General features: G+C 37.5%; 2 protein-coding genes and 1 long non-coding RNA gene across 13 annotated transcripts; 2 read left to right on the top strand and 1 right to left on the bottom strand.

Annotated features, from left to right (window-relative positions):
* Positions 1-74308: 74308 nt before the first annotated feature.
* On the top strand, positions 74309-79356 carry LOC130453720 (uncharacterized). Its single transcript, XR_008911238.1, has 2 exons — positions 74309-74490; positions 77535-79356. It is a non-coding gene; the product is annotated as an uncharacterized LOC130453720 (long non-coding RNA).
* A 6705-nt stretch (positions 79357-86061) lies between these two features.
* Positions 86062-168440, bottom strand: FBXO16 (F-box protein 16). Of its 6 annotated transcripts, none has more exons than XM_056813736.1 (8): positions 168326-168440; positions 142302-142437; positions 125222-125257; positions 119711-119917; positions 110211-110375; positions 105199-105431; positions 99313-99415; positions 86062-90541 (listed from the first exon to the last, which is right to left on the bottom strand). In XM_056813736.1, exons 2-8 carry the CDS (start codon positions 142395-142397, stop codon positions 90455-90457), a joined length of 927 nt encoding a protein of 308 aa, XP_056669714.1. In that variant the 5' UTR covers positions 142398-142437; positions 168326-168440; the 3' UTR covers positions 86062-90454. The 6 variants fall into 6 exon arrangements, with proteins under 6 accessions (XP_056669714.1, XP_056669711.1, XP_007476580.1 ...); XM_056813733.1 differs by having other exon boundaries at positions 86062-87858; XM_007476518.3 differs by lacking the exon at positions 168326-168440 and adding an exon at positions 164563-164704.
* FZD3 (frizzled class receptor 3) lies at positions 168296-258131 on the top strand. 6 transcript variants are annotated; one of them, XM_056813731.1, is made up of 10 exons: positions 168297-168434; positions 170836-172223; positions 172710-172763; positions 181067-181312; positions 184978-185507; positions 231690-231886; positions 233428-234445; positions 244528-244676; positions 246000-246233; positions 249841-258131. In XM_056813731.1, exons 5-10 carry the CDS (start codon positions 185319-185321, stop codon positions 250052-250054), a joined length of 2001 nt encoding a protein of 666 aa, XP_056669709.1. In that variant the 5' UTR covers positions 168297-168434; positions 170836-172223; positions 172710-172763; positions 181067-181312; positions 184978-185318; the 3' UTR covers positions 250055-258131. The 6 variants fall into 6 exon arrangements, with proteins under 6 accessions (XP_007476574.1, XP_007476572.1, XP_056669709.1 ...); XM_007476512.3 differs by lacking the exons at positions 170836-172223; positions 172710-172763 and adding an exon at positions 183711-183908 and having other exon boundaries at positions 168296-168434; XM_056813730.1 differs by lacking the exon at positions 170836-172223 and having other exon boundaries at positions 168305-168434.
* Positions 258132-287041: the final 28910 nt, after the last annotated feature.

Here is a 287041-nt window from a genome sequence, read left to right as displayed (position 1 = left end):
ACAGTGTGCTGGGAGCTGGGAGGATACAGAAGGATTATGACACATTCTCAGTATTCATGGATCTTCCTTGTTGAACTGAAGAGAGGAGTCTAACACATATGTAACAATTAAAGAACAGCCCAAAAGACTACACAGTTAAGTGCTAAATTTTGTGGTGTACGGTTCTTAGTTCTAAAGCAATTCAAAGGCAAGGAAACTCAATGGCTGCTAGGTTGGTCAGAGGAGGTAGGACCACAGCTAGGCCATGAAGAAAATATTTAATCTCCCCACTAGATAGGAGGTCCAAGTATATGTTCAGTTTCCGTAATTGCAAACAGTCAGTGGCCATGAAAAATGACTCCAAAGCATTGATAATGAGAGAAAAGCCCATTGAGACTTCACCTGGCATGTAAGTCAAAGATGGCCAATATTATTGGGAGCGCACCAATGAATGTGACATTGTGGTGAAGCTGTGACTTGGTACAGCCACTCTAAAATGATTTGGAAATATACTAAATGAGTACCTAATTTGCCAATAATCAATCCACAAACTTTATCATGAGGACTGAATCTGTCATGTGCCAGGGAGGAACTGGGGAGACAAAAACAAATTTAAATAGCTCCTGCTAGCAAGAAGTTCACTTTCTGGGGGTAGCTGGGTGGCTCAGTGGATGGAGAGCCAGGCTTAGAGACAGGAGGTCCTAGGTTCAAATCTGGCCTCAGACACTTCCCAGCTGTGTCACCTTGGGCAAGTCACTTAACTCCCATTGCCTAGCCCTTACTGCTCTTGTGCCTTGGAACCGATACACAGTATTGATTCCAAGATGGAAGGTAAAGGTTTAAAAAAAAAAGAAAAAAATTCACTTTCTATCCAAAGAAACAATAAAGAGATACAAAATACTCATAAAGTCATTGGAGCTACTAACAATTTGGGGAAGGAGGATATCAGGAAAGATCCCATTTCCATCATTTTCCATAATAGCACTTGACCTGAGCTTTATAGAAAGTTAGGGATGCCCCAAGATGGAAGTGGGGAGTGCCTTCCAATTCTGAGGCAACAGCTTGCACAAATGGATGGAGACAAGAGGTAGAATGTCATGTTCTCCAAACAACAGGCAGGTCTGACCCAAATATAGAATGAGTGAAGGGGAGCAATATATAATGGATTACATTGAGAAAGGGAGTCTGTAGCCTGGTGGTAAAGGGTTTCAAATGTCAAAGAGATGAATCTATATTTGATCTTAGCAACAATAGGGAGCCACTGTAGCTTCCTGAGCAAAGGGAAGGATACAGTCAAACCATACATGGGGATGTATGGAGATGATCTGGAGAGGGGAAAGACTGAAGGCAAGAAGTTGGTTTTTTTTAGTTGTTTTCAGTCATGTCTGACTCTTCCTTACCCTATTTGGGATTTTCTTGGCAAAGATACTGTAGTGGTTTGTCTTTTCCTTCCACAGTTCATTTTACAAATGAAGAAACTGAGACAAACAAGATGAAGTGACTTATCTAAGGTCAAGTAGCTAGTCAGTGTCTAGGTTGGGTTGGAATTCAGATCTTCCTGACTCTAAGCCCAGAGCTCTATTCACTGTGCTATCTAGCTGCCCCTAAAGGCAAGAAGACCAGTTAGGAAATAGATACTCTTTCCCTTTCCCCCACGCCCAAGAGGTGGGAACTATGGGTATGGAATATTCCATATGTTATCAAACAATCATTGTGCCAGCTGGTTTCATTCAACTTTTTCTTTGTTACAGAAGAAGGCACATTAGGGTCAGGGGAGAGGAAGAGTATATCCAAAAATGATTATAACATGAAAACAAAAGGAAATAATAAAACTTTCTTTAAAAAGAAAGCAGTTAATCTTGTAAATGAACTTTCATGCCTGTCAATGATTTTTTTCTCACACAAAATTTAGAGAGAGGAAAATTCTAGTGAGCCAGTTTTAACCGGTCACAAAATATATAAATACATATATATTTCAAAACTTCCATTTTCTTTAATGTAGTCCATATGGATATCTAGCCAAGCTATAACTAGCTATTTTTATGCCAGGACAAAATTCAGGGGAAAGTAGAGGAAATTGGAGTTGGGAGTGGGCCACAGGAGAGGGATGCAAATGGTGATAGATAGGGCTACCAATGCTAGTAGCCCCAAGCCACTTGAGGAGGCACTGGCAGTCCCCTTTAGGTTGCCTGGGGAACCATGGGACAGGGCTAGCAAAGGGCAATGATGTATGAAAATGGAAATTTGGAGAACCACCTGGATATTGGGGCCCAGAAGAAAGGCCCCAGTTGTTTCACTTGAGATGTGACTCTGATTATGGATGAAAAATTCCTTACCCTTTAGCCACTGTGGTGGTGAGCCTCTCAAATTTATCTAAGTTGATGCCTAAGAAACAGATGCACAATAAGGTCTATCACTGGACCCATCAAAGCCTTTTTAGCTTGGTAAGAATAAACACAGCATTCATTCTACTGACATGGGAGGGAGGGAGAAAGAAGGGAAATAAACATTTATGTAGCACCTACAATGTGCCAGGTACTAAATGCTTTATGCATATCACCTCTTTTGATCCTCAACAACCACAGGAGTTATTGCTACTTGCCTTTAGGTAGATGGCACAATAGATAGAGCTCTGGACCTGGCTTCAGGAAGTTCCAAATTCAACATTCATTTTATAGCTGAGGATACCAAGAGGAACAGATTCAGTGACTTGCCTGGGGTCACACAGCTATAAGTAGCCGAAGTTGGATTTTAATTCAGAGCTTTTAGACTCCAAGCCCAGGGCTCTAATCAAGTACCACCTAGCTGTCTCCAAGGCAGAGTTAACTCTAACTCATTATGAGAATTACCTATACATTTTCTAAACAATACTTAAATGTAGCAAAATGAGAACATCAAAATGACCTCAAAGTCTCCAAGTCTAATATCAAAGAAAGCCATATTTTATTGGGTTTGAGGTCCTATAACGAGAGTACACACTCAGAAGGCATAGCTACTTCTTCTAGCACACATAGAAATACATACTCTTTCATTGTAGGCATTGTTAAATAAAAATGGCAGTGCACTGTTAGGTATGGAGACAAGGAGGTGACAGCTGTGGTTAATAGTTCTGAAGAGTAAACTCAGTCTCAAGGGGCACTTGAGATTTTAACACAAGAAAGTGAATTTGACCTTAAAAGTGTCATTACTAAGACTTGGTGAGATGTAACTCACAGCTGGAATATGGCAACAGGAGGGTAGAACATTCAGAATGAAGAGATTAGATAAAAAAGAGTCATCTAAGGAGTGATGGGATATCTCAAAGATATATTCCATTAGGAAAATCCAGGAATGGGAATAGGAAAGCATAATGGAGAACATTTGGATGAGGATCAATGAAAAAAAATACAGAAATGATATTGGGCTGGGGAAATGTTACAGGACTTTTAGCTGGGGGGGGGGAAAGGATGATGAACTTTGGAAACAGATCCCAAAATTGGTAGGCAGGATAATGAATAACTTCAACTATCCAGATATGTTCTAGAAATTTCTCGATTCACTTCAGTTGAAATGAAACCCTTATTAAACACTATGTGGTATACAATCAATCAAGAAATATTTTATTGTGTCTACTACATGCCAGTCACTGTAGTGTGCTTCAAGGATACAAAGACAAAAGTGAAATTGTCCCAGACACCGAGTAGTTTATATTCTATCTGGATATGAATATGTACAATAACAGGTAGGTACAAAATATATAGAAAAACTTAAACTAATTCTATGTGAAGTTAAACAGGAAATATGCAAATGATGTTCTACATCATAATGATATAAAGATAGAACAACAACCACAAAACAATTAAAACCGAATATTTCAAAATTGAAAAGTTGGTCCTAAAGATATGAGAAGACACCTCCCCCAAAGCTTCACTGAAGAAATTAGGGCCCATGGGTGTGAAGCATTATGTATAAAGTCAGATATTTTTCTATGTGGTTTTGCTAAACTTTTTTCTCTTATTCTTCCTTTAATAAAATATTTATTATAAAGGAAGAGCTCTTTAAGGAAGGAAAAGAGCTATTCAGAGGGAAATATAGCTGATGTAAAAATAAAAGATAACCAACTCTTTTTAAAAAAGCAAAATACCTATAAAATAAAAATAGAGTTAATGGGGCAATTGTGGGGATCAGGAAAGGCTTTATATAGGAGTAAATCTTGAATGTAATTAGGGATTCCACAATCTAGAGGGTGTGCATTCCAGGCACCACAGGGCATAGTTGGTGCAAAGGTATGAGATGGTGTCATGTGTGGGAAACAAGAGGGCAGGTCTCACTGGACTGTAGAGTCTGTGAAGGGAAGTAATGAGTAATTGGACTGGAAAGGTAGGTCAGGGCCAAGTTGTGAAGGAATTTAAATGGCAAATAAGGGAGTTTATATCTGTTCCTACAGGCAATAAGAAGCTACTGGAATTTATTGGGTAAGGGAGCACTTTAGAAAATCACTTTCGTCACTGTGTGCAATTTGACTGGACTGGGGAGATACTTGAAGCAGGGAGACCAATTAGGAGGTTGTTATAGTAATCCCGGAGAGAGGTGATGAGCATCTGAACTAAGGGTAGTGGCTGAGCGTGAGAGATGGTCTAGACTAGAGGCAGTAATGACAGCTAGAGTGAGGAGTCATGAATGAAACAAAGAACTTGGACAAAAGGCCCCTCAACAGAGAGGGTGATGTTTGGAAAAGGAGAGAGGCGTGGAGGATTGGGGGTGAAGATAATTGCTTCTGTTTGGAGCATGTTGAGGTTGAGATGCCTTAAGGACATCTATTTTGAAATTTCCAATAGGCAGTTGGTAATGAGTGACTGGAGCTCAGGAAAGGAAATAGGGTTTGATTTGTAGATCTTACAGTCATCTGCACAAAGATGGTAATTAAAAGCATAATACACCTATTCAAAAATAAATAAAGGAAAGGGAAATAACCATTTTTAAGTACCTACCAGGAACCAGGCACTATACTAAGTGCATTACAAATATTATCCCGTTTGATCCTCACAAAGACCCTGTGTGATAGGTGCTATTATGATCTTCCCTTTACAGATGAGTAAACTGAGGCAGACAGAGGTTAACTGACTTGCCTAGTAAATATCAGAGAGTGCATTTGAACTCACATCTTCCTGATTCCAGACTCATCATTCTGTCCACTGGGACACCCAAGTACAATATAATGAAGGGGGGGGGAGAGTGTTGGAGACTCATTACTGGGGGCATCAGGAAAGGCTTTGTAGAAAAAGTGGCACTTGAGTTGAACCTTGAGAACCAAAGCGAATGAGATGGGGGATCATTCCTGGCCTGGAAGGAGAGCCTATGTGAAGACCCAGAGAGACAGGAGATGCCATATTATGATGGATAGAGAGCATCAAGCTCCATTTGTTAGGACACCGAATGAATGAAGAAGAGTAAAGCGCATAAATCCTGGAAAGATAGTTTGGGGCTATCTTGTAAAGAGTTTTAAATGCCAAACAGATGAGTCTGCATCTTATCCCAGAGGCAATAAGGAACCATGTGATAGTCATGATGTGGTCAGACATGTGCTTTACGAATATCAAATTGACAGCTGTGTGGAAGATGGATTAGGAAGAAAAGAATTCTTTTGGCGGCACTAAGAATTCACCAACCAAAAAGATTTTTTGAAAAATATTGGGAATGGAATATCAGTTAGGCATCTAAGAATGAATACAAAAGAGGGGCAAGATCCTTTTAAAAATATTTTATTTTCTTAATTACATGTAATAATGATTTTTCGACATACACTTTCTGAACTTGTCTCCCTCCTTCCCTTTCCTCCCCCCCTTCCCCAAGATGGTAAGCTAAGATGATCTGGATTACATATGTATGATTACACAAAATATATTAGCATATTGGTCATTGTTGTAAGAGAATACTCATATAAGAGTCCCTTAGAAACAATGTCAGAAATGCTAAGGTCAAAAATGAAGGGAATCTTGTAATGAATTCTGAGAACAAGAAAAAAATAGATGTTTCAGCAATAGAGAGGAAAATAGAAAGGCCAAAGAAGAGATGAAGCTACTTTGGGAGATGAATATATCATCACATAAATGAACAAGGGGAAAAAAATTAAAACTGTGGCAACTTTGATGTTGCTTCTATTTTCTCTAACAGGAAGAATGATCTTCATACTAGAAAGTATAGGAAAAAAAGAGGAGAGAGGAATAGAACCTACTAAAGAGACTGAAACCCAAGATAAGTTAGCAATTAACAGAAGAGCAACCGGCTACCCTCAATGAGTCAAGCTAGCAGGTCCAGGCTATATCCCAAGACCCCCAAAACTTACAGGAGGGATTGCTAAAATAAGGGTTAGGGGCCTATTCAGAGAATAAGGGAAAGGACCAAAGCACATCAAAAGGCAAATAGGCTGATTTTCAAAAAAAGAGTGGAGTCTTCCAATTTAAGAATGTTTGTACGTTTTTAATTATCATCTTTGTGCAGATTACCGTAATATCTACAAATCAGTCTTCAATCTATAAGCTATCGAATTCAGTTTTGATTCCTGACAAGATTCTAGGATGTATCATTAAAGAGAATATGAGACCTGGATTAAGAAGAGGTGGTCACTCTGAGCTCAGGCAGTCACCAGGAACCTTTAGCGACAAATGAACCTTATTTCTGTTTTTTGACAGTGTTATTTAACTGGTAGATAAGAATTTTGTAGCTAAAGTAAGCCTGGATTTCAGCAAGGAATTTGACAAAGAGGCAGGTTTGGCATAAAGGAGAGAGTCCACAAAGAGAAAGTGATTAGGAATCAGAGGATTGGGACACATTTACTTAAACTCTCTGGGGCTCAGTTTCCTCATCTGTAAAATGGGAATGCTGAATCAAACCAGAGGACCACTAAGGGCTCCTTCAACAGTAGAAGGAATACTAGATTGGTGGTCAAAGACCCTCAGTTCAAACCCAGCTCTGCTGTTTATATTATCTTTGGATAGTATATTGGACTTCCCTTCACTTCCCAGGCCTCCAGTTCGTTAGCTGCTCCATGAGGGAGTTGGTTGAATGACCTCTAAGCTTCCCTCAGACTCTAAATCTAATGATCCTAAATCCTAGAAGTCTCTAATGACATCCTCCTGCCCAAAGAGGAGAGATGGGCTGAAGGCCAGTATAGCTAGGCGAAATCAGATCTGGTTGAATGACCAGATCCAAACAGTAGTGATTAATGGTGTAGTGTGAACTTGAAAAGAAGTCTCCAAGACAAGAGTTAGTTATCTGGGTCTGTGAATAGATTTAAGGGCTTCTATGATCTCAGACTTGGGGGGTTATATTTTTCTTTTTACTAACTTCAAACTGAAACTTAACATTTCTTTCTGTTATGAATATAGTCAACAAACTTTACTCTGAGAAGGGGCTCATATGTTTCACCAGACTGCATACAGAAAAAGGAGAATACCTGCTATTGTAAGACATCCACAGGGCTTTCTCAGTCTTAAGTCCAATTCTATTTCCTTGGATAAAGGCATAGATAGAATTTATTATTACATTTGTGGCTATTTAAATTGATAAAAGATAAAAATCTCCCTCTCCTTCCAAAAATGAAAGGCAAGAACAATGGGTTGAACCTAAAAATATTGATTTAATATGGATGTACAGAGCAAGTAGGTCACCCAGTGGATAGAGTGCTGAGCCTAGAGTCAAGAGTTCAAATTGGACCTTTGATACTTATTAGCTATGTGACACTTTGCCTCAGTTTCCCCATTGTAAAAATTAGTTAGAGAAGGAAATGGCAAACCATGCTAATATCTTTGCCAAGAAAACCCCAAATGAGGATAGGAAGAGTTGGACACAACTGAAAAATGATAGAACAACCCCAGAGATGCATATGTCATAGGCTATGCCCTCTGTGAGAGCAGGGACTGTCCTTTGCCTTTCTTGGTATCCCCAGTATTTAATAAATACTAGTTGACTACCATGGAATTTGAGCTTGAAAGGAGCTCAGAAATGATCTAGTCCCAGTGTCCTCATTTTATACATCCTTGGACACTGAGGGCTGGAGAAATCAAGTTACTTGCCCAAAGTCACATAGGTTAAAAGTAACAACAGACATTTCTGTGACACTTTCTTTCTTTTTTTTTTATTTTAAACATTATTTTATTTGGTCATTTCCAAACATTATTCACTGGAAACAAAGATCATTTTCTTTTCCTCCCCGCCCCCCCCCCCCCCCACCACCTTTCCCTCTCCCATAGCTGACGCACAATTCCACTGGTTATCACATGTGTTCTTGACTCGAACCCATTTCCCTGTTGTTGGTATTTGCATTAGAGTGTTCATTTAGAGTCTCTCCTCTCTGTGGCACTTTCAAAAGCTTGTAAAGCACTTTAACCTACATTTTCTCATTTGTACCTCTTAACTACCCAGTAACTCCTGAACTAGAGGTACTATTATATCTCCATTTTGAGCAAACTGAGGCTCAGAAGAGTTGAATGCTTTGCTCAAGTCTTCTGACTCCAAATTTAGTACTCTTTCCGCTCCACAATATTGTTACATTTGGGGATTTTGTTGTTGATTTTTTAAGTAGATTTAGGGAAGGAGAAATTTGGTTTGGGAGATAAACACCCAGTAATTTTTAGTGAATGACCAGCTCAAGGAATCATATCTCAGTTCCCCCAAAAGTTAGCGTGACATATTAGCCTGCATTAATAGAAAAAGTGTCCAGAATGACTGAGATGATGGCTCCATTCTATAGTTTTCCTGGTCAGATCATATCTAAAGTATTGGGTTCAGTTCTGACAGTATTCAGTATGGCATTGATCAAGGATGTTGATGAACTGAAGATCTTCCAGAGGAGGGCACCCATCATAGTGGAGGGCCATAACACTATGCAATACAAAGATACATTCCAGAAACTGAACTGCTTAGCCTGGAGAAGAGAAGACTTGGGATAGATAAGATTTTCATGTGTCTGACTCTTCCTTACCCCATTTGGGGTGTTCTTGATAAGGATACTGAAGTGGTTTGTAATTTCCTTCTCCAGCTTATTTTATAGATGAAGAAAATGAGTAAACATGGTTAAGTAATTTGCTCAGGGTCGAACAGCTAGCAAGTATCTGAAATCAGATTTGAATTCAGGTCTTCTTAACTTCAGGCCTGCCACTCTATCCACTACACTAACCTAAAAGATACGTTCAAATATTTAAAGGGCCATTATATGGAAGGGGGATTTGATCCGTTCTCCTTGGACCCAAAGGACCACTACAGAAACAAATGGAAGAGGCAAATTATCCCTCAATGTAAAGATACCATTTCCTGTCCAAAAATGGAATGGCCTGCCTCAAAAAATTCTCAGTGGATTCCCCCTTACTGGTGCTCTTCAATCTTGAAGCCAGCTAGAGGAGTGGGAGTTGGAAGGGATTTCAGACATCATCTCCCTTTTATAATTCTATGAATCTCTGCCATAAGGTCAGCTTGCCCCAACCCCCTAACTGTTCCTTCTGAATTGTTTCTTCTTTCTTTAGGCTTATCAAAGTCTTAAGGTGGGGGGCTCTCACCGACCCCAAAGCACAGTACCCATCTCACAGCCACGAAGACCCATGCATCTCTCAAAAGAGGGCCAGACACCACAGAGTACCCAGGTGAGCAGCCATAGAAACCGACAGAAATTCATGCTCCCATTATGCAGTAGGAGCATCTTTGTCTTCACAGCAAAATCAATCACTCTTGCTTAATACAAGGACCCTGCCCATCCGCCCATCACATGCAGAATTCCTGTCTATACTGCACACCCACATATATACACATACATAAAGTAGGTAGAGAAAATATGTATAAACTAGCATAAATGTATATCCATATATATCCAACATATGTAGGAAAATATGTATAAACTATCATATATGTATATTCATATATATCTATAAACATAGGTAGGAAAATATATCAACTATCATATATTCATATATATCTATACAACATAGGTAGGAAAATATGTATAAATTATAAATATGTAGATATATAGGTGGCTCAACAAATATAGTGCAAGGTCTAGAGTCAGAAAGACTGAAGTTCAAATCTAGCATTAGATCTTTCTGTGAACCTGTCAAGTCATTTTACTTATTTGTCTCAGTTTCCTCATAGGTAAATTGGAGATAATAATAGCATCAACCTTCAGTGGTTTTCGTGAGAATCAAATGAGTTGATAATTGTGAAGAATTTAGCAGTGTCTGGCACATAAGTAATAATAATAGTCATTTTCATATTTATATAATAGTCATTTTAAAAGTTAAAAAAGTAATAATAGTCATAAATGTTAGTTATTATCTGTATAATACAGGTGTATATTAAATATGTATACTCATACACATATATGTGCATGGTATAGGTGAGATCTATATTTGTGTATATAAAAGTATAAGCAAATTAAACTTAATCTCCCTGAAGGCTGGGACATTTTTTTGGTCTTAGTTCCCTTTCTACTCTGTCAGAGATTTTTTTTTGCATTTTAAATTTTTATTTTTTTAAAAATATTTCCCCATGTTTCCATGATTCATTTTCTTTCCCTCCCCCCTCTCAGAGCTGACAAGCAATTCCATGGAGTTATACAAATGTTATCACTTGACTATTAGAGATCTTTCATGGTGCCCAAAGCCTTCAGCATAGTTCCCTATTCAGAAGTGAGTTTCTACTGGCTACCCTGCCTGACTCTTACCCTTACTCCAACCTCAAACAAGCAAAAATCATTTATTAAACAGCTACTATGTACTGGGTGCTAGAGATATAAAGGTAAAAATAATCCAGTCATTCCCGCTCCCTCTTCAAAGAGTTCTTCCACTAGACTACTACAATAAAAATCTGGTCTCTGACCATGTTCTTCTACATTGAGAGGCTGTTCCCAGAAGAGCTGTGAGACATGGAATGGAAGTACCTTGGAGAGACTATGGAATACGTGTAGACATTCTGCATCTGCTAACCATGTGGATCAGAAGATTTTTACTACATACCCCAAACTAGAGGCATCTTCAAAAAAGGTTGGGTCCTTCTTGGCCTAGTGTCTTTGCTTCATTCTTTTTTTTTAATTAATTAAATTTTAAAACCTTACTTTCTGTTTTAGGAACAATTCTAATGGCCTGGAACCACACAGCTAGGAAGTGTCTGATATTTGAACCCAGGACCTTCCGATGCTAGGACTGGCTCTCCATTCACTGAACTACTTAGCTACCCCTCTTTGCTTTTTTTTTTTCCCTTGAATTCTTGATAGCCGATTTCTGGTGGTTTGACTCCTCCAATGAAAGCATCTAGTGGAAGACAATGAGATAAAGGAAGAAGCCTTCTTCCCTCTTGGGCCATATGACCCTCTGAATGTAGGCCTGGGGTCTTTGTCTGTCTTCTTATTTACTGGTTTATGTGAAGAGAGAATAGCATCCCAGAGTGTGGAGTTTTCAGTGAGTTCAATATCTGTGCCAGGAGAAGAAAATAAAGTGTTTCTGGTAGGAACTTTGGGAGCCGGGCCAGGAGAAGCTGAGATCAGGACATATACAGCAGTCATGCTACTTACCTACCTGGATTTGGTGGGAACAATGGTATGTAGAAGTTGTGCTAAGAGTGAGCCCATTCTCCCCAGAGACAGGTGGTATAGGAAAGAGAGTGCCCCTGAGATGTTGAGGGGAAATGGTTCTACTTCTGTTGTTGTCATATCTTTCAAGTAAATATCCTTTGTAAAAGCTAATTGATGCTGAGCAATTAAATGAAACTGAGGCACTAGTCATTGACACTTACCACTCAGGGAAAAAATAACCAGTGGGTATTTGAGCCAAAGGTAGGAGGGAAAGAGAAACTCCAAACTTCTCAAGATACCCCTATGACATTGGAGAGAACAGACCTGGATCCGATGGGGCGAATGGAGCTGGGGTGGTTTTACAAGAATAAGCCAGAATACATTCACCACACTACCTACCACTGTCATTTATGTTTACAGGTCTGGAACTAGACAGAACTTTTGTTTTGTGTCTCAATCAGTCAATCGATCAGCATTTGTTAAGCCAGAAACTGGACTAGGTACCAAGAACAGAAATACAAAAGCAAGACAGTCTCTATCCTTTCTGAGCAAAGGGATAATCTGACAAGTGAAACCAAATAGAAGATTAGATGAAAGTTGGGGCCTTTTTCCACTTCCCTCTCAGAATAATAATGATAACTTTTGCTTACAAAGCACTTACAAAAAAACCCAGATCTGTGATTTCTTTAGTTATAGGGAACTCCTCTGCCTACGCAAATCAACACTTGCAACTTACAGTCTTGGGAGCTGGGGATCACTAAGAAGCTGAATAAAATGCCCAAAGTCAAAGAGATGGTACAACTTGAACCTAAGGACTTCTGAGTCCAAGGCAGGCTCTCTACTTACTATATACCAGTAGCTTCTTATATAGACCTTTAAGTTTTGCAAAGTATTCTTCTCAAAACAGTCCTGTGGAGCATCCCCATTTTAGAGATAATAAAACTGAGCCTGGCTAGTGAGTGAATCACAGCGGTGATCTTCAAAATAGTGGAGCTGACTGATCCAGGATGGTTTGAGTTCAGAGCAAGGTAGACAAATAAACCTGTAGGCAAGGGGATACTAGTAAATGTTTAACTACTAGTTAATGAACATACTTTTAAGTTTAATTTGTCTAATGAATATTTTCCCCATGATTTTCTTAAGTCTTGACAATCAACAAAATAGTAAATCATTTGTAGTGTTTGCTGATATGAACAGGCAAATCCAGAAGTTTCCCTTTCCTCAGATAGGACAGCTATGTACCACTTGCTTTGTCCTTCAGCTTCCTGAATTTCACTCAGTGTTAGACAAGGCACATAGCCTAGTCTCTCTCTCTTAATCTTACATAATGACACACACTCCTAGAATCAAAACTGTCTCAGAAAAAGCAACAGTGAAAGATCTACTTCTCCCCCAAGTAACCTAACATACACTAGACTTCAGAAAAATATTAGAACATACTGTACATATCCCCCATATGTACCAACTGGAAATAATGATCATAGACTTATAGCTGGAATTCACATTCCTCCACCACCATTTAATAGATGAGTAAAGTGAGGTCATGAGGGGATTCTTTCTTCCTTTCTTCCTTTCTTCCTTTCTTCCTTCCTTTCTTTCTTTCTTTCTTTCTTTCTTTCTTTCTTTCTTTCTTTCTTTCTTTCTTTCTTTCTTTCTTTCTTTCTTTCTTTCTTTCTTTCTTTCTTTCTTTCTTTCTTTCTTTTTCTTCCTTCCTTCCTTCCTTTATTTCTTTTTCTTTTTGCCCAAAGACACACAAAGTGGCAGAGTGGAGATTTGAACCCACATCTTCTGGTTTCCAATTCTCTATTTTGATTTTTTTTTTCATTGCAATATACGGCCTTTTTTTATAACACTTCACACTTTTAAACTTTATACTTTTTTTCTACCTTTAAGGTCATTTTCACATCCAATATTTCATTTAAATGACAAAATCTCCATATATTTATACAGAATATTAAACACAATACTTGGCTTTTATTCTTTGGAAGCTTTCCCCTAGAATTCTGAAACCTAGTTTGGGAATTCTGGGGAGAAAGTGGTTATCAATTATGTTTGGAAAGATGGTAATTTCTCCCTGACCTATTTAATTAGCATAGCTTTCCTGGAAGAACTAGGCTTTGAATGTGAAAGGAGGAGACTGAAGCTAGATGGTTATTCAAGGCTTAAGAGTAGCACAAAATAAACTACTTGGAGACACACACAATGACCTTTTAGACGGCTATCCCCACATGTGTAAAGGTACACACAAATGCAGAAATATATATATATATATATCACATTCCTCCAGAGCCAAAAATACAGTTTTGCAATTGGGGATTTTTCTAGTCTCAAAGGTACCAAAATGAGGGCACACTGACAGTCTACAAGCACTGGAAAAGGACAATGCTTGAACCTCCCCAAGTCACTAGGGAGGTATCTAGAATTGGAGGCTATTAACTCTGCTAAATGCACTCCAGGTGATTTGCTGGGGACAGGAAATATTTAACTGGGAAGAGAGGACAAGGGGAAGGATCCACCTCCCCAATTAATGACGGGTGATCCAGACATCTCAATTGAATCAATCAAGCAAAAGTAAGCTGGGCATGGTTTAATCAAAATGAAAGGACCATAGGGGTTTGGGGTCATGCGGATCAAAGCACATGACACCCCATAGGGAATATCTTGTGATGGGTGGAAGAGAATCAGTGATGCCCTTGGGGCTATGGAGAAGAACAACAAGCTAGTTCAGAGCCACTGAGTTGTGTGACTGGCAAATACAGCAGCCAAAGATTCTGGACGAGAAACTGACTCCAAAGAAGGAAGGAGAAAAGAGAGTTTTGTCTCTCTGCCCACAATGGAATTGTGATGACCTTCTGAACTTTGAGAAGTTGGAAGATGCAAAGTTCCCATTTTAGTCAGCTGCAGGGCAGTAATGGTGTCTGTCCCTGGAGCACATAGTGGTGATGAGCACATCTGCATTTGGAGTTGAATGACTAAATACCAAGGATAAAATAGACACACCAAAGAAAGGCAGCTCTGAGGACTCTACACGCCATGGAAACCGGAAAAGACCTACGATGAGGGGAAACTTGAAAATTCTGTCAAGCTTAAAGAAAAAGACTTCAAAGACCAGGAGTTGTGAGTTTCCTTTTTGGCCACATATACTCCCTAAGTTTGAACCCACTGCTCCCAGAGACTCTGTGGGTGTAAGGCAAGAGTGCATCCCACTGCCAAAGTGACACACAAAGTGTGGTCCCTTGGCAGAATAGAAAAAAATAAAACTTAACACCTAGATAGCAAGAAAAATTAGTTAAAAATAGGAAGCTAGTAGCCAGGAAGCTGAGATGAGAGTTCTTCCTCATCCCTGCCTTCCCCATCCATCCTCTACCTTCTCTAGCAGTTTTGGGCCAATAATCTGGGATCTCTTTTTTCAGACTATTATATTATTATATTCTGTTATTTTTATATTACTATATAATATACATTTTGTTATACATTATATAATATATAATACATATAGTGATATAAGATATTGCTATATTATTAATTATATGTTATTACTCTTCTTCATGCAACCTGTAGTTTAGCCAAACTATCCTCCTTAGACTACCTTACACATGACATTTCATGTCCCATCTTATGCTTTTATTTTGGCCATTCCCACTCTCCCAGAAATTTATTCCTCCTTTACCTCCATCTCATAGGATCCCTACTAGAGGAAATAAACTTTTTTTTTAAACCCTTACCTTCCATCTTAGAATCAATAGTGTCTATTGGTTCTAAGGCAGAAGATTGGTAAGGGCTAGGCAAAGGGGGTTAAGTGACTTGCCCAGGGTCACACAGCTGGAAAGTGTCTGAAGCCAGACTAGGACTTTCCATCTCTAGGCCTGGCTCTCCATCCACTGAATTACCCAGCTGCACCCGACAAATTAAAATTAACTTAAAGGTGGACAAAGCAATTATTATTATTTTTTAAAAACCCTTACCTTCTGTCTTGGAATCAATACTGAGAATTGGTTCCAAAGCAGAAGAGTGGTAAGGGCTAGGCAATGGGGGTTAAGTGACTTGCCTAGGGTCACACAGCTAGGAAGTATCTGAGGCCACATTTGAATCTAGGACTTTCCATCTCTAGGCCTGGCTCTCCATCCACTGAGCTACCCAGCTAAACCCAAGAAACTTTCTTTCAAAGCTCAATACAATATTGCCTTCTAAATGAGACCTTTCCTTTTCCCCATCTGCTAGTGCCTTCCTCTTTGCCTTTGTACTTATTACATATTAACTTAACTAGCTACATATATATATACCTAGGTGTATCTATATAGATCATATGTACTTTTATGTGTATTATGTATACTTTTAAATGTATATACATACATATATTCATACACACACGTCTTCCTAGACAGAATGTAAGTTCCTGAGGCAAGGGAGTTATTTAGTCTGTTTCTCTAGCACTTAGCACAATGTCTTAGACACTATGGGTGCCTAATAAATGCTTGTTGATTGATTGCTGTCATAAGATAATATACACACCCACAGAGCTGCTTGCTTCTTCATGCTACTTGCCCTGGGCAGAAAAATTATTAGTTATGTCTATGCTCATATGACATTAAGTATGCAGTCTCATACGAGTAGAAAAACTAAAACACGTTGGAGAATTAAAATTTCATTTCCAAAAATATTGTTAGGTATGTGAATAAATGCATAGGTGTGAATGGCCGAAATAATAACTGAGAATAATTTGGCACCAAAAATTAACTTAGAAAATCATATATTAGCACTATCTATATTCCACTGTATTTTTAATTATTTTGTTCAATATTTCTCAATTATATTTTCAATAACCAGGTTCAGCAGTACTCCTGGGAGTTGTGGCTGCATTTGGCAGAGCCCAGGTGTTTGACACTTCTGGGCTAGATGATAGTACAGTCAGGCGAATTCAGAACTAGTTGAATGATTGGACCCACAAAGTCATCATTTTGGGGTGTGCCCAATCATAGGTTCATCTCTAGGAGGGTATTTTTTAAACAACCTGATTTATTTAATAGTTTTGTCAGTGCCTTAGATAAAGCAGAGATGGTATGAAGGAAAGTGGAGGTAGGCAGGAAGACAGGAAAGAATAAAAGAACAAAGGAATTAAGAAGGAAATGGGCTTTTATTAAGCACTTACTTGTGTTAGGCACTGTACTAGATGATGTAGATATATTTTCTTTTTTGATCCTCACAATTATCTTAGAAAGTAAGTGCGAAAGACAATGTAGTACCAAAATGGGGAGTCACTGAGCCTGAGTCTGAATCCCTTCCCTGCCACTTAATACCTGTGTGCCTTTGGGGAAAACACCTAATCTCAATGAGCTCCTTTTATTAAATGAGGGAATTGCACTAGACAACCAATTGAGTCAGTTCGAGAATTATGATCCTATTTGAAACCTATACATGTTTCTCAGATTTTAAAATGGCATAAAGTTAGGAGGGATTACTAAATCACTGAATGACATTATCCAGATCCAAAGAGATCTCCAAAAGCTAGAATATTACATTGACCATCATAAGATTAAATTTAATAGAAATGGTGCCCTTACTCCACAAAAGGCTTTGGCTCTAAGGCTCAAGCAAACTAGGTCCAGTCCTAGGAGAGCCTGACCACAAAGGGATGAGATTCAAGGTTTTTCACACCCTGGTTCATCATGCTTCTATCCGGGCAATACCCAGGAAAATCTCTTAAACAAAGCTTAGGTATGTCTCAAATCTGGGGTCTACTCAAAGGAGATTAGCAGGCTCGCTTTCAGAAAGATACATAACTATACAAAGCAATAAATATTGAGTATAGGACAGTTATTTATTTCTTCTACAATAATAGAAAATTTAAAATTCAAAATATTCATAAGTGTATATGAACAAATTCTTAAAACAAGAAACTCTTTGTAGGTCTGCTGAGCAGGGATTTCCCTTTCACCTATGACCCATGTTACCTGTACAACTCACAAGTTCAGATCTCTTGGTTTGGGCATTATCTCTTTGGCAGCTGAATCCTCCTAGTAGTGATGGGGGTTTTTCCCTCTGAGAAGTGCTATAGTTGAAGCTTCCAGTGACTGGGGCATCCAGGAACTTCTGACCTCTCAAACACCAGAGAGAAAAGGAAGCTAAGGGCTTAAGGCTCAGTCTACTACCATTGTACCTGCTGGGTAAATGGAAGGGAAATTCCCTCTCCTCAAAGGAATTTGAGAAGAAAGCTAAAAGAATCCCAAATAAAATCTTCAAAACAGAAAACAAAATAGGCAGATATTTTATCCTCTCCTTTTAAAGCCTACTAAGTAGATAGCTCTCTCTGATTCAGTCACCAAGTCTCTGACATGGAAATCCTATCAAAGAACCAAATGACCCAACCAGGAGCATCTGGTCAGGCATGATCTTTTACCAAGGGGCCAAGGCACATGTGTTGCTTCTCATGGAACCAAAGCACATATGCTTGGTCTCATTAGAAGTGTTTACTCCCACTGTCGAAATAAATGCAAAGTCTTATACCTGATTCAATATAAGAACTATGACTAGAGTGAAGTTCATCTAAAAAAATGGCAGACAAAAGAACTAATGCTCTCTTGGGTGACATTAAAAAAGACCTCTTCACCAGAATGGGGAAGGTGATAGTTACACTTTATTCTGCTCATTATTTTGTTCTGGGTACCATATTTTAGAACTAATTAGTTACAGAGCATCTAGGCAGTAACTGGGATGGTAAAGTATTTTGAAATCATGTCAGTTGAAGGAACAAAGGAAAATTGGAGAAGATTTGGAGGGGTGGAGGAAGGTGACGGGATGTGATAAATGTCTTTAAATATTTGAAGGACTATCATATGGGGAAAGGATACAGCTTATTCTACTTAACCCCCAGAAGAAATATCTAATAGTAATGGGTAAAAGTTTTGCAGAGAAGCAAATCTAGAATTGATAAAAAGAAAATCTTCCTATCAATCAATATCTAAAAATGGAATAGAGTGCTTCAGGAGCTAATGCGTTCCCTTTCAATAATGGTCCTCAAGAAAAGATTAACATGTTAACTGGGAATGTTAAAGAAGGAAATTCTTGGTCAGGTAGGAGTTAAACTCAGTGATCCCTATGCCCCTTTAGTCTCTGAGACTGTTTGATTTTGCAAGATTAACTAAACACAACCTTGGCCCCAAATCAAATTGGGCAAAGAAAAATGCTAATTGTGCTCACCTACCCAGATTCTGTCAGTATTCCAACTTTGTACTTTTCTGCCTAAGTAGAATTCAGAACACAACTAAGGTCAAGATTTTCTGCCTATAAGGGATCCTTAAAATGGAGACTGGTGAAAAGATCTACTCCTCAAAGCCCAGATCAACTCTACCAGAAATATTTTTACAGTCTGCATTTCATTGATACAGGAATTTGCCAGACTTGAGATGGGCTGCATAGGAGATGCCCCAACAGTTTCAGACACATTACTGAACAAAGCATAAAGGAAACCAAGGCCAGGTGGAAGTAAAGAGGAAATTCAGGCCATGTTTATGGCCTGCTAGGAATAGATTTTGCATAATCTGGCCTCCCCACAACAAATTCACATTTAGACTGTTCACCTACTCACCTCAAAACTCTGTTGTATTTCCTGCTTTCCTTATCTTGGGCCCCTTTAGAGATGGAAGAATCCTACCTAGCTCATTGGATCCTAATTCAATTAAACAAATATTTATTAAGCACCAACTATGAACAAAGCATGGAGCTATGTACTTTGTGGGACATAAGGAAACCTAAACAGTCCCTACAGATTATAACTATAGTTATAAACACGGTAAAACACTAAACAAAAGATTTAAATAAATTTAATAGATCCTCCATTGCCAAACTAGCTCCCTGAAACACCACTGGGAACATTTCCAATTACAAAATTAGAGAAGACATAATCCAGGAAGTTCTGTGTCTGGGGAGTCCATATAATTAAGTCCACAAAATATATTACTGAATAATTATTTAATAATAACATACTGAATCTTGTCCTAATCAAGAATTGGAGCCAACCTGGAATATCTTCCTTAAGGCTTCCTTAAGCCCCACCTCTCTAGAGGTGTAGAGCTCCTGGTCAGGATTAATCGCTGGCACAACTGGAAAAATATTCTAGTTTTATTTCTGGTTCTTTCATCTGTCCATATTTATAAAGGGTCTGTGCATTCCTTGTGCTCTTCCCAAAGGTGGCAATTAGGTTGAATTAGTTTGTTGGTTTCAAATATTCAAATGATCATCATCACCATTCAGTGAGTGAGTGAATGGAATTATAAACTTACTTTTTGGACCCTGTCTAAAAGGTCTGAACATGGGTAAAGTGAACAGCTAGTGGATAGAGCACCTGGTTTGGAATCAGGAAGACTCTCCTGAGTTTAAATCTAGCCTCAACCTATAACCCTGGGAAAGTAATTAAACCTTGCTTGCCTCAGTTCTTCATCTATAAAATGAGCTGGAGAAGGAAATGGTGAATCACTCCAGTATCTTTGCCAAGAAAACCCTAAAAGGGGTCATGAATAGTCAAATATGACCAAATGACAATGGTAATTGGGAAAGAAAGTGATGGGAAAATAGCAAACAACTCCTGTATCTGGTCAAAGAAAATCCCAAATGGGGTCATGAAGAGTCCGACACCACTGAAATAACACAAACAACAAAGTGAGGAAGTAAATGGAAAAGCTCAAAGAGGAAAAGATCATGATCACCAAGGAAACACAGAGAAAGAATCTTCAACAGTCTTACCAACAGCCTGGTTCTTATATCCCAGAGGCTAGTGGATATACATCTGGAAGGGAACTGTGAGACCATCTAGTCCAACCCCTTCATTTTAGAGATAAAGAAACTAAGACCAGAAGAGAAGTGCCTTGCCTAAAGTCACAAGGGTGGGAAAGAATAGTGGTGGGATTTGAACCTCACCCCTCTGACTCCAAATCCAGTAGTCTTTCCATTGTAACATATTAACTCAAGGTCCCCAGATTTGGTGACTGTCACTGAGTAGTTTTGAGGACTGATAGAAGTCAGTCAGTTAACAAACATTCATTAAGCACTAGGAATACAGAAAAAGGCAAAAAAAAATAGTCTCTACCCTCAAGGAACTCACATTTTAATGAAGAGAAAAATTGGACATACAAAAAATTGTTTATTCAAAATACAACAGTAGAAGTGGAAATGTAGTCTCAGAGGCACTAAGTGAGGAGAGGGAAAGCCAGTTTTATTTGCAGAAGGTAGGATTTGGATAGTCTTGAAGTCTGGGAAGTAAAGAGACTGAAGTGAATAGGGAGAACATTCTAAAAACGGAAGATTAGCCAGTGAAAAATCATGGAATCAGGAGATGTTAGTATTGTGTGGAAAAAATAATAAGTAGGTCAGTATAGCATGTAGAGGGGAATGAAATAGATTGGAAAGGTATGAAAGAGTCTGGTTATGAAAGACTTTAAAAGGTAAAGGGGATTTTATGATACTGCAGTTAATAGGGAACCACTAGAATTTGTTGAGTGGGGGGAGTGGTCATATAGTCAGATGTGTGTTGTAGGAAGATCACTTTATCAGCTGAACAGAGGATGGACTAGAGTAGGGAGAGACTTGAGGCAGGGTGACCAACCAGAGGCTATTGCCATAGTTCACATGTGAGGTAATGAGGATCTAAACCAAGGTGGGCATGTCTTTATATCCTGAGATTTTATTGCTGAAAAAAGACCCCCAAAACTCTCTAAAAGTTGATAGCATCTATCCCATCGGTACATGGTCTTCTATGGGCTATTGGAATGTAATTTACTAGTTTGTGATGAAACTGATGGAATAAAGACTTTTGGAGATTTGTTAGCTATTACTATGTATCTTAGGACACTATATATGATGCTACAAGGGAGGGGGAATAAGAAAGAAAGAGAGAGAGAGAGAAAAAGAGGGAGAGGGAAAAGGAGAGGGAGAGGGAAAGGGAGAGGAAGAGAGAGGAGGGTAAGGGAAAAGGAGAAGGAGAGGGAGAGGGAGAGGGAAATGGAGAGGGAGAGAGAGAGAGAGAGAGAGAGAGAGAGAGAGAGAGAGAGAGAGAGAGAGAGAGAGAGAGAGAGAGAGAGAGAGAGACTGACTGGCTGCTGACTATGGGACAGAGGTGATTTGGCTGACAAGTTCCATCACCACTTTTCATGACCTTTATAAAAATTAAGCTGGCCCTACTCTCCAGAGTCCTTAAGGACTCACTCTTTGGCTTTTTCCTTGCTTGTAGTTGTCATTTCAGTCATGTACAACTCTTCACAACCCCATTTGGGGTTTTCTTGGCAAAAAGTGGTTTGCCATTTCCTTATCCAGCTCATATTTACAGATAAGGAAACTGAGGCCAACAGGGTGAAGTGGTTTGCCTAAGGTCACATACCTAGGAAACTCAGGAAGATGAGTTTTTCTAACTCCAGGTCTGGCACTCTATCCACTCTACCACCTAGCTGTCCTTGTACCTTTTTCCAGAGTACAGCAAAGTTGGGGGGGGGGGTCGTGGATCAGAGAGGATGTATCTCTTCCATCACCAGAATGAGTAGTAGGAGTGACTTACGGTAGAAACACATGGCAGTAGGAAGATGTGCTAATAGATAAGGTCAAAAGCAATGTTTCTGAATCCCAACTCCCATGTAGAGAAGCAGGGACAAAGGGGTTGCCTAATCAGAGTGCTCCTAGAATCCATCCTAACAAAGTAGGGAAATTTCCTGAGCAGCATCAGCTTTGAAAGTTGGCCTTTGAGTAACTCCCAAGTATAAGGGTTCATAAGTCCTTGAATTTGAGATTTCTAACACCAGTTCTTTGGGGGGAAAAACTGTCCACTTGGTTCCTGCAGAGCATAATAGTTGGAGAGCAAAGTCAGTGAGTCCCTTAGACTGCACAAGCCTGATAAGAAGGTTTTTTTTTTTCATTTTCAGCATTTTAAAGGATGTTTACATTATAGAGGGAATCTAAACCATAGAGCAGCACTATGTGGGAGAGCTAGGTAGTACAGTGCATAGTGTCAGACCTTGAAATCAGGAAGACTTGAGTTCAAATTCAGCTTTAGATACCTACTAGACTGCAAGTTCCTTGAATACAGGGGCTGTCTTTTGTCTCTTTTTATATCTCTAGCACTTAGCAGATTGCCTAGCACAGAACAGGTACTTAATAAATATTTACTGATCTATTACTAGCTATGTGACCCTGCATAAGTCACTTAATCTGTTTGCTTAGTTTCCTTGTCTATAAAATGGGGATAATATTAGCATTTACCTTCCAAAATGGTTGTAAGAATCAAATGAGATAATAGTCATAGAGCATTGAGCCCAGAACCTAGCACATATTAAGAACTACATAAATGTTAGCTATTATTATGCATCTTAGGGACACTATATATGATGCTACAAAAAGAGGGGGAGAGAAAGAGAGAGAGAGAGAGTGAGAGAGAGAGAGAGAAAGTGAGAGAGAGAGAGAGAGAGAGAGAGAGAGAGAGAGAGAGAGAGAGAGAGAGAGAGAGAATCACTAGAATGACAGAAGGATCACTTATCAAGCTTGTTTTCTTTTCTGGAGAATAGCTCATGGACTACATACTTCTGCAATTGTTTATAGGCTGCTTTGATTCTGTAGCATCTTATGCATTTTCTGTGGGTCTGTGGGTTGATTCTTCAGCTGCCTCTCCTTCTTTGTGGCCTTCTCATCCTGATGCCTCTACTCCCTTCTCTCATTGGTGAGTTCTTCCCAGAATCTTCATTTTGAAGAAGTGCTCAGGCCACAACAGCCATCCTTTCTCAATTCCACTCCTAACTTAGCATATTTCCACTGGTACTTTTTCCAAACCCTTTTATGTGTTGTCTTTCCCCATTAAAATGTAATCTACTTTAGGGCGGAGCTTGTCTCTCCTTTTGCTTACATTTGTACTTACAAAGTTTAGCACTCTGCCTGGCACTTGACTTATAAAGATTGTCCTTTAGTACTTTTGTTGGAGAAGATTCTGTTATTTGCATTGGGGAAACCCTAGACATGAGCCATTCCCAAGATTTTTTTCCCTGAGGAATTCAGGTGAGGGAAGCACCAGAAAAAGGAATCCTGACTCTCTAGTATGGGCTCTACCCTCCAGTATGAATATGGGTATGTGTGAGCCCAATGCCTTTGAGGATAACTTGGGATCATAGTATTTATGTGTCCTGTGTGTTATTTGATATTTTTCTCACAACATGACTTACTATTTTGTTAATTGACTAGACTTAAGAAAGTGATGGAAAAAATGTTAATGCAGATTTATATGTAATTGAATTCTGAATTCAATTTAATAAAACATTGTACAGGACATTAGGGAAGATTTAAATTTGAGATAAAATAGAGTCTTTAACCACATGGAGTTTGTAATCTAACAGAGGGATGAGATACATCCACAGGTAACCATAAAATATACTATTATATGATAGATACATTAGAGAGAAGCAAAACAAAATATGAAAGTCTTGGATTGTAAATCCTTTAGTCACACCATTCTTTCCATATCCCCATGTTGCCTAAAACCTTTAATTCCTTTGCCTTCTCCATCCAACCTGATCATATCAGTACTCCTCATCCCTGTTCCCAGACTATGCTATCTATGCTATACTGGACACTTAATAAAAGAAAAAAAAAACCCTACTTTTGAGTTCCATCTTGGTAAACCAAATCTTGATTACTCAGAAAATTTAAAGCACTTTGTCTCAACAACTTATTGCTTCGTAGCTCATATATAATCAACTATTGATTAGGCTTGCTTTGCTTGACCTCAGAGGACTGAACCAGGGCCAATGAATGTAAGGTGTAAAGAGGTCAATTTAGCCTAGACACCAGAAAAAGCTTCCAAACAAGTAGAGCTGTCCAATTAGTAGCTGTTTTGAGAGGTGGTGGGCTCCCCTCCTTGGAGGATTTCATACTGTGGCATGTTATAGTAGGGATTCCTTTTTGTGTGTATTAGACTATGTATTCACCGAGGTCCCTTCTAATTCTTTAGATTTGTAGTTCTAGGATTATTTGGAGTTATTTAATTTAGGATTATTCTATCCATTTGGATACTTTCTGTTTTCTCCTTTATTCATTAATACCTCCAAATAGCCAAAGAAAAGAAAAAAAGAGGAGACACAAAGTTTTTAGTTTTGTTAAAAGTTAACACCAGGTAAAATTAGGAACTATTTAAATGAAGTGTAATATCAGTGGATTTCAGGATCTAGCTTCCTGCTCTCTACCCAATCATAAGAGTACTCTTTTTTTTGTGTGTATGGGATACATATAGTACAATAGAATTTATTAGGTATATTATTAATAGCTGTAATTATGTAACAAGCACTTTAAAGTTTACAAAACACTTGCATATATTATCTCAATGAAAGCTTATAACATCTCTAGATACAGGAAGTGGAAATATAATTATAACAATTTTAGAGAGGAATCTGAGGCTTTGAGGGGTTAAACACTTTGTCCAAAGACACACAAACCCTAACTACTTGCCATTTAGTGTTCTTTTCACTATACCCGACTGCCCTGAATATGATGGAACACTGAACAGACCTTAACTGTGGCCTCCATCCATCCACTTTCCTTCCCTCCAAAATCATCTACTTTTCTCTTCCTTCCTTCCTTCCATGGAGAGTAACTTCTGCCAGGTCCAAGAAGAAAAACAACCTTCATGAACTAACTCAGTCACTCTGTGGATGATTAAGACCTCCATAAACAGTATCAAAACAAAAGAACTCTTAATTACCTCTGGTGAAACTTATAACCCCCTTCTAAAAATATATATATGTGTGTGTACATTTTTTTTTCTAAAACCCTTACCTTCTGCCTTAAATCAATACTAGGTATTGGTTCCAAGACAGAAGAGTGGTAAGGGCTAGGCAATGGGAGTTAAGTTACTTGCCCAAGGTCACACAGCTAGGAAGTGCCTGAGGCCAGTTTTGAACCTCTCTCTGGTCTTTAGGTCTAGCTCTCAATTCATTGAGCTACCCAGCTGCCCCACAAAATATTTTTAAATGTATAAAATAAAATACTTAATTACAAAGAAAGACAATAATATTGAAACACAGTTATCAATTAAAAAAAAAGTTCACAAACCCCAGGTAGAATTTTGAATGAAACAATATAAGTAGACCAACTCTGATTGAAAGCTTAATTACAGGTTAGCTCCTTTTAGTTTGTTGTTCCTCCCCTTCACAAATTTTTATCTTCCTCTACTTGTGAACCTGAAGATTGTCTAAAAGTTCTCCCTTGCCCCCTCCACATCTCCAATGACAAGGAGCAAAGTTGCTTCAAACTGGCCACTTATAAATTGGGTGTTTTATCTTTATATCCAGAGACTTGTTGAAAAAAAGGGCCCTAAACTCTCTAAAAGCGAAAAGCACCTGTTCCATGGGTACTTACTCCTCTTTGGGCTAATGGAATGTATTTTACAAGACTGGGATTAATTTGGTGAAGACTTTTGTTGGTTTGGAATTCAAATGACCTAAACACAATTACTGGAGTGTTACAGACTGCCTTCTGCAGTCAGCCCTTTATTTTGAATGTCTGTGCTCTGCTGACTGCTATATGAGTTGTCCAAGTCCAAAAACCGAGGTCAAGAGTCTTCCAGGTATGAAAAATGAGGAATTCAAATTGTGCAAACTGTGGCCACAATGAGCTACTTAAAATGTCATCTTTGATGATGAAACTGCAGTTGAATAATTTCCTGGATTTGGAGAGCAGCAAAAACGTGCTCTGGGACACACTCACTAATATCCACCCACATAAGGCTGGAGGTTCGGCCAGCAATTTGGGGTGTCTCTGCATTATCCAACTTCCCCCAAAGCCCACCGTAAGGTGGAGGAATCTCATGATGGAAAAGATTTCTCCAATTTGCAGAGGCAAGAAGAGTTGTAGCTAGAGAAAGAAAAAAAAAAGACTGCCCAGATTACCATCCTTCCATCCATTTATCCATCCATAGGGCCTTTCTACTGCACGTTCCTTTCCCCGCCTTCCTGCCAATCCCGTTTAATCCGGAATCCACGTTTTGCTTTTCACCACCCTCCCCCGCCCCCAGGGTTAAAGCTCCCCCGCCGGGAGTAAACAAGCGGTCTAACCAAGCAGCCTGGTTGGACCTGCCCCTTTCTTCCCGTTTCCTGTGCCAAAACTAGCAACAGGCCACGCCCTTGGCAACAGGCCACTCCCCTGGGCCAAGCGGGCCTGGAGGGCGGGGCACCCGCCCCTTCAACGCGTACCGCCTCTTCCCCGGCTCTCCCGCGTCAGTCCCGGGCTGCTTGTCTCTCTTTTTCTCTCCCATTCCTGCGGAGGCAAAGAACCTCCCGCCTCCCGAGGTGGCCAGGCGGTTTGCCCTAGGCTGCGGGGCCTGTGGTGGGAGGTTCTGCGTTTGCCTCGCTCCCGCCTGTTTGGCTGGGAGGGGGGTGGGAAGAGGAGGGGGTGGTCGGGAGCGCTAGCTGCAGGAAGGGGCGGGAGCACGTCCTTGGCCTTGCCCCCCTTTACATTCCCCCGAGGCCGCTTGGGGCCTAGCGTTCCTCTCTCCCTTGCAGTCTGCCTGCCTGGGCCCCCGTGCTGGCCCGGGGCCCGCTGGCCCCACTATTGGGCGGCTGCTGTTGTTGCTTCCTTGCACACACACACACACACACACACACACACACACACAGACTTTGTGCACTCCAGTGGTCTCGATGGACACTCGGGCCACACTGTGCACACTACTATAACCCTACTGGTCTTGGCCACGCCCTGTAAACAGGCAAAGGCTCCTTCCACAGCCGCTGGATCCCCCGCTACATATGCAAACATGAGACACTGCACGAAACTTATACACGTTTATATATTCTCCTCCCTTCGAGCTAAACCAACTTGCAGCCCTTCCTGCTGTATTATTGTGTTGCCTCCCTGCCCTGATACACATAAAGGCTGGCTCCCGTTGCACGCAGATAAGTACGGCCTGCATGCACAGCTTTCCTGAACCCACCTCTACATATTGCCAGATCAGAATATTACCCTGAAGCAGGTGGCACAAATGTACATAATGTCAAGTTAGAGCAGTAGGACTTTGAGAGGTGGGTGTGGTTCAACTACCCGGGCTTCCTCCTGCTAGAACCCCACTCCTCCCTTCCCTCCGATATCACTTCCAATCTACCCTTTATAGATCTTGTTTATTACACTTAGTCATTTGCAAGTTGTCTCCCACACTGGAACGTGAGCTACTAGAGGGCAAGGATTGTTTTGGCATATTTTTGTATCCCTAGTGCTTATCAAGCCTGGCATATAACATAGTAAAAGCTTAATAAATGCTTACTGAGTGACATCCCACTCCACCCCTCCTCTATGAACACCTTCCAAACTGCTTCTCTTGGAAAGAAAAAAAATCAATATTTCTGCCTTTTCTCATTATTTTTGCAAACATCTATGCACTATAAGTGAAACGTAAAAGGGGTAAATAGGTCATGAGGAATCTCCAAGTGCCTCAGTTGAAGTAATATCAAGGTTGACTGCACCTGGCAGCCAACAACTAAGTCAGGATGTCTAGGCTTTGGGGATTGGAACCAAAAGAGCAAGACCATAAGAACTGAATTAAGCAGATATCACAGATGAGATATCATATAATACTGTTTTGCACTACTCCTCAAATATACCTGTTGTGTCTGGGGTAGTGTACAGAATCTAGAACCTAAAGTTAGAAAAGCTGGGTTGTCATCACACCTGGATATTATATTTATTGTGTGGCCACAGAAAAGTGACTTAACCTGTGTTTAAGCCTGTTTCATTATCTGTAAAATAGTCATCACTCTATCTAAATTATAAGAATGTAGTGATGAAAGTTCTTTGTAAACCCCAAAACACTATAAAATTGTAGTTATAGGGATCAATGTGTTTTATCCCTCTTCTGGACTGTAAAAACTCCTTGCAGGTAGGGATCCATTCTTAAACCACATCTTCCCTGGTGCATTAGTATGTGTTCTGCTCACTATCCATAATTGAGCCCCATTTGCTGAGTTGCATTGAATTATACTTTGGGTAGATAGAGGGTACTGGGATCCCCAATGTAGTCTTTGCTGGATCAGAGGGTGAAAAGATGTATAGAAGAAGTTGGTACTTGGAATCAGCCAGGAAGATAGTTAATGAGCACTTATGAAGCCCCTATACCAGTGATGGCGAACCTTTTAGAGGGGCAGGTGATGTCCTTAGGCTCTTGTGGAGATGGAAGGGGAGAAGGGAGAAGGAAGAAGGGAGCAGCCTGGGGCCCCTATTCTTCTGGCTTTCAGTTAGGAACTCCTTGGAACTCTGTGCTGGGGCAACAGTGGGAATGCCCCCAAAGAGGCCTCTGAGTATCCCCCTCTGGCACTTGTGCCTTAGGTTTGCCACTCTCGCCTAATACTGAACCAGGCACTGTGCTACATTTTGGACATACAAAGAAAGACAAAAACAGGGTCTCTGCCTTCAAGTAGCTCACACTCTTCTGAAAGAGACAACATGTTAAAATTTAAAAAAAGCTATCTCTACAAGGTCTACACAGTTAGTGAAAAGCAGTCTCAGAAGGGAAGATGACTAGTGGGGGCCACAGAAAGGCCTCTTGCAAAAAGAAGGATTTGAACCAAGTGTTAAAGCCAGAAGGCTAAGAGGAAAAAATGAGGACGGAGAGCAAGAGCATTCCATGGTGAGACAGGTAGTGAAAAGACTCAGTCAGGAGATGGAACACAAAGAAAGTCAATGCTACTGGATCATGAAATGAGAAAAGAAATAGTACAAATTTTGAAGAGCAAATAAGGCTGCTCCTGGGCTAAGTCTGGAGAAAAAGATAGGAGAAGGATTACAGGCAGGGCAGCAGTCTATTCAGGAAGCGGCTGGAAAGTCTTAAAGAACCTGGAATAGTTTCCCTTGAGTCATGAATTATTAACTCAGGAAGACTTGAATGATCTGATGTATCATAAAATAAACAGAATTGAAAAAATATAATTTATGTGATGACAATTACCATACCACCATGCAAAGGAAAGCACTACTGAATTAATTATGTCTTATTTATCCTGTATATAGCTTGCTTTGAATGTATTTATTTGCATGTTTTCATCTCTCATTAGATTCTAAGCTCCTTGAGGATAGGGACTGCCTTTTGCCTCTTTTTGTACCTCCAAAAATTAGCACAGTGCTACCCAAAGTAGGTATTTAATAAATGTTTATTGACCCAGCAATACAATATCAGGTTTATTTCCTAAGGTGAGCAGAGAAAAAGAAGAAGAGTCTCTATGTTCTAAAATATTTATAGCAAAAAAATAAAAATAAAATAAAATATTTCTAGCAGCTCTCTTTGTGGTAACAAAGAAGGAGACTGAGGGGATTCCCATCAACTGGGAAATGGCTAGATAAGTTTTGGCATTTGGTGATGGAGTACTATTGTGCTAAAAGAAATGATGAGTAGGCTAATTCTTTTTAAACATGGAAAGACCTACATGAAGTTACAAAGAGTGAAATGAGAAGAACCAAGAAACATACAGCAACATAAATATTGTTTGAAGAATGACTCATTTTTGTCTACCTCTGGAGAAAGATAAATAGAAATAAACAAGACATAATTTTATATATACATCTATCTTTTTGTCAAATGATATTTGAGATAGAGATTTTTCTCCAATGGGGGAGGGGAGAACAGAGGTATTTTAATGTAGCAATTAATTAAAAACAAAACAAACAAACAAAAATGTTTAGCAATCAATTACTTCTGAGCAGAAAACTGATGAAAGGTGTGGAAAGAAATCCATTTTCATATTTGGCCCACATATTGATTTGTTTTGCTTCATTGTACTTATTTGTTAGAAGAGAAGGTTGTAAAGAGTGAGTATAGAGGAAAAGGAGTCTCTGGGAAGTAGCAATAATTCAAAAAGAAAAGAGCACTCAGCAAACATTGAAAAAGAAAAAATCTCTAGTTATTCATTCAATTTTTTACATTAGTAATTTGATGATTGATCTCAAAAATGCTGTTTTCCTTCCAGTGATATAGATTGCATTCTCTCCATGCCTGTCTATCGCCTACATCTCTTGTTCATAACCTGTAAATCTGCCATAGGAGGTCCACCTAGTGTACTGGACTACTTCCTCTAGATCTCTTGACATTGCAGGGTGTTCATCAACTATCTCTTGCTCTCATTATACAACCAATACCACTCCTCCAGTGCAGTTCCCCTTTGGGAACGTATTGCCTCTAGTGCCTACTTCTTCTACATCCTTTGGGTGATCCTGTGATTCAGTTCTTTGGAGACCAAGCAAGGTATTCCTTGACTCAGTCATATGATATCACCAGAAAAATAGTATCCTAAAAAAGTGGACCTTTGTTTCAGGGAGAAGTTTTGAGGCATTAAAAAAACTATCATTTCCCCCAAAGTATACTAGATTAACTGCTTGCTCCCATTCAGTTTAAGGCCTGGCTCATTGTCCATTTGTAATATCTTTCAAATATACTACATATCCTTATGGATAAACTATAGGTGACCTATCCAACTTAATATTTTAGTATGTAAGGTAAGTACTCACTTCACTCCCTTATTTTTTCTTGTGTCAATAATATATGGTTAGGAGGATCTAGAATTTAATTCAATCAGCACTTTAACTTTATCCTTCATAAAAGAGATTGTAAGGACCTTACCAGCTTGTATGATTACATATATAAAATCTATATCAGATTGCTTTCCATCTCAGTGGTATCAGGGGATGGGAGTGTAGGAAGGAGAATTAGAGAAAAAAAACTTTTTAAAATATTAGAAAATGTTTTTTTTGTATAACTGGGGGAAATTTAATTAAATTTTTAAAAAGGCATAGCTATTTGTAGGAAATTAAAACTTCAAGTAAACATGATTTATAAAAAAGGCATGGATGTCAAATTTGTACTTCATACAATACTGAAAAAGATGATAGTATATGTCACAAATCTGAGATCCAAAAAAAAACCAAACCCTGTAAAGGATAGAATTATGGAGTAAACTGGATGAGATTATAAAGATATAGTTCCACTCAACTAGGAAGGATAATATAGTTTAAAAGGAATGCTATCCATTACAGATAGGTGATAGATTTGGGTACAAAATGAGACATACATACTTTTGTAGGTAACCATTGAGGGAATTTGCTTTGTTTGACTTGGCTTGTTTGTTACAAGAAATTAATTTTCTTTTCTTTTTCAATGGGATAGGGAATGAGAAGGAAAGGAAAGATTTTTGATGATTTTTTAAAATAGATGAGTGTGCTACAAATGTGAAATGTTGCATACTCTCACAGTGTTATTTGTTTTACTTAATTGTTTACTTTGTTACAAGTGACTTCTCAGAATCTGGATGTGCTCTGCACATTTATATAATGTAAAAACATAATATGTCAAGAAAACATTAAAAAAAGAATGATGGCTTTTGTAGATAGATGAGGTGTGTTTAAACTCCAGCTCTGCCACTCACCGTTTATGTAATCTTAGACAAGTCTCTTAACTTCTCTGAATTTCAGTTTTCTTATCATAAAAATGAGAAGATTGAACTTGACCTCTATGGTCACTTTTACCCTCAAGTCTATGTTCCTTTGACATTTATTAAGTTTCTACCATAGGCAAAGCATACACAAAGACAAAAACACCATAGTCCCCACCTTTAAAGATACATGAAAAATTCTACATGGGGGTTTAAAAAAATCAATTTCATATATAGAGGTTGAGGGACTTTAAATTGGACAATGCTTCCTATGAAAAAGATGTACAGTTTTAGTGGGCTTTACGCTCATTATGAGTCAATAGTATAACACAGCAGCCAAAATAAAGCTGTTCTGTATTAAGCTATATTAAGAGAGGTAGAGTTTCTGGAAATAGGGACATAATAATTCAGATAATAATTCTTCTGCATTCTGCCCTGCTCAAATCACATCTGTTCCACTCTCTTTATAGTTCCAGACAGAACATTTTGAGGGTGTAGATAAGCTGGAGAATAAGATGTTAAAGATGATGCCGTACTATGATGGGAGATCAATTAAAGGAACCAAGGATGTTTATCCTGGAGAAAAAAAGGAGGAGGAGCACAGGAGCAACCCTCAAGTATTATCAAGGGTTATCATGTGGAAAAGGAGTCAGGCTTGTTTTGTTTGAGGCCAGAAGGCAGAATAAGAGGTGATAGGTGAAAACTAGAGAAACAGATATAATCTTGATATAAGGAAAAAAGTTCCTCACAATTATAATTGTCCAAAAATGGAATTAAGTCTTGCCTGCCCATTGCCCAAACAGGCACTATTTGGTCATTTCTTAGGGACTATAAAGGGGATTTTTGTTCCTCTCTACAAGTTTCTTCCAACTAAAATCATATGATCTGTAAGGTATCAGGGCTACAAAAAGAATCTATTAGGGCAGTTACCTATCCAGGACAGAGCATTACATGAATGCCTTCCAAAAGATCCAAATTTACACCTTCCACATAAATGCTCCAAGCCTGTATATGCTTCATTTTCTTGCATACACAGTGGGAAGGAATCTAAACACATACAGCACCTCCCTGGTAGACACAGTTTCTTCATTGACATTCTATCCTATCCTCAGAGCCTCTGTGTTGGTATCCAGAAGTGCTCCTAGTATAACCGTGGGACCAGCCCCAGGAGACTTAGAGAGCACTCAGTTGGCAGAGAATGAGAACTAGGGTGAACAAAGGCAAAAAAGGGTAGGAAAAACAAGAAAATGCCCACTATCATATCATCATCTATCTATTCGGTGAGTTGCTTTTTGTTTCCATCCTGATATTCTTCACATGGCTTGTCTGTCAGTAAGACTGGATAAATTTGATAATGGGACAGGAAGAATGACCATCTCTGGGACACATTCCATTTTAGAAGGTACCCCTTACCCCTTGATAATCTTCGATGCACTGTCCTAGTTTGCCACTATTAAATGAGATGGTATGGTGCCCTTTGAAGGGCACCGACCTTGAAGTCAGAAAATCTGGATCCTGTCCTAAAGCTTTGCTACTTAATAGCCATGCATACATTCGGCAAGTCAATTAAATTTCACGAACCTTTGTTTCCACATCTGTAAAATGGGGCCAATAATGCTGTCACCATGGCTTCCTCTCAGCCTTATGAAGACATTTTGGAAGCTGTAAATTGCTGTAAAAAGAGAAGTACTATTCTAAGGGAGGAGAGTCCTACTCTTAGTAGATAACTTTCTGCCAAAAAGAACTCATTGGGTGAATTATTCCCAGACTTCTTCCCAACTCCTTTTAAACAAGGATCTCCATTTTTGTCATCTGCATCAACTTTATTGTCTATCTGGTTCTCTGCTTGGCTTCCATTCCAGGGAACAAAATGACTTACTCACCACTAACCTAGGACAAGTGGGTTACCTGAAATCTCATCACCATGAAGATTCAGTTTTTGATGCTACATGCTTTCTCAACGTTCCTTCAGTTCTCTCTACCTTGTGATTGGAATACTGAGCAATGAAGCACTAAACTTCTCCCAAAGACTTACTTTATAGAGGACTTGCAATCTCTGCTTCCCATCCTGCTCTTCTTAGTTTCTACTCAGCTCAGTACCCACTGCTGTCCCTTCTTTTCAAGTTTCTGAGGAAGCTGCCCTCTCTCCCCCAGCTTCCTTTTGTGTGCTGTCTTTTTTTTTTCTGTAAGAAAGCTCCTAGAGGGAAGAGACCATCTTTTTTTCTTGTTTGTATCCTCAGCACTTGGCACAGTGCCTTGGCATTTAGTAAGCATTTAAAAATGTTTATTGAATTGAATTAAATCTCAAAGTACTTTCTTAATAAATATTTATTAAAGCAAATCTCAAAGTATTTTACAGATACGGCTTCATCATGGCAAATTTCCTCTTCTATAAAGAGACATGCCATCTTGTCTCCCTATCTCATCCAAAAGAAAACAGGAGATAGTGTTCAATTAGAAAGAAAAGGCAAGACTATAATAGAATCTCAAGGTTGAATTGAATGAATGAAAATACATTAAACTCTTACTATGTGCAAAATACCATGCTAAAAAGCTGAGGAAACACCTAGAAAAATAAGTCAGTAGTTGGGAGTGTCAGTGAACACCTGTAATTTCTATTCCTACTCCTGGGGAGTTTGAAGCTGGTAGATGTCTCGAGTTTGGGAGCTCTGAGCTGAAGTGGGTTAATCCTATTGAGTGTTCTCACAAAATCTGTCACCAATATAGTGAACCCAAGGAACTGGGAGTCCACTGGGCTGACTAAAGAGAAGTGGCCTAGGTCTGAATCTGAGCAGGTCAGTAATGAGATCCAGGTGTGCACATCCTCTGTATTTCCATGGGGGCGGGGGGGGGGGGGGGGGGAGAGAGAGAGAGAGAGAGAGAGAGAGAGAGAGAGAGAGAGAGAGAGAGAGAGAGAGAGAGGCGGGAGGAAGGAAGGAAGGAAAGCAGGCAGCCAAAGAAGATAGGAAAAGGGGGGGGGGGAAGAAAAGTGTAAATCTTTGCTCTCGAGGAATTTACATTCTGATTATGGAGGAATACCGTTTAGGAGATTTGAGTTGAAAAACAGACAAAAAGGATCAATGAGTGGATCCTTTCAGTGCAAGGGAAAGACAAATGAATGAATATTCACCAGATGTATTAGTGTATTTCCACTGGTAAAAATAAAATTTTTCTATAGATAAAAACCATTTCTTTTCTGATGCTGAATCATTTGGCACTGTCAAGGACTCTGGTGAGAAGAACTTTCTTTTCCCCGGTCAACTGCAGTGGCGGTTGATGGGATACACTGCCAAGAGGATCCTTCCCCTGGGTAGTGGCTGCAGGTCCAGCAGAATGCAGAACTTCCTGGGGAGCAGCTGTTATTATCTGGCCTGTTGGGTGCAGGCTGTGGGATGTCGTGTTGTCTCTACCCAGGCATGAGGGAAGGTGCTTGGTGCAGGTGGTTTGCCTCGCCTAACACATGGTGCCTAGCTCTTTCAGCCACTTGGACTTGCCTCCTCCAGCGGTGGCAGCTGAAAAGAGAACCTTGAAAGGTCTAAATGTGACTTGCACCCATGCATGCTTTGCAAAGTAGTGTTAATTAAATGTTGGATCGGATTGACGCTGTGACTCGCTGGAAATCATACAGAGAGCAAGAAGTGTTCAGGGTTCAAATTTAGATCTTCTGACTGCCAATGCTGTGCTTTTTCTTAATCCTAGTTCACTACCTTGTTTCCCAGGCTTTTCTTCTCCAGCTCCTGCGTTCAGGCTGCGAATTTCCTCCAAACCCTCGCCTTTCTCTTAGTTTGTCTGAGGGAAACCAGGGAAGCTGGACTGAGAGTCGAGGTGGGGGGTGGTTGAGGGAAAGGCTTCTCCCAAGAGAAAATAGAATGGGGGAGGGAGAAGTAGAGGAGGAGAGAAAGAAGCGCGGAAAGTGGAAGGCTGGGGAGGAGGTGGAGGAGGGCTGCTACTCTAATCCAGTGGCTAGCCCCTCCTACCCCCCTCAGGGTAAACGGGGGGGGGGGTGAGATGGGCTGGGTCTGTTTTAAAGCCGTCCTGTTCTGTAAATTGTAAGCAAACTACCCCTTTTCTGCACTAAGTTTCCTTTCCGAAACGCTCGACGTATTCCTGCCTGTTGAGGTCTGGAACTGTCGGCCTTATTTATCGGGGCCATGTACACAGAGTGGGCGCTTTAGTATGCCCTTATCGAATCAAATGGGATTCCCCAGCGGCCCACTCTTCCACTCTCTCAAAGCTTCTCGGCTGTAACAGCACCCGGGCCGGGGCGTGGGGGAGGGGGATTGGGGATAGGGGGGTGGAGACGCTAAAGGGAGGGTTTGCGGCAAGATGGGTTTCTCCGTGTTAGACTGGGGTCGTGGGCATGATTTCATCCTGATCATCTCCCACTCCCTGAAGGATCGGGGTTCGGGGGTGGGATAGGGAGTCGTTGCGTTCCGGACCCGAGACGAAGGAGAAGGAGAATCACGGGTCTTAAAGATTAGAGAGGAGGCTGGAGGGGATCTAGTCCAAACACCAAACCCACAAAAAGGGACGGCGCCCCGCGCTACGTAGAGGAAGAGAGCAGAGCCGGAGAGAGAGTTACTGGGCAGACGTGCTGGGGGCCACGTGAAAGACACAGGAGGCCAGCCAGGACACCCCACAGCCCCCTCCTGTGTCCGCGCTACCCGCTCCGGGCTGCTCCTGGCAGGGCTGGGCAGAGAGAGGGGGAGGGACGAAGTGGAGGGGAGCTGCGAGCACGCACGCTCCGTCACGTTGTTGCTGCCGCTTCTGCCAGCCGGGCCAACCCCTACTTAGACTCCAGCCTGACTCTGGGGAGGGAGCTTCTGCTATTCCAACCTCCCCCCTCTCCTGGCTCATTCCACCCTTAGGGAGGGCGGCGGAAGGGGGTGGAAGCTGGCAGGGACGGCGCGCCAAGAAAGCAGTCTCTTGCAACTCGTGGGGAGTCTCTGTTGTATCTAGAACCCTTTCTGTGCCCGGATCCAGAGAAACGCCTTTTTGGAACCTTAGAACGATTCTCTTTTAGAAGAGTTCGGCTCTTCCCGTAGGTGTGCCTTTTGGGGTCTCTGCAACGAGGGCAAAGGGCCCTTGTCAGTCTCGGTGGAGCGAATAGGAACAGCTCGCACTTCTGTAGCCGCTGTGGTTTACAAAGCTGTGTGTAGGCGGCTGCAGGAATTTGCAGCCCCCTGGGGTGCTATCCCAGAGCCTGGCTACGGTCTGTTAGTCAGGCCTCAGCCACAGGCCCCAGAAATGTTTTCTTTCTACTGCAAAGAGTTTGGCCACCTGGGACCAGATCTTGAAACTGTCTTCTCTCTTGTCAGAGAAATATTCTTCTTCACTTCAGACTTGAAGCATCCCAAGGCTCCCAGCCCAGCCCTCTGCAGATCCCCACCCAAAGTTGCTAGTGCTTTCCCTTCCAATGATTTAATATTTATTTATCTGTATATCTGTATTTTTCTCTCCCCAAAGAACGCAAAAATCCCTTTTTGTTTGTAACTAACCTTAGAGGGTAGCCTAGCACCTGATACATTTATTTTTCAGTCAGAAGGGTCTGACTCTTCATAACCCCATGGACTGGTGGGTGGGTGGGTTGGTGTTTTTGTTGTTTTTAATTTGGAAACATCCACATTTTATTTTTTCTATTCAACTTTTTATTTTAAAATTTATTTTCCATGATCCATATTTTCTCCCACCCCCTCTAGGAGTTGACAAGTTGACAATTAGTAGTTTTCTTGGCAAACATAACTAGAGTGCTTTACCATTTCCTTCTCCACTGTGTCCCCATTTTACAGATGAGAAATAGAGGCAGATAGGGGCTGAATCACTTGTCCCAAATCACCCAGCTAGTAAGTATCTGAGGGTGGATTTGAATTTAGATCTTTTCCGGACTCCAGGCCCAGCACTCTATCCACCTGGCTGCCCCACATAGTTGCTTCTTAAATAGTTGTTGAATGAAAAAAAAAAGTGTCTGTCCTCTTTGTACTTAATTCCTTTGTGCCCTCGAGCCTCCTACTTTTCAAGAAATCTGATTATGTCAGTCCACCCTTCTTTCTATTAACTTTAATCCTATCTCAATCAATCAGCAAGCATTCATGAAGCTCTTACTGTGTGTATGACTCTTATTAGAGTGCCAAGCCTGGAGTTCGGAAGACTGGAGTTTAAATCCAACCTTAGACACTTATTAGCTATGTGGCCTTGAGCTATATGATCAATAGGTCCCTTAACCCTGTTTGCCTCAGTTTCCTCCTCTGTAAAATGAGCTGGAGAATGAAATGCAAATCATTCCAGTGTCTTTGCCAAGAAAACCCCAAATAGGGTCAACAAAGACTCAGACATGCTTGAAAAATGACTAACAACAACAGTGTGCCAGACTTGGAGTTTGGAGATGTAGATAAAAATGAAACAATCCCTCCCTCAAGGAACTTACATTCTCTACTGAAACACAACTGCAGGAGCACAATTATTATTTTTAACCCTTACCTTCTGTCTTAGAATCAATACTGTGTAGGCAATGGGGGTTAAGTGACTTGCCCAGGGTCACACAGCTAGGAAGTGTCTGAGGTCAGGCTTGAACCCACGACCTCCCATCTCTAGGCCTGGCTCTTCATCCACTGAGCCACCCAGCTGCCCCCTTAGGAGAACAATTATTAAGTAAATAAAAAATATTAGTGGGTAGGGAAAGGTGGAATGACAATTAGGAGACTCAAGTAAGACCTTTGAACTTGGTACTTTTGAGGAGGCACTGGGAGGATGTGCCAGACATTGGCAGCAGAGGCATACAAGTTTAGTCCTTTGAAGAAGGCCTAAGTGGACCCTGGAGAAGATGGATGAGCCTAAGGGCAGAGCAAGTGAATAATAAATGTGTTAGCCTCTGGCCCAGGGACTCTGTATGAGGGACTGTCACAACCCAGAACTCTCAAATTCCTCTATTTGCCCCACTGTGGGATACTTACCCCAAAACAGGTCAGGGAGACCTTAGAGACTTGGGTTTCAGTTTTTATCCCAGTCTCCCCCTTTCATCCTCACTGGTCTGAATTTGGGGATCCAAGCCAATAGGAAAGGGATGAGAAGAATCAGTCCTTTCCCTGATGGAGCTCAGATATCAAACAGTACTTATTCTAGTCCCTACTGACAGGAGGGGTCCTGGACTTCTATCGGGATAGCCTCAGGGAAGATGAGACTCTCAGGTATTCCCCAAGGGGAGCTGGGAACTGTGACCCCGGAATCTATAGAAGGAACTCAAACTTTAGGATTTGGACCAGTAGATCCTAGAAGTCATGGTTTAGGTTCTCAAGGAGGAAATAATGTCTGCATTATCTCAAAGGCCAGAAAAAAAGGGCTTTGAGCTGGGGCAGAATACTCTTGGATGGGACAATGACTATTATAAGGCTTTGGGTTGTATGGAATGATCCCACAGCTGGATGACTGGGGCCCTTGGGCTATGGCAGCCAGGTTTTATAACTGGTGAATCCTAGATGAGGTAGTCACTGAGAGGGATGGAGGGAAAGGATGAGTTGTTTTGGACATCCAGGAAGAAATGTCTGACAGGTAGGTGAGATCATGAGGGCTAGGCTTGGGAGTCTTCTCCATAGAGATAATTGAATATACGATTGCTAGTAAGACCCCCAAGACAGGAAATATAGAGAGATTTCCTTTATTCTAAAGAAACATTTCTTTGACTCTTTTACTCCCCCCAGGCCAACACCATCCCATATCTCCTTTTTATTTCTAAATTTCTCCAAGAAGTAGGTGACCTTTAAGGTCCCTTTCACCTGTAAGATTCAGTTTCTTTAAGCAATGTCCATTTACTGCTTTCCTTTCCCACCACATGCTCATTCTTTAATAAAGATTTAATAAAGAGTACTTTAAGGTTTGCAAAGTGGTTTGCAGATATCTCATTTAATCATTATAACCACCCTTGGGGGAAAAAGTAGCCATAGAAGGTTGTTCAGAGTTATACAAGTAAGCATCAGAGATAGGATTTGAACCTAGGTCCTAACAACTCCAAGTTGGAGTACTCTTTCCATTACTTGCCTTTTTCTTGTATTACCATTGCTGTCAGTGACTCTTCCTTCTCCTTGTCCAATTCCTTCTTTCTACAAATATGATAATCTTCATTTTAGTTGATTTTTTTCAGCATTACCTCATCTATAATTCCCTCCTTGAAATGTTTCCACTTTATGACTGTTCATTTTATGTCTTCACTGATGTTTTCTTTTTTCCTTTTTCAAAGTTCTATTCTTCTGACTATATTATAATTATATTATCTCCCTTAAGAGATACCGTCCACTTATATGACTTCAGCCATTTCCTCTCTGTACATAAATCGAAAATCTATCCTCTTCAGCCTTGAACTCTCTCCTGAATTCCAGTCCTACATTTACTACTGCCTGCTGAGCATTTATTTCCAATTGGATGTTTTGTTGACCCTCCAAAGAGCAGTGTAAAACTCAATTCATTTCCCATTCCAAAGCAGCTCTCCATCCTGACTTCCCAATTCTGTACACTGAATAAGCATCCTCTTAGTCAGCTAAGCTAGAAATGTCAGAGTAATTTGGGATTCCTCATTTTCTTTCGGTTCTCCCCTCTCTGCCCTATTCCCCACCAATGCAAGCAATTGCCAAGTACTGGCAGTTCTTTTAAGACGTATGTTGTTCTTTTCCTTTTCTCACTACCACCACCTCAGGTCAGGATCATGTCTAGACAACTGCAATAACCTCATAACTGATCTCCTTGTCACCACACTATTCCCCACTCTATCCTACCTACTTCATCCTGATTAATCATCCTGAAGTATCACTAGTATCACTTCCCTCCCCAGAAAAAAAATTTAATAAGTGACTTAAGGCTGAGTAAGAGGTTGTACCTAAACCCAGCTCCCAGTAATCACTTCAGAACAGTAAGAAATGCACCAAATAACGCTTAAAAACAACAATAAGAGAGAAGGGAAAAAATATTACTGCTAGGTAAATCTTTCAGGGGAGAAAAAAATGAGAAAAGGTTGCACTGTGGTTCGTTCCTACTCCTCTCTGAAAGCTCTCTAAGCAGGGCTCTGGTGGTGGTAGCCATGGTTACAAGTACTTCTAGAAGACTGCTGAAACTCTCCTTAAATGTGGCAGACCCCCCACCAATGGTCATCTTCACGAATAACGTCTACATTGGCTGAAAAGTTGAGACATCTGAATTTTCTAGGAGAGGCTGGAAGTCAATCACAGAATCTCTCCTCAGTAAATCAAGTTTGAAGCCAAGTTTGTGGCTCAATTGCCAAGTCTTGTTGATTCTATCTCCTCAGTGTCACTTGCTTCTAGCCTCTGTTCTCTTCTCACCCCAGATTCTTCTACTCCACCAAAAAAGGAAGTTCATGAGTTAAGTCAATGCAGAAAAAAAAAGCACAATTGAAGAAACAAGGAAGAATAAGAAAAATTCCTATTACAACAAAGAAATAGGATGATGTAAGACAATGGTTCTCAAAGCATTGTCTAGGGATCCCTGATGTAAAAAATACTAAGTTGTATTCATTTCTAAAATAATAAATATTAACATATATAATCCACATAAGCAAAAGCTCTTTATAGTTCTCAATTATTTTTTAGTGTAAAGAGTCCTGACGCCAAAAAATTTGAGAACTGCTGGTATAAGAATCCCAGTATAAAACTCGAGAAGAGAATTCTATAATAACTCTAAGAATCCTAGGAAAGAGAATGCAATGGCTAAAAGAATACAGAGTTGAACACCCTAAACAATTTTCAGGGATCCCTAATTCCTAGGGAATAAAGTACAGATTTCTTGTCCACAAGTGTGCCAGCCCTCTCCCCCCACATACATCACAGAAGGCATCACCCAGGAATCAGCCATATTCATAAAAATTATGTCTTTCATGTCTTCACCTTTCATTTCACCTATCTGAAGTTAATATTCATAATTCTTCAAGAATTAGATCTGGAGTTTATGATGTTCTCTTGGTTCTACTTATTTTGCTATTTGTTATCCCATATACTTCTTTCCAAGTTTAAAAAAAATCATCCTATTCACAGTTTCTCATAACAAAGTAATATTCTATCACAATCATATAACACAATTGGTTTAGCCATTCTTCAATTGATGGGCATCCAAGATTAGGAGATGGAGTGTTTTGTTCATTAAAGAGCCATGGGTCCAGTGCCACTGAATTGAAGCATACAAGTTCAGTAGTAGGGTATAAGAAGACTGGAAAAGTAGGAAAGGGCTAGATTATGAAGGGCTTCGAATGCTAAATAGAACATTTCCTATTTGATCCTAGAGGCTATAGGAAGCCACAGGAGTTTATTGAGTACGGAAATGACATGATTTAACCTATATTTTAGGGAAATCACTTTAGTTGGCTAAATGGAAGCTAGATTGAAGTGGGGAGAGACTCGAGGCAGGTAGATCCACCATCAAGCTGTTACAATAATTGAGGCATGAAGTGAAGAGGGCCTACACTAGGGTGGTGACAATTACATAGGAGAGAAGAGGGCCTATACAAGAGAAGGCTTTGGTAACCAATTGTATGGGGGGATGAGAGAGAAGGAATCTAGGATAACTCCTAAATTTGGAACCTGAAGGACTAGAAGGATGAGGTTTCATAGGGAATGTAGAATGGGGAGAGGGTTTAGGGAAAAAGATAATGAATTTTGTTTTGGACATATTGAGTTTAAAAATCCAGTTTGAAATGTCTAGAAGGTAATTGGAAATATGAGATTGGTAGTTAGCCGAGTTTGGGGGAGGATAAGTAACCTTGAGAATTATTAGCATAGAGATGGTAATTAAATCCTTGGTTGCTGATAAGATCATCAAGTAGCATAAAGAGAAAAGAGAAGGGGGTCCAAGACAGAACCCTGAGGGACACCTCAGGACACTATGAAAGAGTGATTTGGAGGATCTAGGAAAGGGGGGTGGAGAGAGAGGGAAAGGGAAAGGGAGAGGGAGGGAAAGAGAAGAGGGGGGAAGGGAAAGGGAAAGGGAGAGGGAGAGAGAGGGGTCATAGGATGAAAACTAGGAGAAAGTGGTATCCTAAAAATCTAGAGAGAAGAATGTGTCAGGGAGGGCAAAGTGGTCAGCAGGCTAGAGAGAGGTCAAGGAGAATGAAGACTGAGAATCGACCCCTGGACTTGGCAATTAAGATATCATTAGTAACTTTAAATAGAGCATTTTCCATGGAATAATAAGTTCAGAACCCCGATTGGAAGGGGTTAAAAAAGAAAGTGAGAGGGGAGGAAGTTGAGGCACTTAATGTAGAACCTTCAGAAAGTTTGGATACAGAGATACAATTTAAATTGGAGGTCCCTGAACTTACTATTCTCTTTAAACCTATTACTCATTCTGTCAGTTGCATCACTGTTTACTCATTTCAAAATCTGATTATCTTCTCCATCTTCTCTTTTTCTTATAATTATAAAATCTAGATTAACTACTTCCATTCTAAAACTGTCCTTCCCCTGTGGCTTGAAGAGAAGAAGCATATATCTCATACTTGCTCTCAAAATGTCATCCAGCTGTTAAAGCCAGAAAAATCCAAGCGACACTTAGGTAATCCTTGGGTTCTTTCTTTTATTTCTCTCTGTGTTTTGTGACAGGATGCCCAAATCTAGACATGAGGGGCAAAAAAAGGATATTTACCCCCCCCACCCCCAACTTAGGGGATCTGTAGGGGGATGTGGTAGGAAAAGGGGGAAGGGTGGACATGGTAAGAGAAAAAATTGTCCTGGAGAGGGAAGCTCAAGACATAGCATTATCCAGAGGTAACTAAATTTCAATGAGTGCAAGAAGATGGAAAGAGTATAAGAGGGGAAAAAAGTGTGTATGGAAAAAAAAATGTCTAGGACAAAGGGAAGTTCACTAATAATAGAATAAAATTCCAGAGAACACAATGAAAGGAAGGACAGAGCAATGTAGGGCAGGGTTGAGGAAGATAAGGATGAGAGACCTAGGTATGGTAGGCAGATAATTGGATCTTCACTTTGGTTGACTGTGAACCTCTACATAGTCTTTGAAAGACAGTCATTAGGAAAGAGAACATTTGCCTATGATGAGGAACTGAGCAGACTGTAGCTCCTACCTTCAAGAATTTTGCTCCCATGAGTTTTTTTCTCTCTCAAAGACCAAGGAAGAAGGGGTTAAGTCATCAGGAAAATCAGATTGGGGTTCAGGGTTATTAAATATCTGGTGGTTGGGTCCCCAGTGTTCTAACCAAACATACCTAGGAGCTGGTTTTTTGTGTTTTTTTTGCTACACCGAAGATGATGAGTGATGATTCAGCATCAGATGATAGCCTGAATGTGAAGTTGACTCCTGTTGGGACCAGTGTCTATAAACTCAATCCTGTGGGAGTTCCTAGGATCCAGGGATTTAGTATCTCAGCAACTGAGGCACTGGAGGATGAAATAGAGGCTGTCTATATTTGGTAGGTGCTTTTTAAGTAAAGGAGCTTCCAAAATCCTGAAAAAGGCAAGAATTAGAATTCCATCTTCTCAGATTTAGAGAAAGAGAAGGGAGAAGTGGGACCAGGTAAGGGACTTGGGCGTTATCAGAAGCTGCCACAGACCACAGGTTATGGAAGAGTGAAGCACTGTTGTTTATTTTACATCTCAGTGAAGAGTTTCATGGGAGGGGATGGTTAGATCTTCAAACATGACAGGTCACTACCATAAGTATAGAATCATCTAGATGGCGAAGAAGACAGATTGCAGGACCTACAGTGAGGAAGACCCAGAGTTCAAATTCTGCCTTGGGCAATTATTAGCTGTGTGACCCTGGGCAAGTTCATTTAAACTACCAGCTTCCTCCTCTGTAAAATGGGGAGGATGATGAGAATACCCACCTCCCAAAGTTGTTCGAATCAAGGAAAAAGTGAGTAAAGGGTTTTGAAAACCTTCACGTGTTTAAATAGGCATTCTATGGAAATGGAGAGAGGATTGTGACCCTTAATTATTTCCCATTTATCCTGTTTATAGCATGCCTTGTATAAGTTTGCATGTTATCTTGCCCATTAGATTGTGATCTCCTTGTGTATCCCCAACACTTAATACAGTGCCAGGAATATAGCAGGTGCTTGATTGATTGATAAAACAAATTAGGGTACAATTTTGGGGGCAGGGAGTGTTCCCGGCAGGGTGGCTTATTCCTGGCAGGATTGTGGTGATAAAAATTCAACTGACTCTCCATAATGTAGGACATGTTCTTTAATCTGTATTATCAGCATTTTCTCCACCACTTTCTTAAGTCTAGACAACCAACAAAACAACCAGTCAAGCCCTTATTTGTAGCATTTGCTGATTTCCAAGGTGTACATGTTCACACTGAAAATGAAATAATCAAGAGGCTCTCCCTGGTTCCAGTTGGAGCTGGCTCCAGCTGAGCCCTGGTTCTGAGCAAGGAGGGCTCCTAACCCTCTCTACTCTATTGATGGGGTCATTCCTTTTGCTTTCTGCTCCTGATTGGAAGAAGGCACCCGTTAGGGGCCACATTGCTTTGCTGTGTGTGGGCTGCACCCATTGGAGACCAAGGCATTGGCTTTCAGCTTTTCCTCACTTTTTTACCTTCAGAAGATCAGCTCATTACATAAATGGTACTTTCTCCATTGTAGTCTAATATACTCAGTTGGTTCTGGCATACAAAACTTTACTACCAGTGTGTGAGAGAATTGGAGAGGGTGAGAAAAAATTCACACATTTGGGGAATCTCACAAGTGTAAATACACATTACTGTGTTTGCTTGGCTCCAGTTTAAAGAATTAAATAATCCCTTCCAGGTGCTCCCTGTCTTAGCTCTCCTTTAGTCTCCAGTCCCTTCATTTATCAAACCCCTGACCCCAAAGGTTAAAATTCTTCTGGCTATTCTGCATTCCATCCACTCTCCAGCCCCAGGCTGAAGTATTACCATTTTGGTTGCTAGAAGAGCTGAGTCTCTTATTTGAGGCCATTCAGGGACACTGCTTTTTGGGGGTGAGCTTCTGGCCAAGACTGTCTAGTCACCTCCATCATCCACTCAGCTGCTTCCCCTCAAGTCTATAATCATCACCATATTTTTTTGGGTGGCAGTTCTTAATTTTTTTCCCCCAAAAAGAAACATTCAAAAAAGTTTTTAGTCTAATCATATAGAAAATCATAAGCTCCAAAATATTTAAAATTTGTTTCTTACAGTGTTTTTAACTCATTAAAAATCATACCATTTGATTCAATTAGTTCTTTTGTTGGGAATATATTGTGAAAGTATTATAAAAATAATAACAATGAGCTGGCTATTCAAATATTTCTATAATAGCTTTATATGTAATTGAAACAAACAAGGGCAAACTTTGGACACAACCTTAATGTCAGACAAGAAAAAACTGGTTGAATAAAGTGTACTACACTAATTGAATATGTCAGTACTATTAAAAATGACACATCTGAGATATACAAAGAAACCTGGAAAGATCTTCGTGTAATCAAGCAGAGTGAAAACAAAAACAAAATTTGAAAAATTGAGCTCATTCTAATTGTGATCATGTAAGAAGAAAAATGAATAGGAATGACTGGATAAAGAATTTTGATGAGGTCTTAGAAGAACTGAAAAAAATTATGATGCTTTTATGCATTGAAATTAATTTATATGTAAATAGTAGCTAAATAAATTTAGTTGATTGTTGTTGTTCAGACCTTCATTCTTGTATAACTCTTTGTGACCCCATGGACAGCAGGACCTTCTTTCCTCCATTCTCTCCCTAAGTCTGTTCAAGCTCATATTTTGTTACTTCCATGACATTATATACATCTCATCCTCTGCCATCCCATTCTTTTGCTTTCAATCTTTCCCTACATTAGCTTCTTTTCCAATAAGTCTTCTCATTATGTGGCCAAAGTATTTAAACTTCTGCTTCAGGATTTGGCCTGCCTATGAATAGTCTGAATTAGTTTCTTTAAGTGATTTGATCTTCTTTCTGTCCAAGGGACTCTTAAAAGTGTTCTCTGGCACTCCAGTTAAAAAATGTTGATTCTGAGGTGCTCAGCTTTCCTTACAATCCTAATTTCACAGCCATACATTACTGCTGGAAAAACCATAGCTTTGACTATAGAGACCTTTGTCAGCAAGGTGATATCTCTGCTTTTTAGTATGCCATCTAGATTTGCCCATAGTTTTCCTTCCAAGAAGCAAGCATCTTTTAATTTCATGGCTGCAGTCACTGTCTGCAGTAATCTTTGAGCCCAAGAATATAAAATCTGACACTGCTTCCATTTCTTCTCCCATTATATGCCAGGAAATGATGGGTCTAGTTGCCAAGATCATAGGTTGTTTTTTTTTTTTTGTTTTATGTTAAGCTTTAAGCCAGGTTTTACATTGTCCTCATTCCCCTTATTAAGAGGCTTCTTAATTCATCTTTACTTTCTGCTGTCATTAGCTGTATGTACTGGTGGTCAGTGTTAAACTTTAAAAAAATAAAATTTTGAAATGTATACACATTTAATGACAAAAATATCCTATTTGTTTCCTTGTCCCATTTTGATCCCTTTTTTCTTTTCTGTTTTTTTCTTTCCCATTTTATAATGACTTGAAATTAAGAGAATGAATTCCAATCCCCTAATTCTAATGCTTTCCTTCTGTCAATTATTTCCAATCTATCTTGTTTATATATAGCTGTTTACATGTTGTCCCCCTCTCTCCTTTAGACTATGAGCTTTTTGAGAGCTGGGATTGTTTTTTTGCCTTGCTTCATATCCCCAGTGCTAGAAGTAGGAACTTAATAAATGCTTATTGAGTCACTGAATAAATAAATGAAGAATGAGTGAGTGGATGACAAGTCATTTATGATCACAAACATAGGGTTAAGTGCTAGATATACAAATACTGAAGTAAAGACCAATCCCTGCCCTCAAGGGACTTATATTCTCATTAAAGAAGTGCTGCCTAGAAAGTGGCACTGTGGAGGGGTGTTTTGTTTTGGGAAGGTGTAGGGATAGTGGGTAGAACTATAGGGGAGTAGAATGATATCCCCTTTTTGAATAGAAATGGTAGTACTAATTTGATTTTGGAACTGGAAAATAGTGAAATGAAGACAGGGTACTTGAGAAAATGGCCTAGGAATAAAGGGAATTATGGACAAAGCTGGTTTAGATGTAGGGGGCCACATGGGGGCAATTTCCATTCAAGATTAGGGGTTATAATTATATTAATAGTAAACATTCGTACAGCATTTATTGTGTGCCAGGCACCATGCTAAGCATTTTCCAATGATCTCATTTGATCCTCACAACAATCTTGTAAGGTACATGCTATTATTTTTAAATCTTTACTTCTAAGTATTGGTTCCAAGGCAGCAGAGTGGTAAGAGTTAGGTAAATAGGGGTTAAGTGATTTGCTCAGAGCCACACGGCCAGGAAGTGTCTGAGGCCAAATTTGAACCCAGACTCCATCTACAGACTTGGCTCTCTATCCACTGAGTCACCTAGCTGGCCCACATGCTAATACGATCACCTGCATTTTACAGAAAAGGAAACTGAGGTAAACCAAAGTTAAATGATTTGTATGAGGTCACATAGCTTATAAGTGTTTGAAGTTGAATTTGAACTAAGGTCTTCTTGACTCCATGCCAGGCATTCTATCCACTGCACCACCTAGCTAAGAGGGGAGCGAATTCTGAAGATGGAAGGATAAGTCTCTGGTCCAGATGAGAAGACAACTAACAAGGAGATGGCTGGGGAGGAAAGAGTCAGGCTTTGGAAAGAGATAACTAGCTTTGAATTCCAATTCTAATACTTGTTAACTATGTGACTCTCAGCAAATGGCTTTGCCAATCTAAACCTCAGCTTCCTCATCTGTAACATGGAAATAATACTACTTGCCCTTCCTATTTCATTGTTCACCCCAGTTCATTCTAATCTTTTAGCATGTCTGTCACTGGTCTTATAGAACATAGTAGTACCCCATCACTGAGAGTCTCCTTGTAAAGGCTGGATGATGATGACCTGTTGAGGATGTTGCAGATAGGATTATTATTTGGGTACAGGTTGGACCAGATCAGTAATGGTGAGCCTTTTAGAGACCATGTGCCATGCCCTGCCCTGCCCCTCTTCTACCTAGAGGCCATGTGCCACCTCCTTCCTCCCCCCCATTACTCCAGACAGGGAAAGATAAAACTCCCATTGGGCTGTTAGGCAGAGGGGCAATTCAAATCTCTCTACCTTTCTAGTAATTAACCCTGGCAGATGGCAAGCATGCCCACTCTGGCACACACGCTATAGGTTCACCACCATGGGACTAGATGATCTTGGAGAACCCTTTCAGTTCTGCTGGAATTCTGGAACATCTTTTAGAAAAAGCACTTTGTCAGCCCTAAAACTCTCTATAAATGCAAGCTATGATTGGTACTAGTTTTATTTTTAACATAGGAATAATGAGGAAGTTGTTCTAATTTCACTTTTTTCATCCATTATCAATTCATTTACATTTTTCTATATTTCCTTTAGAATATTTGGAGTCTTCATATTTGCCATTTCTTAATACTCAGTGATATTCCATTAGAAACAGGGTGGTGTAGTGGGTAGGGCTCTGAATTTGGAATCAGGAAGACTTGGGTTCTGATCCTGCCTCTCGTCAGCTAGGTGGCTCAGTGGATAGAGAGCCAGGTCTGGATACTGGAGAGCTTGGATTCAGATGGGATCTCAGACACTTCCTAGTTATGTGAGCCTGAGTAAGTCGCTTAATCTCAATTGCCTAGCTAGCCCTTACCTCAATTCTGTCTTAGAACTGATACCTAGTATGGATTCTAAAACAGAAGATAAGGGTTTATATTTTTAAAATCCTGCCTCTGATACTTACTAGCTGTATGACTTATACAAGTAGCTTAATTTTTCTGATATCAATTTCTTCATCTGTAAAAAGAGACTTTTGGACTAGATGGCCTTTGAGTCCCCTTTCCAGCTCTAAACCTATGAATCTATATGATATTCTGCTATTTATTTGGTCAGGCAATTAGGTGGTGCAGTGGATAGAGTGCCAAGCTTGAAGTTAGGAAGAATCATCTTCCTGAGTTCAAATCTGGATTCAAAGACTTACTTGCTGTGTGACCCTGGGCAAGTCACTTACTCCCATTTGCTTTTGTTTCCTCATTTGTAAAATGAGCTAAAGGAAATGGCAAACCCACTCAAGTATCTTTGACAAGAAACCCAAGAATTGGTCAGAACTGAACTTAACTTTTTTATTCAGCCATTCCTCATTGCTACATAGATGGGTGATTTCCAGTTTTTACAAATGAAGTTTCTTACAATATTTTTTGAACACTTGAGCCTTCTTTTCCTTTTGATCTCATTATTGGAGTATAGTTTCTCTTTTCTTTTCTGGCTACTTATCAGTTTCCATGGACTTAATTATGATCTCTGATACTTACATATTTATTATGTCTAGCCCTCGATCTCTTTCCTGAGCTCTAGTGGAGCACCTCAAATTTCTAAGTGAATATTTGAAACTAGAGGTCCCATAGGTACCCCAAATTCAATATTTGTTAAACTGAACTCATGTTTCATACCAAACCATTTCTATTCTGAACATCTCTTTTTTTAAAGAGTACCATCACATCCTTCTGAGTTGGGCAGCCTTTTAAATTATACTAAGCTTCTCACTCTCCTTCATCCCACATATGCAGTCATTTGCCAGATCTTGTTTCTGCATCCACATTTCTTGCATCTGTTCCCTTTTCTCTATTCACAGGGCCACCATCTGGCTTTGGTCTCTTATCACCACTCACCTGTACTTGATTACAAAATCCTCCCAACTTAGTTTTTCTGCCTCATCTCTTCCCTCTCCAATCTTTCTTCCACACAAGTGCCAAAGTGATTTGCCTAAAGTGCAGGGCTGACAGTATCATTCCCCTACTCAATGAACTCCAGTAGATCTCTCTGTTGCTTCTAGGATCAAATATAAACTCCTCTGTTTAGTTTTTAAAGCCTTTTATAGCCTGACCCCAACCTACCATTCCAATTGTATACATTACTCCTCTTTTTGCACCTAATGTCAGGCCACATGGGACTCCTTGCTATTCACACAACACTTTATCTTTACTCTTTTACATATATGATATGATAACTCTGGAATGTACTATATCTCTGCCTCTTTCTCTATAAAATACATAAAATGTTTCATATACATATATGATTATATTTTTATATAGCACTATGTAATTATGTACCTGTAACAATAAAATTTTTCTCAGTGATCAACTCCATCTATTTTGCCTCCTAATTGCTTCTTTTTTTCATAGTTAAGAACTTTTTTCACTATAGAAATACTCGATATGTCATTTCCTTTTCATCTAATTTTTATGAGGTAGTTTGATATCTGAGTATTCCTAATCTGAATTTGAAGAGTTACTAAATTGCATTTTGCTTAGTCCCTAACTGTGATTTTAATAGTGTAGGAAATTTCCGGTGAAGAAACTCCTTCTACTAATATAATTCAGTAATAGTTCTGAAACTTAGAGATTTAGAGAGTGCCTTAGGAACTTGGAGGTGAATTTATTTGCCCAAAGTCATTCCGCCAAATGTGTCAAGAGTAGGATTGGAATCCAGGTCTTTTACAATTTCTCTTTGTCCTCCCAGTTGTCACCTTGTATTCATTGATGGAAAAAGATGATGGTGTCAAATTTTGAATTTCAAAATAGTCTCAAGGAAAAGCTTTTAAAGGTCAGGAGTTTATGGGAAACAATCACTTCTATATCTTGATTTATTCTCTTAAAAAAAAGTGCAACTTATGGTTTCATAAATAATTTTTTAACCTTAAAAAAGATTTCCTTTATCTACTTTGTATGTATCTTGTGTGTGGGTATATAAACTATTTCTGTCATTAGAATTCAAGTTTCTTGAGGACAGAAATTATTTTTACTTTTCCTTTGTATTCCCAGAGCATAGCATAGTGCCTAGAAGATAAAAAGTGTTTAATAATGTTTGTTGATTGATTACTGATACAAAAGTTGGCTCTCTGTCCACCCAGTCTCTCATAGTGTATGTAAGGGAACAGTATGTTCAGAGTTGGGACTGGAACTCAAGCCTTTCCATGTCTAATGCTACTTCCTGACAAGACTATATAGGAAACCAAAAAGGAGTCAAAAAAGCAAACATATTCACTAATGAAATTATTAATCCCATCTCATACAATTCTACTACCATCCCTTAACTCCAGCAAATGTCTTTCTCTGCCAGTCTCTCCCTAGTTGTTGCTGCAATACAAAATAATTTGAATACTCAGGGATTTAGAGAAACCTTTTAGAGAAATGAGGAATCTCTTGAATAATTTTGCAACAATGACTTTCTTTATGATCATGCTATAAAAGCAAAAAAAGAAATGAAGGGTGTTACATCATGTAATTTTTTGGAAAAAAATTTCACTAAAATAATCAATACTTGTTCATTCTTTGCTCTAAGAATAACTACATGATTGAAATTATAAAATACATTTTTGTTAACTTTAAGATAAAATGAACTAATTTTCATTTACTTTCATTTTTCAAGACAGTCCCAGTCAAACTTTTTTTCACTATTGACTGAAATATATTGGTCTGGTACTAATTATCCTTTAATAAAGGAGGGCTCTATTTTTAGATCATTATTCCATTGGTAATTTATTGGTGTGGGATATGATGCTATTCTCATGTTTTTGTAGCCACACCACCAATTCTCAATAGATTTTATTGAATAATTACTCTCTTCCCCAATGTTTTATATTACTGAATTTATCAAAAATGAATATATAATATTAGATTTTATTTTAAATTATTTATTCTCTCTTCTTTTCTATTTTTTAAAAACCCAAGACAAGATAGTTGGTGGAGCTGTAAATTGACCCAACAATATTGGAGTTATTTTTAAAAGTGACTAAAATCCCACTGATAGGTATGCACTTCAAAGAGACAGAAAAAAAGACAGAAAAAATGTTCTACAAGATTCAAAACAGGGAAAAGAACGAGTACTTATCAAATGTGGGTTAAACATTTTACAACACACATTTAATCCTCATAACAATCCATGGAGGTAGGTGCTATTATTCTTATTATTCCCATTTTATAGATGGAGAAACTGAAAATGACAAATGTTAAATGACTTGCTAAGAGTCATCCAGTTAGTAAGTGTCTTAGGCTGAGCTGACTTCAGACCCTATGCTCTGCCACTGTCACCTAACTGCCTAATAATGTGGTTTGTTTGTTTTTTGATTTGTTTTAGCCCTTACCTTCTGATTTAGAATGAATAACATTAGTTCAAAGGCAGTAGAACAGTAAGGGCCAGGCAATTGTGGTTCATAGCTAGGAAGTGTCTGAGGCCAGAGTTAAATCCAGGACCTCCTTTTTCCAGTCAGTTTCCAGTCCTGTTTCCAGGACTGACTCTTTATCTGTGGAGCTACCTAGTTGCCCCTGGCAATACTTTTTTGTGATAACAGATTGGAGACAAAGTAAGTTACAGATTGAAACGATAAGAGATCTCTTCCATTAGCCTTAATATCCTCCTCAGATTCCCATTATCTAAAAAAAAAATCATGCTATAAGAATTCAGTCCCTATCCAGACCCTATTCTAAATAAAATGGTACCCTAAAAAACAAGGATGGAAAGAACATCTGAAACTAAGTTTTGTGTAATTGTAATATTTAAGTTTGACCCTGGAGAAGGGTTGAGAAAATGTACCTCCCTCTCTTTTTCACAGAGGAAGGAGACTTCTGAGAAATAATGTGAAATATTGGGTGAAGTTTATTATATATACCATCAGGAATTGTTGATAAGATGGTTGATTTTGCTAATCCATTTCCCCCCCCTATTTCTTTTCTCAAAAAATTCTATAAGGAATGGTTCTCTGAGGAGAGCACAGAGAAGATATAAAGCAAAATAAAAAAAATTTTAAAGCATGTTCAATTTCCTTGGGAAACTGATTTTGATATTGTCTTTTTTTTGGTTGTTAAACCCACACCTTCTGTCCTAGAATCGATATCAGTTCCAAGGCAGAATAATGGTAAGAGTTAAGCAATTGGGGTTAAGTGTCTTGCCTAGGTTACTTTTGAGCCCAGGATCTCCCATCTCTAGGCTTGGCTCTCTATCCATTGAGTTATTTACCTGCCCCAACATTAAGTCTTATGATCCTTTAAAACGATTATAAACTTATTAGCCATTGGCCTTTCTAGGTCTAGCTGAAGTTCTGCTGCCTTTGGGTTTGCTTTCTTCCTCATTTTATAGATCATTGTAGTTAAAATTTATACCATTCTAGTTCTATATCACTTTGTATAAATTTTCCAGTATGCTTTTATATTTTTGGTTTACAGCTCCATACTATACCATTACCTTTATATACCATAATTTATTCATCCATTTTCCAATTGTCAGACTTCCTTTGCTTTTATAAATAGAGATACTATGAATAATTTTGTATATATGTGTTCTTTTCACACACACACACACACACACACACATACACACATACACATAGGGCAAAATCCTAGCAATAGGACTGCCAGTTTGAAATCTATGATCAGCTTTATGACTCATTGTATATTGCCATATTGCTTTCCAGAAGGTTTGTACCAGCCTTTCAGTCCTACCGTCAATGTAATAGAATTCTCATTTCCCCACAGCTCTACCAATTTTAATTTTATAATTTTCCCTCCATAGTAAGTGTAAGATGATATTTTGAGCATGTTTTGATTTGTGTCCTTCTGATTAGGGAATTCCAGAACCTATTCCTGCAGTTATTAACAGTTTATGTTTCTTCTCAGTTGGAGAATGTATATTATTAGTCTCATGTAATATGTTTTCATGGTATTATCAATTCCTTAAAAATTTTAGGTAGACAATATTTATCTTATGTATTTACTGTTAGTGTTCTTGCCAATCTACTTCTTTTCTTCTTTTTTTTTTTGCTATCCTAAACTTTACAAATATTAACAAAATGAACATTTTCATATATAAAGTACAGAAAAAGAATATTATATGTGAAATCACAAATTTCATTATGTAAAGCTTATTTTTAAAGTATATATTTAATTCAGTATGTTAGTTCTAAAAGCCAACCTGCTTGCATTTCCTTTGAACCTCCTTCTGTTCTCTTCTCTGAATTAAAAAAAAATACATCATTGAAATTCCTTTTTTTCCCCCATTGCTGTCCCCACACATCACTCCCTCTCAGCTCTCAATACCCCTTCAATAAAAAGCTCTAAGAAGGAAACAGTCACAGAAAACAGGTTCGCCTACTTACCCTGGAAAAATATATGTTTTGTCTTATTTTGTACCTCTACTCCAGCATCTCTCTTTCAGGAGGTGGGGAACATGGAGTACTTTATCATGGTCCTCTGGGAGGCATGGTTGGTTCTTGCATTGATTAGAGTTCTTAAGCCTTTCAAAGTCGTTTTTCTTTACATTATGGCAGTCATATAAACTGTTCTTCTGTTTCTGCTCATTTCATTCTGCATCAGCTGATATAATTCTCAAGTTTCACTGAATTCATCTTTTTTTGGTCATTTCTTATAGTGAAATATGTCTATTCACTATTATGATAGTGAAATATATAAGAAATATATATCTCATAGTGAAATAATATTCCATTTCATTTCATAGACTATGATTCGTTCATCTATTCCTCAATGATAGGTGTCTTCTTAATTTCTAGTTTTTTGCCCAAACAAAAAGTGCTCCCATGAGTATTTTTGTACACTTACATTTCTCCCCCTCTGTTTCTTTTATCTTGTTGGGGAATAAATTTAATAGTGGCATTGTTAGACTAAAGGGTATGCATAACTTAATAACTTTTGGGACATAGTCCCAAATGGCTAGAGTGATATCACAAGTGTACCAACAATACATTAATGTGCCGATTTTCTCATAGCACTTCTAACAAATGCCATTTTCCTTTTCGTTTGGTCTTCTTTGCATACATTTATCTTATTAGAAATTTGGAGCACTTTTTCATATGGTTGTTGATATTTTGTTTTACTTCTTTTAAGAACTGCTTTTTCATTATCTTCCAAGGATTCTTTTTTTTTATCTTATGTATTTGTATCCATTCCCTATGTATCTTGGATATCAAACTTTTATTAGAAAAACATGCTATAAGGATTTTTTCTTAGTAAACTGATTTTCTTCTAATTTTAGTTATATTGATTTTGTTTGAAAGCTTTTTGATTTTTATGTCATAAGACCGTCCATTTTATCTTCTGCTTTCATCTATATCCCTTACTTGGTCATGAACTTTCCCCCTAACCATAGCTTTAAAATCTGTTTCCTATTCTTCTCTAATTTGTTTATCATTAACTATGTTTCAATCTAGATTATGTATCCATTTTGGAGCTTATTGAGGTGTATGGTGCGTGATGTTGCTTTAAACTTAATTTCTGCCAGTCTACTTTCCAGTTCTTTCAGTAGTTTTTGTTGAATAGTATTTTTATCCCAGATGTTGGAGTCTTTGGATTTATCAAATACTATGCTACTCCATTAATTTGTTTCTGTATGTCCTGTTCCATTGTTCAACTTTTCTATTTTTTTTTACCAAAATCAAATAGTTTTAATGATTATTACTTTGTAGTACAATGTAGATATGGCTACTATTATATCATATTGAGATATATCATGAATAGATATGTGATCTAGGTTTTTAACCACCCTATCTCCAAAAAGAAGCTGCAATTTCTACCTTTGCAGGAAGTAGAAGGGCTTTCTTTGGTGGTGCTGCCAGCAGCTTAACAGAACAGTCAGGATCCAAGATCCCCTTCTCTTCTCTATTGCCAAGAGGGATATTGGGCTAAAACTATAACTATCTACTATACATTAAATATCTATAGTCTGATAAGAATAATGGTCAGACATTTTATACATTAAGTATTGGACAATGTCCATTCTTTTCCTTACCCCATCCACAATAGAGAGGCCCCCTAAAGATGTCAGAATCATTCCTGCAATCTGATTGACCCTGCCCCCCCCTTGATACAACTTCCTTGACATCTTAGGTCATAGAAAATTCCACCTGTATGAAGTCCAGGTCTCTCACCTGATGGATACCTGAGACCATGAGAATCACTATATTTACTCTGCTGACCAAATTCTTTTCTGTGAGGAGGTAAGGGAGGCCACATCTCCCAAAGCTGAAGCTAAGTGCTACTATATCTCTGCTGGATTTTTTTTTTAATGCTGTAGCTAAGTAGACCCCTTTTGTTTATCATTCAATAACCTACAAGTGACTCATTTTGTCCTAATATCAAGCCTCAACTAAGAGGATGCTGATATCAGGTCTAACTCTAACATTTAATCTATTAATTTGTTTTGTTCTGTCTGGTAAATATTAATCTATTGTGAACATTGAAAATATTTTTGATAAATTTTGTAAGTTTCATAAATACTCAACCATTCATTTGTCATTAGTTCTATTGACATATAACTGGGAAAATGCTTTCTAATAATTATATTTACTTCATTGATTTCATTCTTTTTCATTTTTAATGCTGGTAATTTATTTTTTCTTTCAATTTTAGAAATATTACTTTTAATTGTACAAGTTTATTATCTTTATAAATATGATATTCTAACCTCTTTCATTTAAAAATCATTATGAAATTGAATAGATATTTCTTTTTCCCATTAAATAATCTTATTTATTTACCAATTACACATAATAACAAATTTCCATACAAGTTTTTCTATATTGTTATTTTTTCTAAGTGAGTAATCTTATAAAATCCAAACCCCAAATATAAGACCAAATAAACAATTGAAAAATCATGTGCTTTCATTTGCATTCTGACTCTAACAGTTCTTTCTCTGAAGGTGGATAGCATTCTTTGTCATAAACCCCTCAGAATTGATCTGGGTTATTGTATTGTTGATAATAGCTAAGTCTATCATAGTTGATCATTCCACAATATTGCTCTTACTGTGTACAATGTTTTCCTGGTTCTGCTTATTTCACTGTGTATCAGTTCATATAGGTCTTTCCAGCTCTTTCTGAAATCATCCCATTAATTCCTTAAAGCACAATAGTATTCCATCACCAACATGACCACAATTTGTTTGGCTATTCCCCAATTAATGGACATGCCTTCAATTTCCAGTTCTTTGCCACTACAAAAAGAGCAATTATAAATATCTTTGTATAACATTGTTTATTAATAGGGGCATGCAATCTATTAATTAAAAGGATGGGTCAATCATGCATGACTGTGTGGAAAAGTTCAGATTCTTTTTTTTCTTCAGTTTTTAGGAAATTTAATAATTCTTACATTTTCCTTCCTTGAGCTTTATTTCAAATTGGTCATTTTTTTCATGACTTCTTCCAAATATTTTCCTTCCTGAGATATTTTTTGGGTGTGTTTTTCTGCTTCTTTTTTCCCAACCCAGGATTTCTGCCATACAATTAAGTAATTCTTTTCCCCTTGATTCTACTGATGTGTTTGTAAACTCTTTTATCATCTTGTACTCCATTTCTTTATTTCTAGTCATTAAAAAATAATTCTACCTCATTCTGTAATTCCTTTAGTATATTTATTGTCCATGAAATCTTGAGGAATTTCTAGATTTTCCTTTGATGCCACTGCTTTTGTTTTTTTCAATACTTTTTTCTCTTGGTATATTTGCCTTTGTTTATTTTAACTTTTATTTTTTATTATACTGGTGGTTTCTTCTTTATTTAGTAATTTCCTACTTTTCTTATGAGCTCTTCTGATAATTTTGCCTCTTTTTGCCACAAATTTGGCAAATGATTTCTTCAGAGTAGAATATTGAGGAGGTAGGCTACTTTTTGATCTTAATTATTTTTCTAGAAGTCATCTAAAATAGAAATAGATAGATAAGTTGATAGATTGATAGAATGGTAGATACATAGAGATAGATATTTGCTAAGCCCAGGGGAAGAGCATTTTTAGTCTAATATATTGAAGAAATTCTTAGGGGCCAAACTCAAAAACTTTGAACCAAAGATTTTTTTTTTTTAATGTTGGGGCTTTTTACTATCGCTCTTATCTTCTTAGATATATATAGATTATATTCCTCATTTTACATATGGATTATTTCCCCAGTTTCCTGTGCTTTTTATTAACATATTCCAGAGTTTCTATAACCAAATCTCTGTTCATTTTGCTTATTTCCCCCACCATTTTTTAAATGGGAAAGCAGAGAATACTTTGCTCCTTTGTTTCTTTGCAAAGGGTAAGAGTATCATTTATTTTTACCACTGTTGTTGTTATTTTTCTTATGAAAATTTTAGACTCCTCGAGACCTTCTAGTTGCTATTCTGTAGTGATAGGAAGAAGCATGGTGAGTTCCTTTGCAAAAAACTCTCCCAAATCTAGAAAAATGCACCCAACAGGATCCTGAAGGGGAAATAAAGAAAAAAATCACACTTTGTCCAGCCAAACTTTGTATAGGTAGACAGAGAGGGAGGTCTGTGGCCACTAGGGATTGGGTAGAGGCAGAAGCATGCTGACCTTGAGCACCCTGGTTTCCAGGGAAAGATGATGTACCAGAGCAAGAGGAGGCCCCAGACTCAAACTGGGCCACTCTCAGAACTACCCCAAGGGATTGTGTTGTGGCAGGTGCTAAATGATAGCTTTATAGTCCACTATCCAGTTCTGGGTCACAGATCTGGGGCAGAGTGAAAAGGGTACCTGCACAGGGAAGTGCTGTGTCCAGTAGAGAGGTTCTGGATAGTGCTCTGGTGAACTGAGAAAGAAGAAAGTTCAGAAACCAGTTGTCATGTGGCTTAGACCCCAGGTATAGCAAGATCTCAGTTTTATCATTTAGCCCAGTCTGTACAGGAAGAACCAGGACAGGAATCTCCAAGGAAAGGGGAATCTATAATGCTGCCATCTTGAACAGAGTTTTCCAGCTGGCTGAAAGGGGCTGAGTCCAGAAGCAGTCTACTCTTGTTCAGGCCCACACTTAGGTCAAGACTTTGCAGAGCTCAGTCCAGGGGGACAGAAATCAGATTTTTGTGCTGGATTAGACAATTTTGGGAGCACTGAAGGCTTGTAGGTCCTCAGTCTATCCCTGAAATCTTGGAAAATACACTACTTCATAGTTCAAGAAAGCAACATCAGGGGATCCATAACCCTCATTCAGAAGGGCCACAGAACCTAGTCTTACTGACAAATATGAAGTCAGGAAATGGGCTAGAAGAACTGACAAACAAAAAGAACCCCACTTTAATTAATAGTGGTAGGGATGCTAAAGACATACATGAGAGAATGACTAAAATATCTACAAACATTGCAACCCAGTTTGGGCACAAACTCAAGTAGACTTTCTGGAAGAGATAAAGCTAGAGCTATAAAGAGAGTTTAAAATGCTTTTTAAAATGGAATGAGAGCACTTGAGGAAAAATTAGAAAAAGAAATGAGATACATGGAAGAAAGAAGTAGAAAAGGAAATAACAGCTTTGCCTAAAAGGAAAAAAAAAACCTTGCTCAATCATCAAACTCTGAACATTAGAATGGATCAAGTAGAAGCCAATGACTTCATGAGGTCACAAGAAACATTAAAATAGAGCCAAAAGACTGAAAAAATAGGAGAAAATATAAGGTATCTCATAGCAAAAATAACTGACCTGGAAAACAGATTGAAGAGAAGAAAATAAAGGATAATTGGACTATCTCAATGCCATGACTGAAAAAAAGAATCTAGATATTCTATTTCAAGAAATCTTAAATGCCCATATTTCTTAGAACCAGAAGGCAAAGTGGAAATAGAAAGAATCTATTGGTCACCTCCAGAAAGAAATCCGAAAATAAAAACTCCCAGGAACTTTGCAATCAAAATCCAGAACTTCTAGGACAAAGAAAAATACTATAAGCAACCCATAAAGAAAGAATTCAAGTATTAAGAGGCCACAATCAGGATCATACGCCATTATCAGCTCCCACTATAAAGGAGAGGAGAGCTTACAATACAATATTTTAGAAGACAAGATATGGGCTTAACAGCCAAGAATAACTCACCCAGCAAAACTGAAGCTATGAGGGCAAAAAAGAAAAAAAATAAATAAAGATCTTTAAAGAAATAGAGGACTTCCAAACATTCCTGATGAACAGACCAGAGCAGTGAAAAAATTTAAAAACTCAAACATGGGAATGAAGAAAAATATAAGGAGGTAAATGGGGGAACAATGATCAAAGAATTAAATCCTTACATTCAAATATAAAGAGATGATGCATGTGTCCCCTATGATCCCTAATAATCATCAAGGTTCATAAAAGGAGTCTAATTATACAAAGCCTGGGAGTGGTTCTATGATGAACTGAAGAATGGAAAGAAAGGGAAAGAGGAATAAATTGGTAGGGGAAGAGGAGGGAAGGTAATCAGGGTCCAAAGGTATCTATGTAAATAAGGGGGAGGAGGAAGAGAGGAGTGGCCGACATTTGAACATCACTAATCTGAACTGCTCGTGATCTGGAAAATCTGAGCAAAAATTTTTGACCCATTATAAGAGAGAAAATGTTTGAATTTTTGTCTTTTCTGGGGTGTTTACAATGTCTTATTTTAAAACTTGGGTTTGGAATTTGGGCAAAGGCTAGATGTAGGTCAATGTTAAGATAACTATATTTCTAAAAGCCTTTGTGTGTCATCTATTGGCTTGTGCATTCTTTTCTAACTTTAACTTTCTACTTATTTAAAATTTTTTAAAATTCAAAGATATTTTATTTTCCCAATTACTTGTAATAATAATTTCAACATATATTTATTTTAACTTAAAAAAGAAATTATGTATATTTGTGGCATTATAAGATAAATATGTTGATATTATATAATATTATACACATGTACATATATATTATTCATTACTTTTTCTGTGTTGTCTGCTGGCCTGCATGTATCATCTGTGGCTTCTGAAAAACTCCCCCCCAAATTCCCATTTAATTTCTTATGCTGATCCATAATATATTGAAACTGTGATGGGGAAAGTCTTGATGTGGAAGAGAGATCTGTATACAGAATGAGATGTAGAAATGCATTTCATTCAACAGAAATAGCAGATAAAAGGGGAAAGAGGAAAGACAGATTAAGGAAGCAACGAGTCCTAAGCAAAATTAACTCTATGGATGTATCTATAGCTCTTCCAAAGTGGCAAAGAATGGGAATCTGAAGTGGGTGCATAAAATGAAGAATGGATGAACAAGTTATGGTATATAAATGTTATGGAATATTATTGTGCTGAACTCTTATCACCATAATGACCAATCATGATTCCAGAAGACTGATGAGGAAATATGCTTTCTACCTCCTGAAAAAGAGGTAAGGGATTCAGAATGTAGAATGAGACAAATTGTTTTGGACCATGGCTAATGTGGAAATTTGTTTTGATTGAATATACATATTTATAATGGGTTTTATTTTTCTTTTATCCTCATTTAGGAAGGGGGGCTTAGGAGAAAGGGCAAAAAGCCAGATCTTGGCTATTTAAAACAACAAAAAAAGTATTTTTAAGAGCCTAAAGGGTCCCTGAGACTAAGAAGGGTGAGCACTACCATAGTATACCCTCGTACCTTTATGCACATTTCAAAATCAGGCTATAGATGTTTTATGTCTTGAAATAAATACCTAATTATTGACATTGTAAGTGCATAGAACTATTTTTTAATTTTAAAAATATTTTATTTCCCCCAAATTATATGTAAGAACAGTTTCCAAAATTTTGTTTTATGCATAGAACTATTTCAATAGGTCCAGATGACATGTGCCACATAAGCAAGAAAAAAAAAGAGGGAAAGAGGATTAAGATAAGGGTCAGGACTAAGAGCATGAGGTACCTCAACTTTTTGGTTTATGCCCAATTTTTTCCCAATGGAAGACATAGAAGAAAGTGGGTGGGAAAAGGTAACTATATTTGGGAGTTAGGGAGAGTTAATTGAGTTTAGACTGGGAAGCTGAGAAAAGCAGAGACAGAGATAAGCCTGCAGCTTTGACACCTGTAATGAGTGAGAACAGATCATTTTAGAAAACCTAAGTACTTAATTAGCTAAATGAAAAGCAAGAGACTCCCTGACTCAGCAGGCTTGATACTTTGCTCTGATGATCCACAGGGCATCTGGAAACAGAAATAAACACACAGAGATACTACTAGGGAATCTGACCAAGAGATGGCACTTTATCTGAACATTCATGTATTTGAGAGAAATGAAAGATCTACCTAGGGAGAATGTAAGGAAGTTAACTGTGTTCCTTTAAAGTATAATGTTTTGTTTTGAAGGAGGGAGCAGATGTTTTTTTGTTTCCTATAAAAATGAAGTTCTGTCCTCTGTTAAGAACTAGTTGTATAAATTATGAAGTTACATTTTGCTAATACTTCAACACTTTGAGGACCTCTGATTTTATCAGTGTGGCTACATCCTCCACTGGTGCAGATGACAATCTCTTTCTGCCTTAGCAGATGATTGCTAGTGCTGAAAAAAATCTATCACCTCTTAGCTGACCTTGTGTTGATGACTCACTCCAAACCTGGCTAGGCTCCACTGGAATGTGTCTGCTGGTCAATGAAAGGCACCATGTGCCAGAGATGAGACATACATCATGCATTAAGAGCCAGGGGAGGGACCACAGGGTCATGAGCTTGGGATGTTGCTAAGTTGTGAAAGACAGGAGGAAGTATGTAGCCTTCCATGGGAAGATTTTCCCTTCCATATCCCACAATTGTTTGGGGAGGAGATGAATTGGGGGGCAGTTAGGTGGCTCAGTGGGTTGAGAGGCAGACATAGAGATGGGCTCGGTGGTCCTCAGGCTGAGAGTTCTTTTTTGCTGAAAAAGCTTTGGCAACTTACAAGAGGAGTGTTGTCTGGTGGCCTAGAAGTAACTCAGTCTAGTAGGGGATCAGAGAGGACTTGCCCGTTAGGCAAGAGTTGTATAGACTGTGCTTGAAGGAAACCAAGGCCACCAAGGCCTGAAGTAAAGAGTTGCCCAATTAATTGTGTCCTACTCATGTGCCTATATACTATGGGAATGTAAGTTTATATTCACTTTTGCCCATGAACTCTGTGTGCATTGGTAGGAGAATGTGCCCCAGGTTTATGGGTGGAATTTATATTTGAATTGTTCTTGCTCAGCCTTCTATTTAGTAAGTGTTTCTGGTTAAGAGTGGTACCATTTTGTCTGGCTAAATGGGAAGTACACCAGAAACTACGACTGTGAGTAATAGGCATGTATTCCCCACCACCAGGGTCACTCCGAGGACCCTGATGGTGAGTTGTTGCAGAATGGCCATGCCTTATGGGAACCTTCCATCTGTGGGTGAATGAGCTAGCCCAGAGAATGGAGAAAGAGAAGAGGAAGGGCCAGGTGCTATGGCCTATGTGCCATGCCATACCCAGATGCTACAATCTGCAAAGTAAAGGGAGTTATTGTTCATCTCTGTGTTGGACTGATGGCTTATGAGGTCCCTTCCAGTTCAGAGAATTCTGTGATTTGGGCAGAACTTTGCTCCAGGCACTGACAAGAAGGAAGGCTGACTGCTAAGATGGGGTTATATTTTTCTCCTCTTACCTCTTACCTCACTGTCACAAACCATCGTGTCTCTAAGGGGTGGGACAGAAGGGAACTTAGGAGGACACGACCAATAATGGGACTGTCTTTTGCATTGCTGTCATCCCTACAATGCCTTCTGCTTCTCCATGTTCCATCCCCCAGCATTTCCATGCCCATCCCACCACATTATTTTTGTCATAGATGAAAAAAAATCCCTAGTTTTGCCTTTGGATTTTGGATGTGGCAGGAGAGTTCATGAGAGGCAAGTGTGGACCCTGAAGTTTTGAGCTTCTGGTCAAACAGGTGAAAGTTAAAGCAGGTAAAGTTGAGGCCCAGAATCCTCTCCTGAAAGAAGTTTGTGGAAGAGTTTCTAGCTGTGCATGGGAAGAAGTTTGTGCATTAAGGTAGGTCTTAAAAGTGGTTACTATATCTTCTCCCCTCACCCTCCATCCCATTGGCAGCATATACTAATACAGATAGAGAAAGAAAAGCTAAAAGACTAGTTTTTGTCTAAAAAGGGACAAGGGGAAGCTAGGTGGTCCAGTGGATAGAACTTTGGGCCTGAAGTCAGGAAGACCCAAGTTCAAATATGGCCTCAGACACTTGGACGAATGTGGGGAAAATAATTTAATCCCATTTGCCTTGGTTTTCTCATCTGTAAAATGAGCTAGAGAGGAGGAAGAGCTAGAGAGCAAACCACTCCAGCGTCTTTGCCAAGAAAATCCCAAAAGGGGTCACAAAGAGTTGGATGCTACTGAAAATGATTGAACAACAAAATAAGGGATATCTAAAAAATGAGTAACTGAGTCTGCCTTCATGTTTTTTATTTTTGAGGAACAGTCCCAGAGCAGGAGAATCGACTCATTCAACAAACCTGGAGTGGAAAGAACATTAGATCAGGTGTGGGTGGACCTAGGTTTTAGCCTGTCAGAAGCCATTGAATCCCTTAACTCAGCATTGATGCCTACGGAGAAGGTTCCTCAAGGCACAGCATGTTGTCTCTAGGAACATCTTGTCATCCTAGCCCCTTAACCCCAGTGCAGATCTATTGGCCAGCAGGATGTAGTCAGAGTGCCCAGAAATACAAATGGTGCCTCAGAAACACAAACCCAACTCCCTGGACACAGGTCTCTGAGAGGGCAACCAGAAGAACATGGTACTTAGATACAAGGGGTGCCAAGGTCCAGGGCTGTGCTGCTTAGTCCCTGAGTTCTATGGGCACCTGGCCTCTCTAGAAATCCTTCACTGCTGCTTGAAGAATTTCAGGACTGATTTTTCCAAACTAGCACCAACAATTTTCCTTGAGTCTCTCTTTTAAATGGGTTAGTGAAGGCAACTTCAGACAGAAGTGTGGAGACTAGACAAATAATGGCAGTAATCACAGAATGATGATGGCCTCTTTGACAATATCCTATCCACAACTGACTTCCCTGGACTTCCATCTTCAGGTCCTACTGTGCTTCCTTCTCCCTCACTAGATGTACCTGTTCATAAAATTCTTCTCAGGAGTGTCTGGTCCTTTACCTTTCATACAACACAACAGCATTCTGTCACATTCACATACTAGAATTTTTGTTTACTCATTCCCCAATTGATGGGCATCCTCTTAGTTTCCAGTTATTTGCTACCCCAAAAAGAGCTACTATAAATATGTATGTCCACATGGGTCCCATTCTTCTTTCTTTGACATCTTTGAGGTATAAGCATGGCTGATATATTTTCTACTCATCATAGACTAGCCACAAGATAGTCTTTTAATCTCTCTAGATCCCATTCTTTTTGGTGTAAAAATAAAAGGGTTGAACTAAATTATCTCTAAGGTCCATCTCACTCCTTAAGTGACTAATTTTTTAAGTGGGAAACACTAAGCTAAGTGTTGAGAAATATACAAAGATAAATATGGAATGGACCCTGTTCTCAAGGAGCTCATTAGAGGAGATAAGACATGTCTAGAAAAGAATACAGAAGTATTCTATCTAATATAAAGCAGCTGGTGGTGCAGTGGAGAGAGCAACAGGAGATCAAATCCAGCTTCAGATACTTACTACCTGTGTGATCCTGGGCAAGTCACTTAAACTCTGTTTGCCTCAGTTTCCTTAACTTTAAACATGATAATAATAATTTGTTGATGCTGTTTAATTTAGAGCTAGAAGAAACTTTAGAAGTCATCCATTATTATTTTGTTCTACTTTATATGCTACGTCAACTTTTTATGATCTGATTTTAGAGTTTTCTTGGCAAAGATACTGAAGTACTTTGCCATTTCCTTCTCCAGCTCATTTTATAGTTGAAGAACTGAAGTAACAGAGTTAATTGACTTGTCTGGGGTTCATAGCTAGTAAGTGTCTGAGGCTGGATTTAAACTCATAAAGATGAATCTTCTGATTCCAAGCTCAATAGTCTATCTACTGTACCACCTAGATGCCTTTTGCAGAGGAGAAAAGGCATGTCCAGCAGCCTAGAGGGACAGAAACAATAATAGCTCTTATCTTTCAGGGTTGTTCTGAGATTCAAAAGAGATAACATTTGGAACAAGTGCTTAGCACTGTGCCTGACATATAGTACATGCTATATAAATGCTTATTACCTTCCCTAATATTGTCCGTTGTTTTTGAGGGATAAAAGTTAGATAAAAGTGAGGCTACATAGGGGGTCATTAGTCTCTTAAGAACAATATTATAAATGAGTGCCTGACCAAATGATGTTATAGTGAAGTTTTATTACTTTATGGTAGGATTTGGTTATAACAGAGATGATGTCATAATGAAATGGCATTGGTTAGGGGCAGCATTTTGCAGGATATTAAGATAACTGTATAGAGATATGAACAAGAAGACAAGAAAACACGTAAAGTAGAACAGAATAATAGTGGATGACTTCTAAAGTTTCTTCTAGTTCTACATTTATGATTCTGTGATTCTTTAAAATTTCCAGGATGTGTCCAGAGAAAGTATAACACTTTTGTTTAAATACCAGGTACAATCTCATCAGTAAGACAGACAATTGTGGCTTGAGGACTATTAATTATCCTCCTGGATAAGAGAAGAGCCCAAGCACTGACTTAGAAAGGGTCTAAATCCAACCAGATTTCCCAAACTCTCTCCTAACTGATAGTAAATTGTCGATTTGGCCATTAAACTGTATCCACCTTTGCAGGTTTGGCTAAATTTCATGAGGGACACCAGGGACATAGACTGATGGGAAAGAGCGGCCTCTTGTGGTCTTTTCAACTCATAGGAAAAAAAGAAAGAACAGAAAAAATGAGGCAAACTGAGACCCCAATGATTCTTTTGGTGACATTGTTTTTTATATCAAAATATGATGTTTTATATAGAGAGTCAGAGAGAGAAACACAGAGAGAGAGAAACAGAGAGAGACATAGACACAGAGACACAAAGAAAGATAGCATGAATCATAAAATCTCAAGGTTAAATGTGACCTCTGGAAAAAACAAACATGAAATGGAATGTTGGGTAATCACATTGACCCAGCTTGGCCTTGAAGAAGAGATGAGTAAATGTACCATCTTTCTTTGCAGAGGTAAATGTCTAAGAACATGGAATATTATATATACAGCCAGCTCCTTGAGGGTAGGAATTGTTTCTTTCTTGGTATCCTCAGTGCCAGCACATGGTTAATAAATGCTTTTGATTGATTGATATGTTAATCTAGTTTTGCTAAACTCCTTTTTCTCCCTTTGTTATATAAGGTTTGTCCCTCTGGGGCGAGGAGGAATATACTTGGAAGTGAAAAAATATAAAAACAAAGTATCAATAATTTTTTAAAAGGGATCTCTGATGGCACAAGATCCAATATGAACACGACAATGGCTTCTACAAAGTACTGATAAGCAATCTTCATTTGAAGGCTTTCCATGAGGAGAAACCTGCTTTCCCAGGTGGCAGACCATTGTCATTTTGGACAGCTGTATTAGGAAGTTTCTCCTTACAGCAAACCGACGTTTATCCTTTTACAACATCTACTCATGGTTCCTTGTTTTCCTCTGGGAACAAGCAGAACAAGTCTAATCTCTTTTCCATAGGATTGCCCTTCAAATACTTGAAGATAACTGTCACGTTTTACTCCCCCTCCATTCCTTTCCCAACTTCATACCCCTAGTTTTATCACCTCTCGCTTAAACATCCTCAGGTCTTTCAAATGGATCTCATAGGATCTTATCTCTAGTTCCTTTCCCATTGTGGTCAGTCCTGTTCTGAATGTAACCAGACTGAAGATGTCTTTCCAATAATGAGGCTCTCAATCATTAATTTTTCTAAACACTTCTCTTCTGTTTTAGCATTGGTGGATGTTAAATATCAGTTCCAAGGCAAAAGAACAGTAAGGGCTAGATGGTGGTAGTGGGGGATAAGTGACTTGCCCAGATCACACAGTTATCACAGTTATGAAAAACTTGTACATGGGTCCATTTTCCAACACTAATAAGATGTTTTTAAAAATCATTTATTGGCAATTCTTTTCTGTCTTTACTCCTTTGCTCCATCAATTAATAAGCATCTATTAAATGCCCCCATGTGCCTAGCACTGTGCTGAGCTCTGGGAATACAAAGACAAAGGACAGTGTCTGCTTTCAAGGTATTCAGTCTATTACTGGTTGAGGGGTGAGATGGGAGACAACATGCAAACCACTATGTATAAATGATCCTGGAGGTAACAGATCATCACATATAATGGGTTTTCACTCATTGGTGGTGTGTGTCCATAACATGTTTATGTATATAGTCATGTATACATATATATGAGCTATATACAGGATATATGCATATAAGTGAACATTATCTACAAAAGATATACAAGATAAATAGAAGGTAACTGAGGGGAAACACTGGCACTAAGGAATATCGGAGAAGGTTTCTTGTAGAAGGTAGTTTAGTTGGGACTTGAAGGAAGTCAGGGAAGCCAGAAGGCAGAGATGAGGAGGGAGAATATTCCAGGCATGGGGCACAGCCAGTGAAAGAGGTTCATAGAAGGTAGAATGGATAATTTTTAATAATTTTAATTCCATACATTAATTTTTTTGTATAAAACAATCAATGTAGTTGAAATGAAATGAGATTACTGCTAATTGGGAAAAAAATCTTGGTAGCAAGACTGATATCCAAGATCCAAACATATAAGAATGACAACCATTCCTCAACAGATAGTCAAAAGATGTAAAGAAGAAACCCAAACTATCAGTGGATATATGAAAATAAATGATGCAAATCACTAATAGTTAGAGAAGTGCAAATGAAAATAACTCTGAAGTTCCCCCTCACATTTATCAGACTGGTGAAAATGACAATTGTTAGATGTAGGAATATAGGAAGAAACTTCACATCGGTAGAATGTTGGTGGAACTGAGAATTTGACTCAGCCATTCTGATAAACAATTTGGAACCAATTTTGGAACCCAAAATGTCAGTCAGTTAATAAACATTTACTGGGTCTTCTATGTACTACATATTATATAAAAGCATTGAGGACACAAAGAAAGGCAAAAGAAGAGCATAGTTGAATGTGACAAACACCAAATGAGTTCTTCATCCTTGATTAGAGATCAGGGTTATAGGTAGGAATGGGGACAACATCCAAATATTTCTATACCTCATTTCCTAAACTTCTATATCCCATTAAACACTTCCTATAGATGTGTTTTTAGGTCATACTTTTTATTTACTTAAACATTGAGAAGCAGAGTATTTACCAAATAATTATAGATGAGGATGGGTCAGGTCAGGGAGTCAACATGAAAATGATATTTGGGTATTCCAGTTGCCTATAGTTTGATTTTATTTTTTGAGCCACTACTTTTGACTATAGAGTAATGGGACTATTTTGTGGTCATTTCTTTTTTTTTACCCCAAAATACCAGAACTCATATATTACTAAATGAGTACTGACCTTTCCAAAGCAGATGCCATTGTAATAATCTGTATACTTCCTTCACTATGTTGACTTTGCCCAAAATACTTTCATAGCTATCTAATCCTTTTAGAATTACCTTTGGAGCCAGTAACCAAGTCAGGAAAGATAAACTCCTCCTCCCACATGAATGATATCACTATATTTATCATCCCAATCATTCATCCAATTTGTTTTCTGTCCTTGAACTGTTGACCCAAATCAAATTCAACCTCTAAGAATGAAAATTTTCTATGATTGAGGACATTCCAAGGACTGTATGCACTGTAGGCTCTGAAGACTGTTTCCCAAAATGCCTTCTAGAAACAGTTTTTTTGAAAACTGAGTCAAGACAAGATCTGTGTTATAAATGTATAATCTCACAGGGTCATTATTTTGAAAACGACAACACTCATTCTGATATAGCTGTTATTCTTCAGATATGTTGACAATGGTCCTTTTTTGCTGTTGATTCTAGATATCCTCTGCTTAGTATAGTTTGTACATGACTTCTTTGGTCCCACATGCTGCACAAACAGCCTGATTACTCAGGGTTTAAAATTTGTCCTCTGTGTCTATCAGAGGCCGTTGCTATAGTAATGTCACAGAATCATGGAAACAGAGGTTGGAAGGAACTTCAGGGACTATCTTGTCTGACTTGTATCTGGACAGCAGTCTCCTTCATAATATTTCTAACAATTGGTAATCTAGTCTCTTCTTAAAGACCACCAGTGAGTGAGAACTCATCATGTCTGACCTCCAGGATCAAATATAAAATCCTCAGTTCATCTTTTACATATTAAAAAAATTTACATGTCTATTCCATTTGTAATAACTGTTTTCTGACATTTTATAATTCATGCTCTCTCCTTCCCTCCCCACCCCCCCAAGACAGCAGGTAATACAAATTGTATTTGTGTTATTATACAATATATATTTCCATGTTCATCATTTTGTGAAAGAAGATACAAATTGCTTATACTAGAAAAAAATTTATGGAGAAAAGAAAGTGAAGAATGGTATCCTCTGATCTACATTCAGATCCATCTGTTCCCTCTATGATGGCAGATAGCTTTTTCATCATAGTTCCCTTGCATTGGATCCTTTCATCGCTGATAATTGTCTTTAAATATTTTCATATCTCAGACAATTCTGAGGGACTTATGAGAAAGAATACTCTCCATATTCAGAGGAAGAACTGTGAGAGTAGAAACACAGAAGAAAAACAACTGCTTGATCATATGGTTCAATGGGGATATGATGGGGATGTAGACTCTAAATGATCACCCTAGTACAAATATCAATAATATGGAAATAGGTCTTGATTAATGACTCATGTAAAATCCCGTGGAATTGCACATTGGCTATGGGATGGGGGAAGAGGGGAGGGAAAGAACATGAATCATGTAACCATGGAAAAATATTCTAAATTAATTAATTAAATAAAGATTTTCAATTTAAAAAATTAAATATTTTCATGTCCTACATGAACTGAAGAAAAGTAGAGTGAGCAGAACCAGGAAAACATGGTTGACAAAAACAGCAACATTAAATGATGATCAACTGTGAAGGACAAAGCTCTTCTCAGCAATATTATGATCCAAGATTATTCCAAAGGACTTATGATGAAAAATTCTATATACTTCCAAAGAAAGAAGCGGTGGAGTCTCAGTGTATATTGCAGCCTGCCATTTTTTGCTTTATTTTCTTCATGTGTTGCAACATGACCAATATGGAAATATGTTTTGTATGATCACACATGTAGAACCTATATCAAATTGCTTATCTTTTCAGGGAAGGAGGAGGAAGAAAGGAGACAGGAAGAATATTTGGAACTCAAAATTTTAGAAAACAAATGTTGTTTTTATATGTAATTGGGGAAAATGTTATTTAAAAAATGAAAATCTTCATTACTTGGTCCTTTTAACTTTTCCAGGGTTCCAATACCTTAATCCCCAACATTCTGAGATTTAGGGATGCCAGTTATTTTGCTCTCTCTCACAAAAACACTCCATCCCTTGACTCCATACATATTTCCCAGCTGTCCCTCATGTCTGGAATGCTCTCTTTCCTCTTCTTGAAAAGAAAATTATTTTATTGTCTTTATGTTATTGATCACAAACCAAGTAATCAGATATAATCCTTTAGATCAATAACTGCAACTATGATTTTTATTTTTTAATTAATTAATTTAGTCAATTTAGAACATTATTCCTTAGTAACATTAATCACATTATTTCCCTCCCTCCCCTCCACCCACCCTTCCTGCAGCTGACACGCAATTTCATTGGGTATTACTTGTGTCCTTGATCAGAACCTATTTCCATGTTGTTGGTGTTTGCATTAGGATGTTCAGTTAGAGTCTACATCCCCAGTCATATCCCCTCAATCCATGTATTCAAGTAGTTGTTTTTCTTCTGTGTTTTTACTCCCACAGTTCTTCCTCTGAATGTGAATAGCTGTTTTTCTCATAGATTTCTCCAAGTTGTTCAGGATCACTGCATTGCCACTAATGGAGGAGTCCATTACATTTGATTGTACCACAGTGTATAAGTCTCTGTGTACAATGTTTTCCTTGTTCTGCTCCTCTCACTCTGCATCAATTCCTGGAGGTTGTTCCAGTTCCCATGGAATTCCTTCAGTTCATTATTCCTTTGAGCACAATAGTATTCCATCACAATTTGTTCAGCCATTCTCTAATTGAAGGGCATCCCCTTTTGCCACCACAAAGAGCACAGTTATGAATATTTTTGTACATGTCTTTTTCCTTATTATCTCTGTGGGGTACAAACCCAGCAGTGCTATGACTGGATCATAGGACAGACAATCTTTTATCATCCTTTGGGCATAGTTCCAAATTGCCCTCCAGAATGGTTGGATTAATTCACAACTCCACCAGCAATGCATTAATGTCCCCACTTTGCCACATCCCCTCCAGCATTCATTACTTTCCATTGCTGTCATGTTAGCCAATCTGCTAGGTGTGAGGTGATACCTCAGGATTGTTTTGATTTGCATTTTTCTGATGATAAGAGATTTAGAACACTTTCATGTGCTTATTAATAGTTTTGATTTCTTTAACTGAAAATTGCCTATTCATGTCCCTTGCCCATTTATCATTTGGAGAATGGCTTGATTTTTTGTACAATTGATTTAGCTCTTTATAAATTTGGGTAACTATACCTTTGTCAGAGGTTTTTGTTATGAAGATTGTTTCCCAATTTGTTGCTTCCCTTCTAATTTTGGATGCATTAGTTTTGTTTGTACAAAACCTTTTTAATTTGATGTAATCAAAATTATTGATTTTACATTTTGTGACTCTTTCTAAGTCTTGCTTGGTTTTAAAATCTTTCCTTTACCAAAGGTCTGATATGTATATTATTCTGTGTTCACATAATTTACTTATAGTTTCCTTCTTTATGTTCAAGTCATTCACCCATTCTGAGTTTATCTTGATGTAGAGTGTGAGATGTTGATCCAAACCTAATCTCTCCCACATTGTCTTCCAATTTTCCCAGCAGTTTTTATCAAATAGTGGATTTTGGTCCCAAAAGCTGGGATCTTTGGGGTTATCATAGACTGTCTTGCTGAGGTCATTTACCCCAAGTCTATTCCACTGATCCTACTTTCTGTCTCTTAGCCAGTACCAAATAGTTTTGATGACCATTGCTTTATAGTAGAGTTTGAGATCTGGGACTGCAAGTCCTCCTTCCTTTGCATTTTTTTTCATGATTTCCCTGGATATCCTTGATCTTTTGTTCTTCCAAATGAACTGTAGTTGCCTGCACTTTTGCTCCTCTCCTTATGTGTTGAATCTGTGGGTTTGGGCTTTTTTGTCAGTCTTCCCTCTTGGAGTTTTGCCAATAAGTCTCTCAGTACAGTCTGTGGGGGAGGGGTATTGGAGCTTTTGCTTCCCTGTGCTTTGGAAGCTTTGATTGGATTAAAGTTCAGCAGTCTATGGGGGAGGGGTGTTGGAGCTTGAGCTTTCCTGACCTCTGACACTGTTGATGGGATTAAGTCCTGCTGGGTTGGCTAGATGTGCCCTGAGGCCAAAACCTCCAGGAAAGGGGGGAGAAACATGTAGGGTCTCCCCTGCTGCAAACAGGCTGCCTGCTCTGCGCTTCCTCTCCAGCTCCTTCCCCACTGCCTGTGTTGGAGGCTCTGAGCCTGGTACAGCCCTGCCCACAAGGTACTCCCTCCAGACTAGAGGCTTAGCGCTCTAGGTGGGGTGAGGGGTGCTGGGACCTTTCTTCTTTCTTCTCCTTAAACCTGAGTGTTTTTGAATTCCGGCTTTGGGGGTGGTGGCGTATCTTTTAAATTGAGTCTAGCAGGAGGGTACCTTGGCTCTGTCTTGTTGTTAGGTTTGATTTTCAGTTCCCTAGGATCATTTAGTTTGTAATTGATAAGGAAGGGTTTTCAGAGGTCTGAACTTTCACTGCCTCTAGGCGGCCATCTTGACTCCACCCCCTCAGAACTATGATTTTTAAAAAGAGTTAGATTCAGTTATTTTTATACTAACTGCAAATAAGATATTAATTATAATAGTATACTAACCATAGTATTAGAAAGAATAGCATTTGGCATATTAGAATATTATAGAAACTGGGGGACAGCTGGGCAGCTCAGAAGATTGAGAGCCAGGCCTAGAGATGGAAGGTCCTGGGTTCAAATCTAACCTGAGGCACTTCCTAGCTGTGTGACTCTGGGCAAGTCACTTAACTCCCATTGTCTAGCCCTTACCACTCTTCTGCCTTGTAACCAATAAACACTATTGATTCTAAGAGAGAAGGTAAGGGTTTAAAAAAAAAAGAACATTGTAGCAACAACTAGATTAAGAACTTCTGTTGGAGGAATAAAAACTTCAGGTCTGTGTAGTTTTCTGGGGAAGCTGAAACTCATGCAGATGTAAATAAGCTGTGTTCATTTGGAATGGTAAGTGCACAGCTGACTTGATGAGATCATAGGAAAATAACCTTGGCATATCCAGGTGTTTGATCCTTAGAAAATTTATTCCAACTATAGTCTCCCCAGAGTATTATGGCCAAGAAAGGTTACTTTGACCTAAGTAGTATGATAGTTCTGGAGGATTAATTACATTTTCTTATCTTACTCTTGTACTGGAACTTATGATTTTGTATCAAATGTTCCAAACCCTTGTTACCAAACATTAGTGCATGTTTCCTGACATACTATGTATCTGCTACTTTGTAAATGACTTCTATTAATTATATTATATTAATTACTTATATTATATAGAATTATATTACATATATAATATAATAATATATATTGTTATTATTATATAATTATATACATTATATTAATTGTCAGAAACCATTAAAACATACTATTGAACATCTATATGGTGTCTTGGCCACAGGCTTTGCATGGTGAGACCTCCAACTTTAATGTCTTACAGTTAAAGTTTGGAGCTTCAGCTCAGAATGATGGCACGGGGATTTCTGTATTTCTATCCATTTATATCTCCTGGGATTTCTGACTTCCTTCAAGTCTCAGCTAAAGTCTCACCTCCCACAAGAAGCCTTTCTTAATGCTATTCACCTCCAGAGAAAGAACTGTTGGAGTTGCAGATGAAAGCATATGATTTATCATTTGTTTATTTGGGGATATGATTTGGGGTTTTGGTTTTATAAGATTATTCACTTACACAAATGAACAATGAAAAACAACAAAAGAAGCCTTTCTTGGTCCTCCATATGCTTAGTACCTTCTCTATGAGATTATTTTCCATTTATCCCATACAAAGCTTGTTTTGTCATGTTGTTATTTTTGCATGTTGTCTCCCCCATTCAAATATGAGCTCCTTGAGGGCAGAGATCCTGTTTTTCCCTTCCTTTGTATCTTCTATGCATAGCACAGTAGAGTGTTCATAAATGTTTGTTCACATAACTTGACTTGATTCATTGTGCTTTAGAGAACTTAGATTGCTAGGAAGTTGTTACTCTTCAAAAGATAAATGTCTGTATTCAATAAATAGTAAAATTCTCAGAAACGATAAAGTGTCCAGCACATGTTGGTTAAAGCACTTGTCCTGCCTAGGTAAGCCTGAGCCTGGATTTGGGGCCTGATCCTAGGTGATCAAACACTGATCCCAAGATGGGTATATCCAGCTTTAGAGGTGACTTTTTGAGTTCAAGAAATCTAGAGGTCCATTGAATAGAGCTAACTCAGAGCAAGAGTTTCTGCATCAAAGAGGATGACCACTGACAAGAAGAGAAGCCCCAAACTTGGGATTTAGAGACTGGCTTCTGTGGCCGGAGAATAGTCTTCAGGGCCTCACCATATCAGTTTCCAGAAAATGTATTTCCAAAAAGACAGTGATTTAAGTGCTTTATTATTTGTGAAAAGAGAGAGGAACATTGAATGCCATTATTATTTATAAAGGGGGGAAAGGGACAGAGATTCAGAACCCCTCTCTAAATTGTCAAGGTTGCCTGACTGGGTTCCTGAGCTATCTGATAAAACAAACAAACAAACATTTTTTTTTTAAATTTAAACTCTTACCTTCTGGCTTAGAATCAATACCGTGTATTGGTTCCAAAGCAGAAGAGTGATAAGGGCTAGGCAATGGAGGTTAAGTGACTTGCCCAGGGAAGTATCTGAGGCAAGATTTGAATGTAGGACCTCCTGTCTCTAGGCCTGGCTCTCCATCCATTTTTAGCTGCCCCTGAAAAAACAGCTTTTTAATGGTTATATTTGATAAACTTCCCCAAAGCAGAGAAAGATCAAAGGAATAGGAAAGATCCTATTCTTCTTTATCTATACCAAAGGAAATGCAGCCTTCAAAAATTTTTTTACTATCTGATAGGGGCAGAGTTTTGCTGAGGTAAGTATAATAAGAATAATAAGCTGTAGTTTCTACTATTTTCTGGGTACTTTACAAAAATCATAATAAATAATAATAAAAAGAAATAAAATGAATTCTAATAAAAATAACATTTATATGGTGTTTATGATGTGCTAGACATTGCATTAATTATCTATCACCTAATCTATTGTCTCATTTGATCCCAACAACAACCTTAGGTGGTAAATACTATTATAATTGAGGAAACTGAGACAAATAGAAGTTAAGTGACTTGCCCTAGGTCACACAGCTAATAAGTGTCTGAGTTGGATATAAACTCAGGTCTTTTTTACTTCAAGTCAGAGCTCTAGCCACTGTACCATCTAGCTGAAGACATTATCTTTCCCCCATTCTTTTTCTTCTAGGAATACTGACAAAGACTTTCCTGGAGAGAGTGTGGTGGAGCCAAGGTGGTAACTTGAGAACAGCTCCTGCCCAGTGGACCAAGAAAGAGAGTGGCTGGAAGAGTCTGATGATGCTGCACACTTTCCACCTGGAGGAATTTATTTATTTATTTTTCTCTTCTCCTCATACAGTCAACCTTCAAGCAAACACATATATAAAGTAGATGATATCTAAAGTCTTTTCTTCTAAAATTCTTGGTGCTGCCCATTAATCCTTCATTGAGAATCTACCAAAGCTCCAAAATATCCCCATGTCATTTCTGCACCATACCATCTGCACCCTGGCCACCATCCATATCTTTCCTCCTCCCCATCCAACTTGGACTCTTCCTCTGGGATGTTAGGTTCTGATAGATGAGCTTTGACCTTGCTCAGAACCAGGTCAAGATGACCTCCCTGGCTATCTCCTGTACACTGCTCTTGTACAAATTCTATCAGATTGTTTCCCTGTTTGTGCAGTATATGGATGCAAGGGTAAGGATAGTGAGCATTTATAGAGCATCTACTCTGGGCCAAGTACTTTAAAAAAATATTCTCTCATTTGATCTTCATGACAATTTCACAAGACAGATGCTGTTATCTCCATTTTTAATTGAGGAAACCAAGGCAAACAGAAGTTGAGTGAGTTGCTTAGGGCCACATAGCTAATAAGTATTTGAGGCTGGATTTGAACTCAGCTACCTGAGTATAATAGTTGTTGCAGATAATATGCTTCAACCTGAATACACAGCTCACATTTTTGATTCTTCAGAGATAGTGGTTTTCCATGAATTGGAATCCTAAAGCATTACTAGAAATATATCAGGGTTAAAAAAACAAAATAGTTTTGGGGTTAGGCAACAACTCTGGAACATTTAAAGCAGAGTACAATTGTCCAAGTGAAATCTAACCCACTCTTTAAAAAAATTGTTGATTTTTTTAAAACATTCTTTTCTTTTGAAGTTTTGAGTTCCCAATTCTCTCTCTTCCACCTTTTCCCCTGCCCACAGAAAAGGCAAGCAACATAATATCAATTATACATGTGAAATCATGCGAAAAGTTTTTTATCTCAATCAGTCAACAATCGTTTATTAAGTGTCCACCATGTGGCAAGTACTTTGCAAGATGTTGTAAGGGTTAAAATGAAGGGTTTGACTAAAATATATAATTCAAAGTATTATTGCTCAAAGTCAAAGTGACCTTTAATAGTTTTTATTTACAAAAGAGGTGGAAAGAGTTAAAGTAGAGAAATACAAAAGGGTAGAGAAGACATTAACCTACTCAGCCAGGACTTGTTGAACTTCAACCAGAATTAAACTCTCTTCAGAAGACAGGAAGGGAAAACCAGCTATGCACTCACCCAAGTTTCCTCCAAGAGGCAGGTCAAGACAATGAATTGAGCTGAAGGTGACTCCTGAGAGGGGGCAGCTGGGTGGCTCGGTGGATTGAGTGTCAGGCCTAGAGACAGGAGGTCCTGGGTTCAAATATGGCCTCAGACATTCCCAGCTGTGTGACCCTATAAAAAATAGACTCGAATACAGGACTACAATCCCCACAAGCCCTTGTTCCACTTCCCCAAGATGCTTTGTAATCTCACGGGAATTCTGAGGTGGGCCGAGATCAAGGAAGGATTTAAGCTGGTGGCAAAGGTTTTTGGGTCTCTCTCTTTTGGACTTCCGTTTTGGAGCAGATGCGTCTCTTCTGTCTCTTCCGTGATGTGAGGTTATCTGGCCTAGGCATGTGTTTTTTCTTATTCTGTATTTTCTTTAATCTTTAACCTTTAATAAACCTCTAAAAAATATAATACTCCTTGCAGAGAGAAACCAATTTCTACCTGCCTCAGTCTCCCTAAATTTTAACTGTTACAACCCTGGGCAAGTCACTTAACCCCCATTGCCTAGCCCTTACCACTCTTCTGCCTTGGAGCCAATACTGGCTCTAAGACAGAAGGTAAGGGTTTAAAAAAAAAAAGAAGAAGGTGACTCCTGAGGCAGACTTTCTTCTTTGAAGTGACCTTCTTCTTGAAGCTGATTTCCTTCTTGAAGTTCAACTCCTTTTTGAGGCAGACTTCCTTTTTGGGGTTGACTTTCCTGGCCCCAGAAATTCAGGACCTCTTATAGTGGCTCTTTGTCCCTTCCCTCTTTCACAAGGGCCAATCATAGTTTCCAAATTGTCTAGCACTGCCCAAGGGGCAGTGTCTGTGGGATTCATACCTCTCATCCTCTGTCAACTCTTATCAAAGGCCTCTGAAGGTCAATTTCTCATCAAAAGGTTCACAGTTTTTCTGATTGATTGAATTTCTAAGGGTGTGAATTCTCTAAGTGGTTTGCCAGCTCCTTCACCTAGTTCAAGTTTTTGTTGATTTAATCAAAAGCTGTGTTAACTCAAAATAGGCAAAGGGAATAAAGGATTCCCTTTCACAAGTGTGAACTCAGAATAGGCAAAAGGAACAAAACATTCCCTTTTCAAAGTGTCTGTGACACAAAGGCAAAAATGAAATGGTTTCTCAAGGAACATACATTCTATCATGGGAGGAAGGAAAGAAGTGCCTGTTCTGTTCCAGGTACTGTGCTAAGAGTTTTATAAATATTATCTCATTTAATACTCCCCCAAACTCTAAGAGATTGGTGCTATTAATATCCCCACTTTATAGTTGAGAAAACAGGTAGACAGAGGTTAAGTGACTTACCCAGGCCCACATAGCTAGTAAGTGTCCAAGGCCAGATGAAACCCAGGCCTTCCTGACTTCAGTGGTCTGTCCATTGTACATTTGTGTGTATGCTTATATATAGACTATGTATACAATAAACACAAGATCGTTTTGGGAGAGCAACAAAGGGAAAGAAAGAAGCATTTATCAGGCACCTACTTTGTGCTAGGCACTGTGCCAAGTGCTTTACAAATATTCTCTCTCATTTGAGGGCATTATCTTCTGTGGGAAGTAGGAAAGACTACACATGGAAGGTGGAGCTTGAGCTGAATCTTGAAGAAAAGCAGGAATTCTAACGGGTAGAGATGAGAAGGGAGAGTCTTTTGAGGAGCAACAAGAAGGATGTGTTAACTAGAGCACAGAGTATTGAAAAAGAAGTGATGTATGAATGAAATGAGAAAAGTAGATTGAGGCAAAGTGGTAAAGGGACTTAAAGTAGAGGAGGTTATGGGGTATATAGGGTATTCAGGGAAAACGAACACCCCTGGTAGGAGGGCTTGCTAAGTCCTTTTCAGGGTTGCTTGTCTACCTGTGGTATCTACCTTTCACCCAACTCTCACCTATGGCTCTAAGAAGCTGTAGCATGAGTAGTGGCTACACTAGAATAAAACTGTCTCAGAAGATGGGCTAATCCAAGCTGAGGGTAATCAACAGACCTCAAACCCATTGGTGAGTTAGGGGGAAAGTCTACTCCAAGCATGTGAGGACTTCTTCCACTGGAATGGGTGGATGAGAATAATTTGTTTCAACAGTCATGAAGGCAGCTGAAGTAGGAGCTATGGAATGCTTAGAGCTTAGTAAGACATTGAAGGTCTTCTACTACATCTTCCATCACCAATTGTCCTGACTTTTGTTTTGCTGTTGGAGTTGGATGACTCTGAAAGAGAGTGAGGCTGACAACTTTGTACAACTGTACCTCACTTAAATTCAACTTGCAAGCAAGCTAAGACACCACCGTCATGCTGTCATTGGTTCTTTTAAAAAACAAAATATGAATAATAACAAGAGGAGCTTATCATTTATCCTAGAGGCAATAATGAGCCATTCAAGTTTATTGAGTAGGTTTAGACATCCACTTAAAGAAAAGCACTTTGGCAGTTATGGAAGATGGACTGGAGAAGACAAAGATTTGAGATAGGAGGCTATGGTAACCATTTAGAGACGACCTGAACAAAGGTGCTGGCTATATGAGTTTAGCGAAGGGGCTAATACAAGGGATGCTGTTAAGGTTGATTAGACAAGATTTAGCAACTGCTTATATGTATGGAATGAAGGAAAGGTGTGGGTAATTCTGAGATCACAACCTGGATGACTTCTATTCTGGGTTCATTATCCAAATGCAGGGCTTATTCAAGATTTATATGCCAATGAAATAACTTAATGGGCTACCTATCTAATTTCATATTATAAATAAGTGCTCTGCAAACCTGCCCCCTCTCCATGAACTGTTAGGCTAGTCTCTTTTGAACTGGTTATTAATCTCACTTTATATTAATCTTCTAGTATTCGGGGACTTGATACAGGCAGCACAATTTCACTCACAAACAGGTTGTTACTTGGTGAGATCTAATGACATTAATAGAAAATCCTTCTTGAATTGAAACTCTGCATGGAATTTCCTGCATGATAGTGAAGAATGTCTTTGATGAGCATAATATCACTTTTTATGCTTATATAAAAATATGTTCATAGTATCATGGAACAAAATTATGTCTTGTTGCATTTATCAATGAATCTTTTATGGTTTTAACAGGTACATTGGTGATATTTTATTGGAGAGTGGCCTTTAAGTATGTGTGGTGCTCTAAAAAAGATTTCAAAAGAATGTAAGCTGACAGGCTACATAGAACACCATTCTATCTAAGAGAAGTAACTGCTTATCCAGCTGTGGAATGGAGGAATGACACTGTTCAGTGACTGAATGCTGAAGTCATAGGGCAAGAGGAATGAAGAAAGGACGGACATCAGTAATAGAAACCAATGGGTTGATGGGTGGAAGTCGCAGGCATACCAGTAGGTTAGTCAGATATACTGTTTTTTATTTATTAAATATTTACTATGCTCTAGGCACTGTGCTTAGCATTAAGGATGCAAAACCAGGCAAAAATAGCCCTTGCCCTCAAGGAGCTTACATTCTCCCCTCACCCCCTTAAACCTTTTCCTTCTGCCTTAGAATCAATACTATGTATTGATTTGAAAGCAGAAGATTGGTAAGGGTTAGGTATCACACAGTTAGGAAATGTCTGAGATCAGATTTGAACCCAGGACCTCCAGGCCTGGTACTCTATCCACTCAGCCACCTAGATGCCCCAGGAGCTTACATTCTAATTAAGAAGACAACCTATAGAAAAATAAGCACTTACAAAACATACACTGAGTAGATGGAAGGTAGATAGAAGACACTAGCAGCTAGAAGAATCAGGAAAGGCTTCCTTGTAGAAAGAGATATCCCAGCTGGGTTTTGAAGGAAGCTTGGGAAACTTGAGATGAGGAAGTGAGGAGTTAGAGCATTCCAGGCATGGGAGATAGCAAATAAAGCAGGAAGATAAAAAATGGAATATTGTTTGCAAGGAAGAGTAAATACACTAGTATAGCTGGACTGAAATATTCAAAGGCCATTTTGTTCCATCAATCAGTCCATGGAGACCAAACACCTATCTCCCATTGCCCATATAACTATTTCCTTCTCATTATCCTTCTGAGAGTATGAGGAAGAGTGAAGGGTAAGGACTGAAGGTAAAAAGGGCTCTTCTTCCAGTTATGGTGCCGCTACAGCCTGCAATTGAAGACTTTCTCTTTTATTTATCTATGTGTCTATCATAATTAAATAATATAAATTAATTAAAAATAATTAAATAAATTAAAACTGCAAGGAAACCATTTGCTAAGATTAGTCATGTTACTGTGAAGTAAGAATGTGAGATGGAAACTCATCCCTTGGAGGGACAGGAGATACTTTTTTCTTCTGCAATGGGACCTGGAAGGAAGGGTCAGGAACTGAGCTGAGACAAAGAGACAGAGACAAAGAGAAAAGGAGAGAAAAAGAGACAGAAACAATAGAAACAGAAAGACAAAGAGATAGGAGTTTATAAAAATTGATAATCTAAGAGAGTGAATATGTACTCAAACCTACATGCATACCTTTGTACCTTTTTCTTCTGAACCTAGGATAAGAAAAGTTAGTAACAGAAGGATGTGTGGGAAGAAGGTTGGTGCCATTTATCCGAGCATGACTATTGGTGCTAGCTATATGCTGAGATGTCTAAACCCTATCACTGGAAGACTTCTAGTACTCTATGCTCAGGGTCCCCTAAGTTAGTTGGAGCCCAGTTGATGACCTCTCTTGTCTTTTAGTGATAGGATGATATCACAGGTCACAGAATAAGAGTTCTGGAGTTGGAAGAAATTTCAGAAGTAGCCTAGTCTAACCTTTCCATTTTATAGGTGCAGATACTGGGGCCCAGTGACTTGCTCATGGTCACATAGGCAGAGAGCATTAGAGGTAGAAATGAAGCTTAGGTCTTCAGACTTGAGGGTCAATGCGTTTTCTATGACCAAACTTGTACCCTTCTCTCCTTGAATACTACACAAAGAATAGAACGTAACATTTTTTTGGTGAAATTTTTGTTAAATTTAATGAGTAACAAAATTGTTCAGCTTTTCTATGCCCCTCTTCTGAATTCCCTTCTCTCTTCTGTGTATTTTTTAAAAAGTCCTTAACTTTCATCTTAGAATCTCTCTCTCTCTCTCTCTCTCTCTCTCTCTCTCTCTCTCTCTCTCTCTCTCTCTCTCTCTCTCTCTCTCTCTCTGTCTCTCTGTCTCTCTCTCCCTCTCCCTTTCTCTCTCTCTCTCTCTCTGTCTCTCTCTCTCTCTCTCTCTCTCTCTCTCTCTCTCTCTCTCTCTCTCTCTCTCTCTCTCTGTCTCTCTCTCTCTGTCTCTCTGTCTTTCTCTCTCTGTCTCTGTCTCTGTCTCTCTCTGTCTCTGTCTCTGTCTCTGTCTCTCTCTCTCTCTCATTGGTGCTCTAAGGGAAAAAAATTAACCAACAGTTCTGAAAATCTTGAATAATTCATTTATTTTTGATCATCATAGAAACTGAGGAAACTAGGGAGGGGATATATTATGTCAATTCCTGGTTAACTATTTCATTCTGAGTATGTGAACTTTAACTAGACTTTAAAGTACAGCCACAGTAATCGCCAGCAACCCTGTAGCCCTAAGACTGATTGCAGATGGATTGTCCCCCTGTGGTTCATCCAGCTGAGGGGAGAGGAGGATTCAGGGCTGCTGCCCTTGCCAGGAGTTCAGGGGAGCAGCTCCAGCAGAGGAAAGGAGAGTGTCCATGGCAGCTGCGCTCAGCAAATCCTGTCATTGAATCCTGTTCTGTTTGCTCGCTGCTGAGTGATCTGACTGCCTGCTGGTCTAATCAAAAAGCCTTTCTTTAAGCTCCTTAAGACCCTGGTTAATTTCTGGTTATCTGGGCTTGTGCATCCACAGGTCTTTTTGGTTCTGTCCTCCCAATGCTAGTAAAACAATTTTACTCCTTTTACACTTGTGAGACGGACTCCGTCCTGAAAGGCACCTGGGCTCCTCTTCTGCCTACTTTAAAAACCTCCCCAAAATCCATCTCTGGTCAGGGCCAGCCACTGATTTGTTCCCACTCAGAGTGAAAGTGATTGGTGGTAAAGCATACCATGAAAAAGACATTTTATAACAAGGTCAAGGGAATACAAATACTGCCCTGACTGACAAGCCCTTCAAGGATTACAACATTAGTTATCTACATTGACTACCCACTGCCATTCAGAGACCATGAACAGTGAGGTGGGAGTGGGCAACTAACTAGGTGGTGCAGTGGGTAGAGTGATGGTCCTGTAGTCAGGAGAACTCATCTTCCTGAGTTCAAATCTGGCCTCAGATACTTACTAGCTGTGTGACCCTGGGGAAGTCACTTCAACCTGTTTGCCTCAGTTTCTTTAAGAGCTGGAGAAGGAAATGGCAAACTACTCCATTATCTTTGCTGAGAAAACTAGAGTCAGGAAGAGTCAAACATGATTGAAATAACTGAACAATAACAACAAAGTAAGCACTCCAAAAGAGCCAAATTCAAAGAAAACTGGAGAGCAAGGGTCAACCAGTCACATCAAGAGTTTAAAAACAATTTACAGTAAGTTAAGTACAGCAAATTGACATAAGTCTTTGCCAAACCCAAGGCTCATTATTTACTTCTTACCTTCTGTCTTAGAATCAATACTGTGTATTGATTCCAAGGCAGAAGCGTGGTAAGGGCTAGGCAATGGGAGTTATAAATGACTGCTAGGAAGTGTCTGAGATTAAATTTGAACCCAGGACATCCTATCTCCAGGCCTGGATGTCAATCCACTGGGCCACCTGGCTGCCCCAACTTTTAAAAAATTAAAATGCTTTGACGTGACCCTAGATCTAATATCTTTGGGATTCCATGAAAGATGTCTATCCTGCTTCCCATCTGTATATCGTTTGTTGCTTTTAGCCTTTCACCTTGCTGATCCAGTTCTCATTTACCAACTTTGGCTTCTTTGTAGGACATTTTTAACATTTCCTCCTCCCCTCTCCACCAGGCAATCAATGCAGAAACTTACTGGCTGTGACTTTCTTCTGTTACCCTAAATGAGGAAGAATTCAAACTATGCTATCGAACCCACCTAGCCATAGTCTATGAGAAGTCCTGACCCCGAGCCTTTTCAGACTGGGCTGGGAGAAAGGAAATGGAAAAGTATCCAAAAATGTATATGTAGTCTTTTCAGTAAAACAGCTAGATCCTTTTGTAATGGATATATTTATTTGTCATGAAAATCATGTTAGAATTTTACAACATATAATTCTTAGAAGCAAATACAAAAACAATTCACCATCCACCCGTATGCATTTTGAGAATAAGATATAAAAGACAGATACATACCTACATTTGTTTCCATTTTACTTCTTTACCCCTTTCAGGTAAATGAGAGTCCAGTTATGAGCTATATTTGTCAGGTATCAGAGTTACATGTGTTTACATAATGTTAAAGATGGCTCAATATTGAATTCATGTCCCCAATGTCATGGCTCTTCTAGGGCTTTCTTAAAGTATTCTTGTGTTCTTGGAACAGTGACTTCAGTTCCTTGATTCTGATTGTCTGTTTTAAAAATCTAGACTACGGTGAATGCAAACATGTCAGTGCTCATTTGAGACTTGCTGGAAGATGACTGCTGTCTAAATGGAGAAACTTGAAAAGCTGGCTGTCCATAGTGCTCAGTGGCCATTGAAAGTATCCTTCTGGCTACAGCTCCTCCTCCTCCAAGCCTCACCAAGTTTCTGTGTTCCTGAACCCATTGCTTACTTAATTGCTTATGGCTGTGGATTCTCTAGCTGGGAATTCTTATCCGTGTTCCCTCCTCTGAATTACTAGTTGGAAATTCTGCTGAATGACTAACATTTGGGCTTGGGAAGAGTTCTGGTTCACCCTTCCTTTATGTATCTGTACTAAGTCTTGGAATCAGGAAGACTTGGGTTCAAATCCCCCTCTGTCATTTCCTAGTCCTATGATCTTGTCCAAGTCACTCAACTCCTCTGTGACTGTCTCCTAGTCTAAAAAATAGAGACAGCTAGGGGGCACCGAGGATAGAGTGCCAGGCTTGGAGTCAGGAGGACCTGGGTTCCAGTTTGGCCTCAGATATTTCCTGGCAATGTGACCCTGGGCAAGTCACTTAACTCTGTTTGCCTAGGCCTTGCCCTTCTGTTTTAGAGTTGTTGTTAAGACAGAAATCAAGGGATTAAAAAAATAGAATTAATAATACCTGTTATACTTCATAGAGTTGTGATGAGGCTCAAATGAGATGATGTAAGTAGAGCATTCTGCATATTTTAAAAAAACGTGCTATAAATGTCCATAATTCTTATCCTTCCTCATAATCACAGCCAAGATCCCTGGAAACGCGGTAGACCCAGATCTCACAACATCACCCAATATTGCTTAGTCTGCCTATGACTGTTGATAGATACTAACCTTAATTAGTTGTCTTCACACCCAAAAGTGTGAGTGATCCCTTCTCTCTTAGTGTCTGTAAATGTCTTAGCCATGTGCAAATTGCATATGCCAAAGAGGGTCGGAGATGGAAGGGACCTTAGAGGTCCAACCCCTTTATTTAATGGATGAGAAAAGTGAGGACTAGAAAGAAGTGACTCGCCCAAGGCCCCATGGCTAATATTTGGCAAAGATAGTAAGCCGAACCCAGATCCTCTGATTCCAAATCAGAGCTCAAGACACTCTGTATATTGTTTGGGGGAAACATGATGCTTCAGCTGCAAAGATCTCCAGCACAGCAAGTGGGTAAAAGGCCCAGCTACTCATTAAATGTAATCGGATCTTCTTGGGATGCCAATAAAAGCACTTTCATGCTCCAACTCCCTTTCAGGTCTGGAGCCTAGATGGGCGAAGGTAGGATTCTACGTTGCTCCTGAAAGTCATGTGTGACCATTTGAGTTTTGCCTTTTGTACATCTGAGTGACTCATGAGAAGCCCAGTTGAGGTGAGTTGGTCCTTTCAGAGGACAGCTGAAGTCTGCCCCTAAGGATACCTGCTGGGGCGGAAGGAGAGGGAAATCATAAATAAAGCTTATATTTTAATTTCGGAAAGAATAACAATGTTTAAAGAAATATTTGTTTAGATCATATCAAAGAGTAAAACAATATGGAGCTGGAAAAACTCTCCAGAGTCTTTCCTTCCTATATTTATTTATCTTTTACCTTGAGAAAATAATAATATTGGTATAGCCATTTCCAGTTTACAGAGTGTTTCTGCCCGTATTTGCCTTACATCTTTCCAATAGCCCTTGGAGGATCAGGATGGCCTCAAGATCATACTGTGAAAGGATCAGTTCCCTCTCCCCCTGGGGCAGTTGGGTGGGAACAGCAGATGACAACCATGGAGTGAGAAGGAAGGTGTATCCTTTCCCTTTTCTTCCCTCCTTGGGCCCAGACTGCTGAGACCCTATCCATCCATTGAGTGGGAATAGCTGTCAGTTGTGAGGCTCTTTTCCCTTACTCATGCCCATGGAGCCCTGGGTGAAAACAGCCTCCTGTGAGTCCCCTTCCCTCCAGCCTTCCTGCCAAGGCCTCCTTTCTTAAGACTGGATACAAACTTTCTCCATTCCATCTATGGTCATTCAAGAATGACTAGAATTTCCTTTCCACTCAGACCGGCCAGCCCTCTCCCTCTTCCCCAGTAGTAGGAGATGGACCAGGTTCCTCCTAGCTTTCTCACCTTACACCCCTTAGGGTAACAAAGAGTCATCAGCTATAATCTTTGCAGCAAGATAGAGGACCATCAAGCCTTTAGCAGCTGCCCTTCCACTCTATCCCAATTTCCTCTGGGCCTTACCATCTACCATATTGCTATGCCCTTCAGGCTCCTAGGTCTTCTGACCTCAGGATACACCATAAATGCTCCATCCTTAGGATTTCTGGGCCTTTTCATCTTCCCTGCAGCTGACCTCTCATTTAGTAGTCCAAAACAACTCTGAAGGACTTATGATGAAAAATGTGATCCATCTCCAGAGAAAGAACTGATAGCATATGAATGCAGATTGAAGCATACTTTTAGAATTTTCTTTATTATTCTTGTTTTTTTGGACTATGTTTTCTTTTGCAACATGACAAATAGGGCTGCACATGCATAATCTATATCAAATTACCTGCCTTCTTAGGGAGGAGAGAGAAAAGGAGGGAGAGAGAGAATTTGGAACTTAAAATTTTTTTAAATGAATGTTAAGGGGACAGATGGGTGGCTTGGTGAATTGAGTGCCAGGCCTAGACAGAGGCGGTCCTGGGTTTAAAATGTGGCTTCAGACACTTCCTCTGTGTGACCCTGGGCAAGTTACTTAACCTCCATTGTCTAACCCTTACCACTCCTCTGTTTTAGAACCAACACATAGTATTGATTCTAAGACAGAAGGTAGGAGTTTAAAACAAAATGATCATTAAGAGAAAAGTTTACATGTGATTGAGAAAAAAAACCAAACAATAATTAAATTAAAATAGTTCACTCCTAAAGCAGCCCTTGCATTATGACTGATTTAAGAAGAGAACCTCTGTCGCCGACAAAAATCCTCCCCAAAGATGCAAGCACATTCGTGGGGATTCATGCAATATTAATAAATCATACCAGTTCGTGGAAGTTTATTTCTTGATATATCTACAAGTACAAGATCTCAGTGATAGGAGTAATTCCTCCCACTGGTGCAGATAACAACCCATCAATGCCATCCTATCTTATGCAACTCTTGTCTACATCCTTTCAAAAATTCTCCATTGAAGATTTATTCAATGTGGCAGAGGTCTTCCTCTGAGATAAGTACTGTTATTCTTCATTCTTGATACATAAAAACAACAACAATAATCCCAGACTAAGGTTTGCAATGTGTATCATGTATATTACTTCAAAGCCACTCTGTGAACTAGGTAACTCAGACATTATTATCTCCATTTTATAGGTGAGGCCTAATGAATTGTGAATTGCCCATAGTCACATGGTAGGATCGATTCACTTCCTTCTCTGGTCATCCAAGTCTTTACCGTTGTTTTTCATGTCACTTCTTGAATCTTTCCACACCTCTTTGGGTCACCTGAAATATTCTTTTTAGATCCCAGTGCTCTGGGATTTGCAACTAGACAATCTCCAGGAGAAGATGTTAAAGACGGACTTTGGTGGCAGAAGACATCTTGGGATTGTCGAGAGCGTTGCACAGTTACCCAAATGTGCTCCAGCCTCCTTTCCTTCTATCCCATTCCAGGCTTTGCTTATCCTCTGTCTGTAATACCTAAGTCACAGGCATGTCAAAGTCTGGCCCATATGCAGTCTTTGTCCATGTGATTTTTTATTGTGCAGATTCTAAAGCCAACCTTTATGGCAGATCTTACTGAAAGCTCCAGAGCTGACCTTGGGTCCCTTAAGACTATCCAGGGAACAGAAGCTCTGGCAGGTTGTACCAAGCTGGAAAGGAACAGGACTTAATAAAAGTTTGTTGATGCTGCTGATGTTATTTTCTAAATGCTAGCAAATCTAGGTTTGTTCTGGGAAAGAGAGAGTATCCAGGTAGAGCCAGAGCCAGAGAGAATGACTGGCTGGAAAAAATATGACTAAATACGCTCCACACATTTTAAGTGTTTTGTTTTTCACATCAGACTGAGGCAAGAAGGACAGATGGAAAGATTCCTTTGTGTTCTTGGTGGTTCTTGGAAGAAATTCGTTTTTTCTCTTTTCTGCAAGAATGAAGATAAAATAATACTTGTTGAATGGATAAAAAACCTAGCTGACTCTGATACAAGAATGGGCTAGTGACTACCCAGACACCTCAGTCAGGAAGGCATGTTCTCTCATGGTGGAGGGGCTATCACTCCTCTGATTTTCTAAGCAGCACAGGCTGACAGCCATGTGGTCAACCGGGGGGAAAATGAAATTCTAAACACAGTGGGCACAAGGGTTCATGCTGTGAAAGTAATATGATCTACTTCTTACAATTGAACTCTTCATAAAAAAATTTTTTATAGGAAGTTCTAGAGCATAAGAAATAATAATAAATGCTCAAAGATAGGCTGTAGTAGGGTTTATAGCCTTTAATTATTCATAATAATGTATTCACGTCCCAAACTAAAGTCCTGCTCTGATGCCTCATTATGGTTTAAAGTTGGCCTCTGTTAGTGAAGCCCACTCCAGGCAAGTTCCAACATTGTATAGGTCCTACTTACCAAGTTAGAGAAACTCAGAGGTAAGCTGTATGTCTTAAGTTTGCAGGGGTTCATTACCAGAAGATTGGTTATCAAGTGATGAATTTGGGGAAGATGTTACTGCAGTTCATGATGACTGTCTACTGAGAAGGGGAGGTGGTGCTAGCTGCTCTCATGGAGGAAGTGTCTTTGTTAATGAAACCATCAGTCTTTTAAAATACGGTTATTTATCCTTTTAAGGATAGGGGATATGGACTGGTCCCATGATTCTATTGGTATAGTGAACTCCCAAGTAACAAAACTCCTTTTCCTAATACAAGTTGGCCCTTTTTCTACAATGTATAGTCTCACAGAGTTGTCTAGAGCAATTAAATATTAATTACCTTGCCCAGGGCCACACAAACAGCATTTCAGAAGAAAAACTTGAACCCAGATCACCTTATATCCATGATTCCTTCCTTCCTTCCTTCCTTCCTTCCTTCCTTCCTTCCTTCCTTCCTTCCTTCCTTCCTTCCTTCCTTCCTTCCTTCCTTCCTTCCTCTCTTCCTTTCTCTTCCTCCTTCTTTATTTCTCTTCCTTTTATCCTTCCTTTCTCTTCCTTCCTTCTCCCCCCCCCCCTTTCTTTCCTCCTTTACCTTCCATCTTAGAATTAATATTGTATATTGGTTCCAAGGCAAGGAAGGTGGTAAGGGCTAGGCAATGGGGGTTCCTTATTCAATATATCATGATGTACCTCCATTCTTTTAAGAAGAATTTTAGGGAGCACCTGGGTGGCTCAGCATATAGAGTACCAGGCCTGGAGTCAGGAAGACCTGGGTTTAAATCTTACCTCAGACACTTCCTATAGCTATGTGACTCTGAGCAAGTCATTTAATCCCCATTGCCTAGTCCTTACCACTCTTCTGTCTTGGAACCAATACACAGTATTGATTCTAATTTTCAACAATTAGGTCTGAAGACAAACCCCAACAACTAAAGAAATATTTGTTGTGATCTGGGTATCTAGAGCCCTCAGTGCAGTACATAAAAAGGCTGAGGGAGAAATTTGTTGCTGAAGTTTCAAGTAGGAATAAGGGACCTGTTTTTTATAGGTCAGAACTAGCTCTCTCCCATTTCTGTAATCTCCCTAAATCTGCTCTTTGCCCTAACTGTAATCTTTGGGGTTTTGACCTATACTAATTTTTCAATTCTCCTCTACTTAGGCCTCACTTGTTTCTAGATCAAACTATGACCCCAGAATCTGCTTCTGAAAATTTTTTAAAAGATTAAAAATGTTAAACCCTTACTTACAACTCTTAGAGAGGCAAGGGGCAGGCAAATGGGGTTAACAGGGTCACACAGCTAGGAAGAGCCTGAGACCATATTTTAACTAAGGTCCTTTCTTATTCCAGGTCTAGTGCTCTAGCCACTATGCCACCCCTCTTCTTTAATATTTTATTAAATAATACCTTAGATTCACCCCCCCACACACACACTCTATGCTACTTGTCAAAATCAACAATCATTCCTAGTTAACCCCTATTGTCCTATTTCTCTGCTCCTCTTCTAGGATAGCTATGTGTTCTTGAGAAAAGTCAAGAAATCAACTTGATTTGTCCACTATATACATTTAAGTTCTCTAAATAACTTTTGCTGGGCCTTGACCGTTGCTCAATAATCCTACTCTATCATGAATTCTTGTCTCTCTAATCTTCTTCTCCTCAGAAACTGTTCATTTCCTTCCTGCTTTCACCCCAAACTGTATCGCATTGCTTATACTTAGAATATTTGATGGTGTCCTACTTTACTGAGATAGCAAGTCACCATTCTTTCCGTTTTTCTCCTTCATTCCTCCAAACGTACCAACGTCATCCCTACTCTCTGATCGCCTTTGATCTTGTGAGAAGAGGTATCGCTACTCATCACCTCTGGTGGGAAGGCTTCCCGAGCCCTTTTTAGGGCTGATTATCCACCTTTGGTGTCCCCCTTTCATCCAGCTCTCACTCATGGCTCCAAGAAGCCGTAGGATGCACAGGGGTCAAACCCTGGCAAAGCCATCATGGCAGGTGGCTTAAAGCACATTACGGTAACCCACAGCTCTCAAACTTGTCAGGTGAGTTGGGGCGGGTCTCCTCCAAGCATGTGAAGATTCATACAGTGGTTAGATGAGAATAATTTGTATCAGTGGCCATGAAGGCTGCTAAAGTAGGCTCTGTGGAGCACTCGGACCTTGGTTAGACGTCAAAGAAGACAGTCATCCATTGCATTCTGGTCACTGCCAGTCATCTTGACTTTTGTCCTGCCATTAGACATTGATGGCTCTGGAGGAGAGAGTGAGGCTGATGACTTTGTGCCAGTCTGCCTCACTCATCCAACTCATGAGCAACTTAAGACATCACCCTGTGAGTCACTGGTCCTCCTTGAAAATAGTGCATCATGCTACAGTTCCTGCTTCACACTGTTCCCTGTGCCTAGGATGTACTTCTCTCTTTCCCTGGCTGTCCTTTTAAGCACAACTCAAATTTTACCTCCTTTACTCAGGAATTCCCTGTTTTCACTCATACTCCATACATGTACTTATCATGTTACCATTTTATGTATTTGTCATATTCTATTAAACTTTAAGTTCTTTGAATTTTTTTTAAAAACCTCTTACCTTCAGAATTAGAATCAATACTGTGTATTGGTTCCAAGACAGAGGAGCAATAAAGATTAGGCAATGGGGGTTAAGTGACTTGCCCAGGAACACACAGCTAGGAAGCATCTGAAGCCACATTTGAATGCAGGACTCCCATCTCTAGGCCTGGTTCTCAATTCACTGAGCCACCCAGTTGCTCCAAGTTCTTTGAACTTAAAAGACTATCTTAATTAGACTTTTAATCTTGCCCATAACCTAGCACAATGTTTTGCATAGAGTAAGCACATAATTAATAAATGAATACACGGAGGCCTTAGTGGTTGTTTCAGAGTAGGACCTCTGAAGGACTGATAAGGCTATTGAAGAGCTGTGAATATTGATAAACTCATCTAAATTTATTTTATTTCCAAGCTCACAAAGACCTGAGTTCAAATCTTATCTCAGATACTTAGTAGACGCTAGGCAAGTCACCTGTCTGACTCAGTTTCCAGCTGTAATGGAGATAATAATAGCACCTATTTTCCAGAGTTGTGAGGATCAAATGAGATAATGTGTGTAAAATCCTTAGTGTAGTACCTGGCACATAGTAGGTAATATATAAATTAAATCATCATCGTCATTATAATTATTACTTTAAGACAGAATTACATATATGATATATAAGCTATATGTATGTATGTATGTATACATATGTCAACTTTTAAAAATAGATTAGTGAAAGCATATGACTTTATATGACTTAACTGATACAGTGAATGAATTACTGAGCAGAGGAATTTGGTGATTTGGTAGAAAGAATGGGTTAATAGATGGGTAAGTGATCTGCAAACCTGGCACAAGACGCTAGCAGTTCAAAACACCTAGAATGTTAAAAAAACAAGCACTGACCAATTGGTTTATTCTTGGTAGTAATAATTTGGGGCCACCCCGAAAGTACTAAAATACTTATTTTCAGAAAATAGCCAACAGCACCGGTGATCAAAGCACAATAAAACAATAAAATGATATCACATATATTTAATGACACAGTACTAACAACAATAAACATTAACTGCTGACATAAAAGTGGGGCCAAGTGTAGTACAAGGTTCAAGATATAATCCCTTTGGCCTGGGACTTTTTAATGGAAAACATAATACCAGAGAGATGTAGAATATAAAGATAAAAACAGAAATCATCCTATCAGTCCACCAAGGCAGGCATTTTTTGAATAGTTTAGCAAAAACAGAATTTATCCCTAAATGGAAGCCCAGTAATTTGTAGCAAAAATTCCATGAATAATTTGTTTTTATATTCCTTATACAGTTCATTAAGTACTTTCCTTACAAGTCTGTGAGAAAGGAAGGATAAATGTCACCTCCCCCCCTTTAAAAGATGAAGAAACTGAGGCACAGAAAAGCTTCAATATTCAATCCCAGGTGATTTTTTGGTGATTTTGTAGAGGCACTTCTTTTTAGTACAAACATACTTGTCTAGATTCATTCATTCTACCAATATTTGATAAGTGCCAACTACATAAAAGGAGCTGGCTGGGATACAAAGAAGCTCTGGCCTCTACCCTTCTTCCAATCATTTTTTCCCCCAATCATTTCTTTCAAAGGTTAGGAAAAATGCATATGTCCAAATTCACAATTTATATCTAATATTTAGTGTTCAGCCCTTAAGTGAAAAGAAATAGTCATTTGATAACTGACAAAATATCTTTTCTGAACAGAAACAGGACTATCTGCTCAAGCCTGAAATGTCAGAGTGATGTATTTTTCGGAGCAAGATCAAACAAAAATAGACATGATATAGCAGGTACAACAAGCTCTCCTGGAGGGAAAGGAGACACAAGAATGTAAGTAGTGGATCTCAGTGGGAGATGATTGTGCCTCTGGGGTACTTAGCCTTTCTCTCTTCTAGTATGGAAAATGAAATGCCATCAACAACAATAAATGTTGAATGGCATTCCATAAGTCCTGGCAGTCGCATGGCACTAAGCGTAGGACAAAGTTCACCTACTACAATAGTCCTTTTCTGTCGGGAGGCTTAAATATTATCAAATAGATAACTATTATTAGTCATTGAATAACAAGGCTGTAGAGGCTGAAGGTGATACATATCAAGCAGGCAGACAGACTGCACAGTTTATATTATGTAGCAGTATCAGAAGAATTTTATGGTAAGTGGAAATTGCAAAGGGGAAGAGGTAAGGAGAAAAAAAAAGGATAAAAACGGGAAAAGAGGAGGCAAAGAAGAAGACAAAAAAGAAAGAGAAAAGAAAGAGGAGGAACATTTATTAAGCATCCACTATGAGTAGCTAAGTATTTCAATGAATAGAGCACCAGGAAGTCTTCCTGAGTTCAAATCTGGCCTCAGATACTTATCAGCTGGGTGACTCTGGGCAAGTCACTTAACCCTATTTGCCGCAGTTTCCTCATCTGTAAAATGAACTGGAGAAGGAAATGGAGAAGTATCTTTGCCAAGAGAATCCCAAATGGGGTCATGAAGAGTCAGGCATGACTGAAAAACAACTGATCATCCCCCCCAAAGCACCTACTATATGCCAGGCACTGTGTTAAGTACTAGGGATACAAAAAGAAGCAAAAGACAACCCCTGCCCTGAAGGAGCTTACTTACACTGTAACTGAGGAATGATTAAAAAAAATGTCATGGTACATGAATGTAATGTGATAATATTACACCCTAAGAAACAAGAAATGTTCAGAGACACAGGGGATGACTTTTGTGAATTGATACCAACTGAAGTAAGCAGAGCCAGGAATATGATATACTTAATAACTATGACGGTGTAAATGGAGAGAACAAGAAACTGTATATTAGACGATTGCTGTATAACTATCAGGACCAAGCTCATCCCCAAAGATGAGATGAAAAAAGATATCTCTCTCTTCTTTGCAGATATAGTGGGGTTCATTTAATTTTTTATTATAAGGGATGGTCTTACTAGGTAGGTATAAATGAAGGAATAAATATGTTTAGAAATCAAGATAATGTAAAACAAAACGTCAATGAATAATTAAAATCAATCCCCTCCTTTTTTTAAAGACAGAAGGGGCAGCTAGGTAGTACAACAGATAAAGTGCCAGCCCTAGCGTCCAGGGGACCTGGGTTTAAATATGGTCACAGACACTTCCTAGCTGTGTGACCTTGGGCAAGTCACTTAATCCTCACTCCCTGATTGCATAGCCCTCCACTGTTCTTCTGTCTTAGAACTGATATTACAGAAATGTAAAGGTTAGTAAAAACAAACAAGTAAATAAATAAGAACCCATTTTCCCATTGTGAATATTCATATGGAGACAGCCTTCTTGTCACAGCTTGCAAGCATTTTTCAATAACCCCCTTCGAATGATACTCAGATGCATTTGGAATCCTTCTGTCCTAGGGTAGCTCTTATCCCACTTCTCCTGTCTCTGCCCCACAACTGCCTCATCTTGTGAATGTTCTTTAAAGAACAAGAATGTATTTGAAGATGGGGCTTTGAAAAAAAGATCAGTGATGGGCTGAAGAGAATCCAAGGAAATTTCAACGTACAGGCATGCCCGTGCTTCTCTAGCTTGTTAACTGGTCTTTGAAACCTTAAATGAAACATTACAAGACACAGTCATTTCATAGGAACTGTGAGCCCAACAATCTTGCCATGAATGAATGAAGAAGCATTTACTAGGTGCCTCCTCTGTGCCAGGCACTACGGTAAGCACAGGAGATACAAATGCAAGCAAAAATGACAGCCCTACATGATAGTACAGTTGCAAGTGGAATAGGATATGACAAAACACATAGGGGAGGGGGGCCAAAGGAGGAGTGTTTTGAATGGGGCCCTCAGATGCAAAGGTGAGAGGAGTCATTAAACAACTGCTTTATAAAAGAGTCTGATTAGAATTTTTTTTTCGTCTGTACCTGTGAATTGATTGTTGTAGAGAATTCTTGGTGAGTAATGCAGATTGGCAGATGCTCAGCAGCCTGAAGACCCAAGAAATTAAAGGGACTTGTTCCGGGTCACAAGGTCAGCACATATCAGAGGTGGCTTGCTCTCCATCACCTCTACTATGATGCTGACCCTCTCTACAACTTGATTGCAAAATGATATTATTGAGAGGGTGTTATGTGAACCATTTCTAAAGACCTCACTCTAGCCTCATTTAATGTATTAAAAAAAATTTATTAAGCACCTACTATATGCCAGGCATTGTGATAAGCACTGGGAATATAAGAAAGAGGCAAAAGACAGTCCCTGCCCTCAAGGAGCTCAAAATCGAATGGAGGAAACAGTGTGAAAATAAATATATACAAAGCAAGCTCAAATAGAATAAATAGGAAATAATTACAAGGAAAGCACTACAGTGAAAAGGGATTGGAAAAGGCTTCCTGCAGAAGGAGGTTGTGTGGCGAGGTAGCACAATGACACTAGAGTGCCAGGCATGGGGCTGGGAAGACCTGGGTTTAAATATGGCCTCATACACTTCCTGGCTGTGTTACCCTGGGTTAGTCATTTAACCTTAATTGCCTAGCCCTTATCTCTCTTCTAACTTAGTATCGATATTTAGTATTAATTCTAAGACAGAAGATGAGGATTTTTTAAAAAAGAGGTTGTGTTTTGTTGGTCTGCAATATATTTGGGCATGATAGGACAAGCAGATAGTCTGACATATGAATATTCACAATGGGAAATTACAGATTTATATAATATAGTAGGTGAAAGGCATCCCCCCAGTACTAAAAGCTCACTATGCTCTTCTCTTACTTAGAGGCAACATGTTATAGTGGAGACAACACTGAATTTTAAAACCTGGTGGAGTTCTAATTCTTCCACTTAGCTCTATATCTTGGGGCAAAGTAATTACATTTTCTGAGTTTCTAAGCTTGAAACTAGGGTAGAGTCCTAAATCTATCACTGAGTAGCTCTATATCCTTGGGCAAAATACTTGACTTTTCTGAGCTTCAGTGACTTCTGGTAAAGTGAATATAATCACATCTGTCTAACCTACCAGACCAGGTTATTGAGATCAAATGGGATAAGGATAAAGGGTTTTGTGATCATAAAACCAATATAGATAGGATGCTGTTTTGTTTGGCTTTAACCATTACCACTCTGTCTCCTGGTTAAAAAAAAAAAGGAGCTCTAAGACTTGGGTTCTTTTGGTTGAGTCACTTAATCTGAGTCTGCACTTCTTTATGTAAAAAAAGCGAATTCACCAAGGGACTCAACTCCTTCACTGCTCACACAGCTAGCTGAGTATTAGAGGCAGGATTAGACGCCAAGCCATCCTGACTCCAAGCCTAGCATTTTATTCCTTTTACTATATTGACTCTTATTTTGCCAGCTATAAAGAATATGGATTGGCAAAAAAGCAAACGGGAATAAGGGAGGATAGCTAGAGGGATGTTGAAATTATTATGGACACTAATATCTATCCTGCCTACCTCATAGGCTGCTATACAAATATATGTCAACTATGTCAACAGTAATAATAATTATAAACTAATAATAGTGAACAGCAAAGAATAATAATAATCCCTAGCATTTATAGAGAGCTCTAATGTTTACATAGCACCATACCTATGATAACTAAGGAAATAGTTTGGCAATAGAAAAACTGGACAGTTCTATTCCTCAAATCGATGATAGAGATTTAGCATCCTGTACTTGTGAGATAAAACATGGATATTCAGAAATACTTGCCAGTGATTGTGCTTTCCTCAGCTTGGCTCTGTCCTGAAATTTATTTTTCTTGCTATGTGATTGTCGGCTGAAATCTGACGCCAATTCATTTCCTTTCTTCTTTCTACAAAATGAGAAAACAAGCATTCTTGTAACCAAGAAATAAAGTTCTAAATTGACTAAATAAATTAACTTAAAAAAAGAAAAGAAGCACAAGCAAAAATTAAAATGAAGAGGTGTGTCAGTTTTTCATAAGTGATGTGGGAACATCCATCATTGGATTCAACAAATTTGATACAATTTAATTTAATATACATTAAGCAAAATCTAGGCTAGGTGCTAAGACTATAAACAATAAAAGTATTCAAGGAACTTTATATTTTACTGAGAATAGATATGAAATATGATATCTGATATGATGTTTAATAAATACAAATTAATTTGAGAAGGGTGAAAGAACTAATTATTGAGACATCAGGAAAGACTTCTGTAGGAAGTGGTGCTTGAAGGAAGCTAGACATTCCAAGCAAACACAGTGAGGTAGAAATGCACAAGAGATAACCTGTGCAGAGTCCTAGAGACTGGAAATAGTGTGCTGAATTTGGGGAACTGTGAGGTGGGCAGTTGGGTTGGAATTTTGAATACATACAAGAAAAGAATATGGGGAAAATAATACAAAAAGGAGCCAAATTATAGAAAGCTTTAAATGCCCCAAATAAGAGTTTACATTTCATCTTTGGGGAAATAGGGAGTCATTGAATATTTTAAAACATAGGAGTGTCACAAATCAGATCTATGGAAAATTACTTTGGCAGTTTCCTTGAAAATGAACCAGAGAATGAAGAGTCTAGAACATGGGTGAATCAATTATCAGGCTAATGGAATAATCCAAGCAAGAGGTGATAAGGATCTGAACTACAGCCATTTGAGAAAAGAGAAGGGAATGGATACAAGAAATGTGGAGGACCCATCAACAGGACTGATCAAATGGCTGAGTGTGGCACAGATGGCACACACCTGTAATCTCTATTGCAAGAGTGGATGGGGAAGAGCCTACAGCTGGTGGATTGCTTGAAGTCTGAAGTTTTGAGCTACAGCAGGGCTAAAGTCAATCAGATGTCCTCATTACATCTGACACTTATAGGATGAACCTGTAAAATCAGGCTACTTGAGGAGAGACAAACTGGACCAGGTCAGAAATAAAACAAAGCTTCTGCTCAGTGGGGTTAGGTCCCTGAGTGGCTGCTGTAATTCCAGCCTGGGCAAAAATAAAAAGCCCCCCCTCAAAAAAAAGATGATAAATGATTGAATATGAGAAATGAAGGAAAGGAAAATATCAAAGATTCAAGGATAACTCTTAAGTTATAAATCTAAATGCTTAAAATATTTATATCTTAATGAATGGTCAATTAACCCATCAGAGGGTTAACTGACAACTGCTAAGAGCAAAGCACTTCTATAATGGGACACAGAATAAGTGCCTGGAAAGGATAGTGACCCAAAATGGTGAGAAAGGTAGGATGAAGATAACAAAGGTAAATTTCATGATTTTTCCCTGCCTTTAGATATTAATGGAAGATAATTAGATATTCCTCCTTATTGGAGGAAATATCTCAGCATATCAACATTAGAAAGAACTTCAGAGTCCATATAGTCCAATGCTATATCTGAAAAATAATCTCCTTTACAATAATCACAAAATGGTCATTCAGCGTTTTTCTTGAAGATCTTATGGGCCAGAGAGCCCATCAAGTTCCCAAGGAAGCCCATTCCAGTTCTAAAGATTAGTAAGATTTTTCTTAAATTCAATATAATTTTGCCCTCCTTGAAATTTCCATTAATTGTTCTAATTTCTGCCCTCTGGGTTTAATCTGGACAAATCTATTCCTCTTCCTATATGAGAGCTCTTCAAATAATGCTATCATTCCTCCTACCAAGTCTTTTCTTCTCTAGGTTTTTCAGTTCCTTCAATAGATTCATATATTCTCCTGTCTTCTCACTAGACTAATAAACCTCCTCTAGACATATTCTACTGCCAGTCTATGTTCTTCCTAAAATGTGACCCCAAACTGAACAAAATACTTCAAATATATTTTAGACAGATTAGAGTATGGCAGCTCTATCATCTTTCTTATTCTGAACATTACACCTAAGATTGTATTAGCCTTTTTTGACCATATGATACCATTAAGTCAAATTGAGTTTTTGGTCCACTAAAAATCCAGATCTTTTTTCAGTGAATTGTCATCTGGCGGCACTTTCTCCATCTTGTATTTATGAAGTTGATTTTTTTGAAATTGTGCATAAGCACACTTATCCCTACTAAATATCATCTTACTAGACTTGGTCTATTATTCTAATGTGCTGAGATCTTTTTGGATCATCTCCTGCCATCTAATGTGTTATCTATCCTTTCTGCTTTGGGTCATCTGCAGATCTGACAAGCATGTAGTTTATGACTTCATCCAAGTAATTGAAAAAAATGTTGAACAGTTCAGAGCTAAAAATACATCCCTTGAGTTCTCTCCAAAATGACATTGTTGTTACATGTTGGTTGTCTCTCCAACCGAGGATGACGATTGTCTTTGTGCACAAAGACACCTGTGCATGAAGATTTAAGTGGAAAAGTCGATGCACAGAGACAGTCCCACTCTCTCGGCGTTGGAAGCCTGGGTTCATTGGCACGAAAAGTCGTTACACCTGGAGACTTCCTCAGCTGCATTGGATGGCCGTGTTGTCTTTTGTGCTCCATCACGCCCTAAGCACTCCACAGTGCTTTGCTGCATCGCCATCTCAGCCGTTGAACCTTCTTGTTGGTTTCTTCTGCCTGTTCCGCCGAAGCAGTCTTCACATGCTGGGCGAGCAAAGCCCTGGTTCACCAGGGGTCGACGTCGACCCGATGGCTACCCTCACAAGGTTTAGCCGGCCTGTCGAAGCCGTTGCCTGGGGTGTGGCTGCTGCTGCATGCTAGCAGCTGGTAGGAGCCACAAGTGAGAGCTGGGTGTCAGGTGAGGGTCAGTGACTGGAGAGCTGCCCTAGAAGGGCATGACAAGCCCTCCATACCAGAGATATTACCCCTCCCTGAGCACAACAACTACCCACTGGTTCTAGCTATTCAACCAGTTCTGAATTTAACTATAGTATTATTTTACTCTAGACTATATTTCTTCAACTTTCCCATTTTACCAACCGACTTTGGCTGCCTTCTTACCCTGACATTCTTCTACCCCAAGTTCCCAAGGCACCCATTAATGAGTTTCTCTGAGAACCTTCATTTTTGGAAAGGGCAAGGCAATAACCCAGTTCCTCTCCTAACTTTGCTTCTGACTCTTAGGATTTCATGTCTCTTCAAAGGTGCTTCACCTGTCCTCCCCCCCCCCCTTCTAATCTTATTTTTTTGGTCTTCTTCCATTAAAGAGTACATTCCTTCTTTTTTTTCTTGCATTGTATCCCCAGCATTTATTGCAGTGCCTAGCATACAGGAAATATTTAATAAATGCTTGTTGACTGACCTTTGTAAAATATTTTTGCTAAAATCTAAAAAAGCTGGGTATTGATTATATTCCCCTAATCTGCAAGTTGAATTATCCCACCAAAAAAAAAAAAGAAAGAAAATGAACTTAGTTTGGCATCTTCTGTTCTTAATAGACCATTTTGGCTTTTACTGATTATTGCTCTTTTTTCTAAAGCTCATGAACCACATTCTTAATAAAACTGCTTTAGAATTCTGCCAAAAATTGAAGTTAAGCTTATTCATCTATAGTTTGTATTCTTCTTTTAAAAAAAAAGTTGAGCCTACATTTGCCTTTCTTTAGATTTTGTTCCATTCTCTCCAAGCTTTTAAAGATTATTGATAGTGAGTAGTTCAGGAATCATATCAGCAAGTTGTTTCAGTATCCTTAGAATAAGAAGCCTTCAGGCTTTACATTGATCTCTAAGACCTAGAGATATTATTATCTCTATTATATGCAACCTTTCCTGGCATGCCTATTTGCCTACTTTATTAATTATGACTTGTTATTTGTCCTTTGTTTTTTAAGAGGATCAATAACATCATGGGAGTTGAATTTAAGTGAAGCAGAATTGTAAAAAATTGTTGGCCTCACTCTCTCTTCCAGAGGCATCCAAGTCTAATGACAGGACAAAAGTCAAGCTGACTGGTGATGGCCCAGGAGGCAGTGGATACTTGGCTTCTTTTATGTCTGGGGAAGCACCTGCTTCAGTGGCCTTCATGGCCGTTGGAACATGATGTTTCACTATGATTTACTGTCAAGACATCTTTCTGGGTCCACATTAATCTGGGTATCACCACCAGTCAAAAGGCAGAGGTAGACAAGATGACCTCTAAAGGTTCCTTCCAACTCCAAGATAAAAAGGAGCTTAGAGTGGAAGGAACAGTGTTTATGGCATTGGATACTACAGGCTGCTGGACTGATTGGCTTTAATTAACTTTTTCTTGGTTGAAAAGCAAGGCTGAGCTCAGAGACAGGAAGGAAGAATGGTTTATTCAGAAGTGACAATGATTTAAAACCAAAAAGGATTACATAAATAAAATAAAACAGAAAAAGAGAAAACAAATATGAAATATTTACAGATTTTATAGAAAAATACTTATAAAAATATAATTAATTGAAAACAAAAAGGACTAAATCAATAAAATAGCTGCAAACTAAAGGAAGAGTGGACTGGCCAGAAAAGGTATTGACTGACCTCAAGAGTTAGAGAAGGGAAGAGAATAAGCATATATTAAGAGCCTTCTATGTGCCAGGCACTGTGCTAAGCACTTTACAAAATATATCATTTGAAGAAAAGCTCAAGTAGAAGAAAAGTGAAATTCCAAGAATTCACCCCAAAGATTGGATTGAAAGTCTTCCACGATCTTGCTTAGCTAACCTTTCCAATTTTATTTCATACTAGCCTCCAGGTATCTATACTCTATGTTCAATCCTAACTAGGTCACTAACTGTTGCCTAATCATTCTCTGCTTTCCTCCACTGCCATTACCCTGCCTAAAGGGCAGCTGGGTATTACAATGGATAAAGCATTGGATCTGGAGTTAGGAAAATCTGAGTACAAATGTGGCCTCAGACACTTACTAATTGTGTGACCTTGGCAAAACTCACTTAACTCTGTCTCAGTTTCCTGATCTTTGAAAGGAGTTGGAGAAGGGGGATGGCAAACCATTCCAGTATCTTTGCCAAGAAAATCCCAAATAGGATCACGAAGTGTTAGACATGACTGAAACAACTAAACAACAAAACGTGCACTCCCCCTACATATGGGTTGCAATTCTTCAGTTCCTTTAAGACATAGCCCTCTTCCATAATGCTTTCCTTGATGCACATCCTACAGTCACCCCCTTACACTAAAATAATCTTTCCCTGGGAGTATACTGGCAAATGTTTAGCAACTGGCTCTGGGGGTGGGTGGGTGAGGGAGGGAATGTACTCATGACATCCTTTTAAATTTAATCTGCAACATTAACATTTTCTCCATCACTTTCTTAATTCTAGACAATACCCCCGCCAAAAAAAAAATCAAGATTCTTTATATAGCATTTTTCTTATTTCCAAGGTGTAAATGCTCACACAATTGGGTTTGCAGGAGCTGGCAGGAGCTGGTGCCAGCACATATCTGTCTCTGCTCTTCCTCAGATTTCCTGATAGCAGTGTTCCTGGATCTTTTGTTTCTTATCACTTTCTACAATCATACTTTGTTGTAAACAGGTACATGCCTTCATTCCCAGTTCTCACCTTCCCCTATCAGACTGTTACCTTCTTGAAGATAAGGACTATATAATTTGTCATCTCCCCCAGTGCCGAGCACTGATATCACTATACAACATCTATCAGTTTCAACCTATTGTTTCCAAAAACATATGAGATAAAGAGGGCACTAGCTTCTTACACCTGCCAGGCCTGTTCAATGGGGTCACAGTTGTCTAAGTAATTGAAGCGAATGATGTCAGTGGGATGCTTATCAGAAGAACGCCATGGTGGAAGGTCCCTTTCCCCTCGGTTAGTCTTCTTTCTAAATGAGCACGAGGAGTGAAGGGCAGACGAAGGGGATTGCTTCACTTCTGAAGGATCACCTGATGTTGTACGAATATCAGGAACTATAAAATCATTTTTTGGTGGAGTCTAGAAGAAATGACAGAGATATATGATGAGTGAGCCATCATCCAAAATACTAATGTTACATCGGTACACATTTTGCCATTATTCCACTTAATTTAATCAAGAAAACTAACACACTCCCAACATTAAGGAAGTTCAGCATAAGACATATGGAACTGATTTTTAGTTTCTTAGTTATTTTAGTTAGTTTGTTATATTTAGTTAGTTATTTTTATGTAACTTTTAATAGATTTATTTTTATTTAATTTTTATATAACTTTAGTTAGTTATTTTTAGTTAATTTAGTTCTAAATTAAGCACTTTGAGGATAAAATATCCAAGTTTCAAGAGTTATTTTCTAGTCTTTTAGGTAGAAAAGGACTCATTTGCAGCTCTGATATATGTAAAGTTGTTCAAATGTCCCTCTATAGGGATAGGATTTTGTTATTAAATTCCCCCCCATGCATAGTTTTGAAAGGCAGCATCGAGTGTGGATATTTATCTTAATAAACCCTTATCTCTGTCTTAGTATCAATTTTAAGACAGAAGAGCATTAAGAGCTAGGCAGTCAGGGTTTGGTGACTTGCTCAAAGTCACGTAGTTAAGAGGATTTGAGATTTGAACCTATGTCCTTCTGACTCCAGGCCTGATGCTCTATCCATTGTGCTACCTAGAAACTGTCTATAAATTTCTTCCCCCAATTTTCTGCTTTCCTTTTAATCTTGATTATATTAATTTTATTTGTACAAAATGTTTTAAAATTTAATGTAATCAAAATAACCCGTGCTTTCTCTTATTTATTCATAAATTCTTCTATCTAAAATCTGAAAGGTAATACGTTTTCTGTTCTAATTTGCTTATGTCATGTATCTATTTTGATCTTGTCTTGGTAAATGGTACAAGATATTGTTCTATATCTAGTTTCTGCCACACTGCTTTTTAATTTTCCCATCAATTTTTACCAAATAGCAAATTATCCCAAAGGCTTAGACATTCACTTTTGTCAAACACAAGGTTGTCATAATCTTTTACTACTGTTATATATCTTCTCTGTTCTAAAGATCTTTTTCTCTATTTCTTTACCCGTACCAGATAGTTTTGATAATTACTGCTTTATAAATCTCCTTCTTTTACATTTTTAATTAATTTTGGTATTCTTGACCTTTTGTTCTTCCAAATGAATTTTATTATTTTTTTCTACTTCAATAAAACTTTTTTTTGGTAATTTAATTGGGATGACATTGAATAAGTAGATTAGTTTAGGTAGGCATGTCCTTTAAATTATATTGACTCTGCCCACCCATGAACAATTAATATTTCTCCAATTATTTAAATATGACTTTATTTGAATAAAAAGTGTTTTATAATTATGTTTGTGTAGTTCCTGGATTTGTTTTGGCAGGTATACTCCCAGGTATTTCATTCTGTCTATGATTATTTTAAAAGGGTTATCTCTTACTATCTCTTCTTGAAGGACTTTGCTGATGATTTATGTGGGTTTATTTTATATCCTACTACTTTGTTAAAATTATTGATACTTTCAATTAATTTTTTAGTTGAGAGTTTGGATTTTTCTATCTATACCATCATATTGTCTATGAAAAGAGATATTTTTATTACATCTTTGCACTGTCTGATTCCTTCCATTTGTTTTTTTTTCTATTGCTATTGTTAACATTTCTAATACAACATTAGAAAATATTGGTGATAATGGGCATCTTTATTTCACTTCTAATCTCAATGAGTTTTTATAAAATGATATGGACAAAAATCACACAGAATATTTCAAATTTTAGAATGTGGTAATTTACTTGCTGGTAAATGGAAAAATGGATAGAACCCAGGATTTGGAGCCAGGAAGACCTTAATTCAAAACTTGCCTCAGACACTAATTAGCTGTGTGACCCCAGACAAGTCATTTACCTTCTCTCAACCTCAGTATCCTCATCCATAATATGGGGATAATAATAGCATCTACTTCATAGGTTTATTGTGAAGATCAAATGAGTTAACATATAAAAAGAGTTTTAAAAATCTTAAAGCAACATTTAAATATCAGCTATTGTTATATGAGAGACAGCAGTGTATTTAGTGGATTAAATGATGAACTTGGAGGAAGAATTGGGTTCCTATTTTTACCTTTTGGACTAATTAGCGGTGTGACCAGGAGCAAGTCACTTAACTCTTTTGGGATTTGAGGGATGGTAGGGAGGTGGGGAGAAGCAGAATGGAATAAAAATTTATAGAATTTCCACTGCGCCAGGCACTGTGCTAAGTACTTTACAAATAGTGTCTTATTTGATCCTCACAACAATGCTTTGAGGTAGGTATTATGAAGATACTCATTTTACAGTGGAGGAAATTGAGGCAAACAGAGGTTAAGTGAGTTGAGGGTCACGTGTAGCTAGTGAATATTTGAGGCCAGATTTGAATTCAAGTTTTCCTGACTCTAGGACCAGAGCTCTATCCATTGAACCACCTTGTTGCTTTAGTTTCTTCATCTGTAAAAAGAGGGATAATAACGATTGTTAGGACACACTTGGAAAGAGCACCCATACCAACAAAATCAGATGCATCCAAGCATTTCATAGAATCTCGAATCATTTTTTAGTGCTCCCCCTCCCAAAAGCATTCCCCATAATTTGGTGGATATTTCTGTGATATTCTAGAGACTATTTTTGACATTCTCGGGTGAATCCAAGAATAACTTTTTTTCCTTTTTGTGGAAAAAATGAAAAACACAGTTCCAGGCTCCTACAGTGGACTCTGATGGGAGTCTAATAGTATCAACTAAACTGCTCTCAATCCTGTCCCAACCTGCTACTGACCTCAGCTTTGAGGAATCTGGGAGAGTAATTCTTTATTTGCATATTATCTAGCAGTGTGGTTGAGAGTGAAAGGCATCAGATTTTTCAGTCAACAGATTGAGCTTTGAATCTTGGCAATGACGTTTATTTAGGGGAGTTTGGGTTAATAATGACAATAACAATTCACATTTATATAGAATTTAAAATTTTTTACAAATGATTTCTTTACAAGATAGTCCCAGTTTATCTTTGATGCCCTAAGAATCTTCCAAGAGATTGTTACTATAAGACAGTTAGGTAGCCAGGCTTGAGACAGGAGGTCCTGGGTTCAAAATGTGACCTCAGATACTTCTTAGCTGAGTGACTCTGGGCGAGTCATTTAACCTCCATTGCCTAGCCCTCATTGCTCTTCTGTTTTAGAATCCATACTCAGTATCCATTTGAAGATGGATGGTAAAGGTTAAAAAAAGTTTATTACTGTAATAAATATAAGTATGCCCTGATTTGAAAAGAACTTGATACAAATAGAATTTACAAGAGATGGGAGGGTGGGGAGGAGACTTTCTGACAATTATGAAAGACTCCATGATAAGATTTCTCCAACCAGCAAGCTCCTCTTGGACTTTGAAAATGTCTGTTTTTCAAAACTCTGATTTGTATATTGTAGATTAGGACATGTTTACCCGTGTCCCTACTTTTTTGTGCATGTCTTTAGATACTATTCTCAGGAAAGACACGCAAAGTTTTCCTACTGGTTATCCCAGGGACTAGTTGATGATTGCAAACATTGGGAGACTACTGGGAAGTTGGGATAAAATTATTTCTGTCCCATTTCTCTCCTAAAATAGAAGAGTAGAGGTAGCAATATGGTGCTCTGGCTAGAGCACTGAGCCTTAGGTTTTCTAGACCTAAGTTCAAATCTAACCTCATACACTCAGTTTGACTCTGAGTGTCACTTAATTTCTGTTTGCCTCAGTTTCCTCAACTGCAAAATGGAGATAATAATTCCCAGGGTTGTTGTAAGGATCAAATCAGATTAATTTGTGAAGCATTTAGCATAGTGCCTGACACACAGTAGGTGCTTAATAAATGTTTGTTTCCTTTCTAATTAGTGAAAGTTGGATTGTAAAAGAGTTCTTAGAGAAATGATACTGTAGGACTTTCAAGAACTTAAGAGTTAACTTCAGTTATTTACAATACAATTCTTCCTGCTGGGCTGTTTTAGTGACTAGATTAAGTGTTTATGATTAGAAATATGTTTACATAAAAATACTGATATGAATACAGCAGCAGAAAGTAACAGAGTTCATGTTAATTGAGTTGATGAATATACTAAAGTTTTCTCTCCTTATTTATGTTACAAATAAAATCAGCAAACCTTTTCATAAATAGTACAGTGTTAAAAGATCAAGCCTTCTTGGGTAGAACTATCAAAAGCTCTGAATTAGTAAAGTTTGAAAGAATAAAGTATGGTTGAGTTTGGATTATTTATCTTTTAATAGTAGAGGCAGCATTGGGGTACTAGTTAGGAATTCTGGGTTTAAAGTAAGGAAGATCAGAATTCAAATTTTGCCTCCTCCAATACTTAGTTGTAGAACCCTGAACAATTCACTTAACCTATCTGTTCTTAGTCATGGTTTAGCCAGAATTATAATCAAGGGAGTTCTTACACGAGGAATGCCCCTTGCAAATGATGCACAATCCCAATGGCAGAATTGCCTGATGTCCAGCTGGGGCCATGTTCCACATCTCAAAGGATCTTGTTGCTGAGACAGATACATAGTGTTATGGTATAGGGTCTATGAATACCTTGCTTACTGCCACGGAGAACTGACAAGTAGCTGAAGCTTAATAAATAGCTCAAACTGATCAGACACTATAAAGTGTTGTGTTTTATGTCTCCAAACACTGAAAATCAATTCTACAGCATTTAAAAATTCCAGATCTCTTTAATAATATCTGAAGTTTATGTTTGCTGCTTTTTATTCCCATCTACCTTGGGCTTAGTAATGTGAAATCGTTTCACCATTTCAATATAGTGCTTCTTCCACACCCCTTGCTCAAATGGAGTTGGAGAGAAATCGATGCACCAATTAAACCGCAAACACTTAAGCATCCACAGCTGATCCAGTTCAGCCAGGTTCTTCCAGTACCAGCTCACCTGAAAAGGACAAGGAAAATGTCAGTTCCTATCTCCTTTTTTCAGGTCTGAGCCCTTCACCTAAGCTCTTATCTTGTGGAACAGCCTTTTGATTTTCCAATTTCCCTTTTCTTCTTCAGAAAGAAGTCTCAAGACCTGATGTTCTTAACCTTTGTGAGGGAGTCATGGCCCCTTCTGGCAGTCCAGTGAAGCCCATGGATTCATTCTAAGAATAGTGGTTTTTTTTTTTTTGTCTACATTCAAAACTGGAGAAAATACTAAATTTCAATTAGAGATTAGTGAAAATAAAGTTGTTTTTATTTTTTCCCAACCAAGTTCAGCCTCCTTGAAATCTATCCATGGACTAAGTTAAGAAGCTCTGTCCTGGAGGCAGCTGGGTGACTCAGTGGATGGAGAGTCAGAGATGGGAGGTCCTAGGTTCAAATCTGGTCTCAGACTCTTCCTAGATTTGTGATTCTGGGTAAGTCACTTAACCTCCATTGCCTAGTCCTTATCACTCTCCTGCCTTGGAACCAATACCCAGTATTGACTCTAAAACAGAAGGTAAGGATTAAAAAAACCCAAACCATCCTTATGGCCTTAATTGACTGGTCCACTGTTGGCATACAGATATAGATCATTGTATCATTAGCTCTCACTAGGTAGGAATAGGACCTTTTATTTTCTGGCCTCCCCTCCCAGCCCCCATCTCTCAGCCAAGGCCTTAGCACACTCCCTGGTAGCTTGTGGGTACTGAATAAACACTGGCTGTGGCTGGCCTGTGAGTGGGAGTATTTACAGTAAAGACAATAGGCCACAGGTTTTGAATGGGTCCATTGACAAGTAGGGGGCAGGCCCAAAGATCACATAGCCTCTTTGTGTTCTTGCTGAACTCCAAGAGCTGGGCGGATTCTTTTTTCCCTTCCTTCTCCAGTTTGTAGACTCTATCTAGCCACAGAATAACGCCACCTCTCCTCCATTTTTTTAATAAAAAAAAATCCCTCCCCTTTTCAAGATGAACTGAATAAAAATGACCAAAAATTCCTAACAGTCAGCATTTAAAAAAAATACTGTGTTCAGAGCATGGCCTGAGGCAGTGAAGGGAAATATTAGGCATGAAGGGAGGATTAGAGAGAATTCAGTACTTCAAAAAGAAGAAAAGGGGGGAGGGAGTGAATCCAGAGCCAGAAGAGAAAAAGGGGATAGGAACGAGGGAGGATTCTGAGAGGGCGGGCCAGGCGAGGGAGAAGAGAAACCACATTCCAAGCCTGTTTGACCTGGAGATGAAACAGAGCCCAGTCCCTCCTCCCCAGGCTCTCAGCAGTGAAGCTTTGAGGGCAGAGGAGGCAGGCCAACCCACCCCCAATCTCTCTTCCCACTAATTCCGGGTCTTTCTGAGAATTGGGAATTTGAGGGTTTTGGGGTTTTTTGTTTTGTTTTGTTTTTCTTTTGGCCTCAGGGATGATGAGATTTTTGTAGGTAAAGGGCCAGGGTAACCGTAGGAAAAAACAAAACTCAGCTTGCCTCTCCCCTCCACACTCACAGAGCAAACACTACAGAGCTGATTCTGAGTTGGGTTTGTAATTTGACTCCAAGGCATCAATGGAGGGAGGGAAGAAGTGAAGGGGGGGGGGGGGCAAATATCTAAAATTAGATCTCTGCCTAAGAAACATGTTTCCCAGTTTTCCTTGGTGAGGTTACTTTAAAAGCTAAATCCTATAGTCAAATACATTAGGTTCTATGAAAGCTGTTCATAATTAGAAGAGGCAATCTTTCTGAGCACAAATGACTTAATTAATTAATTAATGCATCTGCTTCATATCCAACTGGACAGTAGCTACCTGTAATGTGTCAGCCTTCAAAGTCAGCATGAATATGATGTTTGGAAGCATTTTAATATGTCAAGTCTATAGATATCATCATGAAATTTTTGGTTTTATATAGCAGGCCAATGACTAAGTGTCAAGCTATGTAAGTTTATGCTGGCTGTGAAAGATGGCCACTTCTCATTTTACTGGAGTCTAAGTAAATGTTAGTTTATTGACTCTACTTTTTTGGTATCTTAAATATTTTACCTCAGAGAGTAAACAGCTTCAACCTAGTTTATTGAAAAGAGCTGTCAATACCAGATGAACATGGCAGGGACATTTAGAAAAGGAAAATTCAAGTCTCACCATTTCCATAAAAGTTTAATTAACTTAGTGTCTAATAAATGTTAACTTATTGATTGACATAAAAGGTCACTACAAGGAGCAGACCAAAAAAGCCTAGAAAGTGCTTTAGCTAAGAAACACCTGATCTCTTTACCAAGGAGAAAGACACGACAGTCAAAGACAACACAGATTTGGCATACAAACTCATCTGTAAAAAATCATGGAGAAGGTTGGCAGAATATTGTGCATAACATTGCCTCCTAAAACAGCCAAAAACAGTGGAAGCAAAAACAAGTTAACAAAAACCTTGGTGTGAGACCCAAATAAGTCATCCTAAGGGTATTCACACAAATGAAACAGAGAGGACAACACATAGATAGAAAATGGAACAGATTTGTTAAGGTTTCTCTGAAGAAACATTAAACTAGAAACATAGTAGGTTCTATGAAGAAATATTAAACACCAAACACAGTGGAATCACTCTATTTGAACTCTGATACCTGACAATATTATTTTAGTTAATCCTATTACTGACTCTCTCAGAGTTTTTAAAGTAAGAAAAAAAAAGAACTAGAAAGACTGAATTGGCAGGATTGACTATGAATCAGTCTTGCCTAGTTCCCAGAAGATACCCTTTGCCAAGAGGACTGAATTTGAAAGAAGACAATCAAATCTGAAGAACCAGAGATCCATTCTCAGGCACTGTGGCCTCCTCAACAGTCCACTTCCTGTAGTGCAGTAAGAAGTCTCAGATCTTTGGGTCTGTATTCCTCCCCAAGAATATAATTCTTCCAGGGCAGTGGCTCTGTGTAGTATTTCTTGATTGTATTCTCCTTGCCCTGATTATAGATTTGTTATTATAACTACTTCAATAGTTCTGATTTTTTTAAAGGTTGGCATACCTCAGGCCCCAAAGTGCTATGCAAGGAAACATAATTGGCATTTAAGATAATGAAGCCATATCTACCCAAATATGCACAGAGGAAATCTGTTTCTCTGTTGGAATGAACATAATCTTGAATTCCATTCCATTGAATTCAATAAATACTTAAAAATAATGTAGAAAGTGGGCAGCTTGGCGGTATAAGAACATAAGTTAGGGATATGGTGGTTTCAGAGATTAGCTAAAAGAAGGGAATTTTGATATAAGCCCTGGGAGAGGATTCTGGGAAGAAGAAAGGAATTGTGGGAGTTTAAACTGAAAATAACCGATTTTACTTTTTTCTGGGACTTTCACGGAGCTGGAAGGAGGTTTTGACTCTCTGCCTGAATTTCCACCAAGCTGAAGGAAAATCTGAGAGATTTTCCCAAGTCAAAATTTTATAGAGAAATTTTTTACTTTTTGGTGGAGAATTTATTTAGAGGAAACCATTTTCCCTGAGTCCAGAGATCATCTGCCAGTGGTTCATCTGCCAGAAATCCTCTTGGGCTAAGATAATCCAAAGATTCTCATCTGTTACTTTGGGTTACTTAGTGCAGCCAAATCCAGGCTTTTCTCTTTCTTTTTGTTAATCTCTAGTGGGCAGATCAGGGTAGAGTCAGATAGCATGTGGGGTGTGTGTGTTTTTTTTTTTTTTTAAGATAGAGCAGGGAGCTGTAAGCAGGGCCCAGAGAAGAGAAAGAAGGCTCTCCTTAAGCAGGAGACGTAGAAGTTGGGTGGAGTTAGTTTTAAGAGTGTTAGACTCTTACCTACCAGTTTCCCTTATTCCCTTTATAAAATAAACTTTGTTTTTCAAAAGCCAAGGGGTTTGTGCTTAACCAGCCCTGTGAAGTTCCTACGTGGATTGTATCATCTCACATCCCTCTAAGATAGTTCCCTATTACAGTGGGTCAGTGGATAGAGTGCTGGGCTAGGAATCAGGAAGACCTGGGTTCAAATTTGGCTTCAGATACATAGTTGTGTGACCTCAGGAAAATCACTTAACCCTGTTTGCCTCAGTTTTCTCATCTGTCAAATGAACTGAAGAAGGAAATGGCAAACCACTCCAAAGTCTTTGCCAAGAAAACCCCAAATGGGGACCGTAAAAAGTCAGACATGATTGAAACAACTGAATGGCAACAACAATGTGGAAGGTACCTGCTAAGCAGTCTTATATTAAGGAAAGATGCCAAGATAATGTAAAAAAAAATCCCAGGTGATGTTACTCCAAAAAATGTCATTCAGAAAGACTGACTACTATTGACTCATAAGCATGCTTTCTTTTCTTAAAAAAAAAAAACAACACCTTACTTTCTATCTTAAAATCAATACTGAGTATCAATCAGTACTAGGGCAGAAGAGTGGTAAGGGCTAGGCAATGGGAGTTAAGTGACTTACCCAGGGTCACATAGCTAGGAGGTATCTGAGGCCAGATTTGAACTCGGGAAGAGGAGTCTTCCTGACTTTAGGATCAGTACTTTATACATGGTGCCACCTAGCTATCCTAACTACCAATTGCTTGTGCTTCCCCACAAAAATATTCTTGTATTTATTTTGTACATACTTATATAACATGTCATCTCCCTTTGAAGACAGGAATTGTTTCCTTTTTTGTATTTATGCCTCAGTCCCCAGCATAGTGCCTGGCATACATATAGTAGGTGCTTAATAAATACCTGTTGGTTGATTGGCTGATTGATGAGGAGCTGCTGGAGTCTAGGTAATTTTCAGTCTTAAAATGTCTCCTCCAACAAGGTACCTCTCATGTGTATGTCTGTCATACAACCACAGATATAACTGTCCAATGACCCTCGATTGTTAAATGAGTTGGAAAATGAGGCTTTATTCTTGCTAAAGATGCTTGCTAATATCAGGGAAAATGTTCTGCTCAGAATTCAAATGGAAGAGGGATCCTTTATAGATCAGGTATTCTTGGACTTTTTGTGTCATCAATCATTTTAGCAATCCGGTGAAGCTTATAGACCCCTTCTTATTTTAATAAATATTACATTTCATTTAGAGGTGAGTGAAAATAAAAATGACACTTATTTCCCTTCTGAGTTCATGGAATCCTTGAAATCCACAGACTTCATCCATGGACCCCACATTAAGGACTCCTGCTAGAAATTGTGAGGTCTTATAGGTGTTCCCAGATAATATTGTATTGCTTATATTGAGCCCTAGAACATTACAAGGTTTCCTCAATGATTAGTCACAATGAGATCCATGATTATTCACAAGATATTAAACAATAAAAGAAGAGAAAAAAAAGACAGGTGAAAAATGTCTATTGCCCAGACTGTGACATATAATTGGATGGCTAATCCATTGAGTTAGTTCATCAGTATATATATACACACACACATACATACCTGGGACAGGTAGCTCTAGGTAGATGAGTTGGGCCCAGAAATGAATTGGAGAAGAGAGCATCACTTAATTTGGGACACAAGGACAAAAACTCATCTTTTTAACACAAATGTGATTGTAGTGATGTGATATGGTTACAGATTTTGGAATGGTTACAAATACTTTTGAGGAATCAAAGTTGAAGGTGACCCAGAGGGTAGTGGAGAGACTTATGGTGATGAAAGAGGGTCAGAGCACATTTCCAAAGATAACACATGAACACCACTATAGGGAGTATGCAGTGAGCCAGCCTTGTAGTGAGAACAAGGAATGGCAAATGGGCAGCCTGAGTGCTATACTGGCAATCAGACATGGAGGAAAGCTTTCAGCAAGTTGGGTAGGTCTTCTTTGGAGGAATTATAGAAGAATCATGATGAGAATTACATAAGACGAGAAGGTAAGGTTAGGTTATGGTCTGTACTGATGGAAGCAATGCTCACACTGATGAGTTGTAGGTTCACTAAGTATACTGAAGTATTAAATAAACTACTGAATTACTATAAAAACAAAACAAATGCTTTCTCTGTGAAGTCTCCATTAATGGCAATCCCCTTTAATCTTTTACTCTAATTTCTTTTGAAATTTCTTCTTATTATTATTTTAATAAATTTAATTAATAAAATAATTAATATTATAAAATTATTATTAAGGTATTATATGTCTTATTTTATGCTGGCATATCTCAGATATATTTTGGCTTCGTTCTAGACCAGCACAATAACATGAATATCGTAATAAAGTGTCACACAAATATTTTGGTTTCCCAGTGCATATAAAAGTTATGTTTATATTCCACTATAGTCTATCAAGTGTGTAATAGTAAAATGTCTAAAAAAAGAACATAATTTAATTAAAAAATACTATTATTGCCAAAAGAAATTGCTAATCCTCATCTGAGCCTTAGTGAGTTATAATTGTTTTGTTGGTAAAGGGTCTTACCATAATGTTGATGGCTGCTGGTGGACCAGGGTGGCTAATTGCTGAGGGATGACTGTGGCAATTTCTTAACTAGGACAGCAATGAAGTTTGCCTTTGATTGATTCTTTCTTTTACTTGGACATTTAGAGGCCACACAGTAGGATTGTTAGTTGGCCATATTTCAAATAGGATTGTTAGTTGGCCATATTTCAAAATGTGTCTCAAGATCCAAGGAGAGACAGAGACAGATAGAGAGAGAGAGAGAGAGAGAGAGACAGAGACAGAGACAGAGACAGAGACAGAGACAGAGACAGAGAGAGACAGAGACAGAGACAGAGACAGAGACAGTGATGGGGAACTAGAGTTTGGTGGCACAGTCAGAACACATACAATATTTTAACAATTAAGCTCCCCATCTTATATGCGTGTGGTTTGTGAAACAATTACAATAATAAAATCAAAGATCACTGATCACAGCTCACTATAACAGATAAAATAATAATGAAAAAATATGAAATAGCATGAGAATTACCAAAATGTGACACAAAGATACCTATTGGGAAAGTGGTACTAATAGACTTGCTTGATGCAGGGTTGCCACAAACCTTCAGTTTGTAAAAAGCACAATATCTGCAAAGTGCAACAAAGTACAATAAGATGAAGGACGCTTCTATTGCCTTGAGCTCCTCCCTTAGACTGTGAGTTCCTTGAGAGCAGGGACTGTCTCTTGTCTTTCTTTGTATCCCCAATACTTAGTATGGTACCAGGCACATAGTAGGGACTTGGTGAATGCTTAGTGACTGGCTGACGACCTAATTATATGAATCAATGCAGCAACTTATTATACCAATGTATAGTGTTATTCTGTAGAAATTTTTGTTCACTGGTTTATGTGTGCCTCATCCATGCACCTAAGATCTTTGGGTAGGAACCATGTCCTCAGAGACATTAGGGACTGGCATGGACCTTACAGAAATGTTCTGGTTTCGTGGAAGAAGTATTGGATAGACAGAGTGCCTCAGTTTGACTCTCAGCATCATAATCAGAAAGATATGATTGTTATGATGGAAAGAGCACTGAAATATCAAAAGATTTCAATTTGCATTCTGGTTTTGCCACTTCCTAGCTACGTAATCTTTGGTGAGTTAATTCACCTTTCAAAAACTTCAGTTTCCTCTTTTGTAAACTAGGGATAATAAGACATCCACCAAACAAGAGTGCTGTGAGGAAAGCATTTTGTAAGTTGTAATGAACCTTATAAAGACAAGCTATCATTACTATTTGTGTTAACTGGGGAAGTCACTAAATGTTCAGAGTCTACTTCCTAACTTGATAACTGTTACCTCTTCTCTATACTTTAGAGGGTTTTTGTGGGGGAGAAGATCAAGTGAAACTATGTATGGGACAGCATGTTATAAACCACAAAACCTGATACAAACACAAAGCATTAGACCTAGCTTAAGCAATTTGCCTATGATGACATTGCTGTTCATACCAGAACCAGAACCAGGATCCAGGTCTCTTAATTCTTAGTGAAACACTCTTTTTCCACTATAGCTATCACTTTATCTTTTCTTAAACCCCACAGTAGCAAGTAAACTATTAGGCACATATACAACAGGTACTCAATAAACAGTCCTCGTTTGATTAATAAACTGATACACAGTAAAAATAGAAAGAGCACTGTGTCTGTAGCCAAAGGAACTGTATTCGAATTTCAGATCTGCAACTTACTATCTGCAGGGGCTTAAATAAAGAATGAAAATTTTCTGGATATCAGTTTCCATTTCTATAAAATTAGGAAGTTAGACTAAATGGTGATTATAAAACAGAAACCCGTAATTACTTCTATCAGAAATGTTAATAAAAACAGGAGTCCTGTAGATACTGAGATATTTAAATCTATCACTAAAAGTAGTGGCATGTGTCAGGACAGAAACAAAATAAGACTTAGATCAGGGATTCTTACTTAACCTGGAGTCTCTGGATTTGTTTTGTTAAGAAATATTTTATAATTGTATCTCAGTATCATTGGCTTTCTTTTGTAACCCCTGTGATGATCAAAAATTTCTGAGAGACTGGTCTCTGGGTAAGAAAAATCAATTTATTGATTAGGGTAGCAATAACCAATAAATTAATTAATTCCCTCTCTCTCCATCTCCCTCTCCTTCCTCCCCCCCCCTTTGTTCAAAACCCCCAAAAGAAAGCCTCGTAAGTCCTTAAATACAATTTTGGAAACTTAATATTCAGCCATCCTCTAGGCCTCCCAAGACATCTCTAACTAGTGAATAGCCAATAAAGAGGTGATCCATCATTCAGTCCCTTCCCAATTCCTTGACTGATGATGGAAAATCACATGCCCAGTTCTATGATTCCAAAGTCTAGAAGGAGAATTCAAATTCTGCTCATTAGAAGTAACTTTGTTTAATCCTTTTCCATGCAAGGTTCAAGGAATCTGTCCTGCCACTTGTAGACATACATAATATTGTCTGGATTATGAAATTCAGTTAGACAGAGAGTCCATTGAATTAGTCCATTAGCAAGATGGACAACCAACTGGGCCCAGAATTGAACAACAGGAGATCAGGCTGTATGACCTTTGGGGCCATATAACTAGTAAATGTCTGAGGCCAAATTTGAACTCAGAAAGATGTGTCTTCCTGACTTCAAGCTGGGTGCTCTATATACTGTGCCTCCTATCTGTGCCATTTTTGCAGATGAAGAAAGACTTGCCTAGGGTCATACAATTAGAAATTTATCTAGGGGCAAATCTGAACTCAGCTCTTCCTGACTCCAAGTCTAGAGCTATAACTACTGTGCCACATAGCTATAGCTAGATGAAACAGAATACTGAAATGCTAATAGATTTACAACTTGATTTTATTAAAATATCCTTCATTTATTAGGTTTTTATGGGGTTCCTTCTCCAGAAGTGCCCAGTGTTGCTTATGCTTTACCTGTGCACATCGACAGAGACTGCGTGGGTCCAGGAAAGAAAAGATGTACAAAGACAACACCCTGGGGAGCTTGGTCGTGAAATCCACTGCTTCTGCTGGAATTCTTTCCTGAAGTTGCCGACTACAGAATTTTTGCTGTGACAGAGAGCACTGCTCAAACAAGCCTGTCAAGATTCTTCTCCTCTGAGCATCTGTCCATTTGTCAAACTGCAAGAGAAAAAACCCAGCACCAACAAAGAGAAGCAAATTGGCTCCAGATTTAATATGACTCTAGGGATTCATTAATGGGGAAGAGAAGCAAGAATCTGAAGCTTAAAAAGTCCATTTGCTAACCGACCTTTCCATTAGCCTTCTGTATCCTCTTCACTCTCTACTCTCTTTCCCACCCAGCCCCACCTATTGTTCCATGTGAATTTGGGTAAACGAATCTGTGTATGGATGGTTCTTTATCCTGAGCTCACAGCTGGCAGCTGCCCAAGATTTGCCCCTTGGGACCAGTCTTACACAGTAAATATGGCATAAACTTATGAGAGGTGATTTCAGAAAAGGGGGTCTTTTATCATGCTTACACACACTCCTAACAGGGAAACAAAATGCTCTTCTCTAGCTGCCCAGAGATTTAAAAAAAAATTCTTGAATGGGGGAAAGGTCTTTGATGCCAGATTTAAAAAAGAAAGCTTTCAGTGTGTTTATACCAAGAAGTAACACAATGAGTTAGATTCACAGGAAAATATTAGCTCCTTTTAGGGAGAGTGGGTTTCTAGAGGAGAGAAAAATATCTAATGGGTACCATGTCCCCAGTGGGGAAGGAGAGGGGAGAAGAGGTGAAGGAACTAATAGATGAGGAGAAGGATAAATTTTGGTTATTCCACAGTTTTGCCAAGAGAAGGCCCTACTGTTAGCCCTGCTCATCAAAGAAAAGAATCAGGGGAATTGTAGTTCTGACTGACTATGCAATTCAGTCCTAGGCGTTCCATTTCTCTTCATTTCATTTTACTCAGGTGTAAAATGGGAATAATAATGCTTAGGATATTAGGTCTGGATCAGTAGGGGTTCTTAAGGATCATCTAGTCTAACCCCCTCATTGTTCACCTGAGGAAAGTAAGGCAAATCTCTATGCATTGGGCCCCCTCCATTGCCTAGAATGCAACGTCTCCCTACCTTTATCTCTTAGAATACTTAGCTTTTTTCCAAGCTTAGCTCACTATCACTTCTTGCTTGGGCCCTTTCCTGATCCCCCCAGTTGCCAGTATCTCCTCACCCACAACAAGCACAGAAAAATCATCTTGTTTTTTTATTTTTTATATAATCTTCCTGTTGTCCCTAATAGAGTGTAACCTCTTTGAGGGAAGGGGCTGTTTCTTTTTTCTCTTTGTATCTTCAGTTCCTAGCACAGTACCTGGAACATCATAGGTATTTGATAATTCTTGACTAATTGGTTGATTAAATGACTTACCCAAGATCAGAACAGTAATAGATTCAATATTATTCTATTACTTCCAAGTTAATTGTTTTTTCTCCTGAACTGCACAAGATTGTGAGGAAAAGTGCTTTGTAAAACTTTACAGGTGCTACAGAAATGTGACCTAGTACAGATTTCTATTTAAATTTATTTTCTGTTTCATATTTAATACCCATATAAAAGGGGCCCTTCCACAGACAGACACAAAAAGAGTAAAAGATGGTATGTGAAACTGCAGAACTGTTATGTATCCTTTTTTTCCTAAGTAAGGTAATCAATTTGATTGTAAGCTTTCAAAGTTATCCTGCTTATCTGTGCTTTTCTCTCATTCTTTTCTCTTTTCTGCATCAAAGAAAAAATTAGTACCTGCCAACTTTAGCAAAAAGGGTCCCCTTATAGGTAGACTTAGGTATAGATCTAAAGTAAGACCAAGTGGTATTTGGGGACAATTAGGAGTGGGATGGGATTAAGGCTTGATCACCTAAAGGTAACTTCTGAGAACTTTTAGTGAAAATTCTCAACTTTTGAGACTGATGAAAGAGTAGGAGAGAACCCTCTGGGGTAGACAAAGGTGGAGAATTGGGATGCAGTTCCCTGACTAAGGGACTCATAGGCTGGATAGATGCTGGGTGAAGAAGGGCCTGGGGAGGGGACAGCTAGGCAACTTAGTGGATAGAGAGACAGGACTGGAGAAGGGAGGTATTGGGTTCAAATGTGACAAAGACACTGCCTTGACCCTGGGCAAGTCACTTAATCCCAGTTACCTAGCCCTTATTGCTCTTCTGCCTTGGAAGTGATATTTTATATAGACTCTAACTAAGACAGAAGGAGGAGGAGGAAGAAGGGAAGCTTGGAGAATTTGTTTCATATATGATACAACAGGTATACTTGCATCAAATGGGGAATGCATTAAAGTGGGAAATAGTTTTGTTTTGTTTTTAAAGTTGGAAATAATGGCAAGCAGCTACATACATGTTGTAAAGGATGTGGGAGACAAAGTGTCACCAATGGGCAGGCTGGGCTATGGAGTCCAGAGAACAATTTAAGGCAGAGGGAAGGCAGACTCAGAGTAAAGGGAATCCAATAGGAGAATGCTTTTTTTTTCTTTTTTCTATCACTCCAAAGATAAATTTAGTCTGCTGCAAACTTGTGCTTAGTTAAGGCTGGCTTTGATAAAGCTCATTTTCTGTAGCAACTAGAATTACTTCTGTTTCTACCTTCCTAGAATTTGCCTCCATTCCTCCCACTTAGGGTATACTATTACCAGACTTGCGAGGCTATCTATAAAAGTGCAGGTGTTAACCAGGAAGTATCCATCAAGATAAAATATTGGCACTCCTCTCCAGCTCACCCCACTTCTCTCTCAACTGTATGTTTTGAATTCCCTTATCAGGAGTTCTTAGCATATAAAATTAGTGCTTAAAATAATTAGCTTTGGGAATAAAAAGAAAATAAGTTCAGTTATCACTTTCCCTGGCTCAAAAACTGTTTTGACTTGCTAATATCCTTTAAGAAGATAGCAGCTATCAGTAAAATAAACAAATCATTTTGTTGAGAACAGATTAGGATCACAGCAGGGCTCTAGGGACCTTAAAGATTATTTACTCCAATAACATTTTGCAAATGAGAGGTCTAAGGGAATCAACATCTTGCTCAAGGCCACACAGTAAGTTTAAGGCTGAACCAGAACTAGAACTCAGATGTCCTGACATCTACTACCCTACTATCCATTTTCCTACACTATAAACTTGATGCATATTAAATACGATAGATCATAAATGTTGAATAACCAATAATGAAGAGGTGTTGAATGAAACAATGTTTTATTGCCATGATTGATGTTTTCTAACCTAAAGTCTGAGGATCATAGTTCTGGAACTAGAAGTGTCTTTAGAGGTCATCTGATCCAGCCCTGTCATTTTATACATGAGGGAAAACAAAGACTAGGGGCTGGATACTAAGCAGAATAATCAAAATTTGAATCCAGGTCCCCTGGATCCAAATTCAGTCTTTTTGCTGCTATACCATGCTACTGTACCACACTACATAAAAACACCATATATAATTAGGACTAAAGTCTTACTCCACTATCTCATTCTGACAGTGAGGCCAACCTGAATTCTTGGAGGCTGAACAAAACTACTTCTGTTGCAAAAACTTCACATATGTGATTTGGAATGTATAGCGTCTCTATATCTGAGAATTGGTCTACCTAAGCCCATGCTAGCTAAACTGAGGGCGCATCACTAAATTAACTGTAAGGGGAGAAATTTTTCAACTCTAGCAACTTTGAAAGTCTAATAATTTATAGAGGAGCTGCAATCTGCCTTTCTGGAGGGAAAACTCCTGCAGATGACTCACCGATCTTTGAAATATTGAACAAATACACATTCTTAAAAGATAAGGACAAAGTCTAGCACAAAGTAAATAGAAGACATCTTTAAGAACAATCTCTGTTATTGTATTTGGTGGTATACATATATGTGTATATAACTATATATCTGTATGCGTGTTTGTTTATATGTATTCATATTCAAACATGCACATATACTTAAATGAATAGGAATGAATTGTAAGTAAAAAAGAAAACTGATGGATGAGCAGGTAACTAGTAAATAAACTTCAGATACTAGTTAAAGAGAAATGGTCACCATGGCATGAAAGAGAATAGAGCAGCTGGAGGATCCAGGGTCTCTGCTCTTCTTTTAACAATTTAGGGCTCTCCTTAAAAATGAAAAGCAATTGAATGGGCATTTAACCCCAGTGGCTCATTTTAGCTAAGTCACTTTGTGTAGTAAGCTCTTAGAAACTAGGATCAACTGAATTTAATGTCCAAAGGAGAGGAAACTCAACTTAGTTAAAATAACAATAAAAACATATAACAACAAGCCCCAACTAAGCTATATCCTGACTCTGGCATCTGAGTATCAATGGATTCATTCATGCACCAAGGCGTATGTGTTGGAATGGAACTAGATACTAGGGATATAAAGATAAAAACTATGCAAACTGATTCCTAAGAGTTTACAATTGTGGCAGGGAAGAATGGCATACGTATGAAGATATATAAAATAGGTGCAAAGTAATTTGAGAGGGCAAGGTAGGGAACTAACAGCTGAGAGCATCAGAATGGGATTCTTTTAGCAATTAAGCTACAGATTCTAAAGAAGCTTCTAAGGAAGCAAGGGATTCTAAGAAGGAAGGAAGATATTTGAGGCAAGGGATAGCCAATGCAAAAGCATAGAGATGGGAAATAGAGATGTTGTGTACTGGAAACCACCAAGTAGACCAGTTTAGTTGAATTGCAGAGTATATGAAGGACAGTAATATACAACCAACTCTGAAAGGTAAACTGGACTCAGATTGTGAAAAGCTTTAAAATGTCCAACATAGGCATTTCTATTTGATCTTAGAGGTAATTAGGAACCACTGGAGTCTATTAGGCAGAAGAGTTCTGTGCTTTAGATCAATAATTGGGCAGCACGATGTGATACTCATTGGAGTGCCCTAGCTGGATCATATGGTTTCCCTCAAAGGAAGTATATGACTCGGCTGGGTACTCCGATGAATAGTTACTTACTGTTTCTCAGTTAGAAGCATCTACAGAAAGGCTATGCTTTTTTGCTTTTAGGTAAATAGGTAAGCCAAGGCTATTTAAAGTAGTAAAGATGGAAAATTGAGCTTAGCATCAGCATCAAGGATTGCTGACAGGAAGCTATGCAGGGATCTGCACAAATGATGTAACACTTTGGAAGGAACCTACTCCTTTAAAAAGGAGCAATCCTTATTTTAAGTCACTACTGAAATCTTTGGATTCCATAGTTAAAAATAATTACATGTTGGCTCAGTGAATACAGATAGACCTGGAGATAGGAGGTCCTGGGTTCAAATGTGACCTCAGACACTTTATTTAACCCAAATTGCCTAGCCCTTGCCCCTCTTCTGTATTGGAATTAATCCTTAATATTTATTCTAAATCAAAAGGCAAGGGTTTAAAATAATTGCATGTTTACTTAAATTCTACAAATATGTATATTTTAAAGGGTTACCCATTTTCCAAGAAGAATTCTTCTTTCTTCAAATACCTATGATAAATAAGAGAGTGATTTAGTATGTCATGCAATAAAAATATAATTTTAAAAACCTTTAAAAAAGTCTCAGTGAGATGGTCCTCTCTCAGTTTCTTCATGTGCCAAATGAGGGAGGTGGGCTAGATGATCAGCCCTTTTCAAACATCCTATAACTTTATATTTTTCACTGCCATCATGGGAGTTAAAAGAATCAATCATTTATATGAATTCTACCCTTAGCTGTTCTAAGGATAGCAGATGCTGTCAAAGAACAGTTTTTCAAGCAGAGCTTGGATGATGGATGACCACCTGTCAGGGGTATTGCAGATGAAATTTCTAGGAAGGAGGAGGAGAGCTTAGTCAAGATGATAATAAGGTTCAAGTCATTTTCCAAATCAAATGGTCTATCATCATCATTGTCATCGGCGTCGTTGTCATCATCATCTTCATCACTGTCATCATCAACATCAGTAGAAGTAGTAATAAATTTTTGAAGAAAAGTAACGAAACTATAATTGGTCTTTATAATCTCTTCTAGTTTTAAATCAAAGATCCTATGACTTCATACGAAGTGGCAAAGGGAAAATAAAAATTAAGGAACTTAAAAGGAGGTGAAAAAAATCAGCAAAAGAAGAAACAAGGAAAACCGAAATGATGTCTGAAACATTTTTTAAAAAGAAATAAAAGATGAAAAGAATATATGCTGCTTATGAGGAAGGCTTTATATAAAGCAAGTATTCAATGAATATCTTTCAATTGATTGTTATTTTAAAGGGCATCAACAGATCCAATATAGTCAGTTAACTCTTGATTTTTCAAAGAATGTCCATTCAACTTTAGAATTATACAGAACTTTTGCTCTTTTTATACAGGTGGGAAGGTGGTGCAGTAGATAGAGTACTGGACCTGGAGTCATTTAAACCCAAGCTCAAATCCTGTCTCAAACATTTACTAGCTGTATGATACTGGGCAAGTCACTTACCCTCTACTAGACTCAGTTTCCTTATTTGTAAAATGAGATAAAAATAGTACCCACCTCCCAGGGTTATTATTGTTGTGCAAATAAAATGAGATAATATTTTCAAAGCATTTTTACAAACCTATATAAATGTCAGTTATTATTATTACTATTTTGTTTTTATTGAGTTTTTTCATTCATATCCGATTCTTTGTGACCCCATTTTGGGTTTTCTTGGCAAAGACAATGTAGTGTTTTGCTATTTCCTTTTCCAGTTCATTTTATAGATGAGGATACTGAGACAAAAAGTATTAAGTGACTTGTCAAGGGTCACACAGCTAATAAGTGTCTGAGGTCAGATTTGAACTCAGGAAAATGAGTTTTCCTGATTTTATGCCTAGCATTCTATTCACTGAATCACCTACCTGCCCTATATTATTATAATTACTCTTGTTACTTTCTTCTTTCCTTCTCTGTCTGCTTACATTTTGGCTAACTATATTTCATTACTTGATACCAATTCTAATAAATGGGCATAGGAAAAGGAATGGTAGTCCATGGCTGTTTTATTGGGTATTTTACTTTTTCCCTTTCTACTTTTTAAAAATATCTTTATTACAACTTCAATAACTATCAGTGAATACAATAAAATAAATACATTCTATATTAACTCCTAGCATTTAACAAAGTTAAACCAAGTGAATCAACAAGCAAAAGATATACTTACTCTGTCAGTTCCTTTCCATGTCCACTCACACAAAGTTCTGCCACTCCCCATCCCCCTACCCCTAGTGCTGCCTCTACTCTTTATATAGCTGCAATCAGGGAATATAGTTCTATTTCTGTAATTTTTGCTTCAGATTACTCCAAATAGATCTTTCTATACCCTAATATTAGGATATATAGATTTTCAATTTTTTTAATATGACAAAAATGTAAAGTTTTTTATATAGACATCTTTTTTCTTTTCTATCTTTAGTAAACCAGTCAAAAGTAAGATCAATTTTCTGATTGTTATTGTAGAAAGTCATAGTGCTTTCCAAAATGTGTATTCCAAAGCTCTGAACTTCTGGTGTTGGTGTGGACAGCTCTGAGCCACCAATGAAGCAGTTTTTTGAACTGCTGGTGCTGGACCAGAGAAATGGAAAACAGAGAAAGTAGAACAAGTCACCAGTAAAGGACAACATTTATGTGTGGAGTAGGGAAAGTGTGTGTAACACTCCACTAAGCCTAAAAGAAAAGGCATAGCATCAGCTGCGGTCAGTTCTGAACACCCAAAAGTCACTTGGGGCAGAGATCTAGGTTGGTGAACTGTGAATTGCCCAACACGAGAGGAAGCTGAAACATTTTGAGATCCAGCCACCAACAAAACCATCATTGGAGGGGAGGGAGTCAGAGAATGAATAAGGGAAAAAATGGGGTTGAAGAAAAACAGAAATTAACAAAGCTTTCATGAAGAAAAAAATCTCAAAGACCTTGAACATAAGCAAATAAATTAACCAGAAAAACATTAACAACAGAATGAAATATGGCCTCTAGATCTAGTAAACGATTTCAGGCATCTATGAATAAATATGGCAAAACGAAGGAAAATGATCTAACACTGGAGACAGAGGATCCTGGGAATGTCAGGAGAATGTGGAACAACACATGGTTCCAAGTGGTTCAAGAGAGAAATGAAACTTATGAGAACAAAATGTATGGCCTTCTTAGCAATAATAATGGGCAAAATAGGAAAACTGGATTTGTGATGGCAAGTTTCACCAAATAAACAAAAGAGAGAACACTAGATTGAAAATGCAAATATACAGAAGTGAAGGTCAACTGAGAAGCAAAAAAAACCAACAACACATAAAAGGAAAATTGCTCATTATACAAGCAAACATACTGACCTAAAAGATAGAATGTGTAGACAAAACCTAAGGATCATAGGTCTCCCAGAAGAACAAAACAGAACAAAAAAAACCCATATACCATAAGGAAGGAAATAATAGAAGATAACTATCCAAAACTTCTGAACATAGAAAATGAAATACCAACTGAAAGAATTCATAGATCATGTCCAGAAAAAAAACCCCAAGGCTTCAAACTCCTAGACATATTACATTAGTGGTTAAACTTAACAATTAAATTCAGAAACAAGTTTTGCAAGTAATCAGGAAAAAGACCATATATTAAGAAAAGGAAATTTGAATGAGATAAAACTGGTCTGTACCTACCAGAAGACATAGGAGGGAATGGAATAATATGTTCTGAAGAGTAATAGGACTCAGGACATAACCCAGGAAATCTACCCTAAAAATCTTAGTTTAGTAAATGAAAAAAGATAGCCCTCCAATAATAAAGAAGCATGTGAAACATTGTTAGAAAGAAAACCAGAGCTGAAGAGATTATTTGCTTCTCAAAGAGAAATTCAGGAAGAGTAAATAAATGCAGTAGCTGACAATAGCAATGGAATGACAGCAGAGAGACCAATAAGAAACTCAATTTCTAAATATACACAAGGAGACAGGGATGAAGATGGTAGTCTGGTGGCAGTAACTGTGAAGAGACAGCCAGGGTGCATTTTGGACAGAAGAGAGTGACACCCTACATAAAGGTGAATTAATATTTTTATGGTAATACATTACAACCTGAGAGGGCACACAAAAAGGGAAGCAGAAAACGGGAGGATAGAGAGGCATGTGTGATGTTCTGGGGTCAAATTTAGGACTAGCAATAAGATAGGGTTGACCCTATGGCCTCAGAAGAGCCTGTAGGGGAATTGGTAAGGAAGAGGAGGGAAGGACTGGAAAAGGAAGGAAAGGAAGGGGGTCTTGTTTCAGTGAGCATGGATTTGGGGTGTGTGTGTGTGTGTGAGAGAGAGAGAGACAGAGACAGAGACAGAGACAGAGACAGAGAAGGGGGGAGAGAGAAGGGGAGGAGGGAGGAAGAGGGAGAAAAGAGGGAGAGAGAGAGAGAGAGGAGGAGGAGGAGGAGGAGGAGAGACAGACAGACAGACAGACTCCATTTTGTGACTCAATTCTGGAGCTAGCTTTCTATTCAATTATGGGTCTAGTCCAACTTGTCTCCTGTGAGAAATTTTATCAACTGTGGAACTTGAGAGGAAATTTTATTATATTGTTTGAATCTAGCCTTGCATGACAGGGAAACTGGAGCACCTATCCCTGCTATTTGAAGGCTCTTGACCAGAAACCTAGGTTAGATTGACCAGAAACAGATGAAGGAAAATATAAACTTGATTCTCAAAACTTTAAATGTAAATGGATTAAACAATCCAATAAAACAAAAAAGAGTGAGATATTTGATAAGAAAACAAATATCTCATTTTTATCCCTACAATAACCTTAGAAGAAGGTACTATTATTATCCTCATTTTACAGATGATAAAACTGAGGCATAAAGAGGTTAAATGACTTGCCCAGGATCACACAGCTGGTTAGTGTTTGAGTCTGGATCTGATTTCAGGTTTTCCTAATATCAAGTCCAGTGCTTTATCCACTGTACTACCTAGTTTTCTCTAAATTGCATGGGTTTATATGAGCATAGTGTACAATTATAAATATGTGTGTATTTCTTTGTTTCATCTATAGACATAGGCTGTGCTTTGCATCCTGGAAAAGAATATTCAAATCAATAAGCCCACAGTTCTATTAGAGCATTTGAGAATAAAATATATGTACATTTATGTATTTTCTTTTAAAACTCTTATCTTTTGTCTTGGAATCAATACTAAATATCAGTTCTAAGACAGAAGAATGATATGGGCTAGGCAACTAGGGTTAGGTGACTTAACCAGGGTCACACTATATACATTTACAAGTAGCTATTTGTCTAAGCATCTATTGGAATGTACACAGAATATATATGTATACATATATATTATGCATATGAATGTGTAAAGGTCAAAATGTGGTTGCCAAAACTGTGAATGTTATAAATTGTAAATGCCAAAAACTGTAAAGGTTTTGGCCAAACTGTAAAGATAATTTTTAGTGTTTTGACTTAAAATCTAAAAATAAGTGGTCGTCATGGGAAAATAGATAAATAGTAAAGCTAGAACCTTAAGCTAGGTCTATTTTTAGATCTAATACAAAAGGGTGCTAAGTACCTATAAAGGTAAAATTAGTACCTAAAAGGTCAAGCAAATTACAAAAGGCAAGCTTAACAAAAGAGGTGTGAAGTACTCAGAGGATTTAATCTAATCAGAGAAGGTGAGAACAAAAGAAGATGAGAACTAATAATGGGCAGTCCTGGGAAAAAGCATTTACTGTGATTGGTAGACATGGAGGGGAGGTGACGTAAGAGAAAATTTCTTTAAAAGGAGAAGTCAGTTCAGGTAATGGAGTTTTGGATTAGAAGTCAGTTGTAGTTGTAGTTGTAGTTGGGAGTTGAAGTGAGGACTGGAGCTTGCTTGGAGATGATCTTATGGTGAGTGATAAAGACTGACTTGCTATCCCTTAGGCTCAGGCCTAGGCCATTTTGGCCTAGGCCATTTTCTACTGCTTGGCTATTCTCTCTCTCTCTCTCTCTCTCTCTCTCTCTCTCTCTCTCTCTCTCTCTCTCTCTCTCTCTCTCTCTCTCTCTCTCTCTCTCTCTCTCTCTCCCCTTCCCTTAATTCCTTCATTTATATTAATTAAAATCTCCATAAAACCCAGCTGACTTGGGTATTTTCATATTTGGGAATTTTCCTTTACAGTTTTTGGCATTTACAGTTTAAAACATTCACAGTTTTGGCAACCACATTTTGACCTTTACAGTTTTTGGCGACCACGAAGGGACTTTTCATTGTTCAATCAGGAGTTTGCAACTTTATCTTCCCCTAAGGCACTGTCTGAGTAGGGTGGAGTAATTTAAAAATACATTCCTGATCAAGTACCTCCATTGTTAAAAATGGGGAATAGCTTAATCAAATCTTCTAAAGTACAGTCTGAGCAGTTTTAAGATTCACAAATGAGAGTAAATATGAGAGAGAATATGCTAATATATTTGTATGTCATTATCTATATCTTGGAGTCTTTATCATATATTGTTTTTTGTAACAGACATGCAAGTTTACTGGCATAGGGAATACTCAGAACTTCTTTTGTCAGTACAGATTGGTACTCAGTCTGCAATTAATAGTCTCAGAAAGTTGCCTTTGGGAATATTCATATCTGTGTTCTTTGTGGTGGCAAAAAAATGGAAAATGAGGGGTTGCCCTTCAATTGGGGAATGGCTGAAGAAATTGTGGTATATGTTAGTGATGGAATACTATTGTGCTCAAAGGAATAATAATAAACTGGAGGAATTCCATGTGAACTGGAATGATTGATGCAGAGTGAAAGTAGCAGAATCAGGAGAACATTGTACACAGAGACTGACACACTGTGGTACAATCAAATGTAATGGATTTCTCCATTAGTGGCAATGCAGTGATCCTGAACAATTCTGAGGGACTTATGAGAAAGAACACTATCCACATTCAGAGAAAGAACTGTGGGAGTAGAAACACAGAAGAAAAACAACTGCTTGAATACATGGGTAGAGGGGATATGATTGGGGATGTAGACTCTAAATGAACACCCTAGTGCAAATACAAACAACATGGAAATAGGTTCTGATCAAGGACACATATAAAACCCAGTGGAATTGCATGTCAGCTACAGGAAGGGGAGGGAAAGAATATGATTCTTGTAACCAAGGAATAATGTTCTAAATTGACTAATAAAATAAAATTTTCAAAAAAAAAAAAGAAAGAAAATTGCCTTTGGCCTTGCAAGGGCCAAATGATTAAATGAGGATCTTATTTTGTACTTTATTGAGAAAATGAGGCTATTCATAGCCTCATATAATTAGAGCTAGAAAAGACTTTAGAAGCCATCGAGTATAATATCCTCATTTTACAGATTAGAAAACTGAGGCTCAGGGAGACTAAATAAACTGCCAGGGTCGCACAGTTACTAAGTGGTACCTACATCTTCCTGACTCCAAGTCTAGCACTTTATCCATAATGCCACATTGCTTTATTCATTGAGTTGTTCCTTATTTCCTCCTCATCTCACAAATCTTTGATATGATCCCTCACTATCTCCTCCCTTATCTCTTATGAAGAGGTGGCCCTTCTTGACAAGGCTAACCTCTCCACATGTATTGAAGGCCCCATCTTCTCTTCCCCATATCTGTCTCCTTCTTTCTTTCCTGCTACCTATAAACATGTCCAAGTCTTCTTCATCTAACATTCCCTTTACTTTTCCTCACCTTCTCAGCTGAATTACCTGAAAGTGTTTTTTAGCACTCATTGTCTCTATTTCCTTTAACTCTCACTCTCTTCTAGGTCTCTGACTTCCAATCTCATCAATCCAATGAAACCATTCTCTCCAAAGTTACCAGTGATCTCTTAAATTCTAAATCTAGTGGCCTTTTCTTAGTCTTTATCTTTCTTGACCTCTCTGCAGTATTTGAAGCTTTTGACCAACCTGTCCTGGACACTTTTCTCTAGAGCAGTGGTTCTCAACCTTTTTAATGCTGTGACCCTGCAATACAGTTCCTCATGTTGCGGTGACCCCAAACCAAAAAGTTATTTTGGTGGCTACTTCAAAACTGTAATTTTGCTACAGTTATGATTTGGAATGTAAATACCTGATATGCATTATGTATTCTCATTGCTACAAATTGAGAGGTTGAGAACCTCTGCTCTAGAGTTTTTCAAGATGCTGCTGTTTCTTGATTCTCCTCCTACCTGTCTATTTGATCCTTCTCAGCATCATCTTGATCTTTCATTATTCTTTTGCTTTCCCTTTTAAAAAATCCTTACCTTCCATCTTAGAATCAATACTAAATATTGGTTCCAATGTAGAGGAGCAGTAAAGACTAGGCAATGGGGGTTAAGTGACTTGCCCAGGGTCACACAGCTAGAATGTGTCTGAGGAGTTCCTGTCTCTAAGCCTGGCTCTCAATCCACTGAGCTACCCAGCTACCACTTCATCATTCTTCTTGAAACCTTCTTTTATCTATCTCTTTTATCTCTCACTTGATAACCTCCTCAACTTTCATGAGTTCAAGGATCAGTTCTATGCATATGATTTCCAAACCAAATATCTAACCCACCTCTTTCTCCTGAGTTCTAGGTCCCATATCACAAGCTATCTATTAGCCATTTTGAATTAGATGTTCCAGAGGCATCCCAAAGTCAGCATGTCTAAAACAGATCTCATCCCCCCATCATGCCTCTTTCAGACTTCCTTGTTGAAAGCACCACAATTCTTCTAGTCACCCATCTAGGACAATCTTGACCCTTTACTCTCATTTACCCCACATATCCACTCCACTTTTCTCTCTCTACAACATCTTTTGCACACATCCCTTTCTCTCCACATACTCAGACACCAATTTAGTTTAGGCTTTCCCCCCTTTCCCCATGCGCTACTGCAATGGCCTTCAAATCAGTTTTCCTCCATCATCTCTCTACGTTCCAATTCATCTTCCACACAACTGCCAAAGACATTTTTCCTAAGGCACAGAGAGGTTTGACCAAGTCTCCCTGTTCAAAAAGTTGAAGCAATCTCTCTTCTTTGAATTCTTTTAGCATTCAGAGTCTGTGCTACATCATTGAGCACCTGGGTGTATCGTTCATGTCTCCTAGTCAAGATGTCAGTCCAACTAGGTTGTAAGATGCTTGAAAATAGCATGAGGTCTTACTAGTGAGGTCCTTCCAGGCTATATAAGTAGATAGTCAATCTGTATCTGCAGATTGACTGAAAAGGAAAAAAAAAACTTCTGAAGTCATGCAATCATAGAACTGGAAGGGATCTTGAGAAATTATTTGGTTCAATCCATCATCTCATATGCCCAAATAGAAAGAAAGAGTCCCTGCCTTCAAAGAATTCACATTTAATGGGAAGAGATAAACATAATCATGTATAATACAAAACATATACTAAGCAATTTTGTTATTATTTTTATTAATAAGAGCAATATCTACTCCTAACATCTCCTGAGTATGTATTCTCCTCTCTCCACTCACAGTTACTAAGCTATCCATGCTGATTCAGGCCTTCATCACCCTCACTTGGACTTCCTAATTGGTTTTCCTATCTTGATTCTCTCATCATTCTAATTCATTCTCCATGCAGCTACCAGAGGGATTCTCTTAAAGCCTAGATATGACTTAATAGTAGCCAAGATCTGACCTTCTCTTTAATAAGTGTTCATGGGGGACAGCTGGGTAGCAGCTGGGTAGCTCAGTGGATTGAGAGCCAGGCCTAGAGATGGGAGGTCCTGGGTTCAAATCTAACCTGAGACACTTCCCAGCTGTGTGACCCTGGGCAAGTCACTTAACCCCCGGGGGATTGCCCAGCCCTTACCACTCTTCTGCCTTGGAACCAATAACAGTATTGATTCTAAGACAGAAGGTGAGGGTTTAAAAAAAAAAGTAAGTGTTCATGGCTCCTCATCCCCCTAGGAACAAATATAATTCTCTTTGGCATTCAAAGCTCTCTAAAATTTGGTCTCAATTTATCTGTTAGCCACCATGAACACATTATTCCTCTTCCTACAGTTTACAGTTTAGCCATATTGGCCTTGTTGTTCCATGTGTATGAGATTTTGTCTCCAGTCTCTGTGACATTGCCTGTTCCCCATGCCTGGAATGCTATCCTCATCCCTTTCAACCCCTCAGAATATTTAATTTCTTTCAAGACTCAATTCAATCCCCACTTTATTATTCTGAATGAGGCTTTTCCTGATCCCCTAGGTGGCTAGTGCTTCCCCCAGACCCTCCAAATACCTTGTATCTCTTCTGTAATTGTGCACATCTCTCCTCTCTCTCTCTCTCTCTCTCTCTCTCTCTCTCTCTCTCTGTCTCTGTCTCTCCCTCTCTCTGTCTCTGTCTCTCCCTCTCTCTGTCTCTGTCTCTCTCTTTCTCTCTGTCTCCCTTTCCCTCTCCTTTTTCCTCTCTCTCTCTCTCTCTCTCTCCCTCTTTCTCTCTCTCTCCCTCTCTCTCCCTCTCCCTCTCTCTCTCTTGCTCTCTCTCTCTCCCTCTTTCTCCCTCTCCCTTTTCCTCTCTCTCTCTCTTTCTCTCTCTCCTCTCTCTCTCTCTCCCTCCTTCTCCCTTTCCCTTTTCCTCTCTCTCTCTCTCTCTCTCTCTCTCTCTCTCTCTCTCTCTCTCTCTCTCTCTCTCTCTCTCTCTCTCTCTCTCTCTCTCCTTCTCCTTCTCCCCCCCCCTCTCTCTGTAGGTGTGTATGTTTATAGACATATATAATATTACACATGTGTATCATCTGTACACACACATGCGCTTTCCCTAATAGATGTTAGTTTCTTGAGAACAGGTAGTTCCTCCTTTACCTTTCTAGCCATAGCACCTAACACAGAACCTGGCACATAGTAGTTATTTAGCAAGTATTTACCAATGGATTAATTAGGAAATTGAGGCCTAGAGAAGTTCAATGATTTCCCCAAGGTCATCAAAAGTTATTGGGGGAGCAAGGAATAGAATTCACATTACCTGAATCCTAGTTCAATGTTCTTCCAAAGAGAGGCTGAGTAGCATAGTAGATTAAGAGCTGGGGTTGGAGTTAAGAGATTGTGGATAAGTCACTTAAGCTCTAGAGCCTCAGTTTACTCATCCGTATGATGGGGATGGTAATGCTTCTAGTACTGACTTCACCTATTAAAATGCTTTGCAAATTTCAAAGTGGTATACAAAAGTGAATTGCTATAATGCCAACAACTCTAAATACAATCTTAACCGAGGAATTTGCCAGAGAAAGATTTGTTATGGATCAGTGTTATTTTGAACTTCAAAGGCACCATCTTTCACCTAGAAGCATTGAAGAGGATGAGAGTTCCTGGACTGGAGCCAGTAAACACTTGAGTTCAAATCCAGCCTCAGACACTTAATAGCTATGTGACCCTGGGCAAGTCTCTTAACCCTATCTTCCTCAGTTCCTCATAGTATCTTTGCCAAGAAATGGGATCATGAACAGCCTGATATGACTGAAGTGACTAAACAATAATGACCTAGAAGACTGAAGTGACTAAACAATAATGACCTAGAAGAAGAAAAAAAAATTTCTGGGAGGGAGGGGCTAGTCTCACAAACATAAACTAATTAAATGACAATGATTCCAACTGCACAGCTAGATCCTGCAATCCTTTATGATGAGTTGTTTCCAATGTAAGTTTGTTGTTAAGTATATTTTACTGAAGTTACCTTTCTAGAAAACAAAGAATTAATTTTAGCTGGAATTGATTTGAATGGATTCTGATTTTATTCAGGTTCCTTGCCTCTACAAAGTCCCACAAAACATCTTGTGGTAGAAAGGAATGGTTTCCTTTTTATCTTTGTTTCCCCAACACCAAGCACAATGCCCGATGTATAATAATACATGCTTAATTAGCGATTGTTGGACTATTGCTGAATTGGCATGATCATAATGAAACTTTCAAAAAATAATATTTTTTATTCTACTAAGGAGTTATGCTTTTTTTTTTCTTTTAAGAATGTGTTTCTTATACCTGTGAACCTTAGTCAATTTCTTTTCTTTTTTTTAAACCCTTACCTTCCATCTTAGAATCAGTACTGTGTATTGGTTCCAAGGCAGAAGAGTGGTAAGGGTTAGGCAGTGAGGGTTAAGTGACTTGCCCAGGGTCACATAGCTAGGAAGCCTCTGAGACCAGATTTGAACCCAGGACTTCTGCCTTAATCAATTTTGAAGAAATATTGATCACTTTCAACATAGCACGCACACTATGGGTTAGAAAAGAAACTTAGAACCATTCTCATTCTGTATCTATAATTCTATGAATTTAGAATCTAAACAACAGAACAAAAATCCATTCTACAAAAGAAAAATCATGTTACAATTTTATGTAATATCTATGCTGCTGCTGCTCCTACTATTTTCAACGAGTCTTTGTTTGAACTCAAGTTTTCTGTTTATATCACAGTTTACTTTGAGCCTGCTGTTAAATCAAAATTCTATGCTAATTAGTTTAGTCTGTTGACAATTCGGTTATATATTGCACCATATGACAATCAGTACAGACAAGGAGGAGGACAAAGTTTAAGTAAACAGGATTCCAAACATTAATGACTGGATATCCTCTCGTCTCAGTTTCATCTGCTAAAAAAAATTAATAGGGCTTATAATGTCTACCCTACCTACCCCACAGGTTTTTGTGAAGATAAATAGGAAGCATGGGGTCATGAACTGGAAGACACCTTAGAGGCCATCTAGTGTGGTAACCTCTTCATTTTATCAGAACTGTGGTCAGGAGAGGTTAAATGACTTAACCAGGGTCACACAGATGATTAGTATACATATATATTGGAATCCTGACTAAACTGAACACCCTTTCCACTGTATTACAAACTACTTCCCTGGGTACTTTGTGACTGTAAACTACTATATGTACATATTCATAGTATACTATACTATATATGACAAATATAATATAATATATTGCCATAAAGTACTATAGAAATGTAAGGCAGTAGTAGTAGTAGTGGTAGTAGTAGTAGTACCAGTAGTAGTAATATAATAGTGGTAGTTGTAACAACAAACACACAAGGCTCACTTTTTGCTAGGCTCTAGCAGTATGGATATTACCACAATGACACCTGCTGGTCAGCTATAGCCTAACAGAATTAGCACTAACCGTAGATTTTGCAACTAACCCATTTATTTCCTGAAAAGTTTTTCTGCTAAATTTTTTCCCTCACTATATAGTATTTCCAATGAGACCTCCAAAAAACATAATATTGTTTTATTAAAGAAAAAATGAATGTAGCCTGGGTCCATGTTTTGCTTTATCTCTCAATTATTTTCCTCTCGGTCCAGAATTATCTGGGACAGAGAGACTTGCAGATTTCTAATGACACTTGCACACCCCAACTATCTTTCCCCACTCACTGGGCATCTCATGGAGCATGAGGTAGGAAGTTGTGTAATAGGAGAGAGAGAGAGACAGACAGAGAGAGAGAGACAGAGAGACAGAGAGAGAGAGAGAGAAAGACAGACAGAGACAGAGACAGAGAGAGAGAGACAGAGACAGAGAGACAGAGAGAGAGAGAGAGAGAGAGAGAGAGAGAGAGAGAGAGAGAGAGAGAGAGAGAGAGAGAGAAAGACAGACAGAGAGAGACAAAGACGAGATAGAGACAGAGAGAGAGACAGAGACAGAGACAGAGAAAGAGAGAGAGACAGAGAGAGGCAGGCACACACAGTGACAGACATCAACAGATAAAGAGAAGCAGATAGAGACAGGCAGAAACAGACAGAAAAACAAGAGAAAAGCATAGACAGAGGTGGGGGAGAGGGACAGAGAGACAGAGAGATGGAGACAGACACACACAGACACAGAGAGAGACACACACAGAAACAGACATTGACAGATAAAGAGAGAGAAGCAAAGATAGAAAGAGAGACCTGGATGTTGGTATATAAGATTGACTCTCTTCTTTCCTCAGACTCACTTGATCCACAAGTAAATCTGTGAGCAAATGCCAATGGATTGGGACTGACAGATTCCCATGACAGACACTGGAACAGCTGGGACTGGGGCTGTGGCGGCCGCTATTACTAAGGTCCAATGACTGAGACTGATGGAAGTCTGAGCTTGGAGCCAGATGGAGGTGAGAACCACAAAGGCAAACCTGAGCATTAAGAAGGCAAGCTATCACAAACCCAATTGGAATGGTGAGCTGAGAGAGAGAGAGAGGCTGATTTCTAATGCTCCTTCCCCTTTCTTTGCCTATAATTTATGAATCAGAGACAGAATCCCGAACCCAAATATTTATATCCATTCCCTCCTCTTTTCTAAGTTGTAAAAGCAGCTGAGTTTTGGGGCTATTTTCTATCTTTTTTTGTTTTTTTGTTTGTTTTTAAACCCTTACCTTCCACCTTAGAATCCATATTATGTATTGGTTCCAAGGCAGAAGAATGGAAAGGGCTAGGCAATGGGGGTTAAGTGACTTGCCTAGGGTCACCCAGCTAGGAAGTGTCTGAGGCCAGGTTTGAACCTAGGATCTCCCATATTTAGACTTGGCTCTCAATTTACTGAGCTACCCAGCTGTCCCCTCCTATCATTGTTGAAAATGTGGGAGAAGGGAGGGGAAGGAAAAAAGGAAAAAATAAGTATTTATTAAAGCCCCTTCTAAGTGTTAGGTACTGAACTCAGTACTTTGCAAATATTATATTGTATGATCCTCAGAACAACCCTGGGAGGTAGGTGCTATTATTATTCCCATTTACAGTGGAGGAAATTGAGGCAAATAGAGGTTAAGTGACTTGTCTTGCCCATCCTCCCTGCCATTTCCCTGCCATAGATCTAGTAACTGATTTGAACACATGTCTTTCTGTCTCCAGGCCCAGTACTTCTCCATTGTTCTACCTAGTTGCCTCAAACAGAAGTTTAAGAGGTGGCTGTAGAGAGAGATGGCTCTACATAAAAAAGTGTGTGACCCATTTTTATTCCTTTTCTTTTTGTGTTCAATAAACTATGAAATAATAGTATATTACCTATCTACATCCAGTGAGTAAAGGGGGAATTATGACCTGAGAGAGAAATGGGGAGAGAGAGAGAGAGAGACAGAGACAGAGAGAACTCTAGAACAATGTAAAGACCTTAAATTTAGTCTTAATATTTTGAGTAATATTTCATATCATTCTCTATATTAAATGCTGACCCAGGCTTCTGCTTAAAGCTGTTGGGTGGGTATTATTGGTAGGACGATAGCAATCCAAGCATGCATGAGCTGAACGCTTTCTGGCATCCACTGGGGACCTCGTAACCCACAAATGAAACAGAGAGGTTACTGGGCTGATGCCTACAGCAGCATACTCCCTTTCAGGATGCTTGAAGTATACAGGGGCAGCTAGTGGCCTCAGTGGCTAGCGCGAGGTCTGGAGTCAGGAAGACATGAGTTCAAACTTTTGAACTATTTGTGTATTGTACTCCTGGGCAAGTCATGTAACCTCAGCCTTCCTTGGTTTCCTCAACCATAAAATAGGGATAACAACAGCATCTCCTCCTAGGGTTGTTGTGAAGATAAAATGAGATAATGTATGTATAGAGCTTTGCAAAGCCTTAAAGTTTTTCTACCCCACCAGGATTGCTGTGAGCATAAAATGAGATTATGTCTAATATTTACAAATTGCCATTTTATATAAATGTTGTTTGATGATGATGATAATGATGATGATGGAATATAGTACATAAACCAATATAAATTGCATTTACAGTCATCAATATCATGTGGGTCACATAATGAAATAAATGAAAGTCCCAAATTTAACCTTTTTTGTGAAATACTGTGAAATATTTTTCACTTTCAACTAGTTCCTGATCCAGGAAACAGGGATGGAAGGGATCTTCTAATCCAACTCTCTCTTTGTATAGATAAGAAAACTGAGAAAGTTAGATTATTTTGCTCAAGCTAGCACAAGTAATAATGAGCAGAACCAAAATTCAAAACTTGGTCCTTTGGCTCTAGGTTCCATGGCTTTGATTCTTAGGCCACTAGATCATTCTTCCTCCATGAAGCTAAGCTGCTCTTTAGTCTGAATCTGACTAGCCACCACGGCTCCTACATTCCATTTTCCTCTTCCTCTTTTAACTTTTATAGTCTCTTCTTAAAAAGCATCTTACTCCTCTATTTCCTGTTTATGAAGTCAAAAGAGAAATTAATTTTTTAAATGCCTATTATATGCAAGGCACTGTGTTAGGTTCTAGGGACCCATGAAGAAAACAAGCTCAAGAAGCTTTGAGTCTGATGGGGAAGATAAAACAGAGGAAGAAATAACTCTAGTACATACAGAATGTAATAAGCAAAGGAGACAATAAAAAGTGTAATGAGCAATTCAAAGAGGGAGTGATCATCCTGGGTTGGAGGGACCTGGAAATTGTTCATGGAGAAAAGTATCTAAGCTAGGCTTTTAAGGACTGGAAAGATGTCAACAGATATAACTTGGAGTGTTATGAACAAAGACATGGAGGGAGAAAAAAGCAAGATAAATTTGAGGGTTAGAAAGAACATAATAGAGCCCAGAGGATGATGAAGAGCTTTACGTCTATGTCATATGAGAATCAGTTAAAGGAATGGGGCATACTTAATCTAGAAAAGAAATACCCCAGGCCATGATGGATATCGGCAAATATCTATAATGTTATCATGCAGAGGAGGGACTAGACTTCTTTCATTTGGTTCTTGAGGGTGAAACCAGGAGCAAGGGATAGAAGTTGCAATGAGACAAATCTAGGTTCTGTATCAGGAAAAAATAAACAAATGAACAAACCCCCCAACTTCCTAGCAATTAGAGTTGTCCAAAGATGGAAGGGGTTACCTAAAGAGTTGTTGGGTTTTCCATTACTTGGAAGTGTTTAAGCAGAAACTCAATGACCACTTGTCAGGTGTTTATATAGTGGGGACTCCTTTTGCAAGTGGCTGCTGAAGGTCCCTGCCAACTCTCAAATTCTATGATACTGAGAACTCAAAAAATAGCATTAGATTTGGTGATAAGGAGATCACTGGGGATGAAAACTCCCTACTAGAAGAGTTCCTCTATATATTTTATCTTATTCTTTCATTTTAAAGAGACTCAAAGCCATTTAGCTAGTTAATGGCATTGTCTCCTGGCCATCATCTACCTGCTCAAGCCTTGCCTAGCTGATAGGTCTTGGCATCTACATATTAGGATCCTGGAAACTTCATGCTTCCATGGTTATATAATACACGTCTCTTCATTCAAAGCAATTCACACAGACACTTGCACTTTTATATTATATATTAATATACTAAAAATACCACATTTATAGCCAAACACATTTTGCTCTGGCTCCCTTGCTTGGTAGTATCTCCTACAAAACTCAGTTATCCATTCCTTTATGAAAAGGAGAATATTTTTCTGCAGAGATTAAATAGAGGAAAGAGATCATTTAAAAATACTGGTTAAAATCCAAAAAGATGATTGACAAGGAGTAGTCAAATTCATGCTGAATTTGATCACCACTACACAAGCCAACATGGTATCATTTCATACTTTAATAGCATAAGCTTTAGGACTTAACCTTTTGATGATGAATATATAGCGATAGATATATACACATACATACACTTACCTTTTCGTTCAAAAGTTGATGGTTTAGGGGTGTCCAGGTACTCATTTTTGTTTGCATTTTGGGGCCATCTAGGTTTTTGGGAGGTGCAAATGCCATCTCAATATAACAGGATATTTTTCAATAAGAAGAACTAAACCTGTTTAAAAAAAGAATCCTATTATGTTTATAATATAGAGTCATTCATATAAAATCTATATAATCCTTTAGCATTTAAAATATTTAAAATCAGGTTCTGTACTAGGCAAGAACATTCATACTACCCAAATGGAAGACACCTTCAAATACATGGTGACTGCAACTTTCTTTGAAGAGAATTTTATAAAACATTTTAAAGTACAGTAAGTAGGTCATATGCAATATTCTAGCCATCACTCCAGTATGTCAGAGTAGTAATGGGATCACTCAAATATCCTGATGAAATTTGCTATGAGGTAATTTAGGTTTAAAGTTAGGAAAAATTTCCCAATGATTAAAGCAATTCAAAAGTTAAATATGCTACCTCAGGTTGTTTGCTTTGATTACCTCAGGTTGTTTGCCTGCAAATAGAGGCTAGATAGTTGCTGTTTGAGTATCTTCTAGTGGCGATTCCTTTACATCATAGGTTGGATGTTTGATGTTCTTTCTAACTCTAGAATTCTGTCATTGTGAACTTATGCTACTAATACAGGGACTTACATATAGTTGTTTCTCAGAATTTCACCTATAATCCGCCTTTTAAATGTGTGTGTGTGTGTATGCTTGTATATTTATGCACATATATGCACATACACACATAAATTGTTTCAAAAGTCTGATTGAATTTTAAGCTTTAAAAAATTACACCAATACTATAAAGCAGTAATCATCAAAACAATCTGGTAGTAGCTAAAATAGAATGGTGAGCTAATAGAATAGGTTAGATCCACAATATACAGTTGTAAATGACCGTGACAATCTAGTATTTGATAAACCCAAAGATCCCAGATTTTGGGACAAGAACTTAATATCTGACAAAAACTGTTGGGAAGACTGGAAAACAGTATGGCAGAAACTAGGTATAGACCAATACCTCACACCCTATACCAAGATAAGGTTAAAATGAGTATATGATTTAGCCATAAAAGGAGATACCATAAGCAAATTAGGAGAGGACATGGAATAGTTTACCATTAGATCTATGAATAAGGAAAGAATTTATGACCAAACAAGAGACAGAGAACATTACAAGATGTAAAATGAATAACTTTGACTATGTTAAATTTAAAACATTTGTACAAACAAATACAATCTCATACCTATCAAATTGGCCAATGGGACAAAAAAGGAAGGTGATAAATATCAGAGGGGATGTGGAAAATTAGAACAGCAACACATTGTTGATTGAGTTGTGAACTGATATGAAAATTTTGGAGGGCAATTTGGAACTATGCTCAAAGGGTCATAAAACTGTGCATACCTTTTGATCCAAAAAGACCACTATTAGATTGGAATCCCAAAGAGATACAAAAAAGGGGGAAAGGATTTGTTTGTACAAAAATATTTACAGATTTTTTTTGTGGTGGCAAGGAATTGGAAATTGAGGGGATGCCCATCAACCAGGGAATGAAATGGCTGAACAAATTGCAGTATATGATGGGGATGGAATACTTTGTGTTATAAGAATTTTGTTATAAGAAATGATTAACAGACTAGGTTCAGAAAAACTGGAAACATCTACATGAACTTATGCATTGTGAATTAAAAGCAGAACCAGGAGAACACTGTACACCATAATGTCAATACTGTGTGATGACCAACTGTGAAAGATTAAGCTTTTCTAAGCAGGAATTTTGACAAAGAATGCTATCCACTTCCAGAGAAAGAACTGATGGAGTCTGAATGCAGAATGAAGTATACTCTTTTTCACTTAAAAAAATTACACTAATGATTTGAGACATCCTATATTTATAACAATTTCCCCTAAGTTCCATAACTTTTCAAAACTTGCACTATAAAAAATAAAAATAACTTAAATGGGAATTTTTGTTTAAATATTTTAATAAAAGCTTATCACTGACCACTATTACAACCAAACAAATTAATTAGTAATTATTTATTTAACATTTTTTAACATTTAAATTTAAAATCTTAACATAAACACTACTATGACTTTTTCAATTAGTTTTTCTACATTTTTGTCAAGATTCTTTGTACATTAATTTTCCATAACTTTTTCTCTTCTAGAGTCATTGTTAATGTATATTCTATCCTTTTGGTTCTGCTTCCCCCCTCCCATTATTTCATAAGATCTTTCCAGATTTTTTTGTATTTCTCATACTTGTGGGTCTTAATAACATTGCAGTATCTTAGTACAGCAATATGTCAGAATTTGTATATCATCAAGATGTTTCTGCTAACACTATCAGGGTACATTTGCAGTGGAATGATTGAGGTAAATGATACAATAATTTTGTTAACTTTTATTGTGCCCTGACTTGGACAGGAAGGTGATGCAGTGGATAGAGTACTGAGCCTGGAGTCAGAGAAGACTTATCTACCTGATTCAATCTAGCCTCAGTTTCCTCATCTTTAAAATGAGCCAGAGAAGGAAATGGAAAACTACTTCAATATCTTTGCCAAGAAAATCCCAAATGGGGTCACAAAGAATCTGAAACGACTGAATAACAAAATTGTGCCTTGCCAGATTACTCTCTAAAAAAGATTCTAAAAATGTGTAATTCCATCTGTTCCTCTTAGATGCCTACCATGCCAGCATCAAATTTAAATGCTTTATTTTCACCAGTTTGATGGGTATAAGGCACTACCTTAAAGCTGTTTTAATTTGCATCTCCTTGATTATTGGTAAAATTGAGCATTTTCCCCCAGGTCAATATTAACAATTTTGGTTCTCCTTTTGAAAATTACCTATTTGTATCATTTTTGAGATTTACTTATTGTGATATACAATTACTAGTATAACTTTTAAAACAGAAAATATTGATTTTGTTGGAAGTCTTTAAATTTTTTTAAATTTATTTTTTTCCATTTACATAACAGTTTTTAACATATATTTTCCAAAACATTGAGATCCAAATTCTCTCTCTCCCTGAGATGAAAAGCACTTAATGATGTTTTAAAACAGAAATTTAAATCAGCCTCATCATGTGGCATCCCAGCCTTTCTTCTACCTGCTCTAACCCTTACTCCCTACTTGTTTTTAAGTGGTCTCCAACAGTCTGGGCAAAGAAAAGTAGTGACAACTGCTGTTCCTCAGTGTCTGCTGCTAATTGACAAGGTCTTAGAGTGATTGCTTCAGTGTGGTTAGGAAGGTGCCAAGAGTTTGAGACAAGGTCAAGATATATCAAAGAGATGTCTCCAAGGAAAAGAAGAGTAGTGAGTACAGGAAAACATTCCTAGTAAATTGGAGCCAGAAATCAGGTGCACAGAGATGAACTATGCCAGAGCGAGGTATAATAGTGAGGTTGGGGTGGTTGGTTGAATCGGCATGCTTTGGGTTCTATGCCCTCTGAGTTGTTCTTATGAGGAGATACTATCTTCTCCTCACATATCTCCTCTGCCCTGCCCTTCCATCTTTGCCTCTCCTAATCCTCCCTGTACATGTGCTGGTAATGGGGCTTAAATAAGAGTGACCAGGGAGAGAGCCTGGATTGACCTGATAAACTGAGCTTAGTGAAAAACTCTCTTGTCTTCATGCCCTGTGAATGAATGAATGAATTCTCTTCACGCACAAGTGTCTTTGTGCACACTCATCTATACACCATAGATGAAAATGCACAAAGACAAATGTCATCCTTGGTTACTGAGAGACTACTCCTAATTCATTTATTAATGCACTTATTAAGCATTTACTATGTACGAGGGATTAAACTAGAAAACAACAGTACTTATTACTCCCAAGGAGCTCATATTCTAATGGGGGAGGTAACACATGGGTATCCATGAGTATAGGAAAAGTCATTTTTGTTTCCTTTAAAAAAAAAACAACTCATTTTATATATTGACCGATGTACTATCTCCTGAAATACTAGATCTGAAATACAGGAGTGGGGTTTCCAAAGAGCTTAATGTCTAGGATTTTAAAATCAAGGAATACTACAGCTAGAAGAAATCTTTCTTACCAACTATAGCAACTTCTCCCTGAAGCACAGATTCATAGCCTCTGGAACTATAAGGGAACTATAAGAGTGTTAGGGCTAATCCAGAGACTCTTCCCCACCTCATTTTATAGACAAGATTCAGAGAAGTTAAGTGACTTGCCACAGGTTAACACAACTGGTAAAGAGCAAGAGCAAGATGCAAATGCAAGATTCTGGCCAAGTGTTTCATTCGTTGAACATCTCTAAGTAAAAGGAATTCACTTGAGGCAGCATTCTGAGTAAGAAGTCAATGTTGTGTTTGAATGTTGGTTAAAGCTGTGGTGAAATGTCAAGGACTCTAGAGAAAGAAGGTTCTCTGCAAGAGAGAATTTTATTTTGTCTGTTGCTACCACTCCATGTCTGGCTTCAGATTGGGCATTTAGCTTAGTTCTAAATATTTCTCCCAGTAATATATTTTTTGAATCATCTCATGCTTTAACATTGAAAATACCCAAAAAGTATACCACCTTTCCACTTGCTATTCCGGTATATTAGAAATAATATTAGATTTAGACATATTAGACTTAAGCTTACATCCCTGTTCTACGAGGTAGTAAGGTGACATAGTGGAGAGTGTTGGACGTGTTGGCAAGACCTGAGTTCAAATCCTTCCTCAGTCACTTACTAGCTTTATGGCTCTGGGTAAATCACAATCTCACTCAACCTAATTTTCCTTATCTTCTAAGGAGGGTTGATAATAGCACCTTCAAAGGATTGTTGTAAGGATCAAATGATATAATGTATGCAAACTTTAAAGCTTTATGTAAATGCTAGTTATCATCATCACCATTATCCACTGAATCATCATGGGCAGATGACAATCTCTTTGATATAGTTTATTTATATATGGGAATGATAATACTTGCCCTATTTACAGAGAGTTATCATAAGGCTCATATGAGATGATAGGATCACAATTCTAGAGCTGGAAAGGACCTTGAAGTTCATTTGAACTAATCCCTTCAATTAACAGACCAGGAAATTGAAATCCATAGAGGTTATGTGACTTGCTCTGGGTCCTATTGTAAGTATCAGAACTGGAATTTGGGTTCTGTTCTTGTGACTCTAAGTTTAGTACTCTGATAGCTATTATGAAGTTAATTAATTAGTAAGTACCAAACTGACAATTATTTTCAGGCCAATAAGATTAACTGGAAGGAAAAAGAATAAATTGCTTAATTTTTGACATCAGCATGTCTTTAACCAAGACATGAAAATATAGGAAAATTAATGTCATATACATTTGTAGAGAGCATTTCTTCACCTAGGAGTCCTTTATGCCAATGAAATCGCAGAATATCTGTATCCTCACTCACCCTTATTTCATGTGCAAGTGATCATATGGCTTAATTTTTCCCATGCTTGATTTTTCTATTTGTGTGTCATCAGATAGGAATAGATAATGGACTTGTGATTTTATTGCTCTTGGGAGCTCCTGAGTGAAGAAACTCACTCTGCCAATGTATGTTGACATCTACATCTTGGAGGGTTGCCTAGAGTACTAAGAGATGAAATGATTTATCCTATATCACAAAGCCAACCGCTATAAAGGCGAGACTTGGCTGAATACAGGCGTTTCTGGCTTTTAGGTCAGCTCCCTATCTATTACATCACTCTCCCTTTATGTGCATATACATAGAATTAAGAAATGTTTTCAGGAAATTAGGAACATTTGGAAACAATATTTTTAGTTTAAAAATGATTTATTCAATTCTTCAGTATTGATTTCATTAAAAGAAGGTAGGAAATGATACATATGAACATAGACGGAAAAGAATGTTCAGATCTTTAGCATTTTTTGTTTTCTTTTTAAAGAGAGGTTACTAGTTACTAAATATTTCTTCCTTTATCTCAGGGGAATCCTCAGTTCTCCTTTCTATGACTACCAAAAGAGGTTATTAATCCAAGAAACTGCCTAATTTAATTGCTAGATCTTCTATGGGTAAAAGTACAACTTAAATTTTTAAATGGGACAATTGAGGGGGCAAAGGGGAATGTTTTCCTTACATATTTTCAATCTACTTTTTCCTAAGCTTTGAAATGAAAACTCTATTAGCTCCTTGCAGAGGCTTATCTAAGAGGCTTATCTAGAAAGGTTTCTGCTCATTCTAGCAGACAAAGAGTTAAAATTAAAAGAAAGATGAAATTAGCAGTTTTGCCCCTGGCTGCAGTGATGGAGGGAGAGCTGGAAAAATAGAAGAAAAAAATAATTAGTATCTATTTCTTTACTCAAGTGTGATGTAATCAGTTAAAATTCTATTCTTAAAAAGAAACACAACTCAGTGCCTTTAAAAATTCTCCTCACCACTATTTTAAAGTGGTTGCTGGGGAAACTGGGGAGGATGAAGAGTTGCACCAGATAATCCTTGAGAGTAAAATACTGGAAGCTATACTTGAGGTATTGTGATTCTCCAGACATAGGAGTGTTAGATCTCCCTTCTCTGTATTTTGCTCTTTGTTTTGTTTTGTTTTGTTTTGAGGACACAAAGATAGACTTGAACAAATGTAGAAGGAATGAAGAGAAAGAAGTAAATGGAGGAGGGGTGAGACTAAGTTAACCTAACTGAAGAGACTTCTAGAGAAAGAGATGGGAAATGGCTAGTTGACAAGAAAGTCACAGTCATCAGAAAGATGATTCTTTAAGATGGAGAAAATTCTAGGGGAACAAGATCAACTTAGAAAGGCTGCTTATGAGAAGATGAAAAATGTCTTTAAAGTAATGCGATTTAAGAATTATTTTTATTGATACTGGTTGTTTATCTCATTTTCACTTCTGAATACATTCCTTCTTTCACCTTACCCAGAGAGACATGTATTGTAATGAAGAATCAAAAAGGAAAAACTCATTTAGCAAAACTTACTAATATAATGTTTTGGGATCTTGGTGTCATATAATTATTCACTTACAAATGAACAATGTGGAAATGTTTTGCAAGATAATACAAAGCTCTGAGAGGGGGAAAAGGAGAGAAGGAAACAAGTTTGATCATATAACTTCAGAAAACTTATGTGGAAATCTGTTATTACATGTAATTGACAAAAAATAAAAATAAAGATAATTTGGAAAAAAATTACTAATATATCACCTGAGACTGACAATATTTTTTTTTGCAAAAAAAGGGGGTACAAGGCATAGATTTTTGTTAAAGAGAAACTTTTTTTGGAGTAGCAAAAAATTATGAACAAAATAGATGTCCATCAAAGAATGGCTAAACAAATTGTTACATGAATGTAATGTAATATTACTGCTGTATATGAAATGAGGAATATTAAGAACACAGAATATGACAGAATATATGAATTGATGAAAACGAATGTAAGCAGAACTAGGAAACACACACACACGCACACTGACTGCACTAATGTAAAAGGAAAGAACAAAAAAAGCAAAACTGAACACGATGTCATTATAATGATCAAGCTAGTGAAAATTACCTTTTTCTCTTCTTTGCAAAAATGGGAGATGAAACACTATATATAGTCAGGTTAACAGTTGATATGTTTGCTTACTTCTTTTTTTTCTTTCTCTTTCATTCTTTTTTTACAAGGTATGGCTCTCTCTACAGGAGTATATTTTGGAATGTGGAAAATAAATCTGGAATTGTAATAACTTTTACATGAAACCTTTCTTAAATCTTCAGTTTTGAAGGTCAGCCAGCTTCCAAGATAAAGTAAGTTATTTCCAGGTCTTAAGGTGCCTCACTGGGCTGGCTCTTGTTAGAGGCATGCTTCTTATTTATCTGTAGAAAAGAACTCTCCTAGGTAATGAAGCCAGCAAGCTCTAGCTGACATGTTTGAAAGTATGGTGGTCCAGCCAAGCACAAGAAGAAAAGAGGATGTTGTCATCCTCCTAATACCCTTCTCTTCCTGTGATGAAATAATGAAGGAGGAGTAGGGGTCTCCAAGCCTACCTGCTCAGTGGCTATTTACCCATTAATGATTTCTTGGGATGTCCAGAGGAAGACTGGTGACCTCACAAGTTGTATATATTGGCCTACTCGAGAAGAATTGGCTTTCTTTTTCCACACTGTGGTGGGAGTCATCCATCTTAGGAATATCCTGAGTGGCTGATTAATAAATTAACTTAAAATTAAGAAATAGTGCGTCTCAAGAATTTTATTCATTATAGAAATGAAAGTTATATAAAACAAAAAAAATGTACCAATCATAAATTTGAAGAGGAAAAAATATAAACAAATAGTTAAGAACTAATTCACATATATACCTACATTTCTCAGAAATCTCCCTGCTTTATTAGGTTATTATTAAATCATAAAATCATCAAGTTTTAAAAGATTAGAGTTGACTTGAAGTTAAAAGACCTAGATTTGAGCCTCAGTCTGAGTTAATTAGCTTACCTGGGGCTCAGTTTTTTCATCTATAAAAGAAATGTGTTGAACTAGATGATATCTAAAGCCCCTTCCAGCTTTAACAGCTCATTAGATTCTTTTATTCCAATATGAATCTTTTCTCTAATATCTCCAATAAATGGTTACCCATCTTCTATGATATTTGTTAACATTTATGGCTGGATGTTTCTATACTGGTTAATTTCATATTTTCATTGCAGATTAAATGAGAAAACAAGGAAGTTGTATCTAAATAGCTAACTATTCTCCTCAGAAAACAAAAAGAATTTTAATAGAATTTCAGGGTTGTAAAGGACCATAGCAGCTTTCTTTCTAGTTCATAGCACACAAAAAGAATTCCTTCCTACAGCCTTCCTAACAAGTGATCATGCAGCTTTTGCCTGAAGATTTTCAATCCACTACCTCATGATGCATACCATTCTGTTATGATTATGTTTTATTGGGTTTCTATGGGCAGTAAGAAGCATCATTTCATGGGAAATTTGTTTACTCAAATTATAGTGCTTATGGCAAGCACTTAAAAGAATATCATGAAAAAACTGCATTTCACCACCAGTTACAGAGGATGAGGAAGTAGAAAAATTCTATGACAAACTTGGTAAAATGTAAATTAAACCAACATTTGCTTCAATACTTTGCATCTTCAAGGCATAAGTAGAAATAAGGAAAGATGGCAAAAAAAATTAGAAAACATGATTTAGGAGATAAAAGTCCAAAATTTCTTCTTATATATTATGAATAATTTCTTTCAGAAGGGAGTTAAAGTTGAGTGGTTCCAGACATAGAAGACATCATAAAACTGAAATTTATTAGTTAATAGACAGAAAGTGACTAGTTACTGGGGTGGTATTTACTTTTGTATGTGGTTAGACCACAAATCATCACAACAGCAAAGACAAAAAACAATATCAAAGTAGAAGAAAGGAAATAGGGCCAAGAAGGTGGAGTAAAGGCAGGAACTCACCTGAACTCTCCCAAATTGCCCTACAAAAAATCTTAAAATGATGCCCCAAAGTGAATTCTAGAGCAGCAGAACCAATAAAAGGTCAAGGTGGAACAATTTTCCAAGTTGAAAGAACTTAGGAGAGGCAGAGCCAAGATGGCAGCTTAGGAGCACTTAAAGCCATAACCTCTCTGACAATCCTTCCAAACCAGTATTTATATTGTGTTTTAAAGAAAAAAGAAATCCAAACTCAACAAGAAGTCATGAGACCCTCCAACTGAAAACAACTTGAAAGGTAGGCACAGTCCATATATTTTCATGGGAAAAGGGAAGATCACCCTATCCCACCCAGTGTGCTGAGACCTGCAATAAGACTGGGCTGACTGTGTGAGCCCCTGGGCAAAGACCACAGCCATGAGGGTTCATCTCTCACCCAACACACATGGCTCAGGGCTATAACAAGGATGAGCAGAGAGGAACTGGGGGGGGAGGCACCTGGCTGGACACCCTCTGTCAGCTGGCTACAGTGAAAAATTCGCCCAAGGCAGGCCAGCTCAGCAGGTTAGCTCAACCAGCTGAATCCAGTATACCACAAAAGACTGAGAAAAGAGAATATTTGGCCTCAGGGAAGAACAGCTCAAACACTCTAGATTAGTAAATCAACAGAGGTACAAGTCTATATAGTCCATAGGGTGGAAGAAAAAAAAAGTAAATAAAATGAGTAAACAAGAGAGAGAAAAAGCTACAATTAAAAGCTTCTATGGGGATAAGGACCAAAGAAGAGAACCAGTAGATAAGGATGAGATCCAGCAAACATCAAGCAAAGTCTCAAAACAACTTAGGAGGTCAAAAGGAAAGGTCTGTGTCCCTAGGGTGGTGGATGGGCCTGGAGTGCAGTGCAGTGCTGGTAACACTCCCAAAAGCCAGTAGTAGGCTTTCAGACAGCTATATCAGTGGCAGCAGCCACTTCAGGAGTTTTCAGCCCAAAGACAGTAAGGAGGTCGGACAAGTGGTCAAGGGCAGATTAAGGGTACCTTTTGCTGTCACTGGGTACAGCAATGTACTTTTTTGCATTTCCAGGATCAAGAGCAGTACAAGCACTAGATCTATAATCAAAGAGGACTAGGGGCAGTTCTAGGGCAGAAAAGAATGCTTATGGTCATTCACGAACCAGAGCATAGTCCAGGAGAGCAGTCACCACACATCTACTTGGATCATACCACCTTGAAAGAACTGAAAATTTACAGTTCCCCCTGAAATAGTTCAGAAAACAGAATCATGAAAAACCTGAAAGTTGGGAAAGTATCCTCTCCACTCTGGGAGCAGAGTCAAACTTTAACATAAGTTGAAAGTAAAAAATTAGGCTGCATAAGTGAGAAAATAACAACAACAACAAAACCCTGACCTTAGAAAATTACTATGGTGGAAGGGAAGATCAAGAGAGAAATATAGAAGACAAAGAAGTCAAAACAGCTATAAACACATCCTCAAAGAAAAAAAAGTAAATTGATCACAAGTCCATAAAGAACTTCTAGAATTCAAATAGGATTAAAAAAATAAAAAAAAATAAAGATATAGAGAAAAAATAGAGAGAAGAAAAGAGAGTGGTGCAAAAAAAGTCTGAGAAAACAGCCAGTACCTAAGTAAAGGAGGTACAAAAAATACTAAAGAAAATACCTAAAAAAACAAAATTGGGCAAATAGTGAAAGAAGAACAAAAATCCACTGAAGACAAGACCTTCTTAACAGTCAGAATTGGCCAAATGGAAAAAGAAGTACAAAAACTCACTAAAGAAAAGTGAGTGAGAAAAAAATTTCGGCAAGCGAAACCTAATGACTCCATGAAACATCAAGAAGCAATAAAAAAAATAATGAAAAAATAGAAGAATATGAATTAGCTCATTGGAAATACAACTGACCAGGAAAACAGATTGATGATAGGTAATTCAAGAATTATTTTTATCTGAAAGCCATGATTAATAATAAAAAAAAAAAGAGCCTAGGCAGCCTATTTCAAGAAATTATCAAGGAAAACTTGTCCTGATATCCTAAAACCAGAGGCTTAAAATATAATTGTCAACAATCCATTAATCATCTCCTGAAAGAGATTCCAAAATGAAAATTCACAGGAATATTATAGTCAAATTCAAGAGCTCTCAGGTCAAGGAGAAAATACTGTCTGCAGCTAGAAAGAAACAATTCAGATATTATAGATCCACTGTCAGGATAACACAAAACTTAGAAGCTTCCTAATTAAAGTATTAGAGAACTTGGAATATTCTGGAAGGTAAAGGAGCTAGGATTACAATCAAGAATAACCTACCCAATAAAAATGAGTATAATCCTTCAGGGGGAAAAATTGATATTTAATGAAACAGTAAACTTTCAGTATTCCTGATGAAAAGTCCAGAGTGGAACAAAAAATTTTACTTTCAAACACGAGATTCAAGAGAAGCATAAAAAAGGTAAACATGAAAGCGAAATCATATGTGATTCAATAAGATTAAGCTGTTTATATTCCTAAATGAAAAGGCAATATTTATAATTTCTAAGAATTTTTTCATCATCATTAGGGCAGTTAGGAGTATATATAAAAAGAGGGCTCATGTATGAGTTGACTGTGATAAGATGATTTCAAAAAATAAAATGAAGGGGCAAGAAAGAGAGATCCACTGGGAGAAGGTGTGAGAGACAGGTAGGATGGGGAAGCCTATCTCACATAAAAGAGGCATGAAGGGAAGAGCTTGTATAGTAGAGGGGAAGATGGGATGGCAAACAATGCTTGAACCTTATTCTTATAATTGACTCAAAGAAAGAATAAAACATACACTCAGTTGGGTATTGTAACAAATTAAATTCTCTAGAAGCTATATTTCTTAAATTTTAAAAATTAGTTTGTTAAAAGACATCTCAAGAAAATTTAACTAGCCAATGGATTCCCTCTATAATCCAAATAGATGTCAAATAATTTGAGTGGGGAAAAAATTGTGGGGAGAGACACAGAGAAAGAGAGACAAACAGAGTGAGGGAGGGGGGCAAAAGCTCGAGTAGCTGTACAGTTGGGTGAGCAGTAAGAAAGCAAAAAGAGCATGAGTTTTCTGGACATGCCAATTTGTATCCCTTGTGATGTCATCAATTAGTCCTTTCCCAGGGCATCTGAGATTGGAAAACAGTCATGCAGGAAGTGGACTCACAGACCTCAACTCCCCCATTACTTCATCATAGGAAGGGGAGTAGGGAGTGTCCTAAGGACACCAACAGACCTAGAAAAATGCCAATACATTCTACCATGTAGTTGGGCCATTGCAGTACAAAATGGCAGTTGCTTAGCGCATGGAGGCTAGAGCTTATTGATTTCATCACCCAAGAGAGTTCTTGTTTACAGATAAACAAAGAGCAGGTCTTTACCTTGCCTTCAACAAAAATTAACCCCGTGAAATGCCCAGAGATCTGGGAGAAAATTACTTTAACTTGGAAGGAGGCTGGCTGACTTAAACCTGAGGGTTAAGAAAAGTTTCACATGAAAATTATGAACTATATTAATTTTCCATGGTATGGAACCTTAACTTACCCTACAGGTAAATAAGAAGAAAGGGTAGGGGTTGATAGAAGAGAGAGAAGATGAAGGGAGGCAGTGGTCAAAAGCAAGACAAACTTTTGAGAAGGGACTGGATTAAAAGAGAGAGGGAAAAGGATAAACAGGAAAAATAAGGGGGGAAGGAAATACAAAATTAGAAATGATAACTGTGAATGTGAAAGGGATGAACTCATCCATAAAACAGAAGAGACAGCAGAATGGACTAAAAACCAGAATCTGACAATATGTTGTTTACAAGAAACATACCTGAAACAGAGAGACACAAACAGAATAAAAATAAGGGGCTATGGCAGAATCTATTTATGATTCAACTGAAGTAAAAAAAAACAAAACAGAAGGAGCAATCATGACCTCAGACAAAGTAAAAGCAAAAAAGTGATCTAATTTAAAGAGATAAACAGGGAAGTCATATTGTGCTAAAATGAATACCAACCACACATGCAGTAAATGGTATAGCATTCAAATTCTTAAAAGTTTAAAAAGAGTTACAGGAGGAAATAGACAAACTATACTACTGGGAAACCACAACTTCCCCTTCTCAGAACTAGATAAATAAAACAAAAAACAAAACAAAACAAAACAAGAAAGAAATTAAGGAGATAAGTAAAATTTTTAGAAAAGTTACATATGATAGATCTCTGGAGAAAATTGAATGGGAATAGAAAGGAGTACACCTTTTTTTTTTTTAACTGTACATGGCATCTTCACAAAAATTGACCATATATTAAGGTATAAAATTCTCATAGCTAAATGCAGAAAAGCATAATAGAGTGGTGGAGCAGTGGAATAGATCAGACCTACAATTTATAGTTGTACATGACCATAGCAATCCTAGTGTCTGATAAATGCAAAGATCCAAGCTTTTGAGACAAGAACTCACTATTTAACAACAATTGCTGAGAAAACTGAAAAGCAGTTTGGCAGAAGTATGGACTGACATCTCACACTAAGATAAGGTGAAAATGGGTACATGATTTAGATAAAAAGGGTGATATCATAAGGAAATTATGGGAGAATGGAATATTTTACCTGTAAGATCTATGAATAAGGGAAGAATTTATGACCAAACAAGAGAGAGAGAACATTACAGGATATAAAATGGATAATTTTGATAATATTAAATTTAAAAGGTTTTGCACAAACAAAACCAATGCAACCAAGATTAGAAAGAGAGTAGGAAACTGAAAGAAAAATTTACAGCACATTTCTCTGATGAAGGCTTCACTTCTTAAATAAACAGATAAATGAGCCAACTTTATAAGAATAGAGTCTTTCCAATTTAATAAATAGTTAAAGGATATAAACAGGCAGTTTTTAGGAGAATAAATTAAAGTTATCAAAAGTCACATGAAAAAATGCTCTAAATCACTTCTGATTAGAGAAATACAAAATAAAACAACTCTGAGGTACCACCTCATACCTATCATATTGGCTAATATGAGAGAAAAGGAAAATCACAAATGTTGGAAGGGCTATGGGGAAATTGAGACACTAATACAATATTGTGGGAATTGTGACCTGATCCAGTCATTCTAATTAGCAATTTTGGAACCATGCTCAAAGAACTATAAAACTATGCATAGTTTTGGCCCCCTCAATATCACTGCTAGATCAATATCTCAAAGAGGTCAAAGAAAAAGACAAAGAACCTATATGTACAAAAATAGATAGCAGTTCTTTTTTTATGACAAAGAATTGGAAAATTGAAGGGATATCCAACATAGGGAATGGCTGAACAAGTTGATGGTATATGATTATAAGGGAATACTATTGTCCTATAAGAAATGATGAGCAGGATGGTTTCAGGAAAACCCATAGACTTATATGAACTGATACAAAGTGAAGGAACCAGAATATTGTACAGAGTAACAGCAATATTGTACAATGATGACAAACTATGAATGACATAGATATTCTAAGCAATATAATGATCCAGGACTTATCTAAAGGAGTTGTAATGAAAAATGATGGATTATGAGTGCAAATCAAAGCATATATTTTTTTACTTTATTTTCTTGGGGGTTTTTGATCAGTTTTTGGCAACATGGTTGATATGGAATTATAATTTGCATGGCTGTACATATAAAATCTATACCAAATTGCTTGCCTTCTCAAGGAAGAAGGGGAGGAGGAGGGTGGGAGGGAGAGAATTTGGAACTCAGAATTTAAAAAAATGTAAAAAAGTATTTTTACATTTAATTGAGAAAAAATAAAATAAAAAGGTAGACGAATGCATAAAAATGAAATGAAGAACTGGCATGAAATTGAGGCCACTGACCTATTTAAACAAGGTATTGACACAGAAAAATGGAAAATTGTTAAAATCAGAGCTATTAATATAGACTATTACCATTTGCTACAGAAGATGAAGAATAACTATTTGCTTTAACAAGGAGGCCAAAAGAACATATATGATAGGGATAGTACCTTAATGACAACAAAATTCTCCCTGAAGTCAAAAGTCCAGCTTTTTATCATCAATAATCTTGCTATTAATTTTTGTGTGGCTGAATCACAGACTACCACAGTCTCTAAAGAATTAAAATTGAGAGCCAACCAGAGGTTATTAAAAAGACTATCATGGATGACCATGTCATGGATCTGAGTAAGCTGTTATATACATTGCTGGTTGGTTTGTTGTTTTCCTCTGTAGTCAAAGAGACCTGAAATGGCATTACTATATAAGGGTCAATGTATACTGTATGCCTGATTGTGGCTGATCAGACCAATACAAGCTCAGAAGGCTTTACCAATGGTCAGGCACAAATAGCTCAGATGAACATTTGGGATGGAGATATCTTTAAAATTGCATATCTCACATTTCTTTTGCACTACCTCAAATGCTATATGCATAGACTTTACAGCTTTTTGCTCTTTCTTTTATTTGCAACAGTTCCTAAAAATACCACTTACAGTAAAAAATGCTTTAAGCAAGATAGCAAGATTATATATTTATAATAGGAAGAGGGAAATTATTTGCAACTGGGGAAAAGCATCATGATATAGAAAACAACTGGTCCTGGAATTAGGGCTTCTGGATTCCAGACTTGTCTTAGAGTAAGCTTGGTGGTCACTTCATTCTCTAGGTATCAGTTTTATCATATAAAATAATGGATTGACTTTCATTATCCCCAATGCCTTTTAGCTCCCAATCCTGTGATTAAAAGGGAATGTTTACTTGCAAGTTTTCAGATTTGGAGCTTAAGCATCTTGTCTTTAGCTCAAAAGTACCAAGAAAGCATCTCCATGAGGGAGGAAGTACCCTTAGTAAGAGCTGAGAGCCCAGTGCTTCTTTGATGTGGGCACACCGTGCTGAATGGCCCTGCGTCAGTATCTTCCTTGTCTCACAATCCATATCAAAACTCTTCAGAGACACCTTTAGAGTATCTTTGTATCACTTCATTTGACCTTGGTCGATGTCCTTGCCCTGTGTGAGTTCTCTGTAAAATAGTCTTTAAAGTAAACAAGCATTTGGCACTTGAAAAATGTGGCCAGCCCATTGGAGTTGCACTCTCTGTAATCAAGATTGAAAGCTTGGCAGTTCAGGTTAAGAAAAAAGCTCAGTGTCCAGTACCTTATCTTGCCAGGTGATCTTTAAAATCCTTCTAAGACGATTCAAATGGAAGTGATTCAATTTCCTGGAAAGGTGCTGGTAGACTGTCTAGATTTCACAGGCATGGAACAATGAGGTCATTAGGATGACTCTGTAGATCTTCAGTTTGATAGGCAGTTGAATACCTTTTCTCTTTCACATTTTCATTCAGAACCTCCCAAACATTGATCTACCTCTGGCAATGCATGAGTGATCCTCATGATCCATGTATACATTCCGGGAAAGTACATTGTCAAGGTAAATAACTTTATCCACAGCATCTGAAATTTCTCCATTTGCTACAATCAATATTTACCATTCCATGTATGGGTGATGTGGTACTGGCTGGTGGGGAACCTGTTTTTTTGGTATTAATTGTTAGGCCAAAATTTGCAAAAGTGGCAGAGACTAATTGATCCATATTATGTTGCATCTTAACCTCAGAGGGTGCATGGAGTGCACAATCATCTGTGAAGTGAAACTCAAACCTCAAATTTCCCTCCACTTTAGTTTTAATCAAAAATTAAAGTTATAGAAAAGAGGTCATGGGAGGGATGCTAGCCTATGAAAAGAACAAGATATTTAAGGAATTTCAAGAAAACTAGAGGAAGACTCCAAGCATGTTGAATGTACTGCTTATGAAGGAATTTCTAAAGAACATATATAAGAATTGCACAGAAGGAAAAGGGATGGGATCACAGATCAATTGAAACATATGTGATTTAAAAAATAAGCAGGCCAGAAATATATGTTACTATTTCAACCTCAGGGTTTGTCCTTTATGGTGCAGGATTTATTTGCTCTGACCTTCTAGCAACACCTTGTGGCAGTGTATGTCCACTGCAAAGGCAGTTCCTACAACAGTGAAAGTTGTCTGTAAGCTTAAACTTAAGTGATTAAAGCTTCATGGAAGAGGCTCAGGGCTATCAGCTCTTAATGGTACTTTCTACCTCATGGAACAACTTACTTGGTAATTTCGAGCCATAGCCAAGAGATGTTTAAGCTCCAAATCTGAAAAATTACATGTAAACATTTCCTTTTAATCACAGAATTGGGAGCTAAAGGGCATTGGGAATAATGAAGGTTAATCTAATGTGTTATATGATAAAACTGATACCTAGAGAAGGAAGTGACAAGCAGGGTTACTCTGAGTTAAGCCTGAAATCCAGAAGCCCTAATTCCAGGACCAGTTGTTTTCTATATCATGATGCTTTTCTCCAGTCTCAAATCATTTCCCCCTTCCTATCATAAATTCTTAATCTTGCTATCTTGCTTAAAGCATTTTTTACTATAAGTAGCACTCTTAGGGACTATGGCAAATAAAACAGTAAAGAGCTCTAAAGTCTGTATTCATAGCTTGATTGTTGCTTCTTACAAACATTTTATGGACAGAATGATATTACATGATATTGTAGAAACAGCAATGGATTTGGAATCCAGAGAGCTGGTTTCAAATTACTTCATTTCTCTTTGTATCTAAGTTTCTACATGTGTATACAATAAACAAGTTGCAAGCTACTCCCCTCTCTGATGCTAGAGACTCCTATGGTATATAGGCAAGAAGATGAATAAAAGGAGCAACAAAGACTGTGGGAGGTAGACATGGATGAGCAGTGGCATAATACTGGAAGCCCACACAAAGATCTGGAGATAGGCTTATGGTAAAGGTTTTGTATGCACATTCACTCTCATCCTGGAGGAAAAGAACTGGCATCAGATAAGGGCATTAAGCCAACAGTGGAGTAAAGGAACACTAAAAGACAACCAAAGAACTAAATGATTCTCTACAACTAGAATCACTGAAGGCTCAGAATCATGAAATGTTCTCTCTTCGTATTGTGAGCCCTGTGGATTGTGCAGGTCCTAAAATGTGGGAAGATTACTCTTAACTGACCTCAGTCCACAAAATACAAATTGGTGGGAAGAGGAAAGATAATTTATTGACTATGGATTTGGACATAATATCCCCCTCCCTTTTTACTGTATAAATAAAGCCTTTACTTAGTACTTTTATTTGCTTGCATGCTGGTAGGGAAACCTAGAGCCTTTCAGGGGAGGCAAAATAAACCAGATTATGAAGTTACCTGAATTCCTTTAGGTGGAAATAAAATTTATGGGGTTTTCAAGGTGAACCAAATTTTTTAAATTCCCAAGGTTTCCTTCATCAAAGCATAAGTCAGAGAAATTTTATGAGTTATCTCCTAAAAAAAATCATACCTGGGTTCTTATAGAAAGAGAGATCCTTTGACACCCAGCTTACTTTTAAAATGAAGTTATTGGAGTAAACTATCTCTAAGGTCTCTTACTGATTTAAATCCTATGATCTTACTCTATTCTGCTAGAAAGGAATAATAGTTATGACCAATGGAGCAGACTTTAGCGTCCTCATACCCTACAACTTTTAGCCCTTCATAAAGGCAAGGTAAAACAGCTTACAAAGGGTAGTAAATTATGTTGGTGTAGTAGCAGTCAGGTTCTCAATTTTGCTTAGTAATATGCTAAGATCTAGGGAGCCAGAGGTGGTACATGCTTGGTTAAAAGCATGGAAGAGTGAAGTTTCCTTCAAGTCACAAAAGCATAGCATTTTAAGAGTTGGAAGGGATTATAAGGGTTTTCTAATCCAACCCCTTAATAAAACTTCAATTTCTTTGGTCACAGAAGTAGTCATTAAAACTCTAGCTTGAATACTTTAAAAAAAAGATTTGTATAATCAAAGAAAGCAGAACTAAAAGAATAATATATATACAATGAGTACAAATTATTTAAATGAGAATAACATTAACTAGCAACAAAACTAAAGTAAAATTCAATGTAAATCTTAGGCATTAATGTATTCAAGTTAAAGCAGATATTCTTCCTTTGTTTTTTGTCCTTTTTCATATTATCAATTGCCTATTATACATTTCCCATGTGATATCCTATAAAGATCTCAAATTTAACATGTGCAAAACAATACTCAATATCTCACCCTAAATTTAACCACCTTCTCAACTTCCTTATTTTGGCTGAGTACACCACCATCCTCCCAGTCATCTGGGTTTGAAACCTCAAAATAATTTTCAATGCTACACTCTCCTTTACTTTTCTCATCTAATTGTTGTTGGTGGTGGTTTTACCTCCTCCATATAGCTTGCATCTCTCCCCTCTTCTCTTTGCACATTAGGTTAACTGTTGTCTAGTTTCCAGGCTTCCCTTTCCCCTTCACACAGGCATCAAATTCATAACCCTAAAGCACAAATCTCAGCAAATTATGGCACTGCTCAAGAAGCTTTAATGGCTCACTATTGCCTTTAGAATTAAATACAAATTTCTCAGGCTTACAAAACCTTGATAATCTGATTCCAGTCTGTCTTCCCAGCTTTATACTTCTTATATGCTCTACCTTCAAGCCAAATCAGACTATGTGTTTTGAATACACAGCACTCTATATTTCCAGTCTCTCTCTGTGTTTACTCTGGCTTTCTCTCATTCTTGAAATTCATTCCCCATTCATCTTTGTCTGGTAGAATCTCTAGTTTCCTTCAAAGTTTAACTCAAGTCTATCACATTCTATATGAAGTCTCTCTTGACCCTCCTAACTGGTAGTGTACCTTCCTCCATATTACTTTATATTTATGCACATATACACACAGACTCACAAAACTTATACAAATATATAAAATTAATTTTCTGTTTAAATAGTATTTTTCTCTATAGAATGTAAGATTCTTGAGGGCAGGGCTTAGCTTAGCTATTGTTTCTGTCTTCGTACCCCCAATACTTAGTACAGAGTCTAGCATATATCAGGCACTTAACAAATGCTTGTTGTTTGGTTTTTAACAAATGACGAACTTCAAAAAGATATGATTATATGAACTTAGTGGTTCCAATCACTTTTACATTCTCTTGCTTAGCTTTTGAGAAGAAGTACTTTGAGGGTAGCTCATAAAAGAGTAGGGGAAGGGCTGTTATCTTCTGTATCAAAATAATATTTATCAGTGGAAAAAATAAATCCAAGAACCAGCTTTCCTAGATATGTCTTCTTACACCCCTGTAATCATCATCTTGGTACTACCCCAATTATTCAGGATGTTTGAACAGTTGCCTGGTAAGTTGGCCCCATGAGATACCATCTCCACCGCAAGGGGAAGCAGTGCAGGAAACAAGGGCCATGAACAGAGCGAAATAGAATAAAAAAAAAAAAAGGAAAAAAAAAGGAAGAAGAAAAGAGAGAAAAGGGAAATAGAGATAAAGGGGAAAGGGGAAATAAGACAAAAAGTAGGAAAAGACTAAAGAAAGCAAAGAGTGAAAGTGTCAGGATAAAAGCCACAAAGAAAGACAAAGAATGAAAAGGACAAAGAGGAGGAAAGAGATTATGAGAGGAAGAACTGAGAGGAAGAGAGAATCCTGCCCTGATTCATTGTTAGCAGCGGGCTATCTCCTAGCTATTAGAGGTGCAGGAAGATTAAATACTTTAGCAAACTTTAACCTCTTCTTTCTCAATCTTTGTCCTAATGCCGACTGTGAACTTTTTCTATGACTTTGTAGTCATGCACTTTATGAACTTATGGCTTTAGAAACTAGCATTTCAGATGTCCCTTCAGAAACTGATCAAGAACCCAAATGAAGTGACTTCCTGGGGCTGTGTACTTTGAAGGAGCTATTCATACTATTGTAATGACTATATACTGGCTAGCTAGTACTTAACAAAAAGTCCCAAGTCTGTTTACACACAATAGCCTATAAAGTACACCCACCCCCACCCAAGACAAAGCATGTGAGAACTTTGTCCCTTCTTAAACACATGCATGTTCTTAAGACTTGATGTTGCTCTCTCTCCAAACAAGACACCCCCATCCCATTAAGATGTTCATTTTATTTTAGTTTCATTTAGACAAAAAGTATAAGGTTGTGGGGAGGAACAGGGAGAAAAGGAAAATCAAAACACAGTTCCCTGGTCTATACACATCTAGGGGTTACTCTCCTGGTATGTGTATGAAAGGTTAAGTAGCTTTGTTAAATATAAAATATTAGTGAAAATTTTGGAAGGTGAGAGTGTAAGACATTTGAGATTCAGTATAGGGATTGTACCTAAGATTACCTGATTTTAACTGGGGATCAGAGCTTTATTCCAACCAGCACTGTTGTGAGGACCAAATGACCTAACACGTGTGAAATGTTTTGAAAATGTTAAAGCTAAATAAATGCTAGCTATTATTCTTATTACCAGGGAATGAGTAGAACTGCGGCCAACAATAGTGTCTAAATTGGCTCAAATAGAAAACCAATATACATCTCAACCATCAAAAATTGGATGAGGACTAAAACAGGGGGTAATACATGGTACTCAAAACCTATTACCTGCCCAATAGAAACATATTAATTGATGGTCTAGCCCCAGTTCTATGTCTAACTAATCTGTGTGACTTTGAGCCAATCACTTCCTTTCTCTAGGTCTCAATTTTCTGACCTTTAAAATGGGAGAGTTGGACTAGGTGACTCTAACTCTAAAAATCTATGATACTAATTGAACCTGAAATGAAGAGGGCACACTGGCCTGCTGAAGAGGATTCACAAGGGTTGTGAAAAACACGGGGAGGGCACAAAGTATGCAATCCCCAAAAGAAATCTTCCTTTTTTCATGCATTGCTTCCTGGGGGCTCACCTCATTCAGTAGCAGCAGCAGCAGCAGGTCCCCCCTTCAGGCCTCAAACTGGAAAACCTCCAGTTACCATAGCGGCACAAAAGCAGCCTTTTCTTCTCCCAGCTCCCACCAGTCCCAGCTTTCTCTAATCCAATCGCAGTCCACAAACTTGGTCTCTGGCATCCCACATCTCTTAGGCAACAGTGTGTAGCTTCTTGATTGGCCATGAGACTTAGGAGGGCTGAAACCTTAACTGAGCATGGGGAAAATGGAAGGGGAGGAGAACCAACAACAAACCCTGGGTAGTGAGGGTCTAATGAAGCGGGAGAATGCAGTCAATCTATAGATAGAATGAAGAGAGGAACTCTTCTAAAAGCACACCTAGTTTGGTCACTCAAGAGTTCCGAAATGAAAATTCCAATTCTCTATACTTTGAGTGTGGCCAAATGAGAGAAGGTGAGCAGAAATAAAAAGAGCAAGCTTCTAATTTAACAGAAGAACTGCACCTGTAACAGGAAGTAGGTGGGTTCAAGAATTAAGGAAAGACATGGAGAGAATTGTCATACACAAAAGCTTCTTAGCCTCAGGTTTCCTAGGTTTTAAGACTCAAGTTGCCTGGCAGATGCTGTAGGAAACCAGCAGATGGCATGTCTTCACAAGAATTGTTTTAAAAGTGTTTCTTAAAATCCGATTCCAAAATACTGGGGTTCAGAACTCCACAAAAGACTTCTCCCAAAAGGATAGAGACTGGACTTATGATTTCATTGGTATAAGTAACTCTCTAAGGCTGTGTATACATTTGTAGGAAAGGTGTAGACCTATCTTGGTTGAAGGAATTTCTGCCTTGCCTTAATGATACAAGAGTAAAAATGCTTGTTCTTGTGGAAAGGAAGGAAGAAAGAGAGAAAGGGAGAGAGGAAGGGAGGAAGGAAGGAAAGGGAAAAGGGATTAGTTTCTCCTGTTCCTTTTCTATCTGTCCTAAAATAATAGCTCACATTTATACAGTACTTTAAGGTTTTCAAACCATTGTCCTCACAACAACCTGAGATAAATAGTACAATTATAGTTCCACTTTATAGCTGGTGAAACCAAGTATCAGAGAAGTTAAGCATATAAACATGAACAAGATGGTGGGAGGTAGTATGAAGATACAATTCAGAATTACTGTATATCCTAGACATGCTAAATGTTACAAAATGGTTCATCTCATCATTGCTGATGGTATTTGGTGCTTGTTATTTTAATGATATTCTAATATCATTCTAATTTCTAGTGACTTGATCTCTGAAAAATTGAAGGTGGAAAAGTCATGAAGAAGAAGATGGGGAAGGAAATAGGTGGGAAACCAGGGAAGAATGAAGAGAAATCCAAAAGAAGAGATTTATAGAGTAGCTGGAGGATCATGAATAGTTCAGGAAGCTGTATGTTGTGGGGAACAGAGTGAGCAATGGAATGAGAATTATAGGATTCTAGAAGGTCCCTTAAATAGTACCTTAATTTAGTTCTACCACCCCCCTCCTTGTTTTATAGATGAGGAAACTCAGGACCAAAGGGTAACAACTTGCCTGAGGTCATATAGCTAGCAGAGCCAGTATTTCCATCCATGCCTTTGGACTTCAAATCCAGTGTTCTTTCTACCACAAAGAATCACAAAATTGGAAAAGGTTTTAGATAATCTGAGTTGTATCTAAGTGGATAATCTCCTCTACAACATCCTTCTCATAGTATATCCAACAAGAGACATGTTTATCTCTAAGAATCCCTGGCTTCTTTTAAAGTTCTATAATCATTTACATGAATCCTTTCTGGTTCCCTCCCACTGGTAGTATATCTCAAATTAACTTGTATTTACTCTGCATTTATTTTATACTTACTTATATATGCATATATTGCTTCCCTGATAGAAAGTATGATCCTTAAGGAGGGTACTATTTTTGTCTTTATATCTTTAATGCCTAGCATGGTATCCAGATATCCAGATCTTAGCAGGTCCTTAATAAATGCTTGGTGATCAACTTATTGATGGATGAAGATGGATGAAGAACTCATTTTCTCATGAAGTAACTCATTCTACTTTTGGATGTTTTTCTTTGTATATGCCTAAATCCACCACTCTTTAACTTTAACTGGTTGCTTAATTTTGTCCTGCCAGGCCAATCCCTCTTTTACACAACAGCCTTCCAAATAATTTAATATTGTTTGTTATATCACATTGTTGATACATACTGAGCCTGCAGTTACTATATATCACAATATTCCTCTGAAAATTAGATCCTTGCTTTATAAAGAACTAGTCATGTGACCTTGGACAATTTTGTACCTAATCTGAGCCTGTTTCCTCATCTGTAAAAGGAGGAGATTGGATTAGATAATCTTTGAGACTTTTCCAGATCTAAAATTCTATTAGTCTATTAACAGCTTTCAACTTGTAGAAAGCTCACTCTGATGCTCCCCGCCCAGGCTTTTAAAACCACAAATTTCCTTTTATAAAGGGGTATTATGCTGGTGGTGTAATAACAAGAATTTCATTGTCTCTCTGTTGGAACTCAATTCAATTCAACAAACATATCTGTTTCCTTGAATATGTCACATCTCTGAACCTTTTATTGAGCCCTGTTTCCTCTATGCCTTTTCACATTTCCCTCCAAGTCAAGATGGATATTTAAAACTGCTTCTTCTGATGCTCTTCCAGTGCTCAAATAAGGAACTCACTTCTCTTTAGATCTGATTTAGACTACAAGCTCTCATTTGAGTTCTGTCACTTATGTAAATAAGGTCTTTCTGGATGGCACCTTCCTCCTTGGTGAAATGGGAGAGGAGGGTTGAAACAAATGATCTCTTAAGGTTCCTTCCTGCTAGATTGTAAATCCTTTGGGGTCAGGGAATATCTTCTCCCTCTTTTTGTATCCCTAGCATTTAGCACAGTGTCTGGAACACACTAGGTGCTTAATAAATATTTATTGGGGGCAGCTGGGTAGCTTAATGGATTGAGAACCAAGCCTTGAGATGGAAGGTCCTAGGTTCAAATTTGGCCTCAGCCACTTCCTAGCTGTGTGACCCTGGGCAAGTCATTTGACCCTCCATTGCCTAGCCCTTACCACTCTTCTACCTTGGAGCCAATACAAGATGGAAAGTAAGGGTTTAAAAAAATAATAAATAAATATTTATTGACTCTAAGTCTACATTAACAGGACCGTTAAGGGTAGCACAAGCAGGCCCAAGATATAACCAAAGGTAAAAGGGAATAAAGGTCTCATTCCTGATCTTTATATTTGGGTGACTCGTTATTTAACCTCCCCGGGCTTCAGTTTCCTTTTCTGTAAAATAACAGGGATGGACTAGATGGCCGCAGGGTCCCTTTCAGCTCTAGATCTGTGAACCTACAAATCCAAATTTTTAAATAGGAGAGAGTGATGTTAGTGGTGAGAGAGAGAAAAGAGATGAGAAAGTGCAGGATCCCTGACAAAAACATAGGGGAGTATGACTTCTGCAAGGTTATGAGAATACAAGCTTAAGGTACAGAAGCTGGTGAAAGTGGGCACAAGCTGGGATCGGAGAGCAAGAACCAAAGGAGTCAGCCCAACTCCCCGGTTTGCGGGCGGAGTATGCGTGCCCACCCTCTGCCTGCGTGCGCGCCCTCGAGCTCGCTCGCGCCCAACGCTCCAAGGTCCGGGAGCTCGCTTGGCTCCGGATTTAAGAGGGGAGCGAAGGAGGGGGACGCGCGGGGGCGCGCGTGCGGGCGGTCCGGCGGGCGGGCGGGCGGTCCCTCCGCTGATCCGTTTACCTGAAGGAGGAGCTGCCTTTGCTGCCTTCGCCGCCTCCGCCGCTTGGGCTCTGGGAGACAACAACGAGACGAGGAGGAGGACGACGACGAGGACGACGGAGGGTCTGAGGTGAGCACGGAGGAGTGGATCTCTCCAGCCCTGGTTGTTGGGAGAGGGGAAGGAGAAAGGAAAGGGACTGAGAATGTGCCGAGGCGAGCCCGACGCGAGGATGAGGGGGCTGAAGAGCCGCCGCCACTGCCGCTGCAGCCGCAGCCGCCCCCTCCTCCTGCTCCTCCGGGATCGCTGGTCTCGTCGCGGCCAAAACAAAAGCGCTCCAAGCCGCGTCCGGGAGGCGTGCGGCGGCTGGTGCCCCCAGCCCGTAGCTAGCTGGAGCTGCGAGGAGATGCATACCCTCGCCCCTGACGTTCGCCCCGCGGTCTTTCTTCTCATCTGCCCCTGGCCGGGGTGGGGGTGGGGGGCAACCTGTGAGAGTGCCCCCCACCCCCTACAACGCCGCCCGTGTCCTTTCTGGGGGGGAGGTGGTGCTCCAGATCATTCCCCCTCCCCCTCCCGGGTACTCTTGGAGGGTGAGGGGAGGGGTGGGAGAGAGAAGGCGATGAAGACAATAACCTGAGGACCCCGGCTGGCTCCCGGGGATTAGGTTTCTCTAGTGGCAGGAGAAACATTCTTGGGTTTGTCTCCATGAATATTTGGATCCCGTCGGGGTGAAATTTCCCCTTGCCTCAATTGCCCCCCCCCCCCCCCCCCGCTCGAATTGGTCGTTCCTTCCCGGGGCGAATGAGTTGTTTGTGGCCAATAACTTAACAGGTAGCGCCGGAATAAAAGGTTGCGGTTAATAAATGTCCCATGGAATAAAAATGTCCAAGCATCCCTAGTGAGTTGTTTAAGACACTGACTCCTCTCCGGAAACTCCGGTTCTCTCCTTCAGACTTCTTTTCTTTTTAAGGCCTCCTTGAGCTTTTTGTATTGTACTCAGATTGGGAAGAGCATTGAGCCCAGGGGAACACCTTTCGTTGGCATCAATAAACACTTGGTGCATACTGTATACCTCAACATTAGAAGACCTTTTAAATATGCAAATAGCCTTCTCTGAAAGGGGAGTCCTGGTTTGTTCAGAGGGGAGCTTTCAAATTCCAGTTACTCAAAGTGAGTCAGGTGCATCAAGCAGTAAAGTAGCCTTCGTATTCTGTAGAAATATCCTGTAAAATCTAATTTTATAGAATCTAGTTTTGATGGAATATCTGGAGTGTGGTAGGGGTTATTAGGTTCCTTTGCAAAGCTAGACTAATTGGGGAAAAGGCATGACTTTAGGTATGTTGCACTCCTCTTCTCCCCCTCTTTTACTGTTGGGGTAGTAACTGTGGGTTGGAAAAGGAAGGTAGAAGAGGAGAAGTCCTTCATTCTATCATTAAATAGTAATTACCTGTCATTTCTTAATCATCTTTCCAGACCTTAAACATAAGGATTTTCCCCTCCAGAAAACCTAGTCTACTCTCAGACCAAAAAAAGAAAAATATGTAGAGTCTGGAAAAAGAACTAGGGATGATAGAATCAAAGTTACAAAACCTGGCTCCAAACCACTTTAATGAAAGGACTTGGAGTTGATCTCTTTTTTTGCCAGCCTTTAGTAAATGAATGCATTTTTAAAGTGCTTTGAAGGGACCTGCTATAATTAATTCCACTGCTAACTTCCCCCAGCCCCCTTAAAATCAGCAGTTCAAACAACTCTTCAGATCTTATATGGGATTTAGGTGGGTTTATGATGTCATCAACTGGGCACTCCCTTCTAAAATGCAAATTGCTATCCCTTCTTTCCTGGCCATTGAAACAGTTTGTTGTCCCACCAGTCACGAGCATTTATTAAGTAAATAGATATTAAGCAAATAAATAAAATAAAATGTGCTGGGCACTGTGCTAAAGTCTGGGGATACAAAGAAAGCCAAAAACAGGCAAAATTTTGCATTCATGGTCTAATAGGAGAGGCAATATGGAAGCAAAATATACAGGATAAATGGAAGGGCTTAGCATTTAAGAGGATGGGAAAAGGCTAATGACAGAAGGTGGGACTTGAGTGGAAAGTTGAAGGAAGCCAGGCAGCAGAGATAAGAAGGGAGAGTTCCATCAATGAAAAGAATGAAAGTTTTCCCAATTTCTACTTGATTGTGCTAAAATAAAACACCCTATTAACACACAAAATCCTATTGAATAGACAAGATTTTATTTCACATGTAACTGTCATTGCAAGTATTCATGGTTCACTTTTTTACTATGTGCAAGTTTCAGGTAAACCCAGAATTAATTAAGTATTGTCCCAGCTCTCTATAGAACCTAGCTGGGGGAATTCAACACATACACAAACATGTAATACTATAAAATAACTGCAGAGCAGAATAGAATCTGACCATAATTAAAACAAGTATTACTTGAGGTTAGAAAGTGGGTGTTATGATTTGGTCAATTTAACTTGCTTTACTTTCAGTAGATTTTTACCTCTACTTTGTTAACTTAGGCTTATGAAGAGTTGACCAGCAGTTACGATTTTTCTGAGGAGGGAGAAGAGGAATTTGTATATAATGTTAAGTATGATAGCATTCATTTTTACTTTTAAAAATTGAGGTACCAAATTGAGTTTTTCATTGCTATGTTTTATTATTGTTTGCTTTGGGGGGTGTTCCTTTACTAAGCAGTAGACTATCTTCTTGTCTCTATGTTTTAAATTTAGTTAGTTCAGTCATACATAGCTTTATGGTACCTATCATATGCAAGGCACTATTCTGGATGATGGGAAAACAAAGAAACTGACACTTTCAGCCCTAGAGGAGAGAGATACAAGTATATAAATAAGTCAATACAAAGTAATTTTAAGGAGACTGTGAAATGGGGAGATCAGGAAAGATCTTTAGCAATAAGTACTCAAGCTATGCTTTGAAAGAAATGAGTATAAGGTAGAAGTGAGGGAGAATTTAATTTCAGACATAAGGGATTTGTTCTGCAAAGGCACCGAGGTGAGAGATGGACTGTCAGATTAAGGAGGGTATGGTATTAAGTCATTTTAACTGGATACCAGAATGTAGGAAGAGAAGAAATATGAATTATGTTGTAAAAGAAAGTAGAACCATATTTTAGATGACTCAAAGTGTCAAGCTAAGGAGTTTGTATTTTATTTTAGAGGTAATAGGGCATTGCTGAAAATTTTGAATAGGGTGGTGACATGATCAGATGTTTATTATAGGAATAGCAGTTTAGCCATGGGGTGGAGGATGGATCAGAGAAGGGGAAACTGGAAGAAGGAAATTAGGGAGAGTTGAGGAAGGCCAGAATTGATGTGAAGGCTAAGTGAATGGAAAAAAGGGCACAGATATGACAAATGCTGGAGAGGTAAAAATCATAAAACTTGACAAGTGATTGGATCAAGGAAATAAAGAAGAAGAGATAATCAGGGATGACTCCAAAGTTGCATTTTGGTGACCAGAATATGTCCTTAACAGAAATAAGGGTATTTGGAGGGAAGATGGGTTTTGGAAAAATAAGTATTGAATTTTGTTTTGGACATGTTGACTTTTAGATGCCTACAGGGAATTCAGGTAAAGATGTCAAGGAGACCTGAATTTCAAGAGAAAAATTAGCCAGATATATAGAGGTAGGAATCTGAATAGAGATGATAATTGTAGCTGATGAAACGAGATGAGATAAAGTGATATACAATCTGATACAGTATTGTTGAGATAACTAAGACAGTGCTAAGAGAAAGAAGAGAGGACTGACTAGGACATAGTAATAAAATGTAAATAAACCCTTCAGCTTTAGTCTGTACTGACCCTCTAATATACTGTATTCCAGCCAAATTGCCCTACTTGCTGTTTTTCAAGCTCAGCATTCTATCTTTCTCCTGGCAAGGTAAAAATTAGGTACCACTTCTCCCTGTGCACTTCCCCTCTACCTCCAACTTCCTTCTTACCCCAGCTTACCCAAACAAAGTACGTTAAGGCCAGTAACTATTTTTCATTTTGTTATTGTATTCTCAGAGTTTAACATATTGCTTTGTTAATAGAAGGCATCTAATTAATGCTTGTTGAATAAATAGGTTGTTCTCCACCCCCACCCACCCCTTTTTTTAAACATATGATTTAGGAATGACTTATAAGTATGAATGAATGCTGTATAAATGTTGACCAAGCCATAGTCCTATTGTGGTCAGAGATTCCATCTTATTCTATAATTGTATAATTTAATTAGCCGAATAGTTGGAGATTGGGTGGGAGATCATTCCATTTAAAGGTGATTTGTTTTTTTCAGTTGTACCTGACTCAATGACCCATTTAGGGTTTTCTTGGCAAAGATATTAGAGTGGTTTACGATTTGCTTTTCTATATCATTTGACAGATGAGGAAACTGAAGCAAACAGGGTAAAGTGATTTTCCCAGGGTCATCCAGCTAGTAAGTATTTGAGGCTAGATTTGAATTTAGGAAAATAGGTCTTTCTGACTCCAGACCTAGCACTCTACCCACATGTCACACGTGACATGATAGCAGTGCAATTTTTATTGAGAATTTCATTTCTCCAATGTTTTATAATCTTGAATTTATTAAGCACCAGCCTCGTATATAGTTCTGATTCTAATTCTGATTTTTGTTCCATTGCTCTGTATTACTTTTAAAAATCTAATATCAAGTAGTTATGATAATTCTTGGTATAACGCATATTTTAAGTTCTGACAGGACAAATGCACTTACATCATTTAAAAAATGGCTTTCTTTAGTATTTTTACCTATTTTCTATATAAATTTTGATATTTTTTCCCAATTCTATGATGTATTGTCATGTGCCAAATTATCAAATTAATGTGGAAAGCATTAAGTTTTCACTCTGTTGGCTAGACCTAGCCATGGATATGAGCCTCCATTTATTTCTGTTAAAATTATTACAGATGTCCTTATATAAATCTTTCTCTTTCTGTAGGTTGATGTTTAAGTATTTGTCTCTAAGTCATTTGTCATTGTCATTAAGTATCATTAATAGATTATCTCTCCTTTTTGGTTTCTTCATGTTTTTTCTTTTGTGATATAAAAATGCAGATGATTTTTGTGACTTTATCTGGTACCCTTCTATTCACCAATCATTTATTACCTCAGTTTTTGATTGATTCTCTTAGATTTTTTTTCCACACAGGCAATCACCATGATGAATCAGTATTTAATCTCTTAATTGCCAATGTTTTTTATCCAATTTAATTTTTCTTTAATTCAGCCTCTTAATTGCCAACTGTATTTCAAGTCAAGTTGACAAGTATTTTTAAATGTCTACTTATGTGCCAGGGAATGTACTAAGTTCTGGTAAATACAGAGAAAGGCAAAACTAGGCTTTCTTTCCAGGAGCTCACAGTCTGGCGAAGGAGACAATATGTAAACAACTATGTATAAACGAGATACATAAAGAATAAATCAGTGCTCATTTCAGAGAGAAGTCACTAGAATTAAGTAGAACCAGAGAAGATTTCTTGAAGAAAGTTAGATTTTAGCAGAGGCTTGATGAAGTCAGGGAGAGTCAAGAAACTAGATGATAAAGGAGAGAACTCCAGGCATAGGGGGACAGACATGAAAATGTACTGAGTAGGGAGACAGAATATTTTGGTTGAGGAACAGCAAAGAGGCCAATGGCATTGGACTGTAGAGTACATGAAGGGAGTAAAGCCTAAAGAAGACTAGAAGGTAAGAAGATGCCAATTTATAAAGGATTTAAAAAACCAAATGTAGGATTTTATATTTGACCCTCAAGCCAATAAGGAGCTACTGGTTTTTATTGAAGGATGGTGAGGGGCAGTGTAACATGCTCAGACCTGTACTTTAGGAAGTTCAATTTGACTTCAAGTTGAAAGGAGGATCAATTGGATTGTAGAGAGACTTGAGGCAATAGCCAGAAGGCTATTGAAGTTCAGGAATGAGGTGATAGGTGTATACATGAAATGTTAAGAAGGTAGCATCAATTGGGCTTATCATGACTGGATATGATAGAGAAGCAATAAGAATGAGTAAAGTGTTGAAGATGACTCCTAGGCTGCAAGCATGGGTGACTAGAAGGCTGGTGGTACCCTTAACAATAATAGGGAAGTTAGGAAGAAGGATGGATTTTGGAGAAAAAGTTAATTAATTTGGGATCATGTTGTACTTTAGATGTCTCCTGGGCATCTACTTTGAGATATCCCATAGGCATTTGGAAATTCAAGACTGGGGGTCTAGAGAAAGGTAATATCTAGATAAATAGATTGGGTAGGTGTAGCTCAAGGCTATTGCTAATGTATATGACCTGGATGAGGTTCCAGTAAAGGAGCTGAGAAGGAGTAATCAAAAAGGTAGAGAACAAGGAGAGAGCAAACCCTTTGATTTAAAAAGGGAGTATCAAGAAAAGAGGGTGTGATAGTATCAAAGACTGCAGAGAGGTCAAGAGGGTAAAGATTGAGAGTTGGTCATTAAATGTAGCAATTATGAACCATTAGTGACTGGAGAGAGCATAACCTAAGAATAGAAGAACTCAGTCAGACTGCAGAGAATTAAGGGCCAGGGTAGAGGGGGTGGGGAGGCGGGGAGGCGGGGGTGAGAGTGTCATTGAGAGAGTGGCTATAAGATGGGAGCTACCTATCCAGTGATTTTTTTGATGGGGAAGACATTTGTAGGCAATAGGAAAGCATCTAGTAGATAGGGAGTGTTTGAAGATTAATGAGAAAAAGGGATAATAGAGGTGGCCATTTGCTGAAGGAGTTGAGATAGAACGGGACCACTTGTGCATGTTTTTCTAAATTAATAATTCCGGGGGCAACTGGGTGGCTCAGTGGATTGAGAGCTAGGCCTAGAGACGGGGCCTAGGTTCAAATCTGACCTCAGACACTTCCCAGCTGTGTGACCCTGGGCAAGTCACTTAACCCCCATTGCCTAGCCTTTACCACTCTTCTGCCTTGGAGCCAGTACCCAGTATTGACTCCAAGATGGAAGGTAAGGGTTTAAAAAAATTAATTAATAATGCCACTTTAATTTCTTAACTAACACTTATACTCCTAATTTCTTATTATTATAACTAACCTTTTATAAACTGTACCAAATAGCAATGTTGAAGGTAGGTAACTTTTTCCAAACACATTTTTAGTGTAAATGCCACTAATGTTTTCTCATTGCATGTAACATATTAGTTTCAAATAGATATTTCCCTAATACTCTTCCCTCCCTGCACCCTCTTTAAAATGTTTTCATTAATACTTTTAGTTCTTTATACACAAGCATTTTTGAAGCAAACTATCCCCATCATTAATTATATATCATCAGTCCTCTAAAACCAAGATTGAACAGTACATTTAATCTAGAATCAAATGTCTTTTACTGTTGTTTTCATTTATGCTATTGTAGTTATTATAATGTTTCCTTCATAATACTTTTTTTGCCCTTCACCATTTAGGACACATCTTCCTATATTTCTCAGATCCCTCATAGTCATTAATTTTTTAGTTTAATTATATTCTGTTACCTTTAAGTATTCCTGTTTATCTACTCCCCCAGTCAGTGACTACTACATTGTTTCCAGTTGGTTGATTTTCTTTTAACTATTAAAAAAATTCTGCTATTAATATCTTGTATCCATACAAAGTTAAGAGAGCTAGAGGAAGCATGTTGAGTTGACTCTCCTGTGGAAATTTTACTAGAGTAGGTATAGACAAGAGGCCCACAGAATTTGGGGCTACAGTATAGATTACAATTTTTTACAGTAGAAGGAAGTACCAGTATCACTTGATCTTATCAAAATATAGCTATTGACCTCTTTTGGGAAAAGTTGTCCCAGCCTCTTTCATTTGGATTTTCCTTTCTCAGGTCCCTCAAGTACTTATATGGCCCAATTTTATTCTCTGCCCCTCTGAAAGTAGTAGTAAAGTACAAGGATTTAAACTTGGGGGGGGTCTGAGATCTAAGTCTTTCAAGTAAATGCTCAGATTATCCAAGTACTTCTTCAGATCCTGCAGCAATGGAGACTTTAACCATTAATTACATATAACTAATGGCAAGTATAATATAAATCAATGACAGAGATTTATAAACCTTAGCTCAGTCAGAGCTGCCTCAAAACTGATTTTTTTAGAAGCTGGGGTGGGGTGGGGCCTAATATAGTTTTGGGCCATTTTAAGAGAAGAAGGAGCAATTATGGTTTTGTGATACTGTGGAAGAGAGAAAGAGAGATGCTGAAGGAAATACAAGGACTGGATTTTGCAGTGAAATCTCATACAAGAAGGAGATAGAACTTTGGCTTCCAATGGGGGATGGGAATGGAATCTCCAGCTAAGAAAAGCAGGTGAACAGTTGGAGATTATCTTATTCAAACTCTGTTTGGTCCTTCTGAATTGAGGAGGAAAGGAGCAAATCTCACTGATCTTATCTGGCTACAAATCCCTTGTTGATCAAAAGATATTCAGATGAACCATCCTTCCCCCTTTGGGGAAGGCAAGAGCCTATCCATCAGAAGATTTCCTTCAAAAGCTGTATCTCTGTCTCAGGAAAATACATCAACCTGACTACACAAAGATCCTAAAGTCTTCTGGGATTTAGTCCCTAGACCTGAGCTTCAACCCCTGAAGAAACTTTAGGTGGAAAATAGATTAGGGACTTCCTGTTTCCCTCTTCCCTAACCTACCATACCAGACCTATACCTTAATAAATAGATCTTTTAACTTACTGAGGAACCAGACATTTTCTTCAATGTACTAAGGGAATCACAGTTAAGAATCAGCCAAAGAAGAGAATAGTAAGAGAGATTAAAGGGAATTTCCTCTTACTTCAGCTCTGGGCATAGATTAACTTCAACTTCTCTGAGACAGCTCTGCCTGGGAGGGAAGTGGTGTTTCTCTTTATCTGTTCCCTCCCTCTCAGTTACCTGTCAAACTTTGGTTCTTGATCTTCTGCTAATACAATACGCTACCCTAATCATATCTGTGTTCGGCTTTGGGAAATATATATTTAGGGAGGACATTAGCTAGTTGCACTAGAAAACACTCAAGTGATGAAATTTATGTTATTCAAAGGTGTGTGGTAAGAAAAGGATAGTGAAAGAGATTTTCATCATTCCCATGTGAAGATCCAGTAAAGGAAATGGTTATCTTTAATTTTAAGAAGCTATAGGAAGACTTAAGGGGAACATGACAAATGTCTTTAAATATTATAAAGACTGCCTTGGACAGAATTTTGCTTGTTTTGCTTGACCTCAAGGAACAAGTACATAGAAGTTATAGAGAGATAGATTTTTACTTTGATATTAGAAAATCCTTACTCACAATTAGAACTACTTAAAAGTGGAATAGACTGTGTCTGATCCCTAGAAATTTTCCACCAGAGGCTGAATGATCATTTGTCAAGATGTTACAGAGAAGAGTTGCAGTGATTTTTTTTTTCTGTTCTACTACTACTAGTCAGTGAGTGCAACTTAAAATCCCAAATGCCTTTAGGCTCACAGTTACCTTGCAATGTCAGCTAGTAAGTAAACATTTATTAAGTGCTTACTATATGCCAGGCATTATACTAAGTACAAAGAAAGGCAGAAAATACTGCCATCAAGGAGCTCATAATCTAATGGAGGTGACAACATGCAAACAACTATGTACAAAAAACTATATACAGGATAAATAGGAAATAATCAATAGTGGGAAGGCATTAGAATTAAGAGGGGCTGAGAAGACACCAAGAACAATATTTCACTGGGTCAGAGATTGCTTCTAATCAAAACCAATGCTAACTATTCCTTTATAGACATTGGGGCAGGGGGAGGAGGGACAACAGGAAAAGAAAATACTGGGTAAGTTAGAAAAAGTGAGTTGTTCTCATGGTGCCAGAGGGGGACTGCCCTTAATTTGGCTTTTTGTCAATGCACCTAACAAAACATTGGTTTTGCTTTCTCTCTTTTCTACTTCTCTTTAACTATTGTCATTTCCTGTTGGAAATTGAATATTGTATACATCTGTAGTTAGAAGTGCTTTAGGACTACAAGATGATTATGTTAAATGATCAATGGGGAGACTAATCTCCCAATGATCATTAGGGGGGATTATGAAGATTGGATTTAGCTATTTCCTGATTGTAACAACGAAGATATTTAGTCTAACAAAATCAGGGGGGAATTGTGAACGTTAAATTACTCCACCCTACTTAGACCGTACTTTAGGGGAAGATAAAGTTGTGATTCCTGATTGAACAATGAAGGTACTTAACTCTTACCTTATAGTGAAGCTAGAACTTTAAGTTAAGTCTATTTTAAGATATTAATACAAAAAGGTGTTAAGTAACTATAAAGGTTAAATTAATCACAGAAAGGTTAAGTAACTCATAAAAGGTGAACTTAACAATGAAGTGTTAAGTAACTAAAGATATAATCTAATCAAAGAAGATGAGAACTCTAAAAGATATGGGCATTTAGAGGAGGGGACACGAGTGAAAGGTCTAAATATTTGGCTCACTTCCTCTCTTGACACCTTTCTGGTAGCAAAGAGTTGGCTGGTGGCAGCATGCTGGGCCTTTCAGCATCTTAGCGTGGCTACAAGCTATTGTCTGGTTCGATGGTGAGTTTCTGGCCAAGTTTTCCTCCTTTACTTTCCAACTTTATCCTCTTAGAAGCCTCTAATCTTCTTCAGAGATCTAGAGATGAGGATTTTAAACTTCCCCTGGCACAGGCCAGGCAGGAGAAATCTTATATACTTTTCCCTCCTCCTTAAATTCCTTCCCTTTATATTAAGTTACCATAAATTTCCACTGACTTGGTATTTTATTTGAGATTTCCCTTGGCGACCAATTAAATCTAGATTTTAAGTCACAACCCTAAAATTATCTTTACAGTCGGCAAAAACTTGTATATGGGGGGATGAGAGAGAAGAAGAGTTGAAAATGGTCTCCTGAGTGCCTGGGAGGATGTTGGTGCCTTTGGATAGTAATAAGGAAGTTTGGAATTGGGGAGGGTTTAGAGGGAAAGATAATAGGTTCAGTTTTGGACACATTAAGTTTAAGATGTTTACAGAATATCAAGTTTGAGATGTCCAGTAGGCAGTTGGAGATTCAGGGTCAGGATAAAAGTTAGAATTGGATAAGTAGATTTGATTTGAGAATTATCAACATAGAGCTGATCATTGAAACCAAGGAAGCAGATGAGATCACCAAGTGAAATAGTATAGAAGAAGAGGTCCCAGAACTAAGCCTTTTGAGGAACCAATGTGTGTTAGCCAATGTGATCTGGATTAGAATCTAGCACAAGATCTGAGAAGCAGCTAACAAGGTTGAGGGAGACCCAGGAGTAAGTAGTGTCCTGAAAACCAAGAAAGAAGAGAGTTTCAAGAAGAGGGTGATAAGCAGTGTGAAAGGTGTTGGAGATATCTAGAAGGATGAGTATTGAGATACTTCATTAGATTTGTCAATTAAGAGATCATTGGAAACTTTAGAGAGAGCAGTTTCAGTTGAATGGTTAAGAGTGGAAGTCATATAACAGAGAGTTAAGTGAGAAGAGAGGAAGTGAAGACACCTATTGTAGATGGCATTTTCTAAAGAATTTAGACAATTTAAAATTTCTTCCCTAATATTTCAAGTATCTTTTAGTATTGGAGTTAAAAAATCTCCTCTTCCTCCTTTTCCTACTACACAGCTACTTTTCTGCTACCTTGTGGAAAAAACCCCTACTGCACCTCAAGATCTTTTGGGAAGATTTTAGAAATTAGAATACTGTAGCAGTCAAATCAGCTTGGAATGTCACACCTATTTAGATAGCCTCCAGGGAATTTTTGAATGCTGTCTTCCTTAGAAAACAAAAGCTCCCTCCCCACCTTTTCCTACTCCTTGCCAAAAAATATTGGAGAAGCAAAAGTCTAAGGTTCCTATCCTCAGGGAGTTTACTCTTTAGTTGCTGAATTAAGATCTAAACACTTTAAAAACTCACAGAATGCCAGTCCTTAAAAGAAAGATATATATCTTGAAAAATTTCTGCCTGGATGCATATCTTAGAATACTGTCTGAGAAGCAAGGATCTCAGTCATTTACTGATATTTACTGCTTTTTAACACAAAACAGAAAACTAGCATGGCAGAATAGAAAGACTGATGAATTTGGAGGCAGGAGAGTTGTGTTCAAATTCTAGTTTTGCCACAATCTTGTTATATGATCTTTGGAAATCACTTTTATCTCTCTTGGCCTCATTTTCTCCATTTGTAAAATGTGAGGTAGTGTGGTGTAGAATGTTGGATTTTGAGTAGGAGTATCTGGCTTCAAGTTCTAGTTTTGTTATTTAATGTGTGTGGCAAGTTACTTGATTTCTCTGGGATACATTTTCCTCAATTGAAAAATGGAAGAATTGGCCCATAACTTCTAAGATCCCTTCCTATGATTCCATAAATCTTAAAAATTTAGATTTGTGGTAGGGTCCAAAAAGAGACCTAGCAAAAGGTGATTATTTCTTTTTTCAGATAGATTTTTCACTTTAAAGAATTCATCACAGGAATCCTTTATATACTGTTGTCCTTAATATCATTTGATTTTTTAAAAAATTATATACTACTTTTGTATTATGTATTAGTTGTATAAAATGAAACACTAATATTGTTATTCACATTTGAGTAAAGAATTAAAATAATTTGTATTTAGGCCTTTTATCTGATTGTTACTACATTTTATCTACTTTATTATAAGAATAAAATCTTACTGTCTGACAAAATTATTTTTGTCCTATACCTGAATAGAGTGGATTTTCTACATATGATGGCATTCTGTTAAAGGAGATCAACATTTAAAGAAGATGGACAGCTACCTTAATTGGTGTGAGAAAAAAGAATAGTTAGAAGTAAACCTAGGAGGAAATGGAGTAAATTCATCAAGCATTAAGGGCCTGCTGTATGCCTCACACTGTCCTAAGTACCATAGATGCCAAGACTAAAAACTCTCTGTTCTCACAGAGCTTACCTTATATTGGGGAAATCAGGAGAATTGTAAGTTGCATTAAAATGTTTTCAAAAATCTCATATGGTTTTGCTTAGTTCCTTCTTGAAATATTGTGTAGCTAAATTATTTTTTGATATGTGAATTGTTTGTAACATTTAGATTCTTAAGAGGTAGACTTAAAAACTTAATGCAAATTTTTATTATTGTAAATATGCATTCAATGGCATTACTTCTATTTTTATTGATATGTTTTGTCACAGCCCAACAGATTCTTTCTAGTAAGTTAACCAAACATCTCCCCAACCAAAGAAACCTCCATACATCCCTGGCCAATTAATCAAAACCACTCTATAGAGTGATTAATCACTTTCTACTTTTAGTTTAGTGATTCTCAGTTTTCATAATTTGGTACCAATATTGTTTGATATGTTTGGTCTGTATAATTGATAATGTTTTAGAAGTTGAGTGGATTATAGCATTAATGCTGTTTGAGGAAGGAACTACCCTACATATGTGAACTGTTTAATATTATAAAAACTTAGCTTTATTTGGCACATTTGATGATACACATAGGTATGATTGTTATATATGATAATTGGGCAAAAATGACAAGTTGTTCATATAGATGAATATTTAATATCAATTTCCTATCCCCCAAAGTAAAATACTTAGAACAAACTGAGAATCATAGAAAAGAATACAGAAGGAAGCTGTTCTTTTAGATTTATAATTCAGGGAGACAACAGGTAATTGGCCTCTCTAATTCTCCAGCAGGGGGTGCCAAAAGGCCAGGTATACAGGGACCTGAGCACTACAAATTCCTTTCCCCAAAACTACTGTACTCTTTAGCCCCCTCCCTTGCTGGAGGGAGCAATTTGCTGCTTTTTGTTTGAAAACAGGTCTCAGTTCCTTTGTGTGACTCTGACAGGTAATTGGGCAATTGATAGGTAAATTGACAGGTAAAGGGCAATTGACACCCATAATGGGGAACAAAGATTGGGTCTTCTTTAAGTCATACCAGTATAAAAAATCTCAGTGTCTGGCTTGCTTTCAATGTTGGAGGTGGCTGCACCTGTCAGTGAAGGGCTTCTGGAAGATAGCCATGGATATCAGAAAAACAAGGAAGGCCTGGCAACCTGGGTACCTTTGGAGCTAAACAGGAAATATAAAGGAGTATTTTTTTTTCTCTTGGTTTTGGCTTAGTTGGGGGGAATTTTCCCTAGCTTCACTTTTTCACATTATTTTCAACTAACATTTTAAAATGTAAATGTTAAAACCTTCCACTAGATGCCAGAGGTGTAAGCCATCCTTGGCTTATGAAATAAATTTTTAAATATAATTCTATATAAGTTGGTTATTTCAACCTTAGAATAATTTCCCCATAGACCAATATTATAAGTGGTGATTAGTTTTTTAGGCTAGCACACAAAAGCCCGTAATTCACGCTCTTGAAATATAGTGCCAGTTAACTAGCTGTTTGACCTTGGACAAGTCACTTAAAATTTCTATCTTATTTTCTTATCCTTCAAAAAAGAGGGGGTGGATTCTGTTCATAGAATTAGATATTCAATTGAAGGAATTGAGCTTCTGTAGCAAGAAGGAGATTCAGAAAGGATATGATAGCCATCTTCAAGAATTTAAAGTGTTGTCATGTGGGGGAAGGATTGGATTTGTTCGTGTTGGATCCACAGGATAGAACTAGAGTAGTGAATGAAATTTACAGAGTGGCCAATTTAGTCTTGATATTGGGAAAATCTTTGTAATAACTGGAGTTATCAAAAAAGATTTAATAGATGATAAATTCCTCCTTAGAGGTTTTAAGGAAGAGTCTGGATGACCACTTGTCAGGTATAGTATAGTGGAGATTCCTTTGTATAGGTTAAACTAAATGGCTACTCCTGTTCCTTCCAATTCTCAGATCTGTCATAATAATATTTTTTCAATGACTCCCTAACCACCATTAAGATTTGAGTGAAAAATGCATTTCAAATTTCCAAAATTCCAAATAATATTATACAATTAACAGTTGGAAATCTTCTAATTCTTCCTTTTCATAACATAACTTGTATAGTACATAGCTTGTTGCAATCAGATGAAGAAACAAGATTCAGTGTGATAGTTACTTGCCTAAAATTTCACAGGTAGTAATTAGAAGAACCAGAATTAAAAACAGGCTCTCCGACTCCAAATCTAGTGTTCTAGAGTCAGATCTGTGAACCACAATTTCATCTTTGATATTAGGAGTTCCTCTGTTGGGGGCAGGGGACAGAGTAGATGGTGATATTATTGCTATTCACAACATATATTGTGAAATATATGTGTATATGTATTTATTACATGTACACATACACATGTGTATACAAACATACATACACTGTATAAAAGTGCTTTCTAGATTAATTTCTAACCTGTGTTTTTTGTTTTTTTTTGCTCTGGGAAACAAAGGATAGAATTAAAATTGGTGATATAGGCTTTGTCTCAAATTCTTGCATCTTGGAAGTTTAATTCCTGAAGAGGAGAAATTGTGATCGTCTACCAGGGCATATGTTTCCCACATTGCATGAGACCTACTGATGCACTTCTTCATCCTGCCTAGGACTAACACTCTTTTAAGATGCTATGGCTGTATTTCCCTATCCCAAGGTATTTTCCCACAGTGGTGAGGTAGATGACATTTTTCTTCATCCCCTTCCACATGTACCAGATGAGAAAAACAGGCAGTATCATTTTCTTCACTCCATTTCCAATGTACCCCTGGAGTATCTGTTGTGGTAAAGTAAAACATGATGCTGGATTTAAAGTTGGAGGACCTGAGTTCAAAACATAGGTTTTATACGTAGTACCTATGTGATCTTGGTCAGCCTCCTTAATACCTATTTACCTTAATTCTCCTCTCTCCCATCCAGCTCTCTGCTTCATCTAAATTTGCCTCAGGTGCTAGAATTTCTACTTATAGCTCTAGTTGCTCCATGAATAGACAGGAGCCCTAGCTCATGAATCCCCCACTGTTTATATATATAGGATATTTCTAAATTGAATAAATGACCTTTCATTTCCAACTTAGGAAATCAGGAACTGTTTAATGAATGGTGCTGGCTTTTGTAGTATAATCCTCTAATAGGATACTATGTTCTGGGTAAAACCATGTGATTGTCACTAGTTTAAATGTCTTTTTTTAAAAGGTAACTTTTACATCTGTCCAGAATTGTTTCAAACAAGTATAATTCAGTATTCCTATATATTGAAATGTAAGATCTTTCTTCGCAAAATCATTACACTTTTAAACTTTAATAGCTTATTTGTAATAATTATACACAATCTAAAAGTGAAACATTAAATTTAGGACAATAATATCATATGTTCTTTAGAAGGTAGTCTCATTTTATGATTAATATTTATTTTATTATTTTATTCTATGACAAGTGAAAAAATTCTATCATAGACAAAGGACTATATTTATCAGAATCACATAATTGAAGTCCATATTGACTCTGATAAAAACATTTAATTTTCCAGTAAGTGTAGCTTATGATTAAATTTCCTTTATGAGCTATAACCTAAGTAACATTTAAAAACATACAGAAATATGAGGATATTGGGTATATTTTCTTATATAACTAAATATTGTCTCTCACCAAAGAACTTGGACATGCAACTATGTAGCATTCTTAGAGGAAGTACCTAATTTTTTCTTCTCTTTTATGTTTTTCAGATCTGTCAATTAAAGGAAGAAATAGCTGGTGTACTAAGATGGGATCTGTTGTTTGGGAATGTGGTTAATCAACTTGACATGTTAGTCAAAAGCAATCTATATAATAAAGTGAAAAGAAAAGACAAGATGATGTCATTTACCTGTATTGTGAAACCAAAAACAAATGCCTTTTGTCAGATGAGGTTAACAAAGCTCTGTCAATGCAAAGAATATTTAACTGTTTGCAAAGCTTAACAGCAAGAAGCAAAGAAGTATTTTCAAGCAGAGACCTGCAGGTGCATGATATCTAAAAGTATATTGAATAGGCCTGCTTATCTGAATATTATTCAGATCCAAGAAGGATGGCTATAAGTTGGATATTCTTCTATCTTTGGTCCATGACTATGTTTGTGGGGTACCTAAGAGGGCACAGTTTATTTTCTTGTGAGCCTATCACCTTGAGGATGTGCCAAGACCTGCCTTATAATACTACCTTCATGCCTAATCTTCTGAATCATTATGATCAACAGACAGCAGCTTTAGCGATGGAGGTAAGAATTGTTCTAAGATAACTCTATATATACACATGTATAATATCTAATATGAAAAATACACATCACTTTTGGCTTTGAGTATTCTGCATGATTGTTGCATTAGCTTCTAAAGTTCATATTTGACTTAAATTACATTGTTTGAAGTATGGGAAATATTTGTTGATGCTTTATGTTGTGCATATGGTGATTTGAAACTCACATAGAATGAAAATGAACCATTTAAAAGTTAAAATGTAGTTACAAAAGTACTATGTCTTTGTGTTATAATATTTTTATATGTTAAGCTGTGCATTTTTATTAGATTAAAGTAACTTTTCAGGTAAATGGAGATAAAAAAGATCATCTACTTGTGTTAGTTATAACAGAGATTGTCAATTTGTTGATTCTGTTTTAGTTTTCAAGTAGTTGGTCTAATAAATTTGAATTTCCTCTCTTGGTTAAACATATTCATTAGTTTCTGGTCCTTAGCCATTTCTACAGAAACTTGAGAAGGACTAGTTCAGAATTAGAATTGTTGATTGAATTAAAATTAGTGTCATTTAAAAAATAACATTTTTAGTATTCCTATTGAATTAAAAAAATTTTAAGGTAAATTTAGAGTAATTCCTATAATGGTTTCTGTCTTTTTACATATTTTTCATCCAAGAACTAAATGAATATTTTTAATTTTCAGTGACATTTGAGCAACTAGTAGACATTTGGCATATATGAATATGTAAACCTTTTGTACATGTTTTATATTATATATATTATATATGGGAAAGGACATGTTTTCTTTTTTATTAGCAATGTAAGAACTGGACCTCTTTAAATTTTGATATGGCGGTAAATACATTGAGGATTATGAGGATATGTTTTGCACTTTGGCCTTTATTTACTTTAAGTAGTGATTTTAGAAACTTAAGTTCTTAAGAGCACTTTATTAAGTGAGAATTGTGTATGAGAATTGGATTTGACAGAAAGAAATGAGAAGAATTTTTAGCAGTCATTCTAAAATAGGTTGATAGCAATCTATGATTACCATGACAACAACTCACTTTTTCTAACTTACCCAGTATTTTCTTTTCCTGTTGTCTCCCCTCCTCCCACCCTAATGTCTAAAAAGGAATAGTTAGCATTGGTTTTGATTAGAAGCAATCTCTGACCCACTGAAATATTGTTCTTCTACTGGTGTCAGGAAAATATTCTACTCAAACCAAAAATTACCAATTAGTCCTTCCATCAGTTCTAATAACCCTTAATCTACTTATATTTTGGTTTGTTTCTTTTTATAACATAGCAGTATGTCCATCTATAGTAAAAGATTACCTGTTGGTTGAAGAACAGTTAACTAGTTAAAATGTATAACTAGGACTATAATCTTGTTTATATTTTCTGTTAGTTTTGTGTGTTTTTGCATACTATGGTATTTGATCTAAAAGATTTTATGACTGGCTATAGAAAGTCAATGAGTGGTCTGCATATTACTTAGTTCAGCCTCATTATGGATTTCTCAGTCCTGGGCCAAGAATAGAGTGGCCTTGATAACTCTGGTTTCTCTGACATTTCCTTTTGTGATCCTGAATTTTCTTTCTTTAAAAATTTTTCTCCTGTTTACATGTAAAAACAATTTTTAACATTATTTTAAAAAAGTTTTGAGTTCCAATTTCTTTCCTACCCTTTCTCCTTCCCCCTCTAAATGAGATAGTAAGCAATTTCACAAAGATTTCATATACACAATAATATAAAGCATTTTCCCAGATCGGTCATTTTGTGGAAGAGATCTCAAACCAAAAAAAAAGAAAAAGGAGGAGGGAGGAGGAAGAGGAATATTGTATGTTTTGGTCTGCATTCAGATTCCATCAATTCTTTCTCTAGAGAATGATGGCATTTTTTTCATCATGAGTCTTTGGTACTGTATCATTTTATTGCTGAGAATAGCTATATCATTAACAATTGATCATCAAACAATATTGCTGTTACTGTGTACAATGCTCTGTTCTTGCTTGCTTCATTTTGTATTAGTTCATGTAAATCTTTCTGGTTTTTTCTGAGATCATCCTGTTCATCACTTCTTAAAGCACATTAGTATTCCATTACAATCATATACCATAACTTGTTTAGCTAGTACTTGATTGATGAAGATCCCCTCAATTTCTAATTCTTTGCTACCACAAAAAGAGCTGCCATAAATGTTTTTTTACATATAGGTCTTATCCCCTATTTTTTATCTCTTTGGGATATAGCCCTAGCAGTAATTTCCCTAGATCAGAGAGCATGCACAATTTTAGAGCCCTTTGGGCATAATTTCAAATTACTCTCCAGAATGATTGGATTAAATCACTACTCTACCAACAGAGCATTAGTATCCCAATTTTCCCACATCTCTTCCAACATTTTCTGTTTTATTCCATGCTACCAGAGAATTCCATAAACACTACTTTTGTTGCCTAGAAGCTTGAACCTATAGTTCTTGGCCTTTTTTTTTTATAGGGTAGAAAAAAGCAATGAATATATTTTAGGTGCCTGCTCTGAAATATTCCATCAAATTCAACAATGGTCATTTATTTTCTGTCATACTAGCCCATATAATAGGTGTGATATGGTATGATATGAATTTTTAATTACTAGTGATTTAGAGCATTTTTTCATATGGCTGATAGTTTTTTTTCCTCTAAAAATTGCTTAGTTATATCCTTTGACAATTTATCAACTGGGGAATGGCTTTTATTCTTAAAAGTTTTTTTGGGTTTTTTTGCAACTCCCCATGTCTTAGAAATGAGTTCTTTATTAGACAAATTTAACTAAATTTCCCCCCCATTTTCCTGCTTCTCTCCTAATTTTTATCTGCATTGAATTTGTGGAAAAAAACCTTTTCAATTTTATGTAATTTAAATTGTCCATGTTCCCTCTTATAAACCTCTTTATCTCTTATGTGATTATTAACTTTTTCCCCATCTAGAGATTTGGTAGGTAATTTCTTCCAGGATTCACTAATTTGCTTATAATTTTATCCTTTAGGTCTAGATCATGAAGCTATTTTGAATTTATCTTGATACATAATGAGAGATATTGGTCAATTTTAGTTTCTGTCAAGCACCTTTCCAGTTTTCCTAAAATTTTTTGTCTACTAGTGAGTTATTTTCCAATAACTGTTTTCTTTTAAGTTTATCAAATACTAGGTTACTGTCCTCATTTGCTTCTGTATATGATGCATCTAATTAATTCCATTGATCAACCTCTCTGTTTCTTACCCACTACCAAATTGTTTTGATGATTATAGCTATGTCAGGAGGGTTAGTGATCTGTATATTTCTATATCTATATCTCTCTCTATATATAAGATATATATACATATATATCTTAGAAATTATAAGAATTTAAATTTAGGTTTTATGCTAAATATGAGAATTCTAAATATTGTGGTCGCTGATTTAAAAATATTACAGCTTAAGTCAAGATGACTTTTAGCAGTTTTATTTACAAAGAGGTGGAAAGAGTGAAAGTGGAAGAATGTAGATAAAGAGAAGAAAGTACTGCCTCCCTACCAATACCCTGAGTTTAATCCTCATGTCTCCAGACCACAAATGTGAATCTGAAAGGGAATCTCACCAGAATCCAAAATCCCTATTAGGAAGCTGAAATCTGAAGAGCCCAGTAGACACTGAAGGATCTGCCTCAACCTTCAGTGCAGGAGGCAAGAATCTCACCAGAACTCATGCTGAAGGGAGTGTCCCACTGAAGCATCAAGAAGCAGAGAGGGTCTCCTCACTGAAGAACCAAGGAAGGAATCACTCCACTCACCACCACAGGATCCAGAGAAAGGGTCTCCTCTTCCAGGCTGGCTCACTTACACAGAGTCCAAAGGAGAAGAAGTCCCTTAAGACAGGAAGTTCAAGACTTCCACTTTATTTCCTGTCCCTTCCCCACTTTACAGGAACCAACTGCAGTCTTTCAATTTGCCTAGCACTGCCTAGGGGCAGGGCAGTGGCCTCTGGAGTTTTCACCCACTCTAGCAAGTGACTTGTAAACTCTCATACTTATTGACTGATAAAGTTAGGGGTACTTAAGTTTTTGATTGAGTTTGATTCACTCTTCACAAAATGAATCCTTTATCAGAGAAACTTGCTGCAAAGATTTTTTGAATCCATTTCCCTGTTTCCCCTCTAATTTTTATCTGCAATAGTTTTGTCCGTAGAAAAACAATTTAATTTTCTGTAATCAACATTGTCTATATTATCTTCTGATCTTTCTAATCCTTATTGGAGCATAAACTCTTATTCTATCTATAGGTCTGAAAAGTAATTTCTGCTTTACTCCTAATTTTTTTATAATGTGATTTTTACTATCTTAAGTCATGACTCAGTGAATGCAGTTTGGAGCTTATCTTGGAATATGGTGTGAAGTGATAATCTAAACCTAATTTTTTCAGAATGCTTTCAAATTTTACAGTTTTATTAAATATACTTGGTTCAGAGTCTAGAAAGCCATGCTAATAAGGTATTAAGTATTTTTTTCTTCCTCAAAAAAAAATAAAGCAGAGTTGATATTTTAAAATAAACCTAATTTATTCTGGAGGGATTTCTGCAATATTTTCAGTTCTGGACAGGAAAGTGGGTATATTTATCTCAAAGGACTTGTCCTTTTGGTTATAGATTCATTATATAGGAGTGGTTTTTGAACTTTTTTTGTCCCTTTGGCAATTTGATGAATACTATGGATCCTTTCTTAAAAGAATGTTTTTTTTTTTAATTTTTTAATTTTTATTTGGTCATTTCCAAACATTACTCATTGGAAACAAAGATCATTTTCTTTTCTTCCCTCCCCTACTCTCCCCACCTCTCCCACAGCTGACACGCAATTCCACTGGGTATCACATGTGTTCTTGATTCAAACCCATTTCCATGCTGTTGGTATTTGCATTAGAGTGTTCATTTAGAGTCTCTCCTCAGTCATATCCCCTCCACCCCTGTAGTCAAACAGTTGCTTTTTGTCGGTGTTTTTACTCCCACAGTTTATCCTCTGCTTGTGGATAGTGTTTTTTAGATCGCTGCAGATTGTTCAGGGACACTGCATTGCCACTAATGGAGAAGTCCATCACCTTCGATTGTACCACAATGTATCAGTCTCTGTGTACAATGTTTTCCTGGTTCTGCTCCTTTCGCTCTGCATCACTTCCTGGAGGTTGTTCCAGTCTCCATGGAATTCCTCCACTTTATTATTCCTTTTAGCACAATAGTATTCCATCACCAACATATACCACAATTTGTTCAGCCATTCTCCAATTGAAGGGCATCCCCTCATTTTCCAATTTTTGGCCACCAAAAGAATGTTTTTAAATACATAAAATAGAACAAATGATTAAAAGAAGCCAGTTATATTGAAATAGTTACCAAAATATTTTAAAAATTCACAGGCTTCAGGGTAAGAATCAGAATATTGATAGAGGCTCAACTCCCTTCTTTTCAAAAATATTCATGTAGGCTACATCTGCATATTTAGTAGGTTTTTCAGCATTACACTTGTGTTTGAGATAAGGTTGGGATCATTTTTATTGGGTACTGGTCTCTAGATGGTTCTTGTTCTTATTCTAACTCAGAGAGTTTGCTAATACAAAACACTTAGGAAAAGAGGCCAGGACCCTTAAGCTTTTAAAATCCATGGAATCCTAGAAACAAATGTGTTAAGATGGCTATGTCTAATAACCATCCTGAGGGCAGGGACTGCCTTTTTCCTCTTTTTGTATCCTTAGTGCTTTTCACAGTGCCTGGCACATAGTGGGCACTTAAAAAATATTGATTGATTGATACCACCCAGAGCAAGTCCCACAAATGGCACAGAAATGCCATCAATAAACTGAAATCAGAAAGATCTAAATCTAAGAAGCATGCACATTGCTAAGATGGATTGCAAAAAGAGACAGAAAAAGATCAGGTCAACAGTAGAGCCACCTGAACCTAATCAGAGACTATTAGGTCTTTACATCCAAGATCCAGTTCCAGATTGCTCATGTTCAGGTCCCATGGCCACAAGCCCTAAGGCCAACACCAAATGCATCTGCCCCAAGACTGCCTTCAAATGTCCAGGTTCCAAAATGGGCACTGATTATTTGGGCCCTTAACCTAATAGGGCTGCCAGAACCATGAACTGAAGGTTAAATGAGCCTCCTGACACCAAAGTCACAAAATCTTGACTCCAAAGTCACCAAGCCTGAAATCAAAATGACCAAATCCACCTTGGTAGGTCCAAGTCCAGTGATTACAAAACTTCTAGGCCCACTGACCTCCTAAGGCAGCTAAACCCAGAATTGCTAATGCTAAGGCTTCTGAAGTGAAAGCTACTAGTCCCGGGGCTTTAAAATAGAAGTGTCAGCTGCTGGGTTTGTACCCCAAAGAGATAATGGACAAAAAGACTTGTACAAAAATATTCATAGCTGCGCTCTTTGTGGTGGCCAAAAATTGGAAAATGAGGGGATGCCCATCAATTGGGGAATGGCTGAACAAATTGTGGTATATGTTGGTGATGGAATACTATTGTGCTCAAAGGAATAATAAAGTGGAGGAGTTCCATGGAGACTGGAATGACCTCCAGGAAGTGATGCAGAGCGAGAGGAGCAGAACCAGGAGAACACTGTACACAGAGACAAACACACTGTGGTATAATCAAACGTAATGGACTTCTCCATTAGTGGCAGTGTAATGTCCCTGCACAATCTGCAGGGATCAAGGAGAAAAAAACACTATCCAAAAGCAGAGGACAAACTGAGGGAGTAGAAACACCAAGGAAAAGCAACTGCCTGACTACAATGGCTGAGGGGACATGACAGAGGAAAGACTCTGAGCGAACACTCTGATGCAAATACTAACAACATGGCAATGGGTTCAAGTCAAGAACACATATGATACCAGTGGAATCACGCGTCGGCCACGGGGGGTGGGAGGGAGGAAAAGAAAATGATCTTTGTCTTTAATGAAAAATGCATGGAAATGATCAAATAAAATACTATAAAATTAAAAAAAATAAAAAATAAATAAAATAGAAGTGTCAGGAAAGGACTTCTTTAAGCCTAAACCACATTTTTTTCTCTTCAGCCAGGGCATCATCATTCACTGTTTTGTACAAAAGAGGAATAGATTAAAAGAAAAAAAGTGGGTCAGGTATCTATAGAGAATGGTAACTGAAATAAGATGGTTAATTGATTCCCAGTTGATAGTGAGGTCAATGATTGTGAGCCAGGAAATGCTAAGGAGTCATTTATTCAACAAATTTTTAAATGTGCAATGTGAAAGAGAATTAGTTGTGTTACATGATTGTGATGGAGTACTATTGCGCAATAAGAAGTGATGAGCAGGATGTGGGAAGTAGAACCAGGAAAACATTGTATATAGTAGCAATAATGTTGTATGATGACCAATCATGAATGACTTAGCTATTATTAGCAATACAATGATCCAAGACAATTCTGAAGGATTTATGGTGAAAGAGAAATTCTCTTCATTTCTAGAACTGGTGGAATCTGAATGCAGATCGAAGCTTACTTTTTTGCTTTATTTCTTCTTGTGTTTTTTCTTTTTGATCTATATTTTCTTTTAACGACATGAATAATATGGAAATATATTTTTCATGAATTCACATGTATAATTTTAACTTCAAAATTTTTTTCAATAACATGTAGAAACAATTATAAACAATTGTTATCTGATATTTTGCAATTCATGTTCTTTCTCTCCTTCCTTCCCTCCTCCCCTCTCTGAGGTAGTAAATAGTCTGATACAGGTAATATCTCCTGTCGTGCAATACATATTTACATATTCCTCATGATGTGAAAGAAGACATATCACACATATAAGAAAAAATTATGAAGGAAATTAAATGAAAAAATGGGATGTTTTGATCTTCAATCAGACTCAAGTTCTACTAATTTCTTTTTGGCCTGAAAAAAAAGGCCAGAGATCCTTTTGAAATTAGCAGTCTTGTTTTTATTTTATTTTTAATCGTTTTATTAAGTTTATTAAGCACATACTTTGTTTAACCCATAGTAGGTACCCAGAGATATATAGATAGCACTGCCCTTATGGAGATTCGTACAGTATTCTGGAAACTGGGAAACTGGTACCCCTGTCTTGCTTGAATATTATTTTTAGGCAAATAGAAATTACAGTTAAAACTTTTAACTAAGGTAAGAAATTTAATGTTTTAAACCTATAAACCTTGTTTTTTTTTCATGTTTTTATTGAAATTAGGGTATTTTTAGGTTCTGGTATACAGCTTAATTAAAAAAGAAAACAAATGAACATTTATTTCCTTGGGGGATCTGTAAGATGAGGTTAAGTATAATTCAGCAAGCATTTATTAAATGGCCACTGAGTGCAAGTCACTAGCAGGTGCCAGAGATATAGAAATGAAGTGGAAAGTAGTCCCTGGTTTTTTTTTAATAGCTATGGTAATTTTATTTTATTAATTAATTTAGAATATTTTCCCATGGTTACATGATTCATATTCTTTCCCTCTCTTCCTCCCTCTCTCCTTCCATAGTCAATGAACAATTCAACTGGGTTTTACATGTATCATTGATCAAGACCTATTTCCATATTATATTGCAATAGAGTGATCATTTAGTCTACATCCCCAATCATATCCTCATCCAACTATGTGATCAAGGAAATGGTTTTCTTCTGTGTTTCTACTCCCACAGTTCTTTCTCTGGATGTGGACAGCATTCTTTCTCATAAGTCTCTCAGAATTGTCCTGGATCATTGCATTGCTACTAGTAGAGAAGTCCATTACGATTGATTGTACCACAGTGTATCAGTCTCTGTGTACAACTTTCTCCTGGTTCTGCTCCTTTCACTCTGCATCATTTCCTGGAGGTTGTACTGGTTCATGTGGAATTGCTCTAATTCATTATTTCTTTTAGCACAATAGTATTCCATCACCAACAGACACCACAATTTGTTCAGCCATTCCCCAATTGAAGGGTATCCCCTCATTTTCTAATTGTTTGCCACCACAAAGAGCACAGCTATAAATATTTTTGTACACATATTTTAGAAGTCCCTGTTTTTAAGGTACTTATATACTATTGTACTGCAATTCATAGAATCATAGGTTTTAAAACTGGAAGAGATCTTAAAGATCATCCCCTTTCATTTTATAAATAATAAACCCTATGTAAAACCTAGAGAAATTATGTGATTTGCCCAAGATCACGTAAGAGAGCAAGTGACAGGACCAAGATTCAGACCCAATTTTTCTCACTCTAGATTTTACACAGAATTTACATAGATGAGTAGACACAAGCTAATTTAAAGAGGGAGAGTATTAACAATTGAAGGGATTGGGAAAGATTTTTCCATAATATGTAGTATACTTGAACTGAGCTATGAATGAAGCTAAGTCTTCAAAGAGATAGAGATGAAGAGGGAGTGCATCCCAAGCATGAAAGCTAAGTGATGTAAAGATATTCCAAGCTTAGGAGACAACAAAAAGGCCATGTTGACTGGAATGTGATGTCTGAGAGGGACTAATCTGAAGCAAGTCTGGAAACATAGACTGGAGCCAGAGTGTAAAGAGCTTTAAGTGCCCAGTTGTAGAATTTGTTTTTTTTATCTTAGAGGCAACGGGGACCATTGAAGATGTTTAAACAGTGGAGTGACATGGTCAGATCTGTGTCTTAGGAAGATTATTTTGGCAGTTGCCTAGAGAATGGATTAAAGAGTGAAGAGATAGAAATCAGGGAGACCAATTAGAAGATTGTTGAAATAGTCCAGGTGAGAACTGATGAGAGCTTAGGGTAATGAGGGACCTAGGGTGGCAGTTACATGAGTAAAAAGAATGGAATGGATGAGAGATGCTGTGGAATTAAAATTTCTAAGACTTTGCAATGGATTTAATGTGGAATTAGAGGAGAATGAAGAGTCAGACCAATTCTTATGTTACAACCCCGATGGAACAGAGAGATGGTTGTCTCCTAAACATTTTAGAGCAACAAGTTTTGGGAGAATTCAATCAACAGAAAGAATTTAGAAAGGACCTTTTATGTAGGTATCTAGGTGTCTGAGTGAAGAGTGCTGGATTTAAATCCTTTTTTCAGACACTATCTCTGTGGTCCTGAAGATGTCACCCTCTCAGCTTCAGTTTTCTTATTTATAAATTTGGGCTAATAATGGTACCTGTTTCATAGTTGTGATGAATATGTGAAACAACATATAAAGTGTCTCATCAACAATTTAAAAGGACTATATAAAGCTATTATTGTTATTACTAGCCTACTATGTATCCCAGGCACTGTGCTAGGAATACAAATGCAAAATGAGATAGCCTGCCCTCAAGGAGTTTACTTGTGTCTGAAAGAGACTGTATATCCATACAGTAAATAAGAAATATATACAAAATCATAAGTAAACCATCTGGGGCAAGAGAAACTAATAACTTGAGAAATCAGGAAAAACCTTTTGAAGGAAGTACTTAAACTGAGTCTTGAGGGAAGCTGTGGGTTTTAAGAGATGGGGATGAAAAAGGAGAACATTGAAGAAAGATAATTAGTTTTCTTTTGGTTATGTTGAGTCTGAGATGTCCAAGTGGAAATATCTAGTTGACAGTACAGAATTGAAACTTAAAAAGAGATAAGAGGGCTAAATATGTAGATTTGGGAGTTCAGAGTAATAATGTAGGTTATGAAAGCTGATCAGATGGAGGGCAAGGGTCAGGAATGAAAGATTATGAATTGGATATTAAAATCCTTATAAAATGAAGGGGAAAGTGGGGAAAAGGCCAAGTAGATGACTGCAACAATGTTTGAGAAAGATAATATGGACAGATGGAGTGAACATCAACAAAAAAGAGATTGTTGAGTAATAATGGCAGAGAAAAGGCCTGAAAATGACAGTACCTTTGATTATTTTATTTTTATTTATTTACTTTCATCTTTACTGTTTCCTTTCAACTTATTCAGAAAATTTTTCAGGAAGATTTTCATTATATCAACTCTTTATAGGCAAGGCAATACAACAGGCATTCCAAAGCATAGCTGACTTGAACCTGGGTCCATCCCAAAATGGTGGCTCAAGAAGGAGCTCATTAATGGAACAAAGAGGTTGGCATAGCAAGAGAAATTCTGGGGCGAGAAGATACAAGGTGTTGAAGAAAGTTCTGGAGTGAGGAGAGGAGTCCGAATCATGGCAATGAAGTCCAGAGGATCAGAAACAGCTGAGAGGAGAGTGATAGAGGGAATTACTTATTGCCTTACAGTTGCAGTATAGAGGCCTATATGATCAGATATTTTCTGAACATTGTTGAAAATCTGTACCTTGTATTGGTACCATAATTCCACATACCCAAGATAGAGTTTGACTAGATAACATTTTGTCTTGTTTTTTAAAATTTATTTATTTTAATTAATTTATTTAGAATATTTTTCCATGGTTACATGATTCATGCTCCCCCCCCCAAAGCTGACAAGCAATTCCACTGGGTTATACATGTGTTATTGCTCAAAACTTATTTCCATATTATTCATATTTGTAATAGAGTGATCTTTTAAAACCAAAACCCCTAATCATATGCCCATAGAACCACATGATAAATTATATGATATTCTTCTTTGTTTCTACTCCCACAGTTCTTTCTCTGGATGTGGATAACATTCTTTCTTACAAGTCCATCAGGATTGTCCTGGATCATTGCATTGCTATTATTGGCAAAGTCTGTTACATTCAATTGTTCCACAGTGTTTCACTTTCTGTGTACAGTGTTCTCCTGGTTCTGCTCATTTCACTCTGGATCAGTTCCTGGAGGTTCTTCCAGTTCATATAGAAATCCTCCAGTTCGTCATTATTTACAGCACACTAGTACTCCATCACCATCATATACCACAATTTGTTCAGCCATTCCCCAATTGATGGACACCCCCTCACTTTCCAATTTTTTACAGCCACAAAAAGTTGCAGCTATAAAGATTTTTGTGTCACCTTTTTTCATTATTATCTTTTTGGGTTAATCAGGAGAGATTTAGAACTCTTTTTCATGTGATTATTGATAATTTTTATTTCTTTATCTGAAAACTGCCTATTCATGACCCATAACCATTTGTCAATTGGGGAATGGCTTGATTTCATGTATATTTGACTTAGTTCCTTATATATTTGGGAAATTAAACCTTTGTCAAAGTTTTGTTATAAATTTTTTTTCCCAGTTCATTGCTTCCCTTCTAATTTTGGTTGCATTGGTTTTTTTCGTACAAACCCTTTTAAATTTAGTATATTCAAAATTATTCATTTTACATCTTATAATGTTCTCTATCTCATGTTTGGTCTTAAATTACTTCCTTTCCCGTAGATCTGACAGGTTTACTATCCTATGTTCTCCTAATTTATTTATTTCACTCTTTATATTTAAGTCTTTTATCCATTTTGAATTTATCTTGGTATGCGGTGTGAGATGTTGAGCTAAATGTAATTTTTCCCCATATTGTTTTCTAATTTTCCCAGCAATTTTTGTCAAATACTGAGTTCTTGTCCCAAAAACTTTTTATCTTGAAAAGATATCCAAGAACTTGAGTGGACTGTAAATTGCATAAACAGTGGGATATAATAGCTAATAATTAAGTCAGTCTTGGGCTGCATAAGAACTTAGTTGGGGGGCGGTGCAGCTAGGTGGTTCAATGGATTGAGAGCCAGACCTAGAGACAGACAGGAGGTACTGGATTCGTATCTGGATTCAGATATTTCTAGGTGTATGACCATGGGCAAATTACGCTCTACTACTTTTCTGTCTTAGAACCAATAAACCAAAGGTAAGAGGTTTTTTTTTTAAGCGTTCTATGCAAGATTAATTTGGTAATAGGTCTACTACAATCAAACCGGGCTTTACCATATATATGAAGTATTCAGCACATCTGAGGGAGAAATTTGATTAAGTTAAAGAACAGTCTTAGGAGGGGAACCTGAATAGTCAAGGGCCTTGAGTTTATACCCTAAAAAGACTGGTTGAATAAGTTTCATGTATTGCATGGGGAAGACTTGAGGGGAGAGGCAATATTAGTTGTATTTGAAGGATTGTCATGTAGAAGAGGATTAGATTTGTTGCGTTTGGCCTCAGAAGACAGAACAAGTAGCAATGGGTAGAAGTTGCAAAGTGGTGATTTTAGACTTATGACAAAAAACTTCCTCATGGAAAGAACTGTTGGAATAGAAATGTCAATTAAAACATGATTTATCACTTGTTTATTTGAGAACACATTTTGTAGTTTTAGTTTAATAAGATTATTATTCACTTACAAAAATGAATAATATAGAAATATGTTTTCCTAGATAATACATGTATAACCCAGATTGAACTACTTGTCAACCTCAGGAGGAGCAGGGGGGAAAAAGGAGGAAGATAATATGGATCATATAACTTTGGAAAACTTATGTGGAAATTTTTTATTTAAAAAAAAAACACAAACAAAACAAAAACCTTCCTCATAAGCAGAGCTATCCAGCAGTAGAATGAACTATCTCAGGAAGAAGTGGTTTCTATCTTACTTGAAAAAGGCTGGATGGCCCATATGTTAGAGAGGTAAATCTAGTTCAAGCATAAATTAGACCAGATGGCTGCAGTAGTCCAGCTCTGCCATTCTGTGATTTTTGGCTATTTCTGAAGGGGTTGAAGAATCAATTTAAAATAATCTACAAAAAAGATATTAAAAAATTTACAAAAAAGATATTCTAAAACAACAAATAATCCATAATCATTTGTATTTCTACATTTGTACAAATGCGCATCTATATCTATATATATTTATAGATTTCTTTTTATTATCATATTTTTCTTAGAATAATAATGAGTTTATTCCTCTAAATATTGGGAAACAGAGGCCAAAGATGTATAAATTTCCAAAATGAAAAATCTCAATCCTTGGAAATTAACCATCTTTATTTTCAACTCCTACGCAAAATAATGTTTAAAATGTAAAGTTGTTTTCCTTGGAAAATTGCTTATTTGACAAGACTATTCTTTAAAAAACTGCTAAATTGGACATAAAAATGTTAATCTCTTCTAATACTTTAAAATTTTATTGTTATTACTAGAAATTCAGGTACATCTGAAACCAGTGAACCAAACAATGTGTATTTCCAACCAAAACACTGAAATTTGAACTATTTTCCTCTTTGTAAAAAAAGAATATGTGTTAATAAAATTAAACTAAGAAAACTACAGTAACAAATTAATGCATTTACTTGTTCCATGTTCCCTTCCAAATCTGGGTATCTTTAAAGCTGCTTCTTTCTGTTTTTCTTTTTTTCTTTAAAAAGTAATGAATATGTACAATTATTATTTTGCTGAGCTAGCTTAGCAAGCTTAGCACTCTTTCATTAACTTATAATAATAATGGTTTATTTTTGTATAGTACTTTGAGGTTTACAAAATGCTTTACATAAATAATTTATATTTTTAAAATATATATTTTTTCTAATTTAAAAAAGTTTTTAAAACTATATAATTCTTTTATGTATTTTTTTCTTATTTCTTTTCTATTTTAAAAAGTTAACAAGCACCCATTTTCGAGGGTAAGGGAAGAAAAATAATACTTTGTAACAAATACACATAGTTGAGTTAAACCAATTCTCATATAGACCATGTAAAAAAAAATCTCTTTTTACGTCTTGAATCTGTCCTGGCTCTTTTAAGAAGTGGGCAGCATGTTTCATCAGTGGGCACTGTGGAATTAAGGTTGGCCATATTGTGTAGATCAGAATTCTTCAGTCTTTCAAAAAGTCATTTTTTAAATAGTTTGAATGGATTTTATTTTCTAAAATATTTATAATTTAGAAGTAGCTCATGTGATCAGCATCTCAGAAAGGGTTCCAAAAGAAGAATCAATTGTATAAACCACTAAAGGAAGAGCTTCTTTTAACTTTGAGAAACAGAAGTTATAACTACCAGTAAGTTGGACCTTATGATATGAAAACATTTCTGTAAATGAGTATAAATGAGTACTCTTATATGTTGGAATGAAATTTTATAAGATTGACAAAACAAGACAGAAAAGGAAGTTTCAGAGTCATATTTATTAGGCAAGCTAGAAATTATCTAATGAAAGGCTAAGTGATGTTGGGGGCCCTAAAGTTAGATGCTTCTTTTCACTGAAAGATATAAATAAAAGAGATTAAAAAAATAATTTTAGTTACTTATGACTTATCCTAAATAGGTCCTCTAGGAAACCGGTTAGTGTTTGTATATTTTTGAGCACATTTTATGTTTGATTTCACATTTTGTGGATGTAGAGATGATAGTTCAAACCCTTTCAGTTCCCTACAGCCTATAGTTTCTATGGTTACCAGGCCCTTTGTGGAGTGACAAAGGTTGGTATTCTGATTCTCATGAGTCAAATTCTGCCCTTTGACTCCTTTTCCTTTTCATAGCCCTAGCTAAGCTTGGCCTGTTGCTATGCTTGAAGAGCTGTCAGCAAGGGGGTTCCTATGGTAACAGAAATGGAAATTTGAACAGAGGAAGAATTGGGAACAAAAGCTTGCTGGATTTGAATTTAAACAAAGAAGGAGTTTACTTGCTATATCTTCTTGTTGATTACAAAACCCAAAAATTTAATTTTGGCAGATTATTTTTCATTTTGTCTTCTTATTTAATTTATTTAATCAAAAGTCAGCATTTTCCACAAAGATATTTAACATGAAACTTTCACATTCAAAATACACAACGTAAGCCTCATCTACTTTATGGCTCCTAAACCAACGAGGTTTAAACATTTTTTAATATCGAAGCTTTTATATTAGAACTACCCAGTCTTATTTTTACTTTTACTGTGGTCTTAAAAGGTTTAAAAATGATTTAGATGGTCAATGGTTAATGGAATTTAAAAAGGACTTCAGAGATCTCCTACACAAACACCAAATTTTTTGGATAAAGTAACTAAGATTGAGAAAAATGGAACAATGTGTTAAAGGTCATCCAGGTCTCATGACCTCTACTCCTGTTGGGTCCCCCCCCCCACTATATTTAAGTAATTGCTTATTTAAAGGAATACTGACATTACTTATATTTTTCCTAGTTATCTTTTCAGTTTTAAAACTAAGTTCATTCCCCGAGGAAGTAGAAATTATTTTGAAAAAATTATTTTCTAAGCAAGATTTACTTGTGCTTCTCTAGGCAGAAGGCTCCTTATATCACTAAATGGCCTCAGCTCAGACATAATGTTCTTTAAAGTCCCTGCTTGAAGACGAAATTTTATAAATAATGATAAGTTCCCTGTTGACATGAAAACATTTTTTCACACTTAAATGCATTCCTAAAAAGTCTTGTCATTTTAGGGAAATTCCTTTTCCTTCCTTATTCAAAAATCCCAAAACTTTATTTTACTAGCTTTCCCAATTAGTCCAATCTAGGAGAACAAGGTGTCACTTCTCCTTACTAAGATTAATCCTCTACTTCTTCCCTTGATCCATATTCTCCTGTCTTCTTCCAAAGTTTGCCACGTGAAATGTCTCCCTTTCCTGCTTTCTTAATCTTTGTTGATTGTTTTCCTAATGGTAAACTATCCTTTCATCCTCTGTATAAATCCTTCTTGGTTTTAATGAATGATTTCCTTAAATGACTGCTAGAATTGTTTGATAGAATTTTATTTAAATTTTAAAATCATTATTCATTAATATTATTGACTTTTAGTTCTCCTTTGCTTTACCATTTTCCTGAGTCATAAAAGGAGTTTAGTAGAGTGCTTTTTTTTTTTCCCCTCAACTTTTGAGATTAATTTATATCCTGGGGAGATTCTCTGAAACTGTGGAGTTCCGTAAGCTAATGACTTCTCATTTGAATGGAAACCCAAATATTCTCCCATGGCTGACCCTCATACTTCTATTTCCTATTATAGCTGGGGAGAATCAGTTTCTGGTGCTTATTGCAATAGGACAATGGAGAATGGGCAAAACTTACAGCAGGCAGTAAATAATTTTTTTTAACGTTAGCTCCATACAACTGTCTGCTAGATAGCTCCATTTGCATCTCCTGTTGTTACTGCAAATTTGGTATTCTCAAACTGAGCTAATTTTCTTCCCTGACTCTTTAATCTATTCCACTTTTAAACTTTCCCATTTCTTGTGTTTATTTTCCTCCAATTACATGTAAAAAATTTCCAACATTTTAAAAAGAATTTTAAGACTCTCCCTCTCTCCAAACCCCCTTTTCTACCCATTCCCCACCCCCAGCATTGCTGAGATGAAATGGTAAGCAATCTGTATTGATTTTACATGTGCAATCATGTAAAACTTTTTCCATATTAATCTTTTTGTGAAAGGAAATTCGAACAAAAATCAAACTAGACTGTAAATTTTTTTTTTTAATTTTGGTCTGGATTAAGACTCCATCATTTTTTTTCCTAGAAGCAGGTGCATTTTTTATCATGAGCCCTTTGGGATTGTTTTAGATCATTGTATTGCTTAAAATAGCTTAGTTATTTATAGTTGTTCATCATATAATATTGCTGTCACTGTGTACAATGTTCTGGTTCTGTTTATTTCACTCTGCTTCAGTTCATGTAAGTCTTGAGATTTTTCTGAACTCCTGCTCATCGTTCCTTATAGCATAATAATATTGCATTACAATCATATACTTTATTCAATCTTTCCTCAGTTGACGGGTAGCTCCTTACTGTCTTTGCTCCCACAAAAAGAGCTGTAAATATTTTTACACATATAGGTCCTTTTCCTTTTTGTTTTTTTAATCTGTTTGGGATACAGCTCTAGTAGTGGTATTACTGGATCAAAGGGTATGTATTGTTTTATAGCCCTTTTGGCATAAGTCCAAATTGCTGATTAGAATGGTTAAATTAGTTCACAACTAATTTAAGTGCATTTTTCCACATCTCCAAGTTTTGTCATTTTCCTTTTCTGTCATAATAACCAGTCTGATAGTTGTGGGGTGAGAATTGTTACTGATTTAGAGCAACTTTTTTACATAACTATAGAGATCTTTAATTACTTTGAGAATTGCTTGTTCATATCCTTTGAGCATTTTTTACATTTGACTAATTTCTCTATGTATTTGAGAATGAGACCTTTATTAGAGACTTGTATAATTTTTTTATCATTATGATTACTATATTTTACTATCCATCCTATTTCCCCTCCCCATTTATCCTTTTCTCTCTCATTTTGTCCACCTTCAAATATCCCCCAATTTTCCATCTTTTCTATTATCCCTACCCCACTTCTCTTATTCCCTTCCCCTCCTACTTTCCTATAGGGTAAGATAGATTTCTATACCCAGTTGATTATGTATATTCTTCCTTCTTTGAACCAATTCCAATGAGAGTAAGGTTCAAGTGATTTCCTCCCTCTCCCTCCCCCATCTTCTCCTCCACTGTAAAAACTCCTTTATGCCTCTTTTATGTGAGATAATTTATCTCTATTCTGTTTCTACCTTTCCCCTTCTCCCAATGCATTGCTTTTTCTTGCCCTTTAACTTTATTTTTTTTAGCTATCCCATCATATTCAACTCACATGCTTGCCTTCTGTCTATGTATAACTGCCCTAATAATGATAAAGTTCTTTGGAGTACCAAGAATTACCTTCCCATGTAGGGATGTAAACAGGGATGTATTTCCATGTAGGGAAATAAAACCTGTTTGTTTTATTAATCTTGTATTTGAGAGTCCAATTTGCCATTCAGCTCTTGTCTTTTCATCAGGAATGTTTGAAATTGAAATGTTTGAAATGTTATTTCATTGAATGCCCATTTTTCTCCCTGAAGAAATATGTTCAGTTTTGATGGATAAGTGATTCTTGGTTAAAGTCCTAGATTCTTTGCCCTCTGGAATATCATATTCCAGGCCCTCCAATCCTTAAATGCAGAAACTTCTAGGTTTTGTGTTATTCTGACTGTGCCTTCATATATTTTCATTTTTTTGACTACTTGCAATATTTTCTCCTTGGCTTGGGAGTTGTGGAATTTGACTATGATGGTTCCTGGAGTTACCCTTGTGGAATATTTTTCACGAAGTCGATGGATTCTTTTAATTTTATTTTACCCTCGTTCTAGAATAGAATAGGTTCTAGGCAGTTTTCCTTAATAATTTCTTGAAAGTTAATATCTAAGCCTCCTTTTTTATCATGAATTTCAGATATTCCAGTAATTCTTTGATTATCTTTCCTGGATTTATTTTCCAGTTCAATTGTTTTTCCAATGATATATTTCACATTTTCTTCTATTTTTTTTTCATTCTTTTGACTTTGATTGTGACTTGATGGCCATTTCTACTTTTAATGAGTTATTTTTTTCAGTGAATTTTTATATCTTCTTTTCCATCTGGCCAATTCTGCCCTTTAAGGAGTTCTTCTCTTCATTGCATTTGTATATATCTTTTTCCATTTGGCCAATTTTGCTTTTTAAGGTATTTCTTCAGTAATTTTTTGGTCCCTCCATTGACTCTTTTTCCCCATGATTTTCTTTTATTACTCATTTTTTCCCCCAGTTTTTCTTCTACCTCTCTTATTTGATTTTTAAAGTTCTTTTTGAGCACCTCCATTAATTCTTTTTGAGTTTGAGAGCAATTAATATTTTTCTTAGAGGCAACAGTATTGACTTTGTTGTTTTCTTTTAAGTTTGTGTTGTGGTCTTCCCTATCACCAAAATTACTTGTGTTGTTTCCTTTTTTTGTTGTTTTTTGCTCAGTTTCTAGCCTTTTTCTTTTCTTTTAACTTAAAGAACTTAAAGGGTTGGGCTCTGTAACTGTAGTAAAGGGAGCACTGTTTTAAGCTTCAGGTTCTTTGTATAGTCGCCTTCAGAACTAGCTCTGGGGATCTATAAGCTTTTGATTCTTCCAAAGTGGTATGGTATCAGGAGAGCTGTATTTAATACTCTCCCAGCCTGTGCTGTGATTTGTGAGTAACGGCAAGCACTCTTTTCCATTATGGAACTGTGACCAAGGTCCTCTGCCCATAAGTACTGGTATATGCTATCTTCTCTGAGGCCATAACCCAGGAGTGCAACCTGGATCTGCATATGAACAAAGCAACAAGAGCCTTACATCCAGAGCTAACACAAGGACCCCTGTAATCCTCTGAGCAGTTGTCCAACCCCACTTTACTGTCTGTAGCTAAGAGTTCCAGAAGCTTTTGCTGCTGGTTCAGCCACCCCCAAGGCCTAGTACTATAGTGAGGTCTATTTTGACTTGCTGCTTTGTGCTTCACTTTCACTCCAGTACACTAGATCTTTTATGCCAGCCCTCTGAGTTGTTTTGGGCTAAAAATGTTTTGCACCCTATCTATTTGTGGGTCATGCTGCTCCAGAATTCATTTTGAGGCATAACATCATAGTTTTTTGGAGGGTAGAGATAGGTCTATATATCTTCTCTGCTTTCTTGGCTCTGCCCCAACTTTCCTATTTTTGTTGAGGTTACCACCATACTTCCGTACATCCAGGTTTATAACTTTGAGGTCAAACTAAACTTTCTCCCCCAATTCTCCCTCCACCCCATTCAATCATTTTTCAAGTTTTATTGATTTTGTTACCATGTGTCTCAAATTAGTTTTCTCTGTAGTTATATGATCTAATTTAAATTCACATTATTTATTGTTTGGACTATTGTAATAGCCTGCTTGTTTTCATTCTCTTTTCCAATTCATCCTTCACATATCTGCCAAAAATAATATTCCTAAATGTATCTCCCCCTGCCCTATTCAGAAATCTTCAATGATTCCCTGCTGCTTCTTAAATAAAATAAGAAATTCTTAGATTGGCATTTCATTCTGTCTTAAACTCACTTTTCTGATTTCTCCTTTGCATATATTCTTTGTTTCAACAAAACTGGACATCAGTTTTTCCCAAATTTTATGTGCCATCTGCTTCTTTTATGTATCCATACAGGCATTATTCTTACATAGTTGTAGTCTCTTTTCTGCTTTTTAGAATCCTTACATTTTACAAAGGCTCAGTTAAGGGATTCTTGACTCCATGAAGCTCCAGATTATAATACTATTAGCTGATGTTTATATATCACTTTAAGATTTGCAGAACATTTTACCTCTATTGACTCATTTGATATTCATAACAACCCTAAGAGATAGATGTAGTTGCTATTATTATCTCTATTTTACAAATCAGTTAACTAAGGCTAAGAGATGTTTGATAACTTAACCAGGGATATTTAACTTGTAAATATCTGAGGCAAGATTCATATTCAGGTATTCCAGGTCTCATACTTTATCCACTAAGTCAACCTTCATCCCCTATTTTATCACTCTCCAGATTTTCTTAGAGTTCCCTTTATGAGTTTTACTCTTAGAGCTCTTGTCCCCTTCACTCATTGTCATTTATTATACTTAGCTCATTCATGTTTTATTCCACAGTAGAAAGTAACCACCTTGAAGACAATAATATTTTGACATTATCTTTTTTTTCCTTAGGACCTAGCATAGTTTTAAAAAAACTTATAGGGATTACTTATCATATAGGTTTTTATTTATATTTTAGGTATTTAGTATTTATTGAATTTTAATCAATCACCCAGCATTTATTAATTTCTTCCTGTACTAGGCTCCATAGTAAGGAAGACAAGGAATGGCCAACAAGAAAAGAAAAAAAAAGCTCACAGGAGAAAACAAACAACTCTCTGCAAACATATTTGTCTGACTAACTTCTATCTGCCCCAAAGCAACTTTCCTATGTGCTAAGAGACTTCTATTTCCTACTGCACATGCTTATGAGGGTAGACTGCTGGAAGCCTACAGAGGAACTTCCATCTGTATCAGCTCAAGGCAATTTCCACCTACTGCTGCTAGCCTGATTTCCCAGTTGAGATGTAGAGAACTTCTAGTGCATATAGGAGCAATCTTTCCTTTGACCTTAGACCACATCTCCCTTGATGGAAAAGGAAGAAGAAAGTCAATGAGGATTGGGACTTCAGTTTGCTATGCATATTCAGCTTCTATTTCTTGCTCTGCTGTTTCCTGCCTAGTCTCCCTCATTCAGAGGGAAGAGGAATGAAATGGAGCTGACCATCTGAACATTGTGCTTTCCTTCTCATGTTGCACTTTTCTCCATTCTAATCTCTAACCTCCTATAGGAAAGGGAATAGTTCCTTAATTAATCACTCATTGATGAACATTCTCTTACCTGGTCAGACCCTATATATCGCAGGTATTCTGAATCCCTGTAGATCATTATTCAAACCTAGTTCTCCATCCCTCACCATTCAATTACTTATTCCTAGCCCTCTGAACCTTTCCACCCCAAAGCTCCAACCTAATACCACCAACCCTTCCACTATACCCTCTGGAATATCTGTTCCATAGGCAACAAATTTCCCTTTGTTCTAAATCGTTTCCTTTCCCATTCTTCTCAGCTTCTCGATATCACTGAATCTGGCTTTGCCATCTCTAGCTACTCTTTTCAATACTAGCTGTAGCTTCACTCATTCCTTAGAGCTCAGTGGTTGAGGTGAGGGAGTTGAAATACTCTTTCCTCCCCATTACTACTTCTTTGTTCTCTATCACTCAGTTAACCTCTCTTGCTTTAAGGTTCAGGTAATTTATATCCATTCAAAATTCTGGCAGTTGTTGTTGACAAATCTCCAGGTCACTCCCCTTCCTTCCTCAATGAGTTGAAGTATCTGTCTTCCTTACTTGTTTTTATCTCTTCCATAATTCATGCTCTCATACTTGATTACTTTAGCATATATTCTCCTACAAGCATCCTAACCACTTAGTTCCTCAACCTACCAATTTCCCATAACTTACTTTTCTAAACTCCCTCAGCTACCCACAAAGATGGCTTCTTGCAGGGGGTAAGACTAGCCTTTAAGGCACCCAGGTAAACTAGGAAGTGAAGAAGAGTAGAAAGAGAATTCCAAGTATGGAAGACAATGCTTGGTCAGGAGGCATGTGTGAGCAACAGAAAGGAGATCAGTGTTCGTTGGATTGAAGAATACATGGAAGGGAGAAAGATAAAGGAAGACTGGAAAGTTAGGAAGAGGCCAGATTATGAAGTGCTTTAACTTCCATATTCCTTTGGTTTTGATCCTGAAGGTTATCAAATGCAGGGAGGTGAAATACAGGCCAGCATTTCAGGAACATTGATTCCATACCTGAGTGGAGGATGTGTTAGAGTTTGGAATGAAGTGATCATCTAAGTAGGGGAGATTCAGTATAATATGGTGTGGTGAAAACTCAGAGAGGACAAGAAAAGGAAAAGAGTGATTATTAGTGTTACATTTAGTATTACATACAGCAGATAAATTAATAAAGATCAGGGCAGAAAAAAGCATTAAATTTGGCAATTAAGAGATCATAGGTAAGTTTGGAGAGAACAGATTCAGTTTGTGACAGTTTGAAGCCATATTACAAAGAGTTAAGCAAGTAAAAAGAAAGTAAATGGGAGTAACAAGAGTAGACAGCTTTTTTTTAGGAGTTTAAAAATGTGAAGAAAACTAAGATAATACATTTCAGGAATGATTGGGTCTAGTGAAGATTTTTTTTTAGATTTATCTTTTTTATTGATAAATTTTTATCTGACAGCAGACAGAAATATTTACAAAACATAGGCAAAATAACACTAAATAGCAACAGTAACTGATAGCAATGCAGCTACTAAGAGAATGCAAGATTACTCTTTAAACTTTAATAAAATTGTATCATGATGTCATATTTAGCCTGTGTATTGTTGCTATTTAGTGTTGTCTTTTTTTATAAACTAAAGTTTACTTTTTAGTTACTAGAAATCTATTCCCCCCCATTCAATGAAAAAAAGAAGAGAAACAAATTTTATGCAATAAAGATGCAATCAAGCAAAGCAAATTCTCACATTACCTCTGCTCAAAAAATATTTGTCTCATTCTGCACTCTGAATCCTTCACCTTTCTGTTAGCAAGTGGGACAGCTTGCTTCTAGGTTCCCTATAGTTAGTAGTTAGTTAGGATGGTTAGCAATCATATTTCGTAAAACTTTCAAAGTTGTTTCTTTACATTGTTGTTGTATAAATTGTTCTCTAGTCCGTTCATTTCATTCTTCCATCACTTTTTTAGTCTTCAGAATTGTCCATTTTTATAATATTGATGATATATTGCATAAATTGTTATGGTGGTTCTGTTTACTCCATCAATTTATACAAATCTTTCCTTGTTGCTTTGAAACAATCTAATCCCCAATTTCTTTCAGCAAAATAGAATTCCATCATATTTGTATATCATAATTCTGCCATTCTCCAGTTGATAGGCATCTCCTTAGTTTCTCATTTTTTGCCAACGCGTGCAAACGTGCACGCACGCGCGCGCGCACACACACACACACACACACAAAGCTACTATAAGTATATAAAGCCATTTTCTCTTTCTTTGATCCTTTTCTGAGTTTAAACTTAGTAGTGGCACAACTGATTGAAAGGGCATTAACTATTTAGTAGTTTTTCATGTATAATTCCAATTTGCTTTCCATAATGGTTGTACTCCTTCCGAGGTCCAGCAATGCTGCATCAGTGTGTTTATTTTCCACAACCCCTCCAAAAGAGGTCATTTTCTGTTTTTGGCTTCTTTGTCAGTTTGATGAATGTGAGGTGGAACCTCAGAATTGCTTTAATTTAGATTTTTCTGTTTAATAATGATTTCGAATATTTTTCCCATGTGTCTTAGATGGCCTTAGTTTCTTCTTAAGAACTGCCTTTTCAAATGTGGCACTATTCCCGAAGGACTGAAAGACAATGCATTCCCTTTGATCCTTTAATATCACTAGTTGGTCTATATACCAAAGAGATCATAAAAAAGGGGAAAGGATCTACTTTTACAAAAATATTTATAGCAGCCCTTTTGGTGATGTCAATGACTTGGGAATTGAGAGGGATGTCCATCAATTGGGGAATGGCTGTGTAATATGTTGATGATGGAATACTGTTGTGATATCAGAAATTATAAACAGGATGATTTCAGAAAAAGCTGGAAGATTTATGTGAACTGATGCAGAATCAAATAAGCAAAACCAGGAGAACATTATATATACATCTGCTGTGAAAGACTTAGCTGCTCTCAGCAATACAATGATCTAGACAGTTCTGAAGGACTTATGACAACAAATGCTATCCACCTTGAGAGAAATAACTATTGGAATTAGATGCAGACCAAAGCATACACTCTTTCACATTAGTTTATTTGTGGTTTTATTTTGGGGTTTTGGTTTTATGTGACTATTCTCTTAATGACTAATATGGAAGCATGTTTTACTTGATAATACATGTATAATCCAGATCAAATTGTTTATCGTTATAGAATAGAAAGAGACAGGAGCTTTTGCAAAGGTCTGGTGCATGACTTTGCAAAGCAGGACCTGGGCGCACTCATGGAATGGAAAGAGGAGTTCCAGAATCAGGGGAATAGATAAAAGGTGGGACCTAGAGACTGACTTCTTGTGGTCATCTTATGAAGGGCTAGAGGGAGTTAACTGACTTTCCTGACCAAACCTTGGAGGTTCCTGTCATCAAGATATTTCTGTGTGGTTTTCCATCACTGATCCCAGATATCATCATCTGTGATTCTGTGAGCTGTGGCATTTCTGTTCCATCTTGAATTCTGTATGTGTGAACTGTGAAGACTCCAGTGAATCTACCATTGAGAAAAGCCCTACCATCTTGACAAGGCCTCAGGCCTCAAGGGGTGAATTCATCTTTGTTATTGCTAGCTTATCCTGATGAACTCTTTTCTAATCAGTACTTTTTAGTGGACCAGCTAGATCAGGATTAGTTAGTTAGATTTCATTGGGTATTTGAGAGAGCAGATAGTGTAGCCTCTCTATGAAGACAGATCTCAAAGACTCTTAGTTGGAATTTTTGGTGGATAACTTAGATTATAAAATTTAGGGACTCCTGAACCCTGGTTCACTATCCCATCCTGTGAGTCTGAGTATTACAATAAATTAACTACTGTTTTAAAATAACTTGTGAAGCACTCAGATTGAATTATATCAACAATGACGGGTTAGGCCTACCAGTGGCCTACATCCTGACTCCAACCAAACTGGGAGTCATCACTGAATTTATAGAAAGTTACTAATTAGCTACTTCAGCTCCACATACTAATTATAATTAGTTCATCTGTTACCCAATTATTTCATCATCTCTGAGAGGGAGGAGGGAAGGGAGACAATTTGGATCTTATAATTTCAGAAAACATATGTTAAAAATTGTTATTATATATAATTAGGAAAATAAAATACCTTTGAAAAACATGAACTGCCTTTTCATATTCTTAGACCATTTATCAATTGGGAAATGGCTGTGTTATTAATTTGAATCAGTTCTTTATATATCTTGGAAATTAATCCTTTATCAGAGAAACTTGCTGCAAAGATTACTTCCCCCCAATTACTTGCATCCCTTTTTATCCCAAATTTATTGGAATGTTTGTGCAAACCCATATTAATATCATGTAATTAAAATTATCCACTTTAACTTTCATGACACTATCTCTTGTTTGGTCATGAATTTTTCTCCTATCCATAGATCTTATAGGCATTTACTTTATATTTCTCTAATTTGCTTTTATATCTAGGTCATATCTATTTGAAGCTCATCTTGTATGAAGTGTTGATCTAAATCTAATTCCTTCCCTACTGTTGTCTACTTTTACCAGAATTTTAAAATTCAAATATCTAATACTTACCCCAGTTAGAATCTTTATCTTTATCAGGTACTAGACAAAAACAATGTAACCAAGATTAGAAGGAAAACAAAACTGGGGCAGGGGAGGGGGGCAGGAATTTTATAGTAACTGTCTCCAACAAAGGCATCATTTCTTAAATATTAGAGAACTGAATCAAATTTATAAGAATACAGGTCATTCCCTAGTTGATAAATGGAGAAGAAATCAAAGTTTTCAATAGCCATATGAAAAAGTGCTCCAAATTCCTATTGACTAGAGAAATGCAAATTAAAACAACTTTAAAATACAGTCTCATACATAGCAGATGAGAAAAGGAAAATGATACATGTTGAAGGGGGTGTGGGAAAAATGGGACACTAATCCACTGTTAATTGTATTGTGAACATTCTGGAAAGCAATGTAGAAATGTGCCCAAAGGGCTACAAAATTGTTTATACTCTGCCCCAGCAATACTATTTCTAGGTCTATATCCCCAAAAGATTTTTTTAAAAAGGAAAAAGGAGGAGGCAGCTGGGTGGCTCAGTGGATTGAGAGCTAGACCTAGAGACAGGAGGTCCTAGGTTCAAATCTGGCCTCAGACACTTCCTAGCTGTGTGACCCTGGGAAAGTCACTTAACCCCATTGCTTAGCTCTTACCATTCTTCTTCCTTGGAGTCAATACACAATATTGATTCAAAGATGAGAGGTAAGGGTTTAAAAAGGGGGTGGGGGGGGCAGTACAAGCACAGGGCAGAGTCAAGATGGTGGAGTAGAGGCAGCAAAAGTTCAGACCTCTGAAAACCCTTCCTCACTGATCAAAAACAAAATTCTTCTAGGGGAATGAAAAGCAAATCTAACAACAGGACAGAGCTAATTAGGAACCCTCCTACTGGACTCAAAAGGTACGCCCCCCAAAAAGCCTGAATTCCAGAACACTCAGGTTTAAGGGGAAGGAAGGACCCCTCCCCCACCTACAGTATTGAACCTCCAGCAATGACTGGAATCTCTGGGCTGGAGAGAGCACAGCTGTTGCCAGGCTCAGGGCTTTGGATACAGGCAGCAGGGAGGCAGCTGAAGGAGAATCACAGAGGAAGCAGCCTAGTCACAGCAGCAGAGACTCTCCATATTGTCCCACCCCTTCCTGAGGTTTTGGCCTTGGTATATCCACCTCTGCAAGATCAACTCGGCCCTGGCTTAATCTTAACAAGCCTTCAGAGGGCAGGGAAGCTCAGTCTCCAATATCCCTCCCCTACAGACTGCTCTGAGAGCCTTTCTGACTAAGCTCCAAGGGTGAAGGCTGCAACTACTACAGAACACCTTAATAACAAGTTGGGAAGCTTCTTTTCAACTTCTGCTGATAGCTGGGGAAGATCTGACATCAGGACTCAACTTGACCAATCAGCAGAGCAGAGAAGAAGCCCCTTCAGGACAGAACAGCCCAAACCCACATATCCAGCACATAATGAGAGGAGCAACACTACAGGCAACGACAAGGGGAGAAAGAATGGGGAAATAAGAGCAAACAACAGAAAAAGAAAAGAATTTACAATTGACAGCTTCTATCCAGGCAATGAAAAAAAAGCAAATGAAACAGAGGAGGATCAAGGAACCCCAAGCAAAAACACAGAAATTCCAGGGATTTGGACACAGACTTTGGAAGAACTCAAAATACAATTCAAAGAACAATTAAGAGGGGCTGAAGACAACTGGGAAAAGAACTTAAAAAGCAAGATAAGTCATCTGGAAAAAGAGGCACTTGAACTAAAATGAAAATAGTGTCTTGAAAGTCAAAATGAAACAGCTTGAAAATGAGGCAAAGGAGATGAAAGATGACCTCCAAGGAAAATCAGACCAGAAGGAGAAGGATGACCAAAAAGCCAGTGATGAAATTCAGTCTTTAAAAACTAGAATACAACAACTAGAAGCAAACAACTTCACAAGGCAGCAGGAAACTATACAACAAAATCAAAAGAATGAAAAAATTGAGGAAAGTATGAAACACCTCATACACAAAACAGAAGATTTAGAAAAATTCCAGGAGAGAGAACTTAAGAATCATTGGTCTACTGGACGACCATGACAAAAAAAAAAGCCTAGACATCATTCTGTAGGAAATTATCCAAGAAAACTGCTCTGACAAGAGCAAGAGGTAAAAGTGGAGATTGAAAGAATCCACAGATCACCTTGAGTACTTAATCCCCAACTGACAACACCCAGGAATATTATAGCCAAATTCAAGTACCAGACCAAGATAAAAATATTATAAGCTGCTAAGAAGTCATTCAGATGGAATTACAGTTAGGATAACCCAGGATCTGCCTGCTTCGATACTGAAGGCCCGAAAGGCATGGAATATGATATTCCAGGAAGCAAGGGAACTAGGTCTACAACAAAGAATCAACTACCCAGCAAAACTTGACTATATTCTTGCAGGGGAAAGTATGGTCATTTAATAAAATAGAAGACTGCCAAGCATTCATAAAGAAAAGGCCAGACCTGAACAGAAAATTTGATGCCCAAACACAGAACTCAAAAGAATTACCAAAAGATAATTAAGAAAGGGGAAAAAGCAAAAACAACAACAACAACAAAAAACTTTTTAAAGGGACCCAATAAGTAAAAACGATATGAATCCCTACAAGAAAAGAGGATATTAGTAACTCTTAAAAATTGTTATTATCACCTGGGTAGCTAGAAGAATTATACTTAGAGTAAACAGTGACAAACTGTATAGGATGAAATGCCAAGACATAAATATGTATATAGATATATGTAAACATAATATAGACATAATATAGACATTAAAAAATAAGTTAATACTAAGAGAAATGGGAAAAGAAACAAAATGGGGTAAATTTATATGTCATAAAGAAGCACTTAGTGGTAGTTGGGGAGAACAATACACCGGAAGGATAAAGAGGTTGGAGACAGGAAATACTTAATTCTTACATGCATTGAAATTGACTCAAGGAGGGAAGAAAAATCAAATCCATTGGGGCAGAGAATTGATTTGTTCCCTATAGAGATGTAGAAGGGTAATAAATGGATTGGTGGAGAAGGAAACAATACAAGGGAGGGAGAGGATAGGGGCGTAGTTTAAAAAGACCGTAAAGAAAAGTAAGAGGGGAATAAGAAGCGAGGGGGGGGTAGAAAGGGAAGTAAAATAAGGGTGGGAATTAGGGGGACTGATTAAAAACTCTGGTGTAGAAGGAAATAATGAAAGAAGAAAGGGCAGGACTAGGAGTAGAAAACAAAATGTTGGGAAATACACATCTGGTAATCATAACTGAATGTGAATGGAATGAACTCACCTATAAAATGCAAGCGAATAGCAGAGTGGATTAGAATCCAAAATCCTACCATATGTTGTCTACAAGAAATGCACATGAGAGAAGTAGACACGCATAGGGTAAAAGTAAGCTGATGGAACCAAATCTATTGGGCATAATGATTGATATCTGACAGAGCCAAAGTAAAAATAGATCTAGTTAAAAGGTAATTACATCCTGATAAAAGGCAGTATATACAATGAAGAAATATCAGTACTCAACATGTATGCACCAAATGGCATAGCATCCAAATTTCTAAAGGAGAAAGTAGTGGAGCTCAAGGATGAAAGAGAGAGAAAAATTATACTAGTGGGAGACCTGAACCTTCCTCTATCAGAACTAGATAAACCAAACCAAAAAATAAATAAGAAAGAGGCAAGAGAAGTGAATGAAATCTTAGAAAAATTAGAGTTAGTAGATATGTGGAGTAAAACAAATAGGGACAAAAAAGAATATGCCTTCTTTTCAGCAGCATATGGTACATTCACAAAGATTGACCATGTACTAGGGCATAAAAACGTTGCAAACAAGTGCAAAAGAGCACAAATAATCAATGCAATCTTTTCAGATCACAATGCAATGAAAATAATAATTAGTAAGGGTACATGGAGAGGCAAATCAAAAATTAATTGGAAGTTAAATAATATGATCCTCCAAAATTGATTAAAGAACAAATCGTAGAAATAATTCATAATTTCACTGAAGAAAATGACAAATGACAATTATGAGACATCCTTTCAAAATCTATAGGATGCAGCCAAAGCAGTACTTAGGGGGAAATTTATATTCTTGAGTTCATATATTAATAAATTAGGGAGGGCAGAGGTCAATGAGTTGGGCATGCAGATTAAAAAACTAGAAAGGGAACAAATTAAAAATCCTCAGATGAAAACTAGAGATCTAAAAACCAAAGGAGAAATTAATAAAATTGAAAGTAAAAGAACTATTGATTTAATAAGTAAGACTAGAAGCTGGTACTTTGAAAAAACAAATAAAATTGACAAAGTACTGGTCAATCTAATTTAAAAAAAGAAAAGAAAACCAAATCAACAGTAGCAAAGAAGACAATGGAGACCTCACCTCTAATGAAGAGGAAATTAAGGGAATCATTAAAATCTACTATGCCCAATTATATGGCAATAAATATGGCAATCTAATCCAATGGGAGTTCAGAGACCTTCCAGCCATGAGGCCTCCTCTGAAGACTAAAACTAGCTTGGCTTCCCAAGAGGATGGCGTTTTTAGGAAAGGTAAAGGAAAAAAGGCATCAGCCTAAACTCCAAGAGAGCTCAGGAAAGACACCTCACCTGAACCACGCTACTAAGCTTCTCCCAATCACCGCATCAAGGACACTCACTGACAAACCTGGGTAATAGCTACAGCCACAGCAAGATGCCAAGAAGCCCAGCATGAGCCACCCTGCTGCCGAGCCACCTCTCCACAAAAAAGAGCCCAGAGAGAGGAAGTGACACAAAATATATAGACTGTTTTGCATTACTTCCTGTGTCTCACATGTGCCAGTGGTAGCTTAAGCTTGACTTAGGACAGCCCAGGGGCTCTGTCAGTTGTTTCTGATTTGTCACTTCCTAGCACATGTCTGTCATAGTCCATACCTCCTCAAAACTTAATCCTTAAGTAGGGGTGTAAACATTCCTGTTTGTTGGGATTTTAAAGATTTAATCAGGATGTAGAAAATCTAAAATTCACAGGTGATATGGATGAATATTTACAAAAATATAAATTGCCTAGGTTAATAGAAGAAATAGAATATCTAAACAACCCCCATATAAGAAAAAAAAATTGAAGAAACCATCAAAGAACTCCCTAAGAAAAATCCCCAGGACCAGATGGATTCACAAATGAATTCTATCAAACATTCAAAGAACAACTAATCCCAATATTATACAAATTTTTTGACAGAATAAGCAAAGAAGGAAGTCCACCAAATTCCTTTTATGACACAAATATGGTACTGATTCCAAAGCCAGGCAGGTCAAAAACAGAGAAAGAAAACTAGAGACGAATCTCTTTAATGAACATAGATGCAAAAATCTTAAATAGAATACTAGCAAAAAGACTCCAGCAAGTGATCACAAGGGTTATTCATTATGACCAGGTGGGATTTATACCAGGAATGCAATGATGGTTCAATATAATGAAAACCATCCACAAAATTGACCATATTAACAAGCAAACTGACAAAAACCACATGATTATTTCAAGATGCTGAAAAAGCTTTTGACAAAATACAACACTCATTCCTATTGAAAACACTAGAAAGTATAGGAATAGAAGAACCTTTCCCAAAAATAATAAACAGAATATATCTAAAACCATTAGCAAACATCATCTGCAATGAGGATAAAATAAGATCAGGAGTGAAACAAGGATGCCCATTATCACCTCTATTATTTAACATTGTACTAGAAACACTAGCAGTAGTAATTAGAGAAGAAAAAGAAATTGAAAGTATTAAAATAGGCAATGAGGAGACCAAACTATCACTCTTTGCAGATGATATGATGTTCTAATTAAAGAATCCTAGAGAATCAGCTAAAAAGCTAGTCGAAATAATCAACAACTTTAGCAAAGTTGCAGGATACAAAATAAACCCACATAAGTCACTAGCATTTCTATATATTTCCAACACATCTCAGCAGCAATAATTATGTATTGATTTAGAATCTTGAACCCTAGAGACTATATTTCCCACGACCCCCTTTTCCTTTTCCTGCGTCCCCATGTTTTGTGTGATTGTATTTAAGGGGTGGTAATTCCTCCCTTTTCTTCTTTTGTTTTAGTTATTGTTAATAAAACTATATAGTACTTAGCTATTGATTATTAATTTTAAAATACAATTAGAAAGAAAAATTCCATTTAAAATCACCCTAGACAATATAAAATACTTGGGAATCTATCTGCTGAGACAAACAAAGGAACTATATGAACACAACCACAAAACACTCTCCACATAATTAAAACTAGATCTAAGCAATTGGAAAAACATCGATTGCTCATGGGTAGGATGAGCTAACATAATAAAAATGACATTCCTACCCAAATTAATTTACTTATTTAGTGCCATACCCATTGAACTACCAAAAAACTTTTTTTACTGAATTAGAAAAATAATAAAGTTCATTTGGAAGAACAAAAGATGAAGGATATCCAGGGAAATAATGAAAAAAAAATGTGAAGGAAGGTGATCTAACAGTACCAGATCTCAAACTGTACTATAAAACAATGGTCATCAAAACAATACGATACTGGCTAAGAGACAGAAAGAGGATCAGTGAAATAGACTTGGGGTAAGTGAACTCAGCAAGACAGTCTATGATAAGCCCAAAGATCCCAGCTTTTGGGACAAAAAATCCACTTTTTGATAAAAATGGCTGGGAAAATTGGAAGACAGCATGGGAGAGATTGGGTTTGGATCAACATCTCACATCCTACACCAAGATAAACTCAGAATGGATGAAGGACTTGAATATAAAGAAGGAAAGTATAAGTAAATTAGATGGACACAGAATAGTATACATGTCAGATCTTTGGGAAAGGAAAGATTTTAAGAACAAGAATTAGAAAAAAATCAGAAAATGTAAAATAAATAATTTTGATTACATTAAATTAAAAAGATTTTGTACAAACAAAACCAATGCAACCAAAATTAGAAGGGAAGCAACAAATTGGGGAACAATCTTCATAACAAAAACCTTTGACAAAGGTCTAATTACTCAAATTTATAAAGCGCTAAATCAATTATAGAAAAAATCAAGCCATTCTCTAGTTGATAAATGGGCAAGGGATATGAATAGGCAATTTTCAGATAAACAAATCAAAGCTATTAATAAGCACATGAAAAAAATGTTCTAAATCTCTTATAAGTAGAGAGGTGTAAATCAAAACAACTCTGAGGCATTATCTCACACCTAGCAGATTGAATAACATGACAGCAAAGGAAAGTAATGAATGCTGATGGGGATGTGTCAAAGTTGAGACATTAATGCATTGCTGGTGGAGTTGTGAATTTATCCAACTGTTCTGGAGGCCAATTTGGTACTATGCCCAAGGGGCGCTAAAAGACTGTCTGCCCTTTGATCCAGCCATAGCGTTGCAGGGTTTGTATCCCAAAGAGATAATAAAGTAGGACTTCCAGGTAATCATGGCTGCAATCTAGACGCCACACGCTTCTTCTCCCTGGCACCAAACGAAATAGACTACATCAAAGGAGCATAAAAATCACCTTTGGAGGAACAGAAGGACACCCCAGTACTCCCAGTACTCCACAGAGGCGAAGGTACGTGGGGCTTGAACATTTCCACACTATAATAAGAAGGAGGAAAAGCTTGCACAGAAAAGTGAACTGAGCCGCCCTTCCCCCACTCCACCTCCCCCACCAAACCAGAGTGAGCTACCTGAGCACTCACCGAGACAGCGAGTGAGTGGGGAATGTCTCTGTCTGGGGGGGGGGGGGCACTCCAGGGTCCTTGGGATCTGGGGACTGCCAGGAAAAAAACGTCTCAGGGCGGTTTCACTGGAGAATCCGGCGCTGATTACCGGGGTCAGCGGAGCTGTACTTGGGGCGGCTGCGCTGAACATCTCTGCGGAGCTAAACACCAGAGGTGGACCACGCGCTGATTATCTGGGCGGAGCTAAACACCTGGGCAGTGTGGCTGTGATCAGGGACCCAGCGCTCTAAGAAACCTCGGAGGCTGGGAAGAACTAGTCTGAAGCAACCTAAATTCACAGAAAAACCGCCCATATAACCCAGACCCCAGACCAAAAAGGAAAGGGGAATAAAACCACCAAAGGGATGGCTCACATGGCCCAAAATCAAGCCTCCAGGAAGAAAGGGGAAAAAGTGACTATTGAAAACTTTTATGGTGGAAGTACCCAAGGAACAGAGGAGAATGAGGAGGAAATCCAAAAAAAATCAGAACATGCCTCCCAAAATGGAAACTATCAACAAGCTCTGGAAGATCTCAAACTGGAACTTAACCAAAAGATGGAAACCTGGAAAGAAAAATGGGAGAAAGAGATCAGCAGTCTGACAGATAAGACTGCTCAATTGGAAAAAGAACTCGAAGCATCCAATAGAAGGGCAGACAAAGCTGAAAAGCAAAACCAGTCCCTAACAACCAGAATCAAGCAACTCGAAGAAAGTGAGATGATAAAACAGCAAGAATCAGTAAAGCAAACCCAAAAAATTAATGAATTAGAAGAAAACATAAAATATCTCACTGAGGTGGTCACCGATCTCGAAAACAGAGGGAGAAGAGAAAACCTCTGAATTATTGGTCTCCCAGAAAAACCAGAGATAAACAATAAACTCGATATTATTCTACAGGAGATTATAAAAGAAAATTGCCCCCACGTTCTGGAGCAAGGGGGCAAAATAGAAATAGAAAGGATTCATAGAACACCTTCTATACTAAATCCCCAAAAGACAACCCCTAGGAATGTAATTGCCAAATTCAAGAGCTTCCAAGAAAAGGAGAAAATCCTACAAGAAGCCAAGAAGAGGAGCTTCATATATAAGGGGGCTCCCATAAGGATCACACACGACTTAGCGGCTAACACACTAAGAGATCGCAAAGCATGGAACACGATATTTAGAAAGGCAAGAGAGCTGGGTCTCCAACCAAGAATCAACTACCCAGCAAAACTGACTATATACTTCCAGGGGAAAGTATGGGCATTCAACAAAATAGAAGATTTCCAAGCATTTGCTAAGAAAAGACCAGAGCTCTGTGGAAAGTTCGATATCCAAGCACAGAAAGCAAGAGAAACATGAAAAGGTAAATATGAAAGAAAGGGAAAAGGAGATAAATCTTATCTTTTTCTTTAAGTCAAACTCTCTTCTATAAGGACTACATTTACATCAAATTATATATATTAATATGTGGGGAAAATGTTTTGTGTAACTCTCATAAATTGTAGCATCATAAGAGTAGTTAGAAGAAACATGCATAGGGAAAGATTGGGGCATTAAGAAGATTTGGGGAAAGTGGGGGCAAAGAAAGGAAAAGGGAGGGGGGAACCGTCAATAATACTAAGATTAACTTCAAGAAATAGGGGGGGACTCAATAGAATAATCTTTCACATATAAAGATACACATGGGAAAAGGAGGGGAAGAACTCTCATATGAGAAGGAGAGGAAGAGAGCATGAAGTGGAATTACTTAAACCTTACTCTCAGTGAAATCAAATCTGAGAGGGAAGAACATCTAGATCCAGTGGGATCCTGAATTCTATCTTATCCATTAGAGCAAGAAAGAAAGGAAAATTAAGGAGGGGGAGGGAGGAGGGAGTATAAAAAGGGAGGGAAGGAGAGGGGGGAGGGGGAGGGAGCATAAAAATGGAGGGGCTAGAAAGGGAAGCATCTCAAGGGAGGGGACTAGGGGGACTGACCTAAAGTAAATCACTGGTTCAAAAGGAGAAAGCTAAAGAAGAAAGGTCAGAACTAGGGGAAGATATCAAAATGCCAGCGAATCCACAAATGACAATCATAACTTTGAACGTGAATGGGATGAACTCACCCATAAAACGTAGACAAATAGCAGACTGGATTAGAAATCAAAACCCTTCCATATGTTGTCTTCAAGAAACACATATGAGACGGGTTGACACTCACAAGGTTAGAATTAAAGGTTGGAGTAAGACCTTTTGGGCCTCAACTGATAGAAAGAAGGCAGGAGTTGCAATCATGATATCTGACAAAGCCAAAGCACAAATAGACCTGATCAAAAGGGATAGGGAAGGTAAATATAGTCTGCTAAAAGGGAGTATAGACAATGAGGAAATATCACTAATCAACATGTATGCACCAAATGGTATAGCATCCAAATTTTTAATAGAGAAACTAGGAGAATTGAAAGAGGAAATAGACAGTAAAACCATATTAGTGGGAGACTTGAACCAACCACTATCAAATTTAGATAAACCAAAAAATAAACAAGAAAGAGGTAAAAAAGAGGTGAATGAAATCTTAGAAAAATTAGAGTTAATAGACATATGGAGAAAAATAAATAGGGACAAAAAAGAATACACCTTCTTTTCAGCACCACATGGCACATTCACAAAAATAGATCATACACTAGGTTATAGAAACATGGCACTCAAATGCAGAAAAGCAGAAATAATAACTGCAGCCTTTTCAGATCACAAGGCAATAAAAATATTGATTGGCAAGGGTACATGGAGAGCCAAACCAAAAATTAATTGGAAATTAAATAACATGATACTCCAAAATCGGATAGGTAGAGAAGAAATCATAGAAACAATTAATAATTTCGTTGAAGAAAATGACAACGGCAAAACATCCTTTCAAACCTTATGGGATGCAGCCAAGGCAGTACTTAGAGGAAAATTCATATCTCTGAGTGCATATATTAACAAATTAGGGAGGACAGAGATCAAGGAATTGTAAATGCAAATCAAAAAACTTGAGAAAGAACAAATTAAAACCCCCGAGAAGAAAACCATACTAGAGATCCTAAAAATTAAGGGAGAAATTAATAAAATCGAAAGTGACAGAACTATTGAGCTAATAAACAAGACTAGAAACTGGTACTTTGAAAAAACAAACAAAATAGACAAAGTACTGGTTAATCTAATTAAAAAAAGGAAAGAAGAAAGGCAAATTAACAGCATCAAGGATGAAAAGGGGGATTTCACCTCCAATGAAGAAGAAATTAAGGCAATCATTAAAAACTACTTTGCCCAACTATATGGCAATAAATATACCAACCTAGGTGATATGGATGAATATTTACAAAAATATAAATTGCCTAGACTAACAGAAGAAGAAATAGTTTTCTTAAATAATCCCATATCAGAAAAAGAAATCCAACAGGCCATCAAAGAACTTCCTAAGAAAAAATCCCCAGGGCCTGACGGATTCACCAGTGAATTCTATCAAACATTCAGAGAACAGTTAATCCCAATACTATACAAACTATTTGACATAATAAGCAAAGAGGGAGTTCTACCAAACTCCTTTTATGACACAAACATGGTACTAATTCCAAAGCCAGGCAGGCCAAAAACAGAGAAAGAAAATTATAGACCAATCTCCCTAATGAATATAGATGCAAAAATCTTAAATAGGATACTAGCAAAAAGACTCCAGCAAGTGATCAGAAGGGTCATCCACCATGATCAAGTAGGATTTATACCAGGGATGCAGGGCTGGTTCAACATTAGGAAAACTATCCACATAATTGACCACATTATCAAGCAAACCAACAAGAACCACATGATTATCTCAATAGACGCAGAAAAAGCCTTTGATAAAATACAACACCCATTCCTAAAACTAGAAACTAAAAACACTAGAAAGCATAGGAATAGAAGGGTCATTCCTAAAAATAATAAACAGTATATATCTAAAACCATCAACTAATATCATCTGCAATGGGGATAAACTAAATCCATTCCCATTAAGATCAGGAGTGAAACAAGGATGCCCATTATCACCTCTATTATTTGACATTGTATTAGAAACACTAGCAGTAGCAATTAGAGAAGAAAAAGAAATTGAAGGCATTAAAATAGGCAAGGAGGAGACCAAATTATCGCTCTTTGCAGATGACATGATGGTCTACTTAAAGAATCCTAGAGATTCAACCAAAAAGCTAATCGAAATAATCAACAACTTTAGCAAAGTTGCAGGATACAAAATAAACCCACATAAGTCATCAGCATTTCTATATAATTCCAACACAGCTCAGCAGCAAGAACTAGAAAGAGAAATCTCATTCAAAATTACCTTAGACAAAATAAAATACTTAGGAATCTGTCTCCCGAGACAAACACAGGATCTATATGAACACAACTACAAAACACTTTCCACACAACTAAAACTAGACTTGAACAATTGGAAGAACATTAACTGCTCATGGGTAGGACGAGCCAATATAATAAAAATGACCATCTTACCCCAACTCATCTATCTATTTAGTGCCATACCCATGGAACTTCCAAAATTTTTTTTTACTGATTTAGAAAAAACCATAACAAAGTTCATTTGGAAGAACAAAAGATCAAGGATATCCAGGGAAATAATGAAAAAAAAATACAAAGGAAGGGGGTCTTGCAGTCCCAGATCTCAGACTATATTATAAAGCAGCGGTCATCAAAACAATTTGGTACTGGCTAAGAAACAGAAAGGAAGATCAGTGGAATAGACTGGGGGAAAGCAACCTCAGCAAGACAGTATATGACAAACCCAAAGATCCCAGCTTTTGGGACAAAAATCCACTATTTCATAAAAACTGCTGGGAGAATTGGAGGACAGTGTGGGAAAGATTAGGTTTAGATCAACACCTCACACTCTACACCAAGATAAATTCAAAATAGGTGAATGACTTGAACATAAAGAAGGAAACTATAAGAAAATTAGGCGAACACAGAATAGTATACATGTCAGACCTTTGGGAAGGGAAAGCTTTTAAAACCAAGCAAGAATTAGAAAGAGTTACAAAATGCAAAATAAATAATCTGGATTACATCAAATTAAAAAGTTTTTGTACAAACAAAACCAATGTAACCAAAATCAGAAGGGTAGCAACAAATTGGGAAACAATCTTCATAAAAACCTCTGACAAAGATTCAATTTCTCAAATTTATAAAGAACTAAATCAATTGTACAAAAAATCAAGCCATTCTCCAATTGATAAATGGGCAAGGGACATGAACAGGCAGTTCGCAGCCAAAGAAATCAAAAGTATTAATAAGCACATGAAAAAGTGCTCTAAATCTCTTATAATCAGAGAGATGCAAATCAAAACAACTCTGAGGCATAACCTCACACCTAGCAGATTGGCTAACATGACAGCTATGGAAAGTAATGAATGCTGGAGGGGATGTGGCAAAGTGGGGACATTAATTCGTTGCTGGTGGAGTTGTGAATTGATCCAACCATTCTGGAGGGCAATTTGGAACTATGCCCAAAGGGCAATAAAAGACTGTCTGCCCTTTGATCCAGCCATAGCACTGCTGGGTCTGTACCCCAAAGAGATAATGGACAAAAAGACTTGTACAAAAATATTCATAGCTACGCTCTTTGTGGTGGCCAAAAATTGGAAAACGAGGGGATGCCCGTCAATTGGGGAATGGCTGAACAAATTGTGGTATATGTTGGTGATGGAATACTATTGTGCTAAAAGGAATAATAAAGTAGAGGAATTCCATGGAGACTGGAACAACCTCCAGGAAGTGATGCAGAGCGAAAGGAGCAGAACCAAAAAAACATTGTACACAGAGACTGATACATTGTGGTACAATAGAAGGTGATGGACTTCTCCATTAGTATCAATGCAATGTCCCTGAACAATCTGCAGGGATCTAAAAAATACTACCCACAAGCAGAGGATAAACTGTGGGAGTAAAAACACCAATGAAAAGCAGCTGCTTGACTACAGGGTTGGAGGGGATAAGACTGAGGAGAGACTCTAAATGAACACTATAATGCAAATTCCAACAACAGGGAAATGGGTTCGAGTCAAGAACACATGTGATAACCAGTGGAATCGTGCATCGGCTATGGGAGAGGGAAAGGTGGGGGGGGGAGGGGAGGAAAAGAAAATGATCTTTGTTTCCAGTGAATAATGTATGGAAATGACCAAATAAAATAATGTTTAAAAAAAAAAGAGATAATAAAGTAAAAGACCTCTACAAGAATATTCCATAGCTGCGCTCTTTGTGGTGGCAAAAAATTGGAAAATGAGGGGATGCCCTTCAATTGGGGAATGGCTGAACAAATTGTGGTATATGTTGGTGATAGAATAATGAATTGGAGGGATTCCATGTGAAATGAAATGACTTCCAGGAATTGATGCAGAGTGAGAGGAGTAGAATCAGGAGAACATTGTACACTGAGACCAATATACTGTGGTACAATCAAATGTAATGGACTTCTCTATTAGTGGCAATGCAGTGTGAAGGGTAAAAATTAGGGTTGTTGACTGAATATATTATTTTAGTGGTCTCCAGGTATTTAAATTCAATCCCAATAAAATACTCAAGTCAATTTGGGATTTTTATTGTGGTTTAATTACAAAACAAGGAAGAAATTAAGAAGGAGAGAGAGAAGAGAAGGGAATTGGACTGCTCTGGCCTGGTCTGAGCCAAGCAGGAGTTCAGAGGCTTTGGCCAAGGGGCCTTTCCAGAAAGCCAAGGGAAAGTGGAGTCAGTCTTATCACTCACCATGTGACCACCTAAAAGGAAGCAGTCTGAGGAGCTCCTCCAGGTGAGTTCCAGGGCCAAGTCCATCAAAACTCCCAATGCCGCCCAGAGAGCTCCATGGAAGTGACATGAAATATATAGGCAGTTCTTTACATCACTTCCTGCATCTCACATGTACCAATGGTACCTTAAGCTTGGGCGTCTGTCATTTGTTTCTGATTTGTCACTTGCTAGCACATATCAGTCATAGGCCATCCTCCTCACATCCTTAAGTGGGGGTGTATACATTCCTGGTTGCTAGAATTCTAAAGACTAAGTAGGGTGGAGTAAATCTAAAATTCACAGCCTGGATCCTGAACAACTCTGAGGGATCTACAAGAAAGAACACTATCCACATTCAGAGGAAAAACTGTGGGAGTAGAAACACAGAAGAAAAACTGCTTGATTACATGGTTTGAAGGGTTATTATTGGGGTTGTAGACTCTAAATGATCATCCTAGCGCAAACATCAACAACATGGACATAGTGGAATTGCACATGGGCTATGGGAAGGTTTTGGGGGAGGGGAGGGAAAGAATATGATTCTTATAACCAAGGAATATCTAAATTGACTAAATAAAATTTTCTAAAAAAAATTTTTTTAAAATTTAAAAGGAGGAGGGGAGGACTAATTTGTAGAAAAACATTTATAGCAGCTCTTTTTGTGTAGGCAAAGAATTGGAAACTGAGGGGATGTCCTTCAATTGTGTACTAACAGACTAAACAAGTTGTGGTATATAATGGAATACTCTTGTGCTATAAAAAATGATAAGCAGGAGAATTTCAGAAAAATCTGGAAAGACTGACATGAACTGATTCAAAGTGAAGTGAGCAAAACCAGGACATTGTACCCAGTAACAGCAATACCATGAGATGAACAACTGTGAATAACTTAGGTACTTACAGCAATACAGTGAGCCAAGACAATGCTCAAGACTCATGATGAAAAATGCTATCTACCTCCAGAGAAAGAACTGATGGATCTAAATGTAGGTCAAAGCATAGCATTTTTCTTTTCATTTTCTTCATTTTTTGTCTTTTACAAAATGATGACTATGCAAATAATATTTTATATGACAGCACATGTGTAACCAATAGCAAATTGCTTCTCTCTCAGGAAGGAAGGAGAAAATTTAGAACTGAAAATGTTAGAAGATAAATGCAAATTGTTTTTATGTATAATTGGGGGGGAATCATTACTGAATCTTATTTTTAATAAAGCTGATTATTCCTGTAACACCTTAAAATACTGATTGTAACTTTATAAAGCATGTGATGTGTCACATTGCATGAGGGACTCCCATCTTTAATGAAATGTAGATCTGTGTTTTCATATAAGCATAGATTAAGATTCATCCATCATTTCATTTTACAGATGGTGAAACTGAGGCCAAAAGACATTAAGTGACTTCTCCATGGTCACATAACTATAATGTTTCCAAGACAGGATTCAAACTCATGTCTTCCTGACTCCAAGTGCAGTTATTCTCTCCATGTTGCTACCTTTTGTCTTAACATCAATTGAGTTCTGGCATAGGAAATTCCAATGTAAATCTCCCATGTAATATCCATCAATTATCCTAATTTTCTCTGAATTTGTCATTTACATCTGAAGGCTTATGAAGTTTTGCCTGGCATTAGTTTTGACAACATGTTTTACATATGTAATCAGATGAACATCTTTAACTTCATCTGTTGCATCATCTACCTGCAGTACAAAAGATGAAGATTTGGTATCTTAGTTCACAAAGATTTTCAGACATGAACATTTTTCTTCCAAGCACAAGAGGAACTATCCAAAATTGCTTTACATGTGATTTACCAAGCATTATTTTATTTGCATCAGTAGGTGCAGTTCAGACCAATATTTCTCCTATTTAATTTTTTTATACTTTGCAACCATATAAGTAGATATAATCTTTAAAAGTTTATCTTTGTTTATTAAAATAATATGCTACTTTCTGCAATGTTTTCTTGCCTAGTTTATTCTACATATTTACTTCCAAGGTGATACTTTAATTTATTAAGTTTCATGTTGTCTGTTACTTCAGCATTTGTATAAAGCTAATGGTAGTCATTCCCTCCTTCAATAGCAGTATTTATGAATCCTGTAAAAATTAAATTTAAATCTTAATAATAAAAATATTATATTTTAAGGAATTTTATTAAATGATCATTAGAAATCAAGGAATAAAGTGAATACAATATAAAGACCACGTGCCTGTGGCTGATTAGCCATTTTCAAAATCCCTACTCACCACCATCACCATGCTGGCTACATGACAAAGTGGCTGAGCAGGATTGCCCACTGAATATTTATTCCCTGTCTACAGGGAGTATATAATGACAGGAAGTCAATGGGTTCCTGGGAAATGTAGTTCTTTTTTAGGGTAATGGATTTTCAATTATACAATCCCAATAGTAAATATAGTGGATCACATTTTTTAGATTTTTGCCTTTTATTTTGTACTTGTTTATTTCCATTATTTAAAAAGTTTGGAAGCAATGAAGGATTGGTTTCTTCAGTTGCCAGAGGGAGGATCCTATCACAGAAACAATATTATGTCTTTTCTCCTCTCCTTTCCTCAGACACATAGAATCTAGCATCTTTACTTGGTCTATCAAAGCAATGTTGATAGTTTCCTGGGAAGGGCAAGTTGAAGGAGATATCTGCAAGTGTTCTTCACTTTCTTTTCTACTATATCTATTACCTATCTGCCTACTTTATATTTTATAAAGTACAGGATTGGCTGTCTAGAAACTTGGGTTAATTTCCTAGCTCAGGTTCTAAATATTGGTATGACCTTGGGCAAGTCACTTTCCCTCCTAGTTTTATCTTAATGAGATGATTAGATCTTTTAAGTCACCTTTCCAACCTTAAAATGCAGTGATCCCTCCTTCTTTCCTTTCCCACTTTCCCTAACCCTTTTTTTGTGCCTCATATCTAGAAGTACTTCTCCTGACCTTTATCCCTTATAACCTATCCCTAGCTTTTTTCATTCAAAGCTTTGCTTTCCTCTCCTCTCCTTTCCCTCTTTACCTCCCCAGGTGCATAATAAATGCTTAACGAATAAATGTCTTCTATTTTTTCTCCTTTTTTAATGCCCTCTATCTTCCTTTCCTTTACTCTCCTTTTCATTCTCATCATTTTTCCTTTTTTAAATTTCAGCAAACATTTTATACTCATTTGCTCACTTTACTTAGTAATGTCTTTACTTAACGTCTCTAGCTTTCTATTTGTGCTGACTTCCATTCTATTTATCATATATTTTCTGTTTGTTCCTCAAGTTGCTGACTTAATCTACTGCAGTCTCTATCTTCTCTCCTATTTTCAACTTCAACATTCTTCCCTTCCACTGGGATAACCAATGACCAAAAAGGTCTAATAGGAAGGTCATGGTTGTCAGAGAGGAATTGGAACAGTTGGGTAAGAGGCATCTTGGTTAAATTTCTTCACAGTTGTTTTTCCTCCCTGTAGTGTTAACTTTGTTTTTTTTTTTATTGACTTTTACAGTACAAACTTACTGTCTTCAAGTTTGTCATTAATTTGGTTAAAAAATTATGTGTAGCTTAGTTTGATACTTAAATCCTCAATGCATATTGTCAATAATATTGTTTTGGTCTGATTTTCAAAACAAAGCCAGCAATATATGATGACTTTATTTTATTGCCAGGTAAAATTAAAATGAAAAGTGTCAAATGTACTGTTATTTCCCCTACTTTAGAGAATTAGAATAATTCTGATTTATAAATCAGATTATTCTCATTTTTAAAAAAAAGCTTCTTCGTCTTAAAAGAATTATGAAATAAGGATCTGGTCTCTGGTCAATTAGTTAAGCACTTTTTCAGAGCATACTATAATAATAATAATACATTGAATTCTTTAAGTTTACAAAGGACTTTCCACATAACAACCTTATGAAGTAGCAAACCAAGTGACATCACTGAGCATCAAAGTCGTGTGAAGTGACTTGTCACAGTTAAGTGCCCAAATGAGAATTAGTACACAAGTTTCTTGACATCATATACTCCTGCTATGTCAAACCTTACAGAAAGAATAGTCTAACATCCTAGTGTTTACAATCTAGTTGGAGAAGCAATTTTACACATATAAGATGGAAAATAATATAGAAGCAATAAATGCTGAATGGTGTACTATTTTAAAGATTTACTTTCACCTAAGAGTAGGAGAGTGAAATAGTTATTGCCAACTGAAAATTAGTCTATAATTGGCATAGGGAATCTCCTTTGTTGAAATGTAAGGTAAGAGGGAAAATAAGATTTAGTTTACAATCAGCTTTTAAAATGCAGATATCGTGTGTAGTATGCACCTTATACTGATGGTTGTAATGATTGTTCTGGTATGGTTTAAATTTTTTTTTATTTTTCTCTTAAGTTTCCTGAATACCAAGTTAAAATATTAACTTTATTTACTTCAAGTTTAAAGCCTAAGAACTAGGTTCATACTTTCAGAGAAGGAAATCAAAAACAAAAGACAAGGGAATATGGTACAGTGCAGAGAATACCAGATGTGGAATTAGAGGACCAAGCTGGGCATACATCCCAGCTCTGCCACTTACCAGCTCATACTTTAACATGTTATAACCTTTTTGGACCTCAGTTCCCTAATCTATAAAATAAATAGAGGATCAGTTTCTCTCTGAACTCCTTACAAACTCTAAATATATGATTCTATTAAATTTGTCTATAAGAAGGGGGCAGCTGGGTGACTCAGTGGCTTGAGAGTCAAGCCTAGAGATGAGAGGTCCTGGGTTCAAATCTGACCTCGGACACTTACCAGCTGTGTGACCCTGGGCAAGTCACTTGACCCCCATTGCCTAGCCTTTACCATTTTTCTGCTTTGGAGCCAATACACTGTATTGACTCCAAGACAGAAGGTAAGGGTTTAAAAAAAAATTGTCTATAAAAGAGGGACTTTAATAATGGAAAACAAATACCATAATATTTCAGCAGTCTTTGGCATGTGGTGCTTTTATCTAATTATTCATTTTCTAACTTTTTTTCTAGCCATTCCATCCTATGGTGAATCTGGATTGTTCCCGAGATTTCCGTCCATTTCTCTGTGCACTGTATGCTCCCATATGTATGGAATATGGACGTGTTACACTACCCTGTCGTAGGCTATGCCAGCGAGCATACAGTGAATGTTCTAAACTTATGGAAATGTTTGGTGTTCCTTGGCCAGAAGATATGGAATGTAGTAGGTGAGAAAATCACTTCTATTTGTGTTGGTCTTTTTTTTTTTAATCATGTGAATGGAAAAAAATAGTATTTATTGATATAGGGCAGTAATTCCACTTCTAGAAACTTAGTTTCTTGGGATTTTAGAAGCACTAAATGGATTCAAGCTTAGAAATACAACTTTCTTTGTATTAAGAACCCATTGAAAGTAAATACCATGGCAAGATTACATATTAAAACACAAGCAGATACAAAAGTAAAACCCAATTTAAACATATATAAAGAGAAAGACAGGAAATATCCCACTCAACTGCTTCTACTATTGAGAATGGGGACTATGAAGTGCTATGTAATAAATATAAGAAATAGGGGGCAACTGGGTAGCTCAGTGGATTGAGAGCTAGCCCTAGAGACAGGAGGTTCTAGGTTCAAATCTGGCCTCAGACACTTCCCAGCTGTGTGACCCTGGGCAAGTCACTTGACCCCCATTGCCTAGCCCTTACCACTCTTCTGCCTTGGAGCCAATACACAGTATTGACTCCAAGATGGAAGGTAAGGGTTTAAATTAATAAAAAAATTGAAAAAAATAAATAAATATAAGAAATAATAAAATATTCATTAATTAATATTATGGCTAAGTGAAAGAGATAATTCCGTGAAAATACACAGTAATCCAAAAGAGGGATGTAGAGCTAAAAGCCCATGTAAGAACACATAATTTGAGAAGACACTGATAGGAAATCTGTATCCTAGAGGGAAAAGTCAGTTGTTGGCTACATCATACTAAATTTTTTTTCTCTTTCTACTTTGCCATGAGATAGGGAGAGATATAAGGAAGTCAGTGGAATTAGAGGGACCTTCTTGCTGATAGTAAGACAAGATATTCCTTTTCTTGTTAGCTAATAACCTAAACAGAATAAGTCTAATCAAAAGCTGTAGAGAAGCCATTGGAAAAGGCCTTTGGCTCAACGCTTTTTTGAGGCGTGAGTGTCTGTGTTGTGAAAGTTGAAAAATTCAGTGACTTAGTCTGGTGAATGAGTTATTCCTCAAGGAAATAGTAGGGTTAAATTAGTTTACCAGAATAGTTCATGAATGAATTCATTACTTAACTGTACTTAATTGTATATGAGTACTTGTATTTCTTTAAATCTTATTCTAAATAATAATAATACCTCATTTGTATAGTGCTTGACAGTTTTCAGGTTGTTTTTACGCTACTTTCCTTGCTCCTATCTTTCATCTTTTCTAAGTAGTTTTGTGCCAACTAATGATTTTGCTGAGCTATTTTAAGAATGCAATTTACTTTTATAGGAAAAACATACTGACTTCAAAGGCATATTATTCTCCTGGATTTAGTTAATCACGCCTATGGGAAATCTATTTTGGACAAAGGCATATTTGTTTTAATTATAAACAATGTATATGTATAATGTATATATGTAATATATATGTATATGTAATGTATAATATATATGTAATGGATAAATATACAGTCTCATGCAAACCTAGACTTATGCAATAACAGAAGATAGTAACAATACTTTTTTTTAAAAAAACTTCTTAGGTTTCCAGACTGTGATGAACCCTATCCTCGCCTGGTAGATCTGAATTTAGCTGGAGAACCAACTGAAGGAGCCCCAGTGGCAGTTCAAAGAGACTATGGTTTCTGGTGTCCTCGAGAGCTGAAAATTGATCCTGATCTGGGCTATTCTTTTCTTCATGTGCGTGATTGTTCACCTCCTTGTCCAAATATGTACTTTAGACGAGAAGAACTTTCATTTGCTCGATATTTTATAGGATTGATTTCCATCATTTGCCTCTCTGCCACATTGTTTACTTTTTTAACTTTTTTAATCGATGTGACAAGATTCCGCTATCCTGAAAGGCCTATTATTTTTTACGCTGTCTGCTACATGATGGTGTCATTAATCTTCTTCATTGGGTTTTTGCTTGAGGACCGAGTAGCCTGCAATGCATCTAGCCCTGCCCAGTACAAGGCTTCCACGGTGACCCAAGGATCTCACAATAAAGCCTGCACTATGCTTTTCATGGTGCTCTATTTCTTTACCATGGCTGGCAGTGTCTGGTGGGTCATACTCACCATCACATGGTTTTTGGCAGCTGTGCCAAAGTGGGGAAGTGAAGCTATTGAGAAGAAAGCATTACTTTTTCATGCCAGTGCATGGGGCATTCCTGGAACCCTCACTATCATTCTTTTAGCTATGAATAAAATTGAAGGTGACAATATCAGTGGCGTATGTTTTGTTGGCCTCTACGATGTTGATGCATTGAGATACTTTGTTCTGGCTCCCCTCTGCCTCTATGTGGTAGTTGGAGTTTCTCTTCTATTAGCTGGTATTATATCCTTGAACAGGGTTCGCATTGAGATTCCACTAGAAAAGGAAAATCAAGACAAGTTGGTGAAGTTCATGATCCGGATTGGTGTGTTCAGTATTCTGTATCTTGTACCACTCTTGGTTGTAATTGGATGCTATTTTTATGAGCAAGCTTACCGTGGCATATGGGAAACAACATGGATACAAGAACGCTGCAGAGAATATCACATTCCATGTCCCTATCAGGTAAGGAAATACATTATATATTTCAGTATTTATAACATTGAGAGCAGAGGATTTAACTGTTAAACCACTTTAAACATATAATCCAGAGTGTTTTACTTTTAAGCATTTATAAACTTAGAATTCTACAACCAACTGACTTTAAAAGGAAAAAAATGAAGTAGGTATATTAAATGTGTAATGCTAATGGCCCACCTTTGGATGGAAGCCAGGTTACATCAGATTATTAATGATTTAGAGCATTTTTTGTTAGTGTGGTTGTTTATCATTTAGATTTCTTCTTTTGAAAACTACCTCTTCATAGTCTGTGACTAAATATCTGTTTGGGAATGGTTCTTTCTTATAGATTTGAATTTGTATACTATATGTATCTGAAATGATGGGAACTTTATCAAAGAAACTTGTTGCAAATATTTTTTTTTCTCCCTGATTCCCTGTTTCCTTTCAAATTTTAATGGCACAGGTTTTGTTTTTGCAAAAAACTTTAAAAATCTTACAAATCCAAATCGACCATTTTGTCCAGTAATCCTCTTTAATCCTGCTTTGGTCATGAACTATTCTCCTATCCACAGATTGAAAAGTAATTTCTTTTTTGCTAAATTTTTATGTCACTTTTTGTGTTTGTCATATCTATTTGGAGCTTATTTTGACATATTATTTGCCAGATTGCTTTCCAGTCTTTCTAGATGGTTTTGTTGAAAAGAGAGTTGGCCCCAATATAGTAGCTGGGTTCTTTGAGTTTATCAAACAGTAAACTTCTTGGTTTGTTTGCTTTTGTAATGTTTGTCTAATCTGTTCCACTGATCAATTTATTTTATGCTAGACCTCTATCTTTCTTACTTTTTTTCATTATTTCTTTGGGATTCTTGACTCTTTGTTTCTCCAGATTAATTTTATTATTTTTTACCTGAGCTTTATAAAGTTAAAACTTTGGTAGTTCAAAAAGAATATTCCTATATTTACATAGTTTTAATGTATGGCTTGGTAGATAAAATCCCAGGTAATTTATATATTCTACAGTTATTTTTGAGTGGTATTTCTCTTCCTCCTGGGTATCTTGGCAGTACACAGAGATCCTCATGATTTATGTCACTTTATTTTCCATTGTTCACCTTTAGTCAAACTCATTGTTTCATCTAATTTTTAGTTGACTCATATAACCAATATAACTTATAGAAATATGGCAAAAATTATGGTGCTGTCCAAGTTTATCTATTGATTTAACTCTGTGCCAAATTACTTTATAGATTAGATACTTTATAGAGGATAGTTTTTAGACAAAATAATGCAATATTCATAAAAGGGAAACAGAAAGCCAAGATATTAAGGGAAATAATAGAGGGAAAATGGGATGATGGAGGGTTTGATGCTACAGATCTCAAAATTATATTATAGACACCGGCCCCTGAGTGAGTGGAGGCAGCTGGTGTGTGTAGATGTGTATGTGCATGCACGTGTGCATGTGTATGCATGTCACATAGATAGTTTGAACCATGAACAATGTCAGGCAGGTTGATTTGAGTAGAAATCAGAAGTCAGGCTAAAGATGTTTTCAGGAAAGTACACAAATAGTAAAAGAAGTGGGTTACTATAGAAGAAATTTGCCTACAAAATATACATTATGTCCACATTAAAGAACTGAAAAAAAGAATAAGAACAAGGGCAAAGATGAGACATACTGATCACAGGTGACTACCCCAAAGAATAGTTCCTCAGGGATATTGGACATGCATGATAAAATAGAAATCAGAACTATAGACCACCAAATAAACTGGCAGATTACAGCAGCTCAGGCCCTGTTCAGTGCCTAAGCAGATGAGATCTGACCAGATCCTGAGTGGCAACCTACGTCAGAAAAAATCTCTGATGAGTAGACTTTTACAGTCCTCTGTGGAAAATTAATTGAATAGTTTGGGAAAAAAAATATAAATGCAGCCCTTTAGAGACAATGATGGCAGCATCAAATACTTCTATGGATTTAGAAAGAATACCGTCCTCTATAAAGATGAAAGGAGAGGAAAAAAAGAAAGCTTCCCACAAAACAAGACTTTGACAGTAAATTAGATTTTTAGGTATTTTTTTACTCAAGGTACAAGTCAATTAAACAAGCATTTACTAGGGTGCTTAATTCTAGAACAACCTGACTTACATTTTCTCATCGATAAGAACAAAAATAACTTTAAAAAATACTGGAAAAATGGGAAAAAAAATCAAGGAGACCTAGAAGGGTGTAACTTCTTAAACAATGGGGGAAACCCAAACAAATACTTTTTCTTGTGGAAGCAAAAATTCAGAACTTTAAAGTTACTCCTTATGGAAGGATTGGTGCCAGCAATTCAGGAGGTTTTGTACTGTTTATAATAATAATATCACACAGGGTTCATCCTAGGACTTTTTCTCTTCTTTATAAGTTTTCTTTCTTTTTTGTATATCTCAAATTTGGTGTCCTGTAGACATTTTAAACTGAACTTGTCCCAAATTGAACTTATTATCTCTCCCTCAAGACCTCCTCTCTTCCCAAATTCCTTATTATTATTATTAAGGATGGCATTATCCTTTTTATTAGCATTGGCCCCAAGGCAGAAGATCAGCAAGGGCTAGGCAATTGGGCTTAAGTGATTTATCTAAGGTCACAAAGCTAGGATGTGTCTGAGGCCTGATTTGAACCTAGGACCTCCCATCTCGAGGCCTGGCTCTCTATCCACTGAGCCATCTCATTGCCCCTCACTATTCTTCTGATCACCTGAGTTCACAACTTAGATGCCATTCCTCACCCTCTTGGAGCCCCTGTTGCCAAGTTTTCTCAATTTTGCCTTAATAACATCTTTTCTATATGCCTCTCTTCTCTCCCCTGACTTTCTCAGACCCTTGTGTAGGCATTTTCTGCCTAGCCTGGAGCAATAGCCTCTTATTGTTCTTCCTACCTCAGTCTCTTTCCAATCCAGTCCATCCTCCATTCAGCTGTCAGATTGACTTTAATGCAGGTCTGACCATGTCATCTACCTTATTGAGGCAACTCCAGTGGCTCACTATTAACTCCAGAATCAAAAGTCAAATTCTCTCTTTGACATTCTGTCGGTCTTCTTATACCTCAGCCTGTTCTCCAATACAGTGGCCTCTTTGCTATTCTTTACATAAGACACCCATCTCTCAGCTCCGGGCATGTTCTCTGACTGTCCATGTCTCGAATTGTCTCTGTCCTTAGTTCCACCTACTAACTTCTTTGGCTACCTTTAAGTTCCATCTAAAATAACATCTCCTACAAGAAGCCTTTCCTCATGCTAGTGCCTTTCCTCTAAAAGCCATTGCTAAGAAGATCACCAATAGGAGATGTAACTAGAAGTAGACAAAAAGAAACACTTTCTCCTTATTGATTTTCTCCAGTTGATTCTGTATATAGCTTATTTGTTCGTAGTTGTTTGCTCTTAGCACAGTGCCCAGCATTTAGTTATTGCTTAATAAATCTTGATTGACTAAACAGCTAGTTGCAATAAAAAAAAAATCTTGCTCCTCCTGCTTACCAAGTTTGGGAGGTGTGGGACTGGCGTGGTGAGCAGAGATAGAGATGGCTAAGAGCAGATAGTCTGGACCAGGGTATCTAAGCAGGCTGCAAGTAGGCCGTATGTTCCCAAGCTCTTCACAATGAGAGATCTGGGAGTTCTTTTCTCCCCTTCTCCTTAAAGTTTGCCTGGCAAAAGTGATGCAGAAGTAGAGAATACTGAGATTGTCAAAATGTTTCTCATAACCTTGCCAGGAGAATGAAAGATTCCATCTGGGTCATTTGTACCATCTCCAACTGAATGTGAGGACCCACAGAAAAGAGCAGTATTGAAGAAAGAAAAGCACTGCTCTGACAGAGTACAGCCCAGTGTGAAGAGTAGAACTGAGAATGAGCCACAGTCCCTATGCTTCAGTCAGGAACAACTTCAGGTGTTAGAGATCCTTTCTGCATGGAGATTTCTGGCTAATTTCTCACCTCACCTTACTTCACTTCTAGTGCTCTCTGGGTATTCTCCTTATTTGTGCTCAGCAAAAATGTTAATGCTATCTGTTTCCAGAATATTGCCTGGCATATGAGATGTCTGGGAGGAAGCCTCAACCATTTCTAAATATTAGAAAGCTCATCACTGGTTCTTTTCAGTCCCTTGCTGCATATTTTCCTGATCCAGGGAATGTTTGTGAGGCTTTTCCTGATCCAGCTTGTTGGCAAATTGGTCAGTCCCCTGCACATGCACATACACATGCACATTTTCCTTCTCTACCCACTCCTGTTCTAAGTACCACTGGTTCATCAAAGAAATTGAAATGTATCATCGATTATCCAGCATTGAAAGGAATTGAGCCTACCACTTTGAATTTAATCTGCAGTCTTATCGGCTTCCTTTTCTCTCTCCTCTTTCCTCTTTCATCATCAACATAAGTGAAATCAAGCCGTCTGGGAAAGTGTACTTCTAGTGCATCCCTTTTTATTGATCTTCCTAGTAACAGACTTTCAAAAAATGGTTCACCTGCAGTCTGTCCTGGGTAGCTCAGCTGCTACCAAGAAGCTCCCTTTATCACAGTCATCTACTGCCATATTAAAGTCCACTAACTACCTCCAAAAGGGTTGAGTTTGGGAAGAGGCACTCATGTTTGGTTTCACTCAGGGAAAGTAGGACCCATTTTGCAAGGGTCTTCTGCACATTTCCAGTGTTCTCTATGCGAATTGGTATTTTGTTTTCTTAAGGAAAGTATACAACAGAATCTTTTTTTACTTTCATGTTTAGGTTTTTAATTCTATTACAGATCTTAAATTACAAGGTTTTTTGCAACTGTGTCCTAGCTTTTGCCAGTGCTGTGCTGATTAAAATACTTTTCTTGTTTCTCTGCCATTTCTTCCTCCCTCTCTACTACTACCCTCAGATGATTGATTTTGCAAATCTAGTTTCTTGAATTTGTATGTATATGTGAGAAATCCATACATTGGGTGTGGAGAGAAGAAACATTCAGGTATTTCTGGTTACTTTTCATCTGCAGCCTTCTTGTAACTCAAGTTGCATCTTTCTTGTTTCATTGTAAAAATAAAAGAGCCCAAAGAGGTAGAACCCACAGGGAATTCCTTGTACATTTAAAGTTCCCTAATCTTCAAAAGTACCAGATCTGGTTGTGTAACCATTAGCACAAGATGCTCAGGGTCCTCCCTTCCTCTGATTGGAGAAGGTAAAGGATAAATATTGCAGAGTTCCTCTCAAATCCTCCATCATTTAAAGAGGATGCCTAGAACATTCACCTTATTGTTTTCCATCCAGCTGCTCTCTTGATTGCATAATCTTCACAATCACATAGTTCTGCAAGATGAAATCAACTCTCTAACTCAGATCTCCTCAGATAATTTCTTACCAGAACTACAAGACATCATCTTGCCCCATGCTGAGTGTCCTTCCTACACACCCTCCACCATGCTTTTCAGTGTCGTTTTCTTCCATTAGATAGTGATCTCCTCAGGGCAGGGTATATGCCTTTCTTTGTACCTTCAGTGCTTAGCACCGGATCTGGCACATAGTAGACACTTAATAAATATTTACTATTGCCCAAGATGTCCTGAGAAAGTCACTTTTCCTAAGCGCCGGGTATAGCTCCATCACCAGAGCCAAAGATCTGAAATTTACTTTGTCAGATCACTTCTACTTATCACTTCACAGTGATGTTGGGTGCTGCACAAGATATAGGAATTATGTACAAGAAATAAAGCAGCTTCAGCTGTCTCCACAAAACCAGACCAGAACCCAAACAAGGTAAAAGCCATATGAACTAACAACAGAGAAGGTTAATAACTAATCGCTAACTTGCTCATTGAGTACCTCTCTTCTGTGTCAGGGAGGGCTACACAAGCTGACCCACAGGCTTGCAACAGATGCTCTACTACCCCATCCTTCTGAGAAGCTTTTTCAGACAGAAGCTTTTCAGTTGCAGTGTGGCTACATTCTGCTTCAACAGAGCTCTGTGGTAAACTAAGGAACAGAGAGGACTTTAAGGCAGGACAAATGGGTGGCTGGGTGACAACTAAGCCAGAGGAAAAGATCCTAACATCCAGGTGAGGCCAGTTCTGCTTGGGGGTGGAGACTAAAGCCTATGAAATGTTAATTACAAGTGGGAGGAAGCATTGAGTGCCATCTCTCAAGAAAACTGTAGGAAAATATAAGGAAAAAATACTAGAATCACCAGAGATCCTAGTTAGTGGGGGAAGGGGGGGGAAGCTTTGAATATAGGCAGCTAGAACTACTGGGAAGATAGAACAGCAGGAAATATGACCTTCAGATCAGCTAAAATAGTCCAGATATTTACGAACAAATATTGAAAGGCAAAATCAATCAATACCCAGTGACACAAAGAACTCTATGAATTTCTAAGAGAGAATGGAAACAGAGCAAGATATTCCTCAATGGTTTAAAAGAGAAATAAGAATTGTAAAAGCAAAAAATGTGGCATGTATCATAGAAATAATTGACAGAAGAGAAAAAGTTGAATCCATAGATACAAGTCTCACCAATGAAACAAAACAGAATAAATGATTGGGGATGCAAGTACATAAAAGTTAAAGACATTCTGAAACAAGAAATATAAAAGCAACAACATTAAAAGAAAACGTCTTACAAACAAAATTTTGATCTCAATGACTAGATGCATAAAGACAACTTAAGGATTATAGGTTTCCCCCCCCAAAAAATGCCATACCAAAAATCCTAAACATAATTATTAAAGTAATCATATAAGAAAACTACCCAGAACTTCTGGACACAGAAAACAAAGTACCAATCAAAAGAACTCATAGATCTCCTCCAAGGAAAAAAAGCCTCCCAGAATGCACACTATAAGTATGACACATAATGGTTTTATACAAATAACATGCTCTGTAAGTAACCAAGAGAAAGACCTTCAGATATGCCGGGAAGGAAATTCATATAATCTAATGCCATTATGCACATACCAGAAAACTGTACTAAGGAATGGAGTAATGTAATCCAAAGAGAAAAAGAGCTTAAAATACTGCCCAAGGTAGACATGCTCTACAAACCTGTTCCTAACCATAAATGAAAAAAGATAGATTTCAACTAAAAAAAAAGAAGTGTTTGAAACATTTCCAGAAAGAAAACCAGATCTGAATAAATCATTTGTTTCTCTAATATCCCAAACAACAAAAATACAAGAAAAGTAAACAAATATTGAAACCAAGGACAAAGGATAACAAATAACAACAAAGAGACCATTAAGAAATTTCATTTAAAAAGTCATAATTAAAAAAAAAAGATGCTAGCAAAAGACAAATAGAAGTGATGGTAGTAGAAATTCCTTTTCTATAAGACTGACATATCATAGACTAAACCTCACAATGACCCTGTCTATAGGTGAAGCAGTGTTATTTGTGAGACTAAATTACAGAATGGGAGTGTGCATAGAAAGGGAGAGGAGAGGAATATTGAAATATTTTAATCAAGTTACAGCAAAGGGGAAATAACTCATGTAGTCTCTTAGGAAGAAGAGAATCTATAGGAGAATGAGCAAAGAGGCAAAAGGAGGGACTAAAACTGGGAAAGAAAAGGAGAAATTTTGTTTGGTTAGTCAGAGAGGGTACCACTGATTTGGTGAGATCACTCATTTTGTCCTAGGAAAATGGGAATCAGAGCTCGGGGGGGGGGGGGGGGTATCTGATACCCAGAAGGACAAGATGACAAAGATGGAGGGTGGATATTTTATGGCAAATGGGGAAAAAATATTAACAAAGGTCATTGAAACTGCATGAACAAAGACAGAAAAATTCCAACCATTGAGCAATTCACTTACAGGAACTGCAGTGACTAGGAGTCAATATCTACAAGGAATTGACATGGAAAATATTTTGAAGAGGGAACCCAAAATAGTTACCTTAGAAATTTTCATTCTAGGGGGAATACAGAGACTAATGAAGAAAAAAATTAATATGAGGACCATGAATCAAAAAATAAAAGTGTAGGGTAAAAAGAAAGAAAAGATAAATAATGAAGGAAATGAATAAAAGAAATCCTTTTTTGAAAAGGCACAGAAAATAAAAAATTTAAAATTGTCAAACAAAACAGGGTTGAAGGTAAAGAAAAGAATGGGGATTTTACTTGTCTACTGAGAGAAAAAAGGGGAAGAATTAAATAAATAAACACACAAACAAACAAACAAATAAATAAATAAATAAATGAATAAATGAATGAATGAATGAATGAATGAATGAATGAATGAATGAATAAATAAATAAATAAATAAATAAATAAATAAAAGGAAGAAAAAAGGAACTAAGTTAAAACTCCAAAATTGGGAGAAGTAACAAAAAAGAGGTTGGGCTTGAGGAAGAGACACTGGAAATAAGGTATGTCTTAAATTTGATTAGGCTAAAATAACTGAGGAGACAAAGTGTTCTGTCTTCAGAAGAAGGAAAATCTAATTTTTTTTGGAGGAGGGGAGTAAACCAATATCAGAAAAAATAGAGGAAAACAAATATAATTCATAACTTTAAATGTTAATGGATTCCAGTAAAACAAAAAATATGACCATGGATTTAAAAAATTTATAATTTATTGCTTATAAGATGTACACTATAAAAACAGACAGAATAAAAAATGAGAGACTGGGAAAAATTATAGTAAATAAACAGTTTATTGCATTAAATATAATTGGAGAGGAAATGGTCTTGCAAAGTGTGTAGTCTTACCTTTTTTTGTGTAGTTTAGAAATGGAGATTCTTAAAAACCTACTTTGTAAGCTTGGAATGGGTGAATTCACATTTGTATGTGTAAAGTGTCAGTGTATGCATACCCCTGCTATGTTTGTTCCATTAGGGAGAAAGATCAATCCAGATTCCAGATGATATCTCTTATGAATTTAAAAATGTACATAGGGAAAACATATATATATATATAGATTACTCAAATCATTAAGAAAGCCTTTGGAGAGAGAGTTCTGCCTCTGTTGTGGATTAATATATAAATCTTTTTCTCTGGTTATTTGCCCAAGAAAATGCTACGGTTGTCCAAAATTGTGGATGAGTAATTGATTGCAAGTTTATCTCATAGGGGAGGTATCAAAATTAAAATTGTACAGAATTTATAGAATTTGTACCCAAAATTTATTTCTAAATTATGTGGTTAAAAGGTATTTGAACCTGCTCCAACAAGATCTTCTGTAGTTTTGATAAAACATTATATTACAAAGTAATAATGATCAAAGTGATCCAATGGTGAATAAGAAACAGAAAAATAGATCACTGGAACCGATTATATAAGCAGAATCCTAGAAGAAAATGCAAAGGAATTACTCCTAAACCCTACATCCTACAACCCAACAACAAACCCAACATCCTACAACCCAACAACAACAAACCCAACAAACCCTACAACCCAACATACAAGAAAATTTTACAATTACTATAGTCCATGTGGCATCTACAAAATGATGAGGTCGAACTTGATGACTTCTGAATTTCTTTCTAGTTCTAGAGCTAAGATCCTGTGATCGCTTCCTTCCTGTGACACTGATTATATTTGTAGTCAGGGTTTTGTAGTTCAGCACTATAATTGTTTATGTTCTTTATAATGCTTGGCTAAACTTCATAAAGGCTGGACTCCTGTCTAAAGCTTCTTTTGTGTTTCTCGTAGAACATTGCTATATAATTCAAGTAGCAGGAAGTGAACAAGTACTTATTGGTTCAAATTTTATTTAAGGATACTTTTATTTAAAGACTTGGGTCTAAAACTTCTATAGGAATGTAACTTATTTTATATGAAAATTAAACAGTGAGATTTTGAGATATAGAATTTCACTTTAAAATCAAGTTTACAAAAACTTACCTGTTCCATACCAAGAAATATTTATGCAGTTATATTTCCTTTTAAGGGAATTTATTTAAAAACATTATCACTTTACAGGAGACATAATTACTGTGAAAACAAATTTGCTTTATTCTCTCAGAATTTTATTTGATTTATACACTTTTCTGTTGCATTTATAACATACTAGTTAGTTTCAGCAAGATGAGTGAACTTTGATGTCTAAATTACATTATTTTCCTTTACTACCTATAGGTTACTCAAATGAGTCGGCCAGATCTAATTCTCTTTCTAATGAAGTATTTAATGGCTCTCATAGTTGGTATTCCTTCCATTTTTTGGGTTGGAAGCAAAAAGACATGTTTTGAATGGGCCAGCTTTTTTCATGGACGCAGGAAAAAGGAGTAAGTTTTTAAATTTTTTTTTTTTAAGAAAATCATGTTTTCAGTAATTCTGTTTTGTTATTTATTGACATATTTTAATTTTGAAGAAGCAGGCAAACAAGGTAAAGCTTTGCCAGGAACTACTAATTATGATTGATGTAGCATGTTTTCATTAAAAAAAAACATAAAACAAATTAAACACTTGGTCTGTAGATAACAGAAATTGCAACAGACTGACAAAATTCATGCTACTCTGCTTACTCAGAGAGGTAGAGAGGCATAGTGGAGAAAGGGACAACCCTGGAATCAGGAAGACCTGGGTTTGGGTACTAGATTTGATATGATTGTAGACAGAAAAACACTTAAATTTTCATTGCTCTATGTTATAGATGAGTGGCCAGGCAACATTGGTAGGAATCGCCACTGTGAGAGGTACTTTCTCAAATAAAATCATTGGTCTGAATTCTTCACCAATGTAATCCTCTTAAAAAGAACTAAGAAGCAACGGTAGAAAATTCCATTCTAAAATGTGGTGAAAAAAGACTTAACTGAATTTAATGTTTAAGCTTACTAAAATTGAAACCACACTAATACGTTTGGGACAACCTGCCTAAGAAAACCTTCACTTAGAATACTGAAGGAAAGGGTAGTTATGCTGAAAAGTCTGAGTTAATTTATTTAGCCCTTTCTGCTCTTCAAAGGAAAATAAAATCTCCTTACTTGATCTTGACCTTGATTGTATTTGATCTTCTAGGTCATGTAGCAAATGTATTATTATTCAAATTTTATAGGTAAAGAAAATAAGGTATGAAAATATTAAATCTTTTGTCCAAAGTAACAATGTCAGAATTAGGAGAGGCTTTCAACATCATTTACTGCAGTATACATGAGTTCAACACATTTTATATATGAAGCTTGGCCTAAAGAGATTGATTTCCCTGAGATCACGTAGTTAGTGCTGGAACTTTAACTGGACTGTGGTTTCCTGATTCCTGATCCAATCGTCTTTCTGGAACACCATTTGGGTGAAACCAAGTTAACTTGGATTTTAGTTATCTTATTCTAAAGTTTCTTTCTCATTTAAATTCCTCCTTTAGCTCTAATAATTACCGCACAATGTACATAAACCTAGCTTGTTCGTCTGTTTGGCATGTCCTGATGTCAGCTTTGGACACAAACAGCTCTGTGACCCTGGGTGCTTCACCTGTCTGTCTCAGTTTGCTTAACTATAAAATGGGGGAATATAGGAGTATCTACCTCACAGGGTTGTCATGAGGAGTTAAATCACTAGTGCCTGGTCTTTGGTAGGCACATTATAAATGCTTGTTCCCTTCCCCTGTCTAGGATGGTAAATGAGAGTCGCCAGGTACTTCAGGAACCTGATTTTGCCCAGTCCCTTTTGAGGGATCCCAACACTCCTATTATTCGAAAATCAAGAGGAACTTCCACCCAGGGAACATCCACACATGCCTCTTCTACCCAGCTGGCTATGGTGGATGATCAGAGGAGCAAAGCAGGGAGTGTCCACAGCAAAGTGAGCAGCTACCATGGCAGTCTTCACCGATCTCGTGATGGCAGGTAAGTTTCAGCAGTTATCTAAGTGATTCTGTATATCTCCTTAAGTTCAAGGCACAGAAAATAAGACTAACTCCTATCCAGATCCCCTACTGTTCAGATTTAAACGAGGTGTTGGCCATTACTTAGGCAAGTTCTAGGCATTGACTGTATGTACTTGTCCACAGCTGGGAACAGTAACTATGTGAATTGGCACAGAGATAAATGCGGAAGGGTATGTTTATACGTAATACATGCACATATATGTAGGTGTGTACATATACACTAAGATGCAGCTCATCTTCTACCAACTATGCCGCTGGAGCATCAAATTAGTCAAGTATTTATTGAGTAAGTGCCTCATCTCTAACACTTTGTTAAACCCTGGGAGATATATAAGAAACATCCTCAAGGCGCTTATAATCTGATTGGAAGGATGAGGCTAATACTATAAGATCATTACTAAACAGTTCACTGTGAAGCTGGTGCTGACCACGTGTATAATTAGAATTCAAAGAAGGGAGAGATTGATGTAAGTTAGGAGAGTTGGCAAAGGCCTTTGGATAAGCAGAAAGGAGCGAGGAAGGCATGATCCAGAACCAAGGAAAAGCAGGACTGAGAGTGCCACTATAAGGAAAACGTGAGGAAATAAACTTATCTGGAGCAGAAGGTGACTTGGTTTATAGTGGAAAATACATCTATAGTGGTAGTATGAAGCCTGAAGGTGACCACGGATTTAATGTAGTAGGTGATAAAATCTTGGGCAAGGAAAATCAGTCTAACAAGGCTGATTAGAGGAGTGAGAGATTAGGCAGGGAAATCAATTTAGGAGGCTTTGTAACAATCTGCATCTAGAGTGGATAGGGCCTGGACACAATAGTAGCAATGAGAATGAAGAATAAATAGCTGATCGGTCTTGATCCTCCTTGAACTTTCCATAGCATTAACATTGTTGAATACCACCACCACTATCACTTTCATTCATTAATTCATTCACAAGTCATTGTGAAGAAACTACCATATACTACTGGGTTCTGTACTGATGAAGGGACAAAATTTAAGATATGGTCCCTGTGCACCAAAAACTATCATTCTATTGAGGAAGATAATATATTGATTTCCTATTTCACACATAGATTATTACAATTATAACACAATTGTATTGATTTTTCTAAGTCATTAATTCCTAGTTATTTTCAGTTGGAGTCGCTGCATTGTAGATTTTATATAGTTGGAGAGAAGTTGTTTGATTTCAGCCATGCTTTGATTCATGGAAATTATTAGTAAGAAAAAAATCAATGGGGTAATTTTTATTAAAATGCACATTCTAAACATATATACATGTATTTTAATTAAAATATGCACATATAATTATGTGTGTATCTCTATAACTATGTACATATATAATTTTGGATAACCTGATTTGCAACTCAAATCTGGTTGAAGTTTCACTTTCAGAAAATGCATACATATTTTAAAGTAGTAGTTTATTCTCATTTTTTAAAGATTAATTTTCCAATTATATAATTTCTTAGAAAGACCTTGGGAAGTGAAATATCGTCAATTCAATAGATGAATCATGAATATATAGGCAACTTTTTTCCATTTTTTACTATGAGGATAATTGTCAAATTAATAAACATTAAAATTTTTTTAACTATAACAGTAAACTTATGTATTCTAAATCTTCCCCCAGTAACAAATGTTATAATTTTCTTAAAATAAACACATATTTAAATGAATGTTTATCTTTAAATGTGTTAATTATACCTGTGAAATATTGATTTTTTTAAAATTAGGTTGACTTTCATCCAGGTCAAAATAAAAAAGTTTAAGCATTGGGCTATTTATTTAATTCAGCATTCCCCAAATTAATTTATCCACAGAACACTTTAGGAATTGAAATATATTGAAATGACTTAGAAGTGCTATTTTTTAGTGGATAAGAAACCCTAATGTAGATTTAGTAAAGAATTACTTAGTACACAGTAAGTTATTCTATAAGCATTTATAGAATTAACCCATATACTTGATGATGGCTCAGTTCATTATTGTGATTCAATAAACATTTTTAAATGGCTCATGTTTAGCAGTTAAATACACACATGTGTGTTTATGTAATATTAATATTCTACAGTAATGATTGCTGGATATCTAAAACATTGCCAACATTTCTTCAGTAATGGAGGATTAACCTTTGACTCATCTGTTTATAACTTACTATATCATATACCCACATAAACAAATGATAAATCATGTTTTCTTCTGCATTAGAATTCTAATCTTTGAAGAGTTTCATAGACTAAGGATTATAATAAAATATAAATAAAAATAAAATTACAAAAATAGATTATATTTCTCTATATATATTTATATAATTTACTTTTTTTATTGAAAAATCTTTATCTGTTTTAAAACTTCAAAATCTATTTTAAGTCCACTTGGTTTTGTTTTTCAAATTAATTTTTATTCACCTTGTTTTGGGGTGTTACATTTTCCAACTGGTTTGGAGCTAGTTCCCCCCCCCCCCATAACAGAGAAACATGGAAGCTTGCTTGGAAGTATTCTTAGCCTAGTTATGCAACTGACTTTCAGAGAATAGGACTGTAACAGGAAAAATAAAAACAAAAGTTCAGCCATACCCAAGAGGAGGAGGGAGAAGTGTGTTGACAGTCGATGTATGTGGCAACACAGTTGCCATTTACTTAGAAAGCTGGGGCTTGGGCAAGGATATGCAAAGTAATAGATAATAGATTTTGGACAAAAGTTCAAACTGACAAATTTCAGGGTACAGAAAGGCTCTGAATTTTGTATTTTATGTGACTAAGAACAGAGGATAATTCCGTGGAAATAGCGTTTTTGCAGCTTCAATTCCTGCTGAAATATTATTAGAACGGTTCATTGTTTTCTTTCAAATGGCATATAAGCCTAACTATTAACTAGATCATTTGGGAAAAAAAAAAGATGCTTTTTGCACAGAAGCATCCTATTCTCCTGAAAATTTTTTTCCACTATCTCATATAGAGTTGTTGACTTCCTACAGCAGGCTTTATTTCCCAGCACTACCTGTTCACATATGGTCATGAAAGAGTATCCCTATCAGTCAACTGGCATTTTTAAGCACCTGCTATGTGCCAGGCACTGTGCTAAGCACTGGATATACAAAGAAAGACAAAAACCAATCCCTGTTCTCAAGGTCTTTGTTGGAGGTGTGGAGAGACAACATACAAATAACTATATATTATGAAGGATAAATTGGGGGTAGTATCAGAGGGAAGGCCCTAAGGTTAAAGAGGCCTGGGAATGGTTTCTTGTAGAAGGTGGAATGGCAGCTGAGACTTGAAAAAAGAAGAAAGAAAGCCAGGAGGAGTGGAGGATGGAAGGAGGAAGAGTGGAGAGTTCTTGGCATCATCTGGCTGAATTCCTTGCTGCACCATAGAGTCAGAAAAATGTCTGTTGCCATAAAAGGTGTAGAGCCAAGAACCCGAACCTGTAAAGTGAATATCTACCTTTTAAAAATTATTATTTTTGCCATTAGAGTTAATCATCAAGAATGCCTCATCTTTGTCACTTCCATGTATTTTTTTCACTGGTGTTATGCTGTCTTCTTCATACTTTATTTTCCTGTTAGGTACACTCCTTGCAGTTACAGAGGGATGGAGGAAAGACTCCCTCATGGCAGCATGTCACGTCTAACAGATCACTCCAGACACAGTAGTTCTCACCGGCTCAATGAGCAGTCACGGCATAGCAGCGTCAGAGATCTCACTAATAACCCCATGACTCACATCACCCATGGGACCAGCATGAATCGGGTTATTGAAGAAGATGGAACCAGTGCTTGATTGGTTTGTTCAGCAGGGAGAACTTGGGCAGTTGTGAAACCTGGATTCCATTTCTTTGTCATTGCATAACTGATTACAGAAATTCAGTATTATCATGCTTTCATTCAGGTGCTTATTGTATATGTTGGGAAAGGGAAAGTCTCTTGCTTTTTAAAGTCTTGTTTTTACATTACATCAGAATTAAAATATTGGGCAGCCCAACAAACTAGAAATTACAAACTTCACTTGAAATATAGTTCTGTTCAAGGTTATCTATAACTAATTTTTTGGTCATCTTCCCCAAAAGACACATTCTGAAACTTATTTTATATTTAGAAAAATTTAATATTTAATAATTACCTCCTTGTTAGTCATCCTTTGTATAAGAAGGAATTCAGGGTTAAGCTGTTACTAAGGTTTAAAAAAACTTATTCTCTATGTTAAAGAAATTTCATAACAGATAAACTGATACTTGTTTCCACTAAGAAGACCTGCATGTTAAGAGCTATACCTAGAATTTCAGAAACTATCAATTGTTTCAGTAAATACTGTGGAAATACAATAGAAGAATATGACTGATCTATTCAACACCATTTTCAAATTCTATTAAAAATAAATAGTAACTCTAGAGACATTCGATAGCAGGATTAGCCATAAAGGGAAAGAAGACAAGGGATTTTTCCCCGTATAATTTTGTCATTCTCACTATCATCAAGTACAACTTGTGCTCATTTTGTAGTTCTAAGTTATTTACTTGCATGGTGGAGAAATTTCCATTTATATGCAGCTAATCCTGTACAATATTATAGATTTCTAAAGAAAATCCATACTCAAATCAGTTCCATTGAGGTATGGAACAGGATAAGGAGACCGAGTTTATGGTGACCATAATCTCAAAATACCTTCCCTTTTTTCTATGATGAAGCATTTTTCTGTGATGAGACTTTGCCTCTTCCCCATTTTCTGGCCAGTAAAGCAGCTGAAGTGTTGAAGAAGATAGAGAGGATGCTACCAAAGCACCAGGCCCGGCCTTGGCATCTAAGGCCCCTCTACTCATCTTCTGGCAGACTATCTGCACATACTTACTTGCCTTGCCTGAAGAGACTCCAAAGCCGTCATTGACACTTATTTTCAGTTACTGGATATTCAATTTAATTCAATAGACATTTGTTAAGTGCCTACTATTTTCATTCCAGGCAGTGTGTTAGGCACTGGACATATGAAAACAAAAATGAAACACTTATCCCCACAAAGAATTTCTAATCCACAAGTAATTCTCATTTCCATCTAAAATATTTCAGTAATTGCTGGAGTCCAAAGGTAGAGTTAGTTGTAGGTGTGTGGACTACAAATAGAAGCTAAATGAAACATGGCTGTGCTTGTAACATAGTACCTCCTCCTCAAAATATTCAAAAATCTTAGTGATTTCTTGTCTTGTAATGTATAAGTCACTTTCAGTATTAGATTGTGATCTTAGGCATGAAAAATTGGTCTGTAATTAATGAAATTATTAGTAATAATATTCAAACTTTCTTGTCACTAATGGTGATCTGAAAGCGCCTAATACAACCAGAAACAAGAGCTAAATTTTATGGCATATTTATGTATGCTTTGTTGTCCAAATGTATTGTTTGCCTCTTAAAAACATGTGTACCATTAAGAACTTTAAGGCATGCAAAAGTGCCATGATAATGTAACTGACTAACAGGTGTTTATTTTACTGCTTCTTGCTGCCTCCTTTTTAAAACAGAAAGTAGTTTTTTATAAGACAGTGTACTTAATACTATATATGGTGTGCTGCAACTTAGCAATTCCATTTCTTCTGTTGTTTTTATCTGACAAGTGAGCAACTAAATGTTTCTTTTTGAAGTATATATGTAAATTAATGCTTTAAAAATCAACATAGTTTTAATGGAAATTCCCTAATGCAGTTATTTCAGTAAGACATCATTCAGAAGTTAATGCAAGAGATTCAAGATTTACATTAAGTCTAAAAATCATTATTTCCAAGGTATACTTAGTTATGAGATTCCTTGTAGTATTAATGAAGTTACCAACTTAAGACATTCAGACTTTCACCCCAAAAATCCAGGGTCTTATTTAAAAGAATTTTGGAGGATCTAAAATTTTTAAGTAGATGACATTACTGTTTTATAAGAATCATCTATAAAAAGATGAGAAACATGTAAATTGACATGAATGAAGCCTCTTTCTCTTGGACTATTTTAAATACAATGGATTTTTTAAAGCACCTATTATATGCAAGGCATTCTGCTATATTACCAATTCCAATAATGTGTCCCAATAATGAATTCAGAAAACAAATCAGAATAGTTCTATAAAGTGAATAGTTTGTTTTCTCTTTGGTCTCTTGAGTGACTTAAGATCTTATGGATCAATAGGTGAATATTGTCAAACTTTCAGTGGTAGTAATTTTTTTTCCTCCTTTAGAAACTAGAATTGTTTTCTAAAAGTTTCATTTGTCACTCAGAAATAGAAAAGCTAATTACCTTTGTACCTACCTCATTATTTGCTTTGTAGCATAGCTGGAAAGCAAACAATTTGAATCATCAATAATTTTAATACAGATCAAATCCCATTATAGTGTGATCCGAGGAACTATCTTGATTTTTTTTTTAATAGACTACTGGTTGAAGCTTTGGAACTGTTTGAAGGATGGGAGGGGGAGATATAGAGATATTTAATTACAATGGGATTTGACCTATGTAATGCAAAGGCAGAGTTCTACTTACACATAGTCGTGTTAAGATGACAAAATCTTAGGGATCTGGGGGGAAAAAAGATGTTAATTTCAGAAGCTTCCTAACACTTAAAAAAATAAAAACAAAAATCTAATGATTTGACCAATATTCCTATAGTATGGCTGAGAAATCAAGGATCCACATTAACTTTTCAAATTAAAAAATTCTTTAGGAGCCACTGTATTCTTAAAATTGATTTGATCTTTATGTTCATGTGCCAAGCTAGATTATCCTCTCCAAAAAAAAAGCAATTCAGTGAAATAACTTTGAACATCATTTTTGGGATCTTTACTATATTATTCACTCAACATGTTAATATGTAATCAGAATATGAGTGAGTTTCTGACAAAAGGGGGAGAATGGACCATACAATTTCTGTGGACTTTCATGTGTAAAAAGATTACTTATTTACTAAAAACATTGTGACTTTCATCTTGGCAGACTTGCATTTCAGGTCATTACTCTGTGGGAAGTGTGTGTGTGTGTGTGTGTGTGTGTGTGTGTGTGTGTGTGTGTGTGTGTGTGTGTGTGTGTGTATGTATATGTGTGTGTACATTTTTTAAAAAGTCTATGTAAAGTAAGGATTTTATTCCTCTTTCCCCTTCATCCCACAAAACAAAGGATGGCATTTTGTACAATATAGATTTACAAAAGGAATCATGATTTCTCTGTTTTTACAACTGATTGAAATAAGGAAGTGTTTACATTTAACTCAGCTACGTTTATTGGTAGCTTTAAGGTTTTTATAAATAATTTATGCATTATGTTTTAATCTATTTTTATGGAAAAACCTAATTTAATATTTTCCCCATCTTTCCTTCTACCAGTCAGGAGAACTTTATATTTAGGAAAGACATCTAAAAAATAAACATACAGGGTTTTTCAATTATCTTATCAAGTATAAGAACTTAGGCTCTCATCTTTCTAATTTTAATTCTAACCCTCATAACTTTAACAATGAAGGAAACATTATGATTTTTCTTTTAAGAATGAAAATATACTGTCCTTTAGAAAGGAAATTATTGAATACTTACTTAAAGCCAATGATCTGCATAAAACTCCCATTCAGTAATTCTTTAAAATGCCCAAGTAATATAAATAATTATACTTAATTAAACAAAATTTTATGAATGTGTTGATTTTCCTACATGTGAAATGAAATTCAGTGAAAATTAACTTTTCATTGTCCTACAGAGATTACTGATAGAAAAAATTTTATGTCCTTTAGTCCATTCTTTTTTCAGTAGATAGTTGTTCACCATTACAAGACATCTGACCAAGATTCAATTTAAATGTATAACATCTTATTACCTCAGAATTATTTTATAATAGTAATCAAATTCATCAAATGGTATTTTGTTTTCCTTGAGATATATTCATTTTCCATGATACACATGTTTCACATGATAATTTTATTTCATATATTGATCGTTCCATTTTTGGTTTTTATTTTACTATTTTCACTGATGCCAAATTTGCCCTCTGTTATGAAATATCAATTTTCCATTTTTAAACTAATTATAATTACTAACATTACTCATAAAACTAATCATCCTTTTCATTTTGTAGTTCACCATTTTATTTTTAGAATTAAGCAGATCACCATTTCTTAATCTATCCTCTTTATACCCATAGGTTACAAGTCCTATAAACCAGCTAATTTGTATATATTAATTTTCTAATTATTTACTTTGGTAGTATTTTCCTGTCTTTTCAAACTCTTTGTTACTTCATTATTTTAACCTTCCTGCGAAATCCATATCTATAGTAGAAAAGACAATGTACTACAAATCAGGAGTACCAGCTTTTCTGATAACTAATTTTACATGGTGCACTTAACAAATGTAAGCCTTGGTTTCTTCCTTTATAAGATGAGAGAGTTGGCCTAGATGATCTTTATGCTTCCTTCTGATTCCAAAATTCTGTAATTCTTTCTTGACTATTTTATATTTGTCATTCTGAAATGTTAACCATTTTCTCCTTTTGAACAATACTAGTGTTCATTCCTGCTTTTTAAAAATTCTACCATATTATAAACTTCACCTCTTGCTTAAAAATAATTTTAAAAAGACTTTAAAAAGATGAAAATAATAGAAGAGGTAAAAAATAGATTTTCTTGTGCAGTAAAAGGTTCCTTTTTCTATTTAATGTTACTTTTGTCTTTGCAGTCAAATTGATTTTTCTTGAGGATATGTTTTTCTTCAGATTCACATTTTTGTTTGAAATGTTCTTTACTCAGCCCTGATTCTTTTAGGTATTGATGCAAAAATTTTTAAAATTAAGTGAATTAGATAACCCTAGAAAATGGAAATGTATTAACCCATCCTAAAATATTTGCAGCCATTTTATTCAAATCAAGAAGTTGTTAGGATTGCCACAGTATTTTACGTAAAAGTAATCAGCTAACCTAACCACATTCTATTTCACAGAATTAAATCATCAGTCACAGTAGGCAAAATTGGCATCTTTGATATCATCGCAATGCCTGAATCAAGGGATATACTTGAGGCAACAATGATGTCAGGGTGTCCATATGGCTAATTAAGAAACTTTCATCAACACTGAAACAATGGCAAGGGATAGTTGAGTAATTATAATCAATAGTAATTTTACAAGTTTGATTCTGCCTAGTTGTTCTCTATAGATGAAATGGAATATCAATTAAAAATGTAAGATAACATTTAATGAAAACCATTAATGTTGTATTGCTAGTGAAAATAAGAATTACACAAGGTTCAGTGTTTTCTGATTTGTTCTTAGAAGATGAATTTCCTTTTCTCCTCCCATGCACTCCAATTCTGAAAGGGAGATAGATTTTCCCCCTTCTTTACACACCTTTCCATTGGACTCTTATTACTAGGAAATAATTTGGTTTGAAATTTGGTTCCTCTATTTTGAGACCAGACCATAATAGCAGCACATTTAGTGCTAATGCACTGGGATGAATACTTGAAAATAACTTGTTTTTCCTTTTTTCTCTAAGGAAATGAAAATAATTTTCAAAAACCCTGTAAGAGATTGATTTAAGAGTATTAGTGTGAAATTTCTCTTTTTTGCTAGGTGCTGTTCACCTGAGCTGGAAGATATAAGAACAAATACTTTTACTCTTTCACTGCCATTATACTCTTTTTAACTGTCTAATAATTTACGTCCATATAAAATAATTTTCCAGACAGTTTTAAGTATCAATTCTGGGAAATAATACATATTTGCTTTTGCCTCTAGACTTTAAAGTTTATTTCTTAAATAACTTTGCCTATGGAATTCTGAAAATTTTGCATATGTAAAAAAAGTCTTAGGTTTTAGATGTTTACTTTGGAACTTTAGAGATGGGTATTGATTTTCATTGCAATTGCCCTTCAAAGAAAATGACCCCATGGCATTCAGAAGCTGTCAAATTGCCTTACCCTTGGACTTTGAAGATTAAGGGTTGTAGTCAGTGGATTTGGGGGAATTTTTATATTAATATGTGTATATAATTAATAATGACTACTAGTATTCAGTATTCCTAATACCTGAACTTCCAGTTGTTCCATTATTCCAGCCTTTCTTTTTCAAATAATGCATTATTTTTTAGACCAGATTTTATACACATAGTGGGAAAGAAACCAACAAAAGAAAAAACCCTTAGTTTTACACACACACACACACACACACACACACACACACACACACACACACAAATATGGATTTGAGAGGCATTTTTCATAGCACTAAAAGCACTCCTGGATTTAGTCTAGGGATCTGCTACATACCACCTGAATGGTCTTTCAGTTGCCTTCACCTTAATTTCCTCAGTCCTAAATCATATTAACTTCTATTTATGCCCTTCCCCCTCCACTACCCAGCCCCAACTCACAGTGCCCTGGAAGGGAACTGCAATTATAGGTCACTGCAGACTCTATTAGGTAGGAAATGATGCTCCCCAATTTACTGGTAACAGTACTTCTAAGAAACATTTAAAGTGACGGTAAAATAACAAGAGCTGACCACACAAAATAAGGGAAGGAAGTCAGGAGACAGATTCTAGAATTACTTGTTTGACTTTGGTCAAATGATGTCACCTCTCAAAAGCTCAGTTTCCTTATTAATAAAATGAGGTTGTCAGGGAGGGAAGAAGATTGGAGCTCTTCCACCACCTAAATCCTGTAATCATAAATCCCTCACAAAGTCCATGTATAGTTTTTAAACTTTGGTGAACACAAATAACTGAGGCGGTAAATATAATAGAAAATACTCTAAAAGACAAAGTGAATTTCCTTCTAGAGCTGATATAGACACCAATTCATCAATCCCTAGGATATGCTTATATCTAAAGTGGCCACTTTTCAAATCATGGACTCTGAAATACAAATGTGTTATTTACATTTGCATGGCATGATTATTTTAAACTTTTAACAGATTTGCCCTTAACTCTTATTTAAAGTTTGCCTCAATCATGCTGAAAATCTACACTATTTGGTTTTCAAATTGCATAAGGACTTTATGAAGGACCCAGTTCGGTATTTCGAGTGTGTAGTATTTTTCATCCTCAATGCAGGACCTGAATGTTCAGCTCTGAACCTTTCTACTCCGAGCATTCTATATTTTGTGCAGTTCCTGTCCCTCTCCTTCTAAGTGTCATTCTGTCTTCTGTATGTACCCTGTGGCTCCGGCCACCTTCCACATCTGTTCCCTGCGCTGACACCTCTAGGACCAGCGCTGCTGCTGTTACTCAAGTCAGGAACGGATTTCCCCCTTTTCGCTATCACTACGAGGAGCATCACCAGCTCTTTCCTTTCAGGAATGTGGTAGAAGGATGGATATACAATTTCTTTGTTGGTACTCTACAAAATTATTAATTTTACAAAGAATTTTATACAATTTTTCAATCCTCTTCTGAATTGTTGCTGCAAATATTCTAGAATGGTCAAAACGCAGTGTTTTTCAGCCACTTTTAAAAGATTAACGGTTAGAAACAGGTTTTTATGTAAAGGTTCTTCATTTGATGGCATTACTCCTATGTGTTTCCTTGGATGTGTTCATTAAAATTATACTTTTAGGTTTGCTCATCTATTTCTAAATGAGAGGAAAAGTTAGTGTTCATAAGATCTGTATGAAGCAAGTGCACATGGTTAGAGCATGGCATTGTGTTTAACATTAGCTGATTGTATTTGCACTCTGCTCTTGTAGATTCACTCTGTTTACAGTAGACCAGTGTCAGTTTTTGTAAGTGTTTTGTTTTTAGCACTTTAACTGTGAGTGTACAAACTGATTTTAAAATGTAGTGGTTGTATATTTTGATTATAGATGATTTGAAATTTTTAATAAAATTAAACTGTATAACTTGTTCTCCATTTTGGCACTAAGAAGCATGATTATTCACATCCTTCACCTTTATGATCACTCATGACAGCTACTACATAATAGGACATGCTGTTTCTGGCTGACACTTGATGGGACCTTGGCAAAATTAAAAACTAACTTGGGGCAGCTGGGTGGCTCAGTGGATTGAGAGCCAGATCTAGAGATGGGAGCCCCCAGGTTCAAGTCTGGTCTCAGACACTTCCTAGCTGTGTGACCTTGGGCAAGTCACTTAACCCCTATTGTCTAGCCCTTACCACTCTTCTGTCTTGGAACCAATACACAGTATTGATTCTAAGATGGAAGGTACAGGTTTAAAATATATGTGTATATTTATATAAATATATAAAAACACACATACATATAGATATATAGATATTTAACTTATCTATCCATGACAGACATATTTGCTGTTTACCTGGGAACACACATATGCTTAACACAAACCCTAACTCTTATAAGTACAAACATGTGCCTTTCCTCACATTGATCCATGCACGCGCACACACACACACAGGCGAAAATGGCGAGCTATATAAACATGGATACACTGCTGTCTTGTAAGCCACGTTGTTTGGCCAGTACTTTTCTCTGGGGGCTACTGGTATCATTTCTATTGGGCTATCCACTTAGTTATGAGTTTTACCCAGGCTAATCAGCTCTCAGCTAACAAACTGATACTATCCAAAGGGCATACCATACATACAATTAAAATTCTAGAAGAGTAACAAACCAAACATCCCAATTAAACAGAAAAATAGAAATTCTGAAAATCAAATAAGAGATAAATTGAAAGCAAAGACCTAACTTGGATCCTAATTTATTCTTTAAATGGAAGATATACTTGGTTGGAAAATTGCCCTCATCATTCTTTATAGGATGAGGCATTACTTTACCTACAGAAAAGGCTACTCAGGCAATCAAATGATTTATCAAATAGTTGTCTTAGTAGGCAAGGAATCACAGGACAGGATCTAAATTGACATTAAGGGATATTTAATGGAATCATAGGTTCTTAGAGTTGGAAGGAACTTTAGGACCCATCCTATGCAGAAATCCTCTATAGTATCCTTTACAACGTTGTTATTTAGTTTTTGCTTGAACAGTACCCAACAAAGCTATCCATTACATTTTTAAACAGTTTTAATATCAAGCTTTTGTTTCTTGTATTGAGGTATATTGTAGCAGCTACTACCCATTGCTTCTAGTTTTGACCTCTAGAAGACTATACAATAAATGGTGGCTAGGTGGAGTTTAGTAGAAAAAGCACTGAATTTTGGAAAGATCTGAGTTCCAACTCTTTCTCAGGTAATTACCAGTTGTATATCCTGGATAAGTGCTTAGCCTCTGCTAGTCTATGTTTCTTCATCTGTAAAATGGGGTTAATAGCACCTGCTTTTCAGGATTGTTGGGAGGATCAAATGAAAAACCATGAAAAGTGTTGCTGCACAACTTATATAAGTGCTAGATATTATTATTAAATTTAAGCACTATTATTAAATCTAATTTCCCATCCCCCAAATAACCTAAAATATTTGAAGACCGCATGACAGTGTATAAAAAGATGGCTTCCAATCCAGAAAGACTTGGGTTCAAATGTCTTCTCCATCATATATGAGTTAAGTGACCCTGAACAAATTACTTAACCTTTGCTATGGCTCTAGGCAAGCCTAAAAAATGATTAGTTGTGGAGAAGACAAAATGCCTACCTATATTGATAGAGGAAGTTTTCCTCATTGGAGAGTTCCCTAGATCAGTAAAGTGGCAGGTACAAATCCCTCTCCTGTCTCAAATAACTCCCCCTCAACCCCAGAGTCTTTTTTCTAGGCTAAAATACTCTTTTTTGCTATCCTATATATGCTGTAACTTCCAAGCCCTTCACCATCTTGGTCATTCTCCTCTGAACATGCTCTAGTACAGGAATGCTTAACCTTCTTTGTCTCATGGACCCCTTTGGCAGTTTGATGAAGCTCCTGTACCCCTTCTCAGAATGTTTTTAAATGCATAAAACACAAAGGAAATCAATTATATTGAAATACTGTCATCAAAATCCTTTTTGAAAGTTCACAAATTACACATTAAACCCCCCAGCTCTAGCATGTGAACGCTTTACTTCAAATGTGATTCTTAGACCTAAGTACTAAAGAAATGGTCTGACTAGTGCATGTTACAGAAGAATCATTCTTTCCCTTTTATTAACATAGCATAAAATTGCATCAATGTTTTTGGCAACCACATCACACTGTTGGCTCATCAAACTTGTGGTTCACTTTCTACTAAGGTCATGTTAGAACCTGATGAATCATCTCATCCTACTTCAAGGAGTACACATTTCCAGTAAAACTACCTGTTCCCAAATTTTCAATGTTTCCCAAGTTTTTTCAGATTTTAATAGCACAATTGGTACAACCTCCTCTGGCCCCACCCCTCAGCCACCAATTGGGCTAACTAGTCACATAATTATGGTGTACATAACTCAAAAATTACTAATCAGTAGTCAGTTTGTTACCGTTGAATATTAGCCTGAGGACCTGGCTAATACTCAAAATGTACATGAAACTATTCCACCACTTTGAGATGTGTACCTACCCTATGTTTTGTTATTGTATTTTTAATTTCTATTTTATTATTATATTTTAGTGGATCTGTGATTCCATCTATAACATATATAACCCATTAAGATTCATAATCACTTTCCTAACAGTTCTTTGGTGACAGATTAAAGTCTTCAAACCAGAGTTCTTGAAAGGGAAGGATTTTTTTGAGTGCTTTGGTCTCTGATTATTATCCCACTTATCATGGAATGTTGGACATTAGCCCATGTTTGAATATTAATCATAACACATGTAACACAATATAGTAATTATTGCCTCCACTCTCTACCCCTCACTCAAAAACTGATAAAGGAGTGAGAAAACTTAGGGTGTTCAAATATACCAACAACAGCTTTACTAGGCACCCAAGTTTTTTGATGCAGCAGAGCATCTTATAAAGCCATTGATAAAAATGTTGAATAGCTCAGGGCAAAAGACAGATTGCTGGGACATTCACCAGAGACCTCCCAGGTCAACAGCCATGAATGACTATCCTTTGGGCACAGCATTTCAACCAGTTGTAAATTCACTAACTATTATCATCATGTAACCAACATCTCCCCTATCTCTTGTCCTCTGTGGCAAAACTTCAAAAGACTGTCTAAGAGGTGCCTCCAGTTTCTTTTCTCTCACTCTCCTCATCCCTACAAGCCAGCTTCTGACCTCATTCCACTAAACCTGTGTTCTCCAGTTACCAATGATCTATTAATTGCCAGATCCAACAATCTTTTCTCAATCTTGTTCTTCACTTCTCTGCAACCTTTGGGCACTGTTGATCACCCTCTAAATGCCAACTCAAATCCCATCTTTCTCAGGATGCCTTTCTCTCCTAATTTTAGTACCTTACCACTATTATTTGTCCCTAACTTATCTGGTCTGTAGCTTTTTTTGCAATATGTAGCTGACCAGCAGTTACAAAATATTCTTTCATGGGTGTCTACCTGAAAGGGAAGCTGAGGACTGAGGGGAAATGGGTGGAAGGATTTAAAGATTAAGATGGGGAAGACATAAAGAAGGTAAAGAGAGACACAGAGATGCAGGATATTTCATCATGGCATTCAGCCTGTCAGTTTGCTCCTCTGAAAGAATGAGAGATTCCCCAGGTGAAAACAGTTTAATTTGAGTCTCGGTATAATGCGAGTATCCAGAAATCAGTTATTTGAAGTATAAGAAATATAGCTATAAGTCTGGTTCGTGAGAACTTTGCTTATTAGAGTCAGCTTTTAACACTTTCATAATTTGTTCATACCTGGAACACTTCAATATTTATGCATATATAACCTACATATAATTTGCATGCTTTCTCCTTCATTAGTCTGTGAGCTTCTTGGGATCAGAGACTGACTTTTGTCTTTCTTGTATCTCTAGTGCTAAGCACAGTGCCTGGCACATAGAAAGCCCTTCATAAATGTCTATTCACTATTAACACCTGATCCACAAATATGGCAGATTTTTTAATCTCATGTTTCTTGATGAAACCAGGATGATTCTTTCATCCCATTTATAAAACATTGATTTTTGCCAAGAATCAAAGTTAGACTCTCTAAACTATAGTTTGCAGGCTCCATTCTCTTCTCTTTTAAAAAATGAGGACATTTGTCCTTCTCCAGCCTTGAGTCACCTTTCCTTTTCTCCATGAATTTTGGAAAATCAAGTGCTCTAACAACTAGAAATCTAGTAGTATCCATCTTAGTTCCCCAAGATGTAATTGCTCTGGGCTAGTTGTATTCTCCCACCTTCCATTCTTCTTGTCTCTTCAGATCCTCTATTCAATAATTCAATAAATACCTACTATGGGTCAGGCACTGTGCTAAGCGTTGGAGATTCCTAGAAGCAAAAGAAAGTCTCTGCCCCCAAGAAGCTTACGAGGAGGAAGGCAGACCCACTAGTAGATTATTATAATAGTCCAGGGATGCGGTGATAAGGGCTTGCAATAGAGGGATGGCAGTATCAGAGAGAGGAGGCAAATTCAAGAAATGTTAACTAAGGTAAAATCCACAGGCTTTGGCAACAGCTTGGATTTTCTCTTTCTTTTAAAATCTGAAAGCTTTTTTTTTTTAAAGGAATACTTCACTTTGCTTACCTGAAGAACAGAGAGATTCTTTCAGCCCTCTTAGCTTTTCTTATAAAAGATCATACCCCATTCTGAGCAGATAGTTACTTGGCCAAGACAGAAAGACAAACTTCATGCGAGTCATAAAATTTTCTGCCCTCCAATAAATGCCAGATGTGAGATTCCCAGGCTTTTGTCATTTGGATAATTAACTCTTATGGCAAACTCCAAAGGGAAAAATGTATATATATATTTTTTTTTCTCTGTCTTCTCCCAAAAAGGTTTTAGAAACTTCCCTCCCACCCGATTGTTTCTCTTGCTTGTTTTCTCATTTCTCTGCCTCTCCCTCTGTCATATACTTGAGAACTATGTTGCCTTGGGTGGGGTGGGGGTCCTCTATTGTATTATAGAACCATTTATAGCACTACTATCAAGATTTCTTACCCACTGTGACAATTTTTTCAGACTAAAACAAGGAGAATTCCAGAACACCTAAAACCAAAGAAAAAGTACATTTTATTCCTTAGATTGCCCTCTTGAGGTACTCTGTGCAATCTGTAGTCATTAGCGTGGGTACCTTCACTATCCTGTACCCCAAAACCAGATGTTACCTGATATTCAGTCTCTAAATTACTGGTTAATTTAGACAAAGATTCATAAACAACACAAATATAGAGACATACCCATTCAGAACCATAAACAAGCACTGCAAGCAAGAAGACAGAATTGTTTATTATATATAGGTGATTGATAGAGGTTGGTGGGCAGAACCATGAGGCGCTAGGAAAGAATTTACAGCATAGTGAAGAAAAGGGGAAATATTAGGTGTTTGAAAACCATTTCATGCCTATTCTTCCCAACCTTGCCAGCTATTATTCTTTCTGACTCTGTTTCTCTCTGTGTCTCTCTCTTTCTCTCTTACTCTCTCTCTCTCTCTGTCTCTCCCTATTCCTCTCCCTCTTCTTTTCCCTCTTCTTCCCTCATTCACAGGAGACAGTGTTTTAATGTTCTTTGGTTCTCCTGTGCCAACTGTTTAAAATCAGGAACTTGAAAGCTGTTTTCTGTTGAAGGCCTCTGGCCACGAATTAAAATCATAAATTGAGAGCCTTATACAAAGAAAACACTACTTCTTTCAAGAGTAAAAAAATATAGAAGATTCAATAAACTAATAGAGAAGACATTTATTAAATAGGATAAAAAGATATATTTCTGCTTCATATTTCTAGAGAAAGTGAGATATCCATTGCTAAGAAGCAGAGAAGGAATAAAAGATGCCCAGGATAAAGAAGCAGGTTGGAAATAGTAAGATTAAGTGAGAAGGGGGGATAAAAGAAAAAAGCAGGTAAAACCAGCATCTTCCCATCCTGCCCTTACACTGTCTCCATTGCACAAGTTCCTTACCCCTCATCTCATACACAAACCCATCCATCCCCTCGTTGACTAGATGGTACAGTGGCTAGGACACTGGGTCTGGAGTTAGGAAGACCTGAATTCCAATCCAGCTTCAGACTCTTACTAAATATATGACTTTAGGCAAGTCACTTAACTCCCTTGCCTCAGTTTCTTCAACTGTAAAATTGGGATTATAACAGTGCTTATCTCCCAGGGCTGTTGTGAAGATCAAATAAGATAATTTTTAAAGTGTTCAGCCCACCTGACATCTAATAAGGCCTTAATAGAACTGCTTCTTTCCTTTTGGGATATATTATGTCCTTTTCATCCCTGTTTGTCAATGGCATGGAAAAAATTCTGTCCTGGGAACTGAGAGTCCTAAACTCTAGTGCCTGATCTGCCATGAACAAGCTGTGTTGTCATTTAACCTCTTTGGGCACTCATTTCCAGATCTATAAAATGGAAAGGTTAAAGTGGATCACTTTTGAACTTCCTTTCAGAGATAAGCAGAACCCAGAAAACACTGTATATGGTAACAGCACTATTGTGGAATGATCAGCTATGAAAGACTTGGCTACTCTCAGCAGTACAAAGATCCAGGGACTTAAGTCAAAGAATGCTCCCCACCTCCAGAGAAAGAACTGTTGGAGTCATGATTTTTAACTGTTTATTTTGGTTTATATTTTGGGGTTTTGTAAGATCACCCACAAAAATAAACAATATGGGGAAATGGATTTCATGATAATATACATATAACCTAGATCAAATCTTCTGCCAGCATTGAGAGGGAAGAGGGAAGGGAGAGAGGGAACTAAGTCCCATCATATAACTTAGGAAAACTTGTGTAGAAATTTATTACATGTAATTGGTTAAAATATTTTTTTAATTTCCTTTCAGCCTGAATATTCTATGGTTTGAATTTCTCTGATGCTGTAGCTAGTTTTTCCCTTTTTGAAGAACTTTAAAAGCTTTTATTGTTATCAAAGTCCCATACCACATGCTCTCCAAAATCTTTTTTGACTCACCTGATGATCTAGGATCTCCTAAAGCTGTTTTGTCAGGCCTACTAAAGGCCACTCAACACATTTGTAGTAAGTGAGTTGAAGGAGACCCTGGATTGGCTGGCCTGGGGGGTCTCCTATGGAGCCAGACATGCTCTTAGCTAAAGGACCTGGTCCCTCTGGGGTAGAAAGTTGTGTCAAAGACACAAGGGAATTGAGAAGCAGCAGCAAGCTCTGAAATCTATAAGAAGGATGGGGGAAATCGCCCATCTCTAAATGGACCCCCAAGAAGTGGAGACATTTCTTCTGAGAGGGAAGCTTCTCTGAACTTAGACACCAATCATGTTCAACACAACCCCTCCATCTCCAGAAGCCAGTCAGGAGTTGCTGTGTCAACCCAGCAAAGACTGCCTAAACTTCAGAGCCTGAACAAGTGTCGAGCCCCATCTAGCAAGTCCCTGGTCACCCTGCTGTCCATTCATTAAGTGGGCAAAGCACTGTTCTGTGCAGGAAATCTCAAATGTCAGGAAGGAATTCCCTGCCAGATGGATGCAGTCCCATGTAGGCTGATGCCTCCTGCACTCCAGGCTACCATGACCCTGGTTCCACATCTCCCTCTCTACAAAGCTTGTGCTACCAGCTTCAATCCAACAACGCCACTGCCCACGCCACCATGATGGCGTCCCATGAATGCTCTGACCCCATCAGGAGCTAGAGGCAGGATCGGGGATGACCCAGAGCTGCCAAGCAGCTCTTTAAGAAAGGAGCCAGGATGCCTGCTATGTTCGAAGGTTAGTGGGTGGATCCAGAGGGAAGATTTGAGCCTGACGGGTTTGGAGGTGAGTTGGGTGGAAAGTAATGCAAGTAGCAACAGGAGAAAGAAATGCAGCCCCTGGTGCCCCTCCCTCATTCTCCAGGCCTCCTACCTCTCCACTCTGGCTCCTCTTTGTCTTTCTTTCATCCTCTTCTCACTCTCCCTTTTCTCTCTCGTTATCCTCTCTTCTAGGATGATGTCTACTTCCTCCCCTTTCCTCTGTCTCCTCGTTCTCTCTCCCCTCTTCTCCCTATTAAATTCTTTGGGCTCATGCTTTTCAATGTCTTGCCTCCCTCACCCTCACCTCTCACAAGCAAGCTGTTAGGGAGAAGAGGATATTTAGCCTCACTCCACAGAAGATGAATAGACTGACAAATATAAATGGAAGACTAGGAAATCATGTTCTCCTACAGACTGAATGCCTTGGGTGGGCAAGAGGGAGGAGGAGGGAGACCCAGCACTGGCATTCCTGGGTGCGAGGCACGAGGAGAGGTGGGCAATAATCTATAAGGAAACTCCATTAAAAAAAGAAAGCAGACATTCAAAACAATATTCTGGAAACAACAAAAGGTGTTTCTGCCAATTGCTATTTAGTCACTGTTTTGGGTAGCTGGAGAATTCTGATGAGCCCTTCCCACCGCCTCTCTTTAGGGGAATTACAACAGCTCTAGACCAGAGGCCCTGAGGGCTGTGGAAAGAATTTCACCTTTAACCATCAGTTCATCATCATCTTCAATTAGTAGTTGTTGAAGTACTGTACAAGAGAATAGGCATAGATACCTTTAAATCATGTACATCAAGACGCTCAGCAAAGCTTGCCTCGGTGTTGCTATTTTAAAATTACATTTATTTGGCATGGCAGGTTTCTAGAAAAGCCCTAGCTGGACAGACAAAATTATCCACATATGCATTAATCTTTATAGGCAACAACTACCCAGATTCCTAGTGGAAAATCTGGCTGGATGATGATAGGTCATACAGGGAGTGAGCAAGCCCCAGAGACAGCTGTAGTGTAGTTGCAAGAGCCCTGGGTTTGGATTCAGAGGACCTAGGATCAAATCCCCAACTCTGCTTCATAGTCCCCCCATGTCCAGGACATCACCTATGATCCTATGACGTTGGGCAAATCATTAGCCTTCTCTGAACTGCAGGTTCCTCATCTATAAACTGAAAGAGTTGGGTGAGATCATCTCTAGGATTCCTTACTGCTCTAAAGTCTGTGACCCAACTGCCAGTTTGAGAAAGAAGACAAAAACAATAAATTTCTTTTCATCCCATCCCATGTTGCAGAGTTTACTCTAAGAGGTGGGACCCAATAAGTCATTTACTTTTTCAAAATCATCATCAATGCTTCTGGGGCTTCTGGAGACCAACTGGGCTATATAGGGATGTTGGGCTGGGGCAGAGGGAGGAAGATGGTTTTCTTTGCTTCCAAGGGCCAAACACTGCACCCCCCCCCCCCAATGGTGATTCCAAAGGACTCAGGTAAACTAGGGAAAAGCTCACCATGAGTATTTGGAAGCCATTGACCTTAAATAGCCTCAACCTGTCTTCTTTGCATCACTCACATCTTAATGATAGAAATTCTGTAGTAGACAGATTTCTGTTCCACTGTTAACCCATCTAATCCATCATGGTCTCATCATTTTTCCAGTTGCCAAAGTGGAGTGCTCACGATGTTTCTTGCCTTCATATCTGCTGGTATATATGACCTATTAATCGTTTGGGGACATCTGGATGCACTGTGTCATAACCCAGAAAATGAGATGATTATAAGCAATAATCCAATAATAAAATCCCAATGAGCCAGTAAAATAGCTTCTTAGCTCTGTTCCACAAAATGACTTGGGTACAATAGAAGAATAACTAATGTCCTAAGTAGCCCTTACAGTACAAGAGGCCTGCCCTCTCCTCCCCTGGGTTCAGAGATGGAACCTTTCTGGGAATAATAGGCTGAAATGGGACCCTTGTGGGAAATTTTGCTCAAGGACATGGAATTTCAACTTATTCCACTGCTCTTAGTATTTGCAGTTCTCGGTTGGTCATAGTATCCTCTCTGCACAGAAGTCTATTACAATGAAAGATGAAAAATAATTTGCCATTAATCTTTTGAGTAGGAAAAACACAATAAAATCAGAGCTAGAAGGAAACTGGTCTCACACAGCTACTTGGGAGCAGAGCCAGCACCAGTTGGCTTCAGGAATCAATGCACTTAACTACCATTCCACATTGCCTCATTGTATATAGGCAGAAACATGGTATTGTTAGCAGGGTGACAACTGGCCCTAAGTTGTGGTAGAAGAAGCACTGCTTGGGAGTCAAGAACCTTGAGTTCTAGTCTTGGCTCCACAACTAACTAACATGTGACATTAGGCAAGTTGTTTAGCCTCTGTGGTCAGATTTCTCACATATAAAATACACATTTTATATATTTCATGTATTAATGATGGGACTGAACTAAAAATGTAATAAAGCCTCTTCTAGTTCCTTTATTATAATCTGAATGTCTTTTATTATGCAATCGAATCTTTTAAGGAACATTTATTGAGCCCCAAGTCTTTGCAGTGCATTTGGCCAAGTACCATGAGCCTTCTAGCAACAAATGCAATGATCTGGAGTTTGTAGTCTAGTTGAGAAGGTCTCCATTCTATATATCTATGGATTATGGAGTTTTGGAGAAGGGAGGTTCTCTAGTAGTTCTGGCTGGGTTCTTTTCTTTTTAAAGTAAACCCTTATTTTCCTTCATGGAATTGATACTGTGTATTGGTTCCAAGGCAGAAGAGCAGTAAGAGCTAGGCAATGGGGGGTTAGGTGACTTGCCCAGGTTCACACAGCTAGGAAGTGTCTAAGGTCAAATTTGAACCCAGGACCTCCTGTCTCTGGTCCTGGCTCTCAATCCACTGAGCCACCCAGCTGCCCCACTAGGTTCTTTTCTATTGGTGATAGTAGAGGGAGGAAGAGCACCTGGGGTAGTAATCCCTCATAAGTCTTTAGAGCATGGATATCACAAAAGAGTGGAAGAGATTTGTTTTGACTATGAATTTGGGTATGAGTCCTTTATCATTAATATCGTCAGATTAAATAAAATCTGTTCTATTCAGTGACCTGTTTGCCTAAATGTTTCTAACGTGGGTTGAAGACCCTAGACAACACCCAAATTCTTGGGTGCCCAGGGGACTCTCTGGTGTAAGCATGAGCCAAAAAAAGATTTGCATGAGAGACCTTCAACATTTAAACCCATTTGGCAGGTTGATTCACAGGTGCTACCAATATCAAGGAAATCCTGGATACAAGGATGAAAGACACATTAGTCAACAGCTATCTGCACTAAGTTACTGGAAGTTACCTGGTCTGTACGTGGAGCTGGCAGGAGAAACTGAGAGGTGTGCTCTGTTCCTGAGTCATGTTTCAAAGATGTCACAGCCTCCTGAGATGGTTAAATTTATCTTTATAAGAGACCAGTCTAACCATGTCATTCCTCTGCTTTAGAACCTTCAGTGCATCTTCCCTTTAGTATAAATTTATACAACCTGAAAACTGCTACCCACTTCCAGTGATTCACATGGAATGAATGGCAACATCAAAATAAAGCATCTCAAGGAATTATAAAGTCCTGGGAAGGAACTCAGAATCGATCACACAGATGGTAGTTTCAGCACTGTGGCCAATTGGAGATGCTGATTTTACTTCAATATGGAAGATGATATAAAACCTATATGACAAATAAGCAATGGGGAACTTCACAGAACAGGAGTAAAAGATGCCATCAGGGAAATATGATAGGAAAATCATATGGTGAGGGTGAAATTTGACATGTAGACATCCTAAGTTCTCTACTGGTATCCTTGTAAAAGGAGAAAATGAAGGCTCCCAACAGTTTGGGTGACCCCCATGCCATGAATTTATGGAAGGGCATGGGTAAACTTTGCTCAGAATGGAAATGTACAGATTGTTTATCATCTGTGTCACTGGAGGGACCATACAAATTATGGATGAACTCAAGTGAATATAGCAAGAGCCAAGAATTATTTGATGGAACAATTAAGAGGTAAGGATGTCCTATCCTAGTTCCTTCTGTTTTTTTTTTTAGTTCTGTTCATTCTTGACAAATGATCAGCTTAACTTCTCCTCCTGTTATAAAATCTCCTTGATAATATCTTCTACTCTTGTTCTTCTCTGTAGTTCCTCATTTTTACAGTCTACTTCAATTTCATCTAAGGTCAAATTTGCCTCCTAGTAGAATCTCTCATTCATCTTTTTTGTACTTGGGGAGGCAGCACTCTTCCTTAGTGTAGTGCATCCTGCTATATGGTTTATTACTGGGTATCTCTCAATTAATATTTTTCTTCCTACTCCTCCTACATTACCTTTGGTATAGATGTTGTCAGTTTTCTCCTCTTTTCTTTTTCAATTTAAAGATCTTTTGATTTGTAAGACTTCAGTTCACTAGATTCTTACCAACTCATAATATGGTATATATTCCATACTTGACCTGTAGCTTGAAATTTCTCTATTAAGTCATAATCCACAAATTCAAATCTATTATCCAAAATCATTTTCTTAACCTGCTAGTGACTTTCTGACTTACCACTCTGGGCCTCCCTCCTTACCTCATTGAAGGGGAAGGAGTCAGAAAATAAGTGATAGAGGAAGTATGAAAAAAAAATTTTACCAAAGATTTCCTAGAAAGAAAAAAAAAACTCAATTAAGGACCTTGAGCATATGTACATAAACCAAAAAGGGAAATGATAATAATAAAAGAAAATTATCTCCAGATCAGTTAAGGGTTAGCACAGATGACTATAAATAAATTATTATAAGACAAAGGAAAATGAATTCATACCTGATAGAGTAAAAAGCTCTGTGGATTCCCAAGAGACTATTAAGTCAGAACAAAATGTACCTGAATGATTTAAAGACAAATAAGAACTGTGAAAGCAGAATTTATGGCATGCATTGCAGGAACAATTGACAGAAAAGAAATATTTGAATCCATGGTAGCAAGTCTCATCAACAAAAAAGAATAGTTGATTGGGAATGCAAGTACACATAAATAAAGGACAATCTGGGAAAAGAGAATAAAAAACAGTAACATTAAAATAAAACATGAACTTATGAGCAAAACATATTGATCTCAAAGACGATATGCATAGAGACAGCTTAAGAATTATGGCTCCCAGAAGACTATGTCAAGTCAAAAAGCCTGAACACCATTATGAAAGAAATAACATACTAAAGCTGCTCAGAACTTCTGAACACAGGGAAAGGTGCCACTCAAAAGAATCCACGATTCACATCTAGGAAAAAACAAACAACTCTCTCTTGCAAACTCCAAGACACGTAGCGAATACAATCAATTCTTTTGACAATAAATTCTTCAAGCAACCTGGAGAAAGATATTCAAATATGAAGGAGAGAAAATGTGAAAAATATATTCCGCACCCACCAGAAACTGCAAGAAGGAATGGAACAATGTGTTCTGAAGAGCAAAGGAGCTCAAGATGCAACCTAAGATGACATTCTCTGTAAACCTGAGCCTAAACATTAATGAAAAAAGATGGGCCTTCAATAAAAAGAGAATTTCCAAGCATTCCTAGGAAAAAAAAACACCCAAATCTAAACACATTTGTTTTTCAAAACCTGAAACATCAGAAATATAAGAAAAGTAAACAAATATAGAAATCAAGGACAACAACAAAATAACGAAAGATTATTAAGAGATTTCTTTCAAAAAATGTCAAGAAGACAAGGGTAAAATTCAGATGTCAAATAGAAATGATGGTGGAGAAAAAGGCCTTAAAAATCATGAACAAAAACTCACCACAATACCCTGACCATAGATGAATGATTGTTTTTATGTGTGTGTGGTGTGGGACTAATTTACATAATGAGATGGTATATAAAAAGGGAGATAGAAAGAAGAAAATGGAAGGGAGTATGTGTTGTACCCTAATGAAGTCAAAAGTTAACAATGAAGGGAAAATAATTCTTGGAGTTATCAACTTATAAAAGAAAAGGAAGTCTACAGGAGAACAGGAAAGGAGACAAAGAAGGAACTAAAATGGGAGAGTGGGATAAAGGGAAAAATCTTCTTTTGTTGGTTGGAGGGGGAACTACTGGTGAATGCTAATGCTTCCAAGGGAAAAGGATATTCTTTATAGATCAAGACCATAAAATGGGTATAATCTGCAGGGATTTGTTACTTAGAAAGAACATTCATCCTGCCTCAGGAGAAGGGAAATCAGAGACCCAGAAGTAGTGGAGGGCTTGAACCCAAGGAGGAAACTTCAAAGGCAAATAGAAAAAATGACCATGGGGAGGGCAAAGGTAAATAATGAACTGCACAATCAGAAACATGGGAAATTTTCTACCATACTCTTCTCTCTTCTCTATCTTATATCTTCTCTATCACTCAAAGGATTTGGTATTACTAAGATGGGGCACAAAATAAAAAGGGAGTTAAATGGTAAGGAAATAATATAGAAAATATTTAAAGAGGGAACCTAAAATGGATCCTTTATAAGATTTCATTGTATGAGGAATACAAAAAATACAGGACTCATTAAGCATAAGGACCATGAATCAAAAAATAAAAGTCTAGAATGGAAAGAATGAAAAGATAAGTTATGAAGGGGATGAAGAAAAAAAATGCCCCTTTTAAAAAATAAAATTTCAAAAACCAATGAATAAAACAAATTGAAGAGGAGAGGAAGGGGGATTTTTTAAACTTTACTATTAACTGAGAGGGGAAAAGAGGAGAAGAATTAAATAAGTCGTTAAAGAGAAGGAAAAAAAGAACTAATAAATTAAGCAAAAGTCACAAACTAGGGAAAGGGATAACAAAAGGAAGGAGTGCTTGAAAAGGGGAGAAGAGAATCAGTGGAAATAGAGTTGCCTTTAAGTATATATTAAGCTAAAACAACTGAAGAGACAAAGTACTGTGTTGACAAATATCAAAATTGATCATTGATAGTATAGTGAGATCCATGACTATGTAGCCATCCCTCTAGGACAGTGATGGTGAACCTTTTAGAGATCGAGTGCCCAAACTGCACCCTCATGCCACATGTGAGCTGCTTCCCTACAGGGGAGGGAGGAAGTGCTCCCATTGGGCTGCTATGCAGAGGGGCAGGTGATATTTTCAGGTGCAGTGAAGAGAGGGAAGGGAACAGCTCCCTCTGGCATGCATTCTATAGGTTTACCAATATGGCTATAGGGGTACTTCCCCAACTTGTACTACTATTGGCAAATGGGGTCCCCAGAAATGTGGCTGGTATCTTAGGTTCTACAGATAATCCTGTTATCTGTACACCTAACCCTGTGTCTAATGAGACATTACTAGTTTGTTTCCCATTAATTATCAGTCAATGGATTCAATTAGCTCTTAGAAAAGACGTTTACTCAGATGGCTTAACAAGAACCATAATTTAAAAATATTTCCCCCAAAACTGGGGCACCCATTCCACAAATCCATACAGAGTCTATGGGGAAAGAGTGAGGACAAACTTAAAATATGGTGGTAGTGATGCATATGGAGAGGAAGCACATGGAACAAAGAAAACTTATGGCTCCAGAACTGCAGGACCTTCAAGTCTCTTTTTTCTTTCCAAGAGTCCTCTTAAAGTTCACTCTGGGCTGGGGCATAAGTGTATGAGATACACAATCCCTGCCTGACTAGGCTTGTACCTCACAAAATACCACATCTCTGCAGTTGGATGGGTTACTCAACTGGATTTGCTTTTTGCAAAGGCATGTGGTCTCTGGTCAATTTGTTGCTGTTTAGGGAGGTCATTCAACTGCTGGGCTGGCTCTTCACTGTATTAGTGCTGAATGGATCTGGGTCAGTCTGCTGGATTCCCTGGACTTTCTCTTCAATGGGCTTGATTAGGTGTTGGGATCCTAGGATGCTGAGTTGCTCTTCTTAGGTGAATTGCTACTGTGCTGTTTTGGAGAGGGGCAGAGGTCCTTCGCCTGGCATTGGCAAAATACTTATTAGCTCTGCTTCCCCAGGGCTTTGACTTTGAGGTCGGTTACCTCCTAGGCAGGAGGTACAAGTATATCTAGTGTTTTCTGTTCAACAGTTCTTCCTGGTTCAGTGCTGGTTTCCCTCTGTAAGGACTCCAGTACATTTCACAAATTCTTGTAGTCTTATGAAAATGAGTGCCTGGGAATAAAGGTGGTAAAATAGTCTGTATCCCAGAGCAAATTTATTTTCTCTGCTAGCCTAGTAAATCAACAAATGTTTATTAAGCTCCTACTAAGTGCCAGGCACTGCACTGAGGAAAAAACAGTCTAGGAGCTCACAGTCCAATGGGGGAGAGAGCCAGCATAAAGGCTGCTCTGCACCAATAAACTGTATAGAAGATAAATTGGAGATAATCAGTCAAGTTATGGGATTTTAACCAGGAAAGAAGCCAGGAAAGCTAGGGTAAGGATATGAAGAAGGAGGGTATTCTAGACATTGTGGGACAGCCAATGAATATGTCTGGTGTTGGAAAATAGACTGTCCTGTTCAAAGAACAGCAAGGAGGTCTGATAGTATCACTGTATCTAATAGTATGTTGGGGTGAGTCATGTGTATGATGACTGGAAGGGTGTAGGGGGGTGCTAGGCTATGAAGAAGGACTTCAAAAGAAAAATAGAGGATTTTCTATTTGGCCCTGGAGGCAATAAGGAACTCCTTGAATTTATTGGATAGGGGAATGGCGGTGGGGATGGCATGGTCAGACCTCCACTCAGGGAACATGACTTTGACAGCCGAGTGCAGAATGGACTGGATTAGAGGGAACCCATAGCACGCTATTACAATAGTGCAGGAGGAAGGTGATGAGGACACACACCAGGGTGATGTCAGTGTCACAGGAGAAAAGAGAGCACAAATGGGAGATATTATGAAGGAAACATTGACAGGACTTGGCAACTGAATGTGTATGTGGGGTAAGAGAGAGGAGGAGTTGAGCATGACACCGAGGTTGTGAACTTTGGCAACTGGGAAGATGGTGATCACTTAGAGAGGAGGATTTGGGGGGAAGGGGTGATGATTAAAGGATGAATAGATAAAGAGGTCAACTTTGGGCATGCTGTGTTGAAGATTTCCGTAAGACATCCTGTTGGAGATGTCCAAGAGGCAGCTGGAGATAGGAGACTGAAGGTCAGCAGAGAGGTTAAGGCAGGATAGATGTGAGAATCTTTTAACATACTTGATTCTAGGAGAGCCGATGAGATCACCAAGTGATTAATATGCAGCTGAATTACTCATAGCCTCAGAATCACTTCTAAGGTGTAGAACATTTTGGTTATATCTGAAAAGATCATACCTTTACATTTTGTTGACTGTCTTTCCCTCTTCAACCTTTAATTTTGCTAGTTTAAATAGGACTCAGGCTTTACAACTGGACTAAGGAATTATTATTCTTTATTCAAAAGAAACAGGATAAATAAAAGAGGTCAGTAAGTACATAGTATTATATAGTAAAAAATATATACTCCTGTGACAGACAAGGTGCAGGGGCCAGAGGGAAAAAGCTTAAAAGAATGCTTTGGTGAATAAACAGAAGCATGGATTTCATCAGAGTATACTACAAAGCCTCTGGTCAGAAAGAGGAGACAAGTTTGGCCTAGAAATAGGATAGTAGTCATGTGAGACTTCAATTAATTGAGCACCTGCTGGAGCACGCTCTCCTTTCTTTCTCTTCTCCCTCCCTCTTACTCTTTCCTCCCTCCCTCCCTCCCTCTCTCTCTCTCTCTCTCTCTCTCTCTCTCTCTCTCTCTCTCTCTCTCTCTCTCTCTCTCTTTCCCCCCCTTTCTCTCTCCCTCCCTCCCTTTCTCCCTCTCTCTGTCTCTGTCTCTCCCTCTCCCCCTTTCTCTCTCTCTTCCCCATCTCTGTCTCTCTGTCTAGCTCTGTCTCTGTCTCTCCTCATTCCGTCTGTCTCTCCTTTCTTTGTTTCAGTCTCTGTATCTCTTTTTTCTTCTCTTCTTCCTTCCTTCTCTCTCCTGAAAGCGAAGCATCTAATATTTTCTAGACTTATCTTGATAATTTCAGCCTTCAAAGGGTTGAAAACGGTAACAATTAGAGCTCTCCCAGGGTGGAATGCAGTGCCTTAGGAGGTAGTGGTTTCCCCCTCATTAGAGGCATTCATTCAAAGTCTGGAGGACCAATCGTTCAGTCTGTTGTAGAAAGGATTCTTCAAATATTACCTAGGCCAGGTAGCCTGTGCTAAATTCTGGGTGTGAACTTAACGAATTTTTCACTTGTCCTTGCAACACATGACCACCACAGATATAACAGCAGTAGCAACATGTGTGGAGAGAAAGAGGGAAGGGAAGGAACAATTATTAAGTACTGTGCCAGGCACGGTACTGAGCACTTTACAAATATCTCATTTGATCCTCACAGCAACTATGGTAGGTATGTGCTTCACTTATACCCATTTTGCAGCTGAGGAAACTAAGGCACACCGGAGGTTACGGGACATACAGTCAACACATCTGATGCCAGATTTTAACTCTGCTCTTCCTACGTCCAACTATGCTAGTGTAAAGGATAATTTTAGTGTTGTGACTTAAAATCTAAATTAATTGGTTGCCATGGGAAATCCCAAAATAATAAAATACCCAAGTCATCTGGAACTTATGGTGATTTTAATTAATATAGAGATAAGGAATTAAGGAGAAGAGAGAGGGAGAGGAAAGAGTTAATTTACCTTGACAGCTAGCTTAATTGCCACAAAGAAATAGGAATTCTAAAAAATCCTTCACAAAATTTTTCCAAAGAAATAAATTTAAGCCTCAATGCTTGATAATAGTGCAAAGGTAGACCTAGGGCACTATAGTGGAAAGGGGATGGCATTTTGAGTCAGAGAAGCTGAGCTCTCAGGCCAGCTCTCCCATGTGCTGCCCATATGATCTCAAGCAAGTCCATTAACTTTTCAGGATCTCAGTCTTCTCATCTGTTAATTAAAAACAGTGGTTTTACTAGAAGACCTCTAAGGCTCCTTTCACCACTAAATCTGCGACCCTATGAACTTCCTAAGGAGAACTGTCCAAAGAAGTGGGCTGCCTTCAGGAAGGAGTCGCTTCCTTGGTCCTCCCTAGAATGTCTTCAAGAACGATGGTGTAGACTAAATTGGTGTTTCAGATATGGGTATGGTTCTGGGCATGGGTTGGAACTGATGTCCTCTGAGATCCCTCCTGGCTCTTTATCCCTCCTCCAGGATATGGGAACTCCAATGCCTTTACCCTACCAGAGCCACATAGACTGTGAGGGAGTGGTCTTTCTGTTGTTCATCCTGAAAATTCCAATCGCTCGAGCATATTAACAAGAGGGAAGGCAACCAGTAACTTCCATCATGTCTTTGCATAGATTCATGGCTTTTGCCCTTCCCCATATATTTATAAAAGCAGAAGGAGGATTACCTCTGGACAGAGAGGACCTGGTACACTTAGACAAATTTCTTCAGGTCTCTCGGATGGTTTCCTCATCTGTAAAAAGAAGGTGATGACTGTAAATCACTTTCAAAATTGCTTCCAACTCTGACTCCTCTGGGATGTTTCCTAATCAATAACACGAGCTCTGAAATTCATAGAATCGGGCTATTGATAGGTCAGAAAAGACCTCGGCATTCATCTAGTACAACCTCCCACGTGGCACAGAAATTCCTTCCGTAGGTATCCCCTAAGGAGTGGTCATGTTCGAAGATTTCCAGTAACGGTTCAATAGCTTGCTGGAATGTGCTTGCCATAAATCTCTCCCAACTCTAGTGCTCCCAAAGTGATTTTCCTAAAGTGTAGGGAGGTGCAACCTTGTCACCCCTCTCCCAACTGAATAAACTTCAGGGATTCCCTATTACATCTAGGATCAAATACAAATTCCTGTTTGATATTGAAAGTCCTTCATCACCTACTTCATACCCTTCACCTTTCCAGCCTTCTTACACCTAATGCCCAACCCACACCCCCTTGCTGTTCCTGGAACAAGACATTTCACCTCTTGGCCCTCAACTTTTCCTTTGACTGTCTTCCAAGCCTGGAATATTCTTCCTCTTCAACCCTACCTCCTGGCTTCCTTTTCAGCTTTAAGTTTCAGCTAAAAACCTACCTTCAACAGGAAGTTTTCCCAATCCCTCTTATGTCTAGCGACTGCCTTCATTTGATTATTTCCTATTTATCCTATACATAGTTTATTTGTACATAGTTGTTTACATGTTGTTTTGCCCATGAGACTGTGCTGTTTTTTGAGGGCACTGATTGTCCTTTACCTTTCTTTGTAACCCCAAAACTTAACAAAGTGCCTAGCACATAGTGGGTGCTTTAAAAAATATTGATTGACTGACTGACAGAAAACTTACTATCTACTAAGGCAGGATATGCCATGACCATTGTGATTAGTTTTTCCCCCTGTAATAATGGTACTTTTTCACTAGATGTGATGACACTTTAGTGGAGTTCAAAAGGGAGCTAGGAAGGTAACAGGGGGTGGAAGAGATAGGAACGTGGAACCGCTAAGTCTCCTTATGGCTCTTGGTGAGGTCCTCAGCAAGGAAATCACGTCCTGCTAGGTTGAGGTCCCAGCTCCAAAAGCCAAGAACTCCTTACGGATCTCTCCCAGGTCTCTCCTCCTCTCCCAGGATGTCTTGCTTTCCAACCGACATTGTTGTCACTCAAGCTCTTCTTGCAAAATTCCATCTTTCCCTCTTGCACCCTCCCTTACACTCCCTGGGGTTCCTTTTATTTTTGCATCTTATTAGTACCTTCTTCTCTTCGCATCCAGTAAAGTTTTCTTTGTAACAAAAAAGAAAAGGAAAGAAAGTTTAGGAAAAAAACACCAACACATCAGCTGTTTCTTCTAATAGTATATAGAATTTTCTACATTCCCCTCTTTCTACCTCCGCATTGAGGGTGTGGCAGTTGTCCTTGCAGGTACCTCCCCGACCCTTACTCTAGCATTCCCATCTGTCATTCAAACTGACTGCAAGGGAATTGTGGGAGACTAGCTTCCAACCATGTGTGACTGACTCATGACTTAATTAAGTTTTCTGATTGGCTACTGAACTGAACTCTGTAGATATGCTGAGAAGTGACCCTCCCCTTGCCTGCAGCTTCAAAGCAAGTAAGGATGACAGCACCATCTGGAAGCCCGAGGAGAGAGACACCCTTTAATGGTTAAAACATATTCTTTACTGACCTACAGTCTCAGGTGGATCTCTCCCCTGGTCTACTCCATGTCTGGCAAGCATGCCTTATTCTCATCCCAGCCCCAGCGAGGTGATGCAATGGTTAGAGTACCAGACCTGGAGTCAGGAAGACATCTTTCAGACTTCAAATCTGGCCTTGGACACTAACTAGCTGCGTGACCCTGGGCAAGTCACTTAATTCTGTTTGCCTCAGTTTCCTCATCTATAAAATGAACTGGAGAAGGAAATGGCAAACCACTCTGGTGTCTTTACCAAGAAAACCCCAAATGGGGTCACAAAGAGTCAGACACGACTGAACAACAACAAGCACCCAGCACCTCACTTTTCCCCCTCTTCTGCCTCTTAAAACTTTCTCAAGCTTTAAGGTCTAACTTCTTCTATAAAGCATTCCTTGGTCACCTCAGCCAGGCACAATATTTCCGTCCTTGGAACTCCTTTGGAACTTATTGTCTATAGCCTTCATAGGGAACTTATATGATATTTGTGTACTGAGTCTTATCCTTACTATTAGGCTATGGGCTCCTTGAGGGTAAGCACCATGCATGGAGCATTGTTTTTGTATCACCGTTGGGTGGCTCAGTAGATAGAGTGCTGGGCTGGAGAAGACTTGAGTTTAAATACAGCCTCAGACACTCATGAGCTATGTGACCCAGCAAGCCGCTTAACCTGTTTGCCTTAACCCACTGGAGAAGCAAGGCAAGCCACTGCAGTGTCTTTGCCAAGAAAGCCCAATACAGAATCACAAAGAGTTGGACACAAGTGAGCCATAACAACAGTTTCCTAGAGTTGTATGGATTGTCCATCAATATTTTCTTGATGGATAAACTCATTAGTTCTCCACACTCACAAGATACTTCTTCCCAACTTTAAAATTCCATTACTCATTATCTAATTAAATATAAAGTGTCTATTGCTGGTCTGACCCAGTATGATGAAGGGGAAGGGATGTTGGACTTGATTTACAGGAGTTGAAATTTAAACAACTTCAATTCAACAAATGTTTGTTAAGTACTTACTATGTACAGGATGGGGCAGCTAAGTCGTATAAGTGGATAGAGCCCTGGACTTCGATCCAAGAAGAGCTCAGTTTAAATCTGACCTGAAATACTTCTTAGCTGTGTGACAGGTCAATTAACCCCCATTTGCCTCAGTTCTGTATCTATAAAATGGAGGCACAACAAGGAAATGAGAAACCACTCTAGTATCTTTGCCAAGAGAATCCTAGGACAGAAGTTCATGAAGTCACATGTAGTTGGGCAAAATCAAACAATGACAATGCACAAGGCTTGACCTTAGATGCTAGACATGCAAAGATTGAAAGTTAAATAGTCCCCACACTCAATTCAGTTTAGCAAGTATTTATTAAGCAGGCATTATGGGCAAAGCCCTGACTGTATTTATGAAACTGATTTTCAATTGAAAGGAAATAGTAATTACATGAAAAAAATATGATTAGAAATAAATGTGTGACTAGACCTCCAGAGAAATTAGATCTGATTAAGTAAATTTGAGAGTCATATGCTTAGAGATAAAAATTAAATCTATAGGAGCAGATGAAATGGGGAAAAGGAGTAAAGAAAAAGAAGAGTTAAGGACTCAAGACAGAGCCCACATAGAATAGTTGGAGAAGTTGGAAGAAAACCAGAAAAGAGCAGTGTCAGAAAGCCTGAGGCAGGAGGGTATCAAGGAAGGAGTCAAAAGTGTCAAAAACTTCAGAGAGGTGTCAAAGAGGATGAATCTAAGAGAAGTCCATTAGATTTAATGATTAAATGATTACTAGTAATCTTGGAGAGAGCGATTTCAGTAGTGTGATCAGATTGGAATGGAGGTAAAGAGTGAACAATAACAAAGCATAGACAATTGAGTATAGACTATGCTTTTTAAATATTTGTAATGAGGGCAGCTAGGTGGCACAGTTGATAGAGTACTGAGTCTGGAGTCAAGAAGACCTGAGTTCAAATGTGACCTAAGATATTTACTAGCTTTGTGACCTTGGACAAATTATTGTATCCTGTTTGCCTTAGTTTCCTCATCTAGAAAATGACCTGGAGAAAGAAATGGCAAACTAGTATCTTTGCCAAGAAAATTCCAAATGGGATCATGTAGAGCTGGACACAACTTAAACAACCAAACAAAATGTATTTATGTGTATGTATATATATATATATATATATATATATATATGTTTACATACATATATACATATACATACACACACACACACACACAAAGGCACAAAGAGTTTGGCAATGAAAGGGGGAGTAATAGTTTGAGAGAATGGTAAGGTCAAAGGAAGATTTTTTAGGAATGAAGCAGCGGTAATCCAATGTAAGGCAATGATAAGAGGGCCAAGGATAAAATGAAGATGAGATAGGATAAACTCCTAAAATATATGGGCATTGGCAAGGATTGAGGGCACAAGTAGAGAAGTTTTGTCTTGATAAGGAGAATCTAATAGGATGTTGTCAAATATTTATCAACCAGCTCTCTTGGAGGAAAACATATTCCTGTGATACACTTCTAAGTTTAATCTACAATATTAGCATTTTCTACATCACTTTCTTTTTTTTAACATTATTTTATGTGGTCATTTTCATACATTGTTCATTGGAAACAGATCATTTTCTTTTCCTCCCCCCAACCCCCCCCCCACCCCTTCCCTAGTCAACGCGCAATTCGTCTGGATATCACATGTGTCCTTGCTCTGAACCCATTTCCTTGTTGTTGGTATTTGCATTAGGGCGCTCATTTAGCGTCTCTCCTCGATCATGTCCCCTCAACCTCTGTATTCAAGCAGTTGCTTTTCCTCAGTGTTTTTACTCCCTCAGTTTGTCCTCTGCTTGAGGATCATTTGTTTGTTTGTTTTTTTTTCTCGTAGATCACTGCAGGTTGTTCAGGGACATTGTAAAGCCATTACTGGAGAAGTCCATTACGTTCTCTTGTACTACAATGTGTCAGTCTCTGTGTACAATGTTCTCCTGGTTCTGCTCCTCTCACTGTGCATCAATTCCTGGAGGTTGTTCCAGTCTCCATGGAATTCCTCCACTTTTTTATTCCTTTTAGCACAATAGTATTCCATCACCAACATATACCACAGTTTGTTCAGCCATTCTCCAATTGAAGGGCATCCCCTCATTTTCCAATTTTTGGCTACCACAAAGAGCACAGCTATGAATATTCTTGTACAAGTCTTTTTCCTTATTATCTCTTTGGGGTTGTGACAAGGAAATCACTTTAAAAGACTGAAATATATTAATTTAGGTCGCCAAGGAATTCAGCTATGTAATTCCTAAATGAAAACTCAAGTCAGCAGTCAACCTTTTGTGGAGTTTTTAATTACAAACAGGAGGAAGAAAGGTATTAGAGAGAGAGAGAGAGAGAGAGAGAGAGAGAGAGAGAGAGAGAGAGAGAGAGAGAGAGAAAGGGGAAAGAAGGGAATAGGGCTTAAATACCCCCCTCTGTTTAGGCTGGGCCAAAAGGCCCAAGCCCTTAGATAGCTGAGGCAAAGAAAGAGATCAGTCCCTCTCACTCACGTGACCAAAATGGAGAAACAGTCTCAGGGGCCTCCACCTCCAGCCTCCTTCAGAGCAAGCCTTCTCAGAGCACTACCTCTCAGAGCAAAACCTCTCCAACCACCTCCAGAGCCACCTCGCTCAGAGCAAAAACTCCTCTCCTCCTCCTGTCCTCAGACCCTGCTATCTTTAAGGAAACCCTCTAAGTCCCCTCCCCTCAGTTCTCACATCTACCAATCACTGTCCATGTCTTCCCTGTGCCAATGGTGGCTCTAGCTTAACCCAGGACCGCCCAGAGGTCTGCCCCTTTGCACATGTCTGTTGAAGGTCATATTCTCAAATAATTAAATTTTGATCTATGCTGCAGCCCTTCCTAAATCCTGTTAGGACTGAGTAGGGTGGAGATTGTAAGTTCCAAGACCTGGTTCTGTCATTCCAAGTATCTCTATTGTATCAATTCTAAAATCAATCATGACTCAAAGAACTTCCTGTTCTATGCTTAAGCATAGGTCAAAGCCCTTTCCATTGTTCAGCAAAAGGTTTCTGTCCTAAAGTAATCTTAAGTAGGGAGGAGAAGGACCCTCTCATGCCAAGGGGGTTCACATTCCAATAGACTATCAGTAGGAAATTTTTCAAGTATGAAATTTCCCAATGGTGAAATTTCCAACATTTATAAGTCTAAGAAATTTTAAGGTTTACAGGGTACAAACCCAGCAGTGCTATGGCTGGATCAAAGGGCAGACAGTCTTTTATCGCCCTTTGGGCATAGTTCCAAATGGCCCTCCAGAATGGTTGGATCAATTCACAACTCTACCAGCAATGCATTAATGTCTCTACTTTGCCACATCCCCTCCAGCATTCATTACTTTCCTTTGCTGTCATGTTGAACAATCTGCTAGGTGTGAGGTGATACCTCAAAGTTGGTTTGTTTTGCATCTCTCTGATTATAAGAGATTTAGAACACTTTTTCATATGCTTATTAATAGTCTTGATTTCTTTAACTGAAAATTGCCTATTCATGTCCCTTGCCCATTTTTCAATTGGAGAATGACTTGATTTTTTGTACAACTGGTTTAGCTCTTTATAGATTTGAGTAATTAGACCTTTGTCAGGGGTTTTTGTTATGAAGATTGTTTCCCAATTTGTTGCTTTCCTTCTAATTTTAGTTACATTGGTTTTGTTTGTACAAAACCTTTTTAATTTGATGTAGTCAAAATTATTTATTTTGCATTTTGTGACTCTTTCTAAGTCTTGCTTGGTTTTAAAATCTTTCCCTTCCCAAAGGTCTGACATGTATACTATTCTGTGTTCACCTAATTTACTTATAGTTTCCTTCCCTATGTTCAAGTCATTCACCCATTCTGAGTTTATCTTGGCGTAGGGTGTGAGGTGTTGATCCAAACATAATCTCTCCCACACTGTCCTCCAATTCTCCCAGCAGTTTTTATGAAATAGTGGATTTTTGTCCCAAAAGCTGGGATCTTTGGGTTTGTCAAAGACTGTCTTACTGAGGTCATTTCCCCAAGTCTATTCCACTGATCCTCCTTTCTGTCTCTTACCCAGTACCAAATTGTTTTGATGACTGCTACTTTGTAATATAGTTTGAGATCTGGGACTGCAAGGCCACCTTCCTTTGTATTTTTTTTCATTATTTCCCTGGATATCCTTGATCCTTTATTCTTCCAAATGAACTTTGTTATGGTTTTCTCTAATTCAGTAAAATAGTTTTTTGGTAGTTCAATGGGTATGGCACTAAATAGATAAGTTTGGGTAGGATGGTCATTTTTATTATGTTAGCTCGTCCCACCCATGAGCAATCAATGTTTTTCCAATTGTTTAGATCTAGTTTTAGTTGTGTGGAGAGTGTTTTGTAGTTGTGTTCAAATAGTTCCTGTGTTTGTCTCAGCAGATAGATTCCTAAGTATTTTATATTGTCTCAGGTGACTTTAAATGGAATTTCTCTTTCTAATTCTTGCTGCTGAACTGGGTTGGAGATATTTAGAAATGCTGATGACTTATGTGGGTTTATTTTGTATCCTGCAACTTTGCTAAAGTTGTTGATTATTTCGATTAGCTTTTTGGTTGATTCCCTGGGATTCTTTAAGTAAATCATCATATCATCTGCAAAGAGTGACAGCTTGGTCTCCTCATTGCCAATTTTAATACCTTCAATTTCTTTTTCTTCGCTAATTGCTACTGCTAGTGTTTCTAGTACAATATTAAATAATAAAGGTGATAATGGGCATCCTTGTTTGATTCCTGATATTATTGGGAAGGCTTTGAGTTTTTCCCCATTGCAGATGATGTTTGCTGATGGTTTTAGGTATATACTGTTTATTATTTTTAGGAAAGGCCCTTCTATTCCTATACTTTCTAGTGTTTTCAATAGGTATGAGTGTTGTATTTTGTCAAAGGCTTTTTCTGCATCTATTGAAATAATCATGTGATTTTTGTCGGTTTGCTTGTTTATATGATCAATGATGTGGATGGTTTTCCTAATATTGAACCATCCTTGCATTCCTGGTATGAATCCTACCTGATCGTAGTGGATAACCCTTGTGATGACTTGCTGGAGTCTTTTTGCTAGTATTCTATTTAATATTTTTGCATCTATATTCATTAGGGAGATTGGTCTATAGTTTTCTTTCCCTATTTTTAACCTGCCTGACTTTGGGATCAGTACCATGTTTATGTCGTAAAAAGAATTTGGTAGAACCCCTTCTTGGCTTATCCTGTCAAATAGTTTGTATAGTATTGGGGTTAGCTGTTCTTTGAATGTTTGATAGAATTCATTTGTGAATCTGTCTGGACCTGGGGATTTTTTCTTAGGGAGTTCTTCGATAGCTTGTTCAATTTCTTTTTCTGATATGGGGTTGTTTAGGTAATTTATTTTTTCTTCTTTTAGTCTAGGCAATTTATATTTTTGTAAGTATTCATCCATATCACTTAGATTGCCATATTTTTTGCCATATAATTGGGCATAGTAGTTTTTAATGATTGCCTTGATTTCCTCTTCATTAAAGGTGAGATCTCCCTTTTCATCTTGGATACTGTCAATTTGTTTTTTTTCTTTCCTTTTTTTAATTAGACTGACTAGGATTTTGTCAATTTTATTTGTTTTTTCAAAGTACCAGCTTCTGGTCTTATTTATTAAATCGATAGTTCTTTGACTTTCAATTTTATTAATTTCCCCTTTGATTTTTAGGATCTCTAATTTAGTCTTCATCTGAGGATTTTTAATTTGTTCACTTTCTAGTTTTTTAATTTGCATGCCCAATTCATTGACCTCTGCCCTTCTTAATTTGTTTATATATGAACTCAAGGATATAAATTTCCCCCTGAGTACTGCTTTGGCTGCATCCCATAGGTTTTGAAAGGATGTCTCACCATTGTCATTTTCTTCAATGAAGTTATTAATTGTTTCTACAATTTGTTCTTTAACTAGCTGGTTTTGGAGAATCATATTGTTTAATTTCCAATTAATTTTTTATTTATCTATCCATGTATCCTTACTAATTATTACTTTTATTGCACTGTGGTCTGAGAAGGTTGCATTTATTATTTCTGCCCTTTTGCACTTCTTTGCAATGATTATGTGCCCTACTACATGGTCAATTTTTGTGAATGTACCATGTACTGCTGAAAAGAAGGTGTATTCCTTTTTGTCCCTATTTATTTTTCTCCATATGTCTACTAACTCTAATTTTTCTAAGATTTTATTTGCTTCTCTTACCTCTTTCTTATTTATTTTTTGATTTGATTTATCTAGTTCGGATAGGGGAAGGTTCAGATCTCCCACTAGTATAGTTTTTCTATCTATTTCATCCTTGAGCTCCGCTAGTTTCTCCTTTAAAAATTTGGATGCTCTGCCATTTGGTGCATACATATTGAGTACCGATATTCCCTTGTTGTCTATACTGCCTTTTATCAGGATGTAATTACCTTCCCTATCTCTTTTAACTAGATTTATTTTTACTTTGGCTTTGTCCGATATCATGATTGCTACTCCTGCCTTCTTTTTATCATTTGGTGCCCAATAGGTTTGACTCCATCCTCTTACTTTCACCCTATGTGTATCTACCTTCCTCATGTGTGTTTCTTGCAGACAGCATATGGTAGGGTTTTGGATTCTAATCCACACTGCTATTTGCTTGCGTTTTATGGGTGAGTTCATTCCATTCACATTCAGAGTTGTGATTATTAGCTGTGTATTTCCCAGCATTTTGATTTCTACTCCTGGTCCTGCCTTTTCTTCTTTCACTATTTCCTTCTATACCAATGTTTGTTTATAGTCAGCTCCCCCCCCCATTCCCTCCCTTATTTTACTTCCCTTTCTACCCCCCT

This window comes from Monodelphis domestica, chromosome 1 (assembly GCF_027887165.1).
Source record: "Monodelphis domestica isolate mMonDom1 chromosome 1, mMonDom1.pri, whole genome shotgun sequence".
NCBI classification, from domain to species: domain Eukaryota; kingdom Metazoa; phylum Chordata; class Mammalia; order Didelphimorphia; family Didelphidae; genus Monodelphis; species Monodelphis domestica.
This window is presented reverse-complemented; position numbering and strand designations above follow the sequence as displayed.

What these genes read in the sequence shown, in the direction of transcription:
- FBXO16 (XM_056813733.1), bottom strand. Translation starts at nt 142,397, where the DNA reads ATGGCATTTGCACCTCCCAAAAACCTAGATGGCCCCAAAATGCAAACA. An exon ending in ATCAACTTTTGAACGAAAAG is followed by an intron (nt 125,258 to 142,301) that starts GTAAGTGTATGT and finishes TATTTATCATAG; the next exon opens with GTATTTGAAGAAAGAAGAAT. An exon ending in TGAGGAAAGCACAATCACTG is followed by an intron (nt 87,859 to 99,312) that starts GCAAGTATTTCT and finishes CCGCCCCAGCAG; the next exon opens with GTATCCTTAGGGGCAGACTT.
- FZD3 (XM_007476510.3), top strand. Translation starts at nt 185,319, where the DNA reads ATGGCTATAAGTTGGATATTCTTCTATCTTTGGTCCATGACTATGTTT. An exon ending in CAGCAGCTTTAGCGATGGAG is followed by an intron (nt 185,508 to 231,689) that starts GTAAGAATTGTT and finishes CTTTTTTTCTAG; the next exon opens with CCATTCCATCCTATGGTGAA. An exon ending in CATGGACGCAGGAAAAAGGA is followed by an intron (nt 244,677 to 245,999) that starts GTAAGTTTTTAA and finishes TCCCCTGTCTAG; the next exon opens with GATGGTAAATGAGAGTCGCC.